The 288358-nt window shown below is 37.3% G+C and overlaps 1 long non-coding RNA gene across 2 annotated transcripts; it reads left to right on the top strand.

Annotated features, from left to right (window-relative positions):
• The first annotated feature begins 8960 nt into the window (after window positions 1-8960).
• On the top strand, window positions 8961-144449 carry LOC118967781 (uncharacterized). Of its 2 annotated transcripts, none has more exons than XR_005055010.2 (3): window positions 8961-9068; window positions 86590-86711; window positions 143352-144449. It is a non-coding gene; the product is annotated as an uncharacterized lncRNA (long non-coding RNA). The 2 variants fall into 2 exon arrangements; XR_005055009.2 differs by lacking the exon at window positions 8961-9068 and adding an exon at window positions 81219-81394 and having other exon boundaries at window positions 143352-144447.
• Window positions 144450-288358: the final 143909 nt, after the last annotated feature.

Here is a 288358-nt window from a genome sequence, read left to right on the forward strand (position 1 = left end):
CCATCACAATTAATGGTAAAAGTAAAAAGCAAGGTGTAAAAACAAAATTAGTGTACTACTTGCTGTCCATCCTGTGAGTATGGATTCATTTTACTTTGGAACTTGACCAACTTTTGGACCTCAATAATATAAACTATGACTCTCTCAGAGAGGATTTGTCCATTTTCATAATGTTTCCTGTAGACACAGAAAGAAGGAGCAAATAAGAACATATAGGACTCACTCATAATCAGGACAGAACATGTCCTAGGTCTTCCTTTTACAGGCATGGCAGGATGCTCTGCTCTGCTCTTTTGACCACTGTTAACTATTCCCATGTGGGTTAATACTCATTTCTTACCCTCTCTCCACGTGTGTGCCGGGGTGGGGAAGGGGGTCCTTCAGTAATACTGCTTCAGAAGTATGATAGGAGCAGTAGACAATCATAGCAAGAGGTCATTGCTCTCCTTCAAGCTCCATTTTTTGTAAAAATGCAAGGATATAGGGCTAATAGATTTCCTGGCTTGAATTCAAGGCTCAGCAGCATAAAATAGAAACTGAGTGTTGAGCACATGGCATAGCAGCAGGATGAATCTCAAATACTAGAACGCGTGGGGTGGAAGAAAAGGAAGTCTTAGTTCCGGCTTCTATAACAATACTATAGATTGGGTGACTCATAAACAATGGACATTAACTTTTCATAGTTTTGGCGACTGGAAATCCAAAGTCAAGGTGGCAGGATTGTTAACTTCTGGTGAGAACCCTCTTCTGGGCTGCAGATGACCATTTTGTCACTGTATCCTCACATGTGGAGATAATAATTTCTCTAGTGTCTTGTCTTATATGGACACTACCTACTCCCATTCATGAAGGTTCCATGCTCGCGGCCTAATTACTTTCTGAAGGCCCCCCCCTTCCTAATATGATCACACTGGGGCACAGGAACTCACCATATGAGTTAAGGGGAGACACAAACATTCATGATTTCTCAAGAAGAGAAATCAAAGAGGGCGGTTGGACACAGTTGGGAAAGACTCTTAACATACTGAAAAGGTAATTAATACCCTGGTTTGTTTTTTCCGTCTTCTGGACTCAAGTGCTTTCCTGTTTCTGTATAAGTTTATACACTTTTTTTTGCAGAGGTTAGTAGCCATAGTGACAAAAGTGACAGAATGTATTTGTCAGTGGTTTGTGGAGTCCTGGTCAAATTCTGCCCTTCCACACTGCATTCTCCTGTAGATACCGCTGTTACTCTTAGGCTAATTTTGAGCTGTCTGTAGTTGATAGCTTTGTCTCTCTGTTTTGAGATCTAGAAAGAACCAGAGACAAGTTTCCAAGGCATGTCTTGCAGAATTTCATTAAACTTTTCTAAAAAATATAGTAAATACTCGTTGATGAAAAAAGAAGTAAAAAGAACATATGTAACACAAAAAATCATTCTAATTCCAACAGTCAAGAAATCCCTGTATTAATTAACCCTTGCTAAGATCTCTAAACTCAATGACTTAAAAAAATAATAATTTATTATCCTGGATTGACAGGTCAGCTGGGGAGTAAATGCTGAGTTGGGTTGGGCATGGCTGGTCTCAGCTGGGCTCATTTCTGTAACTATTGTTAACTGAGGGTGCAGCTGGGGTCCACCTGGGGGCTCCCTAAAGTGAGGTTGCTCTAGGATAGCCTCAGCTTGAATGACTTCTCTGTTTCACACAGTCTTTTGTCCCCCAGCAAGCTACCCCAGGTTTGTTGTTCTCCTGGCAATAGGATTCCAAGAGGGAAAGGAGAAATGGTCAACTCCTGAGACTCAGACTTGTAACTGCAACAATGTCTATTCTGTTAAATTCTGTTGGTCAAAGCACATATCAAAAAGTAGGAAAATAAACTTTACTTCCTATCGGCAGAAGCTCCAAAGATACAATGCAAAGCAAAGGGTGGAAAATTGAGGCTCTTTTTATAATCAGACTGTTACAACTCGTTTAAACATATGTATATAGATATAAATATATACATAGTTTATAAAGTAGGATTATAAAACTCAATATTCTGAGTTTATTTCATGCTCTACCAGGACTATTCCTTATTTTTTAAAGTGATGTTTGAAAATATTCTGGGGGTGTAAAATACCTAATTGTATGGATAAACAGTAATATTTTTAACCATATATGAGCCACTTTTATTTATTTCATTCAGTTTTTTGAAACATTCACTCTGTTTTAATTCTACATTATAAGTAAGCAGTGAGCAATCATTTGTCCATGAAATAGATTTAAATAATTTTGTAACAGTGATAAAACACTATACACAATTATTGAAAAAATATTAGAAAGCTATAAAATATTAAATAAAGTACTCATCTGTTATCTTAAACATAATAATAAAATCTAAATCATGCTAAATCATTTTGGAAAAGAGTAAGGAATGAAAGGAAAATGTGCTTTTCTCCTTGTATTGGAAAGGGCTGTATGCAATATCTTTGGCATACCTTCTATATCTTAACAGTTCTACTAGAGAGTATGTAACCTAGAAAAACTCTCATATATAATGTTATACAGATATACAAAAATATCACAATGGCATGATTTGTACTAATAAAAAAGCTGGAAACATTCAAAATGCCCATCAACAAGAGAATAGAAAAACATATTGTGGTAGAATCATAAAATGGAATACTCTTTGGTGATGAAAAGTAATAAACTCCAACTGAAGTTCAGAACAGGGACCTAAAGCCCAACTGCCTGGGTTATTAAGTAGTTCCAGCTCCTAAAACCTGCATAACCACGAGCAGGAGACTTAACCCTCCTCACCATGTTTTCCTCATCCCAAAGGTGGAAATAATAATAGTACCTACCTCATTGTTTCTTGTAAGCAATAATTGTAAATATATCTGAATTACTTATAATAGTACTTTGTACTTAGCTCTCAAAGATTACCCACCATTTCAAGATTTTTTTTCTTTTTTTGGGTGTTTCAGATGTGGAAGAAACATATTTTCTTTTTACAAATCAAAAAAATTGTTGGGGTACAATTGCTCCCACCTGGGACCTTTATAGTAACTCTTCCTTCTGCCTAGAATGTCCTTCCCCTTTATCCACTCAGTACTTCATGTATTTTCTCAAAGTTCACCTGTTCAGTGAGGACAGTGCTGACCATGCTATAGAGAACTGCAAACTCAATCCCAGCCCTGGTAGTCTGGGTCCACCTGGGGTCTCCCTAAAGTGAGGTTGCTCTAAGATAGCCTCAGCTTGGATGACTTCTCTGTTTAAATAAAATAGTCTATTTTCTTACTTTTTGATACGTGCTTTGACCAACAGAACTTCCTTACTCTGCTCATTATTCATCCTGTCTCATCTTCTAACATACTGTATATTCGGTTTTTAATTAAACTTATTGTTTACTACCTGTCTCTCCTCACTAAAATGTAAATTCTTTATGGGCTTGGATTTTTATTTATTTTATTAAATTATAGATACAGAGTCCTTAGACCAGGGACTGGCATGTAGTAAGCAATCAAAAATTGTGTTGAATGAATGAAAGAATGAGTAGGTTTGAATCTTCATCTAATAAGTAACTGGCTTACAGACTTGGCAAAGTCATTTAACCTTTTTAGGCCTCAGTTTCCTTGTCTATATTTTGGAGATAACACCTGTATTTGAAGTTTTTGTAATGATCCAAGGTGAGTTCTCTGAAAGTACTCAGCACAGTTCTGACATATTGGAAGCAGAAAGGCTTACTGTTCTGCTCTACGTTCCCTGTCTCCTCTTTTCTCTCCATTACCATCATCTTCAGTTTCTATTAAATAATTGTATTGCCAATCCTTAGCGTCTCTCAGCTGGGCTATACATATGAAAATTGGGGGACATCGTCAAGTTTGAATTGAGGATTAAATGAGATAATTATTTTAAAAGCACCCAGTCCATGTTGTCACGTAGAACTTAAAGAGCATTAGTTGGGTCTGAGGGAACATTTGATCTTTGCTGAGATGAGGAGAATTTCAACATTTAGACATTTAGAGATGGTGAGAATAGAGAAAGACACGATAGAGGCAGTGGAGTTCAAGGCATAGTGGTGAACATTTTGGGCTCATCCGTTTCACCTTCACGAGAAACTGTAAGAATTTATGAGAATAAAAACATGGATTTTAGCCAGGATGTGAGAGGTCTTCACTTCCACGTAATGTTGGAAATTATTCACTGGTCAGGGGCAAACCATAAGAGCATTTGAACATGGAATTAATAAAATAAGAATCATGCTTTAGTGAGATTGATTAATACGACAGGAAGTATGTAGGCTCCAATGGAAGAGAAGAAACTCCAGGCAGTGAGACCAATCCCCACTGGGTGCCTGGCACTTAAGCAATATTTACTGAATTAATTGAATATTAAAGAATGTATTTGCATTTTGTTAGGTGCAGTATTCAGTATTCTAATTAGTGTCTAGAGACATTATGCACATGATAACGCTTTACTTACTCTTTCCATCTCTGATGCCTGTGATGGAGTGAAGAAAACGGACATTTCCTGTGACTCTCAGGATTGACATACTGTCTCCTCTTTGCCTCATTTAAAATGCAGAGATTGAAAGTCAAATTTAAAGGATGGAAAAGATTACATTAAGTCACTAAATAAAAGGTCCCTTGAGGCTGAAGGTATGATGGGATGTAAATAGCCATTTGTCAGCAATATGGAATGAACCCCCTTAAGCCCTTTCCTTTTTTTTTCCACCTAACAAAATGATGGCTCTTGCAAAACTGAGTAGACTTCTTGTTTGAAGTGATCTTTTGTTGAAACTGGTGTGCCCTAGTGGAACTGGCATCCCAATCTGTGAGTGGGCTCTCAGCCAACTTGCAAATGGGCATGAACACTGGCAGCTAGTCTTTGTGGCTGACGTGCATTGATTATGCAGGATGTCAGGCTAGTGAAGTTGAAATGGCCGTCTGTCCTCAGCTTCTGTGCTGGCTGCTGAAGGGATAGGCTGTCATGAGTCCAGCTTTCAGCTCAATTAATTCCAAAAAATAAGATTAGCTTCTGCAGTGAATTGCAGCAAATTAATATGCCTAGGAAATGAGAATAGGTATTTCTCCAAAAGAAAAAAGCAGAATCTTTCTCTATATGGCTGTATCTGTACAAAATAAAAGACGGACTTTATAATAAAAAAATCACCCATGACCCTCGTATTGTTTTTAACTTTCTCTTCCCCCAGAATGCTTCCAAGAAATGGCTGAATGTTACTCATGTTTGCCAAGAGAGCAATGAAGTCTAGGACTGCTATTTCTAAGTCTTCTCTTTTTTTTTTGGCCCTTTTTTAAATTAAAAGAAATAATTTAAAGGCATAGATCAAAATCTATGTTGTCAGTACATTGAACAGCTCTGGTGGTTCCTGGATTGGTCTCTAAATTTGGAGTTTCTTCAGGTTCTTTCTAAAAAGCCCAACAGATAACTCTTATTTGCCCATTTTAGTATGAATGGCAATGGTTTCTGGGGTCTGAGGCATTGCACCAACTCCATTAGACAGTGAACTGTAGAAGGGCAGAACCACTCCCTTTTTCACAGACATGTCCTTTAGTCACTAGCTCTAAGCCTGGCATATACCAGGTGCTTAAAAAGTGTCTTTTAAAATCAGTGAATGAAACTTACATAGGATCTGTTTGGAGGGCTCAGGGGGCAGAGCACAAGGGAAGGGGAGGAGAAATGCAATTCATCGGATACTTAGAATGCACCAAGCAAGTGCCAGGCTCGTTAGACATACATGGGTATTCCTTACGCATCTCTTAATTAACAGCTCAGATGTCACTGTCTTTTTTTCAGCAAACATTCCTAATCCTTCAGGTCTGGGTCTCTCATGTCTCCTATATTTTCCCACCTGTATATCACAGTGTATTATAATTGCTTATTTATGGGCCACACCTCCCTACTGAACTGTAAAACCCCTGAGAGTTGGGGACAGTGTCTTTCCTGTCCACTCCTGTAGCCCTTGGGCTTGTGATCATGCCCACTTCTGCAGACTCTTCCCGGGTTGTTTCATTTCATCTTTACCACGTATTCATGAGGACAGCATTAAAATTCAGGTGAGCAAAGATAGGTTCAGATAGGTTAAATAACTTACCAAAGTCTAGAAGCTTATAAATGGCAGAACCCAAATTAAATTCAAATCTAGCCCCAAAGTCTGTTTTTCTTCTGTGCAACACTGCAGGGCTACGTATGACACTGATGATTTGGTGCCTAGAGCCTGTGAAAAGTTAATGCAATGAGAAAAATGTCACTAGAGATATGTTTGGGAAGCCCCCACATCTGCCAGCTGAGATACAGAGGTTCCCAGTTGTACATTGACCATTTCTAATGTAGAAACGTTGATCCCGTCCTTGCAGTGCACCCCCCTGCTCTATGTTTGTTTTCAGTATTTCATTTATAAAAGTAAACTCAGTACCTGAACATCTGGGTATATAGGCAAACAATAAGATATACATTTCAATTTCAACATGAGCCAGAGGGACTCTCTATAAAATCAGGCAAAAGCCTGACTGGAAAGAAGGGATAAAATTTTATCAAGAGAATATATTAAAAACAGATGGAATTGGGAAATAAGTACAAGTACAAATCATACATACAGTACCTCTGCTGCCCCTAACTATATTGTGGAAGTGCAGACTACAGATTCTGAAAGCTAATCTAAGGACAAAATAATAGAAAAGTGGACAAACATCCTCAGGTAACTTTAAGTTAGTCAGTGAGGTCTTTTTCTAGTGTTCTCTGTTGCATAGTCAGGGTCTTGGAGGAAAGAAACAAGTTTCAGAATTTGTTTATTAGACTAATAGGAAAAGAAGATAGAGAAATGGTGGGGGAAAAATAGAACACCCTCAGGCTAAGATTACTCAGAGCTACTGCCTTTCGTCAGGTAGAAGAAAAGGCAAAGAAACGTTTAAATTTATGTCTCCTGCATGTAAGGAATGGTGTTTTTCAAAAAGCCTTCAAAGATGCTTGAAATTTCTCCATTTCTTGTCATCTTGGAACAAATAAGGCATAGAACAAATTCTGTATTTTCAGTCTTTGTGTTTTATTTTGTTAGTAATGCCCAGGACAAGGGATCCAGACTGATGAGAGTTTTTTTCTTTGGTGCAAAGCACTTTTTATTTCTGCCTTATACAATATTATGGCTGAGAAAGGATTCTACATATTTTTAGCTCCAACCTTGTATTTCAAAGATTAGAAATTTAAACATTAAATGACCGTTTCAGCCATGCCCCTCTATCCTTGGCATTTAGAAACTGCTTCATATTTAACACAATAAGCAGATGCTGTGGTATCTGTGTCATATCACAGGCCTTTACCTGACTAGTGGTCCTCTTCAGAGGGTCAAATTCCACCAGAGATGGTCAGGTTCCAGCTTCCCTTGGGCTGTGTCTTCACTTTAAGTCCCTCTTAAGCCACACTGAAATGCACTCCCCAATTTAGAATATGAAATATCTACTTCTCTATCTACAATTATTATTGAGGCATAGTAGAAATAGACACATATGGGCACAATAGAAAAACAGAGAAATAAAGAGAGGGCATAAGAAAAAGTGGTGAGGGGCATATAAGAACTCTCAATACTGTCTTTTATATTTTTTTAAAATCTAAAACTGTTCTAAAAAGTAGAGCATATTTAATAAATAATTAAGTAAAAAATAAGTAAAGACCACAGTCTGCATATTTTTTGCTACCTGCATTTTCCCTGGTCCATTAAGTGTTTTATTCTTGGTCCAGTGCTGCTTAGCTAACTAAATACCATGTTGATACCCAGAGGTAGAAAAAAACCTGGTAGTTCAATTGTAGACTAAATAGAAACCTCAATCCCTTAGTGCTTAGAGCTACCTTTAGGTAATATTCTGCAGAAAAGAAAAGGAAAAAAACTAACAACAAAAAATATTTGGGTTTTGTTTGAGTAACATGGCCTCTGAATATTTCTATCTTAAATCTTGTAGGAAACATAGATTTCCTGAGGCCAGCATTTATAAACTACTTTCTGCAGTTTACAAGCAGGATGGATTTTATGTGCAATTATGGAAAAGAAAAATCGTATCTATACAGAGATCACACTTTATTGTTATTATTATGGTTATGACCCCCCTTCCAAAGAAAGTTAGTTTGCATCCTAACCAAAAAAAAAAAAAAAAGAAAAAGAAAAAGAAACTAAGAACAGGGAGTATGATTTAGATGGAGAGTGACAAAAAATCATTGTTGTGTTATTTTATGTTCAGAAAATGAATACATCAATGCCTAACATTATGCAGCAGTATAAACCGGCTTCAGCTATTTCTCTTGAGGAAAGCGATGAACTGGTTGAGAGTAAAAGAGATGCAAAATAAATAGCATGGCTAACTGACACGTAGTCACCCCAACTGTGCTTCTGTGGGTTATATGCATCAGAGATGTTTCATTTTGTTAGTATTTACCAATACATTATTCAGAAATATTATGAGCTCATATTCAGAAATATACTTCTAAAAGAAATCTGCAATGAGAGCAAGAACCCTTAGCATATTAAATTTATAGGACGTGGAGAAGTTAATAAATCATTTTTTATTAAGGCTAGATTTCCGCCTTTTCTTTGACACAGTGATATATGCATGCAGCTAAATATCATAAACCCAATATTTGGGTGCATGGGGATGAAAGTAAAAATATTCAGCTATTAATAAAAATTATTTCCTAAGGCATATATTCATGTGGGGGATTAGTTCTGTCTGAGCTAGATTCTTTTAAAAAGAACATTAGAAGGCAAGGTCCTTGCTGCTGAAGTCACCTTCCCCATCTCCCTACTTTGCCTCTCTCAGCTGGAAAACTACCTCAAGTCTGTCTGGGGTGTTGAGACCTCCTGATCTTGTGACTAAATGAAAAGCTGGAAAGGTTCTTATTTACTCTTGTACAGAGTCAGCCATTTTAAACACATTTGTATTCACAGTGCTGTTCTCAGTCAGACTAGGCTGCATTCCATGTGCTGCGTCTCCTGTGCCCCAGTCGGGTCTGGTTCTGCAGGCTCGTCCTGGTGCAGCTGAGTTACCTTCACATCCATCTCATGCTATGATGCAGCCGGAGGACACGCCTCGGTATCTGGTAATCGGGTATTGTGCAGGCTCTCCCCCTTGTTGTTTTCATGATGATGTGAGCAAAAGAGAATACAAAATGGGACATTTGGGCTACATTAATAAATGCAGAAATGGATGTTTTGAGTGGTACAGGATAAATAGAAAACAACTAAAATTAGCTGTGGCTGATTATGTAACAACTGTGGGTGAATTGCCTCTCCCCGCCAAAGCTCTGTTTTCTCCCCTTTGTTCGTAAGAAAGGCATTTGAATTTAGATTCCATGTGGGGCAGTGGTGATTTCACATGTATAATCTTTTTACCACATAAATATAGTTTTCCAAGAGTGTGTGTATGTATGTATTTGCACAGAATATCTCATAAAACTGCCAGAAGTCCCAGGAGAAGTGGAAAGGTGAGTGATACTTGCATCCTCCAAAGGAAATACTACTCTGAAGTTACTTCCAGTGTAAAGACATATACCTTTCACTAGATTACAGACTGTAGGCCACATTTTTCTTAGGAAAGACATTGGGGATCAAAATACCACTCAACTGCAGCATTACTATGCATTTGTGAATCTCTGAGAGAGTAGAAGGGCAAACCCTTGAACCACACTGTCTGCTGAAACCCCAGCTGTGCTGCACCCTGGCTGTGTGCTGTGGGCAGACTGCATGAGCTCCCTGTGCTCAGCCTCCTCTCCTGTGAAGTGGGCTTCATAGTGGTCCCTAACTCATAACACTGCTGAGGGGTTAAAGTGAGTTTTATGAGTAACTTTTTGGGAACAATCTGGCCCATAGTAAGGTCTGTATAAACAATGGTGGCTATTACTCTTTGGAACAGGAAAATGGGCTGATTCACCTCAATTTCTACTTTCACAGTAATGGATTTCAGTGTCGCCATTCCACTGTCTAAGATAAAAAGAGCAAACAATTTTTAGCCCAGATTCCTGGGGACATGCACAAGGGACTGTGTGTCCCTTACCTTTAAGGAAATTTCAATCTGATAGAAAATGAGATTTCCACATAGTATGACAAATATATATCCTCCTAAACCAGGTGAATATTTAAGTAGGAATCAAAATCTCATAAATCACCAGAGGCAAATGGCAATAGAGCTTTAAAAATGTGAACACCAAAGCAGAAAATTATCTAACTGTGAATGAGTATTAGTATCTGCATGACTTGTTTTTAGTTCTTCCCTTACTTAGCAATAACCCTTCTTCATTCTACTATAGAAAATGATGTTTCCCTTAATAGGTATTAAACCAACACGAATTCCTGTGGTTTTCTGATCAATAGCAAAATGAATGCATATATATATATATGCACACACACACACACACACACACACACACATATATATATATATATATTTCATGTTGGTTAAAACTCTATGGACTGCAAGTTATTTCCCGTCTGATGCTGTTTTTATATTTAGGTCTTCTAGGTATCATAAGAAACAAAATTAAGAGTAGTATATGTTCATTTTAAAAATAAGCCAAACCAAGCTATAAAATTTTAGATGCCTTTGAGTCTACCTCAAAGAATGTGACATCAGCAGTTATATAATTTTATTGCTGATGTTAAGTCTGTGACAAACTCTCAGCTATAGTTTGCACTAGATGTCGGAAAATGAACCTTATGAATTTTAATGCTTTTTACTTTTGACATTGATTTATGTTTTGTACAGCTGTACTTTTCTATACACTGATATAAATAAACAGCATCCTTAATAGAACATTTGGAGAATGCCTTGTTCCAAAGTGTTACTTTTTAAGCATCAGCTGGAGGTTGTTTAAGTAATAATATTCAAAGTGTGTACACTAATCACAACAATTTGAAGTGATATAAAGATGTCTATAAATGTTTGTGTGTTTGTTTTACAGATTCAAGCTTTTAGGTATGAAAACAGTGTTCAAATAAAGCTGTTAGAGGTGCTTTCAAACACTGCCAAAAACAAAGATGACATGACGATAATCAAATGGACTTACAGTCAGCATCTGACAGTGAGTCATTTAGATATGAGGTGTTTGTGCTCATTGAAGGGCAAACTTTGGCCTCCAAATTGGGGGAACAGAGGGCATAGAAATGGATATTTTTCTGTACCTTTGCTCTTTATGATTTATACATCACTGGATGGCATCTTAATTAGTCTGACTGTATTCACATAACAGACATTTGAAAACCTATGGACGTTGGAAGGCACCCAGACAGCAGAATCTTACTTCCTCTGCCTACTTCATGGGACCAATGTAATTGTTGCCAAAAGTAGGGAGGTTTCTCATAAACTGGCTTTTCAATGAACTTACATCTTACTTTCTCTCATTAGTAGGAAATGAACTCAAAGGGAAGAGAAGGTCTCCGTTACAAAGAGATTTTGGTGCATGTTGCCCCATACTCTGTTATTCAGGGTTCTCAGTGACCAAAGAATATACACAGAAATGAAAGTGTCCATGTGTTATTATGAACTATTCATATATTTAACAAGTATGATATTTCACTGTACAAAATGCAGGTAAAAGAAATATCATATTCATTTATTTTTTGTGTCAGTTAATCTGCTTTGAGTCCTCATATACCTAGCTGGCAGGAAATGAAATTCTGATCATTTTCACTCATATTAAGGAAGTAAAAGAACTTACGTGGTCTCTTGAATTCCAGGATATTTTGGAGAAGTCTTGAGCGTTCAGTTGGCACCAGTCACAGCAAATGACACCTGTTATCCAAACTTTGTGATACATACATTGTAAAACTCTTCCAATGAAATAAAAGACATGTCATCTGCAACTGACTTCTGTATCCACAAAATCTGTTTAAAGCTTAGTTTTCTGTGAAATGGTGGGCATTGTGTACATGCTTATGAAAAATTTCCTGCTGTTTCTTATCAGCAAAGAACTAAGAAATGTGACAGGTTTACTGCTAGCTAGTCCATGTGCCACCTGAGTAAGGTCCCTACACTAATCATAGTTTAGTACTGGCTGCTAGGAAATTGTCTGCAGTGTGACTGGTGCCCCCTAGCTACAACTGCAACTGCAAAACTGTATATGGCAGCTCAGTGCAGGCTAGAAATTTCATTTTTACTTTGTGTTTTCAGTACCATGTGATTTCAGAATAGTGGAGCTGACTTTATGATTATTTGACAGGAAAACTGAGGCACAATAGATAAAATGAGTAGTCATATGTAGCTGATGAAAGCAGAAAGATCCTATCTTCTTAGTCATTTGCTGCTATGTTTTTGCACTTTGATAAAATTCTAAAAAACAAATGTTGGCTTAAAAAGGCTAAAAAAATAAAAGTAATAGACATACAGACATAAGAATATGAGAAAGTTCATTTCATTATCAAAAACTTCACCCAGTTAAAAATAACAAAACCAAGTTCCCTATGCAATTAAAAATACAGCAACTCTTACAAAAGCAAACTTATATGCAACTCCTAAGAATGTGTTTTTTTGGAGCAGAATTCCCCTGTATAAGTAATGATATGATGTTAGGGTCTGTGGGTATACAATATATACAAAGCCATGGCATCTCTTCTTAAGGGCTTCCCCCCACATAGTTAATTGAATGGTGGACAAAAGTTTGCAGCAGCCTCTTGTTAGGGCTAGGAAAACTGTTGCCAAATGACCTGCATTATTTAAAACATGCTTGATGTTCAATATCTTGGTATCATTATCATTGTCTCTCCCCAACTTAACATAGCAGTCTGCCTTCTACACCAACCTTTACTCTCTTGATTTTTCCTTTTAGTCATTTGTGAGACCAAAGCAGGTTCAATGTCACAGTACTTTTGAAGGTGCCTAATGATGCTGATGGAATCATCAATATGATTAACAAGGAACAAATGGTAATAGCTCTTGGTGTAAGAACCCTGCTTTGTCCTTTACATATGTTTGCTCTTGATGAAAAATAGTGAAGACTCTCTGAATTTAGGAACTTAATAGCTTCTCCTTTCAATAGAGGGTGATTCTTCCAAGGGCAGAACAAATTACATAGATTTATTGCATTTTCTCTCAGTCCATATATCCTCTACCTCATGCGTTGCAAGGTATTTTACTCTCCATTAAAGTCTTTAATTTTTTTCTAGAACTATCATATTTTTTATATCTCAAAGAGTCACTTGGGCTATGGAGACAGGCCTTCTGAGGCAATTTTTGTTTAGAATAGTTTCTGTGTGTAGCATGCTCAATATTAAAGACAAGCACAAGAAAAGAGTGAATTATTTTTTTAAATAAGAAAAGCTCCCTCTGCCTCTTATTTCTACATACCAGGTATATTCTCCTCTTTCAAGTTAATCTTTCATCTTCCATCTTCCAATCAGGTTGTAGAAAAGGGCCAAACCACCCAGCAGACCTCAATCTAGTTATTATCCAAACAGGAACATTTATAATATCTAACTAGAAAAAAGAAGTAAACAAAATGTAAATACAGTAAATTGCCTCAATTTTATATGATGAAATGGGAATGATGATGCTTATATGATCACAAAAGGAACATAATAAACATCATTATGCAGCTAATGGGATGGGAATTAAGAGTGGTAGATTGCTTGCTCCGGGCCTGATGACATTTGTTCTTCTGAGCCACCTTGCATTACCAAGAAAATAGAATGTTGAGATGACTGTATTTACTGGCCACATGGTGCTAAGTGCAGGTCCTGAACCCTGAGCCTCTACTTACTAAGTAATCTGAGAGACAGTATCATGCAAGAGCTGTGAGTTTGATTTTTGGAAGGGAATGTTTTATGCTGTTATTAAAAGTCTAGAGAATAAGACAGTTGGAGAACATTCCTTCTCCCCTTCCTTCCCTAATATATCTTCTTTCCTTTCTTTTGATTATAAGACTAGTTGACAAAACTATGCAGTTCGTGACTTTTTTATGGTTACAAAATCTGTGTTGAGCTTGGCAATATTAAACCCTAAGTACTTCTTTTCTGAATCTCTGGTCTTCCCAATTGCTTCCCTTACATTATCTCAGTTCTCCCTGGGTTTCCCTGTCCAGAGAATTTTCTCATAAATTGTCCCATGAGCAATTTAACCATGTGAACCAAACCGACTAGTTGCAAGATCAGATGAGTTCCCATTTGATAATTTGATTATCTGAACTAAAGATGTATTAAGGGACTTTCCCCTTCTTTAATGATAAGAATACCTTTATCATGTGAGTTTTCAGACATGGAATGGGTTGTCTCATTATAGTTGCTGAAACATTGTAAGTGGTAAAAATAAACCGATATTTCAATTCAGGCAAAAAAGTTTATCTACTATCTATCTGTGGCACATTCTGATAGAGCAGACAAGAAACACCAAATTATTGGTTGATATGCATGAAGTTCAGTATGATTTCCTCTAGCCTCGAGACATATGAGTCAGTGATTTATTTTTGTGACTAGTATATATAATATTGTTTCAAAAAAATCTGCTTCCTAAGAGGGTTCTTCAACTATAGGATGTGAGCTAGCACTTCTTCTAAACGTTTTCTTGCTCAGGGTATGACATGGTCTGCTGCTATTTGTGTTATGGTTTCTAGGTCCCCTATCAACCCTAGATATTTATTGACATTATTGAACATACGTTCAGCTCATTTAAAAGCCTTGCATTTGAACTGCTCTCAATCAGGTCTCATATATTTTCTTAGATTATTTTAACAAAATAGTTATTTTGTAAACCCTAACACAGGGATTTGAAAATTACATTGGTTATTTTCATTATTGAAATTTAATCTCAGAATTATAGCTAAAAGAGGTTTTTAAACTTCTCATTACTTCATTCAGCATTAGCTTTCCTTACCAACTTTAGAATAGACATAAATAGAATAGACATCAACATGACTTCCATGTCTCCATATTTATTGTTCACTGACTATTAAATATTGATACAAATATTGAACAGAACATGGAAAGGTAGGTGCCTGGGGAATATCACTAAGATAGATCCCTCTAGAATCCCTAACCATTTTTTTCTTTTTTTTATTAAGGTATAATTGATATACAATCCTATGAAGGTTTCACATGAGCAACATTGTGGTTATTACATTCACCCATATTATCAAGTTCCCCCACCCCCACCACGCACACCCCATGGCAGCCACTGTCCATCAGCATATAAGATGCTATAGAGTCAATACTTGTCTTCTCTGTGCTATACTGCCTTCCCCGTGATCCCCCTCCATTATGTGTGCTAATCATAATGCCCCTTAATCCCCTTCTGCCTCCATCCCCACCCCCTTTCCCTTTGGTAACTGCCAGTCCCTTCTTGGAGTCTGTGAATCTGCTAATGTTTTGTCCCTTCAGTTTTGCTTTGTTGTGATACTCCACAAATGAGGGAAATCATTTGGCACTTATCATTCTCCAACTGGTTTATTTCATTGAGCATAATACCCTCTAGCTCCATCCATGTTGTTGCAAATGGTAGGATTTGTTTTCTTCTTATGGCTGAATAATATTCTATTGTGTATATGTATCACATCTTTATCCGTTTATCTACTGATGGACACTTAGGTTGCTTCCGTATCTTGGCTATTGTAATATAGTTCTGCAATAAGCATAGGGGTGCATATGTCTTTTCAAATCAAGGATCTTGTTTTCTTTGGGTAAATTCCTAGGAGTGGAATTACTGGGTCAAATGGTATTTCTATTTTTAGTTTTTTGAGGAACCTTCATACTGTTTTCCACAATAGTTGAACTAATTTACATTCCCACCAACCATGTAGGAGGGTTCCCATTTCTCCACATCCTCCCCAGCATTTGTTGTTCCTTGTCTTTTTGATGTTGACCAAACTAACTGGTGTGAGGTGATATCTCAATGTGATTTTAATTTGCATTTCCCTGATGATTAGCAATGTAGAGCATCTTTTCATGTGCCTGTTGGCCATCTGAATTTCTTCTTTGGAGAAGTACCTGTTCAGGTTCTCTGCCCATTCTTTAGTCAGGTTATTTGCTTTTTGGTTGTTGAGGTATGTAAGTTCTTTATATATTTTGGATGTTAACCCCTTATCAGATACATCATTTACAAATATATTCTTCCATACTGTAGGGTGCCTTTTTGTTCTACTGATGATTTCCTTTGCTGTACAGAAGCTTTTTAATTTGATGTAGTCCCAATTTTTTCATTTTTGCTTTTATTTCCCTTGCCCAAGGAGTTGTGTTCAGGAAAAAGTTGCTCATGTTTATGTTCAAGAGATTTTTGCCTATGTGTTCTTCTAAGAGTTTTATGGTTTCATGACTTATATTCAGGTCTTTGATCCATTTTGAGTTTACTTTTGTGTATAGAGTTAGACAGTAATCCAGTTTCATTCTCTTACATGTAGCTGTCCAGTTTTTCCAACACCAGCTGTTGAAGAGGCTGTCATTTCCCCATTTTATATTCATGGCTCCGTTATCGTATATTAATTGGCCATATATGTTGGGTTTATATCTGGACTTTCTATTCTATTCCATTGATCTATGGGTCTGTTCTTGTGCCTGTACAAACTTGTGTTGATAACTGTGGCTATTTAATAGAAGTTGGGGTGTGTATCTCCCAGCTTTATTTTTCTTTCTCAGGATTGCTTTGGCTATTCAGGGTCTTTTGTGGTTCCATATCTTTTATAAGGTTAAAGATGTGTCTCACTGTTAAAAGGTCGCAAACTACTATGTGTGTGTGTGTGTGTGTGTGTGTGTGTACATATATTCCTATTGCCACATTTACATATGGATATATTTATTTATGAAAGAATATGGAATTTTATTGAATGTTAATGATATAATTTTTCTCTTTCAGTATATTACTGTAGTGACTACAATATAATACTATTCATTTTCTCTCTCTTATTAGAATTACTTTGTTAATAGTTTATTTGGGATTTTTGTACCTATGTTCCTAAATGAGATTGGCCCTTTGTTTTCTTCTCCTTCTCTGGTTTTAATATCAAAGACATATTAACCTCATAAATAATCTTAGTTAGCTTCCTTTGTTATTCTATTGTCTGGGAAATTTTAAGATAAGGATTATATCTTGAAGAGTTTGGTGAACTCTCCACATGTACAGTGATCTAAGCTTAATGCATTTTTGTGGGGAAGGGCTGGTGAGAGAGAGACTTCAGTACTGCTATAATTACTTAAAAAGTTAGTGCTATATATATAATTATAAGGTATAGTTCATATACAATAAACAGCACATATTTAAAGTGTACACCTTAGTGAGTTTTGGCATAACACACACAGCTAATATCACGGTGAAGAGAATTAGCATGTCTGTCGTACTTCTACCTGCTCCTTAATATTCAGGCAACTCCTGCTCCATTTTTTTCTCCCTATAGATTTGTATATGCTTTTTCTAATTTTATATAAATGGAATCTATGTGCTCTGTTTTCCAAGGGATATGTGTGACTGGCTTCTTGCCTTCAGCATATTATTTTGAGATTTATCAATGCTTTGTGTATCAATAGTTCATTCCTATTTATTGCTAAGTAGTATTTCAGTGTATGAATATACCACAGTTTGTCATCCACTCACCTATTGAAAGACATTTGGGTTGTTTACAGTTTTACCTATGACAAGTACAGTTGTTATGAATATTTATGTGCAAGTCTTTTTATGAATATTTTTTTTTTATCTGGAGCAAATACCTAGAAATATGCAGGGACCAATTGGTATATGCTTTAATTTAACGAAATTGCCAAATTGCATGGCAAGGTAGTTATGCAATTTTGCATTTCTACCAGCAGTGCAGGAGAGTTCCAGCTGTTCCCCATGGTCACCAACACTGTATGGTCAGTCCTTTTAAATAAAGTCATTGTAAGAACTGTTTAGGGGTATCTCATTCTGGCTTTAATTTGAATTTGCATAATAAAAAATGATACTGAGTATCTTTTCATGTACTTATTTGTCATGCATATATCTTTAAGTATTTACTTGAATCTTTTGTCCATTTTTATTGGGTTGTTCCTTTTCATATTTAGTTTTGAGAATTCTTCATGTATTCTACCTCTGCTAGATGGATGATTTGGAAGTATTTTCATCAGGTCTGTTACTTGTCTTTTCATTCCCTCTACAATGTCTTTCAAAGGGCAGAAATTTTTAATTTTAAAGAAGTCCAATTTACCAGGTGCTGAGAAAACTGGACAGCCACATGGAAAAGAATGACACTGGATCACTCTCTTATGCCATACATAAAATAAACTCAAAATGAATTAAAAAGCTAAATGTAAGAGTGGGAATCATACAACTCCAAATAGAAAATATAGGTAGTAAACTCTTAAACATTAGCTTTAGCAATTTTTTCCTGGATATTATCTCCCCACTCAAGGTAAACAAGAGCAAAAATAAACTAAAAAGCTTCTAGCTTCTGCACAGCAAAGGAGACCATCGATAAAACAAAAAGACAACCTACTGAATGGGAGAAGATATTTGCAAATGTTATATCGAATAAGGGGCTAATGTCCAAAATATATAAATAACTCATAGAGCTCAATACCAAAAAAAAAAAAACAAAAAAGCAAATAATCCAATTAAAAAATGGGCAGACTACCCGAATAGACATTTTTCCAAAGAAGGCATATAGATGGCCAATAGACACATGAAAAGATGCTGAACATCACTAATCATCAGGGGCATGCAAATAAAAACCACAATGAGATAATCACCTAGGTCAGAATGGCTAGTATCGAAAAGACAAGAAATAACATGTTGGTGAGGGTGTGGAGAAAAGGGAACTCTCGTGTTCACTGTTAGTGGGAACGTAAATTGGTGCATCTTCTATGGAAAACAGTATGAAGTTTCCTCAAAAAATTTCAATATAGAAATACCATACGATCCAATAATTCAACTTCTGGTTATCTCCCTGAAGAAATCAAAAATACCAATTTGAAAAGACATATACACCCTTATGTTTATTGCAACATTATTTACAACAGCCAAGATACGGAAGCAACCTGAATGTCCCTAAGTAGATGACTGGATAAAGATGGGATACACAGTGGGGTATTACTCAGCCATAATAAAGAATGAGATCCTGCCATTTGTGACAACATGGGTGGACCCAGAGGATATCATGCTCAGTGAAATAAGACAGAGACAAATATCATATGATTTAAATTACATGTGGAATCTAAGAAACACAGCAAACAAGCAGAAAATAGAAACAGACTCATAAATACAGAGAAGAAATTGGTGGTTGCCAGAGTTTCTGGGCAAGTGAGGTAAAATAGGTGAAGGAGATTAAAGGTACAAACTGCCTGTTATAAAATAAATAAGGATTGGAAATGAAAAGTACGGCAAAGAGAATACAGTCAATAATATTGTAATAACTTTGTGTGGTAAAAGATGGAAACTATACTTATCATGATCAGAATTTTGTAATGTACACAGTTGTTGAATCACTATGTTGTATACCTGAAACTATATATAAGTTTAAATTATATACTTCAATTATAAAATTGAATACATGAAATTATATAATATCACATACTTCAATTAAAAATGAAAAGTCTAATTTATCAGTTTTCTTTTGTAGATTATGTTTTATGACATAAGAAATCTTTGCCTAAGCCAAGTTTATAAGGATTTTCCCTTATGTTTTATTCTCGAAGTTTCAGTTTCACATTTTGCATTTAAGTCTATGAATCATCTTCAACTTTTTTTTATAGTGTAAAATTTTTTATGTGGAAATGTGTATAAAATTGTTCCACTACTATTCCTTGAAAAGACTACCCTCTTTCAACTGAATTGTTTTTAAACATTTGTTGAAAATCAGTTATACATAATAAATATATTATGTATAGTTGACCTTGAACAACAAGGTTTGAACTGTGTGGGTCCACTTATGCATAGACATGTTTCAATGAATAGTTTGGAAAAGTTTTTGGAGATTTGTGAGAATTTGAAAAGACATTTTCTTTTCTCTAGGTTACTTTATTGTAAGAATACAGTATATAATACATATACAAATATGTGTTAGTCTTCTATGTTATCAGTAAAGCTTCTCATCAACAGTAAGTTATTAATAGTTAAGTTTTGGGGGAGTCAAAATTTATATGTGGATTTTTGACTGTGCAGGGTTTTAGTACTCCTAACCCCATGTTGTACAAGGGTCAACCATATATATAGCTATATAATACTGATATAATAATAATAATGATTTTACACACACACACACACACACACACACACACACACACACACACACACACACATACACACACAGGCTCTGTTCTATACCATCATCTTAACACCAATGTCATTATGTCTTGATTCAAGACAGAGCTATTATGTCCTGAAATCAGGTAGTGTTGATTCTCCAGTTCTGGGTTTCTTTTTCAAAGTTGTTTTAGCTATTCACGGTCCTGTATTTTTCCATGAGAACTTTAGAAGAAGTTTGTCCATTTTCCCAAAATGACTTTTGGGATTTTGACTGGGAATGCATTGCATCTATGATCAGTTTGGAGAGAGTTGATATCTTAATGATATTGAGCCTTCTAATCTAATCCATTCACCTAATATATGTCTTCTTTTATTTTTATCTCCTTTTATTTCTCTTATCAGCAATATTTTGTAGTTTTCAGTGTACAATTATTGCTCATCTTTTGTCAGATATCCTGCTAACCATTTGAGATTTTTGAAGGTATAAATGGCAATTCTTCAATTTTACAGTATTTGTTGTTGGTATATAGAAATCTGATTCATTATTGCAATTGATCATGTGCCCTGCAGTCCTTGCAAGACACACTTATTCCTTGTAGTAGCTTTTTTTTAAAGATTCTTTAGTATTTTATAAAATCATTTCATCTACAAGTAGATTCAGTTCTTCCTTTTCAATTGATAAATCTTTTATTTATTTTGAAGTCTTATTGAACTGGCAAGAACTTCTAGTAAAGTACCTAATAGGAGTGTGGCAGCAGACATCCTCTGTAACCTGGACTTAGAGGAAAGGCATTCAGTCTTTCACGATTAAGTATGTTAGCTGCAGGTTTTTTTTAACCAATTCAATCAATGTCAGATTGAAGAAGTTTTCTTTTTACCAGGTTTGCTGAGATTTTAAAAAATCAGGAATGGAAGTTGAATTTTTGTTAAGTATTTTTTTCACATCTACTGAAATGATCATATATTCTTTTTAAAAAAGTTATGTTTATGTTCTGAATGGCATTGATTGATTCTTGAATGTTAAACTCTTTTGTAATTCTGGGATAAATACAATGTGTTCATGGTGATAGGCAGTATTCTAAAGTGGTTCTTGAGATTCCCATCTCCTGGGGTATTTAACCTTTTCTTCAACATTGGCGGGATCTTTGAACAGGATAGTCACTCCCTAGATTATGTTAGATTATATAAAACATCATTGTAGCTGTCTAGAGGGATAGTCTATGGTTGGTTTTAAAAAAAGCAAGTTGCCATGTTGTGAGAGGGCCTTGCTGCTAGGACCTCAGGGAAACCCATGAGAGCAAAGAGTGACCCCAGACAATAGCTAGCAGGAAAATGGGGACATCACTTCTACAACCACAGGAAATTAATTTTGTTAGTGACCTGAATGAACTTGGAAGAGGACTGTGAGCCTCAGATAAAATTACAGTCTTGGATGACACCTCAATGTCTGCCTCATGAGGCACTGAGCAGAGAACCCCTCTAAAGAATGTCTGGACTCCTGCCTTCCAGATACTGTGAGAATAAATTTATGTTGTTTTAAGCCACTAAGTTTGTGGTAATTGCTAGCAGCAATAGAAAATTTATATATTGTTGGATTTGATTTGCTAAAGTTCTTTTAAGAACGTTTTCATCTATGTTCAAGAGGGATATTGATATGTAGTTTTCTTGTAATGCCTTTGTCTGATTTTAGTATCTGAGTAGTGCCTCATAGAATGAATTCCAGAAAAGTCCTTCTTTTCTGGAAGACTTTGTGTCGAATTTCTTCTCTAGATACTTGGTAAAATTTACCTGTGAAGCGTCCTGGGCCAGGAGTTTTCCTCGTGGGAATGTTTTAAACTACAAATTCAATTTCTTTTAATAGATATAGGCTAGCAGATTATAATATACCCTTATTATCATTTTTATATCTATAGAATCTACACTGATGTCATTTATCTCATTACTGATATTAACAATCTGTGTCTTCTTTTCTTCTTGACCACTGATCAACTTTATTGATCTCAAAGAACCAGCTTTTGGTTTCACTGATGTTCTCTATTGTTTTTCTGTTTCTCTTTCTTTCAGTTGTACCCTGATCTATATTATTTCCTTTCTTTGGTTTACTTTTGGGCTTTGTTTTCCCGTAGTTTCTTAAAATGGAGGCTAAAACAATATGTTTGAGAACTATCTTCTCAGTGCTACTTATACCAGCATCTGGCAATTTTGATAGGTCTTTTTATTTTGGTTTGGTTCAAAATACTTACTTCTCTTCTGATTTATTTTTGTACTTATTTGCTATTTAAAAATGAGCTATTTAGTTTCCAAACATTTGAGAATTCTCCATATATTTCTGTTCCTGATTTCCAATTTCATCCTTTGTTTTCAGAAAATATACTTCGCATATTTTAAATTCTTTTATATTCACTGAGATTTGTTTTATGGCCTAGGATATTGTTTGTCTTGAAACATGTCCCATGTACACATGGAAAGAATATGTCCTCTTCTGTTTGGGGTGGAATATTCTATAACTTTTAATAATTTGAAGTTGACAGTATATGTTCAGAATCTGAACTGTTGGGCAGAGAATTTCAGTGTTATAGATGATTCTGTTTCTCCCTATGTCCTGGCTCAGGCGTTTTTTTTTTGAGGTTATGACTCTGATCTTTTGGGTAGAAATGTTCTAATCACTTATCAACCAATAGCAGCACTTTTATACCTCTAGAACAGTGCAATAAGCCCAGTTCCACCTCCCCAAAATGCTCAGGGCCTGTGGACTAATAACCCCTCCCTTCGTAGGCATTAGGATTCTAGCTGTTAAAGGATGTGCCTATTCTAGATCATTCTGTACATTATGGTGTATCAAATCCAGGTCTACTTAGACTGTAGATTTTCTTCATCTCTATCACCTGAAGATTTTCCTTTCTTTCTTTTAAATTTGTCTGTATTTTATAACTTTTCAAATATTTTAAGGGTTATATTTTTGAGGCAAAAGAGGATTTTTGTATTTTCTCAGTTGGCTTCTTGACTGAAAACTTTTAATCCATGTTTTTAAAATGTTTTTTACATTGGCTACAGCCTTCTAATTCAAATAATTAGTGTTTGAATAAACATGTTTGACAAGGTGACATTAGTAATGTTAAATTTGGTTTAATAATTTAAAATAATTTCACCTCTTTCTTACCCCCAAACCCATCTTTGAAATAATTTTGAATGGTAGTTTTGATGTGTCACTTGATAATTTTGTTCATGTTATGGTTTGGTTATCCTTTTGGTATTATTAAAAATGAAATTAGATGAATTTCTAGTTCACTCATTGCTAGAATCAGAGACATAAATGGGAAAGGAATTAATTCAGTGTTTTTCTTATTCTGACTGCTCATGACCTGTTGGAAATCATAAGAACAGGGTTGATTTTCCTATGCACAAGCCCTTATGACTTCGGCATTTTGATTAAAACCATTTGACTTGTGATGCCTCAATCTTCCTACAACTTCTATTCAAATTACTTTGAAAATTTAATTCAAACACCATGCCTCAGCTTCATTTGGTCTTCCCTTGGCACATGTATACACCTAGGTACATATTTGCAAACATAGAGAGTGAAATTACATTGCATGGAAGTATTTAATTATAAAATCAGTATTTGGATAATTCAGAGTAGATTTATATTACCTTTGTGATTATTATTAAAATTAAGCCACAAAATTCTAAATATTATTATAGACTATATTTGAGAAATGTTTTAGGCTCTGGAATATATTTTTCAACTGAGACTGGGAGAGTACACCTGCTGGGATGGTTGTCATATTGGGGATGAAGCCAAATCATATGGAGACATTATATACTCTTCATATTTTCCCCTGTACCAATACTTGGCTACCTTGGTGTCACATTCTCCCTATTTAGTGGGAATTCTTTTTAGAGTGAGCATCTCTGTTTTAGGGAGATCTTATTAGTGGTAAATTAAGATAAAGGTTTTTGAAAGTTACAGAGTTTCAATGCGGATGACATAGTTGTTCATCTTAAGTACAATTTCTTTCTCTGTTCTTTAAACACATAGTAATACTAGATAAAATATTAAAGCCATAACCAGAAAGACATAGCTTGTCTCAAATATTGTATGAAATTCACTGTATATGAAATAGAACAACTACATAAGGTGGCAAGTTAAAACAAAGTTTAGGCCTTCTGGTCTTCTAGACAGATGTAGCAGCAGTATCTGGAAGTTTATTAGAGACAAAATGTGCCACCGTAAGTAGAGTCTGGAGTCTGAGATGTGTTCCTGCTTACTAAAGGAGGCTGAGAAATTGCTGACTTCCTGCTTGAGGTTATGGCTTTATAGGACGCTTTGGGCTTAGGCACGCAGGAAAACATAGAGTCTTAGGATGAGAAACTGATTCAAACCATTCACTGGCACACTGACTGGCCTGCTGATATTACCAATATTACCCAGAGTGAGTTCAAAATGCCATTTTAAAATTTGAATGTTGAATAAGGGGCCACCACATTAGGCAGCAATTACAAAACTCAAGATCCAGAGGAAGAGAAACAAAAACAAGAACAAAATGAATGGATAGGTTATTCTTACAAAATACTTCCTCATCCCCACCATATAAGTAGTATATTTCCTCACCTCCCATATGTTGGGCTTGGCTATGGGATCTTAGGCAACAGGATATCAGCAGATGTGATACAAGCAGAGGCATGGATTGTACTTGTAAGGTTGGACTATCCTCCTTAAGTTTCTGTAATAGCCATGAAAACAGAGGATAAAAGAAATGTAAAGCAGACATGGAGCCAAGCCCAGCCAAATACCTCTTAGGTCAAAGTCCCCTAATGTTGACCTGTAGATCCATAAATGATTGATGTTTTAAACCACTGATATTTGAGGTAGTTTATTATTGAACATTATTGTGGTCATAGCTAAATACACTTACAATGATTGCAGCCCCAAAATATAAAACATAAATAGATTCTACAAACACAGGTAATCCTAATAAGGGCATGGAGGAAAGTAAAAAATTAGGAAATTAATTCACTTCTGATAAAATTACTTTGGATAGTTTTACAGTCTTTAAAATAATTATTTTATGATTATTTAAATGATTTAAATCTTTTATATAATAAGACATTTTAAAACAAAAACAGGAAGAAATGAATAACAGAATTGTAAAGAAAAAATACTTTAACTCTTAGAAATAAAAAGCATAGTATCGGAAACTAAATATTAATGTAAAGGATAAACTCTAAATTAAATAGAATTGAAAAATGATTGTTTCAACCAATTTTAGCACAGAGTAAAAAAGAGGAAAAGAGCTATTTATAAAATGAGAAATGCAGATTGAGAAGCTCTCATATTTGTATGTACAATAGGTATTTCAAAAGAGGAGAATGGAGATTTTTATATGCACTGTTTAAAGAAAAATCTCCCAGAATTGTCAAGATTTAAAAGATCTTTAGGAAATTTTTTATGATATCTAACATAAAAAAAGATAAACGCACATGACACATTATAGTGAAATTAAAGAATGTTAAAGATAAAAAAATTTCAATTGCTTATAGAGCAGTGCTGTCCAATAGAATTTTCTGCAATGATAAAAATAATTGTATCTTTGCTCTCCAGTGTGATAGCCACTAGCCACATATAGTTATTGAATACTTGACATTTGGCAGTGCAACTACTGAGGAACTAAGTTTTTATTTTTTTAAATATTTTAACTAATTATAATTTAAATTTAGCCACATGTGACTAGTGATTACTGTATTGGACTGCACATTTCTGGAGAGAAAAAGTAGGAAAGGTAATTAGACCAACTGCAGACTTTTCATTAGCCTCAATAGATACGAGAAGGAAATGAAAACCAATCTTCAACAGGCTGAGGGGAAATAATTTTCCACATATTTTGTAATACCCAGTTATACAACCATTCTGTTTTGCAGGCAAAAGAAGCATCTTTCCTTTTAGATATTTGATGCAGAAAACATACTACATTTAGACTTGCACATATACCTTTCAGATTTATTTCAAGTAGCCACAAAATGCTTGTGTGATGAGTGGAACCTAAAGTCTACAGCTATACATTTCACTAACAACTGACAATCTGGAGTTCAGGTCAGATGAGTCATGAGCTGTAAGTGGTGCATCTTCAGGGAAAAAAATTTCTGTGGCCATTTCCAGATTTCTGTGCCATATATTACAGTTTTGACATTTAAACAGAGACAGATTACCTTTTAGAACATTTTAGATCATTCCAAGTCAAGTTCAATTTTGAAAATGTACACATTTCATTTCAGGATGTATGCATATGTAAATACAATATGAAGTGGTTGAAAAAAGATCTATAACATATATAAAACTAAGATTTCATCAACTATGGGCAGTAAAATTGCTTTTAAATGGAAGGACTTATAAGAAAAATAGGAAGCCAAGATATTTGATAAAAAATAGTAAACTTAGTTAACCTTAATAAAGAATGTTAAAGAAAAAATTAATATATTATATTATATTAATATACTATAAAATAAAAATATGGATCAAAACATTGCAAACACTTTAAATAGAACTCTAATATTTCACAACAATAACCAGAATAGGAATGAGTTTGTTCAGTGAAGGGTTAGACCCTGCTAGGGTTTCTTATTGCACTCAGGAGGAGAGATACATGTTAGATTAATTCATGGTTAACTGTATACATATTTTAAGGTTCACCTAAGAGAATATAATAAGTTTATATCAAAACAGGAGGAAAATAATTTGATAAAAATTTATACAATCAAAAATATCAAAAGAATTTAAAGGAAAGGAAATGAAAAACAAATATGAAGGAGGCTAAAATAAAGTGACAAAAGGAATTGTTCATATATTAACCAAAATAAAGTGGCTTGACAATACTCATATTTTAACAGAATACCTTAAATGAAAAATAATATAAGAATAAAATGGTACTGTATATAAAAGTTAAAGGAACAACCTGACAAGAAAATATAACTATCATTAACTTGTATCTACCTATCAACATAATATCAAAATACATAACACAAAAATGGAAGAATTAGAGGCTGACTTTCAGAATAGGAAAAAGTCTGGAGTCTAGGATGTGTTCCTGCTTACTAAAGGAGGTAGGCTCACTCCCAGACAAGCATCTTTAAATCTGGTCAAAATTAGCAAAGGCAATCCTTTAAAATCTCCTGGAAGTTGATCAAAGGGCTCACAGAAAAACTGAAAACGTTTATTCAAAAAAGCTCAATAAGAACAATGAGGGGCCATGGTATTCAAGCTAAAACTGTACCCTCTCCAGGAGCTCTGCCTACGAGCTACTTCAGCTGGCTCAGCAGCCAACAACTGAAAGTTCCCATCTCCCACAGTTCCCAAGGGTGAAAGAGCTATTCTGGGTGGTTTTGGCAGCCAGTAAACATTGACAGATCCCATTTTCCACAGCTGTCTCCTGTGGCAGATCTATACTGAGTGACTAGAGGCAGCCAGCCCATGCCTGTTCCTCCACTGGAACTCTAATCAGGATATGGTTCTGTAGAGAAGTTGATGGAGAAACAGCCCCACTTTACTGTTGACCTGTGTTGAAGGAAGCTGCTTTGTGGGCTCATCATGTCAGTGGTAGTGCCTATCTCCTCCAGCTTTCTGAAGCGGAAGACCTATTCTGGGTAGTTTTGGCAGCTGCAAACATGAGCAATCCTATCCTTCCCGGCTCTGGGCTACAGGAGATCTGTATTGCATGGCGGCAGCAGCCAGTGGTGACGCTCGTTTCCCCTACCTATGCACCCACAGTTCTCCATAGGGAGAATATAGGTAGGACAGCCAGTGAAGAGAGTTCCTCATCTGCTCCAGCTTGTGTTTAGCACAGAGGTACTCCCCAAGGGATAGAGTGAGACTCAGAGACTGGCAAAATCCTGACCTTGTAAAGGGACCCATATTCAATTGGATCAGACTATGGAGCAATTTATACCCCAGCATATTGTCAAAAACAAAATGTGGTATCAAAATACATGACACAAAAACACTAGCTAGCAATTAGTAGGGGCTAATAGCTGTAGATAATATCCAAAAGGCAGACCATTCAGAAGCTTAATGAGGAGGTCGAGGAAAAAGATAGTGAGCGAGCTTGGCTAAAGCTGCAGACATCCCTGGTGGTCAGGAAGACTGTGCTCAAGTCTGTGCCCTCTGGGAAGCACTGTCAGAGGCTGCACACTTCATGGGAAATAGACTTCACTGAATTATTCTAGTCACTAAAAAACAAACAGCCAGCAGATAACAACAAACTTCAGAAGGGGTCAACAATTCAGAATTGCTACATTATCCAAAATACCCAATTTTTTGAAAAAATGAAAGGATCATGCAGAGAATAGAAAAAGTGTGACCCATACACAGGAAAAATAAGTAGACAATAGAGCAATAGGAAGTATTTCAGAGGGGGCCCAGGGGCCAGTCTTGGCTTACAAATAGTTTAAAGAATCCGTTATGAGGATGATCAAAGATCTAAAGGAAACAATGTTTTAAACAATTAAATAAAGGCATGATGACAACATCTTACCAAACACAGAACATCAATGAAGGTATTATAAAAATAATAAATTGGAAATTCAGAAATTGAAAACGATGATGATGACAATAAAAAATTGACTGAAGGGGCTCAACAAATATTTCAGTTGACAAAAGAAGCAATGAGCAGACTTGTAGATAGAATATTAGAGATTATGTAGTCTGAAAAACAGAAAAACTAAGGGTCAAAAACTTCACTGAAGGGCTTGAGGGTGAATTTGAAGAGACCAAATTGGCAAACTGGTACTCCCATTACATTTATATTGGTTTCCTAATTGATGTCTCAGATTTCTCTGAAACTCTGTTCAATATTTTCCTACATTGTGGGTACTTTAAAAAATTCCTATGTTGTTATGTTCTAATCTTCTGAGTTAAAATGTCACTTGCCTTTACTTAAAAAAGAAATATTTTCTTCTGTTTTTGCTAAAGTTTATTTTAACTTTAATATCTCCAGCATCACTATTTTTAAGCACATGATCATGATTTTCTGTTCATACTCAATTTGTACATCAATACATTTTAATATTGGTACATAAAACAAATGAAATTTTACAGACTTTTCTTTTTCAACCATATTTTCTTCAATTATTCTTGCTTTGTAAAAAAAATGTGGGATTTTTAAATTTATTTTAATGTCTTAAATTTTTATTCTGTTTTAAGCATGAGCATGGGACCATTGGGTACCATTGTTTTAAGTAGTTTGAACTGTGGTTTTTAATCTCTAGGGCACAGTTATGACTATATTTGGCATTCTTCTTTTTGAGAATAATGCTATTATACTATCCTTTATTGAATATCTGCTATGTGCCAAATACTTTACTATGAACCCACATTTATTACATTTATTATCTCATTTAATCTGCCCATAAGCTATAATTATCTTTCATATTTACTGAGGAGAAAATAGGTTTGGCTAATATTCCAAGGTGACATATCTGGGGGTGAAACAGATTTCAAACTTAGCCTGTATGAACCCAAAGCTGGTTCTTTTTACTATACTATTTTGACTCCAGTTTTTATTGTTTTTATATTGTTGAAATTTCACAGCAGTTTCCTGTGGTTCCAATAACATAACTTGGAAGAATGCAAAACCTCTGTCAGACTTGCCTGATTAACCTAAGAACTTATTAATATGAAGAATGTCAAAGGTATCTATTCTAGAGTGTATTAGAAATGTTCTGTTTTTTCAGCATAAAGATAAGATAAAGCATTACTAAGATAAAGGTGAGAGAAAAGGAGAAAAGAAATAATAATAAAGTAATATTACATAATATTTATTGAGCTTTTACCATATAAAAGTTATTAAACTGAGAATCTTTCATAAATAATCTAATTTAACATTAAAAATTAAGTACTGTTATATCATATAATTATTCTCAGTTTAAAGCTGGAAAGAAAAGACCCAAAAGACTGAAGTTATTTAATGTACTTAGTGGTGAATAACTAGAAGCAGGGCTGTTTTCTCATCTAGCTGTGTCTGAGCTGACATCAAGTTCATATTCTTAATCATTGTGTAATGCTTGAATGAACCTATTACAAAAATATACAAACCCTAAATGTGATTCAGACATTAAATTAGTTCTTATATATTTTTTATTTTCTAGTTATCTGTGTCCATTATTAATATGTGTACTTAAAAATAAATTCTTCCAATTTTTCCAGGTTTTGGAGGTGAGCATAGTAAGTTACTTGATTATTTGCTATGTGCCAGGTAAGGCACAACATAGGTAAATAGCGGCAACTCAGGATTTTAATCCCTATGTGGTCACTCAGTATACTAATACTATTTCCAGATTAGTAGTACACTTTGGAATGTGTGAAATTATGAAATTTTCAGTTGAAAGAACTTTCCTTTTAACTTTTCAGCATTTTAAGATTAGGCATTTTATGAGTGAACTGAACATTGAGAGGTAGACTAGGTAACCTAAGCATATCTTGACATGAACAAAATTAAAGTTATCCATTCTATCTTTAAAAGAATATGACTATGGTAGACTCATTATGCTATTCCTAAATTCCACCTAAGTCTTTTCAGTAATCCATTTTCTTTCCCAGGTTCATCACTAATTCTTCAAATCTAGTGTGTATCCTGAGTGTGATGCCGAGGGATTAGAGCTATACAAAGAAATCATAGAGCATTCTGCATGTCCGGTATTTTTGCTGTAAACATTTTTTCCATTAACATCTTTACTGCAAGCATTTTTTTCTGCAAACATTTTCACTGCATAGCTAATTGGCCATAAGGCAATTTTACTGCACAAGTTAAAAAAATTACTGGTTGACAGTTTGGTTTCATTTCTCCATTGACACAGTGCTCCCAGGTCTATATTATATAAATCTTAACCCTCATAATGGTCTGTAGGGTGGTGCAGCATTTTTAACCCATATTTCCCATAGAACTTTGGAATGTGTAGCAATGGACATGTGACAATATGACAAGAACAAGCAACAATGTAAAAGGCTCTCACAACACAACACAAAGCTCAGTTACAAATATGTGCCTTAGTATTTGGAAATGGATACATCTCTTATGAAGGAAGAAATTTTAGTGAAAAAAGAAAAAGTGATACCAATCAATAAGATGAGCCCAGCAAACAGCATCATGCTATGAATGAAAGACTTTGAAGACAAACGCTTACAGTTCACAAAATAAAATCAGTTATTTGCATAGTATTGCCATAAATCTCCACACATTTTAAATGCATTCAAATATTCTAATATAATATGTCATCAGGTCTTTAATTTTGTTGTTCATTTTTCATTTATGTCTTTTTTAATGAATATCCCTCCTTTACTTTTTGTGATTTTTTCTTTTACAGCAAAATTACCTTATGCCAATTACTTATGCTGTGAAAATTTTTGCAGCAACAATGCCTGAAGCAAAGATGGCTATGGTAAAATGCTTATGGCAAAAGTACCTAGAACCCACATTCTGAGTAAGTACTAGTATGGTAGATTCAGCTCTGATGACCTTTTCATGGAATTGGAGTTGTTGGTTCCTTGGGGCCAAAGGACAAGAGAAAACTTTAGGCTCTGAAAGAATTAGTATTGTATTCTTCAAGGAATAAGACTCATTAGGGTTGAAAAAAGCAAAGCTGACTCTTATTTTCATAGATGTTTGCTTTTACAAATCATGATGCCACATTTCAAATTCATAGCAAAAGTAATTAGCATGTGATATAAGGAAATACTTCCAGAGAGACATTTCTTCTTCCCTTTCCCCCTACATTTTTCCTTCCTTCCCTCTAATTCCTTTTTTTCTTCTCTTTTTTTATCATATATTCTCTTGATCTTTTATTTTTCCCTTTTCCTTTTCTTCCATGTTATTTATTATACTCACTTTTTTTAGATAATTACTTACAGCATTTCTTTGTGATGTAATTATCCAAGAGAGCTTGTATGTGTCTGTACAAAGCAGTATTAAGTGGATGAATCTCTTTTCTGCTTTTGTCATTACTTCTCAGAGTCCTTTACTCTGCATCCTTGAATGGCATGTAGGCAAGAAAATTTATTTTCTTTTGTCAATAGCTATACTTTAATCGACCTATATGGATATATAGTACAATTCTAATTATAGTAACAGCATAGTGCAAGATGCAGACATCTGCACTAAGGATAATTATACACAAAAAACATTTGATAGAGTGTACCTGTTCTATAAAGTTGGTGATGATCATATTTCTCTTACTGGATTATGAATCTGCCCTAGGAATGATACTTTGGAACTATAAACTTCATTAAACAGGTGAAGCCATGAAGGCCAGAACAGTTCACCAACTGACCCATGGTCATAATACCCAAGAGAGACGAGCAATAGTAATTGCCCGTATTGGTTCAGCTTTACCCAAATCTTCCTGACTTAGCTTTGAATGAGATAGTAATAAGTATTGGCTCCTTTTATGTGAGAGTTTGATATTCTCAAGATGTTCTTGTCTAAGTCTTGAGAAGCTAGTTCTTGAGAACAGCCTCATACAGTAAACAAGGCTGAATTTGAAGAAAGTGTGAATGTCTTGTATAATCTAAAGACTTGTATATTAGAAATGACTTACTGGTGTCTACTAGGTCCTTGGAACTTTCCTTTATGTCAGAATATATACATCTTCTGCTATGTGAGGGGTACTTGAAGCCTTGAGTCTGTTTTCCACAGCTGGCCTATGAGAAAGCAACAGTGTGAAATTAGAGACCATGTCAAGTGGAAGGAGAAAAGGAGAAAATGTTCTATGAAGGTTGACAAGAAGGACAACTAGAAACTACTAGTTAGGATTGCTTGCCGCCTGTTTGAAAAGTTTCTTATTCTAGTGTATATTCCCATGTCCGATGTGAGGAAGTAGAAGGAAAAATGAAAAAAAACAAGAACAAATGCAAAATCCTAGCTGACTCCATTACCTTCTTGACTTATAAATGGTCACCCTCCAACTAACTGAAGTGAGGATGACAGGAGCTTCAGAGAATTGTACAGTAAGCAGTTGGTGAGCAACTGGAGAACAAAGATCATCTGATATAACATGATTTATAGTTATGAGAACATGAAAGCTCAGGTATTCATTCTGGGGTACAAACAAAAGCTCAGTAAGAAAACTAGGACTAGGGAGGAGTCCAGGTTGAAGGGATTGGATGGAGAGTGGGGAGAGAGAATAAAAGAGAAGTGAAGGTACAGAGGGATAGACAGAATGACAGAGACAGGTACACAGAAAAGCACCAGCAGTGCAAACAAGGACCCCTACAGCCCCTATGCAATATTAATGCTGTACTTCTACTTAGAGGCATGGAAGCACCAAATGTTAGCCAGCAAAACTTGGGAGAGGATAGTTACCAGTTGAATTTTTAATGCAGAGCTAAAGGAAGGGGTGAAGCAAAGAGTGGGGGAGGGACTCATAATACACAGGACTAGTATTTGCAGTGACATTTTGAGAGTAAAGGAGACTATTCATCTACCTCATGACAGGTGCTTTATGCAGTAATGATATATTTTCTTCCCAAATGCTACTGGTACTTTTTAAAAAACATACAAAGGTAATTTCAGGCCAGAAGCTTAAATTGGCTGCTAACATTCTTATTCCAATGCCAGTCACTTTGTGTGACTCATAATGTCTCATTCATATGGACAGTGTTTTTCTTCTGTGTGTGTGTATGTGTGTATGTCTGTGTGTGTGTGTGGTTTTGGGTGTGTGTGTGTGCAGTGTGTGTGTGTGCCAGTCTGAGAACCTGTTACCTCAATAGAGACCCTTGTGATGGCAAAGTGGAATGACGTATCTCAAAGGATCTTTTATTCTCTCATTTTTTAACATCAGCAGGACAAGAACAGAGGTGACAGAGCAAATATATACCTCTTTTCTATTGTTTTTCTACTATTCTCAATGTTTCTAGAAGAAACTTAGAAACAAGGGGCCAGCTACTTGACTGTTTTTCTTTCTGAGTCCTGTGTTCTGACTCCCATATCCAATGCTATTCTCACTCTTTTCTTTTGATTTTGAGGGTGGGGCAATTTATCAACATCTTAGATGCTAGTCGTAGAGGAGACTGGAATCTGACTGGAGAGAGGGCTGCATTACCAGATGAAACAGGCATCAGTAGCATTACAACAGGAAAGACATGAGAAGAATGGATTTCCTCTGAACCGTGCTGTCTTCTTAGAGAGCTGTTCTGTCTCCTTCATTCATCTGTCTACATGAGCTTTCATTAAAATGAAAGAAATTATGCACCCACAAGTGCAGCAAGGGGGTAGCTTTTCCCAAAATTTATAAAGTTGATATGAATCAAATTTAAGATGAATGTCTTTTCCATGTCCTAGAGATCCCCCAATCCTTGTTCTTCCACCAAGCACATTGGCAGAATTGCAGTAAGTATGGGTCTTTGGAAAAGACCTTAGAGATCAGCTACTTTTGGCCTTTATTCACATTTGGTAAGTGAGGAAATGAGACACAAAAACGTTGACAGATGTTGCCAAGATGAGAGCTACTAAGATAAGGGCAGAATCAGGACTAAAACCCATATCGCCCAAATTTTGTCCTAGTCCTTAACCCAATGCTCTGTTGTTTCATGCCATATGCTATAAACAGGGCTCTTAAAAAAATACAACTATTATTTCTACTTAACTTTAAGGTTCTCACAGGCTATTTACTAATTTTTAAGAATTTTAAATTAAAAATTGTAATTTTAGAAAACTTGAAAGTCCAAGTATTTGGTGTAGTGGTTTCTGTTTTTGTTTCTGTTTTCCCTCATGATGAGGTTTTTTTCTGTAGAATGAAGTACATGATAGACTCAGATCTGTATTTACAAAAAAGTGCCCAATAAAATAGTGGTTTAGAACTTGGTGCTAGAGTCTTAGCTCTGGTTTAAATTCAAGCCATACCCCTTTGCTAATCACCTGACTTAGGGCAAGCTCCTTAACTTCTTGGAGCTTCAGTTTTCCTATCCTCAAAATCCTGATAATGAGAACACTTTGTCATAGGGCTGTTGTAATGATTAAATGAGGTCAGGTATATGTAATGCATTCACAAAGTGTCAGGCTCATAGAAGGTTCTCAGTTAAGTGCTGATGTGTGTGTGTGTGTGTGTGTGTGTGTGTGTGTGTGTGTGTGTGTGTGTGTGTCTTTCAACACATGTGTTTATCATCCAGGAACAACTTTAAGGTCTACTGCTGTGATATTGGATCAGGCTTGATCATGTTAGATGGCAGTTAGCTCTTTAAGGCATAACTATAAATATGTGTGAAAAAAATGAGACTCTTTATAAACAAACATAATAGGCAAACATAATAGTTCAACATGTCATTTTTCTTTTTTTTTCTTTTTTTCTTTTTTTTTCTTTTGGTATCATTAATCTACAATTACATGAAGGACATTATGTTACTAGGCTCCCCTCTTCACCAAGTCCCCCCCCACATCCCCGTTCACAGTCACTGTCCATCAACATAGTAAGATGCTATAAAATCACTACTTGTCACCAAGTTCACAGTCACTGTCCTTCAACATAGTAAGATGCAACATAGAAGATGCTAAATTCACTACTTGTCTTCTCTGTGTTGCACAGCCCACACCGTGCCCCCCCAACACTATACATGCTAATCGTAATGCTCCCTTTCTTTTCTTCCCACCCTTGTCCCTCCCTTACCACCCAGTCCCTTTCCCTTTGGTAACTATTAGTACATTCTTGGGTTCTGTGCTTCTGCTGATGTTTTGTTCCTTCAGTTTTCTTTTGTTCTTATACTCCACATATGAGTGAAATCATTTGGTACTTGTCTTTCTCCACCTGGCTTATTTCACTGAGCATAATACCCTCTAGCTCCATCCATGTTGTGAATGGTAGGACTTGTTTTTTTCTTATGGCTGAGTAATATTCCATTGTGTATACGTACCACTCTTCTTTATCCATTCATCTACTGATGGACATTTAGGTTGCTTCCATATCTTGGCTATTGTAAATAGTGCAGCGATAAACATAGGGGTGAATCTGTTTTTTTCAAACTGGAGTGCTGCATTCTTAGGGTAAATTCCTAGAAGTGGAATTCCTGAGTCAAATAGTATTTCTATTTTGAGCATTTTGAGGAACCTCCATACTGCTTTCCATAATGGTTGAACTAATTTACATTCCACAAGCAGTGTAGGAGGGTTCCCCTTTCTCCACAACCTCGCCAACATTTGTTGTTGTTTGTCTTTTGGATGGTAGGCATCCTTACTGGTGTGAGATGATATCTCATTGTGGTTTTAATTTGCATTTCTCTGATGACAAGCGATGTGGAGCATCTTTTCATGTGTCTTTTGGCCATCTGAATTTCTCCTTTAGAGAACTGTCTATTCAGCTACTCTGCCCATTTTTTAATTGGATTATTTGCTTTTTGTTTGTTGAGGTATGTGAGCTCTTTATATATTTTAGAAGTCAACCCTTTATCGGATCTGTCATTTTCGAATATATTCTCCCTTACTGTACGATACCTTTCTGTTCTATTGATGGTGTCCTTTGCTGTACAGAAGCTTTTCAGCTTGATATAGTTCCATTTGTTCATTTTTGCATTTGTTTCCCTTGCCCGGGAGATATGTTCAAGAAGAGGTCACTCATGTTTATGTCTAAGAGATTTTTGCCTATGTTTTTTTCTAAGAGTTTTATGGTTTCATGACTTACATTCAAGTCTTTGATCCAAATCGAATTTACTTTTGTGTATGGGGTTAGACAGTGATCCAGTTTCATTCTCTTACATGTAGGTGTCCAGTTTTGCCAACACCATCTCTTGAAGAGACTGTCATTTCCCCATTGTATGTCCATGGTCCCCCTTTATCTAATATTAGTTAACCATATATGTTTGGGTTAATGTTTGGAGTCTCTATTCTGTTCCATTGGTCTGTGGCTCTGTTCTTGGGCCAGTACAAATTGTCTTGATTACTGTGGCTTTGTAGTAGAGCTTGAAGTTGGGGAGTGAGATCCCCCCACTTTATTCTTCCTTCTCAGGATTGCTTTAGCTATTCGGGGTCTTTGGTGTTTCCATATGAATTTTTGAACTATTTGTTTCAGTTCATTGAAGAAAGCTGTTGATAATTTGATAGAGATTGCAACGAATCTGTATATTGCTTTGGGCAGGATGGCCATTTTGACGATATTAATTCTTCCTAGCCAAGCGCATGGGATGAGTTTCCATTTGTTAGTGACCTCTTTAATTTCTCTTAAGAGTGTCTTATAGTTTTCAGAGTATAGGTCTTCCACCCCTTGGTTAGGTTTATTCCTAGGTATTTTATTCTTTTTGATGCTATTGTGAATGGAATTGTCTTCCTGATTTCTCTGTCTATTAATTTATTGTTAGTGTATAGGAAAGTCACAGATTTCTGTGTGTTAATTTTGTATCCTGAAACTTTGCTGAATTCCGATATTAGCTCTAGTAGTTTCAGAGTGTAGTCTTTAGGGTTTTATATGTACAATATCATATCATCTGCAAATAGTGACAGTATAACTTCTTCTTTAATAATATGGATTCCTTGTATTTCTTTGTTTTGTTTGATTGCCGTGGCTAGGACCTCCAGTACTATGTTGAATAACAGTGGGGATAGTGGGCATCCCTGTCTTGTTCCCAATCTCAGAGGAAAAGCTTTTAGCTTCTCACTGTTCGGTATGATGTTGGCTGTGGGTTTATCATATATGGCCTTTATTATGTTGAGGTACTTTCCCTCTATACTCATTTTGCTGAGAGTTTTTATCAAAAATGGATGTTGAATTTTCTTGAATGCTTTTTCAGCATCTATGGAGATGATCATGTGGTTTTTGTCTTTCTTTTTGTTGATGTGGTGGATGATGTTGATGGATTTTCGAATGTTGTACCATCCTTGCATCCCTGGGATGAATCCCACTTGGTCATGGTGTATGATCCTTTTGATGTATTTTTGAATTCGGTTTGCTAATATTTTGTTGAGTATTTTTGCATCTATGTTCATCAGGGATATTGGTCTGTAGTTTTCTTTTTTGGTGGGGTCTTTGCCTGGTTTTGGTATTAGGGTGATTTTGGCTTCATAGAATGAGTTTGGGAGTATTCCCTCCTCTTCTATTTTTTGGAAACCTTTAAGGAGAATGGGTATTATGTCTTCTCTGTATGTCTGATAAAATTCCGAGGTAAATTCATCTGGCCCAGGGGTTTTGTTCTTTGATAGTTTTTTGATCACCGCTTCAATTTTTTGCTGGTAATTGGTCTGTTTAGATTTTCTGTTTCTTTCTGGGTCAGTCTTGGAAGGTTGTATTTTTCTAGGAAGTTGTCCCTTTCTCCTAGGTTTTCCAGCTTGTTAGCGTATAGGTTTTCATAGTACTCTCTAATAATTCTTTGTATTTCTGTGGGGTCCGTCGTGATTTTTCCTTTCTCATTTCTTATACTATTGATTTGTGTTGACTCTCTTTTCCTCTTAATAAGTCTGACTAGAGGCTTATCTATTTTGTTTATTTTCTCAAAGAACCAGCTCTTGGTTTCATTGATTTTTGCTATTGTTTTATTCTTTTCAATTTTATTTATTTCTTCTCTGATCTTTATTATGTCCCTCCTTCTGCTGACCTTAAGCCTCTTTTGTTCTTCTTTTTCCAATTTCAATAATTGTGACATTAGACCATTCATTTGGGATTGTTCTTCCTTCTTTAAATATGCCTGGATTCTTATATACTTTCCTCTTAAGACTGCTTTTGCTGTATCCCACAGTAGTTGGGGCTTTGTGTTGTTGTTGTGGTTTGTTTCCATATATTGCTGGATCTCCATTTTGATTTGGTCATTGATCCATTGATTATTTAGGAGCGTGTTGTTAAGCCTCCATGTGTTTGTGAGCCTTTTTGCTTTCTTTATACAGTTTATTTCTAGTTTTATGCCTTTGTGGTCTGAAAAGTTGGTTGGTAGGATTTCAATCTTTTGGAATTTACTGAGGCTCTTTTTGTGGCCTAGTATGTGGTCTATTCTGGAGAATGTTCCATGTGCACTTGAGAAGAATGTGTATCCTGTTGCTTTTGGATGTAGAGTTCTGTAGGTCCATCTGTTTTAGTGTGCTCTTCAGTGCCTCTGTGTCCTTACTTATTTTCTGTCTGGTGGATCTGTCCTTTGGAGTGAGTGGTGTGTTGAAGTCTCCCAGAATGAATGCATTTCATTCTATTCCCTCCTTTAATTCTGTTAGTAATTGTTTCACATATGTTGGTGCTCCGGTATTGGGTGCATATATATATTTATAATGGTTATATCCTCTTGTTGGACTGAGCCCTTTATCATTCTGTAATGTCCTTCTTCATCTTTTGTTACTTTCTTTATTTTGAAGTCTATTTTGTCTGATACTGGTATTGCAACACTTGCTTTTTTCTCTCTGTTGTTTACATGAATTATCTTTTTCCATCCCTTGACTTTAAGTCTGTGCATATCTTTGGGTTTGAGGTGAGTCTCTTGTAAGCAGCATATGGATGGGTCTTGCTTTTTTATCCATTCTATTACTCTGTGTCTTTTGATTGGTGCATTCAGTCCATTTACACTTAGGGTGATTATTGAAAGGTATGTACTTATTGCCATTGCAGGCTTTAAGTTTGTGGTTACCAAAGGTTCAAGGTTAGCTTCTTTACTATCTTACTGTCTAACTTAACTAGTTTATTGAGCTATTATAAACATGGTCTGATGATTCTTTATTTCTCTCCCTTCTTATTCCTCCTCCTCCCTTCTTCATATGTTGGGTGTTTTGTTCTGTGCTCTTTTTAGGAGTGCTTCCATCTAGAGCAGTCCCTGTAAGATGCCCTGTAGAGGTGCTTTGTGGGAGGCAAATTCCCTCAACTTTTACTTGTCTGGTAATTGTTTCATCCCTCCTTCATATTTAAATGATAATCGTGCTGGATACAGTATTGTTGGTTCGAGGCCCTTCTGTTTCATTGCATTAAGTATATCATGCCATTCTCTTCTGGCCTGTAGAGTTTCTGTTGAGAAGTCTGATGATAGCCTGATGGGTTTTCCTTTGTACGTGACCTTTTTTTCTCTCTGGCTGCCTTTAATACTTTGTCCTTGTCTTTGATTTTTGCCATTTTAATTATTATGTGTCTTGGTGTTGCCCTCCTTGGATCCCTTGTCATGGGAGTTCTGTGTACCTCTGTGGTCTGTGAGGTCATTTCCTCCCCTTAGTTTGGGGAAGTTTACAGCAATTATTTCTTCAAAGACACTTTCTATCCCTTTTTCCTCTCCTTCTTCTTCTGGTACCCCTATAATGCAGATATTGTTCCGTTTCGTTGGTCACTCAGTTCTCTTAAAAGTCTTTCACTCCTGGAGATCCTTTTATCTCTCTGTGCATCAGCTTCTCTGCGTTCCTGTTCTCTGTTTTCTAGTGCATTAATGGTCTCTTGCATCTCGTCCATTCTGTTTTGAAGTCCTTCCAGAGCTTGTTTTGTTTCTTTATTCTCCCTCCTTAGTTCTTGCATATTTCTCTGGAAGTCCATCCGCATGGTTATGAGTTTTGTTTTGAATTCTTTTTCAGGAAGACTGGTTAAATCTATCTCCCTGGTTCCTTTTCAGGGGAAGATGTAGCAGATGTTTAAGCTGTCTGGGTTAGTCTTGACTGAATCAAATTTTTTTGCCTTTTCATGTTGATAGGTGCAGTGGAGTGCTATTGATGTGTCTATCAGCTGGGAGAGTCAAGCCTCTTTCCACTTGGCTCCTGGCCTTTCTTTACTGGGGCAACTGCAAGTGGCTTGTGTTGGGCAATTGCGTGTAGACTGGGTCTCTGTATCTTGCTCAGCTGGTATGGAGGAAGCTCCCTTGCTGTGGGCGTGGCCAGCCTCAGGCTGCTGCTCTGCTATGGCGGGGCCCCAGAGGGGTAATGGATGGGGGTCTGTTTGGCTGTTTACCTCCGTGAGGGGTCTCAGAGCTGTTGCCCACGGGGTTAGTGTGCCTGGAGTTCCCTGGAATTTCCAGCTGCTGGACTGTAACCCAGAATGCTTCCATCCAGCTGTCCCTTTAAGACTTTCAAAAAGCACTCACTTTTCTTTGACACAGGGGTGCTGGTTTCAGGACCCACTCAAAGATCTTGCTGCCCTGTTTCCCTAGTTTCCAGCAACCCATGCATGCACTGTGTCTGTGCTCTGGTGTGGATGGCTGGGGCTGGGTGATTAGCAGTCCTGGGCTCCCTCTTCCTCCCTGCTCCGACTACTCTCCTCCCGCTGGGAGCTGGGGTGAGGGGTCCTCGGGTCCCACTGGGCCGGGGCTTGTATCTTACCCCTTTCACCAGGTGCTGAGTTCTCGCAGGTGTGGATGTAGTCTGGCTGTTGTCCTGTGTCTTCTGGCCTCTCTTTTAGGATTAGTTATATTTGTTGTATTTTCAAAAATGCATGTTTTTGGGAGGAGATTCCCACTGTCCTACTCACGCCACCAACTTGGCTCCACCCTCGTCAACATGTCATTTTTGAAAAGGCTATTCCAGATTTTGAAAAGAGCCTTGTGAAGAAATAGAGGCATTTCAGGTAGTAATAGGTGTGTAAAAAATTTATTAGATGAATGATAAAGTAAGGCTAGTTTTCACTAACTAAAAGGTTTCTTTTTTTCCCCTCTACAAGATTTCTTAGTTTTTAACTCACTAAAGCACACTGTGATTTCCAAAAATGGAGTATTTGGCCAGGAAGCACTTTCTTCAGACATCTAACGGACCTAGACAGTCATTTTAGGTAAAGCTGTTCTGTTCTTATTCCAGCTATATGGCCACCATTCAGGACTCCTTTGGAAGTCTCTCGAGGGAATCACCTTGCAGTTCAGTGCCACTGAAGCTTAGTTTTTGTAAGATTTTTCTTTTTTCCTTTTTCTTTCTTTCTTTTTCTTTTTTACCAAAAATGAGATTTTCACGCTGACACCTTAATTTTTTCTTCTTTACATTTATATTTAATTGTGATACAGTTACATAACATAAAATTTACCATCTTAACCAGTTTTAAATGCAATTTACTAGTATGAAGTACTTTCACATTGTTGTGTACCCAATCTCTAGAACTCTTCATCTTGCAAAAATGAAACTCTATACCTATTAGACAACTCCCCACTCCCTTCTGCTCCCCAACCCCTGTCAACCACCATTCTACTGTCTATCTCTATGAATTTGACTACTCTCAAATTCATACTTCACTTAAGTATTTTTTGTCTTTTGTGACTAGGTAATTTCACTTAGCATTTGTCAGCATAATTAACACTTGCTGTTGCAGCAGATACGTATTAGACCTTCATTGCTTGACATAAGACAGTTCCTTTCTTGCTCACAGGGACCAGGGTGGGGTAGGTCATCCTCCTACAGTTTGTTATTTCCTTTTAGAAGACATGGACTCCAAGGTCATTGTAGGAGAGAAAATGAGGAATGGAGTAAGTACCAAGGCTCCTAAATGCCTCAGCTGACCCTGAAGTGACTCAAGTCTCTTTTTATGGTAGACTGACCAAGCCCATTTACAGAGCATTAACCCATCTGCAATGGATGTTGTGAAATATAGGGGAGCCCATGGAATTTGGGGGACACTGACTTTGTAAGACATGCTTAATGAGCTTGTGTTTTATTAAACACAATTTGACTAGTGTTATTATTTCATTAAATTAACGTTTGTTTAGTGGAGCACAGGTTGCTTGATGGTGAGTTGCAGTTCAACAACAGACCGCAAGAGAAATTGAGGTAGAGAAGTTTATTACTCACAGATCCTGGAGGAAGTACATGGCACACCTTAAGGGGCCCTGTGGGGAGGTCAAGGCAGAGTGGAGAGAGAGAGAAAGAGACCGTACCTAGGGCTTATGCCTTTATCAGGGTCACTGGGTGGAGTGCTTTGAGATTTCACAGATAGGACCAGTTGGTCAATGCAAACCAGAATTACTAAGTTTTGGTAAATCCCATAGGGGTCCTATATAAGGAGTGCATAAGGCACACTGGCACTGGGAGGCAGAGGGGACTGTTTGATCACAAGGGCTGTTGGAGAACTCCTGTAAGAGCTTACATTGGCTTCTGACTCAGGGCTGCTGACTAAGATGTGCACTTGCATGAGGGGGCTGGTGTCAGTTTAAGGTCACAGCAGTCTACTTACTCAGCTAAACAAAATGAATGCCAAGGCAGCAATATTACGGACCAGCTACACTAAACTCTCAACATTAGAATAGCAATAAATATATATGTGTGATTTATTTAGTCTACAAAACTTGGTGGACATAGGAATTCATAAGCCTTTTGCTATAACTCCATGGTACATTAGGATTTTATGGTAAGATGGGTTCCTAGTGTCCATCAAATAATACTATAATTTTAACTAGGAGAGAATTAGAATTACAGAATTTGTTACTATTTAATTTCCACCTAAGACCAATGCTGAATCCAACAAATGAGTGTATTTATTGTTTTTAAAAGTGTCCAGAAGGAATATTTATGGTAATATTTTCTCCTATAGCCACTCTGGTGATGAATTTAATTTCAGGTATTTTGATGTGGGATTTTGACATTATTTCTTGCTGTGCATTCTTCTTTGCCTAATGTGCAATAAATTAAGCTTTTCACTTTGATTTGAAATGTTCTGGGTTGGTCTAGTTGTTTTGGCTAGGTGATCATGCTCTAAAGTTGTTTTTAATTAAAGGAATATTCGTTAACTCCTATGTATATAAAACTGACTGAAGTTCAGCTGAAAAGCACATGGCATGTTAAGTATACATGAATAAATGCTTTATACCTATGTTTGTCCCATAATAATTACATGAAGAATAATGGAATTGCATATACCAAAATACTCAATTAAAAAGTGCTAAGCTTATGAAACTGATTGTTTAGCATCACATATATAGACAAAGAAAAAAACAGTTTAAATGACCCCAACTTATAAAAACTGCTGAATTCCATCAAAACATATTATATATTGGAACACAGTGACAGCATATAACGGTAATGCCTTATGCTTTATTACAATGGCTAATTTTAGTCCCTAATGTAGTTTTTGGTGGCCTTGTCTAACACATTTGAGAAAAGTAGATATTAGTTTCCACCTTGCTGTGAACTCACTTGGGAAGCCTCTGATTCTTTTTCAAAAATAAAGCCAATATCCAGTTACTTCAAAAATGTATTTTTGGCAATAACTGGAATTTATTTGAAATTATATTTCTAGAATGAGCATTAGGCTCCTCTTGCATTATCAGTGTTCTGATGCATGTTGAACATACTTAAAATCATATATACTCTTTAATTAGTACTAGATCAAATCTTTTTAAAGTTATAATCCAGAGTTATGATTTACAAAGCACTTGATTTTTTTGTATTAAATTTGGAGACTGAATATCCATAATGGATGAGATGTGTGTAGGTTTAGTCGCAGAAGATTTATATGGAGGTAAAAAGGTCTTGAAAATAACATAAGGGAACATAAGGGGAACATAAGGGGGTCCAGATTTCTTAGGAGAAACAGAAATAATAAAATCATGGTTCTGACCAAATATATATAGATGAAGGAAAAAAATGGGTTTATTGTATCATTTTCAAAGGTTCCAGTTACCATATGAAAGCTCTATAAAAAATTATTTTCAAAATGCATTTCTCATCCAAAGCTATACATTTTGGTTTCTGGTGGGTTAGTTTTTGTCATTCCTTCAGCTAGGCTGGCTCATGCCTATTTAATCCCTTTTATCATTAAAAAAAAAGCAGAATAAGATGACATCCCCAAGTTCACACAAAAGTCACTGGTAGAAAAAAATACTAAAAGCTCAGTCCACTAGCTTCCAGTCTGGTTCATAGCCCAAGTAAACACCCTATGTCATTTACATCAAGTTATGTGAAATTCTTCCGTGGTGTTTCTCCTTAGGAATTTGTTGTTTTCACAGCACTTTTGTTGTGTGTGTGTTGGAGGGAAATATGAATTAATTTCTTGCCAGTTTTGTGCATGATCTTACTTTCCTTTATATTAAATTCATTCTATAAATCCTACAGGTTTGTTCTGGGTTGTTTATAGAAATATATGGAGAGGGAAAGGAAATGACTGCTAAACTGGATTTCAGTAATGGAGTAATCAGAGACTTTCATGGAGTTCATTTTATTCCTTATTTATGATTTATAGTTGTTTCCTTAACTGCCTGCAAGGTGCATGAAGGAACATAAGCCACAAAAGTATGAAAATATACATAAATATTTATTCAAATTGTTACTTTTTGTGTGATAACAATGTTTGTTTTTAAGTTTTCTCTGTTAGAGCCTATCTTTCAGAGCAACTCACTCCAGATTTTTTCCTCTGCTTTGTTTTGCTATTATTCATTTTTGCAAATTACTAGAGAAGAGGCAAAACTTTTTTCCTCCCAGAGGAAACTGCACTTACTGCAACTTTATCATGCCCTAAGTTAAAAAGCATGAGGATGTGATGATGATGCCGTTACTATCGCCTCCCTAAGAGCGCAGGTGAGAGGCAAAGCAAGCAAATAATCAGGTCACACTCCCAGTCCTGCCTTCTATATAATCGGAAGCATAAAAACAGCCTTGCACAGATCTGGAATTTATAGTACCATTCTGAAAAGTCTGCCTGCACAGTGGTGTGTGTCTGTGTGTGTGTGCTTGCCTTTTCTTCCTTAACAATCTCTTTAGAGAGAATAGTATAATGCCTAAAGAATGGATTGATAAGTGAAAAATCCAAACAATTGCAAACACTAAATGACTGTTTTGACTCCAGTGCACCACTTTTACTGGATTAATCATTGTTTTAACATTGCTAATATGAGCCAGAATAGGGAGGTCTGTAGGCCTAAAGATAAGCCAAAACATCCCTCTCTCAGTAATATCAAATGTAGACGCTATGAAAGCTATGTTAGTAACACTGTCATCCCAGACATCAGCTTGGTGGCTGTGTTAACAATAATACTTGGGTAAAATGCTGAGCTCTGAAGACCGAATGCCTGACTTCAAATTATGGCTCTGTCCCTCTCTAGCTGTGAGATCATAGGAGAGTTACTTAACCTTTCAGGGACTCAATTTTCTCCCCTTTAAAATGTATTGATAGTATCTACCCTAGTTTTGCTATTGGGATTAAATGTGCTAAACTATTCAACTATAAATTGTGTTAAAGGGCTTAGCTTAGCACAATGCCAGACACTTAGAACTCAGTAAAATTAGCTAACATCTTTAAGCAAAGTCCACTAAAGATTTTACAACTGATTGACATCTCGTCAGAGAATATTAGTTAGATATCCAGTAATTCTGTCCAGAAGAACAGTGAGGCCATTAGCATTGAAGGCACATTTTTCACACATGTATTTTGAAGGAGGTAGACACCAGAACAACTTCCTTAGTGACTGCAGAAAAGATCTCTATTGACTCACTAAAACAAAATAAAGCAATGCAGCATATGACTTAGGGAAGGAAATAAAACTGATAGATGTTAAGAATGTTTGGCAATCTCTGATTTGCAGTGGAAGAAAAATGTTACCTTACTCAAGGCAGAGACAGAACCTGGCTCAGCGTGCCCAGGACAGGCTTCCTGGGAAAGCTTTGTGACAGGAATCCCAAGTTAAGCATCACTTTATTCAATAGCAAGAATTCCAGAGAGAATGGAATTTTTTGTTTTTTAAAAATGTTAAATGTATAATACTTGAATTCCCGTTGCTTAACATGTGCTATTTGGCATTGAGTGATACATTTAATGAATGCTGATTTTCACAGAAGCATAGTATAATAGTGTGTATTTCAACAAGAACAGCGGCAGCTCAACAAAAACAGTCCCAGAGAGTTTGTATCCCAAATACATGTGAATGTCAGTAGCTGTTCTTTTATTCAGTCTGGCCAAAGTCATTCTGTATTTTCTGATGGTTGAGATCATAATCAGACTTTTCCATGGCAATATTTAACAGTAGAAAATAGCAGAGCAGCATCTATTATCTAAGATAAAGGCAGTAAACATTTTTGAACATGCAGGAGCTCAGATAATATGATCACCATGAAGGCTTCTTGAAGATGCTACTAGAGGTTGATAATCAGGCAACCAAGAGATGAATAGAAAAACTATAATGAAAAGTCTGATGAAGACATGAGGAATATAGGACTCAGACATTAGAACTGTAGGGCTATGATTATAGGGCTACAATTAGAAGACTGAGTATGAGGGTTGCAGGACTAATAGCCAAACAAATATGACAGTTATAGTTACAGAAGATAATGCAGTTGTCATAAATCTTGACAATAAATTATATCACTAAGAAAAGTTGGGAAGAAAGGGGAAGTAGGTACAAGAAAGAAAGAATAAGTGTGATTGTTTCTTTATCTTTTATAACTATCAATCAAAATATATACTCATAACTGATAAATCTAGTAATAGAAGTATAAAGCCATTTGTGAGTAAAAAAGATAATATAATTTGCTAAAAGTGATGGTGAAAGGCAGAAATGGGAGAGAAGAACATTCTCTTTAGTAGCTTAATCACTGTTTATATAGCATGTCAAAAGGAACTGTGTAAGTATTAAGTATACAATTCTGGTAACAGTTCTTATTTAAAACTATGATGCCTGGAACAAAAACTTAAAGATGACTCTTTGTTTTACTATCAGAAAAAGCCTTTGCAAATTATCAAAAGAAATACATAAACAGATGAAAACACATGTATGCATAGTGTCATTGTCTACTTTTCTGTCTTAGATTTATACTTGATAACTTTTGGCCAGTGAGAATTTCCATTATTTTATTGTCAGTTCAGTTACACATTATTAATAGTAAAATATTTTAATACATATCCTGTATTTTTATACATTGTATACCAGTGGTTGATTTTTTTTAAAGCATAATTCTGAATATTTTTGGAAATAAAAGTATGGGCATTTGGTATAAAACTGGTGGGGGCAGGAGCAGAATTCATACTAATACCACTTTGAATGTCAGTGTAAAAGTCGTGAGTAGACCAATATCAGAACAAGATGGGGGTATACTGGGAATGTAGAAAGTTCCATATTAGGAAATCTATTAATATGTTTCAGTATATTCATATATCAACAGTGCAAAAAATTCATACAGTCATAATGTCAATGTTGAAATGTCATTGATAAAATTCTGTATCCATTCTTGATAAAAATTTAATAACATAAGAATATATGAGACCTTCCTAACATGGTAAAATATGCCAATCTCAATATAATAATTTGTATCATACTTAAATCTGAAAACAGAGAGATTTGCATTACAGTTATGATTGTAGTAAGAATGCCTACTATCACCTGCTGTTACTTAGCATTGTCCTAGAAGTATTGGGAAAACAGGCGAAAAAAAAGATATACACAAATTAGAGAGAGGTAAAATTATCATGTAAACAGGTACATGTTTTGTACCTTTTGTACCTCTAATATACCTCCAATCTGACCAAAATACAACTATAATTAAAAATTCAGTAACGTAGCTGAGTATAAAATTAATATACAAAAAATTAACAGTCTCCGTGTATTGAAATAATAAGAGGAGAAAATATAAAGAGGTGAACATTCCCTCTCTGATAGCGTTAATGTAATAAAATTTTAAGCTTACAATTAATAGAAAATGAGCAGTTTTTATACTAAAAAAATGTATTGCACCGATAAAGAAGACTTGAATAAAAGAAAACACATACCATGATTACATGAGATGATTCAACATCATAATGATACTGAATTTCTCTAACCTAGAAATTTTATATGGTCAAAATAAAAACAAGATTATTTTTGGGCTCAGACAATGTGTTTTAAACTTTATGTGGAAAAATAAGCAAGAAATAATTGTCAAGAATACAAATACAAATGAAAAGTAATGAGAAAAGTCTAACCATTCTAGACAATATTTTATGAACCTCCAATAATTAAAACAGTGTGATAATGTTATGTGAATAGTTAATTGAAAAGAATAAATATCCAGAAGTAGACTCGTATATGTATTTTATACATGTTAAGAGTGCCATTTCAAATCAGTGGGGAAAAGGTAAAAAGACATATTATTCAATAAGTGATATTGCAACTCTTAGGCTGCCCTCCCTTAAAGCAAATTCCAAAAGAATAAAAATTTAAAGGAAGAAATGAAACTATAAAAGTAAAAGATAAACTGTGAGACATTTTTAAAAATTTTATATCAAGGAAGAAATTTCTTAGTATGACTCAGTAAAGTATTAATATATTTGCCTCTATAAAAACAAGACAACCACGGGATTAAACTCCATTAACAAAGTAAATAGACAAGAGTCAAGCTGCAACTCATATCACAGACAAAGGACTAGTTTTTCTACTGTATAAAGAATGCTTACAATGCTTACAAATTATTAATGAAATGACCCAACAGTTCAACAGAAAAATGGGAGAAGAGGCTGTATAATATGTTTGTGGGAAAGGCTATCCAAATGGCTGTTAAATATGTGAGTAGTTGTACAACTCAATCATGATAAGAGAAATACAAATTATAACTTCAGTGAGATATCATTTTTTTAGCCTTGTAAATATCAAAAAGATGGACAACATACTGCCTTGATACTTTGTTGGGAAACAACAGAATTTAGTATGAGTTACATAAAGAGCAATTCAGTAATATATAGCAAAGGTAAAAAAAGCATACGTATCTCCAGACTTAGCATTTCCATTCAAAAAAATTTTCCTAAAAGTTCCAACATGTGTGAAATGGCATGTACGTTGCTCAGTGCCATAATAGCAAAAGATTAAAAACACCAAAATGTCTATCAATAGGTGATAAATTAAATAAAGTAGGAGCACGCAATGGATGAGAGAAAGAAGGATAGGAAATTTTGTTTTATGTACTGATATAGAATGATGTCCAATGTATAGTAAGTGAAAAAAGAAATGAGCAAAAAAGTATATGCTGCCATTTGAAGAAAAATTTAAAAAACATGCTTGTATGTGTATTAAATATCTCTAGGTACATACCTAAAAACCGCATGGCAGTTTACTGTAGGGAAAATAACAGTGCTAAGATTAGAGATAGGAAGGGAAATTCACATTAGATCCTTTTTGCACATTTTTGAATGTTGTAGTATTCATTACATTTAGAATGAAAGAAAAAAAAAAGAAGTACTCAGTTGTGTCATTCAGGACCTCAATGAAAATGGTTCTTTGAAATGGTTTAAATGGAATAGGTTGAGAGGAAAATGGAATGACAAATTAGGAAAGTACAATAAAACATAATTAAAGAAACATAGACATAACTTGAACATGTTTATGCTGAGGTCACAGATAAGGGCAATAAGGTCAGGAAATATTTTTAATTAGGTATTAATAAAGATAGACAGTAAGATAAATATAGATAATGGATAAAGATAGGTGACTCTCCAATATGTTTTCATGTTGTAGGGAGATGGTCCATTATCTAGGATATACATTTCACCAAAAATGATGACATATAAAACATTAACTTTTTGTTGCTGTTTGTTTTCTGATAGAAATTAGATAAAAGTACTTGCTGCCTATGAAGGACACTTTCCTTTGGTGGCAATAAGAACATTTTATCTTATCTATTTCTATAATGAAAGGGGATGGGGAGGATAATTGAATAGATCAAACAAAGCTGCATGATCATGAGAAAAGGCAGTCATGGTTGGACTGACTCTGTGGTATTCTTGCTATTTTGACATTCTGTCAATATCCATAGTATGTGCTGATTGGGAAAGTCAGGGGATGAGGGAGTGACAGAGGATCCTGTAAGGCCCAGCCCTACAAAACAAATGGAAAATGGTTACATTGTGAAAAAAAGAGGTGGAGAAAAGTTATGAAATGTTTCTATTTCAAGATCTATAATTATGCAGAGATTTATTTTGCTTTCCATTCCAACATATATTCTACTTTTGTAGTTTATCTGTTACTCTGGGGAAAATTTATTTTGCTTACTGCATCTGCCTCTCACCATCCAATTCACACCCAACCGAAGCCATCGCCACCCACTCCCAAACACCTTTTCCACAGCTAGCCTTTCTGATATACTCTTCTGTGGCTTTCTCTTTCCATCATGTGAAAATTGTTTCACTTTCTCACCAATGGCCTTTACACCTTCTCCCACTCTCAACTTTTCATACCTCTCAGATGACGACACAGACAATTGGGTGGAGTTATTGCACGTTGTTTTAGTAGATAAATGAGCAAAGATTCTAGCACCTAGGATATAGTGCCCATGAACTGAACATAGAGTCAGCAAATGCTATTTAAAATAATGTGTAATATAATTACAAGAGAAGGAGATTTTGGTTTAAGGCAGGGCTGTTAAAGAGCTGTCCAACACAGAACCAGACCTCTTTCAGAGTATGAGAGGTCTCATTCTGGAGAGCTAACTCCCAGTTTCTTGTAGCAGGATTCCTTCATTAGATAAGCTGTTGGTCTGGTCTTTTCCCAGTTTTAACAGTTTATAGTCATTGGATTCATTTTCTCCTTACAACTGAAGTTCACTCTGAATCTGCATTGCATGTAAAGAAGTTAAAGTGCTTATAGTAAAGTGATTTGCCTTTTAGTAAGATATTAAATTCTACATCAAAATAATCTTACCTTTGAAAAAAGGTCAACCTGCTCAGATATTCAGCCATCTTTTACTGAAGAGGGTTTATTGAAATGCACTGAGACAGACAGACCCGAGTACTCAGGCCTCCAGCACAGCAAGGGCAACCAAAACTCTTGCTCAGTGGTTCCAAAGAAGGGAGAAGCACTCGTTCCAGACCTGCTCCAGAGAGGCAGAGGGACTCAGCACTGGCAGAATAAAGAACCCCAGGAGGGAGGCTTTGCTCCAAAAGAGGTTTTTGCTTTTTTCCTCCAAAAGTGAAAAAAAGAGACTGTTTCAAATTAAAGAAAAAAGAAAAGCTGATCTCATGGCTTTTCACAAAATAGTAGAAAAGAATCCAGCTGACAGAAGTGGATCAAAGTAAGCCTGTTGCACATCTAGGAAAAGAAATGACTGTTTCTTGTACTTTGCTCTTGCCTGCTTTCCTTTGTTTTATGTTTTGTATTTTTTCTATCATTTATTGTCGATAAATGTGCTTTAAATCTATAAGTCTTTTTTGTTTGTTTCTTCTGTATCATTCATATTTAATTCTGGGAACATTTACAAAATCTGTTGTGGAGCAGACTGTGTAAGGGGCTGTAGTTGGACCTGGTCCCTTTCCAAATGGGAGCCTAGTAGATAGACACACAATTCATGGTAATAGCAGGGAGTGGTTAAAAGGAAGAGATTTTTGGAATAAAACAGGTTAGGATTTAAATTATGATTCTGTCATTTTTTTTCTATAAGGACTAAGGTAAGTAAAATAAATTCTAAGCTTCAGTTCCCTCATTTGTGAAATGTGGATATATCTCATGGGTTGTTGTGAAAATTAAATGAGATTATGTATGTTATGGACTGAATTGGGTTCCCAGCAAGTATATATGTTGCACCTCTAATTCCCAATGTGACTGTATTTGAAGATAAGGCCTTTAAGTAGGTAGTTAAGATTAAAGGAGGTTTTAAGGATCGAGCCCTAATTTGATTGAACGGGTGCTCTTATATGAAGAGGAGGAGACACCAGAGCCCTCTCTGTGCATGCACATACAGAAAAGGTCACAGTGAGAAGGCAGCCTTCTACAAGCCAAGAAGAGAGGTCTCACCAGAAACCAACCCCACTGGAACTTTGGCCTTGAATTTATGGCCTCCAGAACTGTGAGAAAAGAAATGTCTGTTGTTTAAATCAATCAGTCTGTGATATTTTGTGTGGTAGTCCAAGATGACTAATACTATGTATGCATATAGGTAAAGCAAAAAAAAGAAGAAAGTGCCCAGTATCTGATATGTTCTTAATAAGTGGTTCACTTCTGTGACTACTTCCACTGTTACTACCACTGCATTTACTCAGTGAATATAAGAAAAATGCTATGACATTACTTATATCTATTATAGTTAATATAACCTGGCTAGGACTGGAGGAGATACTGGGGAGAATATTTTTGACCCAGGTCTTGAGGAATTAATCCCATTTCTGTGTGGGGAGGAAGGCAAAGTTGTTTAGCAAAAAATACAAGGAAACATATTTGTGAGATTTCATTCAGTAAACTGAATGCTAGAAGACATTTTTGGAAAGATCCATATTGCAGCTATAAATGATATTAGGCTAGATGGATGCTGGTTTCCTTCTAGCTCTGTTCTATCTTGTTTTCTGCCTCATGAGTTGACCTGTATGCACTGTAATTAGAGGTTCTTATGTCTTCAGGCTTCCAGTTGAGTCCAGCTAATAGAAAACTCCAAGAAAATATCAGAGGAAGTGGAGGAAAGATAAAAATTATTTATTCCCCTGGTTTCCTCTCTAGGAGGTAGTCTCGGACTAGCTGTGCCCATTGATTAGTGATCACTACTACACGTAAATTGACCTGTTTTGCCTCTGAGTCTCTTTCTTTCTAGGTTCTAGTAAACTCTTCCTTAGCTTGTTGCTTTGGTCCTAAGAGTAGCAAGAAATCTTACCATTAGAGTTCTAGGATCATGTGCTGCTGCTTTGTAGTCCCCTATGTCCTGTCTACACCACTGTAATTCATTCTTTTGTAAATAAACTCTCCTAGAGTTTTCTAGATTCAAGTATACTCTCTGATTCCTGCTAGAACTTTATTGATGAATATTGATGGCTGTATTAAGATTTTACTCATTAATTTATTATATCATAGATAAACATTTGTTGAGTGTTCATAAAGTTACTGCTAAACACTCTCTGGTTTTATGGAGCTTAAAGTCTGGTACAGGATTTATATGAGTAAGTAGCAATAACAACATAGTATAATACATGTTACAATAAAGAAAGTATAAAAGACTTAAATCTACATAGCAATGATACCTGGTCTGGATATGATTAAAAGATTTGTGATGTATAATACAATTTATAAATACAGAGATTTAGTACATAATAAGATGGTACTACACTTTGTGAATGACAATGGGTGTTTCATAGGGAGTGAGATGTGGCAGATCTAGCTGTGCACATATAGTCTAAAGAATTAGTCACAGAAACTCTAAGGTGAGCGTGGTTCATAGGCTGGACCTGGATTCATCTGGATGTGATTTTGTTTTAGGTGGATTTGGAAATAATATGACTCATTGGATGAAGTCAATTCTGGTTTTATTTTTTTTTAATTCAAGTATAATTAACACACATTATATTAGTTTCTGGTGTACATTATAATGATTTAAAATTTGTATATATTGTGAAATGATCACCACTGTAAGTCTAGTTACCATCCATCACTATACAAAGTTACAGAATTTTTTCTTGTGAAGAGAATTTTTAAGATTTACTTTCAGCAACTTTCAAATATGCAATACAGTATTATTAACTATACCCACTATGCTGTATAGAAAAACCCCATGACTTTATTTTATAATAGAGGTTTGTACCTTTTGACTCTCTTCACCCATTGCCTACCTGCACCCTACTTCTGGCAACCATCAATCTGTTTTCTGTATCTATGAGCCTATCCTTTCTTTTTGGTTCCACATTTAGTTGAGATCATTAATTTTGTCTTTCCTGGTCTGACTTATTTCACCTAGTATAATGCCCTCAAACTCCATCTATATTGTCCCAAATGGCAAGGCTCCATCCTTTTTTATGACTGAATAATATTCCACTTTATAATGCATTACATTTCATTTATCTATTTATCTGTTGATGGACACTTAGGCTGCTTCTGTACCTTGGCTCTTGTAAATAATGCTGCAACAAACATGGGGGTGCATATTTCTTTTTGACAGGTGTTTTCATTTTCTTCAGTTAAATATCCAGAATTGGAATTGCTAGATTATATGGTAGTTCTATTTTTAATTTTTTTGAGGACTCTGCATGCTATTTGCCATAGTGATAGTATCAATTTACATTCCCACCAACAGTGCACAAGGATTCCCTTTTCTCCATATCTTTGTCCACACTTGTTATTTCTTATCTTTTTGATAATAGCCATTCTAAGAGGTATGAGGTCTTTGAAAAACTTCAGAATCTCTGCCCATTTTTTAACTGGCTTGTTTGTTTTATTACTGTTGAGTTGTATGAGTTCTTTATATATATTTGGACATACCTCTTATCAGATATATGATTTGAAAATATTTTCTCCCATTCTGTAGGTTGTCTTTTTATTTTTTGTGCAGAAGCTTTTTAATTTGATGTAGTCCCACTTATTTATTTGTGTTTTTTTGCCTTTACTTTTGGTGTCTAATCCAAAAAAATCAAGATTTCCAAGATTGATGTCAAGGAGCTAATGACCTATATTTTCTTATATAATTTCTATAATTTCAAGTCTTTAATCCATTTCAAGTTAATTTTTCTGTACAGTGGTTGAGTTTCATTCTTTTGCATATGGCTGTCCAGTTTTCTCAACACCACTTATTGAAGAGACAGTCTTTTCCCCATTGTATATTCTTGGCCCCCTTGTCATAAATTAATTGACCATATATGTGTAGGCTTATTTCTTGACTCTCTGTTCTGCTCCATTGATTTATGTATCTACCATACTCTTTTTAGTACTACACATTTGTAGTATAGCTTGAAATCAGAGTGTGATGCTTCTAGCTTTGTTTTTTGTTTTTTTTTCTCAAAATTGCTTGGGCTGTTTGAGGTGTTTTGTGGTTCCATACAAATTTTAGAATTGTTGGTTCTATTTCTGTAAAAAATGCTATTGGAATTTTGATAGGGATTGCATTGAATCTATAGATTGCTTTGGGCAATATGGACATTTTAACAATATGAATTCTTCTACTCTGTGAGCATGAGATATCTTTCCATTTATTTTTGTCTTCTTCAATTTTTTTCATCAATGTCTTATAGTTTTCAATGCAGATATTTTACATCCTTGGTAAAATTTGTTCCTAGATATTCTTTTTGATGTAATGGTAAATGGAACTGTTTTCTTTATTTCTCTTTCTAATAGTTTGTTATTAGTGCAAAGAAGCACAACTGACTTCTGTATGCTACTTTTGCATTCTATGAGTTTACTGAATTCATTTGTTTAGTTTTTTGGTAGAGTCTTTAAGGTTTTCTATATTTAATATCATATCATCTGCAAATAGTGACAGTTTTACTTTTTCCTTTACAATTTAGATGCCTTTTATATCTTTTATTTCTTGCCTAACTGCTCTGGCTAGGACCTCCAATACTATATTGAATACAAGAGGCAAGTGTGTGTATCATTTTCTTGTTCCTGATCTTAAAGGAACAATGGGTAACAGAGATAAAATATGATGAATCTAGCTGCACACATTTTGTCTAAAGATTAGTCATGGAAAACATGTGGTGCGAGTGGTCCATAACCTTGGTCTGGACTAATCTGGATGTGGTCTTTGTCTTGGGCAGATTTGGAGATAATCTGACCTCATTGGATGAAATAAACTTTGGTCCTTAATTGTTGAAGGTGGGGTCTGAGTAGTAATTGTAGTTGCAGAATGTAACTGGAAATCATCTTGCTCTCAAATTTATCTTCTCTACCTCAGAAACAATAATATATTTATTTCCTACTTCTCTACCATTGTTTCCTTTTTACTTTAAAATTTCTTAAATGAATGGTTAATGCCTGTATTATGGCTTTGCGGTAAAATAGAACCAATAGAATATAGATATAGATTTTTTATTTTATGGAATTGGCTCATGTGATTGGGTGGGTAGGGGTGTGGGGCAGCTGGCAAATACAAAATCTGTAGGGCAGACTGGCAGGCTGCAGTCCCAGGGAAGAATTAATGTTTTAGTCTTCAGTCTGAAGGCACACTGGAGACAGAATTCCTTCTTCCTTCTTCCTTCCTTCCTTCCTTCCTTCCTTCCTTCCTTCCTTCCTTCCTTCCTTCCTTCCTTCCTTCCTTCCTTCCTTCCTCGCTTCCTTCCTTCCTTCCTTCCTTCCTTCCTTCCTTCCTTCCTTCCTTCCTTCCTTCCTTCCTTCCTTCCTTCCTTCCTTCCTTCCTTCCTTCCTTTCTTTCTTTCTTTCTTCTCTCTTTCTTTTTCTTTCTCTCTTCACTAATATACACTTACATGAACAACATCATGGTTACTAGAGTCCCCCCATTATCAGGTCCCCACCACATACCCCATTACAGTCACTGTTCATCAGCGTAGTAAGATGCTGTAGAATCACTACTTGTCATCTCTGTGCTATACTGCCTTCCCTGTGCAACCCCCCACATTAAGCGTGCTAATCATGATGCTCCTTTTTCCCCTTATGCCTCCCTTCCCACCCATCCTCCCCAGTCCCTTTCCCTTTGGTAACTGTTAGTTCATTCTTGGGTTCTGTGAGTCTGCTGCTGTTTTGTTCCTTCAGTTTTTCTTTGTACTTATACTCCACAGATTATTGAAATGATTTAATACTTGTCTTTCTCCACCTGGCTTATTTCACTGAGCATAATACCCTCTAGCTCCATCCATGTTATTGCAAATGGTAGGAATTGTTTTCTTCTTATGGCTGAATAATATTCCATTGTGTATATGTACCACATCTTTATCCATTCATCTGCTGATGGACACTTAGGTTGCTTCCAATTCTTGGCTATTGTAAATAGTGCGGTGATAAACATAGGAATGCATATATTTTTTTCAAACTGGGATGCTGCATTCTTAGGGTAAATTCCTAGGAGCAGAATTCCTGGTTCAAATGGTATTTCTATTTGTAGTTTTTTGAGGAACCTCCCTACTGCTTTCCACAAATGTTAAACCAGCTTACATTCCCACCAGCAGTGTAGGAGGGTTCCCCTTTCACCACATCATTGCCAAGATTTGTTGTTGTTTGTCTTTTGGATGGTGCCATCTTTACTGGTGTGAGGTGATATCTCATTGTGGTTTTAATTTGCATTTCTCTGATGATTAGTAATGTGGAGCATCTTTTCAGGTAACTGCTGCCCATCTGAATTTCTTCTTTGGGAAAGTGTCTGTCTGTTCAGATGCTCTGCCCATTTTTTAATTGGATTATTTGCTTTTTGTTTGTTGAGGTGCATGAGCTCCTTGTATATTTTGGATATCAACCCCTTATCCATTATGTCATTTATGAATATATTCTCCCATAATGTAGGATGCCTTTTTGTTCTATCGATGGTGTCCTTTGCTGTACAGAAGCTTTTCAGTTTGGTATAGTCCCACTTGTTCACTTTTGCTTTTGTTTCCCTTGCCCATGGGGATATGTTCATGAAGAAGTTGTTCATGTTTATATTCAAGAGAGTTTTGCCTATATTTTCTTTTAAGAGTTTTATGGTTTCATGACTTACATTCAGGTCTTTGGTCTATTTGGAGTTTACTTTTGTGTATGCAGTTAGACAGTAATCCAGTTTCATTCTCTTACATGTAGCTGTCTAGTTTTGACAACACCAGCTGTTGAAGAGGCTGTCATATCCCCACTGTATATCCATGGCTCCCTTGTCATATATTAATTGACCATATATGCTTGGGTTAATATCTGGACTCTCTATCCTGTTCCACTAGTCTGTGGGTCTGTTCTTGTGCCAGTACCAAATTGTCTTGATTACTGTGGCTTTGTAGTAGAGTTTGAAGTTGGGAAGCGAGATCCCCCCTGCTTTATTCTTCTTTCTCAGGATTGCTTTGGCTATTCAGGGTCTTTTGTGGTTCTGTATGAATTTTAAAACTATTTGTTCCAGTTTGTTGAAGAATGCTGTTGGTATTTTGATAGGGATTGCACTGAATCTGTAATTGCTTTAGGCAGGATGGCCATTTTGAAAATTTTAATTCTTCCAAGCCAAGAGCATGGGGCAAGCTTTCATTTGTTAATGTCTTCTTTAATTTCTCTTAAGAGTGCCTTGTAGTTTTCAGGTCATAGGTCTTTCACTTCCTTGGTTAGATTTATTCCTAGGTATTTTATTCTTTTTGATGCAATTGTGAATGAAATTTTTTTTCTGATTTCTCTTTCTGCTAGTTCATCGTTAGTGTATAAGAAAGCAACAGATTTCTGTGTATTCATTTTGTATACTGCAACTTTGCTGAATTCCGATATTTGTTCTAGTAGTTTTGGAGTGGAGTCTTAGGGTTTTTTATGTGCAATATCATGTCATCTGCAAATAGTGACAGTTTGACTTCCTCTTTACCAATCTGGATGCCTTGTATTTCTTTGTTTTGTCTGATTGCTGTAGCTAGTACCTCCAATACTATGTTGAAGAACAGTGGGGAGAGTGGGTATCTCTGTCTTGTTCCCGATATTAGAGGAAAAGCTTTCAGCTTCTCGCTGTTAAATATAATGTTGGCTGTGAGTATCTCATATATGGCCTTTATTATGTTGAGGTATTTGCCCCCTATACCCATTTTGTTGAGGGTTTTTATCATGAATGGATGTTGAATTTTGTCAAATGCTTTTTCAGCATCTATGTAGATGATCCTGTGGTTTTTGTCCTTTTTGTTGATGTGGTGGATGATGTTAATAGATTTTCAAATGTTGTACCATCCTTGCATTCCTGAGATGAATCCCACTTGAATCTTCTTGATGTATTTTTTAATTCGGTTTGCTAATATTTTGTTGAGTACTTTTGCATCTATGTTCGTCAGGGATATTGGTCTGTAATTTTCTTTTTTTGTGTTGTCTTTGCCTGGTTTTGGTATTAGAGTGATGCTGGCTTCATAGAATGAGTTTGGAAGTATTCCCTCCTCTTCTATTTTTTGGAAAACTTTAAGGAGAATGGGTATTACATCTTCTATATGTCATTTATATGTCTGATAAAATTCAGAGGTAAATCCATCTGGCCCGGGAATTTTGTTCTTGGGGAGTTTTTTGATTACAGATTCAATTTCGTTGCTGGTAATTGTTCTGTCAAGATTTTCTGTTTCTTCCTTGGTCAGTCTTGGAAGGTTGTATTTTTCTAGGAAGTTGTCCATTTCTTCTAGGTTATCCAGTTCATCAGCATATAGAGTCTCATAGTATTCTCTAATAATTCTTTGTATTTCTGTGGGGTCCATCATGATGTTTCCTTTCTCATTTCTGATTCTATTTATGTGTGTACATACTCTTTTTCTCTTAGTAATTCTGGCTAGGGGCTTATCTATTTTGTTTATTTTCTCAGAGAACCAGCTCTTGGTTTCATTGACTTTTCTATTTTATTTTTCTGAATTTTATTTAATTATTCTCTGATCTTTATTATGTCTCTCCTTCTGCTGACTTTGGGCCTCATTTGTTCTTCTTCTTCCAATCTCAATAATTGTGACTTTAGACTATTCATTAGGGATTGTTCTTCCTTCTTTAAAGTGGCCTGGATTGCTATATACTTTCCTCTTAGAACTGCCTTCTCTGCCTCCCCCAGAAGTTGGAGTTTTGTCCTGTTCTTGTCATTTGTCTCCATAGATTGTTTGATCTCTGTTTTAATTTGGTCATTGATCCACTGATTATTTAAAAGCATGTTGTTAAGCCTCCATGTGTTTGTGAGCCTTTTTGTTTTCTTTGTACAATTTACTTTTAGTTTTATACCTTTGTGGTCTAAGAAGTTGGTTGGTAGAATTTCAATCTTTTCAAATTTACTGAGGCTCTTTTTGTGGCATAGTATGTGGTCTATTCTGGAGAATGTTCCATGTGCACTTGAGAAGAATGTGTATCCTGTTGCTTTTGGGTGTAAAGCTCTGTAGATGTCTATTAGGTCCATGTGTTCTAGTGTGTTGTTCAGTGTCTCTGTGTCCTCACTTATTTTCTGTCTGGTGGATCTGTCCTTTGAAGTGAGTGGTGTGTTGAAGTCTCCTAGAATGAATGGATTGCATTCTATTTCCTCCTTTAATTCTGTTAGTTTTTCTTTCACATATGTTGGTGCTCCTCTATTGGGTGCATATATATTTATAATGGTTATATCCTCTTGTTCAACTGACCCCTTTATCATTATGCAATGTCTTTCTTTATCTCTTGTTACTTTCTTTGTTTTGAAGTCTATTTTGTCTGATACTAATAATGCAACACCTCCTTTTTCTCCCTATTGTTTGCATGAAATATCGTTTTTCCATCCCTTGACTTTTAGTCTGTCCATGTCTTTGGGTTTGAGGTGAGTCTCTTGTAAGCAGCATATAGATGGGTCTTGCTTTTTTATCCATTCTGTTACTCTGTGTGTTATGATTGGTGCATTGAGTCCATATACATTTAGGGGGATTATTGAAAGATATGTACTTATTGCCATTGCAGGCTTTAGATTCATGATTACCAAAGGTTTAAGGGTAACTTCTTTACTATCTAATTATGTAATTTGACTCGCTTATTAAGCTATTATAAACACAGTCTGATGACTCTTTATTTCTCTCCCTTCTTATTCCTTCTCCTCCATTCTTTATATGTTAGGTGTTTTAATCTGTACTCTTTTGTGTTTTCTTTGACTGCTTTTGTGGATAGTTGGTTTTATTGTTTGCCTTTAGTATTTGGTTGGTCTGCTTTCTTTGGTGTGATTTTATTTTCTCTGGTGACATCTATTTAGCCTTAGTAGTGCTTCCATCTAGAGCAGTCCCTTTAAAATATTCTGTAGAGGTGGTTTGAGGGAGGCAAATTCCCTCAACCTTTGTTTGTCTGGAAATTGTTTAATCCCTCCTTCATATTTAAATGATAATCATGCTGGATACAGTATTCTTGTTTCAAGGCCCTTCTGTTTCATTACATTAAATATATCATGCCATTCTCTTCTGGCCAGTAAGGTCTCTGTTGAGAAGTCTGATGATAGCTTGGTGGGTTTTCCTTTGTAGGTGACCTTTTTTCTCTCTCTGGCTGCCTTTAATACTCTTCTTTGTCTTTGATCTTTGCCGTTTTAATTATTATATGTCTTGGTGTTGTCCTCCTTGAGTCCCTTGTGTTGGGTGATCTGTGGGCTTCCATGGTCTGAGAGACTATTTCCTTCCCCAGTTTGGGGAAGTTTTCAGCAATTATTTCTTCAAAGACAGTTTCTATCCCTTTCTTTCTCTTCTTCTTCTTCTTCTGGTACCACTATAATATGAATATTGTTCTGCTTGGATTGGTCACAGAGTTCTCTTAATATTCTTTCATTCCTGGAGATCCTTTTATCTCTCTCTGCCTCAGCTTCTCTGTATTCCTGTTCTCTGATTTCTATTCCATGAACGGCCTCTTGCACCTCATCCAGTCTGCTCTTAAGTCCTTCCAGAGATTGTTTTATTTCTGTATTCTCCCTTCTAACTTGATCCTTTAGCTCTTGCATATTTCTCTGCAGGTCCATCAGCATGGTTATGACCCTTATTTTGAATTATTTTTCAGGAAGATTGGTTAAATCTATCTCCCCAAGCCCCTCTCAGGGGTTGCCTGGGTGATTCTGGACAGGACCAAATTATTCTGCCTTTTCATGGTAATAGAGGTAGTCGTAGGCAGGTAGCGCATGTGTCAGCTGGGAAAACAAAGTCCCTTCCTGTTTGCTGCCCATCTCCGCTGCCTGTTCTGGTTACCCGCACACTAGGAGCAGCCCTTGGGGCAGCCCAGAGCCCTGTCCAGGGAGGCAGGCACGCCTGATGTGCTCTCCTGCATGAACAGCTCCCCTTCACACCCTGTCCCAGCTTCCTTGGCCTGAGCTGGCGGCCCCGGGACTGGCCTGGGCAGCTGCACACTGGGAGGAGGCTCTGCATGGCTGCTGTGGGGGCAGTCACTCCCCGGCTGCTCAGCCACAGCCACCTGGGAAGGGGAATGAACAGCAGGCTGTTCATTGCCATGAGGGGCTTCAGAGCTGCATTGCCTCCCAGGGGGTTAGGGTACTTGGAGTTCCCTGGGATTCCCAGCTGCTGGGCTGAGTATGCTCAGACAATTCTGTCCAGCTGTGAGGCCCCTATCCCTTTAAGACTTTCAAAAAGCACTCACTTTTCTTTTGTCCCAGGGGAGCCGGCTGCAGGGACCCGTTCGCAGGTTTTAGTTTTCTGTTTCCCTGATTTCCAGTGCACCATGCAATGTGTGTCTGCACTCCCAGTGCAAATGACTAGGGATGAGTATTTAGCAGTCCTGGGCTCCCACTCCCTCTCCACTCTGACACCTCTCTTCCCTCTGGTGGGCTGGGGTGGGGGGAGCACTTAGGTCCCTCCAGGCCACGGCTTGTATCTTACCCCCTTTGTGAGGTGCTGAGTTCTCACAGATGTAGATGTATCCTGGTTATTGTAGTGTATCCACTGGTCTCTCTTTTAGGAATATTTGTATTTGTTGTATTTTCCAAAATATATATGGTTTTGGGAGAAGATTTCCACTGCTCTACTCATGCTGCCATCTTCCCAGAATATATACCCTCTATACCCATTTTATTGCTATTTTTTATCATGAATGGATGTCGAATTTTGTTGAATGCTTTTTCAGCATCTATTGTGATGATCATGTGATTTTTATGCTTCTTTTGGTTGATGTGTTGGATGATGTTGATGGATTTCCTAATGCCGTACCATCCTTGCATCCCTGGGATGAATCCCACTTGATCATGGTGTATTATCATCTTCATGTATTTTTGAATTCAGTTTGCTAATATTTTGTGGAGTATTTTTGCATCTATGTTCACCAGGGATATTGGTTTGTAGTTTTCTTTTCTTGTGTTGTCTTTGCCTGGTTTTGGTACTAGAGTGATGTTAGCTTGACAGAATGTGTTTGGAAGTATTTGCTCCTCTTCTATTTTTTGGAAAACTTTAAGAAGAATGGGCATTATATCTTCTGTAAATGTCTGATAAAATTCAGTGGTGAATCCATCTGCTTCGGGGGTTTTGTTCTTGTGTAGTTTTTAGATTATTGATTCAATTTCATTGCTAGTAATTGGTCTGTTTAGATTTTCTGTTTCTTCCTGGGTCAGTTTTGGAAGGCTGTATTTTTCTAGAAAGTTGTTTCCATTTCTTCTAGGTTATCCAGTTTGTTAGCATATAGATTGTCATAGTATTCTCTAATAATTCTTTCTATTTCTGTGGTGTCCCTGGTGATTTTGTCCTTTCTCATTTCTGATTCTGTTTATGTACGTAGATTATCTTTTTCTATTTATAAGTCTGGCTAGGGGTTTATCTATTTTGTTTATTTTCTCAAAGAACCAGCTTTTGATTTCATTGATTTTTTCTATTGTTTTATTCTTCTCAATTTTATTTATTTCTTCTCTGATCTTTATTATGTCCCTCCTTCTGACTTTTGGCCTCATTTGTTCTTGTTTTTCCAGTTTCAATAATTGTGAGTTTAGACTATTCATTTGGGATTGTTCTTCCTTCTTTAAATAGGCCTGGATTGCTATATACGTTCCTCTTAGAACTGCCTTTGCTGCATCCCATCGAAGTTGGGACATTGTGCTGTTTTTTCATTTGTCCCCGTATATTGCTTGATCTCTATTTTAATTTGGTCATTGATCCACTGATTATTTAGGAGCATGTTGTTAAGCCTTTATGTGTTTTTGAGCCTTTTGTTCTCTTTGTACAATTTGCTTCTAGTTTTTTACCTTTGTGGTCTGAGAGGTTGGTTGGTAGAATTGCAATCTTTTTGAATTTACTGAGGCTCTTTTTGTGGCCTAGTATTTGGCTATTCTGGAAAATGTTCCATGTGCACTTGAAAAGATTGTGTATCCTGTTGCTTTTAGGTGTAGAGTTCTGTAGATGTCTGTTGGTTCCATCTGTTCCAATGTGCTGTTCAATGCTTCTGTCTCCTTACTTATTTTCTGTCTCATTGATCTGTCCTTTGGAGTGGGTGGAGTGTTGAAGTCTCCTTGAATGAAAGCATTATATTCTATTTTTCCTTTTAATTTTGTTAGAATTTGTTTAACATATGTAGGTGAACCTGTGTTGTATGAATAGTTAATTATAATTGTTATATCCTCTTATTAGTTGACCCCTTCATCATAATGTAATGTCCTTCTTTGTCTCTTGTGGCTTTCTTTGTTTTGAAGTCTATTTTGTCTGATACAAGTACTGTAAGACCTGCTCTTTTCTCCTTATTGTTGCAAGAAATATCTCTTTCCATCCCTTCACTTTTAGTCTGTGTATGTCTTTGAGTTTGAAGTGAGTCTTTTGTAGGCAGCATATAGGTGGGTCTTATTTTTTTATCCATTCAGTGAGTCTATGTCTTTTGATTGGTACATTCAGTCCATTTACATTTAGTGTGATAATCGATAGATATGTACTTATTGCCATTGCAGGTTTTAGATTCGTGGTTACTAAATGTTCAAGGGTAACTTTCTTACTATCTGAGAGTGTAACTTAATGCACTTCATATGCTATTACAAACACAATCTAAAGGTTCTTTTTTTTCTCCTCCTTTTTTCCCTCCTCCATTCTTTATATATTAGGTATCATATTCTGTACTCTTTGTCTATCCCTTTTTATTACCTCTGTTGATGGCTATTTAACCTTAGGAACACTTCCATCTATAGCAGTCCCTCTAAAATACACTGTAGAGATGGTTTGTGGGAGGTAAATTCTCAGCTTTTGCTTATCTGGAAATTGTTTAATTTAAACAATTTCAATTAAATTCCCTCTTTCAAATTTAAATGATAATCTTGCTGGATAAATTATTCTTGGTTCAGGGCCCTTCTGCTTCATTGCATTAAATATATCATGCCACTCCCTTCTGGCCTGTAAGGTTTCTGCTGAGAAGTCTGATGATAGCCTGATGGGTTTTCCTATGTATGTGATCTTATTTCTCTCTCTGGCTGCATTTAATACTCTGTCCTTATCCTTGATCTTTGCCATTTTAATAATTATATGTCTTGGTGTTGTCCTCCTTGGTCCCTTGTGTTGGGAGATCTGTGCACCTCTATTGCCTGAGAGACTATCTCCTTCACCAGATTGGGGAAATTTTCATCAATTACTTCCTCAAAGACACTTTCTATCTCTTTTTCTCTCTCTTCTTTGTCTGGTATCCCTATGGTACGAATATTGTTCTGTTTGGTTTGGTCACACAGTACTCTCCATATTCTTTTATTCTTAGAGATCCTTTTTTCTCTCTGTGCCTCACCTTCTTTGTATTCCACTTCCCTAAGTTCTATTCTATTTATCATCTCCTCCACCACATCCAATCTGCTTTTAATACCCTACATTGTGTTCTTCAGTGATTGGATCTCCATCCTAAATTTATTTCTGAGGTGTTGAATATTTTTCTGTACCTCCATGAGCATGTTAATGATTTTTATTTTGAAATATCTTTCAGGAAGATTCATGAGGTCAATTTCATTTGAATCTTTCTCAGGTATATTCATAATTTTGCTTTGAACCAGGTTCCTTTGATGTTTCATAATTTGTCTGTGGTGCCCTCTAGTGCCCAGAAGCTCTACTCTCTGGAGTTGCTCAGCTCCTGGAGCAATGTCAGGGGTGACAGGGGAGCAGTGTTGGTACTTGGGGGGAGGAAAGAGCTGTTTCCTCTGCCTGTCTCCACTGCCAGAACCAGTGGGCCAAACACACAGGTATAAGCCTCTATGCTTTGTGTTTGTAGCTGCTATTGGCGGGACTTCCCTCTCACTGGCCTGATGCCAGGGCAGGGGCTACTGGTTTGTGAACCTGAGCCAGGTGGAGGCTATCCGGGAGGAAGACAAAGCAGACTGCTTATCATGGTGAGGGCCTTGGAGCTGTGTAGCAAGCCAGGGGGATGGAGCAACTGAAGATCATTTAAGTTCCCAACGTACTGAGCAGAGTGCAACTGGACAATATTGTTTACCTGTCTTTTCTACTGAGCAGTAAGCTCTGGGCAATCTTTGCCCCTTTAGAAGCCCTCTTGCTTTTAGGAAATTTCTCAGACTTCCCACCCAGATCAGCCAGATATGAATCCCTGTTTTCCACAAGTAGCTGGAGTCTCCATCTCTCCAGGTCTTCTGCCTGTCTTAGTTTTCCAACCCCACTAAATCACCAGAGCACCATGCAAGGTAGGTTCCTGCTCCCAGAGTAGATCTCCAGGGCTAAGTGTTCAGCAGCCCCAGGCCTCCACTTCCTCCCCACTCTGTTTCTCTTCCTCCCTCTTGCGAGCTGGGGTGGGGGAAGGGCTTGAGCCCCATTGGGTCACAGCCTTGGTATGTACCCTGCTCCAGGTGTATGCAGTCTGGTGCAGCCTTCTTTCCTGCTGATCTTTCAGGATTAGTTGTATTTATTATATTTTTGTATTATATGTGGTTTTAGGAGGAGGTCTCTGTCTCACCTCTCATGCTGCCATCTTTCAGAATTCTTTCTTTCTTAAGGGACCTTAGTCTTTTCTCTTAAGGCCCTTGACTGATTAGATAAGGCTTATGCACATTACAGATGGTCACTGTTTTACTTAAAGTCTACTGATATAAATATTAATTACATCTAAAAAACACCTTCACAGAAGCATTTAGACTAATGTTTGAGCAAATAGTGGGGTGCCATAGCCTAGCCAAATTTGTTTGGAAAGGGTTCAATTTGGTGTAACTGGGAAGCCAGGCAGAGTGAAACCAAAGTTGAGGAAGCAAGCAAGTTTGTTATGCTCTGCAATAGAGTGGGGCTGACCTAATATCTGATAGGCCTTGAGTGCTCAGGGAGGGCTTCTTTTATGTGGTTTGCAAGGGGTTTTAGGTGGGGTGACCTGTGCTAACAAGCACTGATTGACAGTTCAGTAGTCAACCTGACCTTATTGGATGAAATAATCTTTGGTCCTTAATTGTTGAAGGACCACAGTATGCTCTGTACATGCTTGTTCCCAGAATTCTCTCTAATTACCCACCAAGAGGGGCCAAATCACAATGCAGATTTATGCTAAGGATATTACAATGAAGCTAGTTACTTCAGATTAGCTTTTGCATATGCCCTCTTTGGCTCTGGATTGGGGACTGTCCTTGCATTTTATTTCCTTTGTCAGGTGGCTTTTTACTGGAAGAGACAACTATGGTCAGTCAACTTCTCCTCCTACTAAGTGTAGCTTCCTTCCTAACAAGTTAACATATAAAAATATAAAATGAACCATCACAGTGAGTGTATGTTACCTCCATATCTTCTCCACCTGCTCCCTTGCTCAGCCTCTAGCAACCTACATCCCGATACCATCACTAGCCTGAAACACAGCTTTCTCAAAAGGCATGAAATATTTCCTTATTAGTAAGTCCCCATGGCATTTAACATGTTGGACCTTTTGGTAACATTTGGTGTGCTTGGCCACCTCCACCCTCATGGAACCACTCACTTCCTTTTGATTTCTACACAACGTCAGGTCATCCTTCTTCCTGACTATTTAATGATCTGTGACCATTCCCCAACATTTAGTTCTCTGTTTTGATTTCTCCTAATTCTCATTCTTAGAGAGTTAATTTACTATGCTGGTTTCAACTGTCAGGTTCATATCTATGACTTCTGAGTTTTCTTATGCAGTGAATTCTCATGTATGAGATGTTTTTGCACTATTATACTTTTCATCCAGTTACTAATAAAATTATCTCACTTTTTCCTTTTGGCTTCTGGCTATCTCTTCTATCTTGTAATCTGCTATCAGACTATTCCATATTAAAAAATTTTGATTATATAGATTTTCTGATCCAAAATCACAGTTACTATTACTTTAATTGTAAGGTACTCTCCCTACTTTCCAAGGCCTTTCATAATTTTGTCAACTGTGTGGTCTTTTACCCTTTTATTTTATAACATGCACTGATTAGGCAAATCTATCTATTCACTGTCATCAAATTCATTTCATCCACTTCGTTAGGTAATTGTTTTGTACTGGATGCTGGGAGTATGAAAATGAAAAATAAATGGTCCCTGCCTTTCAATACTCACAGTAGCAGATCAGTATTACACATGCAGAACTAAGTGGATAACTTAACACAGCTCATAATAGTACAGTTTAGCCTATGACTATGTATTTTAGTAGTTGTATAACCCAGTTTTAGGGAGTAAGTGACTTATTTGATGGGGGAGTAGGGTATAATATGAAGTTTATTAGAAGCAAGGAATCAATGTGTGAACATAGGAATAAACCTTGGGTTCCCTCTTTCTCACACAAAATCTCAGTTTTTACTAGCCCAGTGTTACTTGAATAAGTTAAAAAGAGTCAGCTTTGCAAGAGCTCTAAAGGAATTAGGTTGAACTGCAGAGGTGACAGTTTATGAATGGTTATTCAAAATTGTGTAGCTCTACATATACAATGACCCACAAGTCAGAAAGAGCCCTGTTCTTCCTCATCTGTCTTCAGTAAGGGTTTCCTCACTTAGAACCCTTTACTTCTGCCAAGTATTTAAATTTAACCTGATCTTTAAGGTCCAGCTCAAGAATTACTTCTACCATGTTTGTTGTTTATTTCCTGATTGGTCTGGTCATCTTTGATCTTCTCCTATGACCATATATTTAATATAATATTCAATGAATTTCTTATATTATCATTTGTAATTGTTTTCTACGTGTTAGTCTTGTTCATTCTTACTAGGTGGTAAGTACTCTTTAGGGCAGCAACCATATCTTATATTTATTCTTATCCTCTGATATTACAAGTAGAATAGAGGGTAGTAGATGCTCAACGAATACTTATTACTTCACTAATTTTTCTTTTGTTTGGAAGGAGTGTGGAGAAGCACAGAAAGAACTCTTATTGCACATTATGTTGTAAGCTAATGCATCATATATATTAAATACTTTAATCATAAAAGCAGAATGAAAGAGATATTTTTATTTCCCAGTTTTTGGATAAGGAAGCAAAATGACTAGAGGGTAAATAATTTGGAAAGAATTATCATAATTTGCCACTGTCTGATACAGTCTTGGAACCTGGATCTGTCTGAATTTAAAGCCCAGGTGTTTCCAAATCCACCACTCCACCTTCTCATTCTACACACATCCTGTAGTGGATACTGTGGTGCATCACCCAGGTTGCCCTCTGGACTGAGGTATTCAGTGTCCCAGAAGCTGGGAGTGTTTGTGGTTGAGAACATTAGCTATGTCCCTCTGGGATGTGCCCTCAGGTGAAGAGAAGAGCCTCACTTATGATGATACCCCCTTCCAGGGGCTGTCCACATCCGGTGACCAGTCCAGGCTGGGACTACCCTGAGTGGCATTCCAACCGCAGAGCTGTCAGCAGGACCGGCTAGGGCTGGGACCACACCAAAGTTCAAGCTTCTCCTCTGCCCAACCCTGCTTTTTCACTATGTCATGCCCTATGTTAACCTTGGTAGCTCCCCTTGATAAACTTCACTCATGCAAATCTCTGCTTCCCAAATAACTGACTCGCACCCTGTATCACTTCTCAAGCTAGATGATTACTGGAAGAGTGTGAAGTGTTCTCATCTGTTACTCATCAAGCAAACTAAGAATTCTTTCCAAAAGAGTTCTAGTACATACCATGAGTGCTAAAGTATGCTGAAAGGTGTTACTATTACTATAGTTTCCTCCCTCCTTGTTTCCAATTCCAAACAAAAAAATTCTTATCATAAACAGGGCAGCATTGACTTTGTTGTCCTCCTTCCATAAAGTAACCCCCTTAAACTCATGTAAATTTGACAATATTATGGTTGACAACATTTCTGAGCAACTTTTTTTTTTCAGAAAGTGACTGTATGAGTTTAGTCCTAATCATTTGAGACTATCCAGAAGACATGAAGGAAATTGTTTTGACTCACCACAGTTACAAGATACACTTACATTGGTCCTATTCCAATCCTGATGACATATGATTAAAACCAGATTTCACATTTTAAAGTTTTTATTTGGGCACGTGACTAAATTTTAACTTTTGCCTTTCACATGCAAATTATAAAAACAAGCTTTAAGTCATTGCATGTAAATCTAACAACTCCTTCATTTCAGCTCTTTCACGTTTTTGTTCTATGAGAGTAATAGCGCATTCTCAGCACACACAAATACTGCCCTGCATATGCAGCTACTGTTTGGATCGTGTTTGGAATATTATTAAAAGTGAAAGTTAATTTTCGGTTTTCAGTCACTATGTAGAGCATAGCCTAGTGATGGAAGTTAGCTGGTGACTATTAAAGCACCGGAATTTAAACACAAGGGCAAAGCAGAAATGTGTACTGAGATATCACTTTCTGAATCCTTAGGGAGCAATGTACTCTGCCCAGACACAAGTTCTATCTTGGGAAAATGTGGGACAAGAAAAAAGACTGATGTAATTGAGAAGTCAAAAACAACCTTCCACCTGGAAGAACTCAACCCCTTGACAAATAACTAGAATAGAGTGAAGATGGATAGAGAAGTCAAAAGAGTCAATATAAGTATATTTGTATAGTTACTGATCCTGTTTACTGTATTCTCCTTATTGTTAAATGGCACTGAGTAAATCAGTGAAAAATTTACCTCTAGCTGCCCATCTCTATTTAACCTGGGAGTTTTTGATATTTCCTAGCTGGTAATTTGATGATCCCAGGTTTTCAAATTTCATTTTGCTGAGTCTTTGGGTTTCCTATTCTGCATTTTCTTGACACTCTTTCCCCTCTTCCAGCCAACCTATAGTAAGAATTCACAGCTTGCTGCCATCACTTGAAACTGAATAATTAGCCCATCACAGCCAAACAGTAATACATAGCAATCCCATCCATGTAGCATAATTGGCATAATTGGTGGTCAGATTCAGTATCAGTGAGGGGAAAATAATAGATGAACTCACTGTACATTATTATATTCCAGAAAGCTTAGACCAAAGGGTTTCTATCTGGGCTGGTTATTGCTAGTAGAGTTCAAAGCTCTAAAAGTTTCAGCACCTTGTTCAGAAATAAAAAAGAGTCAACATAAGCCCTGGGAAGCAGACAAGGGTGACAAGCATTAATAGTGCCATTATCTCAAGATAATGCTAAACTGATAAAATATTTGGCCATGGCCTAGACTTTTATTTCCCATGAAAATATGGGTTTCAGATACCACAATCTATCACAGAATCTCAAGGGGACTGTACATTTTGTAATGTATTAAATTTATGTAAACTGCCACTGTGAAGACAGGAAATCTAATTTAGAGGAAAATATTCCAGCATAATAAGGAGGCTAAACTGAAGTGGCCACATTAGGGACACACTGGCTTTCTGGCTGACTATTTTCTTAATCAAAGAACATGTCAGTGGGAAGGCCACCAAAAATGATATGGGATTCAGTGCTGTCATTTATTAGATGCACACAACAGGTAAATTAATATTTGGTGATAGGCTTCTGGTGCTTGGGGCTTGACAGCTTATGCAGTGCCACTTTGGCACTATGAATAAGGGGAGATCAGATTCTTTGACACAGTCAACCAAATATCACTATTCTCAGGCTGTCACAAGGCTGTTTAGGAAGCTACATTAATTCTTGCAGGCCAACAGCCAGCCTCTTTGGAAAATAATTTTTCCTCTAAATGTTCAAGTTATTGTGAGAATGAGTTGAAATAGCTACTGGCCCATAGTTCTGTATTATATAATCAGGGCTCTGAGCTGGAAAAAACCTCACAGCCCATCTTGTTCAACATTCCTACTCCTCCCTCCACTGCCTACAGAAGTAAGAAATTGCTTCAGCTCAAACTTCTTGTCAGTGGCAGAGTAGGAAGTAGAACTCATTTCTATTCCATCAAATGCAGTTTACTAAAAAAATAGTAATTTGCAGAATACTATGACATACACACTTACTTTGTGCATAATCAAACTGAAAAAGAAGGTGGTACATTTTACAAGTGAGGAAACAAAGACTTAGCAACAAAGTGACTTGCCTATCGTCAGGCAAAGTTGGAATTGTTAGCCAGTTTTACTGATTCAAGCCCTGTGCAATTCTTGCTACACTGTTTACTGCTTGTAGGAAAGCCAAGATTGTTTTCTGATAAAAGTTTCCCTTATTCATCTACTTTTTTCCAAATTTGAAAAGTATGATATTTCTGAATTCTTTTTCACAAAATTCTCAATGCAATTTAACTCAAGCTTAAACCCAGCTTTAATCAAGTCCTTCTCTGCCTCCTCTTCCTTCCAGCCCTCTTTCCCCCTCTCTCTTCTCCTGCCCTATCCTCCTCCTCCTCCTCTACTTCTTCCTTCTTTTTATACATGGGGAATAACACTTTCTAAAAATTAACTTGTCAGTTGCATGCTTGCATCTTGCACCATTCTTTCTAGAATCTGTATATAGTTTTTGTTCTTTATTTGCACATCCTTTAATGTCCGTTAACTGACAAAGTTTATTGAATCCTACAGACTGTTCTTTATATAATCATTGCTTAGGTCAAATGTAAATGTGGTTGTTAGTTCTGCAACCACCCAGAAAAAGTAAAACTGAAAAATTACCATTTTTATTTTTTAATATAAATGAGTGGCATCTTGTACCATAACTGTAAGAAGCCCTGTAGTACATGCTATCAGATTACACCAGGAAGAGGCCAGAATGCTCATATTAAGCTCTAGTTCACTGAATTCTATCAGTCATCAGTTATGAAGGGACAATTTCCCCCACAAGAGCCTGTTTAGAGCTTCCTATTTAGGAGCGCTTAGATTACATTAACATCAAGGCCACTAATGATAAGATTTAATGGACACTTTGAAAAAATTTGCTTATATAAAAGCTCCTGTAATTGTTTTTAGACAAATCAAGTAGGTTCAATCCTGGCAGCATTTTTTAAGTGTGAACCTTTGAAACAGTGAGAAAGTATCCCATGCAGACAGCACTATGTCATGATCTTACTGTGAACAAGACTGGGGATGTCCGAAAGGGTGCAGCAAGCAGGGAGATTTACTGCTAAGACAGAGAAAGAATGTTCTGATCTCTTCTAAATTGAACTTTCAGGTGCGTTACCACCAGCTCCCTCTACCTCAACTCCAAGTTCTAGAAGATTAACCAAAGCTCAGCAAGTAGCTATAACGTTGATGGGTTTGCTAGGTTGTTGCTATTCTTAGGGTCCGTGAGGAGCATCTAACTGCAGGAGCGACAAAATCATCTCTGAGACACATTGGCACTTGTTTGGGTCACAGCAGGTGGAACAGTGGGCACTGCCATGGGAAGAAACTTACAGAATATTCCTAGACTTGATAAGTTTGAGTAAACATTACGCAATGTCTGTGTGGTTCAGAAACAAATATCAGATTGAAAAACAGTCTCTATCAGAGTCTGACCACTGACATGATCAAACCAAATCCATTATGGCAGTCGTGTGTTCACACAGTGGGCTTACTCTGCATGCTCAGTTAAAGGCCCCCCCCCACTCAACCCCCATAGATCAATTTTATCATTACCCATTCTTCACCTGGCATTCTACTTGATGTAGGAATGTCCCTATGTGGGTGTGCCAGGAGAACATAGTTCCTGTAGCCTTCTCCCAATGCAAATATCTCACTGTTATGAGTACGCTTCTTGTGATTAAAGATGCACAACCCTAGTCAACATGGCTCTTACAAATGCACGTAAATTATTTCATCTGTTGCCCAGACAGAGAAATAGCAATTCGTTTTTGTAGTGAAAGAAAAATTGGTTGTGTTGGTCTTATTGACAGAGAGTACACTAACACTTTGTAGGTGATCAAAGAGATTTCAAAGGTAATTTTCACTTTGGAACCCAGATTCCATCTAAGATAATACTTCACTCGGATGATACTCCACTCTACATATTTCAGTATGATGCTCAAGAATTGGTTATAAAAACAGGCACAAGTAAATGCCATTAAAAATACTTGATCCATTAGATCACATTAGATATAGCCTCTTTCTATTATATACTGTGAAGGCAAAATAGTTAAAAAAAAAAAAAAAAAGTCCAAAATGCGCCTTCTATTTTCTTACTTCAATTTCTCTTGTACTGATAGCTGCAGGGCTCATTTGCCTGATATTAATAGGGTATTTTGTCTTTCAAACACATACACACTGACACACATAGACACACACACATCATACCTTAATTAAATAGTTCTGTCCCAAATAACTCAGAAAATATGTTAAAAAATAAATTTAAAAGGCAAGCGGATATTCAAAAGAAGTACTGCTGGAAAAGTTGTGGCTCCTGTAAAGAGAGTTACTGTTAAAGAGTCAATATCATGGAGGTCCCATGAGTCTTTATGGCTGGTATTATAAAATCAGGAGAAGTATGCAGTACAGGGCCCTCTGGAGGACGAGCTGTTTCCTTGTTTGCATAACTGTAGCACCAGGACCTTCACTGCAACAATCGGGTCCCTGCCTGTTCTACAGGATTTCAGGCAAACCATGAGATGACTCAGTGGAATGGCTTACTCCATACTGTAGAATGAACACAATAAGTATTTCATTGTTAACTCAAGCATAGTATGCAGATTAGAAAAGAATTATTTTTGTATCATTTCTCATTAAAGAATTGGAGAAAACCATTAGGTAGTTTTGTCCAAGCGAATGATCTCAATGTGAGTTCAGTCTGGATGCCTCTTGTATTTGCAACATCTAATTTCTGCTCATCTTCTGTTGCCCATTTCCACACTGTTCCTTATCCCACCCAAGTCTGTGCTTGGACATCGCTTTTATTTACTTGGACCATTATTACTATTTGCACATTTTAACATCCATTTGCAGTCACTGAAAGTTCACTATATGTCAAGAATTTATTGATTGTTTGCTAAAGAAAAGTTTTGTTTCTTCTAAATAAACTCTAAAATCTGGTCAATGCCTACTCTCCCTAGAATGGTATGCCTTCTTGCCTGGCTCTGGGCCTTTCTTTTTCCAACACAAGTTTATACTCTTTCAATTTCTGTCACTATGTTCTTGGCCCCACTGCAGGATTAGCAAGAGATAATATTATATTCTACCGACCAGAAGAAGAGCTTCCTGATGGAATCAGAACTGTATCATTACAGAAATATTCTCCTTTCTTCAGCAGCATGAGAGAGTACAGCCTATCTCATAGCTAGGGTTGTGTGAGCTATTGTTGCATTCAAAACAGAGGAATGCATGAAAGAGAGCCAGAAAAAGGAAACCATTATGAAAGTCAAGAAGATTTGTGCTAAGTTGAATATATTCTTTGCCCAAGTCAGATTCTCTTTGGCCTTTTTATTTCTAATATTAATGAGAAGGCTGAAATTTTGACCCCCAAATCACTATTATCTATAGCAAAGAAAATAATCACTAAGAAAAAGAACTCAGGAAATGGAAAAAAAATTCCATTGTCATCTGCTACTACTAAAAAATCTTTGCCATTCTGGAATCTTTATTAAGAATCTGAAATCTCTAAGGAATAGACTTGTAATGTTACAATTTTCTGTAGCATTTAGGTCTCAGGAATATTTCCCAATGGGTTTGTTCTGCCTACCTGGTTTTATTCTTCTATATCTAGGGTAAAGTGACATTAAAGATGTGCAAAAAGTCAGATTTCTAACTGGGCTTCCAGTTGCATTTTTGACACTGAGTTTGTAACAACACTTTGAAAATGAAACTCCTTTCCTACATCAGAATTTACATTAGCCCATATGGTAGGGAGAGAACATAGAATTTTCCTATATTAAAGGGAAGGTATGCTTGGACACAGGATTGGGTGGGATCCAGCCCAGATGTTGCATCTGGTCCAAGGTCATTCACAAATCCTTGAGACAAAAATGTAGAAACTCCAAACCTAATACAAAAGCAACTATAATGACCCCACCTGGAATGTGCTCTGTGGTCTGTGACAACTTTAATTTTTCTCCACATTTTGACTGAGATAGACTAGGAGGCAGGTTTGACTGCTACAAACTAGGCATGATAGCAAAGTAAGCATTAGTTTGTGAAACTAGGCAATTTCTGGGATTGTATTATTTGTATTTTACAGAACTATCTTTTTCCAAGGACTAATGATTGTCAGGTACTCATTTTCTCTACATCTTTGAGTTAATCCTATAAGGAAAAATCTGACATATGTAGTAATTGTTAAGCAATAATTATTAAAAATTTTTCAAAAGCATGTGATGTTAAGCAAGGATATTCACTTTCAAAATCATTGAGGGGCAAAAATTTTTCCAAATGTAAATTCTGCATATTTTTACCATATTGAGGACAATTTGCTTAGAAGACGATTCACCCTGACTTCAATATCACCCATTTTATTCTTTTCATTTATTGTTTTACTTTGTATGAAGTAGGAAATAAATATTTTTAAAGAACTAGATACCTATATTGAAGAGTCAAAAATACAAAAACCTGGAAGCAATAAGACTAACTTCAGGTGTGCTTGGACATAAGAATTTGCTAATCTGTGGACTAAAATCCAGCTTCAATTAAGAAACCAGATCCTGTGGAGATGAGAGAGTTGGGTGATAAATGTTTCTTCATTTCTAGCAACTATTGAATTTTCTCTTTCACTAAGAATGAGGAATCAGGCAAATCTCTGAGGCTAAGCTTTTTGGGGTGAGATTTTTCTCACAACTCCCGACCTAATTATCTGTGTGTATGATCAGCAAGGATTCTGAAGGTACTGATATTGAAACTTACCTGCTAGGCCTCCCAGGTCTTAAGGATGAATGAATAAATAACTTTGCTGAGTGCTGCTGAATATGTGATCATGTAATTAGTATGCCTGCCAACAGAATTGAAAATAAGATGTTGCATCCCTAGGGACTTCTATACTTCTCTGTAAATAGTTTCTCTTAAAATGCGCACGATATATACGAGCTAAGCAAAAAGGTTCACTCTAAATTAAAATGCTGTTACACTACAGATGATGTGAATGAAGGGCTTCCTGAATTGTCACTCCTAGATTGAAAAGGGAAAACCATCATTTACATGTTTTCCAAACACATTGAGCCCCAAAGGCATTTAGTTTCTTCAAATGACAAAAACAGCCATTTGGGTCAGAAATAATCCACCAGAGGATCACAGTTGGTGACCCATTGCTAGTATCTTCATGACTATAAAAATAAATGTAAAAATTTATTTGATATGAAGGAGATATAAAACAAACTTTGTGATAGGGTACTTCTGGATTTCAAAATAAGGATTTAAAAAAAGTGATGTTTCAAAATCATCACAGATTGCTGCCTCGATTTGTTTAAAACATTAAGACATTTACCATATTGGCACCAAATCAAGTCAATCTAATCAATTTCCCCTTGGATACTTCAGTAACTTAGAATTTAAATGTTAATCAGTTCCATTTGGATTATTTACATACAGGTGCATAGGAAATAATCCAATGGATTGTTGCCCAATATTTGCTAGCTAAAACTGCAGAGACAAGAATTATTTTTTTCTTCCTTCTAGAGCATTTGCAAAGGATGAGTGAACTTCCTTCAGACACAGCAGGACTTCCTTAGTCTGGCTGTGTTTCAACTCAGAATGATTTCCTCCTTAAAAACAAGCTCACGGATGCCAGTTCCTCTCTCAGTAGAAACAGGAATAAAGGTGTATGTCTCATGGCTAAAGACTCAAATCAGGAAAATATCTGGAAAGCAGCTGCAGGTGGGGCCAGTCCCTTTAATGGAATAACTATAAATTGAAAGAAACAGAGGAAAGTAGGCCAAACACTGGACCAAGAATTGGAAGGGTTGGCCTAACGTGGCCACCAACAAGCTCTATGACTCAGAGCAAGTCACATAAATGCCCTGGGCTTCGATTTCCTCTTGTGTAAAGGAAAGCAGTTTGAATTGGTTGATCCTTCATTTATTCAAATGTATTGAGTGCTTGCAGTTTTCCAGTTTCTATGGTAGCTGCTGGGACTACTATTGGTTAGCTGCCTCACCCTGGTGCACTGAAATAAGTTTTTCTGGGTCTTTTTTGTTTAAATGGACACCATCAGGGTTTATTACTCTCAAAACTGTGAAGAAAAGATTACCACAAGTCAGCATGAATGATCCCTTCTAATCTTACAAAGCTGAGGCCATCCTTAAGTAGGATCCAAAGTTGCATGTAAATAATTAATGAATTTATAAGGATTGGCCTATTTTCAGTATCTGTGGCTTTTATTAGCTAAAGATTCTGTATCATCTTAAAAATGGCATTTTATAAAGACTTCCAATATTGGAGATGGCTGATTAATGATTGTTCTATAGATATTAGTAAAACTTACCTGCATGAGGTACTATGGATTTTTGATTTCTAATCTCATTCTCCAGATAATATGATTTTTTTCTCTACTTAGATTGCTTTCCCTTGCTAATCTTTATCCACCCTAAAGCAACCTTCTCTTGTTGAGCCAGGATGTTGCTACTTCCTACAGAAATACTTGTCCAATAATATTAGCTTCCATTTCAAAAAAAGTTAACAGCTATTGTTTTTTTAGAAATTATATGTGACACTTAACTAGACTTTTTATATACAGTCTCTTTATACTTAGATTTCTATGCCCTAATGTCATTTCTCTTCTGTTTTGTTCATTTACTTATTCATTAACACATTTGATTATTTGCCATGTGCCTGGCATTATTCAAAGTGCTGGAGATACAGTAGTGAAAAAACAGTCTATGCCTTCATGGCATTTACTTTCTTAATAGATGACAAATTCCTATAAGACAGGGCCTATTTTATTCTTTTCATTTGTTGTTTTACTTTGTATGCAGTAGGAAATAAATATTTTTAAAGAACTAGATACCTGTGATGAAGAGGCAAAAATACAGAAACCTGGAAGCAGTAAGACTAACTTCAGGTGGTCTTGGACATAATTAAGAATTGTCATGCAACAACTCTCTAGACAATTTGATTAAAATCAAGTGTTGTTTGCATCACTGCCACTTGAAAGTATTTCTCTGCCTTTCAGGATATCCACATTGAAAGGGCTATGATTAAACTAGTCTTAGGAATGATTGAGGAGTAAAATGCATGTTTTTCAGAGTCCAACTCTCATGTCTTCCTTTCTCTCTGTCTCCCTCCTTCCCTTTCTACCTTCCTTCATTTCCTTACACTTTTCCTTTTCTTCCAGAATCACCTAAATACTTATTGTAATAACGTTTGTTGTGAATTTTGCATTATTCATCTTCAAAGTGTACACATTTAAGAAATGAGTAGTTAGAGGGATACAGCATTAAATACAAAATTATGAAAGTTCAAATACTGTGATTCAGGAGCAGGGAAACTTTATCAAGGTGAATGGTCTCAAAAAACCTAAAATTATACTACCTACCAGTGATCGGCAGCTTGTAAAGAAAGTCTCCACAGTTCTTAGCAATAAAGGTAGAAAAGTGGTATAAGAGTGATAGTGTCATCAAAATTTTACTTTTTAGCATAAAAATCTCATAGCAAGCGTCTTCTAAAGTCAACATACATTAACTTTTTGAAAGGTTAATTCCAGAACCCAATAACCAAGATATCTGAAGGCTTATTGGCTGGAAGGTTTGATAAGGATAACCAGAAGAAAGGGAAACAAATCTGTTTTCCTACGGGTATATCCAACTGATCAAGCCTTCACTCTCAACAGCACACAGATTTCCTGACTTCCAGTCTGACACCCATAAATATTCCAGCTCTGTGGGTCTTTGGGTTCCCTGGTCTCTATAAATATACCATAGCTTTTGATTGTTTTATGATGGAAGTTTATTTTATTTTATTTTTGCCTGCACAGTTGGCTTTGTTTTTTTCTATGCTTTATAGACCCTTGTCTTTTTATTAGTTCAGTGTTCCCTGTTGATTTTGTGTTTTATATTCCTGCTGTCACCACCAGAACCTCACTGTAAACAAGAATGTTGTATCTCAGTGGGTTATTTTCTGTTAATGACCTGTGATACAGTATATAAATAAACCAGAGAGTCATCCACAGGTGCAGTTTATTAGAGTTATTGCACTGTGGCTTGGATAATGTTCCTTGGTTCTTTAAAACTTTGCTGCTTTGAGAAGCAAAGGGGCCAGGTAGCTGGCAGTTTTAAAGAGAGAAAAATGAGCCCATCGGCTTGCAATGGATGGGAACCCAGCCTAATAATCATCATTTTAATTTCTCAGTGTCAGCATCTAGGTTGCCTCATGACTTAAAAAATTCCACTAAGCCAAATTACCCAGACGACATAGTCTGGTCCTAATAGCTGTCTTGAGCAGGAGTAGAGAGAACACACAATAGTCCCTCCCCACACATAAAAAATAAAACCACAGGAAAAAACACACACTGTACTGCTCAATTAGAACAAGAGGGATTGTTTTGGGTTGCACACAGGTGCATAATGAAGACTGATAATGATAGTTTATTAATGAATTCTCATAACCCCTGGTGAGGTGGGTATTATTAAGACTCAGGTTCATGTGGGGGCAATGGAGGCTAAGTAACTCACCCAGGGCCACGCAGGAAACAGAAGACACCCAATGAGCTCCTGCCACACCTCATGCTCTAACCACTAGATCATGGTCTGTGCTTGTCTGGGGATGAAATTAGCAGAAGCAAAATTGGAGCTGAAAGAGTCAAGAGGTAGAAGGAGTATTTGGTAATGGTTTCAGAAGGGAACTGAGAGGCAGTAGAGGTCTCTGAGGATGTTGTAATGTGCTTCAGTGAACAGACATGTGCTTCTGGCTTTGAACAGATTCTGCCACACATCACAAGCATTCAGGACTTGGAGGAGACAAGAGAAGGAGCAGAGGTAAAGTGAAAAGTGCATAGATGAGACTAATGTTCTGGATGTTCTATACTATTTTGCAGTGTGCTTAGAACATAATTTAGCTTCAGGATCTTACCTTGTTGATCATGCTATGTGGAAAATAAGGCTGCAGGCTTCTACCTTACTAATTTTGAATAGAATATTAGCAGATATTCCTTTATTTTTCCTGTTTTCTTTTTCATAAGAATATAAACAATGATGTCACGTATAAATAGTTACTGGTATTTAAAAAAATCTCTAAGTTTTTGCCACAGGTATCCAGGATGATTCTATTCTGAGCTAACAAAAGTAGCCCCTGCTTAACAAATTCCAGTAATTTTAGATGTTAAGTGTGTACACAGCCATTCCTGTCACTAAAGTGATGAGTTTCACCTTGATGAATCTCAGGTTCATTACAAGTCCCTTTTCAGATTTTCTTATTTCTCTTTGTTGTGTTTGTTCTGGAAAATGTTTCTGTTTAATGGAACCCAGATCACTTAGTGTCACTGTTTCATCAAATATATCAAAGGCAAACAATCTATGTCATTGCACAAAATTATTTGGTGAGTCAGCATTTCAGTAAAATTCATTTAAATTTACTAATTCAATTGAGAGTGCACTATTGACACACAGTCTTAGAAACAAAATATGAGCGCATGGATTTCACAACAGCCAACTTTTTCACTAACTAACCCAGTTTCATGTTCTGTTGTCTTACTGACCATCCCAATAAGAATTAAATAATTGTTCATCCAGAGAACACCTGTTAGCTGAGATGTTTGAGCAGAACAGTGGCATTTTCCTTTGTTGTTGGCTTAAATAAGCAAAGCAGAGCTGTCAGAATGTGAAAATCATTCCTCAGTTCTCCGCTTCCCTTTTATACCTCACATCTCCAGTATTTTTCACCAGTACACACTTTTGGAAGTTTGATGGTCAGGTAACCAAAAATCTGTCTCCATAAGTACTCCTCTTTATATGGATTGTGTCCTTATTAATTATAATCTTTATTGTCTTCTTATTAATTACAGACCAAGACATGGGTAAGATGCTTAGAGAGAGAAAGGACACTTATAATAATGACTTCAGCTTTTCTCACCTTATGAAGACTCTTACATCATTAATGTTAAATCTAATAACTACTTATTATTGCAGTTCTTTTTTTTCTTTTCTACTGGAAAGAAGAAAGAAGTACCTTCAATACTTGTTTCACACCAAACCATAATTTTAAAACAAAAAAACAGGTATATTAAGTACAAACTGTGATATTTCTTTAGCAAGTAATATTTAAAAATTAGTATATATAATGATGTCTGTTATACACACACACACAAACACACACACATACATATATATGTTAAAACACTGTCTTTTAGGTACATGAGTGTTTCTCAGAACTTTTATTCTTCACTGGCCTACCCAATTTATCATCTGCTTAGTTTCTTACAATTTTTAACCACTAAATTCCAATTTTGCTAATTTCTAATTCACAAATAAGAATAGAAAAGTGAAAAATCTTGCCTTTTGCCTGCTTTGAGAAATGACTTCAGAGTGACATTTGAGACTAATGTTTGTATATGCTTGATTAAATACATGTATGGATGTATAGTAACACATAATTTTTCTTAGTGATTTAAATGACATATAATATTTTATCAAAAAATTAAAAGTTAATATAGAAAATCAGAAGGGCTTCCAGAGGTCAGAATAGTTAGATAATTACTTGAGGAAATTAAATGGTCCTCCCTGTTGCTTCCCTCAATTGGAGCTTCTGGGAGCATCAGACACAAGGACAGAGTGGTCAAAAGTCTTAGAAGAGGTTGGTAGGAAATTACCTGCCAGAGGGAATCATCAGAGCGGACCATGGGGAAGGACGGACTAATGGTGCGGACAAGCCCAGGACACTTTCTTCTGTGATTTACAGGAATGTTGCATGACAAATGTATAGCTTTCTTTTACTGCCTCTATGTTATCTAACTACCAAATACCTAGTTTTCTCTTGTACTGATGGAATTTGGGGATTTTGGTATTAGTAACCATAGCAGCTTAGCTTTTGAAGGGAAATTAGAGATTTACTCAAAGTGGCACCTACTGCTTGAATGCATAACACATTCTTGCTAAGCAGAAATCCACCTCTACCTGAATACTTGCAGTGACTATGAATTTACCATGTCTCAGAGGAGCTATTTCAAATTCTGCCTCTCTGTAGCTTTCATCCATTCATCTAGTTCTGCCTTATGGAATGACCATAATAAAGGATTCTCTTCCAGGTGTCATGCTTCAAAAGGCAAACAGATGTTTAATAACGTGTACCTACTCTATTACATGGTAGAGACCTGGAAAATTGAGTAAGTCTCTGAAATGGCCCAACCCGTTATCTTCATTATGATCCCCAGCTAAATAAAAAGAAAGATATAGGGGATGGGGGAGCCAATTTGGAGAGATTTTCAGTTAAAGCACAGTAAACAAGGGTGTGATTGTTACGCAGCTCTAAGTCCTTGCCTTCTCCATTGATAAGTTTCTGGAGATTCAGTGTTAGTCTTCCAAGTACAGAGAGGCAGATTTCCCTTATTAATGTAAATAAGTCCTCAAAAGGTAACTTGCACTTGATTTTCAGAGCTTTTCCTATGTCTGTGGTTACTAAAAAGAATCAGCTCAAGATAAACCCTATGCCAAAGAGAAATGTTTTGCTCCTCTTCATAAGCTTTGTTAAAAAGAAAAACACTGGCCCAACATGGGGTCAGTTCTCCTAGGCCCAGTCACCAGACTGGGGCTTATGCCCGGTCTAATTGCACTTTCAGCCTCTCCCAGGAGTGGGAATTTAAACCATCCAATTTGGAATTTCTTAGTGAGGTCATCTGCATGAGATCCCCAGCTCCTCCTAAGAGATGGTGACCTTACCTGAAACAATTCCTGATCTCCTAGCTAATAATGGTATGCCCCTTCCTCCTGTCTATAAAAACCTTCCACTTTGGAGCATTTCTCTACTTGCTAGATGGGATGCTGCCTGATTCATGAATTGCTTAATAAAACCAATTAGATCCTCAAATTTACTTGCTTAAATTTTGTTTTTTAGCAGCTTGAAATCAGTTAAAAACTTCAGACATTCTCACATATGTATTCCCTTTTACTTTCCTAACCTGCCTTTGTGTAGCAAAAGACTGTATTTATAGAGAAAGTGTTCAAAGAGGGGACATAAAATAAGCATTCTATTGTGTGCTTAGAAGCTCACACCAAGAGTATGTTAATTTCAGCATCCTACACTTTAAGACAAATTGATACACTATAGAATAGTTAGAGATTTAAGGTATTGTCCTATTGTTAGGGGTTCTCCGTCTTTGTGGAAGAAAGCAAGGATGAACACAAATTTGGTTGCGTTTTAGGAGTTGGGAAATACAAGTTGAAAAAATGAGGAAGTACATGCACGAGAGTGAATCTGGGCAGAGCCCTGAGGGAGTCATACTGAGGAGACAGTAGGGAGCTTTTTTATGTAAAGAGAGATGAATATTTAAGTGGGAATAGGTTTTAAAGGGAGCAGGCAGAGTATTCTTGGAGTTAAGGCTTGCTTCACCCTCACCATGGGTGGGTTGGGGGCGGTTTGGGCTATATTTGGTTCTCACTGGAATTGTCATGGCAGTCTTCCCCCACAAGGGGCGTCAAATCACCATGCTAATTAGTGTTGAGACAGGGACCATGGGCTTAGACAGAGTAGGGTGAGGGCCTCCGGAAAAAGCAAGAGAAGGTATTTACAGTCAAAGCAATGTAACAATGTAAAGTCCCTATGGAAACTTTGTGTTCAGCATTATGCAAAGTCAAGGTCACACTAATTCTCTAGGGTAAAGATACTGTACTAGAAATATAGACATCTTCAGTGAGATCAGTTAAATGTCAAAAGGCCAGGAATGTTTGAGTGTTCTGCATGGGTATCTCAGCATAACCTGTGAGTTCACTGGAAACAGCCCTAGCAAACAAACAACAACCCAGCCCAACTTAGGGGCAGGGCAGGTGGTACAAGTCCACACCCTAAGCCCTCAGTTCCCCAAAATCCTCAACTGTCTATAAATCCCCTAGACAATGCACCACCCCAGACTCTCTTGTCCCCTCCTGGTGTGAGCCAGGAGCTCTATTCTCTCACTATATCTCTCAATAGAAGTCTCCCTGGCTCTCCTACTTTTGACTGTTTGCTAATTTCATTCTTCGACTCAACAAACAAGAACTCTGGCATCAGTGTCACGGGGTAATGAGAGTATGCTGAGCTTTGGGGTGAAGTTTGAGTTAACTTTTTCTCCACATTGGAACTAGCTGGTTTCGGCTGGTCTGTTACCTACATTCTCACTCCCCACATCCTGAGAGAACAGCTTACATGGAATGTATAAAACATAACCACCAACTACGTGTGTACAACGGCTGGCCAAGTTCCCACCCCCATTCCCTGCTCATGTCTGGCTATCTTCCTACACTAACTCTGTGAGGACTGTCAAAGGAAGGGGGAAGGCAGCATAAAGAAGAAATTACTTGATAGCTATTTCTTTTGAGAGCTCTCTTTAAAAAGCTGCTACAAAGGCAGAAATAAAGCTAATTGATGTATTTTAAAATAAGGCAAAATTGAACTCCATATTAGGAAGAATTGTCTTTCAGATTTTTTTTCAAAAGTGGCATAGGCTGCTTTTGGCAATAATGAGCTGTCACCAATGGTTTAAAAGTGTAAAATTACTGACTGAAGATACTGTTAAGGGCATTAACTTGTCTGGAATAATCCTGGGCTAAATTATTTATTCACATTAATGAGTTTACCTACATTTTTGGGGACCAAATAACATTAACATTTATCCTCATTAAATGTTATTACTTTGGTCCAGTTTTTATTTAGTCATGTCTTATAATTTGGTGTCATTTACATACTTTATAAATGTTGTTTTATGTTTTTATTTAAGTTATTGATATAAAAAAAGGTAACAGCATATTTAGGGCTGTCACTGTTATTCAACACTGGGTAGCATGCAAAAGCCCATAAAGGAAACAATTGTTTAGTACACGTTTAACTATTTTATTCTCCAAGATATGGAATAATTTACTCATTGCTTCCACATTGTAATGGTGTAACAATCCAAAGGAAAAAGCAGGGAGGATGAAGCAGGCAGTTTGCTATGACTGTATGAGCACCCCTGTGCCTACTGTAGTGTGTTTTCTCTCTGACCTAGGACCTGTTTGAACCTGCAGCTCAGAGTGAGGGAGTAGAGTCAGAGCACATGGATTTCAAGTCTTGGGTCTGCTAATGAAGGACAAATAATTTAAGAAGAGTCCTGGGGCTAAGCAGTGATCAGTAAGTCTCTGAAATGCAAAATTCATTTGTTCTGTAGCTGTTTGTCTGCTATGTACTTTTCTTCCATTTGGAGATTGGAATTTTCCTTAATTTCTGGTCTTAATCATCTTTAAATATCCTTAATTTTTAGATATACTAAAGAGTGACATAAATGGCATCTGCAAATTATTTCAGCCCATGAAATATAACTCATTTGAACCTAGACATTTAAATAGTTTTGTTTAAACAGTATCCCAGAATCCTCAAAACCTAAAAGATTAAAGTCTGAACCAGTAAAGTTTTTCTTAAAGTTGTTGCGTTCCCTTTTATCCTGGACTGATGTAAGCCATTAGTTGTATTCAGTGCCACGACCATATCCCACATGGCTTTTCTGAGAATGGATGTGTTGTCACTTTTTTGTTGTCTTGTGTAATTGGATATAATTGCATTAAGAAATGACAGAGGGGTAAAATGCCACCTGTGGTGAACAGTGGGAAGAAGAAAGGGAAGCCTCTATCAATATCAATAGCATGAAGAGTGGCTTTAACTCTAGATGCTTCAGTGTTATACATCTATGAAGCATGCTACCTAAGGGTAGGGTGTTGGAACCACCACAAGGTAAGACTTAAAAAAAGAGAAAGGTAAGTTGTTGATGGTTCAGTGATAATGATGAATTAAAAAAACAAAACAGAAAAAATTGCATAGAGCAAAACCTAAACATCTTGACCATTTATTTTGTTCAGATATTATCCTGTCAAATCCATCAATATGATTTTCAGCTGCATCATGATCTATATAAACCCCTTTCCAACAGATTTTCTGAAACCTAACACCATGATACTCCTTAAATTTTGTGTAGACAACTTTCTATTCATCTTCAATTATCTATTTTGCTTGTATTCTAGCTTGTTCATGACCAACAAACCAGTCAGTACTTAGATCCTCTTCCTAATATCAAACTCATTTGATCAGTAAGTGGCATTTTTATTTCGCTGAAAAAAAACTTCCACTCAAGAGATGAAATTGTCCAGGTCTTCCTAATTCTAAAGTCACATATTTTTACTCTATTATTTATAAGTCCAGCCATTAAGTGTTATTATCTTTTTTCATTATGAATTCCTAGTTAACCTTATCACTTCCTAGTAACCTCCTGTACTTTTAATCTGTTTTGTTTTGCTTGTTTACAAAATAATATCCCATATAGACTTTTCTGTGGTATTACTTCTTTGGTCTTTGGTGATATTGTAAATATCAAAAAGTTAGGAATTTCAGTTTTTTTTGTTTTAATTTTTCAGTGTTGACACTTCTTGCCTCTGTTCATTTTGGAGACTGTATCTGAAAAAGGGAAATGGGGGTAGGAAGCTCTCATTTGTTGTGTGTCTACTATGGCGCATGCTCTGCTAAGGACTTAATTTTTATTAATTCCTTCATTTTTTAGAAAATGTAAGATATTATATTTAACTGGCTATTCTTTTACTTTTTCTTCCCATTTAACTGGATTATAATGCTTCTTACAAACAAACATGATCAGTCAAATCCTCTTCCCATTCTTGCCCTGAATCCTTTGCCCTCATACACTTCATAAACAAGGCTACAGCAGAGAAAGAAAGAGCTATCTTTTGCCCTATTTTCTAAATATCTTTTTAATTGCTGGGAGTAGGCATGGAGAATAAAGGACTCTTGCCATGGACTGTTTAGAATATGAAAGATGGTTTTTCAGCGAGGTTTTTCCCTTGACTCCTCATATCCATATATAGTGACAAGGTCGTATTGGTAGAAGGTTATATTGAGAGGAGGCTCAGGAATTATTGGCAGATAGTAATAAAATTTTTGTGAAATCACCTCTCTGTAAGCTTTGCTATGGGACATTACCTAATCCAGGGTCATGGAAATATCAGTAGGTCAAAAAAACCTTCTTAGGTCTGTTGGCCAAATGGCTTGTTTCTGTTGTGGCGGTGGCAGCAGAGAATCTTGCTATCCTTAATAATATCTCTCTACCAAAACTATATCTTTAGAAGAGATTATATATTCCATTGCCTCATGATAAACATGAATCTTGTCAACAAGTTTCAGAGGATATGAGATAAAATTTACTTCCTTGTTCAAAATATCAAGTTGACTTTACTGCCTTGTCTATAGATTGGCATATATTCAAAGATGATGAGAAATTAATTTTTTCCTCTTAGACTTCCTGATATTGTTATCTGACAATATATGGGAAAAAAAACCTCTCTTCTGCTATTATAGTAGTCATGTACTATCCTACACTGTATCTAAGTTTTAGACTTTTTTATGGATGTAATGCATTTTTCCATATACCAATTAGCCCCATTTAAAGTCTTTGATCAGTTGGGAACTTACTTGCCGACCACATATTCCCCAGTGCTCCTTCTGTGCCTTCTCTTTCATATCTGGCAAACAATTTCACTTTTAGGAAGATAAAGCTCTAATGAGACCTTAGGAATCTGTTCAAAGATATCCAGTCCACCAAGGATCAGCTAAGGTGTCTGAAGTGTGAATTACTTACTGATTAGAAGCCAACACTAGATTTTTTTTCCTTATTTCTTGAGGTCACAAATCAAATTCAAACCACGTTTTAAATTCCACCCAACACCCAAGCTCTTCTTTTAAACAATGCCTTTTTTTCATTCTTTTTCTGCTGAGAATATTCCAAATTCACAGCTTTCAAACTTTGTGGTAAATGAAAAACAATACTTTAATAAATCTCAACCCTTCCCAAATAGTATCTTTCTACCAAAATTATATCTTTAGATGGTTTAAATAATGCACTTGCTGACTTTCCAGTTCTAAAATGCATTTTATAGACAATTTGATTGTTACTAAATGGTAGGTGAATTAGTAGAAATTTGATTTTAAGCATTTTATCAATCTGGATACACAAAGCATTTAAAGCAGTTTTAAAACATTATAAAAATGAAAGAATACAAGAATGGTGAATTAACTTCTTTAGCTCTTCCCTTCATTGAATTGTAGAAAAATTTCAGTGTTTAATGAGCTGACAAAAATACATGAAAATCCATTACCATATATACCTTGAGGTTCTTTCTCATTAGACAGAAAGCAACACCAGCTGAGATGCTGTTTAGACCAGATGGAGGTTAGTCTGAATGAGAAGTGAATTTTCTTAGGTGGCATAATGAACAGAGCAATGAGTTTGTGTGGTGAGGATACATCTCGAAATCTATATGCTAACTTGTTTCTGCACTCCCTGGTGGAGAGTCCTTCTTAGGAAATCTTCAATGCTTAATGTTATGGAAAGAAGGAAGGATTAAACTAATTAAACAAGGAGGCCATTAGCCTAACGTGGCTGTAATGCCCTGGAAGCCAGTATAAGAGAACCAAAATGTGAATCATAAATGCTTCAAGGTTACAAAATCGAAATGATTTGAACAACCAATCACAAATAGCCAACTAGACTTCAAGCCATAGCCAATCAAAAATTACTTTGCTTCCATCTTTTCTCTATAATAAAGTCTCTCTGAGCTACTGTAGGTGAACTAACCACTTCTGGTTTGGTGCTATCCAATTCAAATTGACTTTTGAAATAAATGTTGACCTCTGAAATAAACACTTGACCTTTTTAATATACCTCAGTTTATCTTTTAACAAAATGGAGGAAGGGAGGAGGAAAGGAAAGAGTCGCTAAAAATTAATAAAAACCCTAACAGTAGTTTGCTCCTCTGTATCTCCTAGGTAGAAAAGGACTGTTACCTTGTGTCCTTTTATAATAATGATAATACTCCATTATTATGGAGGTCTCCATTATTTAGTCATTTTCATTTTCACGTTAACGGTTGTTATTTAAAAGTTACAGGGAACTCAGAGTTTGGTGTCATATGAGGTTAGGTTGAAAGCTCTCACATAGACTAGTTTGTAAAGATGTATAGTTTAAACTAATACTACTGGTTGGTTCCTCTTATGCAAAAGAGATACAGGTCTCCTTGGAAGCTTCTGTCTTTCTCCCCTCCCTACCTTCTGCTAAGGGAACTGAATAGAAACTTAAAAGCTTAAATTAAAAGAATCTTCTCACATTCAGTCTGGAGGTGGGAAACTAGAGATTGCTTAGTCTAGAGAACTTTCAAAGGCTTGATGCCTTAAATGTATTCTTTGGATGGATTTTTCCCCGTGATGCAACATCATTTGAAAACACTAAAACCTCATCATTTACCAGGTTGGTAATAATTTTGATACAAAAATAGGCCTCCGTAGGAATGCAGCTTGAACCAATAACAAGCAACAGTGCTTCTTTTATGATAAATTGACACTAAAGCTCAATCCTGAAAATCTCTTATATTATTTAGAGGAGCAGTGATCAAAGACAGAAGAGAAGAAAGAGCTGGCAGCCTCGTATATTCTCCACTGATGCTAAGATAGTGTCAGTAATAGGGAATGCAGTTACTACCGCCGAGAGCTGGAGAGCAGCTTTAAACTTCACGTTCATATATCTTGTGGAAAAGTCAGGGGCAGGAGTGAAAAGAAATTCAGTCTGTAGTTCTTTAAAACTAGCTTATACAAATTGCTGCTCCCCAATAGGACTGAGGCAAATATGAATTTAGATAGAACAAAAGAGTTGGAGTGTCACTGGAATGCTGATGGGGATGATAGGAAAATGCTAAGGGTTGGCTAATGAGGGTGGTTTCAGTCCAGGGAGAATCTAGTCATTTCTTTGCCAATTTATGCAACATTTTCTCAGGCTAATCTTCCTAAAGTCTGGTTTTCTCCACGTCACTTTTGCTTAAAATTTCCTGTTTTTCTCCATTGCTTGGAGACTCCAGTGTTGCAAGAAAGCTCCACCAAATTATTGGATACATTAAAAATTGAAGACCAAATTTAAATCCCATGGTATAAAACATTTATTGACAACAATCTATACTACAGCTTCCTAAAGATTTAAACAGTTAGAGCTAGTGTAACATATACCATTCTAGCAGATCTTAATCATTATCAATAAAATATTCATTCATGTATTTGCATCTTTCATTATTAAAAAAACTTTTCATATAAGACCAATAATTCAGTGATCCATTCCTCCATAGCATGTATATGGCAATGTCAACAACTAAATTACATATTTCTAGTTTATTCTCCAATATATATTGTAGTTTGGTGATTATTTGCATTGACTAGATCTGTTCAATTACTTTTACAGTGCTGTTTCACTCCTCATTTCTTTTCCTTTTTTTTCAATATTCTCCCTTGATTTTACAACAAAGTTTCCATTTGCTTTTATAATTATGGGATCATATTTTGCTCTGTATGTGTCTTCAACAATCTTAAAAAGGTCCCATCCCTGTTTATGCTTCTTAAAACTTTTAAGCATCTAAGTAAATAAAAGTTCAGACATGTATACAATTTTGATAAATGGTATTTAGTTAAATTTAAGTAAACATATAAATAAGATCAGAAGAGTATTCTGTCATAAATTGGAGGATAATTTTTGTTTAGACTGTATTGTACCATTTTTATGCTTATATCACAACAATGTTTTTATTAAAACAAGGGGCAGAAGAGTACACATGTATATACACATGTGTGTGTATATATATATATATATATATATATGTATGTATGCATGTATTTTTCTTCATTTCTTCTTTCCTCCTTATCAGTTGCACTGTAAGTGGAAATTTACTATAACTCATGACTTTAAGTCCTTAAATCATCTGGTCCAAATATATCTTTCCAACTTAATGTTAGCTACTTCTCTGTATAAACTTTCAATTAATTATTAAGTACACTGTCTAATCACAAGAGAGTCTTCCTGTTTCTCATCTTGCCTATATTATTTCTCCCATAACGGTACTTACCCCACTGTTCTCTCTTGCCAGAACTACCTACTCTACTTTGGTCTTGTCTGTTGTGCTTCAGACTTGTACTCCTCTGAGCTCCTGAAACCATGTCACCCAACCCATTTTACACTTAATCAGAGCCATGTGCATGTCTTTTGCTGGTGGCTTATCCATGACTTTAATCCTACCTCCCAAAGAGGACAAAATCCCAAGAGGACAAAAATGTGATCATTCCACTTTCTTAGCCCCTAGTGATAATTTAATAGCTTGTGGGGAGTAGCTGTTGTTGGAGTAAATGCCTGACAGAGTAGCAATACATTTGCCACGTTGTCTGAGGGATAATCAGAGTTTTAAAATTTATTTGTTCTTGATATAGTGCTTTTAATGGAACAAATTAAAAGGAAGGAAAAGCAGAGGACTACTGCCTCTGACATCATGAGAATGTTCTAGGCCTTTCTTGGAGGTGTATCTAGCCTTGTAGCTTGACTCCTTACCAACATGGTTATATTAATCATACCACTGTTCTGGATTTTATTATCTTATCCTGAAAGCTGAATGAGAGAATAGCCCTCCAAGAGCAGGTAGTGGTGTAGGCCAGGTGAAGAGTGTAACTTTCCAAAGAGGAAGGAGAAATGAGGGATGCTGGAAAGCCAAAAAAGAGTAACTTGATAATTTGTTTTGGGTTCTTTGTGTAAAACATGAAGTCACTTTTCTACCTAAGTCTCAGAATGTGCGAATCATTCCCTGTTTCCCTAGTCCGATGTCTGGTGTCAATGTGAGCTCCCTCACTATGTTTGCATTCCTCTCATTACTTGCTGGGAATCTAAAATTGCCTTCTCAGTAATAAGGAGGCTCTTCAGATCTACAGCCCTAGGAATATAGGAGGGACTGTGGCCCCCTTGAAAACCAGGAAAAGAACCTCCTGAGGTACTGCTCTCCTGACAGAGCGACTGAGAAGGTGACATGAGAGCAGCCCTGATAATGAATTTTCTCTTCAGTCAAGATAGTGCTAATAGGTGGCCTTTGCTTTGTTTTTGATAAAAATAAATATTTCGGGCACCATGGATATTGGTAGGTGTTGAGGAAGCTCAGTCAGAGGCTGGGTTGGCTGAGAAGGGTAGCAGGAACTGCAACTCTTTGCAGACAGTTTCTATGCCCAACAGGCTCCCTCGGTGTCCCTATTTTGTTGGCTTTGAATGAGGCAGAACATTGTTTTCCAAAAATACTCCCACTTTCATTATGATCATCATTGTCATTATCATCATTATTGTTATTCCCTGAATCACCCATCAGAGCAAACTTTCACATATTGACAGTGCCTGAATGTGAGCACTTCAGTTACTTTCTCCAAACAGGAGTCTGCAGGGTCGCCCAGTCTTTGTAGCTTCATAGGCAGGGGCCCTCCAATTACAGATAAATGCTCTAAAATTACCTTTGTGTTCCATTCACAAGCCACACAGATGGATTTTTTCTCATTAAATGTGATTCTGTGATAAGCACAAGGCAACGTGGCACATACATATTATCCCGTAGAAGGTAAAACCATACTCAGAATGCTCTAATTCACTATGTAAGAAATAGGACAGGTGTCAAAAGCTGGGGTATTCTGAAAGTGGATATGTTCTTCTGAAGGCCAAGGTGTTTCTGTATACAACAAAAGTTTCAAATCAGATGCTTATTGCCTAAAACATGTTTGAAAAAACTAATGAGGTAAGTTATTACCTACCATGTCTACAATTTTTCCATTTCCAGCTATAAAAGCAGGTAGCAATCTCACTCTACCTTGAAGGCATCATTCATTATAAATTACTTGCTTTCAATCATGAGTGAAATACAATGAAAGGAAAAGTACCAAAAAAGGTCTTCATTGTGCTTTGTTAGCAGACAAAAATAGGAGCATTGAGCATCCATGTTATTGTCAAACTTCCCCAAATGAGATATTTTGAATTCAAATGATTAGCTGGTAACTGGATCATAGGTATTATCTGAAACCAAACTGGTTTCTTTCCTTTTCTTATGTTTTTTTGAAACTAATAAGAGCCAGAGGCATACTCTCCTATCTAGAGCAGTAACTCATGTTACTATATGACTGGAGAGATATCTCTTTTTTTCTCTTTGTTCAGCCCTACTTCTGTTCCAACTAAGTATTGTTGAAAGATAGGGGAAGGGAGATGGTGTTCCTGGCAGTTAACTCTGCTCCTGACCTTTCAGAGAGAGCCAAAAAGATAGGTTTCTGCTCCATAGTACTACGCTTGCTTATGGTTCCAGATTGCAACTGGAGGTGGGCAAGCCTGCTAACAGCTGGCTGGGATCATGCAGGAGTCTTCAAGGTGGCCGGTCCTTAACCATGAGTGAGTATTGCAGTGACCGATCATGTAGACACCCCAACTTAGTTCCAAATATATTTGGACAGACAGACAGACTTCAGTATATGATTGCTGGATTTCTTCCTTATCCTGGGCTATTTAAATTCACAGTTAAACTTCTGCATCATATTTTATTGGAGTAGATGATTGCTCCACATAGGACTGCTAGGTGAAATAGGTAAAACTCTGAAACCAGTATTCAGTCCTAAGGAGGTAACAAAGGGGGTTGTAAAGACCGTGGAGCATAGAAGTTCCTCAGGATACTCCTTGTGTTGGATTGTGAAATACTAATATTTTTAACATATTTAAATTGGGATGAGAAATAAAAATACTCAAAGAGCTTTCCAAAATTAAATGCAGGGCTACTTAAGGCGAACTTGACTGCTATTATTTCCTCTTACACTGACGCCCATAGGCAGTAGTGGTGCCTGATGGATGTTCTGCTTAGAAAATGTGTGGTCACGTATGATAAGCACAGTCAGCAAACACCATTTATTTTTATCAAAGCTCCCAGGCAGGAAAAATTAAGAACTGGGATCTTTATTCAGCAGTAGTGATAATTTATGTATATGAATATTTTGCTATACTTAAAACCTTGAAATCTCCAAGTATAAAAATTGGCGCTAGCTTTCTTAGAGGACCAGTGGTAGTAACAATTTACTCTTAAATAAATCTGCACCTTGGAGCTGAATTCTTTATCTTAATGACTAGAATATATTATCTCTGTACCAACAGTAGTTTATGAAGAAATAGAATATTGCAATGAATAATATCTCTTTTTCTGTTCCATTTGTTCATTCAACAAAGTATCACCATATATTCTTTGCATCATACATTCTACTAGGACTTGAGATTATATAGCTTGTGTTAGTCATCTTAAAGCAAGTTTCACTCCAGTAACAAAGAGTTACTAAAAAATTTAGATGCCTTTAATGACAAAGGCTTATTTGTTGCTTATATCTCCTTTTTTCTTTCTTTTTTTGAGTGTTGGCTTTGCTCCATGTCAATCTTCATTTTATAATTTAGGTTGATGGAACAGCCCCTATCTGCTCATGCTGGTCTCATAGTAATGGGAAAGTACTAGTGGCAGAATCATTGGTAGCTTTTAAAATTTCTGCTTGGAAGTCACATATGGTACATTGACTCCATTTCATTGGCCTAATTAAGTCACATCTACAAGCCAATTGTCAAAAAGGTGGAAAGAATAATCCTTGTATCAGCAGGTCCTGGAAGTGAGGGACAGTGAATATGTTTGACAATAATACAATTTACAATGCTGCCTTAGGGAACTTACAGTCTAGATGGAAAGCTGGAAGTTGTGACACAGAAGTTCAGGGCATGCAACAAGCAGAGTTCTATACTAGCATCTGTTAAGCTTGTTTGCTTGTCATTGAAAATTGCAAATCTGTGTTCTTTTGGTAAGTGTTCCTGTTTTCCTCATAGTGAGTTAAGGAAGGCATCTGCCAAAATAAAACCAACTTAAGCCAGGTATTATGATAAAAATAGAGCACTTAAAATGTGGAACAGATGAATAGTGACTTCTTCACTGCCAAGACATGTTGACTGTGTCCAATTCAAATGATTGTGTACATATTGACTATTAGGATCACAGAAGGAAAAAGCTCTGTTTAATGGAAAAATGATTCAATAGTCATCTATCAGTAAGGTCTCTTGGTCACCCAATAATTAAGGATCTCCTTAAAAACCAAATGAAATGGGCAAAGAACTAGAAGCATATTAAAATTCTCATGAGGTCACTCCCAGATTCTCATTAGGCCAGTGCCGGTTTACTTTTGGCTTAGGCCTTTGTACCAGTCTGTCCAGTCCAGGTGAATGCGAATCACATACTCAAGTTTAAACCTCATCTGAGATTTCTCAGGTAATTTTATTTAACATGAAATGCCTCTAACATCTAATAGTATTTGAAAATATTCAGTTGCTCAAAGGGGCTGATGATAAACTTGTGTGAAAACTTGTGAGTTTAGTCATCCTTAGAATTTATATTGTCAGTATGTGCATTATATAAATAATTCAACTGCTTAGGAAGGATAGAATCTGAAAATGGTGGAATTTGCAGAATTTTCATTATCATGTTTAACATTTGATGAGCTCTTAAAACTGAATACAAAGCACAAAGATTCATGCTTAAAGAAAGCTGTTTTTAAAAGTAAGTATAATATAGTGTTTACACTCTGCTTGAAATAAAATTGCAAGTGAAATTCAGGCTTGTTCTGGGAAAGGAAATTTAATGGCCACTTTGACAAATTAAACAGATTTAAAAAGTAATAGTATATAGGGTGACCTTGTGTTATAAATGAAGGAATTGAGGACTGAAAGACAGGGGATGTGAACTACACCCAGCTGTTCCTTCAGTGAATTGTGCTTTCAGAGCAAGTTACTTGCTGAGCCAAGGTATTCCAAATTTTGAAACAGAGTGATTTGAATCCAGTAAATTTTCTGGAAATCATATTCCTTTCTTTCTTCTTTCCTTCATTGATTGAAATACAATTATTATACTATTACATGTTTCAGAAACAAAAGTAGACACTGGATAATATATATATAAATAAATAAAACAATCATGACCCCTGCTCTCACAGTAAGTAATTGTTGCAGTGGGTACCATAAGAGAAATAAAGCCTTGATACCTAGAAATCTATGTAGGTAAAAAGGGACATCTTCTTTGAAGAAGTGTCAATTGCCCCTGTCTAAAGAATGAAAATTGGGAAGAAAGAGTTTTGCAGACAGAGGAAACAGCTCCAGCCATGTAAAAGCTGTGGATTTTACTCAAGTACAGTGGAAGGTCATTGGTACATTTATAGGTGAGGAAGTGAGAGAAGGTGATCTATGCTTAAAACAATTTGTCTGGCTGTTGTGGGAAGAATGAATTATAGAAGGGTAAAAGTGGCAGGGAGATACAGTGTGGGAAATTGCACTGGTCTAGGCAAGACATGATGGGAAACTGGACTATGGCTAGTAAGAGTAGAGATCAAGGAATGCACATGGATTTTAAGTGCATTTGGGAGGAAGAAGTGTCCATATTTGCTGATAGCTGGATGTATAGCACAATGCAGAGGAAGGCATCAGGAGTGATTCCTAACCCTCTGGCTTGGACAGCTGGGTGGATGGTGCCATTAGTGAAAAGATGAAGGGTGGGAAAGAAACCAGTGGGAGAGTAGGTAGTAATCAAAGAATCTATTTCCTCTTGTTCAGTGGAGATAATGGTGAACCTTCCACCTAGAGATGTCAAGGTATAGTTGGATATTTGAATTTAGAGCCCAGAAAAAAGTTTTGGGCTGGAGATTAAACATGATATGTAAAGACATAGAATTAGATGAGGTCATTGATTAGAAAAAGGCTGTTAAGAGAAGTGCAGAGAGTCTGGGACCAAGCTCTGGGGTCATCCAAAAAACAAATGAAAACCTGAGAAGGTGAGGTCAAAACAGTCAGAGATAAGGCAGCTGAGAGTAATGCCCTGGAAGCCAAGAGAGTATAGTATTTCAAGAAGGGGTGGCCAACCTCACTTACTACTGATGAGAGGCAGATGAAATTAAATCAGAAAGGAAGCATAGGCATCATTGGTAACTTTGGAATAAAAAGTAGCTTTTCAGTGGAGTGGGGAAAGGGAGATGCAGCCCAAACTGTAAGGAAATGGAAAGTAAATGTGAGGTATGGAGGCAGCAGGCATAAACAGTTCTTGAAAAGCTGTTCTGAAAAGGGGAATAGAGAGAAAGAGATATCTGAAAGGGATATCTTTCAGGAGGCAAGCACATTTGTTGCTAATGGGAAAGGTAAGGCAGAGGAGTTTGATGTTGCAGTTAATAAGAAAAGGGATGCAAAGCCTGTGAGAAGGACAGGGCTGGTGGGAAGTTCGATCTTCAGTAGATGGAGGACAATTCTTCAATAATCGGGAATGGGGCAAAAATGGATACTGATGCAGGGGACTGAAAATGAGAACATTTATATTTTCATCACTTAAATATGTTGCAGAATCATGATCTGAGAGAATAGGGCAGGTATGGGGCAGGAATTTTGAGAGGAGATATGTCTAGCAAGCCGCAGGAAGCTTTAGGAAGCATTTATACATATGGTGTTCCTAGCATTTGGTAGAGGCTTGATACACAATGTTGAACAAGTAGATTAAAGCATGACTTTAGTTATAAAAACAGATTCATAATTAATTTTCAGATGGAAAACAAGATGAAATTTTGTATATACCAAAAAAAGTCTTTTAAAGACTCAACTAGAAGAGCCACACCTGCCATTTGCTCCAGCTGTAGCCTAGAGAATATACCATTGAGGCCCTATTCTATAAGAAAACACCACTGTGTATCTTCTAATTGCCCAAATCTTCAAATTTGTGTGAAAAAAAACTGGTGAAGTCAAAGGATTTGCTCAATAGAAGTTTTCAATATCCATGTTTTACATGGACAAATGAGATGCTTATAACACATTTTGTACTTTGAAAGTATATTTTTCTGTTGTCACCTTAAAAAAGCCCCTTTTACTGGTTCTACTTTCCTAAGGTAGCCAATCTGAGTAAAAATGCTCTAAACCTCCTGGTAAGCCTCAGAGTATTGATTATCTTCTAATCTAGTTTTGAGTTTGCCTTGAAACTTCAGCCATAAAGATTTAAAAGATTTTGTCCTTCACTAAAAGCTATCATCTGTAATCCTTGCACTTTCCCATTTCAGAATCCAGATGACTGAATGTCACATTCAGTTACCTTTATAAACCCCCAAATCAAAGTTTCTAATATCAACACTTGCCTCACTCATCACTCTTGCTTCTCAACTCCCGATTTATTGGTAATTCTTTACCACCCTGTGCCACTTACTGTCTGCAGGGTTTGAGTGGTCAGAGCAGCTAAACAGGCTTCTGGAGTCAAACAGCTTTCAAAGTTCCACAAATTTCATACGGAAAATGGGAAAATATAAAAATAGTGCATGTCAAAATGTCATCCCATGTTGACCGTAAATCACTTAGCTAACGTTTAGTTTGTCTTTGGTGTACTATCAGGAACCCCTAGCAGCTGTTGTGTATGTGCCTGTGTGTATGTGTGCTTCATTTCTTAAGCCCTTAGAAAATGCCACAGTTTTAGTCTCCATTCTTCTTTTTTAACCTTTTACAAACAGCCAAAATAATGTATGGATGTACAATTTCACTGTCCTTTTCTCTCAAATGCGGGCAATAAAAGTTGATTTGCACTAACAAGCTAAAAGCTCTGAGTGCTTCCAGACTGTGATGCATTCCAGGAGGGAAGGCAGCTATCACAACCTATGATGGTAGAAAACATTTTCACAATAGACACCAGAAAGATTTAGAATCCAAGGCTGGGATCCAATCTATTGTTCAGAAGTCAGCCAGTATAGAAGAAAATTTCAAATGAAAATTAGAGTGGAGACTATCTTACTTTTGTATAGCTTTTAATTTCAGTATTATCCAGATGTACTATAGCTGCTGTTATTTAAGCCCTTCTTACTGTCTTCCATAGTGTCTGCAAGGATTCTGGTTATGGTAGGCTCATAGCATCAGGAAGCACTAGGAATAAGGCATAAATTGTGAGAAAATACATGCCAGAATATCCTATATTTATTACACTGGCCAGTACCTGAGATTTCTATTAGTTATGAAGAAGAGTAGACAACGTAGTCAAGGAATATGTGGAAAGTAAAAATATTCCTCTGATAATATGCATCTACCTTTCCCATTTTACATTTCACTGCCAAATTTACAAAAATTGAGATGATGTGAATTTGAAAAGATGCTGCTGTGGTCCTGCACAGAATTACGGGCTAGAAATGCAAAGCTCCCAATTTGCTAAAGTAGATTTAACCTGAAATAAGTATATATAGTACTTCTTAAAAGGTGAAAGTATAACTGGATAGTTCCAAATATCAACCAGTATACAGAATGGACATATAACAACTAGGTAACCAGCAAGTTGCGGTGTTCAGGGAAGCAGAGGTGTCCCAAGACAACATGGAGCTCCGGTGAAGAGAAGCATGTGTTTAGAAGGGGGAGCATAGTCCGTATCGACGAGGAGGCTGCCCCAGTTTTGCATCTTGGTCTTTTTTCCATAAAACAAAACAAGTGGCATATCACAATGAGTTTAGAAAAAAAAAATGTCTATCAAGCCATAAAGTTACTTCAGACAGCATGAATAAGAAGTAGAATAGTAGTAGTCTAAGAGCTTAGGTTTTGGAGCCAAACAGTTCCTGTGTTTAATTCTCAGCTTCCATTTACATCTTGTGCAATTTGGGGTAATTTATTTAGCCTTGTGATGTCTCAGCCTCCTCTTCTGTGTAAAGCGACTATTAATAGAACCCCTTTATGGAGTTGTGAGGATTATATGATATAATGTATGCAAAGTTCTGGCTGGCACATCTTTAGCACTCAATAAATGTTAGATGTTACTATTAAGTAATTGCAAACATATAATAAAAAAGAACAGCACATGTGGCTTTGAGAATTTTTAACTTCACAAATACCTTATTTTTATACTTGGTAAGCATTCAGCAGCAGTAGCGGTAGCAGATGGGAGTGGAGTGGTAGGAGTATGGGGTAGTGGGATTAGCAATGTCTTAGTGTTGAGAATTTTGTGTATGGAGAATGATTGGGAAGTACTTCCTGAAACACCTGTAATGGAGGGAGGGAACCAGTATTGGGCAGAAGGAAATGTTGAGCTGTGATGTAGTTGCTACAGAGAATTCAGCCACCTCAGATTGTTCTCTGAAACTGCAAGGGCCCTTGAGGAATACTTCAGGTTGCCCTGTGTTGAAGTGAGGCAGTTGGGGACCTTTGAAGTGTCAGTCAGTGGATGTAGGCAGCTCCTGGGAAGGGGAACCATCCTGGGCAAGGCAGCTTTCTTCAGCTTTAGCAATTTTGGGGGTGGAAATTCTGGGTGGCACACACCACAGCTTTGACTACAGTTCACTGCTTGTGTTGCTTAGATCCTTTCGCTTTATATAAATTCAACAAATCTAGGAATAGCTCTTCCAGGATTTGGGTTGGTTTCTTTCTCTGGGAAAAGTTAAAAAAAAAAAATCAGTGAAGTCCCTGTCACAACAGTTGATCTTGGGGCTATGAGTGACATTCATCATGTCTCCCCACCCGCCTGTTCTGGATCCCCTCAGCTGTTGGCCAGCGACTCTCATGATCCAACTAGCCTTCTAGGTGATAAGGCCCTGGCCCTCAGCCCTCAGGTTTTGAGGACTGGTCCTTATGCCCTTCTCTGACTGTGGCTGCTGAACTTACTTGTTTAAAATTAAAATTGTGCAGAAGAGTACACCAATCAAATTGGTATAAATATAATCTTCCTTTCTTTGCTAGGAGGGTGGTTCATTTCCTGCCTCTGGCTTCTTGGCAAAAGGAATCTAAAGGAATTGGTGGCTTAATGGGACTTCTGTATGTTCCCTGGTAAAAGTGCCCCCACTCTGTAAACTAGGATCTCTGGTCCCTCTGAACATAGAATTATGGGGATGTAATAAATAAAAACTTTCAAGTGGGTTGCTGGAAGTGATGGGTAGTGAAGTCTTTACTTCCTCATACCTAATATTCCAATCTTTCTCCTTTCAGGCCTGTTAACAACCCACCAACCAATCTGTTACTACCCAGGGGTCCACATATATTCTTACCTTGGGCTACTTAACTGTTCCACAGAGTGGATAATCAAGAGAAGGTCCTCCTGTGCCACTGTCTCTCAGGGACATCCGAGTGAGTTTGATGGGCAGCAGTACTGGCAGCTCTATTCCACAGTTCACATATTCTTGCTCATCAGCTAGTTGTAAGGGCACCCTGTTGTATCCACAGGGGTGATCTGGGAAAGGGGCAATCAGGTGAAGGGAGTAGATACCATAGGGGGCAGGGAAAACTTGCTCTTCAATTCTGACTCTGCTCAAACTCACATGCAATACCACTGACATACTCTGTGATACAGGGGCCTTTCTCACCAGCCCATCCATTACCACTTTGGTGAAAGGAGATCCTCTGGACCCTTTTCTGGAATATAGTTGGCTGATGAGCTTTTCAGCTTTGCATAAGGTAATGGGCTAACCTGTGTCCTCCCCTGTCCAAATTCAGATGTTGAAGCCCTAATACCAGCACCTCAGAATGTGACTGTATTTAGAATTAGGGCTTCAAAGAGGTGATCAAGTTAAAATGAGGCCATTTGGAGGGCCCTAATCCATTCTGGCTGGTGTCCTTTTAAAAAGAGGAAATTCGAGGGGCGGAGCCAGGATGGCGGCGTGAGTAGAGCAGTGGAAATCTCCTCCCAAAAACACATAGAGCTATGAAAATATACCAAAGAAAAATCTTCCTAAAATAGAGACCACAGGACACAGGACAACATCCAGACCACATCCACACCTGCAAGAACCCAGCGCCTTGCGAAGGGGGCAAGATACAAGCCCCGGCCCGGCGGGACCCGAGCGCCCCTCCCCCCGGCTCCCGGCGGGTGGAAAGAAACCAGAGTGGTTTTTTTTGTCAAGTGCTTTTTGGGAGCCTTAAAGGGACGGGCCCCCGTTGCTAGGGAGGCAGGGTGGCGGGACCGGTGAGCAGGTCCCTGGGACCAGCGCCTGAGGACAAAGAATATCCTGCGTTTCTCCCTGTGGGACCAACGGGCGGGTGCCTGAGACCGGCGCTTGAGGACGGAGGAAATCGCGCGTTTTCCCCCTTTTTTTTTTCTCTCTTTTTGGCGAGCGCTTTTTGGAAGCCTTAAAGGGACAGGGACCCCGGTGCTAGGGAGGCAGGGTGGCGGGACTGGTGAGCGGGTGCCTGAGACCGGTGCCTGAGGACAAAGAATATCCCACGTTTTTCCCTGCGGGACCGGAGGGCAGGTGCCTGAGACCGGCACTTGAGGACAGAGGAAATCGCGTGTTTTTCCCCTTTTTTTTTCTCTTTTTTGCGAGTGCTTTTTAGAAGCCTAAAAGGGATAGGGACCCCGGTGCTAGGGAGGCAGTGCGGCGGGACTGGTGAGCGGGTGCCTGGGACCGGTGCCTGAGGACGGAGGAAATCGCGTGTTTTTCCCCTTTTTTTCTCTCTTTTTGGCGAGTGCGTTCTGGAAGCCTTAAAGGGACAGGGACCCCGGTGCTAGGGAGGCAGGGCGGCGGGACTGGTGAGCGGGTGCCTGGGACCAGCGCCTGAGGACAAAGAATATCGAGCATTCCTTCCCTGCGGGACCGGTGGGTGGGTGCTTTTTGGAAGCCTTGAAAGGACAGGGACCCTGGTGGTAGGGAGACAGGCCAGCAGGACCAGTGAGCGGGTGCCTGGGACCGGCACATGAGGACAAAAAAAAGAAAAAAAAAATCGCTTCTTTTTTCCTTTTTTTTTTTTTTTTCTTTTTCTTTCTTTCTGTTCCCTCTCTCATTGTTACTGTTGTTGTTTTGGTTTGGAGAGTGCTTTTTGGAAGTCTTAAAGGGGCAGGACAGGTCACTTAGACCACAGGCAGGGAATCTGGGGATCTCTGGGCACTCTAACCCCCTGGGCAGCAGGGAGCACAGAGACCCCTTACGGAGATAAATAGCCTCCTGGCTGCTCCCCCTCCAACGGGGCTCCACCATTTTGGAGGAACAGCCCCAGCCAGGCCAAGCCCAGAGCAACAGCGGAGATAAACCCCAAAGCAACTGGGCAGGAAGCAGAAGCCCTGTCTGCGCACAGCTGCCCAGCACAAGCCACTAGAGGTCGCTATTCTCCCAGGAGAAGGCCACAAACCACCAAGAAGGGAAGCTCTTCCAGCAATCACTTGTACCAGATCTGCAAACTATCTCTATCACCATGAAAAGGCAAAACTACAGGCAGACAAAGATCACAGAGACAACACCTGAGAGGGAGACAGACCTAACGAGTCCTCCTGAAAAAGAATTCAAAATAAAAGTCCTGAACATGCTGACAGAGATGCAGAGAAAAATGCAAGAGCAATGGGATGAGATGCAGAGAAAAATGCAAGAGCAGTGGGATGAAGTGCGGAAGGAGATCACAGATGTCAGGAAGGAGATCACAGAAGTGAAACAATCCCTGGAAGGATTTATAAGCAGAATGGATAAGATGCAAGAGGCCATTGAAGGAATAGAAGCCAGAGAACAGGAACGTATAGAAGCTGACATAGAGAGAGATAAAAGGATCTCCAGGAATGAAACAACACAAAGAGAAATATGTGACCAATACAAAAGGAATAATATTCGTATTATAGGGATACCAGAAGAGGAAGAAAGAGGAAAAGGGATAGAAAGTGTCTTTGAAGAAATAATTGCTGAAAACTTCCCCAAACTGGGGGAGGAAATAATCGAACAGACCATGGAATTACACAGAACTCCCAACAGAAAGGATCCAAGGAGGACAACACCAAGACACATAGTAATTAAAATGGCAAGGATCAAGGACAAGGAAAGAGTTTTAAAGGCAGCTAGAGAGAAAAAGGTCACCTATAAAGGAAAACCCATCAGGCTAACATCAGACTTCTCGACAGAAACACTACAGGCCAGAAGAGAATGGCATGATATACTTAATGCAATGAAACAGAAGGGCCTTGAACCAAGGATACTGTATCCAGCACGACTATCATTTAAATATGATGGCGGGATTAAACAATTCCCAGACAAGCAAAAGCTGAGGGAATTTGCTTCCCACAAACCACCTCTACAGGGCATCCTACAGGGACTGCTCTAGATGGGAGCACCCCTAAAAAGAGCACAGAACAAAACACACAACATATGAAGAATGGAGGAGGAGGAATAAGAAGGGAGAGAAGAAAAGAATCTCCAGACAGTGTATATAACAGCTCAGTAAGCGAGGTAAGTTAGGCAGTAAGATACTAAAGAAGCTAACCTTGAACCTTTGGTAACCACGAATCTAAAGCCTGCAATGGCAATAAGTACATATCTCTCAATAGTCACCCTAAATGTAAATGGACTTAATGCACCAATCAAAAGACATAGAGTAATAGAATGGATAAAAAAGCAAGACCCATCTATATGCTGCTTACAAGAAACTCACCTTAAACCCAAAGATAAGCATAGACTAAAAGTCAAGGGATGGAAAAACATATTTCAGGCAAACAACAGTGAGAAGAAAGCAGGGGTTGCAGTACTAATATCAGACAAAATAGACTTCAAAACAAGAAAAGTAACAATAGATAAAGAAGGATACTACATAATGATAAAGGGCTCAGTCCAACAAGAGGATATAACCATTCTAAATATATATGCACCGCTCACAAACACATGGAGGCTTAACAACATGCTACTAAATAATCAATGGATCAATGAACAAATCAAAATAGAGATCAAGGAATATATAGAAACAAATGACAACAACAACACTAAGCCCCAACTTCTGTGGGATGCAGCGAAAGCAGTCTTAAGAGGAAAGTATATAGCAATCCAGGCACACTTGAAGAAGGAAGAACAATCCCAAATGAATAGTCTAACATCACAAATATTAAAACTGGAAAAAGAAGAACAAATGAGGCCTAAAGTCAGCAGAAGGAGGGACATAATAATGATCAGAGAAGAAATAAACAAAATTGAGAAGAATAAAACAATAGCAAAAATCAATGAAACCAAGAGCTGGTTCTTTGAGAAAATAAACAAAATAGATAAGCCTCTAGCCAAAATTATTAAGAGAAAAAGAGAGTCAACACAAATCAACATAATCAGAAATGAGAATGGAAAAATCACGACAGACTCCACAGAAATACAAAGAATTATTAAAAGAAGTGAAAGACTTATACTCTGAAAACTACAAGTCACTCTTAAGAGAAATTAAAGGGGACACTAATAAATGGAAACTCATCCCATGCTCATGGCTAGGAAGAATTAATATCGTCAAAATGGCCATCTTGCCCAAAGCAAAATACAGATTTGATGCAATCCCTCTCAAATTACCAGCAACATTCTTCAATGAATTGGAACAAATAATTCAAAAATTCATATGGAAACACCAAAGACCCTGAATAGCCAAAGCAATCCTGAAAAAGAAGAATAAAGTAGGGGGGATATCACTCCCCAACTTCAAGCTCTACTACAAAGCCATAGTAATCAAGACAATTTGTACTGGCACAAGAACAGAGCCACAGACCAGTGGAACAGATTAGAGACCCCAGAAATTAACCCAAACATATATGGTCAATTAATACTTGATAAAGGAGCCATGGACATACAATGGCAAAATGACAGTCTCTTCAACAGATGGTGCTGGCAAAACTGGACAGCTACATGTAGGAGAATGAAACTGGACCATTGTCTAACCCCATATACAAAGGTAAACTCAAAATGGATCAAAGACCTGAATGTAAGTCATGAAACCATTAAACTCTTGGAAAAAAACATAGGCAAAAACCTCTTAGACATAAACATGAGTGATCCCTTCTTGAACATATCTCCCCGGGCAAGGAAAACAACAGCAAAAATGAGCAAGTAGGACTACATTAAGCTGAAAAGCTTCTGTACAGCGAAAGACGCCATCAATAGAACAAAAAGGAACCCTACAGTATGGGAGAATATATTTGAAAATGACAGATCCGATAAAGGCTTGACGTCCAGAATATATAAAGAGCTCACACACCTCAACAAACAAAAAACAAATAACCCAATTAAAAAATGGGCAGAGGAACTGAACAGACAGTTCTCCAAAAAAGAAATACAGATGGCCAAGAGACACATGAAAAGATGCTCCACATCACTAATTATCAGAGAAATGCAAATTAAAACTACAATGAGGTATCACCTCACACCAGTAAGGATAGCTGCCATCCAAAAGACAAACAACAACAAATGTTGGCGAGGCTGTGGAGAAAGGGGAACCCTCCTACACTGCTGGTGGGAATGTAAATTAGTTCAACCATTGTGGAAAGCAGTATGGAGGTGCGTCAAAATGCTCAAAACAGACCTACCATTTGACCCAGGAATTCCACTCCTAGGAATTTACCCTAAGAACGCAGCAATCAAGTTTGAGAAGGACAGATGCACTCCTATGTTTATCGCAGCACTATTTACAATAGCCAAGAATTGGAAGCAACCTAAATGTCCATCGGTAGATGAATGGATAAAGAAGATGTGGTACATATACACAGTGGAATACTACTCAGCCATAAGAAGTGGAAAAATCCAACCATTTGCAGCAACATGGATGGAGCTGGAGAGTATTATGCTCAGTGAAATAAGCCAAGCAGAGAAAGAGAAATACCAAATGATTTCACTCATCTGAGGAGTATAGGAACAAAGGAAAAACTGAAGGAACAAAACAGCAGTGGAATTACAGAACCCAAAAATGGACTAACAGATACCAAAGGGAAAGAAACTGGGGAGGATGGGTGGGCAGGGAGGGATAAGAGGGGGGAAGAAGAAGAGGGGTATTAAGATTAGCATGCATGGGGGGGAGGGAGAAAGGGGAGGGTGGGCTGCACAACACAGAGAGGACAAGTAGTGACTCTACAACATTTTGCTAAGCTGATGGACAGTAACCGTAATGTGGTCATTAGGGGGGACCTGATATAGGGGAGAGCATAGTAAACATAGTATTCTTCATGTAAGTGTAGATTAAAAATTAAAAAAAAAAAAAAAAGAAAGAAAGAAAAGGGGGATTACTCCTTAACAGGATAAAACTATTGGTAAATCAAAGATCAACGCATGCTTTAAATATCCTTAATGTTGATCACTTAAAGGGTGTCAGATGATCAGCTATGGAGGTACTTTTTTCTGATAATATTCCTTTCTCTTAATTAAAAAAAAAAAAAAAAAAAGCAGTTATTGTGTGCTGACCTCCAATGAGTTCTGCACAGTGGTATAGAGGGCATGTCAAAGTGTGGGCAAAGGGTCTGTTTGTTTCTATGCAGAAGATCAAGGCCTAGCTTGGATACCCAGAAAATGAACTAAGATACGATATGAGGAGGAGCTTCCGGCATCAGCACTCTCTGGGGGACTTGTGCCGGGGGATGATCATCAAAAAGCCTCCACAGGGATCCGGACGATGCTGCGGTTGTGGCTGCATCCAGCCTACCGTCTCCTGGACTTGCCATAAGAATGAGGAGGGAGATGTCTAGGCTGGCATGTGCATACAGTGAGACAACGAATTTGACCGGATCTGTACTGTTGAAACTCAACCAGGAGTTGGGAGGGGTGCAAGGTGTAGCACTCCAAAATCTAATGACCATAGACTATCTATGGTTAAAAGGACATATTTGATGTGAACAGATCCCAGAAATGGGCTGCTTTAATTTGTCTGATGGTTCAAGTACAGTTGGACAATATCCATCATATCATAGATAAATTTTCACAAATGCCTAGGGTGCCTAAATGGTTTTCTTGGCTTCACTGGAGATGGATGGTAATTATAGATTTGCTTTGTTTATGTCACCGTATTCCTATTATGTTAATATGTGTGTGCAAATTAGTTAGTAGTTTAAAACCTATACATACTTAAGGTACTCTACAAGAAGATATGTCAAAGAAATAATCAATCCTCCCATGTTTCCTTCATATGCTACATCTATAGCTTTTCTTCTTCCTTCCTAATTACAACCCTTAAATAGAATTCGTGCCTCATATCGAATTTACCGAGTATCATAATTCCTCCAGGTGGTAAAGATACCTCGAGACAAGTGCTGGGCATAGAAGCCACAGGGCATAAATCTGCAAAGAAGTAACAAGCTAACCTTTGCAAACAATATGGCTTCTCTCTCACTTACCAACTTTACATTTCCCTGTATGGCCCCGGAAGATGACTGGTTAGCCAGAGACGGGTAAGATTCCTCAAGGGAGGAACAACCTAAGACAGGCACAGTCGCAGGGGGGCCATCAGGTGAGAATTTGGGGATCAACAGAGGTGAGGCTCAGAACCTCACCCCCCCTGCTTTGAGAGAAATCTTCTGCATCCGTGGATGTCTTGCTGCCCTTGTCTAGCCTGGATTAATATTTGGTCCATAGGCACACACCTGATCATCTGATCATCTACATTTGCCCTCTTACAGCACTAAACTATGTTTTCTACCTTTATCTTGCATCTACCTACCACTTCAGCATTTTATTAAAAATAAAAATAATAATAATAATAATAGGAGAAATGTGGGATCAACATATAAATCAAGTACAAAAACCAAACGAATATTCATATTTGACCTGATTGTTTATAGGTCATAATGCATGATCAAAACCGAAAGTTTCTGTGATGAATGCCCTTGTACTGTTTACCATGTAAGAATTTATTCACTGTGCAAGAATTCGTTCACCATGTAAGAACTTGTTTGTTATACTTCAGAAGATTGGAGACTGACGAGAATTAGGCTTGAGATGGATTAATGATTGTACATTGAGCATTGACCCCCCTATACTGAATTTTATTGTTGTTAACAACCATTTGATCAATAAATATGAGAGATGCCCTCTCAAAAAAAAAAAAAAAAAAAAAAGAGGAAATTCGAACCCACAGAGATACCAGGGATTTGAGCACCCAGAGAAAAGATCATGTGAGGACACAGCAAGAGGGTAGCCCTCCCCAAGCTAAGGAGAGAGGCCTCAGAAGAAACTAAATCTGCCAAAACCTTGGTCTTGGACTTGCAGCCTCTAGAACTCTGAGAAAACAAATTCCTGTTGTTTGAGCCACCCAGTTGGTATTTCGTTATGGTGAGCTAATATAGTAGTATATCCATTCTACCATATCTACTCCCTTGAGCCTTTTCATCCCTAGTTCTACTGTCGGGCATCTCCAGATCATTTAGTGTGAGACATTGCTTTCTTCAAGGTTTTAACAGCCCGCGCAGCAGTGCGCTGGCATTATCTTTCATGGTTCTTGCCAGAGTGTTGATTTGTGTATTGTAAGGAAGTGCTTCCATATCAGTGCTTCTTTATTTAACTTTTTCTTACACAGTTTCTAAGATTCTTCCAGGATGTGTTGGCTATGTCCTGAGGCCCCTTTGGGTTATATTCCCTTTCTTACAACATCTCTGATTGGGGTTTTGTTGTGACTTCATTTTAATTTTTGATCTGCTGTCTGGGAGGGAATGTGGCGTAGATCCTGGGGGTGGGTGTTTGGAGAGGAGGCAGAGGATTCTAGATATCTTTAAGCAGTGGAGGAGAACCCACTTTTAGTAAGGAGGAGTTGATCAGTTCTCATGGTCAAAGGGTTCAGGGTAATTTCAAACATAAAGGTTTTCAAATTCATTGGTTAAGTGTCCCCATCCCAGTGTCAGTGTAATCCCATTTCAACTGTATGGTGGCCTGGTGCAGCCAACTTGTGAGTGTTGCAAGTTCAATGTTCTCTGGAGCTCTGTTATATTAATAGGTATTATAAATAAGTATTTGTACATAAGTATTAATACCCCTGATTTTTAACTAAGAAGGCCCTCTACTTTCACACTTCATTTTAAATTGGTTATTCATCTTCAGCCTTTCATGTCTTTCTCCAGTGCATCAGTAGTTCTCTTATTAAAAATTTTTATCATTGCTAGCTTTCTGATACCTATAAAATGACTGAGGTATTGCACCTGCCAGTGTATTCCATTCCTGTAAATCCCACACACCTGTCAATGTATTCCATTCCTATAAATCCCATTCCAGTTCATCACCAATGACTCCTTTAACAATTATTCCCACTTCATGTGAATGGTTGTCACTTTACTTAAAAGTAGTGATTGTTCTTCATTCCCAGCCTGCTGGTAGGTGATCTAACTCCAAACTCTTTAGATTTCCTTAATAGGATTGTTCAGGGAAATTTCAGGCTAGGTTCTCTGGAAACAGCCTCTGAGAAGGAGATTTGTATTCAGCGATATATTAAGGGATGCTCTTTGGAACAACACCTGTAAAAGAGTGAGGGGAGTAAGACTGGGTAAAGGGAGAATTTGAATTGGGATCTCAGCCATTCCCATGGGGAGGTTTAAAATTGGAATTGGCTCTTTAGAATTGCTCCAAGTTGAAGTAAGTTTCTTGGGCTTTTTTCCTTCTAGTTGACTAGCCATTGAATGAGAACCAACCCCAGGAAGGGGCATAATGAGGCCTTCAGTAATGGGGCATTTCTGGGGAGGGGCACAAGCTAGGGGATTGAGCACCTCAGTCCCAAAGGGGGATCTTGGGGGTGTTCTCCAGCTCTACTGCAAGAGGTAATTACTAAGTCAATCTTGTCTGAATATTCATCACACCTCTTTCAGTTACAGAAGTTGCATAAAGAATTAAAACTTATTTTAAGAGAATTTTCTACTACTAATAATGTAACTTACAAGTTTTCACTCAAACAACCATCCCTACACTTACATCTACCCTTACCTACTAAGCCTTTGATTATCAACCTTTTGAGGAACATCAGAAAATTGAGTGCAAACCAATTTTACAAATGAGTCAAAAATAACTTGGTTATCAAAGGTTTCATTAAGATTTTGAGGAAACTGATGGTATCCCGAAATATTTCCTGAAAAATATTTTTTTTGTGATCATCTTGCAAGGGGATATATGAAGTGAAAACTGTGGAGTGATTTTGAATTTTGTGAAGAAATATAGCATTTCACTCATTCTTTGATTAAGACATTAGTATATAACTGCAATACAAACTTAAATGTTGTAAAAGCAAATAATTTCATTTTAAAATTTCTTTCTCAAAATTAAACTGTCCAAGCCCTGTTTAAAGGCAACTTACTGGAATTTTTTCCTTTATAAATTTTGCTTGAATATCAGTGACTTCAAGTTATGATTCTATACATAGAAGTGGAAACAATCAGGTATCACATGCATGAAGTCTATTATATAATTTTAGTAGCTCTTTAGTGTTCCTCTATAGGGAACACCATGAACTACAAGTTCATTAAAAGTAATCAGAGATACTTACATCAGCCCTAAGTAAATCCTGTGCAAAGGAATTTATTTTTCAACTACTCACCTCTTTTGGGAGATAAGAAAGCTTTTCTTAGACAAGTAATTGGACTGTTAACTAAATGTCAGGGCAAACATTCAAATTTCACATCACATAGCCACTTTTTATTACAAACTTGGCAAGAACACTATAATCTGTATAAAGTGATGATGTAGCACTTCCAGGATTCCCTGCTATGCTTACGGTTAATGGATTCAAATACATGGAGTATTGAAAAAATGGTCACTGGGAGTCAGTAGCAAAATAGCAACTGATTTCAGATTCTAAAACAGCTATTCCTAGTCTTTTCATGAAAGGTGAGACTGGTATTTATCTATATGACACCATTACTACTCATTAGATTAACAGAGTTGATAATAGGGGTCCAAGAATTTGTCAGTAAGTTTTCCTGGAAACTGTGAGGCCAATCTGAGATCAGGATAGCAATATCCTGGAAGGAATCCAGAATTTACCAAGTTTGTTACTCTAACTTTGCTCATTAATGACTTCATTTCACCTATCAGTATACATATCTGCTTAGTCTTCTGAATATTAACCTCTTAGCAGGAGTCATTTATTTATCTCTGTTTCCTCACAGGGACTAGTAAGATGCTTACAAATAGTCAGCATTTATTTATTTGATAAAAATAACATTCTGATTTTATATGGTAAATTTTAGTCACAATATGTTTTATCCCACTAAAAAAATCTGTATATTTCAATCGATCAGTCAAAAAAGTATTTATTAGACATTGCCCATGTCACTGTTTAAAATGTATGTAGTGTATGTGTGTGCATGTGTGTGTTTAAATTCTTAATGCTTTTTGAATGAATAAATATGCAAAAAATTTTAAGGAGAGTTCATTATAGCTTGAATTTGTCAATGGATGCTCAATGGAAAAGACAGAACTTATGTTTTCCTTTGGAAGGAAATGAGTAGAGAAATAAAAAGACATCAACATACTCAATATTTGGATAGGGACAGCACCTAGTGAAAGAACTTTGCCTTGACAAAGAGCTAATGTTCAAAGCATTCCTGTTGTCATCTTAGTAAACACTCGGGCCCCAAGACACTAATTGTGGCTCCCAGGAAAATTGTTAAATTGGGCTCAGACTGATGTTTCCTTATAGCTGGAATCACCCCTAGGATTTAACATCATAAGATATGAGTGAAACCTAGGGAATCTGGTAGGTGAATGGGAATCTCAGCTGCCCCTAAGAAGTTGTTGCCAATGTCAAGGTACAAAAACAATGACCATATGGCTGCTATTACAACTACTACTAAGCCTGATGAGTTTATATTTTGTTTTAATAGAGATTTTTATTGCCTAGCATCTAACTCAATAAATGCATTTTTTTTTGGTAGACATTACTCTTGTTGCTGCTAGCTATTGTGGTCTGCATAAAAAATGAACATGGTTGAATCTCAACTCTAACAATTTGGACAAAAAGCTATTATGGAAGTTTTGTGCCAAATTTTAGGTCCTGAAATCTGACTAATCTTTACTTGGTTAAATCTGTCACTGTGTATAAAAGACAGGAGGGAATGTAGAAATGTGTTTGGAGGATAAATTTCATCTTATATATTTCTGTCCTATTCACTGTAAGAGGCAATTTCTAAAAACTTTTATGGGTATTTTCATATATATGTAAACCTAGATAGAATAGTAGAATGTATTCCCATGTACCCATCAAAAACTTTAATAATTATCAATACTTGGTAATTCCTATTTCATCTATGTGTCCACCACTCCTCCTCCATCCCTCAAGGATTATTTTAAAGTAGATCCCAGACATGTTATTTCATTTGTAAATAGTTCAGTATTTATCTCTAAACCATTAGGACTCTTGGTAACATAACAATAATATCATGATGTGATTTTAAAGATCACAAGGAGACCTTCTTTGTCCTTAATCTGTTTATTTACCAATGTCTGAAATTCCACAAACTTAATGTTCTTTGTTGGAAGGTAAAATACACCATATTGGAATTGTCACAACTAAAACCTTTTAAGTTATACTTTATTAAAGAAAAGGCACCTAAATTTGTGAAAGACAACAATTGGCCATTTGTTTTTCATTAAATCTAGAGCAGGAAGAGCATCCAAGAAAGTTTAGAAACTGAAATGTTTCCTAAGATCCTAAGGTTATCTGTTCCCTCGGGCTATAGTAGTCACAAAACTGAGAGATACAGAATTATGGTTGGTAGAGGCAGGATTCCAAGTCAGGTCTCCAAAGGCTATTTAACTTCTTCCTTCTTTCCACCCTCTATCCTTTCTTGGATAACTTCACTGGGACTAATATTTGTCTTCTCTTACCCTATCTGGTAAGTGTGTCACCCAAACATGTTTCTCCTTTCTTATCATTCCAGCTCTAAATTCTCAATGTCAAATGTGTTGAATTTCTCTAATACAGCAAAGAAAACAAAGCAGATAGATATAGTTACGTTGCATATTAAACAATGAAGTTTCAATTCTTGCTTCAAATGCAGCATTATTATTACTGTAGGATATTGGGATTATGAAAATTCCTTCAAAACTCAATGACCTTCTCAGTATTCCCTGAGTTCATTTTCAGTGTGTACAGATGACTGAATATGAAGGAAATAAACTAGAAGACATGTAATTTATTAAATACAGTAGCCTGAAGAGTACAGTGGAAGATGAAGTTTGAAATTTCTATGACGACCTGAGGAGCCTATCCATCCTGATACCTAAAGACAAAAGTTATGCTTAATTTTTATAGGAAGGAGTACTGCTCTTCATATGAAAATTTTTCATCTATCATAGGAGGAATAGACTGTGCCAATGAAGCCTATGAGCTGTTGGGATGTGGAGGTTAGAGGATTCTAACAAAAATGTTAGCCACTGCAGGTCACCCACCCCTTCTTATCATAGTCAGGACTCAGAAGGGGACAAAGAAGAGCTGTAAATTCTGACCCATCAGTGGTTGATGAAAGGAGAGTATGCACTGAACTAGATAGTTCTAAAGAGGAGTTTTCCACTACCTCAGTACAAATAAGGAAATTGGATGAAAATAGTCAATGCCCTTCTGGAGGCTGTAGTTCTAGTGCCTCATCAGACTTACAGCAGTGATTGCTCCCCAATGGCCCCTTATCCCTGCTTAACTAAATCTCTTCCTTTGTTCCAATCTAGCCCAAGTTCTCCTTCCCTCACAAGCTCTGCTCAACTGCCATGGTCCTCAGGGATTGTTCCCTTCTCTTCTTTCTTGTATAACTTGCTGTCTTTTTTCACTCCATTGGGAAATCAGGAGATGACTTAAAATTAATTTCTAGAAAGACACCAAGTCAGCTGATGACACATAAATACAAAATTATATTTTGTGTGTTTCAACTTACAGCTATTTCCTGTATATTGTGGGATAAATGGAGGTTTGCACCCAGAATTTCCCACCCTCTTTGCATACCAATAGACTACTGCAGCACTGCAGCTGGGGCAAGGGGTAGAGAGAGAACAGCCAATCTCTCCTCCCCTCCATTCCTGGAACGTAATTGGTCTGGTGCTTCCCAGTCACCAAGGACCTGCCCATGGAGTTCCTCCTGGAAGGGGCAGGTGGGGGAAAAGCACGTGCCAGAGCAGTAGAGAACAGACGGAGAAGGGGCTGGCTAGTGAACCCGAGCGAGCTATGAGCAATAAACCCCTTTCTCCCAATCTGCCCTTTCCCTTTTCCTTTAGTTTCAGCAGATTTACAGGGAACTAGCCCTTGGTGGGGAACACCCTTACTCCCAGAGCTACATATGTGATAAGAATTATTGATATTAAGTTATAAAGAGTTAGGTATAATATGAATTCCTAGAAGGAATATGTAAAAGTGGGCAGCATTCCAGAAGTATTTAGCTCTCAAACTAAGTGGGACAACTCTTCAGCAAGCTGTTTACTACCTGGTGCTCCATGAAAGGTGCCTGAGTAGGGCAGAGACCACAGGAGCTTCCCCAGGCCCTAAACAGAACTCAGCTGTTTACTGCTGCACTTGTATCCTTATGCAATAATAAGGGCTATGTATTTTGTTGTATTGAAGACAAGTTTTAATCATAAATGAGTAGCATAATCATTCTTTTTAAGTAACATAAAATTGTGAGTAAATTATTCAACATTTATATCTTTCCATTGGCCTTTTATCTAATGGATGTATATGCTTTCTCCTTAACAAAGTTGTGAACTCCACTAAAAAAACAGGCTCCCTATTTTTGCTGTTCTCAATGTACAATTCATTGTTCCAGGCAACATAAACAGTCATACAGTATTTACTTGCCATTGCTGGAAAGAGACAAAGCAAACACAGATTGGAGTGCTAAAATATTTGGAAAGCCTCTTTTTTGAGGAAAAGTGGTTTTACCAACTCCCTTTTATCCCACAATTACATACAGAGGTAAAGTAGATTTCTAGATCAACAAGAATACTAACTTAAAATGTCTAATGCATATAGTAGAATAGTAAGTCTATCACTTATTCCACTGTGATTCAGAAGTATTTGGATCTATTCTAAGTTATAACAAGTTAGCATAACCTCAGGCTTTTTCTGGAGGTAATAATCTTAAATTATCTCACAGCTATTTATATTCAGTACTTCAAATGGCTGGAAGATTATTCGAGGCTATGTCGTCTTTTACTACTTCTAGGCTTTCTACAGCTTATCATTGAGCAAATTGAGAAAATAAGAGTGCTAAATCATTGAGCCTTTTTTACCCCAAAATAACATTTAATGAATTGTCATTAATATTTGGAAGGTGGATATAGACTAAAGTTGCATAACTTTTGCATTTATTATGAAACTTTAATGGAAGGTGTTATATATCATAGCATTTGATTAAAGGAAAACAAAGGTTTTTCTAGTCCAAAACTTTGAAAGAAATGTCTGACATTACATTTCCTTAAGGAAACTATATACTTTCTACTCTTATGCACAATTCTTCCCTTGACTTAAATTCCAGCAAGTGATTTTTTATGCCCAATCCCAAAAACCATATTGAGCTTTCTTATTGGAGCATTTGTTTTTAATTCTTAGCTTTATTTCTTTATTTTTTAATCTGTATTTTGTTACTTCTGTATTTGTCATTTTAGAAGCTTACTTAAAATCCTTTCTAAAACTATATGGTGTAAAATACATATTTAAACTGAAGTCACACTTATTAATTGGTCAGGCCAGCTCTTTGTGAGGCTGCATTGATACCTATCTGAGCAATGGAGTGACACTTACCTTACCTGAACTCCACTGGCAGGCCATTGAAAAGAACCTATCAAAGCAAGCTAGAATAAGGGGTTGTATATGGGGTATGCATTTACCAAAGAGTAAATGCTTTAAGAAAATACTGAACTTATTTCTGTTAGCATGACACCCTTAAATTTCACTGATGTCACAAATGGCAAGATATTCTTTTTTTATGGCTCAATAATATCCCACTACCCCCTCCCCCCCGCACACACATTTTCATTGTTCTTTCATCCACTGATGGACCCTTAGGTTGTTTCCATATCTTGGTTATTGTGAATAATGCAGGTATCTCTTTGAGACAGTAATTTCATCTTCTTGGGTTATGTACACAAAAGTGGGATTGCTGGGTCATTTGATAGCTCTATTTTTAAGTTTTTGAGGAACCTCCATACTGTTTTCCATAATGCCTATACCAATTTACATTCCCACCAACAGTGTACAAGGGTTCCTTTTTTCCACATGCTCACCTACACTTATGTCTAAACTTTTTGATGATAGTCATTCTAACAGGTAGGAAATGATCTCTCATTGTGGTTTTGATTTACATTTCCACAGTAAATAGTGATGTTGAGCACCTTTTCATGTACTTGTTGGATATTTGTACCAAATCATCACATTGTACACTTTAACTTACCCAATGTTTTATGTCAGTTATATCTCAATAAAGTTGGGAGGATGAAAGAAAATGCTGAATCTCTAAGTGCTGCTAGTTGAAGGAAAATAATACTGCAAGGAATCTTGGACCCTGAAACTTAGACAAGGAAATGTAGCTTGCTCAGGAAAGCCCAGTTAGGCAGTGCAGCACTGAGAGAGAAAGGGTCTCTTGAATACCAGCATGTTTTTTTTTTTTTGCCCTACTCTTCACTGAATTTTAAATACCTTGTGACATCTTAGGCAATGCTGCTGAAAGGCTGGGCCAAGACAGGCAAGACACAAGTTGAAGACGTGCAAGAGCCAAGGAGAATCTTTGTAGCCCCACATAGGGAGAAAGCACCAGGCCTCATTATTTTTGGATCAGGAATTTGTGTAATAATAATTCTTTCTACATGTTCATTGAGGTATCTGTTAATGTCTGTCAAATGGCATAAGTACATATTTTACTTGCCAACATTTTGAGGCATAACAAGATGGTTATGACAATTCATCATCCAGAAAAATTTGGATAGGGGAGCCCAGGACCAAGACTGATGTTTGGCCAGGGGGAAGAGGTCTGGAAAGTCCCCCTGACTGTCAAGCAAAATATCAATTTCTAAAAGAGTCAGTACAGAAACAAAGGTCAAGGTTATCAAGGACAGAATCTAGAAAGTCAGAATTGAAGAATAATCTTTAGGGTAAATGGATATCTGATATTAGGGAAGAAACTATTTTTAAAGTAAATTACTGTTTTAGAGCAATTTTAGGTATACAGAGAAGTTGCACAGAAAACACAGAGACCTCCATATACCTCTCATACCCATAGTTTCTATTATTAGCATCTTGCGCTAATGTGTATATTTTTGTACAACTGGTAAACCAATATTTATATTAACTAAAGCACAGTTCATATTAGGGTTCACTTTTACAGTGAACAGTTCTTATATAGTTCTCTGGATTATGACAAATGCATAATGTTATGTATCCACCACTGCAGTATTGTATAAATAGTTTAACTGCACTAAAAATACCCTATGATTAGCCTATTCATCCTTTGTTCCTCCCCCTTAACTCCTTGGCAACCACTGATATTTTACTATTTCAATAGTTTTGCCTTTTGTACAATGTCATATATAGTTAGAATCATACCGTATGTGGCTTTTAAAGACTGGTTTCTTTTACTTAGCAATATGCATTTAAGTTTCCTCCATGTCTTCATAGCTTAATAGTTCACCTCTTTTTACTGCTGAATAGTATTCCTTGTATGGATATGCTACAGATTATCAACTTACCTGTTGAAGGCATTTTCATTGTTTCCAATTTTTGGTAATTATGAATAAGCTGCTTCAGACACTTGTATGCAAGTTTTTGTGTAGGCATAAGTTTTCAATCATTTGAGTAAATACCAAGGAGTGTAGATGCTGGATTATATGGTAAACCTATGTTTGACTTTGTAAGAAACTCCCTGATTATGTTCCAAAGTGGCTGTACCATTTTGCCTTCCTACTTAACAATGAATGAAAGTTCCTATTACATCCTCATCAGTATTTGGTGTTGTCAGAGCTTAGATTTTGGCCTTCCTAAGAGATGTTTAGTAGTGTATTAATTTTCAATTTCCTAATGACATATGATGTCAAACATCTTTTCATACACTTATTTATCATTTGTGTATTTTCTTTGGTGAGATGACAGGTAAAAATTAATCACCAAACTCAAATCGTCTAGATTTTCTCTATCTTCTATAAACTTTATATTTCTCTATCTTCTATAAACTTTATAGGTTTTTGATCCATTGTGGGCTAATTTTTATGAAAGGCATAAGATCTGTATGTAGATTCTTTTTTTTCCATGTATGTTATTCCAGCATCATTTGTTGAAAAGATTACCTTTTCTGTATTGAATTGTGTTTGCTCCTCTTCAAAGATCAAAGACTCTGTGAACCCATTTCTGGTTTTTCTATTCTGTTGCATTGATGTATTTGTCAATTCTTTTGCTAAGACCACACCATCTTGATAATTATAGCTTTAGTGTAAATCTTGAAGTCAAGAAGTGTCAGTCTCTATTCTTCTTTGGTATTGTGTTGGCTGTTCTGGGTTTTTGCCTTTCACATAAATATTTGAATCTTTGTGTTGCTATCCACAAAATAATATGCTGGGATTTTGGCTGGGATTGTATTGAATCTATAGGTCAATTTAGAAAAACAGAAAACTGATAACAATGTCACCTTATTCATGAATATAGAATTTCTCTTAATTTACTTAAATCTTTGATTTCTTTAATTAAATTTTATAGTTTTTCTCATAAAGATCTTACACATATTTTGTTAGATTTATACCTAAGTGTTTCATTATTTTTTTGGTCCTAATATAAATGGTATTTTGTTCTAAATTTCAAATTACAATTTTTTATTTCCAATATATAGGAAAGCAGTTGAGTTTTTTATATTGAGTTGTATGCTATAACATTGCTGTAATTGCTTATTAGTTCCTGTTTTTCTCTTTTTGTCTGCTCAGATTTTCTACATAGGCAGTTTTATTTCTTCCTTCCTAGTATATGTACCTTTTATTTAATTTTCTTGTCTTATTGAATTACCTAGCACTTTCAGTATGATGATAAATAGCAGTGGTAAAAGGGGACATCTTTATCTTGATCGCCTTCTTAGGGGGAAAGTATCTATCCTCCCACCATTAAGTATGAGGTTAGCTGTAGGTTTTCTATAGATGTTTTTTATCAAGTTGAGAAAATTGCCCTTTATTCCAATTATCTGAGAATTTTTATCATGAATGGGTGCTGGATTTCATCAAATTCTTTTTCTGCAAGTATGGATATGATCATACAATTTGTCTTTTTTAACCTGTTGATTTGGTAGATTACATTAATAGATTTTCAAATGTTGAGCTAGCCTTGCATACCTCAAATAAATCCCAATTAGTATGTAATTCATTTTATGTATTGTTGGATTTGACTTGTTAATATTTTTCTGAGGTTGTTTGCATCTATGGTCATGAGAGGTATTAATCTATAATTTTCCTTCTTGGTAATATCATTTCTGATTTTTGTTATTAAAGTAATAAAGGCCTCATGGAATAAGTTAGACAGTATTCCCTCTGCCTTCATTTTCTAGAAGAGATTTTTAGAGGATTGGCCTTGATCTTTTTTCATTTCCCTGCTGGTAAAGGTTTTCCCTGAGCTCAAAGGTGCTGATGAGGGATAGGGTGGGGAAGAAGATGATACTTGGAATCACAGTTGGTCCTCATAAGGAAGATTAGCTTTACTGATAATATATCATAGTTTCTATGTTAGTGCTGTTATGGCCTGTAGTTAGCTAACCATTGCTAGTAATGGCTCAACATGTAACATGCTTGTTCTAAAGAATCTAGTATATGAATAGATAGAGACAGAGAAAGGCCTTGAAAACAATTATAGCAGCTATAAATCAAAGAAACCATGTCCATGTACATAGTGGGTAATGAAATACTGACCTCATATTGACTTCGTTAGCTCTGGTTGCAGATATAAAAAATGCCACCAACCACAAATTGTCTTAAAACATAAAGAACTGTTGTGTTCAATTATGTTTGAAAACAAAGTAAAAATACATACTTTTCAATAGCATTTTAAAATCAGCTACATGTTAGGATAAGACAAACTATGGGTTTATTTTACTACATTTCCGGATTTGAAATATGAAGACATAATCTTACAGGATTTTTAAGAGAATCAAGTAAGATGATTTATTAGTATTTTTTGATCTACTGTTTTAATTATTTCAGTGAATATAAAAATGAGTCAAATACAGCATCTGCCTTAACTAGCTTGTACTTTAGAAAGTGATATTATAATTAAAAATATCATTATAAAACAAAGGTCAGTAAATGACTTGGGGTACCAACACAGAACTGTAGGGCAAGGCTCAGCTAACTTTTGCTGAAAGGGCCAGATAGTAAATATTCTAGTCTTTGTAGTTACACAGTTTTTCACAAAAGCAGCTACAGACAGTAGGTAAAAGAATGAGCATGGCTGTGTCCCAATAAGTATTTATAAAAACAGATGGCTGACTGGATTTGGTTGGTGGATTGTAATTTGCCAATCCCTGCTCTAGGGTCTCAAATGAAAGAGACAATATTGTGAAAAATAGTTTTCAAACTAAAAGCTCTATTCAAATGCAAAGTTATTATTCATTGAGTTTATTGAAGACTGATAACAGTGTCAAACTTAATGTTAATGCACAACTAATAGTCGCTGGCTGATAAGCCAATTTGTTACCAGGTGAATCAAGGGAGTCTGACTATAAAAATTAAGAGTATTAAACCACACTCATCCTTTTCTTAGAGGAAAGAGTAAAGGAAATACATCCTTCATATTTCTTTTATCTTTTTCAAAGGGCCTTATTGTCCCAAGAGTTTAGCAGATTTAAAATACATATTTGTCACTTCTCCCTGATGAACTTGGGGATTTAATCTAATTCCCAACTTAATATGAGAACCTGCTAACCCTTTCCTGCTCCTTGCCCTCCACTCCCACCCTCCCCACTCTATTAATTGCACTTGAATCCTAACCCTTCTGGTGCTAAGTCAGGAGTCAGAAAAGCTCAGCCAAGGGCACCTCAGTTAGGCAAGTCTCCTCATGTTCTAAACTGCTTTGTTCCTCCTTCCCTTTTCCATTTAGTGATTTAAGCTCATTCAAGTCTGCCTCTCTTCAAAACTAAATTTCCATTTTTCAGAGTTCAGGAAGTCTTTTGTCTCTCACATCTGGAGCCAGTAGATGGCTTTTAGCTGCTCAGTGAAACATTGTATTTTATCGTCATGAGACTAAACAGCTGCAGGTTTTGAACTTCAGGGGTTTGCCTACCAGAGTAGTCTCTACGGCAATCCGTGCTCTACCACTGTATTCTCAATGTTGGCTCCTTGAACCACAAATCTGTCTTAATTGCTTACACATCTTGACAGCTATTTTCTGTAACATATGCAGAGTAGATGTGCAAAATGTTAACAAAATACTTACCCCACAGTGGCAATCGTTAGCACATGAGTGGTTTCAACTGGAGTTAATGCGTGTTTTTTTACTCGTTATAATCACTTAACATTATTTGTTTCTGTCCCTTTAGATGAAGCTCATTTGAAAATATGATTACTACTGTTCCAAAACAACAAAAGCTTGGTAGGCAAATCATATGTGAACAGTAGCAGAAACTTTCATTGCTATATTAATTACCCTTATTCAGTATTTCAGGATTCAACAAATCTTTTTTTATTCTGTCCTTAGAGCACCCTATTACCAAGAATATGTATGTTTTATCATTTTAAGGAAGCCCACCTGCATGCATTGTACATTTAATCTTCTCATTTTATATCATCTTCCAAGTTGATTTTAAATATTATATTCCTAACTGATGTAGAATAAAAATTTGTAATTCATTTTATAATTATTTACTTGGTGATTTTTCACCAATATTTTTCATTATTTTAAGAGCTTTATTTCTACCAGACAGGTAGGTGAAGTTCTGTAATCCATACCTCATAGTTGACATTCCAATTCTGCAGATTAAATTTAATGCCTACACTCATATCCAGTAACTGATCTTTTAGTGGGTAGGAACCAGAGCTGTTTAATTTTCTATGTGCAGCTCTCAGATAGCAAAAAGTTCAGGGATTCACCAAACACACATATTTATTTGCAGAATGATAAATAGTTTTTCAGCAAAATACCCTGTAAAGTGAAAAATTATCAGTTTTATCCGATCTTAAATTTAGAGCGAGAAAAAAATAGATGTGTGCAGTTGTGTTGGTCCTGAGGCCAAGGGAGTCTCCTTGCCTGCACAGATTATAAAAAGTAATCCAGTGGGTATCACTCTGGTATAGGTACCATCCTGATAATAAAATTTGAAATCATGTTCCACAAGGAAAATTTACTGCTCTAGCATAGAAATATTAAGCTGCATTTTTGGAAAGTAGGCTCAAAAAAGCTGTTAAAAGTTTTTCAAGGCTTAACTAATGAGCCACAGTTAAGCAAAGGATACTCCTATCCTCACTATAAGAACTAGAAGATGCTCTGAATTATTAAACTTGTGCGGTGGGTGTGTTAGCCAGTTCCCTGTAGCAGGTTTCCAAATGCATATGTTGATAAACAACTGAAGTATCAGAATTGTCAAGAGGACCATGGGCTGGGAGGGAAGAAATGGCCAACAATTTTGCTTTATAATTTAAATGATAAAGGAAGATTTGTGGGGGCGGGGTGGGCTTGTTTCTCACACTTTTTTCTGTTGTCTCTGCTTGTCTTTTTCTTTATGTAAGAATTTGAACATTTTAATTGAAAATCTCCATATAGGAAAATAATGTAAGGAATAGAATTTCATCATCATAAAATTATAGAATTTGGGGGAAAATAGACTAGAGGAGCAGCTGTTAATAATTTCTTATTTTTGATAAAAAATTTGTGTATATTATGATTATAATAAATGGCAGAGTTATTTAGACATGTCATTTGCCTTTGAGTTTTATCTTAGTGCTATGATTAGAGATAAATTCATTCTACTTTGTCAGAATTGGTTATTGTTAACAAATTACAAACATATTACATATTAAATTTCAAAAATATTTATTGGACTTGTTACTAATAGGGATACTGAGCTGACTTAGATAAACTGTCTACAGGGAGCTTTTAAGTATTATATGGAACCATATCCTTGCCAACACTTGGTATGGTAAGTTTTTACATAGGTGTGTAGAATTATCTTATTATGGTTTTTAATTTGGATTTTCCTAATAAGTAATGATAAGCATTTTTCATGTGCTTATTTGCAATTTATTTACCTTATTTTGTCTGTTCATATACTTGCCTTTTTTCTTTGGGTTGTTTGTTTCTTGTTATGGAGCTTTGGGAATGCTTTATAACTTATTTATATAAGTCCTTTATAAGATATGTAGTTTTCGAATATATTTCCATAGTCTAAAATTTATCTTTTCATTCTCCTAATTGTGTCTCTTTAAAGCAGAAGTCCTTAATTTTGATGAAGTCTTGTTTTCAATTTGCGTGTGTGTGTGTGTGTGTGTGTGTGTGTGTGTGTGGATTATGCTTTTGTGTTGTATGTAAGACATCATTTCCTAACCCTTGGTCACAAAGACTTTCTCCTGTGTGTTATTCTACAAATTTTACAATTTTAGGTCTGTCATATATGTCTATGATCTGTTTGATATTAATTTTTGTGTATGATGTGAAGTAGTAATCAAATTAAATTTTGTATATGGATACCAAATTATTCTAGCATCATTTGATGAAAGGACTTTATTTTTTCACTGAAATGCTTTGCAACATTTTCAAAAGTTATTTGACAATATGTGTGTCTACTTACGAACTTTCTGCTCAGTGCTCTTCATCCATTCATCTGCATTGATGTCAGTGCCATCCTGACTTGACACTGTAATTGTATGATCATTTACAGTCAGTCAGCTAGTATAACTTCACCCACTTTATTTTTCTTTCTCAAAGTTGTTTTAGCTCTTTTAGTTCTGTTGGCTTTCTATATAAATTTTAGAAACGTTTGTATCTCAGAAAAGGGCAGCAGCGATTTTATTGGAATACTGTTGAATTTATAGATCAAATAGGGGAGATTAACAATATTGACCTTTGTAATTAATGAACATGATATATTTGCCATTTATTTAGGTCTATTTTAATTTTTCCCAGATGTTTTTGGTTATTTTCAGTGCAGTCTTACACATCTTTTACTACATTTTTCCCTGAGTAATTAATGTTTTGAAACTATTATAAATTGTATTTTAAAAACATTATTACCAATTTCTCATTGATTTGGGTTCATAGTTCTTATATGGTACAGTCTTGTTAAACTCTCTTATTAGTTTCAGTAGCTCTTTTTATAAAATCATTTGTATTTCTTACATGAATGGTCATATCATCTGATAAAAAGAATAGTTTACTTCTTTCCAAATTTTGGTGGTTTCTTTTCATTTGGCTTGCCTTATTACAGTGACTAGAACATCTAGTACAATGTTTAATAAAAGTAATGTGAGCAGACTTCCTTGCCTTATTCCTGATCTCAGGGTGAAAGCATTCAGTCTTTTACCTTAAGTATGATATTAGCTGCACGTTTTTCATAGATACCCTTAATTAAGTTGAACAAGTTCTCTTCTGTTCACTATTTGCTGAGAATTTTTTTATCAGAAATAGATTTAGAATGCTGTCAAGAGCTTATTTTGCATCTTTTGAGATGATTACATGGTTTTACTTTTGTAGTATATTAATATGATGAATTATATTGATTGATTTTCTAACATAAAACCAAGCTTTCACTCCTGGGATAAATGACAATTGGCCATGACTTATGTATTGTGTTGTTAGGTAGCTAAAATTAAAAAAAAAATTTTTGCATTTGTGTTTAGGAGGGAACTTTTTCTTTTCTTGAAATAATTTTGTGTGTTTAATATTAGAAAAATGCTGGCTTCATAGAATAAGTTGAGAAGTATCATTCCTTCATTTTTCATTTTCTGGGAGAGTTTGTGTACAAGAGTGGAAAACTCAAAGAAAGCACATGTTGATTTTTGACATCAACAAAATTGAAAAACCTGTAGCTGTGCTGACCAAGGAAATAAGGAGAGACTGAAATGACTAAAATCAGGGATAAAAGAGATGACTTCATGGCCAATTTTTCTGAAATAAAAAGGATTACAAGGGAATGTTACAGTTATATACTAAGAAATGAGAAACTATAAACAGTTATACACTAAGAAATGAAAAAGACAACATCCTAGAAAGGCATAAATTAGGGAAACTGACACATAGAAAAATTTGAACAGACTTGTAACACAATTGAATTAGTAATTTTTTTTTTGAGAGGGCATCTCTCATATTTATTGATCAAGTGGTTGTTAACAACAGTAAAATTCTGTATAGGGGACTCAATGCACAATCAATCAACCCCAAGCCTAACTCTCAACAATCTCCAATCTTCTGAAGCATAACAAACAAGTTCTTATATGGTGAACAAGTTCTTACATGGTGAATAAGTTCTTACATGGTGAACAGTGCAAGGGCAGTCATATCACAGAAACTGTCAGTTTTGATCACGCATCATGAACTATAAACAATCAAGTCAGATATGATTATTCATTTGAATTTTATACTTGATTTATAAGTGAATCCCACATTTCTCCCTTATTTTTTTTTCAGTAAAATTCTGAAGTGGTAGGTAGATTCAAGATAAAGATAGAAAGCATAATTTAGTGCTATAAGAGGGCAAGTGTACATGATCAGGTCTGTGCCTATAGCCTAAGTATTAATCCAAGCAAGACAAGGGCAACAAAACATGCACAGATGCAGAAGATTTCTCTCAAAACAGGGAGGGTGAGGTTCTAAGCTTCACCTCTGTTGATCCCCAATTTCTCACCTGATGGCCCCCCGACGACTGCCCCTGTCTTAGGTTGTTCCTCCCTTGAGGAATCTTACCCATCTCTGGCTAACCAGTCATCTTCTGGGGCCATACAGGGAAATGCAAAGTTGATAAGTGGGAGAGAAACAATATTCTTTGAAAAGGTTAGCTTTTTACTTCTTTGCAGATTTATGCCCTGTGGCTTCTATGCCCAGCATTTGTCTTGAGGTATCTTTACCACTTGGAAGAATTATGATACTTGGTAATTTTCTATATGAGGCACGAATTCTACTAAAGGGCTGTAATTAGGAAGGAAGAAGAAAAGCTATAGAAGTAGCAGATGGAAGAAAACATGGGAAGATTGATTATTCCTTTGACATAACTTCTTGTGGAGTAACATAAGCATGAATAGGTTTTAACAAACTACTAATTAAATTGTGTATACACATTAACAGAATAGGAATACAGATACATAACAAAAGCAGACCTACAATTACCAGCCATATCCAGTGAAACCAAGAAAACCAGTTAGGTACCCTAGGCATTTGTGAAAACTTATCAATGATATGATGGATATTGTCTAACTGAATTTGAATAGTTTGAGAAAAATCAGACAAATTAAAACAACACATTCCTGGGAACTCTTCACATCCCACATGTTCTTTTAACAGTAGATAGTCTATAGTAGCACGATTTTGAAGCACTGCAACTTGCACTTCTCCTAATTCTTGGTTGAGTTCCAACAATATAGAACCAGTCAAATTTGTTGTTTTACTGTATGCACAGGACAGCTTAGATATCTCCTTCTACATTCCAATGGCAAGTCCAGGAACCAGTAGGATGAATGCAGCTACAACTACAGCAGCGCCAGGATCTTTGTTGAAGTATTTTGATGATCATCTTCTGGAATGGCTCTTCCAGAGGATGTTGATGTTGGAAGTTCTTCTTCATATCGTATCTTAATTCGTTTTCTGTGTAGTCAAACTAGGCTTTGATCCTCTGTATAAACACAAAAAAAAACCCTTTGCCCACACTTTGATATGACATTTATACCATTGTGAAGAAATTTGGAGACCACAACACAGGAACTGTTTTTTTTTTAAGAGAAAGAAATATTATCAGAAAAATGTACTTCCATAGCTGATCATCTGACACCCTTTAAAAGATCAAAATTAAGGATATGTAAAGCATGCATTAATCGTTGATTTGCAGTTAATTTTATCCTATCAGGGAATAATCCCCCCTTTTTTTGTTATCATTAATCTACAATTACATGAAGAACATTATGTTTACTAGGCTCTCCCCTACACCAAGTCCCCCACAACAAACCCCATTACAGTCACTGTCCATCAGCTTAGTAAGATGTTGTAGAATCACTACTTGTCTTCTCTGTGTTGCACAGCCCTCCCCTTTCCCCCACTCCCCCCATTATGCATGCTAATCATAATACCCCCTTTCTTCTTCCCTGCCCTATCCCTCCCGACCCTTCCATTCTCCCCAGTCTCTTTCCTTGGGTAACTGTTAGTCCATTCTTGGGTTCTGTGATTCTGCTACTGCTTTTGTTCTTTCAGTTTTTCCCTTGTTCTTATACTCCACAGATGAGTGAAATCATTTGGTATTTGTCTTTCTCTGCTTGGCTTATTTCACTGAGCATAATACCCTCTATCTCCATCCTTGTTGTTGCAAATTGTAGAATTTGTTTTCTTCTTATGGATGAATAATATTCCATTGTGTATACGTACCACATCTTCTTTACCCATTCATCTACTGATGGACACTTAGGTTGCTTCCATTTCTTGGTTATTGTAAATAGTGCTGCGATAAACATAGGGGTGCATCTGTCTTTTTCAAAATGGGCTGCTGCATTCTTAGGGTAAATTCCTAGAAGTGGAATTACTGGGTCAAATGGTAAGTCTATTTTGAGCATTTTGAGGAACCTCCATACTGCTTTCCACAATGGTTGAACTAATTTACATTACCACCAGCAGTGTAGGAGGGTTCCCCTTTCTCCACAACCTCGCCAACATTTGTTGTTGTTTGTCTTTTGGATGGTGGCCATCCTTACTGGAGTGAGGTGATATCTCATTGCGGTTTTAGTTTGCATTTCTTTGATGACTAGCGATGTGGAGCATCTTTTCATGTGTCTGTTGGCCATCTGAATTTCTTTTTTGGAGAACTGTCTGTGCAGTTCCTCTGCCCATATTTTAATTGGATTATTTGCTTTTTGTTTGTTGAGGTGCGTGAGCTCTTTATTTATATATTTCAGATGTCAAGCCTTTATCAGATCTGTCATTTACGAATATATTCTCCCATACTGTAGGGTACCTTTTTGTTCTATTGATGGTGTCCTTTGCTGTACAGAAGCTTTTCAGCTTGATATAGTCCCACTTGTTCATTTTTGCTTTTGTTTTCCTTGCCTGGGGAGATATGTTCATGAAGAAGTCACTAATGTTTATGTCCAAGAGATTTTTGCCTATGTTTTTTTCTAAGAGTTTTATGGTTTCATGACTTACATTCAGGTCTTTGATCCATTTCGAATTTACTTTTGTGTATGGGGTTAGACAGTGATCCAGTTTCATTCTCTTACATGTAGCTGTCCAGTTTTGCCAGCACCATCTGTTGAAGAGACTGTCATTTCCCCATTGTCTGTCCATGGCTCCTTTATCGAATATTAATTGACCATATATGTTTGGATTGATGTCTGGAGTCTCTAATCTGTTCCATTGATCTGTGGCTCTGTTCTTACGCCAGTACCAAATTGTCTTGATTACTGTGGCTTTGTAGTAGAGCTTGAAGTTGGGGAGTGAGATCTCCCCAACTTTATTCTTCCTTCTCAGCATTGCTTTAGCTATTCGGGTCTTTGGTGTTTCTATATGAATTTTTGAACTATTTGTTCCAGTTCATTGAAGAATATTTTTGGTAATTTGATAGAGATTGCATCAAATCTGTATATTGCTTTGGGCAGGATGGCCATTTAACTATATTAATTCTTCCTATCCGTTAGCATGGGATGAGTTTCCATTTGTTAGTGTCCTCTTTAATTTCTCTTAAGAGTGTCTTATAGTTTTCAGGGTATAGGTCTTCCACTTCTTTGGTTAGGTTTATTCCTAGGTATTTTATTCTTTTTGATGCAATTGTGAGTGGAATTGTTTTCCTGAAGTTCATTGTTAGTGTATAGGAAAGCCACAGATTTCTGTGTGTTAATTTTGTATCCTTCAACTTTGCTGTATTCCAATATAAGTTCTAGTAGTTTTGGAGTGGAGTCTTTAGGGTTTTTTATGTACAATATCATGTCATCTGCGAATAGTGACAGTTTAACTTCTTCTTTACCAGTCTGGATTCCTTGTATTTCTTTGTTTTGTCTAATTGCCATGGCTAGGACCTCCAGGACTATGTTAAATAACAGTGGGGAGAGTGGGCATCCCTGTCTTGTTCCCGATCTCAGAGGAAAAGCTTTCAGCTTCTCGCTGTTCAGTATGATTTTGGCTGTGGGTTTATCATATATGGCCTTTATTATGTTGAGGTACTTGCCCTCTATTCCCATTTTGCTGAGAGTTTTTATCATGAATAGATGTTGAATTTTGTGAAATGCTTTTTCAGCATCTATGGAGATGATCATGTGGTTTTTGTCCTTCTTTTTGTTGATATGGTGGATGATGTTGATGGATTTTCGAATGTTGTACCATCCTTGCATCCCTGGGATGAATCCCACTTGGTCATGGTGTATGATCCTTTTGATATATTTTTGAATTCTGTTTGCAAATATTTTATTGAGTATTTTTGCATCTACATTCATCAGGCATATTGGTCTGTAATTTTCTTTTTTGGTGGGGTCTTTGCCTGGTTTTGGTATTAGGATTATGTTGGCTTTATAGAATGAGTTTGGGAGTATTCCCTCCTCTTCTATTTTTTGGCCAACCTTAAGGAAAATGGGTATTATGTCTTCTCTGTATGTTTGATAAAATTCCGAGGTAAATCCGTCTGGCCCCCTGGGGGTTTTGTTCTTGGGTAGTTTTTTGATTACCACTTGAATTTCTTTGCTCATAATTGGTTTGTTTAACTTTTGTGTTTCTTCCTTGGTCAGTCTTGGAAGGTTTTATTTTTCTAGGAAGTTGTCCATTTCTTTTAGGTTTTCCATCTTCTTAGCATATAGGTTTTTATAGTAGTCTTTAATAATTTTTTGTATTTCTGTGGAGTCTGTTGTGATTTTTCCATTCTCGTTTCTGATTCTGTTGATATGTGTTGATTCTCTTTTTCTCTTAATAAGTTTGGCTTGAGGCTTATCTATTTTGTTTATTTTCTCAAAGAACCAGCTCTTGGTTTCATTGATTTTTACTATTGTTTTATTCTTCTCAATTTTGTTTATTTCTTCTCTGATCTTTATTATGTCCCTCCTTCTGCTGACGTTGGGCCTCATTTGTTCTTCTTTTCCAGTTTCGATAATTGTGATGTTAGACTATTCATTTGGGATTGTTCTTCCTTCTTTAAGTGTGCCTGGATTGCTATATACTTTCTTCTTAAGACTGCTTTTGCTGTGTCCCACAGAAGTTGGGACTTTGTGTTGTTATTGTCATTTGTTTCCATATATTCCTTGATCTCTATTTTAATTTGTTCATTGATCCATTGATTATTTAGGAGCATGTTGTTAAGCTTCCATGTGTTTGAGAGCCTTTTCTTTTTCTTTGTACAATTTATTTCTAGTTTTATACCTTTGTGTTCTGAAAAGTTGGGTTGTAGAATTTCAATATTTTGGAATTTCCTGAGGTTCTTTTTGTGGCCTAGTATGTGGTCTATTCTGGAGAATGTTCCATGTGCACTTGAGAAGAATGTGTATCCTGTTGCTTTTGGACATAGAGTTCTATGGATGTCTATTAGGTCCATCTGTTCTAGTGTGTGTTCAGTGCCTCCATGTCCTTACTTATTTTCTGTCCAGTGGATCTATCCTTTGGGGTGAGTGACATGTTGAAGTCTCCTAAAATGAATGCATTGCATTCTATTTCCTCCTTTAGTTCTGTTAGTATCTGATTCACATGTACTGGTGCTCCTGTGTTGGATGCATATATATTTGTAATGGTGATATCCTGTTGTTGGACTGAGCCCTTTATCATTATGTAATGTCCTTCTCTGTCTCTTGTTACTTTATTTGTTTTGAAGTCTATTTTGTCTGATACTAGTACTGCAACACCTGCTTTCTTCTCCCTGGTATTTGTATGAAATATCTTTTTCCATCCTTTGACTTTTAGTCTGTGCATGTCTTTGGGTTTGAGGTGAGTTTCTTGTAAGCAGCATAAAGATGGGTCTTGCTTTTTTATCCATTCTATTACTCTGTGTCTTTTGATTGGTGCATTCCATCCATTTACATTTAGGGTGACTATTGAAATATATGTACTTATTGGCATTGCAGGCTTTAGATTCGTGGTTACCAAAGGTTCAAGTTTAGCTTCTTTAGTATCTTACTGCCTAACTTAGCTCACTTATTAAACTGTTATATACACTGTCTGGATATTCTTTTCTTCTTTCCCTTCTTATTCCTCCTCCATTCTTTATATGTTGGTTGTTTTATTCTGTGCTCTTTCATGTTTCCTTTAACTGCTTTTTGTGGGTAGTTGATTTTATTTTTTGCATCTAGTTAGTATTTGGTTGGTCTACTTTCTTTGCTGTGATTTTATTTTCTCTGGTGACATCTATTTAGTCTTAGGAGTGCTCCCGTCTAGAACAGTCCCTCTAGAATACCCTGTAGAGGTGGTTTGTGGGAGGCAAATTCCCTCAGCTTTTGCTTGTCTTGGAATTGTTTAATCCCTCCTTCATATTTAAATGATAATCATGCTGGATACAGTATTCTTGGTTCAAGGCCCTTCTGTTTCATTGCATTAAATATATCATGCCATTCTCTTCTGGCCTGTAAGGTTTCTGTTGAGAAGTCTGATGATAGCCTGATGGGTTTTCCTTTGTAGGTGACCTTTTTCCTCTCTCTAGCTGCCTTTAAATTCTGTCCTTGGCCTTGATCTTTGCCATTTTAATTATTCTGTGTCTTGGTGTTGTCCTCCTTGGGTCCCTTATGTTGGAAGTTCTGTGTATTTTCGTGGTCTGATCAATTACTTCCTCTTCCAGTTTGGGGAAGTTTTCAGCAATTATTTCTTCAAAGACACTTTCTATCCCTTTTTCTCTCTCTTCTTCTTCTTCTGGTACCCCTATAATGCAGATATTGTTCCTTTTGGATTGGTCACACAGTTCTCTTAATATTGTTTCATTCCTTGAGATCCTTTTATCTCTCTCTGTCACCTTCTATGCGTTCCTGTTCTCTGGTTTCTATTTCATCAATGGCCTCTTGCATCTTATCCATTCTGCTTATAAATCCTTCCAGAGATTGTTTCACTTCTGTAATGTCCCTCTGGATGTCATCCCTTAGCTCTTGTATATTTCTCTGTAGCTCCCTCAGCATGTTTATGATTTTTATTTTGAATTCTCTCTCAGGAAAACTGGTTAGGTCTATCTCCTTCTCAGGGGTTGACTCTCTGATCTTGGTTGGCCTCAAATTCTGCCTTTTCATGTGATAGAGATGTTTGTGGAGCTGGCACGAGTGATGGCTCGGAGAATGTCCCTTCTTGTTGGTTTGTGGCCTTCCTCTCCTGGGAGAACAGTGACCTCTAGCGGCTTGTACTGGGAAGCTGCCCGCAGACAGGGCCTCTGATTCTTGCCCAGCCGCTGTGAAGTTTAATTCTGTGGTTGCTGTGGGTATGGCCTGCCTCAGGCTGCTGCTCCAATATGGCAGAGTCCCATCAGAGGGGAAATGGCTGGGAGGTTGTTATCTCTGTGAGGGGCCTCTGAGCTGCCCTGCTGCCCAGGGGTTTAGAGTGCCCAGAGTTCCCCTGGATTCCCAGCTCCTGGGCTAAGTGTCCCAGGATGCTTCTGTCCTGCTCTGGGTTCCCTGTCTCTTTAAGACCTTCAAAAAGTTCTCGCTTTTCTTTGTCCCCTGGGTGCTGGCTGTGGAGACCCACACACAGGTCTTACTGTCCTTTTTCCCTAGTTTCCAGCACCCCATGCACACACTGTGTTTGCGCTCTTGTACAGATGGCTAGGGCTGGGTGTTTAGCAGTCCTGGGCTCCCTCTCCCTCCCCGTTCCAACTCCTCTCCTCCTGCTGGGAGCTGGGGTGAGGGGTGCTCATGTCCCGCCAGGCCAGGGCTTGTATCTTACCCCCTTCGCGAGGCGCTGGGTTCTTGCAGGTGTGGATGTGGTCTAGCTGTTGTCCTGTGTCTTCTGGTCTCTCTTTTAGGAATAGTTGTCTTTGTTGTATTTTCAAAAATATATGTTGTTTTGGGAGGAGATTTCCGCTGCTCTACTCATGCCACCATCTTGGCTCCACCCCTGAATTAGTAATATTTTAGAAACTTCCCAGAAGAAAATCTCAGGCCCACATGGCTTTTTAAATGAATTCTACCAAACATTTAAAGAATTAACACCAATCTTTCATAAACTGTTTCAAAATATGAAAGAGAAAGGATTATTTCCCAATTCATTCTGTTAGTCCAGTATTTCCTTCATACAAAACCAGATCACAATATTACAGTGAAAGAAAGCTACAGATCAACATTTCTTATGATTATAGAAATAAAAATCCTCAAAAATATAAAGGCAAATCAAGTTCAGCAATATATAAAAGATAAGCATCATGAGCAAGTGGGATTTATTCAAGGAATACAAGATTGGGTTAACATCTGACAATCCATCATTGTAATATAACATACTACTAGTGGAAGGACCCTAACCATGCGCTCATGTTAATAGATGCAGAAAAAATGATTTGAAAATATCCAATACTTGTGCATTGATAAAAATGCTCAACAAACTCTGAACAGAGAGAACTTCAACCAGTAAAGAGCATGTATAAAAATCTCACAGCTAACAACATAGTGGTGGAAGAATTAATTGTTTTCCCCAAGCATCAGTAAATGATGTGTATGTCTGCTCTTCCCATTTCTATTCAACACTGAATGTCCATTGTGTGGATTATACTGCATTTTACTCATCAATTCATCAATTGATGGAAATTTGGATTGTTCCCACTTCATGGCTATCGTGATTGTTTGTCCAAGGTTTTGGGTAAATCTGTTTTTATTTTTCCTATAGCTAGCAGTAGAATTGTTGGGTCACATGCCAACTCTATTTTTTAATTGAAATACTTATGTGCTTATTATTGAGTTGTAAGAGCTTTTTAAAAAATATATTGCTATATATTCTCATATACTAGATTCAAGTCCCTTATCAGATGTAATATTTCCCCCTAATCTGTGAGTTATCTTTTTACTTTCTTAATGGTATAATTTATAGAATGAAATATTTTAGCTTTATGAAGTCCAATATCTATTTTTTCTATTAGGCTTTTCACTCTCATATCTAAGAAATCATCTCCTAACTCAGGGTAATGAAAATTTATGCTTGTTTTCTTTTGAATGTTGATAAATGATTAAATAACAATTTGGGTCAAATTATTATTTGTTGAGGAGGAAAAGCATAAATTGTTTCTTTACAGTAACTAAGTAGAAACTAATTGTAAGACTCATAAGTAATATGACTCTAAGGAGAAAAAAGACCAGCTGAACAAAGGCCTAAAAGCCAAATAAAATTAAAATACGTAAATATATATGGAAGATAATGATCTGTAAGTTGAACCAACTTAAACATTTAAAATTCAAGATAACAATATTAAGCTATATCATGAAAGGGGATAATGTCTTTAATAATTTATTTAAAAAAACAGTTTAATCTAATTTAGACAAACAGCTATTTTTGAGCAATAGCTGTTTTACTTGTCAGCTGGCCTTTTGATACATAAAGCTGAGCTTACACTATACAAATTACTAAGGGGGAGCAGACTATAATAGTTCATTCATAGCTACCAACTAAAACTGACTTTGGACAGTTATTTTTCCTAAAAAAATTATTTTATGTAACTAGTTGCCAAATTGACCAGTTGCTTTGCAATATGAACAACTAAAGTAAAACCAATATGTTTCAGGAATATAGACATCTAATTAAGTGATGTTATTTTTCCTGTTTTAGGTTTCTTATGTCTTGAGAGAATAAACAAAGAATTGACTTAGGAATACAAAAATTCTAATGTGTTACTTCAGTTATTTTTTTCTGTAATATAAGAGGCATGTAGAAAATGTAATTTCTAATGCTGAAAAAGGAATGAGAATCAATTAGAATATTTACAGTCATTCTATTTGGGCTTAGTGAAAATGCTCACATATACAAAATAATGGCACCGTCACATAATTAGGAAACCTCTGAAATGGAAATTTAAAAGTAGAGGGGGGAAAAATATAGAAAGCTATTTTGAATTCTACAATGAAATAAATTACCATGGTACAGTGCAAACTAATCAGAGCATATCTAATGCTCTAAGATTACTACTATAAATAAACACACAGATCTACACATACTCAGATTTGATGGCCTTCCTTCAAAATGATGGAGAGTGCTGAACTTTATGCTCATGTGTCTATTGAATGTCACTACCTTTTAGAGGTTCAGGCAATTTTCCTTCTTCAGGATTTCAAAAAAAGTAAACACTCGGTTTCCTCTCTTCTCTGGCTCCCAACAATATATATTCATATATGCATATACAAATGTATTAATATGTAATATTATTAGTAATTATATAGATAGATAATCTCCTCATTTCCTGTTATCTTTAACTCTTTAAAGTGACACACCAGGGAACAGAATGGAAAAAAAGATGTAATAAAAAAGAATGAAGGCAAAACAAAAAGATAAAGATCATTTCTACCTAGAGAAAAATTCATTTTTTCACCCAGAACAGATTGCAAAATGGTGTTCCCCAAGCCTGATCTATCCTCAAGTAGTTTCTTTTCCTTTTCTTTTGAAGGTAAGGTATTCTTTTTAAGTTTTAAAATATTTAAGTTAGTTGCCAACATTTGAAAAGCAGAATGATTCACATAAAAATCCAGGTTCCTGGCATTGGAAGATCTGGAAACAGAAACCTAAATCCCTAAGTCACCAGTTGGCTAGCCAACTCTTGGCAGTAGGAGCATGCCCTTAGATAAGGTCTGAGCCTTTCCAGCTTACTGCTGAATTCATCTTGTCCACTACACTAATTTATATTCGCTGCCTGACTCCTGCAAGCATTTGGGTTTTCATCCATGTTTAGACCCAAATGAACTGTTTTCCTCTGTTTTACAGCCAGCAATTCTCTCAGCATTCAATTAAAATAAATTACAAGCCTAGAAGCAGTCTGTTTTTCAGAAATGAAAAGAAATATTTAATATTGCTTTCACAGTAATATGTAATCACTTTGTAAATTATTGCCATGCTTGTTGCTTTGTTGGGACCCTGTTCCGGAAGGAATGTAGAAAGTCATTCTTGCTCTCATATGAATTATTAAAACAGATTTAATGTACTGGACAAAATGAGAAAAGCTCTATGTATTTTCGTTCTGAACAGGATGAGAAAACAAGTGTAAACAGGTGTGCAAAAAAGCAGGAAGTAGTGAAAAACACAATTGCTAAGATTACAAAAGCCAATTGTATTTTATGATGACCTGGAGCAACAGCTGAAAACCTTTTCTTTTGTCATTGTATCTACAGGCTTCAGTATTCATTTTTCTCTTATAAATTTAATTTTTAAAATAAGTATGAAAGGTTTTCTCCTTTTTCATGGACACTTTGAAATAGCTTGTGCAGCATATGTGGCCTAATAGAAGTGATCCTGGTTGAAATGTAAAACCAAAACTAAAATCAAAACCTGTTTATGAAGGTAACATAGTTCTGAAGGAACTGTGAGCCATAAAGTTGAAAGCTACTCTGTTTATGGAATGTATCTTCCCATTGAAAGGAAGTTCTAGATCGAAGGAAAATCTTTGAAACATCTCAAATTTAAAGACCCTGAGTTCATCCCAGAAGCTTTGCAACACCAGTCTTTTCCGAACTTTTGATCTGCAATCAGGTAAATCTCTTGAGGTAGAAATTTCATTGAAACCAAAAAAGGCAAGCAAAGTGAAATGCAGGTAGCTGCTAATCAAGCGCACATGTAATTGAAGCTCACTGAGCTTCACTCCTGAAATTACCAGGGATGCACAGCTGTGGGCATAACCACATATAATGCTTTTGTTATGTGAACACATACCATGGAGTGCGATTGCCTTGGAAAATCATACAAGTAAAACTCAGGCAAGGGTCATATGAGAATGGATGTTAAGCAGTTTCTCCCCATTGGCCTTACAAACATATATCTTTGCTGGTTTCATCCTTTTGTCATTTAACTTCCATGATTCCAAAATTCCTTCATTAGATCAATATAATGATAATAAAATGTATTCACATGAACTGAAACTTTGAAAGGACATGAACAGTTGATAGAAAACCGGCACATAACCAAGGGCACAAACAAAAGAAATAGCCTGGAACTATCAGAATAACGTCCATTGCGCTAATTGCCCAAATGACCTGTTTAACATATCCACATCAACCAAAATAGTATTTTTAGTTTTCATCCAACCAAGGTCAATTAGGAAAGAATAAGCTCATATTAGGAAATATGATAAAAGATAATCCAGAGGAGGACAAACTATTACCTTAACCTCTTACTTTCATTTAAGAAAAACCCTTCAAATTTTTGATCAGATAATGTCAGGATATAGGAAGAAAGCCCAAAACTCAGATTACTTTATGCCAGGAAGTTGAATATTATTCATAGCCACTAGAATTAATCATGGAGTAAGAGAGGAAAAGTGGGATCAGTGTTAGAAGACTGCAAATGGACAAATATCCAAATCTTCTAAAAAGAAAAATGTGGGAACTTAAGTGCATTAATATCAATTAGGTAGATTTCAGAAAAGTGTATGGTGATCATTAGTAATAAACATATATAATCTAAGTCTAAGATAGAATAGAAGAATCTCAAAGTTGGTAGTTTAAGTTAAAACAACTATAGTTTCTCTTTAGGAAATCATTAGTAGGCTGATATTTCAGGAAAAAATGTAGAAAAATTCTTCAAATATTTGAAAAAGTCTTTCATAAACTCTCTGAAGAAACTGTAATTCAATACTATCATATGATATGGGCATAATAATAACAGGAAGTGATCATAAAAAAGTGGCACAAAGACTGAAAATGATATTTAGTGACTCTAATGTCTATAAACTATAGTACAAAGTATAGCCAATGAAGAAAGTGATCTTGAGATTGAAAATAAAGTGAATATAACAGCATAGGTAAAATTGAGGCTGGGTACTATAACAGAAATAATCCAAGCAGAAAAGGTACGAAACCCCAAAGATTCAGACATGTTAGAAAGACAGACAGAGAAGCAGTATGTGAAACTGAATTATGTCTGGGCAAATTCTGAGTGAGAAGAAGAGAACAGGGCAACAAAACCACTGCGACAGCCAAGGAAGTATTCCAGGAGCTCCTTCATCAGAGAGGGAAAGGGTGGGGTGGGGATCACTGCTGCAGCCTCCCAGACTGCTATAGGGTTCAGGGGACCTCCTCTCTTGGGACAGGTATGAACAGTTTTAATCAGAAATAGAGCATTCTAAAATTTATTTTTCACCTTTCAGAAGAATAGGAATGACAGAGGGAACTGTCACCCCAAATTCCATTTTTAATAACATGGAAAAATCAGGTAGCTTAATTCAAATGGCAGGATGATCTTGGGGAAAAATGTAGTTACTCCAAAGTTCAGGAGACCTATTCTGTGTCAAACCCTTCTGGGGATTTTATTTTTTAATTATCATGAATGTAGTGTAAATTTTATTTCTGCATGGCCTCATTCTCTGTCATATTAAATTATTTTTAGAATTTAATATTTAAGTATTCTAGGCATTTATAATAAATAGTTAAACATTTCAACCAAAACACATACTTTTGCTTTTTACAAATGTGTACATATGTCAACATTCATAAGAGGATAAAACATTCTTAAAAATTCTAAAGAAAATAATATTTTTTGTTGTGGTTTGTTTTGGGAGAAATAGTATAAGCTCAATTGTACTTGCTACATAGTAGTAGCTGCTTTATAACCAATAAGCTCCAAAATGTCAGTGCCTTACAAAATAGAAGCACATTTCTCAGTCATATAAATTTGCCATTAGTAATTGGTGGTAGAGTAGGTTGTGGACTGGGAAAGAAGCTCTTCTCTATGGTGTCACTCAAAGCCCCAGGCAAATGGAGGCTCTTTAATCTACATTTTTGTGGTTTCTGAGATTACTCTGAGTGTCAAAAAAGAAGGCATGAAGGGTTATATGGAGTTTTATCTATACCAGTCCTGGAAGTGATATATATATTTGTGCCCAAATTCTATTGGCACAGTTGTATGACATATTCCAAAGGCCACATTGGTACAAGGGGAACTTGGATTGTAAACACTGAGCAATTAGTTCCTAGAAACAGCTCTAAAATCATAGAGGAGAACATAAACTTTTGATGGAAAACCGATTATCTGTGCAACACTTATAGGGAGTAATTTTGATATAGACCACTTCAAAATCTTTTAGTGTAAAGATAATGCTTCCCTTTGCTGACACATATCACAATTTATTCTCTGAACAGTGGAGATCTATGAGATACACTAAATGTTATTATTTTTGGTATGGGAAATTATTTTTAATGCTCTCAGGGCTACTGTTATCAAATACTATCTCATTGAATTGTAGAATTTTAGAACTAGAAGAAATTGTGGAAAATATCTAGTCCAACACCATTTTCTAACAGAATCACATGTTGTTTATAATGCAGTTAGGTTATAAATTTGTTGTTGAATGCAAAAATATACAAAACTAGTCTTTTTTTTGTGCCTAAATGAAATGCACATAAAAATATAGGCACTTAATGAGTCATGTTAACTGTTTCAAGCTTCTAAGACATATCCTCACTCTGACATTGTGAAGTGTGCAAAGGGACAATGATAATTTTGCAGCTTGTCCCATGTGCCTGTGTTACTTGATTTATGTGCCATGCCTGCCTTCTATGATGCTGTCTGAATCCATAAATCTGAGTAAAAGAACAGGGACCCATAACTCAAAGAGGATGAGATGGACTAACCCCTGAGGCTGAGAATGTACTGAGGAGTTGGAGCTCTGTTCCCTCATGAATACCCATGGGTGTCAAAGTTGCTAAAGGGTCCCAGTCAGGATACATGGCAAGGTTCCAAAAATGGAATTTTTTGTCTTCAAACTTTTGCATAGTACATGTAACAATTGTTGGTTGTTTTTGCTTTTTTATAATAAAGTAAAATTGATGCAGTCTAGTGTTCTACTGATACATACCTCCATATCATGCATACCTATTTATCAGTGCCTACTATGTGTAGCATCTCATCCTATACAGGGATCACCGAGAGAGAAAAATTTCTAAGGCACAGAGTATAATTGCTCAAATTTATCACCTAGGAAGGGATATGACAGAGCCCATGAAAAATCATGATGGTATATGGGCAATATACAAAAGGGATGTTAGGCATATAAAACAGTAGTATGAAAATTCAGAAGAGGGCGAGTTCACTGAGGATGAGACACTGAAGGACCCTGCAATAAGTGAGACAAGGAGTATGTCAATGCTGCTGCTAAGCTGTTTTATATTCATAAACAGCTTTTGGAGTCATCTAAATCTTACTGCTTTTCCAGTCTTCGGTCTGCCCCTACTTTGTCCTTATTATATTTAGGTCTGTATCCCAGTGTTTAGTGCAACTTACACTAACATTTTGAGATATATGCCAGACATTTACTTTTATTTGGTCTCAGATGGTAGCCCTCTGTCCAGGCTCAAACAAGTGTCCTGGCTTTCAGGATCTGAAGGTTAAGCTTATCCTCAGTTGATTCATTCAACAATTTAAACATCAAGTACTTATTAAGCCTTTATTCTGTGTCAGGCACAATTCTGATGATAGAAACACAGTATTAAGGACCACAGATAGCAAAATCAGGATGGTGGGGTGGTCTACGGTGCTGCGTTCAGAAGGACACAGCCTGGTCCTGACCACTTTGAGGCTTACGAGGTAGACAGGTATTTCCATCAGCGATGGCATGAAGTCACAGTGAGCACAGTGATGAAGAGAGCACAGTTCTTCTTCAAACAAGTAGTAAAAGACTCTGTCTGGCCCAGTCTCCTAGGAAACTACATTAAAGTTAATACATGGATGATATAAAGGAAGTGGCTAACTGAAGATGAAGGGGAAGTGTGTTACAGGCAGAGAAAACAAGAGAAGCTCATGTGGTTTTGCCAGTTCTGGGAAGCTCCACGAAGAAGCTACCTCCTGCCTCTGAATGAGGAGACCATACAGTCCAGCAGTTCTCAAAGTGTAGTCAAGGAGTCAGCAAGGTGTAAATGTTTTTCATAATAATACTAAGATCTTATTTGCATTTTTCATTCTCATTTTTTCAGAGTTTTCCAGAAGCTACATAATATGTGCTATCACAACAGATTGAATCTTGAAGCAAACACAAGAATCCAGCTGTCTTCTATTAGGCCAGACATTAAAGAGACTTCCAAAAACGTGAAACAATGTCACCTTCTCACTGATTGGTTTTGGGAAATGGAATTTGTATAGAAGTGTGTTATTTATATAAACATGTAATGCATTTATTTTTATTTCTAAATGAATTAATATGTGTTTTTTAAATGTCTCATTTTTAATTTGTAACATGTAAATGTTGAGATATAATCCACATAAACAGAAGCTATTTGGGGTTCTAATGAATTTTTAACAGAGTAAAGCAGTCTTGAAAACAAAAAGCTTGAGGAGTGCTAATGGATTTCATTATTGTCCAAAATGGGACACTTTGAAAAGGAAAGCGAATACTATTAATAATTACCTCAGACAACAAAGTGACAGTACCTCCCAGCTTGCCAAGTACGATCCCACTTTATGTTTTCCTAGCATATATTATTAACAGCTTTCAGTGTCACCGTCAAAATGCCCTGGTTTGGAGGATCAGCTGTACGGTCACCCTACTTATAGGACTAGTTAATGGGGAGCTTGTCCCATACCCTTCTAGGTTTGCTATCAGAACTCCAGAATATGAGCTTCTGTGGAAAAATGGATATGAGGGGTCTCAGGCCAACACATATGCCTGACCATCAAAAATAGACTGGTTGAAAGAAGGAAGGGAAAAACTTCACTTTTATTTTGTTTTCTTGTTTTGTTTTTGTCTCAGAGTATGGCATTAGGTGTTTGTACACCTCGAGTAATAGAAGAGCACTTATTAATCTGTGTTTTACAAGAACAAATTTTTAGAGTATACTGTATCAACTCAAGTAGTTACTAGGATATCTGAAGAAAAAGTCTTTCCTTTTAATTAATTTCAGGCTTTGAGAGAATGTGGCGAGGAATGAATAATTTCTGTGCTGCATTTTATAGAAGGTCACTCTGAAGTACAGATGCTTCTTATGAAAACTGGAGACATTTGTATACTCAAATAGAAATAAGGTTATTGTCTAAATAGAATACTTCATGTATTAAAAAATAAGTAAGTAAATAAATACTTCCTACAGCACCAGAAGGAAAAGGTATTGTGTTGAATGTTTTCTCCCTTTCCCAAAGGTTGAGATAGCTAACATTTTCAGAACAGTGATGCCCAAATCTGTAATGAAAGACATCATTCAATCGCAGCTGAGGATTTTGAGATCAGCTATATCCTTTTGGAATATCTGCCAACAATAACGTGGATATGTTATGGATTCACTTGCAGTATATTTTAAGAAACAAGAGAAACATTACAAACAGAATGGAGAAAAAAATAAAACAGCCAGGTAAAGGGAGAAAAAGAATGAAAGAGCAAGAGAGAAAGCAGTGACCTTATGTGAACAAACACCTTTGTTCTTGGGCACCTCGAGGGCTTCTAGCCAAGGGCCGGAGTGTTATTCTAGACAATTTTATTGACATAAAATGAGGAGTCTAAATTATGATGAAATCAGAACCAGAAGCCAAGCCCAAGGGAAGCCATTAACAATTTAACATGAGAGACTGGATTCTGCTCGTCAAAGAGAATATTAGAGGACTATTTGATATAAAATGCAACTATCACAACACTGAGGGTTGGGCACCTCAGCTGGGTTTTCCTTGAACTCATTGCCTTACAAAGTTAAACATAGACCTTGGTGTTTCACAAGGACAGTGTATTTTATGCCAAAGCAAGAAATCACATCAACTGAATAGGAGGAAGTTTAGATTGGATACCTGTCTTATCAAATAGTTGTGTTGCAAAAGAGAAGACCATGGGAAGCAGCAAGAAATGAAATTGGACTTGAGTAAACACACGGAGAATTCTTAAAAAAAATTATTGAGATATAATTGACGTTCAGCATTCTATTAGAAGAGAATTCTAAATCTGGGACACATTGAGTCACATTCTAGCTGGGCGGCTTCCTGTCTATTTGAACTTGGTGCATTTTTATCCTCTAGAATACTAAAGTGCTTCATCTTAAAAATGAGAATAATAATATCTACCTCATAAGAATGGTTTCCATTAGTGAACAAGAAAATGTAAGGCGCCTAGCTCAGCCCCTGGCAGGGACTCATCTTTCCTTCCTTTTTACCCAGTATGAATATTGTGGTCTCTCCCTCTTTTTCTTTGTTACTCCTCTGTCTTCCTTTTTTTTCTTTTCTGTTATTTTAAGGTAACTTTTATTGATATAAAGTTTTAGATATACAGAAAAGTTGCAGATGATACAGAAAGTTCCTGTGTAGCCTCCACCCTGTTTCCCATCTTTTCTTTTTCAAATGAGCTTTTCTCCAGTTGCTTAAATAGAATGCGTGCCCCTAGATCTCTTGGGAAGGAATAAATTACATTCTAGTATGATACCGAATCACTCACTTCAATCATACCTTCTTCATTCCTTCAATATACAATTGATGAAAGTTAAATGATTACCCTAGAACAGAATATCATTAAATTATCTAGGGATGGTTATGATTGTTGATTTCTTTTTGGCTGCAGAACAATTTGGAATAATCTGGTCTCTAACTAGGGGAAGCAAGTTAGGTGGAGGCAAAAAGTCGATGAAACCCCCATGCCAATCTAATGGCACAGTTATTGTATGTATATTTGTATATGTACATTGTATGTTCATAGTTACCTAAGCACCCTAACTCCTAACACTAAATCTGGTGATTCCAGTGATTTGGAAATCATCTCAAAGATGTGATGACTAGGTTATAGTGTTTAAAAGGCACAAGATAGAAAGTTTAGTTAAAATTTATATCCCTGGGGGATTATGTAGTGTCCTGATGTTTCCCATGGCCCTGGGTAATAGAATGAGGAAGTCAGCTGCTTTAGTTCATCGCCCATCTCATCTCATCTCCTCTCTGGGCCTCTTTTTCTCTGCTTGCAAACATTAGTTCTATAATCCCTCTGTGGTTCTCATGGAGGTTTCTTGCCTAAGTGTACCTTCCCCTGAGAATGTCCAATGTTCTAAAATAGCCACACTAGCCTTCCTAATGTTTTCCAATAACAAACACTATTCCTTTGATAGTCTGTTTAAACTTTATGTCAGGAAGACAAAGAGTTCAGATGCAGGAATTCACATGGACCCTTAAAGATAAGCAACCTAATGTCTTTTTCCTCCCAGAGGCAGTTACATTTTGAGAGAAGAAGCCTTGCAGTAGAAAATATTGCCATTCCCAAGATGTTGGGAGTTTAGGCACTATGGCTGGGAGAAGGGGAAAATGTCTGAAAGAACAACCTTTCTTGGTATTCACCAGTTCAGTGTTGCTGAAGGATCCATTTTCTCCTCATACTTTGAAATCTCTTCAACTTACTAAATTCAAGATAGCTTACATCTTAATACTTATTAACAAAGAAAGCATGCTGTGAGGGGGTGCAGGAGAGTTAGGAGGTGTCTAGAAGGAGGACTGAGTACCAGTCAGACTTTTGGGTCATTTGGGGAAGGTGCTATTATCAGACCATCTTTATCCCAACATAAAGATTAAAACTGTGGCTTGATGTCATGAATTCAATGCCTTTAAAACTTCCTAGATCAAAACCAATGGAATACAAAAAGCTCACCTTAACAGGGTTTTGGAGAAGAATCTTGTTTAGTCCATTGCAAGATTTTCCTCAGGCTGTAGACCTACTTGCAACATTTTTGGAAAAAAATAATGAAATGCAGTGCTAAAGGCTGAAAAATGAAGAATGATTTTAAAGTGCAAAAGGATTGGGGAAAAAAGATAAAAAATGGTGACAGAAGTTTATTTCATTCCTATCATGAGATCCGGCAATGGTTATATTGCTTCTTGCCTTCAGTTACCAAGGCCGCAAAACATTATTTTCAGAGGCTCGTTGCCCTGTATGTGTGTCAAGATTTGATGGGAAGAGAAAGGGGTTGTGAGGGAAAGATTGCCTGGCTGTTCCTCCTAATAGGTTTTCTTTCTCTTTTTCTTCTGGACAAGACACCTAGAAAAAGGAAATGCTCATAAAATAATAACAAAAACAGCAAACACTAATCATCATCCAATCTGAGTTATAATGCTATGCTCAGATCAGATCCTCCATCCTTTACCTTCCCTTTCTCCATCTTCATCGACATGAAGAACATGTACTAAATAATTCTCTGAAAGTACTGCTGGCTTACCCACTAGTGAAACTTTTATTAAAATTTTAATAGACACGCAAAAATAAGCAATCTTACTGACAGGGCAAATTCACCCAATGAGCTCTACAGTTCAGAGACAATACAATTTGAATTATATAATGAAATTGCATACAATAGAGTAAAATAAATGAGAAAAAATATATTCTGAGATATTAACCAAGGAAGCTCGTGAATCAAGCTTAGGTTTACTTGGAGGCAAGATGAATGCACTTGCACTTGGACAGTACAGTTTTCCATTTCTTCCTCTGATATCACTCTAACTGGGTTTTCAAATGCACTGACAGAAGGCAGTTTTTACTGGAGAGGAATTTAGAATGAAAATTCCTTCTTCTAACTACTCAATGCTAGCAAGGATATTCAATATTTTTAAAGATTTTGTGCACAGTCTATTACATTAGCTTAGAGTTCATTATTCTAATATTGGTTCATTATTCTAACCAAGTCAGTGTTCAGTAGGAATTGTGCTTTTCTAGAAGCTATGCATTTGCACCTATTAAACTGCACATGCAGCAGATGTTTCAGGCTTTTATTTGACTCTCACATTCAGTACTGCAGACAAAATGCCATTAGACAGGGTGAGGTAAGAGGAAAGGCAGAAAGAGAAGCCATGAAACCTAGTGCAGCCTCCAGCTTCCACTCTGAGGGACAGTGTTACAGCCAAATAATACTATCAAGACTGTGAACTTCCTACATGACCTGAGTTTTATGCTATACAAGGCAAAGGAGTGGAAACTCCACATGGCTGAAGGTAGAAATTCCTCACTGACTGTATACTGACTCCATCATTCATTTCCCACACCCTCATCTCTAGGCTGAGATGTGCAAGAGTGCTGTGTCTGAGCCGAATACTATTTCAAAGGCCCTTTTGGCTTTACTTCTTTAAGTAAGATTAGATTACTCTTAAATACATCATTTCTCATTCAGATTGTTTCCATCTCTTTTCAATGCCTCCAGTGAAAAGGTTTCTTATCTATTTTGACAGAAAGGTTAAACCAAATTGACTCTGCCAGAGAAAAACCGACACAGAAGCTTGAAGGGTTAAACAAGCTTCAGAAATTCTGAGATTTTTTTTCTCCCTAGAAACTGCATGGTTGAATGATTCATAAGCTGTTAGGGTTACCATGGTAATTATTATTCTTAAATGGAAAGGTTTATTTGTGAAGCAAAAAGACCAACAAACTTGTTGCCCAAATCAGACTTGTATCTCTAAATCAGAACTACCCGTAGCTATCTTTAAGGAGCACTGAACTTCAGGAAGAATGGAATAATGCAGAATAATCTTTATCAGGGTATGTAATGGGCTTGCAGAAGACAAAGATTGAATGGGACTATATTAGATATGTTTACTGGAAGCCACATTTATTAGATGGGCTTTACAGTTTTGTGTTTTGAAGTTAGGTTGAGGTTATAAACAATCCCAGAATCAATTGTATTTTAGGGACATCAGTTTGTTAGAGCAGCTGACAGGTCATTTTATGTATGGCTGATCATAATGATTTTGAGGTCCATTCATTTTAATGTGAAAATGACTTCTAGAACTTGAATTAACTATTTTTTAATTTTTTTTTTAATTCTAAGGTCATGACCTAATAAGCCTGTTTCTCCCCATGCTGGGAGAAGGAGACCTGGCTTGACATAGCAGCAGTGTTCATAGCAGATGTTTGCACCACAGAGTGCTTTTGCAAAGTATGGGAGTATGAGCGGCAAGGTAGATACCCTTCTTTGATGCATGATGGCCTAGCTTTATTTAAGATCAGTGGTATCTGAGAAAAATTTGGGACAAATTCTCTACATCAAGAATCAACTCTGTGCTCTCCAATACTTTAAAATCAAACATAAAGATTTAAAAGTAACCTGGGAATTCCTGCTAGATGTGTATCACTTCCTTTGTACATACCTTTACTCTTATCCTTATCAAAGTGTAATTTTTGCCTTATATTTGTAAAATTTGCCTTATATATTGGAAAGCCCTGATAGACTGCTGGGCCTCAGAGCCCAAGGAAGAGGAGGCCAGGAGTGGAGTGTGAGCTCTGGGGTCAGGGTGCCTGTGTTCAAGCCCTTTCTTGTTTACTGTCTATGTAACCTGAGAAAATTTCTTAATCTTTCTGGGTATCAGTTTATCATCCGAAAAATAAGTATGTTATGAAGACCACCTTCATAGGGTATTGTGAGAACTAGATGAGTTAATATCTGTGAAGTAAAGACATGCTCAGGACAGCTCCTGGCACAGAGAAAATGTTAATGGGAGCAGTAGAAGCTTCTCAAGGGCTATTGTCTTTTTGTTGTTGTATTCTCAGTGCCTATCGCCAGGTTAGTTGTTTAATAGAGATTTTTTGAAATAAGAAATAAATGAGTCTTCAGTTCAATTAAGGAACCCTTTTGTATATTCTTCCATGATTGGCCATCTAGCTTCTAGGTGCAAAGTTCGAGGGGCCAGGACTCCTGGCACAGCAGCCCATCTTCTTGTTGGAAATGCCTCATCAGAACAGAGCTCTGTTGTCTTCTTGGTAGCTCTTCAATGGGCAAAGGAATCTTGGGCAGGCTGCCTTCTGGGGAAAATGTGTTTTCTTTAAGCCTGGGTATCCCGACTATAAAAAGCCTGTGGTATTGGGCAGGAGAAGGGTGGTTGCTTTCTCTCCTCCACATATTAATGGACAACTTGCAGTGCCTGCCTGAATTCAACTTTGAGAAGTGAGTTATAAGATTTTCTTTTAAAGAGAGATGCTGATTTCACTTGGCAATTTGATATCTAAACAAATCGTTTGCCAATTTTGTGGGTTATTTTTCATTATCCCATTTTACAAGAGGTATTCAGAGAAAAAGACTTACTCGACATTTCTAAGCCACTAGGATAATTTTTAATTTGTTTCTAGAGTATTTAATATGTAAGACCTACCAGCCTGAATAAATTATGTAACAAAACAATGACAACAAGGTCAAAGCAGAAGTATGACTTTACAGTGGGGAATATTCATGACATGATGCTATTTGAGATATACTTCTTGAATATTAAAGAGCTTTTCCTAATGTTATGTTCCAATTAAACAAACGGAAAGGTATAAGAAAGAAAATTGGATTCTTTTTGAATTGGAGAAATTAAGCAAATTCTAGAATAGCAATTACACTGCTAATTGAAAAATGTCAACCGCTGTCCGTCCACGTAAAGTTTAGAGATTGTAGCTGGAAATGTTTTCTCTTGTGACCTAGTTGTCATATAAACCTTACAGTATCAGATATTCTGCATCAATAGATCAGATACTTATAATCTGATTTATTCAGTGATACATAACCTCAACTATTTATTTTTGGTTGCATTTCAACTTAAAAGAAGAAAGCCAAAGCAACAGAGATTGCTGCTTAAGGTAATTATAAGATGGCTTATATATCAAGTTTCTGCCAAGAATTAACACTGCTCTGATTTTTCTAGCATAGTAATGTTTATGCCTTGAAAGGGATAATGGCTTCTTACACACAGTGGACAAAAAGTAGGTCATCTAGAGTATAGTATAGAAGAGTACTAAGAAAGGAATGAAGAAACCTGATTGTCTGCTGGCCTTCATCGTCAATTAATGTTGTGGTGTGGGGCTAACCACATTAATATTGATATTTAAGATTTACTAAGTATTCGCTGTATTTAATTAACTAACTCTTGCACCTTTAATAAACAAGCCAAGAATCTTAGTGGTTTAATATAATAAAGGTTTATTTTTTACTCATCAGTTCAGATTCCAATTAGTATCTCTTCCATCTTCTAGGACCTCAAAATCCTGCATGCACCTTTTGCAGGCAGAATGATGAGGGAAGCTGAAAAGAGGAAGAATGTAATAGAAGTTAGAGTGGGATAGGCCTGGAACTGATGTTTATTAGTCTGACCATATTCAAATGTACAGAAATCAGTCACATAGCCCTACCTTCTACAACCACAGTTGGGGAATACGGTAAAGCACCGTGCCAGACAAGAGAGGACCCAACAGTGTTGAGCGCTGCAGATAGGCTCTGCCTCACTATGATTAGTTCTCTTGATATCTCTCTTAATTCTCATAGAAAGTTTTTGAAGATTAAAAAAACTTGAACTTAGAATGGCAGAGCCAACTCATCCCTTTTAGTCTGTGCTCTAAGCGCCTGTGCTATATTCCTCATTGGCCTTTGAAAATCACTTATATTAGTTTCTTCACCTTTATAACCAAAATGACAGATTTTTCAATCCCTGTTATTCGACATGAGATATTGGTAAGTTGTGAGCATGTCAAGACTTGCTTTCTCTCTATTACATAGATAAACTGTCTGTGTATCTTTTTATGGTTAACTCATCTGCTTGTACCATATATGTCATCTTCTCTTACCCTGTCCAGCAAGGCTCCCTTCTGTCTTCTGTGACATAAATCTCCCTCTCTCCTGTATCTTTCTCATAAATATATAATATGCTATAATTTCTCTGATCTTGAAGATAAAAACACTTCTTGACTCCATATATCTAACTAGCTATTGCCTCATTTCTCTACTATTTACACCATAATGTTTTAGTGGTATATACTTGCCATTTCAGATGCTTACCCTCCATTTCCTCTTGAGTCCCCCCACTCAGGATCCCCTCAATCAAAGCTGAAATTGGTGAATTTAGTTGCTTCTGTGTAGTCAAATCCAACCAATTCTTAGTCTTCATTTTATTATACCTATCAGTATTTGACATCTTACTATCTTTCTCCTTGAGAATCTTTCTTGTTTTCCAAGATACTAACACTTACCTGGCTTTCTTTCCACATCATATACATGTCTATTTACTCTTTTCTCCCTAGCCTCTAAATAGGGAATTGTTTCAGGGCTAACTTCTTAGATTAATCTTACTTTCCCTTGCCAATCTCATCCAGCTGTATGGCTTCAAATGCCATCTCCTCTAGTATCTGAAAGTTTCTAGTTCTGGTTCTGATACAGATTTCCCCAGATTTGTATCACTACCTGAATGCATGAGCAGTACTTCAAGCTTAAAATTCTCCCAAATTAAAGTTCTCACTCATCTATCATACCTATCCTCATTCAAGCGAGCACCATCTCTCATTTGGATTATCATAGTATTTTTTTAAACAATCTCTTTGTATCTTCCCTTACTTAACTCCTACAGTCTAAAGTAACCCTGCAAAAATATAAGTCAGATCATGCAACTTCAGTGGGCCAACCACCTTTTGTCCTTCCTACTCAGAATAAAAGCCAATACCATTATAATGGCCCCAAAGGCTTTTCAAGATCTGATTCCCCTACTGTTTCTCTTACCTTATCTCTTATTATTTACTTCTTCCCTCCAACTTACTCTAGCCACACTGACCTCCTTGCTACTTTTTGACCATTTCAGTTATTTTCCCATACCTTGGGCCTTTGAACTTGCTCTTTGCTTCCCTTGGACTGCTTCTCCCATAGGTATTCTCATGTCTCAGACCCTCAATGTGTTCTTTGCTAATATGCTACTTGTCACTAAGGCTAATTAGCAACATCTCCAATGCTAATTTAAACAAGATTCTGTTCATTTCAACATTTGCCTTACTTAAAGTTAAACTACCAGGGCTACTTCAATGTATCTTTTTTGGATAGCTCAGTTTCTTTAAGCAAAATGCAAGGTGAATGTCTCAGATACTGAGCTCCCTTCTTTTTGCAAAAACAGCATCTTATTTATGTGATAGAGGACTATATGACCTTGTAGAAGTAGCAGAAGTTAACCCCCTGACTTGGTGCTGGTCCTGGTATATGGTATTGGCTGTTCCCACTGAGAGGTAGTAACCTTATCCAGTAAGTGGGACACTATAGTCAAGGGTAGCAAAATATGCCACCTCTTTGGCATGAGAATTATTTTGAGAAAAAGGACACTGGAGAAGTTCTGAGAAGAGTAGAAGTTACCCTTTTGTAAGGTATATTTACATTTATTTGAAAAAATCCATTTGTAAGGGTGCCCCCCTTTCTGTTCCAGGAAGAGAGATGACTCAAAATCCCAAGAGAATCTTATCAACAGAGGTTTTGAGTTAAATCTGTTTAACAAACCTTACTCTTGTCTATCATACTTTTCCTGGTCACTTCCCTATAACTGACCTTCCAATATATTTCTTTCTTTGCTGTCTTTAGCTGAAGGCAGTAAACTGGTGGCTTAAGCCACCTCAAGGAGTTATTCATTTTTCCCTAGGTTTCTTCCATGTACGGTCATGAAGTATACATGTTGTATATTCAAATGTATACAAGTATACATGTAATATATTCAAATGAATATATTAGAGGATCTAATTGACTTTATTCAACAGTACATGAATCAGGCGGCATCCCTTGCAGCAAACAGAAAGGACCTCCAAGGAACTATACAAAACGGAAGACTTTTATAGGCAGAAATGGGCTGGAATAAGGAAGTTACTAGCAAAAGAAAAGAAAGAGTTGTTTCAGGCAAATCACTTTCCTTTGGGGAAGGGGCAGGGGTCTGTCATACAGATTATCTCACTGGTACTGATCAAGAAATTCCAGACTGATGGGTTTAAAGTTCTGTTCCTGGGAGAGGTAGAAACTGCACTTAGGTTAGGTATTAAGTCCTGGGTTTGCTGAGGTGAGGTTTAGCACAAGTGACTCCATTTGGCCCTGTTTTCTTTCTTTCACTTTCTTATCTCTTTTTGAAAGGTCAGTGATTTCTATAATCCAGTTTAGTTCCGAGTATGTGGGTTTTTCTGAGTAAATATTCAAATTGATTTACACCATTTTTCAATGATAACAATCCATATCCCTATCTTTTTCTAAATTTCCCATCCTGTCTCTATCTGACTCTAAACAGCTTTACTTGCTCCCATCCCTCCAGAAGCAAGGGCAGCAGGCCAGGCAGAGAGATTCTACTTGCATGACTAACAGCTCCTTGGTGGTGAGGAGCGTCTCAGTCCTGGTCTGGTTCCATTTCATAACTACCAACTCTCAAAGGTGAGTCATACCCCATCCCTCATTGGGTATATCTTATCACAAGACAAAACTCTGGTAAGTCAGACATGTGACTTCTTCCTCTTTATTTACTTCCTCTTTTATAAACTCTGAGAGCCAAGAGGTAACTAGAGCAGGCATCTCCCTCCATTCGTTTTTGAGCTATGGAATCTCAGGGCTTCCTTATGTCCTGCTCTTTAGAGTACACTGGAAGTCTCCAGTTTCAGACAAGAAGACACTACTTTCTATGTTCAAGTACTCCAAACTTCAAAAACACGTGCCCAATGTCCAGAAGGTCAGTATTAAATGAAAATGCAGGACGTATTGTTAAAAAATTATTAAAGAAGATCAGGACAGCTACCAGAGAGTATTAAACCAAAGCTGCTTCTGAGTGCTGGGCTCTGTATAAATGCAGGTAGCACACCAATTTTTTCAGTTCTGCCAGGGAGCCACTTTCTGTACTGAGAGTTCCTCCAGTACTTGCTCTGAGATACTTTCTTAGTATCAGAAAAAGCCCCTCACATACTTTCTTCCAACCCTTTTGTTATATCTTCTCAGCGAAAAACTGGGTCTTCCTCTCCTAAACTTGTAGTTCAATTGAGAATCTCAAGTTATGAACTAAGTTCTTTGAACTTGATGGTGGGAATTAATGAAAATTTCTTTAAAAGATGTACAGTCTTTATCTTGGGTATATTTGAAATGCCTGATAATTTGTTTTTGTTATTCGCTAAGCCAGATTCTTCCCATGCTCCCTGGCTGCCTTTACAGTCTCAGGAACATGAGAGAAGCAGATGCCATCTTAATGAGCATCAAGATATCAGGGAAATATCCCTGCCATACAGAAGAAGAAAAAAAGAAGGGGGCAGACTACCTTTTCTAGTTCAGTGGTTAAGAGACAAAAACCAATGAAGAACAAAGAAAAGCCATAGTCATATATATGTCCTGATTTTTCCCTTTCCAGATGTTTTTTTTGGGGGGGTGGGGGGAAGGAAAGCAAACTTCTTGCACTCTTCCCTGTTTGGGGCTTGGGAACCTGAGTGCTGTGTATGGCAACCCCACACATCCCAGTAGGAGAAAGAGAAGAGCATAGAGATAGTTCAGTCTACATAATAACTCTGTCAAACATGGCTTCTAGATCCTCTGTCAAGAGCCAGGGATCTGTTTTCGGCCAAACATGATGAATATATGTGAGAAAAGTGGTGAGGTGATCCTGTGGCAGAGTGTGAGGTGGACAGGCTAGGTGTTGTGCCCGACAGATGACATGGAAAGACTCAGAGGGACTTGTAGAGGACATAGGAGATAATGTAAGGCTAAATCAGCACAGGGGAGTCATCAGGCCCTGACCAAGCCAAAGACTAGAGTTCATTATCTTCAGATGTTAATAGTGGATGGCAACACTGAGGGAGGAAAACTAATTTGCCCGCTACCCTTCTGAGTTCTTGGCCGAAACCCTTTAACAAATGACAGATTAACAAGAGAAATACTAACAGAAGTTTATTAACATTGTTAAAAAGAGAAACAGTAGACCCAAATGCAGTCACTTGCACACACACCCTCATCAGCAAATCTAGGACTTAATACTGAACCTAACTGGAGTTTCAGCCTCTTCCAGGAGTGGTATTTTAAACCAGGAAGTCTGCAGTTTCTTGATCAATATCAGTGAGGTAATCTGCATGATAGAATCCTACCTTTGCCAAAAGGAAGGTCATCTTGTCTGAAACAGTCCTTTCTTTTCTTTTGCTAATAACTTCTTTGTCCTGACCTGTTTCTACCCATAAGAGTCTTCCATTTTGTACAGTTCCTTGGAGATTACCACTTACTAGAAGGATGCTGCCTGATTCATGAATCATTGAATATAGCCTATTAGACCTTCAAATTTACTTTTTAATTTAATTTTTTAACAACCTAGATGAATATTTACTTGGGAATAGACCAAATAAATAAAATACTGTTCCTGTTCCTCTTTGATCCCTCAGATTGTGTCTTGAAGGTGATGATTAATGAGGCCAACAGCCCAGAACATGGAGCGACCAACAGTTTTATTAATGTAAAGGAAGGAAGATAAGCTTAAAGGAAAACAGGCTCCTGCTAATCAGTAGGGGTTTCAAGGGAGGATGCCGTTGGGGCTGCAGTGTCTAGTGGTTTATAAACATTTAGAAAGGAAGAAGTCTACCTGATTGACTAGGCCTTGTTGCTAGGGCTCGGGGGAGACAAAGTTTTCTTGGCACTCTCTCACTGCTTTTTCCAGGATGTGGTTTCTATATTGGCTGTGTACTTTTGTTCCCCTTTTCGTTGACTGTTACTGGGTTCTTGTTGACTGTTACTGGGGCTGCCCTGTCCTGCCTACCTATTCCACTACCTCCTGTCTCAATATCTCAACTTAGCAATTTGGGTGTTAAGAAGTCATAACAGTATTGGATAATTTTGAGAATAAAGTCCATTCATGTTGCATGTGCCTGTATAGAGAATTCTTAGTTCTACCAATTACAAACATAATAGTAATTCAACTAGTTTACATAGAAGGAAATACTGTGTGTGTGTGTGTGTGTGTGTGTGTGTGTGTGTGTGTGTGTGTGTGTGCATGTTATTTATTTTACTTTGAAACATGCTGGCAGATCTACATTCTCCATGAATAGTTGAGAGTCTAAGTAAATTATTATAAAGTTGATCAACATCTGATTTCTCTGTTAGCAGATACTGCTAGCTAGGGATAGGGGCTTCACAGGGAATAAGAATAATTTCATTGGGACTTTTCAGTCAAGTACTGTTTATTTAGTATCATTCTGGCCCCTGACATCTTAAATATATGAAATCATCTCCAGGTTGATGAATGATAGCACTTTTGGGTTGCTAGAAAAGCAGAAGACAATTCATCCTTTTTGTCATAATAAAGCAAATAGCCCACAGGACAAATTGAAGACTGTGGTAGCTTTAAACAGGAAAGGCATTGATTAGAGGGAGAGAAAATGCTGAAACAGAATCCTAGAGATACTGAGATGGAGTCAAAGAAGCTACCAGTCAAACAGAAAACAAAGAAAACTACAGCTGAGAACCTGTGGGACTAGAGATAATAGGAACAGTGGGAGGAGATAGAGGGAAAACATATAGAGAAGAAGGAAAAAAATAATAAAAAGAAGACACATAAAAGGGAATAAAAGCCAATAGAAGATGCCAGAATTTTTGACAGTGAGGGGTAGGATCAGAAAGAACTTCTGAAGGAACCGACTGAACTTCCCTACGGGGCACCATCCTTGACAGTGAGATATTAAGCTAGAGGAATATCTGTACAGCCCCAAGTCTAACAGAAATAAAAGACACAGAATACTAAAATGCCTTCACCGGATGGCATATATTGCTTACTCTACTACAACTATTTCAAAGAGAAGGTAGTTGAAAAAGCTATGTGTTTTAGAAAATGCAATCAAGAGAAATTTTTTGTATGGTTTTATTGTTATCATCATTTTTCTTTCTTTTTCTTCTGGCATGGCAGTTAGGCCCCATTAGGTAAGGCTACATTTAAAAACCATTTTAAAATGGAATTGGCCCCTCTATTTCTCCATTTATTTTCTTCTATCCATCTTCTTTTCTCCTGTTATTTCCAAAGCTTTCAGCATTGAAAGCATTTCTGCTTTTGATTGTTGATTACTCTATAGCACTTGTAGACGAAGCTGCATGTCTTGGTTTGGGGGAAATGTAGTAACATCTTTCAGAGAACAGATGCTCAGTTTAATTCAGCTTCATGTTTTTCCCTGTATTTTGATTTCACATATCCATTCCTGTTCATTAAAAATCACCATGTCCATGATAAAACCTTGGTCTGTTGCCTCACTAAGAATGAGGACTTCACCATTCACTAATTACTTCATATTGTGCAAATTCCACAGATACCGCTGGTCTTGGGTTTGCACTGCATTGTCAGGCATAGTGCCCTACAATTTTTAATACTACAGACCAGCTTCACAACAGAGCTGATTTCCTTGTTTTTTTTCTCAGTAGATGCAGATAACATTTGGAATAAGATATGGCTCCATTTATTTTTAGCAGTGTACTTAATTTATTTATTTTAGTGGTGGAGGCAGATAAGAGACTGATTGAGTTCACACCTCAGTGATGAGTATATTGGGTGACCTCTTAATGCTGGTGACTAAGCTGTAGCTCAAGCCCATGGCAGTTCTGTTCAGATTTATGGCAAGACATGGTGATGGATAACTATAAACTTATTTATAAGAAAGCAAATGACTGCTTCCTATGTAAAAAAAAAAATTCAGATAAGCTAATTTAAGACTAATCAGAAATAGTCATTCACTCTGGGTAGGAATAATGCACAAGAAGGGCCCTATAAGTCTTTGATCCTTTGTCACATAGATAGCACAATAGAGGTGGAGATAAGCATGCTCCTCATCCATAAATAACCCTCCAATGTGATCCCTAATCCACTGTGAATACATTGTGAGTTTATAGGCAGCTGTAAAATGCTAATCAATGCAAAAGAAACTTTCCAGTGGTTTCCACTTGGAAGTAGGTATCAATCAAGTCACAATTGTGCTTTATCTTATATGGTCTGAGTAAAACTTACTAAAACAAAGTTTTCCAAAGTGAGGAGGCAGGGGATTTGTACTTGTGGAGGACAGTTTTTCTTACGGGACTTCAAAGCATACTGAATCAGATCATCTTCTGATATGATATTTTTCTTAATTTCAGAGTAGCTTATAAAGTTACCAGTTCTTACATCTAGGAGAATTCACACATTTGAGAGAAGTCTATGGGGACCTACTATATTCAGGTTGTTTTGATCCCCAAAAAGTGATTGTTATAAATCATGATGTGGTATCTGTCTGTGTAAAGGCAAGAAAATAATTTGAAATACAACTGGTAGGTGGGTAGACCATTCTATATTCTGAAATCATTTATTTGGGGATTCTATGTCCTGGGCTTCTTGGTAATTTGTAAAATTTGTAGATACACAGAATCATGCTGTTTAAAGAATCTGTGATTCAGAAGATACTCATTTTTATTCTTTGAGTGCTTACTATCCAAATTTACTAAGGCTGCCATACAAAACTAGAGTCTGGGTGGCTTTAACAGCAAAAAATAACTTACAGTTTTGGAGTCTAGAGTTCTAAGAGCAAGGTATTGGCAGGTCTGGTTTCTCTGAGGCCTCTCTCTTTGGCTGGCAGATGGCCACCTTCTTGCTATGTCCCCACATAGCCTTTTCTCTGTGCTTGTGGATTTCATGGTGTTGCTCCCTCTCAACAGCAACACCAGTCACATTGGATTAGTGACCCACACCAACAGCCTCATTTTAACTTGATTACCATTTTAAAGACCTTATCTCCAAGTAGTTACACTCTGAAGTACAGGGGTCTGAAACTCAACGTATGAATTTGGGAGGAATGTCATTCAGCCCATAGCATTCTGCTCTCTGGATCCCCCAAATTTATCTTTTTCACAGGCAAAATATATTTGAGGATAAATGCATGAAGAGATTTTGGTTTGCCAACATTTAGAAGTCCAAGGTGACTGTACTCCCAAGAGGAAGTGTAGTTTGAATTCTTTGGCTATGCCACATAATGAGGCTACATTGGCTGGGGAAAAAGAGGAACACAGAAGCAAAGTAGGTGCAATTAGGGTGCCATTCCCAGGTGTGGTTGGTTGTCTCTGTCTTTAGGACAATATCAGAACTGGAAATCATTTTGCTGATCATGTAGGCCAATATCTTGCTTTTAATATGGAAAAATAAAAAGGTATGAAATGACCAAAGCCACTCAGAACATTCTAGTTTTGTAGATGGTATTTGATTTCAATTTGTATTTTAGATTGTGGGTTTTCCTGATTTGCAAACTAGTCCCTTTCAATACTCATGGACCCTAAAAGGAAAATGATTCTCTCTTAGAATGGGGCATGTGGCTGGGGAGGCAGCATAGATTTTCAGTGAGACATTGCTGAGAGATTGTGGCTTCCTGATGGTCACAGGATGTACATAGTGAATATATAATATCTAGTAGTTGTTCCTTTTTCTGTTTACCTTTTTATTTTATACTTGGTGGTAAAAGTGCTACCAAGTGGAGAATACTAGGGTATCTCATAATGTATTTTTCAACTTTCTCAGTAGTGGCTTGAGCTAAAGACAGTACTACTGTGCACACCCCCTTCCGCCCCTTTGTGCTAGCAGTGCCTGTGCTGCGGCATGACATATTTTCACTATACTGCAAACTTGTAATGGGCAAGTTATTTTATTTTTATCCTTCAAGCCTGAAAAAGAGCTACTGACTCAGGTGCTGAGTATATGCATATGTATATTTACTTAATGTATATATACATATGAATACATGCATGCATGTATATACACATTTATGAATATGAGTGTGCGTATACCTGAATGGTTGGCTCCTTGTGGCTCACTGCTCAAATAAGTAATGAAGACTGCTAATCAGGAATCCTGGAGAGAGCTTGAATTCTAAGTACTGATGGCAAAAGCAAAGCAAAAGGTTGGCTCAGTTGAGGAGGATAGATATGCCCAGGCCATCTTGTGTGGGGGTTGCTGTTCTCCGAGAGAGGTTGTTCACAGGAACGTCACATCTTATCCTTGCTTACCTTGCCCTTGGTCTCTTTCCCAGTGGTTTCTGGGAACGCACTGAAATTGCAGAGCAGCACAGGTTTGTCCATGAATCTTTCCCTAAACCCTCTGGGAGAATTAATTACTTCTTCCTCTGTATTCCTAAAGCAATTAGTATCTGATTCTACCGCAGCCACTATAATGTATTATAAGTGTCTATCCTCCATTAAACATTGAATTGCCTAAGTGCATAGATTATGTTTTAGCTGTCTTTATATCCATGGTGCCCTTCATATAGGAGATGACTAAATGAAGGATAAATGCCACACTGACTAAACTTCCCAACTATTTGTCTGCTTGTCTGTCACCTTTCTGTCTGTCTATCCATCCATCCATGTTTGTGTACCAGCATTGTCCCAAGTGCCTTAGATATATTAACTCATTTGATTCTCCTAACAGTGTTATTTTACAGAGAAGGAATCTGAAATTCAAAGAGATTAAATAACTTTCTCAAAGTCACACACATGGAAAGGCACACCCAGAGAGCACGGCTGCAGAGTCTCTGACTGATCTCACTATCCTGGCCTGTATGTTCAGCACTGGGGCAGCCTTCCTTTAATATGTTAAGAGTAGGATCCAGAAACAGTAGAGAACAGGACAAATCATTTTGACTAGGAATAACAGGAATGTCTATAGCAATAGGTTTCTGTGGGCAATTAGGGATCATGGGGTTCCTCCTGAGAAAGCCACAGGGAAGGGGTAGATTGATAAAACAGTGTTTTGGAAGTGGAGGTACAGAGGAGAAGGGTGGAAAAGCTTCAGGCTGGTTCTTACAGCAATGTCTGGGGAGAATAGGAGTGGTTTTCTATGTCTTCATGAAGTGTGCTTTGACATATTCTCCCCTTAGCAAGTGGCTATGATGTAGGCTCATTAATTCTGAGGAATTAGAAATGAAAGTTTTATCTTTACTATTGTTGTTTATTCATAAGGTAAGCCTATGTTCTACAGATGTCTTCTGCAATATTTTCAGAGGCTGCCAGTGCATTGCTCTAAGTTGGTACTGTGGTTCATGGTATAAAGTAGAGGGTTAAAAATGTGGAAACCTCTGGCATTCACCAATACACTTTTTACAAACCCCTCATTGAATTATAAGCAGATATCCCAGTCAGGCCACTGAGCAACCCCAATATTGTCTGCCTCTCATTGTAATCTTAGAAAGGCAGAGAACAAATTTACAGCTCCTATTTGGAATCCATTGTTAAATCTGCAGGAAGGTGCAGCTTAAAAGCCTATCTGGTGCCTTGGAAAAGCATAGTGAACAGTTACATTTGACATTACTCATGTCCTTCAGGGAAATGCTCTTGTTCTTGTTGAAGTAAAGTTCCTGGAGGGAAAACTTTGCATTGTGTAGCCTTTCCTACTCACTCTGATTACTTTTCTTGAAGTTCCCTTGGGTTTTTCCAAATTAGACACAGTCTCTAAACTCTCCGTGATGCTCTTCACTTCTAATACTTGTGCTGTTCCAGCCTCTTTGCCATAGTCATTCCCACATTTAGAGGAAGGAGCATGGGCCAGAGTGATACAGGATGCTCAATGGTAGGCTGCAAAAAAAGAAAAAAAATCTAAATGAATATTGGTAAATTCAGGTCAAAGCAATTAATTGGCTACAAGAACTCTAGCCTCCCCTGTAGGGAAGTCTCCATACTCATTTTTCTTAGACCCAAGACAGTCTCTTAAAATCAAGTGCTTAGGAGCGTGCACTCCTCTTGACATATCATTCACACAACTCTCAGTACCTAGAGCTTGGAGGAAAACATCTCAGTCTCAGACCTACAGTTGTACTCTCTTTTCAATGATTGTCTTTTCTTTCTTTGTCTCGTTTCTTTTCTCTGTGTCTGTCTCAGCATCTTGATGCCTTCCCAGTGCCACCCAATAGTACTTACTGTCATGCTGGAAATGTGCTATATTAGCACCGTCCAGTGCAGTAGCCACCAGTTGCATGTGGCTACCAAGAACTTAAATGTACCTATTGTGACTGAGGAATAAAACTTTAATTAAACTGAAGTTAATTAAAGTTTGAATAGCCACATGTGACCAATGCACATCAAATTGGCCAGTGTTGCTTTAGACCAATTATTTTATTTCTGACATTATCTGTATTATTCATGTGTTGGTGACTGAGAGTTAATATCCTCTTTAGCTGCTCATTCTTTTTTCTCTTTTAATCACTTATCACCAGAGAAAGTTGCCCCAGCTTATACAGCTTGGTTCAAATCTCTTCCAAACCCCACCCCTCAACTTTAGGGAGCTGTTCAGGGCAAGAGAGCACTGAGTATCTTCCCTGAAGACAGAATGTTCTCTCTGGTTGCTTGGAGACCAGATATTCCTCCAGCTAGGGATGCAGAGCACCCTGGTGTGATTGGAGGCTCACACAGGGCTCAGTTGCAAGGAGTGGGAGAAAGTGTGTTTTTGAAAATTTCATGAGCAAAAGCAGAGGTCAGCAACCTCTCTGGCTATCTGCAACAATAAACAATGTTGCTACAGAGTCTTGAGTCAGGGAGACGCGAGGAGAAGGAAAAGAAGGAGAGAAAAGAGAGAGAGTGTGGAAGGAGAAGGAAGCAAAAACAGAAAAGGGCAGTAGGAATACACAGGTCAGGAGTGAGAATGTCACTCCTAGTGATCATAATTAGAGCTCTGCCTCTAGTTATCTACTCCCCAGGGAACCAGGTCCTCTTACCAGCAGACTTGTACTTGAACCAGCCTCAAATGCTGGGCCTCAAGATTCGGCCCTGCAGGCACCTGGGAATAGAGGTGGGGCTGTTAATTCTATGAATACTTGCAGAGTATGTCTTAATTCAACTCCAGGTGGATTTAATGACACCCCATGTACACTGTCTACTATGTTTTGTTCTTGTTCCCTTTGCTTCCTGTTACCATTTTTTCAGCTTGACAAATATGACCTCAGTGCTTAGTGACCCTTTGTTTTTGGTCAGCATCTGCCCTGATTAGCAGAAGCGAGATATGAAATGACATTTCCAGATCAAGACACTCATACAAGCAAAGACAGTTCTTGTAAGTCTAAAAGTCTGCTACATCACATATCTTTTTCCTGAGCAGTTTGCTTACAATCCTGGAACCAGGTTCCTCATATCTGGGAAATGTATTTTACATTGACTTCTTGTATTTGCTACATTTTATATTGACTGGCTTTGCTGTATTTTAAATGTATTTGTGTCTAGACTTGTGGGACTTAAGCTATAGCCAATTTCTACATTATTAAGAGGGTTATTTTGAGTCGCCCCTGTCCTGTGAATAAACCTAATTTTCCCCTCTGATTAGTGCTTAATTTAAAATTGTTTGTGCAATGATGAAATCTTTCTTGAGTTTCACTTCCAGATTCCAGTTCCCATTCCCAGAGGTTGCATTTGATTACATAAATGCTTTCAGGGTGATTATGTAGGCAAAATTGTATATTAGGTAGTTTTGGTGCTTTCTGTAAGAAATTGTGCTCTTTAGAAAGAAGAACTGAAGTTAGGTTTTGAGGTTTTACGTACTTTACAATTACATTCCTTCTATTCAATGCAAAAGTACTTTGCATCTACAACTGTTCATAATTTAGTCATCCAGACTTCAGAGAGTCACTTCTCTTTGAGACTACATTCCATAGCAGGAAGATTTTTCTAGGTATATACACCAGGCTTTTCAGTATATAGTTTCAGATATACATAGTTAAATATAACCTAGAATCTAACCTAGAAATCAGACCACATGACTTTAAGGGCCAATGCTTATGCCTATTAATCTCCATACATATGGTCTCAGACCCCTAGCCATATAACTCGGTGTATGCCTTATGGGTTCACAGCTAGGGAGAAATTTTGCCTCAGGATGAATCATACCTCAAGTCTCACCCTTACCTGACTTGAATATTAAATAAGTGTGGATGCTACAATGGTTTAAGATTTTGAGGGATGTCGGAATGGGGTGAATATATTTTTCATGTGACGAGGACATGGAGAGCCAAGGGCCAAGGGTTGAATTGTATCCACCTCAAATTAATGTGTCGAAGTCTTAAAACCTTCAGTACTTCACAGTTGGACCTTATTCAGAGATTGTCTTTACAGAGATAATCAAGTTAAAAAAAAAGGTCATTAGAATTAGCCATCATCCAATATGACAGTGTCCTTATAAAAAGAGGAAATTTGGACAGAGAGACATGCATAAGGAGACGACAGTGTGAAGGTAAAGAGACATCAACATGTGAACAGGAAGATGGCCATCTGCATGCCAAGGAGAGAGGCCTGGAATGAACCCTTTCCTCACAGCCCTCAGAAAAAACCCACCTTGCCAATACCTTGATTTTGTACTTCCAGCCTCCAGAACTGTGAGGTAATAAATTTCTGTGGTTTAAGCCACACAGTTTGTGGTACTTTGTTATAGTAGCCTGTAACTAACTAATACAGGAGACCAGATCCCAGTTTAGGCAGACTGGAACATGGAATAGACAAATGGCATATAAGGCCCAGTCATTGCTACAGACATTTTCTTGATATACATATCCAGCTTGCTAGAATATAGTTATTTGTGTCCCTCTTTTTCATATGTCCAGTATTTTTAATTTCTCTCATTCTCTGTAAATCTCAGAGAATTACCAACAGCCAGTCCAAGGATTATATCCACAAATGTTCAGTAGTCAGATGTTATCATCATATCCAAGGGACAGTGAAAGCTATTTTTACCACTACTACTAATACCAGCTAACATTTGCTGACCACCTGTCCTATTGCAGGTAACATATTAAGATATTAACTTCTTTAATCATTACAACATTATGTGAGATAGTAGGTTTTATCTCCTACTTCATTTTAGAAAAGGAGGAGACTGAGACAAGAGGGTTTGACAGCTTGGCTAAGTCCACGCAGCCAGTAGTGGCAGAGCTGAGAATTGCGAGGATAGGAACGGTCTTAATCAAGTCCTAGAGAATCACATTCCAAGATGCAGAAAAAAGAATCAAGGTAAGATTTAAACAGGGAGGCTCCAGACATCATTTTTACATATTCGGAAGGTGTCCTTTAAGAAACAATTTACATTACTTTAACATTTCCAATTTTTCCCACTGAAGAGTTTTCCAATAGCGAAACCTAACATGGTAGTCACTGCATCAATTCACATTTCAGGCCACAAGCTGGCCAAACACAGTTGCTGCATCAGCTTAAAGAAACATTCTTCTGTAATCAATTAAATTCATTGCACTTGATTATTCAATTCCTGCCAAGAAACGATTTAAAAAGCCTGTTCACAACAATTTGTTTTACAATTTCCAGGACCACTAAAATGACCTCCTGAGGACCTGGAATTTTAAAAGATTTTTCCAGTGTTGCCTGAGGACAATACGGCAGTAAAACAAACAAACAAAGCCCACTTAGATCTTAATGATATCCATGTGAAATATACACTCCTCATTCATCAAGCTTTAGTCTACACATTATAGTGGTTACCATGGGGCATGGTATTTTCTGTAAATAAAGGATTCAGGAGACCACACCACTGGACTACACTGTGACTCCTCCATGCTGTGTGCACCTTATCAAGTTACCTACTCTCTCTGAATGTCAGTGTCCTAACCTTTAAATGGAGAAGACAATGCTTATCTCACAGGTGGGTGTGAGAATTCAATAGAATAGTGAGCATAGAGCATCTGGCACATTATTGAGATTGTCAGTTTTTACTTCCATTCCACCTTTTCTTTGCTCTTATTCTCTCAGGTGCCTAGCATGGTTCTTACCCCTTTATCAACTTGCCAAGGGCTGATGTGCAGAAACGTAACAGCCAAACAAGTGACTAAAGCTTGGCTCAACAATTTTAAAGTCATTTTCTAATTGATGTTTTTATTGGATGGGAGGAGGTGAAGAATATATAGGTACTGTGACTTCTGGCCTCCACCTGTACATGGGTATTTAGGAAATCTTAGGAGAGACAGATTTTACCCCCATTTTGCCTAGAGCCAAAGACATGTAATTATCTCCATGGCCTCCATTTGTGCATGTGTGTGTGCGTTTTAAGTTTGGCCTCTATAGCTACTTCCTTTCTAGGGTCTTGGATTTATTTTTGAGTCGCTGATCTGACCTTACTTCTTGGATGGTCCCAGATCTACCATTCAACTTTTCAGTCAGTTAAAATTCTTCTCTAGGCCATTAAGAATGGCTGACACACCTGAGGGCAAAAACTTACTTCGATGCTTTTACACATCTCTGTATTCTGCCTTTCAGATTTCTGCTATCTAAAGATTCTTAATTTCCTGGCATCAAATCAATAAATTAAAAAAATTTGTATAAAAAATTTTCATCCACATTTTTTAGCTACTGTCTACCATCTTCCATATTTTGGGGAATAGAATTCATGTTTTACAGATTATTTCCAACTCATTCTCAGTATAACACCAAGGAAATCCCCTGTCTTCGTCAGCTCAGTTTGCCATAACAAAGCATCATAGGCTGGGTGGCTTAAGCGACAAGAAATGAATTGTCTCACAGTTCTGGAGGCTGGAAGTCTGAGATCAGGATACCAGCAATGTGGCTGGTTTTTGGTGAACCCTCTCCCCTTGAGTTGCATATGGTGCCAACTCACTGTGCTCACATGATCTCTTCTTTGGGAGCACAGGAGAGGGGAGGAGAGAGAGAAAGTTTTTGGTATCTCTTCTTTTTAGAGCACTAATCGCTTCATGAGAGCACCAGCCTCATGACATCATCTAACCCTAATTGCTTCCCAAAGGCTGCCTCTCCAAAAACTCTCACACTGGGTGTGACAGGGGTGGTTAGGGCTTCAACATAGAATTTGGGGGGAACACAGGCCTTCAGTTCACAGCATTCCTTTTCTGAGCCTGAAATAATGGCTTCATGCCAAAGGCTTTGGGAATCATACTGACCTGTCTGATCATGAATTTTATCACCTATAATGTGGGGATAATCTGACTTAAAACCTTGCTGTAAGAAGATGAAATAAAATAATACAATACAAGGTATAAAATGGGATCACAATGATTAGCACAGCAGGAACTTAACAGTCCATCCTTTCTCCCTCTCTACCTTACTTCCACTCGTGGTGTCCCGAGAGTGGCTGTATGCCGCTGACTGGTGTATAATGACCAGCTCTGATGTCAGTCCAGAGATGCAGGAGGTGGTGCAGTCTGATCCTGATTACATCGTGCTTTGAAGAGTTTTCATCATTTGTGTCACTAGAAAGGAATAGGGTGTGGGGCAGTAGCGTGAAATAAAGGCAATTTTAAATTTCTATTGGGGAAACAAGCAAAAACAAAACAAAAGAAAAACAAAAATGACACCTGGGCACTTTGTTTTTAAACTCACACTGGAGCCAAATGTTGTAAGCCATCCAGATGGTGAGCTTGAGAAAACAGAATTAATCACCTATTTGTACTATAGTTTGAAGATTTAAGGATCTTGGAGAACATGATCAAAAGCTTTCTTTACTCCAATTTACCTTCCCTTATTAAGTTTGCCTATCTACAGATCAGAAGCCAAAGAATGGATTTCAAGGGTGAGAGAGAAAGCTCAGGGAAGACACCTAACCTCTGCAAGTCAGCACTCTACACAGAGGACCCTCTAGAGAGAAAAATGAAGCAGCTTTAACAGACTGGATGTATCAACATGTATATGGGATGCAATGTAATTATTCTCAGATGGTGTTGAAATGGGACAACCTTCTAATTAAATTTTAAGGACTATTTTGAACTCTGTGACCTCTTTCTGAATTTGATCTGATAAGTGAAACAGATTATCATGTGTCAGTGTTTGTAGTCTCGGCAGAATCCTAACCTAGGCCTTTTAAACCCATTTTTCCTCTGGACACTTTTTCCCCTTGCATAGAAAGATAGGGGCAGAGGAGAAAATGGTATTTGGTATTTTTTTCTTATGGATAATCATCAAATAAAAAATGTGGTGATTCTAGTGGAACCTCTGAGAATTAAGAGATTTTAACAGCCCTAAAATATTGCAAGAAGTACTATTTTAAAATGTCTTTGTGACCTTTCTGCTAAATTGGAAATGAAAAATAAGAGACAAGCACATTCTTTCTTATTCAAGAGGAGTGGAAAACTCTCATTAACAGACCAAAAAAATGAGGAAGAAGAAAAGAACAGAGGCAAGAGAAAATGGGAGCATAAAATACAGAGACCACGTCTATACTCAAATTCTTTTCGTGCATTCTTTGTGAAACACCCCTGGAGATTTCACTGCTTTTTCTGTGTGTATATGTTGATCCTCTTTTTTATTCTTTAAGTTTTAACTAGGCGGTAAATGTTGCCAAAATTAATAATTTTTGGGAAAGAAAATTAAAGGGTTTGGCGCCTCTCAATCTTCTGTTTTAGTAATAGCCTCCCAACTGAGATTGTGAGTAATAAAATTTACAGAATTTGTAACTAGTCACAGACAGAATACCTTTGGGTAGGTAATATATGCCTCCTTCCAAGTTTCTGGCTTCTAGGAAGGATGTCATCACTTCTGTTGTCTTTGAAATTTCCAGTGGGTTTGACTAGATAGTTATATATACAGAAACACATACACACACACCTACTCACAAATATGTGTTGGGAGTAGAATTAAGCGTGCAATCATCTTGAGTTATTTAGCTCTTCCAGTAATGATTTTGGGTGTTTATTGGGTGCAGATCAGCTATTTTATCTACATTTATTGCAAATAAATATTTTAAAAGCCAATAGTGTTATCATGGAACTAGGTAGATTTAACAGTTATGACAGAAAAGAATAGCAATATGACAGATCTTATGAAAGAGAAGTAAATTCCAAGGTGCCAGTATGGTAATATTGGAATGCTAAGGAAAGGAACAGCCCAGTATGGCAGTGAGGGATATGGATACGTACCTCATTCAAATTGTAACTGATTTTTCCATATAAGCATATACTTTAGCTTGTTTGGTGTGTGAATGTAAGTGCTGATCATGCTGAATTACCTCCAAGTCCCATGAAAATTTTATAGAAAAACCAATAATAAAATTCAGATTTCTGAAAATAGAGGAACTTGTTTATGTGCAAGTTGATCACACAAAGAGGTAGGTGTAAAGCATGTCTCCTGAAATTATTTTAAAAAGTGTTCCTCCTTATCCTAATCCGGCGGAGTTGACTGGAAGAGAGAGAATGGAAAGAGAAGAACACCACTGAAAGGGAAACCAGTAATAATCTCCCATAAACCATACAGAATTATTTTTGTAGCCACAGTTTCTTTCATAACAATATTGTTTTTCATTTATAAATCCCTCTGACAAGAGTCATTTCAGTCCACACTTGTGATATTTTTCTGTCCTGCATTAGCAGAAGGGTACAAGAAGTGGCCCACGTACTTGAAATGGCGCTTAAAAGTATTCTAAGAGAAGGTAATCTTATTATTGGTTTATATGCTGTATGATCAAGTACACGACGCTGTTGTTTAAAAAATCAAGAACATTTGTAACTATGCATCAGAGTGTTCTCTTAAAAGTTGAAGTATCAAACCATCGAACATTGATGGGAATAGGGAGGAGGAATACAAATATAACCACATATTGGGTCAGAAACAAAATGTTTTTCTTTCTGGTTTTTAAATCTGTGTTGCTTTAAGGAGTATCTCATACATGGAAATACTTTGCTTTACTTTCAGAAGTTATTCATCATGAAAGGTCGCTTCAAGGTTTGGGTATTGATAGGAAAAGGGATACAACTGTAAGCCCCGTCAGCAGTTTCAGATGCTTCTTTTACTTGAGCTTAAGGTTTTTTGCAGAAAGTGAGGCCTTGAAGCCATTTGGGAAGATACTCCTTAAATTGCAGGAAAGGAAGATACACAGCTTAGATTTTTCTCCTCAACCCTAAACAAAGAACTCCAGCCAAATCTCCTTTCATTTCTACCTTGAAGACATAATTATGGTCTTATGGCCAGTACATATGCATCTGGATATCTTATTATATAGCACAAAATGTAAAACCTCTGGAATACTGGAAGACATACTAGATTGGGAGGTAAAAGGTGGGCATCCTACTATTGATTCTTCTAATAGTAGCTATCCTATTTGGGGGAAATTACTTTATTGTCTTTGTCTCATTTTATTTTGAAAATGGAGGAGTCATTACAGATCTTCAGAATCAATTTCCAGCTCTACTACAGTGGATTCTATTTTTCAAAAGAAAAAAAAAACACCCAAGTGCATTTACATTTGTCTCTCAATCCATCATGATATATATAAACCTAAATAAAGAATAAGAAATTCAACAATTTTTTCCCTCTAATTTTGTTCCCCAGATAATTTTCATATTTGCCTTAGAATCATTTTTTAAGTCTTATTTAAAAGTATAATCATATTTATATAGTATATATATATATATATAATAAAAGTAAAATAATAACAAAAATAACAACAATTTAAATTATCACATAGAAGTCAGGCCAAATAAGTTAGTGCTATGTATCACACAGCTCAGCTGCCCTCATGGAAAATAACAACTGTATAATTTTTAGAGTTTTTCATTCATTCATTTAGTCTCTGAAAGAAGTGAGTTAATAATCCTTGCAGATATCTGAGGGAGAACATTTCAAGTAGAGAGAACTTCAAGTACAAAGACAAGAGGTGGGAGCTTGCTTGGCATATTCGAGGAAAAGCAAGGAGATGAGTCTGAGAAAGCCTGTTTGTAGAGACGAGGTTGGGGGAGGGCCAGGGCTATGTCATATATGTATTTCAGGCCCTCTACCAAAACATTGGTAGATTTTTTCGGTTTTAACTCTAAGCTAATTCTGTTTTAACTCTAAGTCACTTGATCTGACTTATATTTTAAAGGAATAACTCTAGTTTTGGTGTCAAGAACAGATGTTATGGAACAATGATGGAGTCAGGAAACCTATAAATAGACGATTGTTGTATTAGAGAAGGACTTAGATGTACAATGACAGCAGCTTGGCCGCGAACTGTACTGACACAGGTAGCAAGAAATTATCGGATTCAGAAAATATTCTGAATCCTTCAAAAAAAGAAGGGAAAAATAAATCTTAAGCAGCTCTAAACTGCAAAATGTCCAGACTACTCTTGGACAGACACCTGTTGAAGCTCCTATGGCAACACAACCATTTTTGTACATTCTTGACCAAAAGCTCTTTCCTGAAACAAAACTGGACTATTCCTTTTTATTGTTTCTCAGTCCATTTCTCTCTCCTGCAACTAGAAATATTCTTACCAAGTTGGTTGGGACCTCTAAAATCAAGCAGAAAACTGGAAAATGGAAATGTTGTTTGAAATAGTGAAGACATACTTAGACCAGTGTATTGCAGAATAAATGGTCCTGTGATACAAGGAGAGAGTTCTCTCTGGCAAATAGCTAGAGAAGAGGAAGTATTACATCCTTTTTGAGATTCAGGGTGACTCTTATTTTCTTTTTCTTATTATATTATTCCTTTAGTTGGTACAAGTACTTTCAGTAAAGAAACATGAAATTTGTTAAGCCTAGTTTTATCCTAATTTATATAGTCAAAATTCCCTATTTCACATAATTCCTTTTATCCTTCTAAAGAAGTAGACTAACATAGAACAGATATTGAGAAGCATGGGTGTAGACAATGTAATTGTGTATATAATCTGTATTAAAAATAATTTTGGTATTCATTGGGACATCAACAAATAACTCTTAGAAAATTTGCATATTGGTGACAGAATAGAGTGAATAAAGTTTACAATATTGAAGCTGACTGAAGTTTTGTAACAACCATGAAATGCAAAGTATACTGTAATAGAGTAAGAAAACTAAATGTGGTTTAGTATCTTTTGCAAAAAAATACTTCATTAATTTTGAAACAATGCATATTTTAAAGTACATTAAAATCAAATTTTTATTATGCAAATATAGATGCTTCCTAAAATTAGTGTAGCTCAATTACATCATTAGATGTCAGAAAGGCATTTAAAAGGGTAGGTTGGAAATAATTCTTTTGAATGTCACATAACTTTTCTTTACAGCTCATGTCTGAAAAGAAGGGAAAAAAATTCTCTCTACTCAGGCATAGAATGGAAGCATTAACAATGGAAAGGTCAGTGCATAATGATGCAAGAGAGAAAAGGCCTAAAGTGCCATATTGATGAAATGAAATGGGGGAAAGTTATATAGAAATATTAATCAGTCCTTAATTTAAGACCTTTAAATAACTTGCTAAAGTCTTCTTCCCTATTTAATATCAAAGAAATACTAACCAATAAATTTCTTCCATAGGGAGGAAAAAACTCAACAACCATCTATTTAGATTGCACATTTCTCTTTCCCTTTAACTTCACTATGTTGCAAATAATAGTTGACAAACTCTAATTATCATAGTAGGTACTAGATAGCCATCTCATTCTCAGTATAATATGTCTCCATTAGCTTAGAAAATCAGAGTTAATTATACAAATTCCACAAAGGAAAGTGATGAATTTGTTAAAATTCATGCTTGGAAAGATATGAGGAAATGGGCACAATAAAATGGTAAGTGAAATTGCAAGATATAGAACTTTATGCATAGTTTGATCCACATTTTGTAAAAATAAATATATGTGTGTATATGTTAAGACAACAAGAAACTATATTAAGAGAAAAATTGTGGTTACCCTTAGATGATGAAACGCATTTGGAAAATGCGTTTTTTTCTGCTTTGCTGATTTTATAAGTGTGGTGGTATTTAAGATTGCTGTGATATAGCTGGCATTAGCAATAAGAGCTTTTCTCTTCTTGACCTCATTCTTACTAATTCACCTGTTAACTATTTCACTTGGTCTATTAACTTATATATGTATTGTAAAGGCCAGTAGGAGCTGGAAGGAAAAGAAAAATGAAGCAACAGAAAAGGTTATCTGGTATAGCATTAAACCTTTAGAAAGATATTTGGAAGGACAATGTATTTGACTGTCTATTAAACCTAATCTATTTACATAAAGATGTCATGGGATCCACAGAGTACATTTAGATAAAGGGAAGAGGAAGCAAGTTACACTGATTCACTGGTTCACTCACTAATTCATTCATTCACTTAATAAACATTCATGAGCACCAACTCCCTGCTGAGCACTAGGGAGCCACTAATGAGTAAGATGGTACCTGCCGTCAAGGAATTCATGGCTGGGCACTGGAAATAGCAAGTGAATATGAAGAATGTAAGTCATTAATAAATATATACCAGATAAATTAGTAACATGATGCATACTCACCTAAGCTGCTTCGGGGTGTCTTCCATTGAAGCTGGCTTCTTGAGAATCATTCAGAGTTTACAGGACTGATGACTGGACAGGACTTCTCTGGTAAAGGGTTCAGGATATGAAAAATCTCAAGAATTGTGAAAGAACAGGGAACTGTTAAGTCATTTAAAACATGACTGAAATCCAGAGGCAGCTAGTTGGGGATACTGTAAAAGGCTATAGAAACCAAATAATGGTTTCCATGTCTTGCTGAATAATTGGAGTTTTCCTCATAGGCAATGTAGTGTTGTTGAACAAATGTCAGTGGCAGACACAGGATTTGCACTTAGAAGGATCACTGTGGTGGCAATATGAGGGACAGATTGAAGAGGGTAGAGATGAGTCAGAAAGAGCAGAATACCACCATATTTCAGTAAAAGATAAGAAAAGTCAATCTATGGCAGTTAGGGTGGAGAAGAAGGGAGAAGATGCATCAGAGATGTAGGAGGCAGTGATTAAGGACATAAAATGGGATTGTTGAAAACCAGTATTTACCACCTACCAGATATGGGACAGTACATCCTATGGTGTACCATACAGATCTCATCTGCAGGACCCTATTTCCTCAACTAGCAAGTTACCTGTTGACAGTTCCTAAATAATTTCCTGGGGATAAACCTCAGCAAAAGAGTTGCCAGACCCAAGGTTCTACTCCTCCTGACCAAAGAGAGCCCACATCCACTGACTATGCTGTATGGGCTACAAAGGCCCATCCTCTTTGGCCCAATTCAGGAAAATTATAAAGGGCAATCCCATCTCCAGACCGCTATTGCGAGGAGTTTGGATCTTAAGTTGTGAGTGGATCTCAGTTCAGTATCTCCCTCTGCCCAGGCATGTTTCTCTCACTCCCTTATAGCTATTGTTTCAAAGATCATCCCCCAGTGAACTTTTCGCATATGCATCTCTATCTCAGAATCTGTTTCCCAGGGAACCTGACACAAGATAATTCATGATAAGAGTGGTTCTAGGAATGGATTGAAAAAATAGGACTTTGCAGATGGGTCAGCCACCACCTGGTTGGCAGTGAGCTGCCCATTACTAATGACAGGTGGGGCTTACTCACTGGTACGTGTCTTACTCAGCTTGGGCTGCTGTAACAAAGAACCACAGACTAGTTGGCTTAAGACAACAGAAATTTATTTCTTACAGTTTTGGAGGCTGGAAAGTTAAGGTCAGGTTGTCAGCATGTTCAAATTCTGGCAGGGGCCCTTTTCCAGGTTGCAGACTGTTGACTTCTCATTGTATCCTCAGATGACAGAGAGCAAAGAGAGGAAGCAAGCTTTCTTATTATGCAACTCTTATGATGGCACTAATACCATGTATAAGGCCCCCACCCTTATAACCTCCAGAGGCCCACCTCCTAATGCTATCACACTGGAGGATAGTGTTTCAAAATACAAGTTTTGAGGGTATACAAGGATTCAGTCCCTGACTGTGTGCTATAGTAGTGGAATTGTTAACACTAACACCAGCAGTGAAATGGAATGGTGGAGGGAATCCATTGACAGGAAGTGTTTGAGAGGTTCTCTAAAGTGTTTGAGAGGTTTTAAGGTAGGATAGATTATAAGGCATGGGACACTGATGAGTGTTGCTTAATACAACCAAAGCATGAGAGAAGACAAAGGGTAAGGATGCTTGATCACCAACTCGAAGCAAAATGTGAAAGTCAAAGGCCCTCTTTGGCAGCATGTAAATCCTTATCTCCTACAGCTTCAGGGGAGAAAAACTGAGAATTTAAAGGTTTTAAGGCTAGAACTCCAGACACTTCTGATTTGTAATCTTGACAGATCTACCTAGGGCCTGGTTAGGAGTGGGATTCTAAAATATGAAACAGGATGTCAGGATTGATGTAATGAAAAATCTTAAAGTTCCAGATCTCCTGAAACTCTGGACTTGCAAAAGTGACCCACTCCTCCCTTGCTTGGAGATGATGGAGAAATGTGTGTTGCGATGTAGCGTGCACTAACTCAGGACATATTCCACCTCTTTTCCTGGCTTCAAACAAGTGACTAAGGTAATGTCACAGCATAACCTGGCCAACAAAGTGCTGGGCCTGCTAGAGGAGGAAGAAATTATGGAACCTAGACACCACATACCAGCACAAGCTAGAAGAGTATATGTGGTAGTAATACCAACAAATTGGATACCACCTAAATATCTATCAACAGGTCAATGGATGAACAGTGGTATATCCAGTCAATGGACTATTGCACAGCATTAAAAAGGAATAACAATGCATTGTACAAAATGGATTAACTCAAAATAATTATGCTTAATGAAGGAAGTCAGACCAAAAAGAGTACATACTGTATGATTCCACTTATATACATTTATAGAAAATGTAAATTAGTCTACAGTGACAGAAAGCTGATTGGTGACTGATTGGAGACAGGGTCTGAAAGGATAGGAAGGGTGAGAGAAAGGGATTCCCAAGGGGTATGTGAGATTGTTGTGGGTAATAAATATCTGATATTTTGAATGTGGTGATGATTTTATGGTCTGCACATGTCAAATTTGTTGAATTGCACATTTTAAACATGTCCAGTTTATCATATGTTAATTATACTTCAATAGAGCAATTGAAATTAACAATCAAAACAAATGCAATCCTTTTAAATTTACAGTTTTCAGGTCTAGACCATTCCTGTGTGCACCATTCACCATGACCTGGTCATAGAAGATGCTACACAGATTAAAAAGTAAAAATAAAAAAATATATACAACCCAAATAGTACCTTTCAGAAAGACCTGTCCTCACCCAGGGTAGGCTCTCTGACTTACTCGTCTGATCCCTCTCTGTCATCCCTCTCTTCCCTGAGAATTGGGGGACTCTGGGGCCCTGCCAGTCTCTTCCATCTACGAACTCCTGGAAAACAAGAACCACCTTAGACTCAACCTGGTATCTCCTGGATTGCTCATGATATAAGACCTCAGGACTCCTTTTTAACTGTTGTTTCTGATAGCACAGGTGAAAGCAACCTAGTGTTCTTTCTCTATGTTCTCCTGATTGGAAAGCCATGAGAAAATCCATTAATAAGACCAGCACTCTTTATAGAACTCCTAGGACATGGTGGGGCCTGGATATCTGGGACTCCTCTTCATTGGAAAGGGGCATTGAGCTGTCCTGCTTTCTCAGAATGGTAGAAAAGTCACCTTAGTCTCCACAAGCCAAGCAGTGCTGGCATCTTTGGAGCATTCTTATTTAGATGTACTGAAAAATCTTAAGCTCCAGATCTCCTGATCCAATCTCATCATCCATGTTCTCCTATTTGCTTATCCTACTCCAGTTATAAAACCTATTTTTCAAACTAGCCAAATATTCCCACTTCTCAGATCCTTAAAAATTTTGTCTCTTCTGTCTGAGGGAGCTGCATGCTGGAATGTTACATAAAGGTCTAGAATTACTGTCTGGGGAATAGTGAGGGAGGCTCAGAGCAGACACAATGCTGCAAGTCCCAGCAAAGCTTCTTCTGCCTTCCAGAGTTCCTACTGCAGACACCCAGATGCTAGTGAACCTGTGAAGTGTATGCTCTATGAGGCCTAATATAGGAAGTGCAGTTATTTCTAACCACTACCCTTTATTCATGGTGTTATAACATCATTCTGGAAGAACTTGAACAACTCCAAGATTGGTATTTAACAGAGAATTTATAAACACTGGGCTTTCCTTGTTATTGAACCAAATTCAACATCAGCAAAGCCTTGGGGCTCCTGAATGACATCCGGCTGTATTGTATGGCATTCCGGAGCCGCTTTTTGCATACCATCAAGGACTCCTTCTTTAATCAAGACTCAACTTTTGAAAGAAAAAAGAGACATAGTAGGCCAACAGGCCTCATTAGCTGAAGTGACACTCATCGTTCTTTTCCAAAGCCTCTCCCCTCCTGTTGCTGTTAGGGCTTAACTACGGTAAGTCTCTGGGATTCATTTCACTTCATTCCATGTGTGTGCATGTATGTGTAGTCCTGTGACTACGTATACGGAGATGATTGCAGACTGTTGTTGTGAGATGGAGAGGGTGAAGGAATCTGAAACTAGACCCCAAGTCTATAATATGTTGGCCAAAATATGTCCCAAGTGTAAGCATTTGATTCCTATGTCTAATGGTCTTAGATTTTAAATATTTGTAATATGACCAAACTCTGTTACACAGCCACATTTCTAATAGTGTGGCTTTGGAATCAGCCTGCGTTTAAATTTTTGATAATCAGCCTGTGTTTACTAGAAAAGGTTGTGGGGGGTATACCATACAAACTGGAGGTATTAAGATTTCCAGCAGTTCCAGTGGTTGGAACACGGAGGTAGTTATTGCTGTATAATTGCTCATACATTGCTATAAAATAAAATTTCCAAGAAAATCAGCTATTGTTTAAACTTAACAGTGCTATCTACTTTAAAATACACACATTATATATTCATATACACATATGTATATGTACAACATCTATTTGTATGTAGCTAAAATATATTTATCCTAGTGTTGGAGACACACTGTTTAGATTGAACCCTGGTTCTGTTGCTTTTAAGTGCTTAATCCCTCTGTCCCTCAGTTTTTTTTTTAATCTGTAAAATAAAGTCAATTATAGTGCCTCCAATAAAGCTTACATGAGGATTAAACAATGTCTGGCACTTGGTAAAATTATATAACTGTTGGCTGTCATTGTAATTACTTTATCTAGTGGTGATGCAGTGAATAAAGTAAATCAAATGAAAATCAAATTAAAATAATAGTAAAGATTAAAGACAGCAAATACATGAGTATTTTACTTTAACCTAATTTCTACAACAGACGTTCCTCTCTTAATCTCAACAGGGAACAGATTTCACAGCCCAGGAGTATAATTACAGAAAACACTGGCTCCTGTGGTCACAAAGTTATACTCAGGCACACTGAGTAACTGCCAATTCAGACCTCAGTGGGTGAGTGGGGCACATGGTGATAAAGAATCAGTCAAGAGTACATCATAAGGCTCAATGAATGCCAACAGCTTTATGAAATTAAAAATAGAGGTCACCACACTGATCCATCAATAAGAAGCAACAAAATCTAATGTATAAACATGTCTCATTTCTTTTTCCTTCCTTCTCTTCTTTCCTTCTGTAAAACTATATTGAGTGTATATTGAATAACCTATCATGTGTCTGGCAATGTGCTAGGTAGTGCGAGTAAAGTAAAACACAGACACATCCCTGCGCTCTGGAGTCCACAGTCCTGTGGGATTTTCTCTGTGGAACTTTCTGCCAAGTGTGCTCTCTTATAGACTGACTGATCCCAGGGCTTTGGACTTCACAACATGCAGAGTTCAGTCTGCTCTTATGACATGGTAGGCATTTGTTCTCTCAGCACATTCAGATCCCTTATTCTTGGGCTGCCTACCTCTGGGAAGTTCTACTCCCTCAAAATCTTCTGCCATACAGTAGGACAGGAGAGGAAATTACATTCCATCAGTCACCTTGGCTTTCTCTGTTAAAGTCTTTGGTAGGAATTATTGACTAAAGTCAGATTTAGGAATCTCATATGCCAATCTCCATTTTATTCTTGTTTCCAGGTATGTAGAATAGATTGTCTGTAAAAATAAAGCCATAAAGGTAAATGGTTGATTTTTAGGTTAAAGGAACCAATATTCTTTGTTAATTTTAGCCAGGACACTTCTATTTGAAAATCGTGCACTGATTAAAGCTTCTCTTGCTTCTCTCTCTTTTTTGAGAAGAATGGTCAGTTATAGATCATCAGTGGTGAGGAAACAGTAAGAAAAAAGAGCTGTCGTGCTGTCCAGAGAAAGTACCTGGATAAGCATTGTAACACATTCCTAGAGTAGAATCCTTACGTGCATTCTGCACCATGAAACATGGTCCAGGATAGCTCAGAGTAGCTCTGTGGTGAGTGAAATCCTCTGAAACTGCTTCTCGGGGAAATAAGACCTATACGGATATGCTGGCCTATTCTTCTTGCGGTTTCTGTAGGATATCACCCAAACTAGATATGGACTAGAGAAGCACAGTATGGGGAAACACTGGGTGTAAAGCATGCAGTTTAGAGCACTCTTCTGGATGGCTGAAATCCAACTATGGCCCACTGAGAATCTGAGAACCCAGTTCCAGCTTTTCTGACACCTGCTTACTCGTTAGTTATATTCCACCCCAGGTTCTTTCTGTAGCATGTGGCACTAAATTGTGTGGGCTCTTCTAGGGAGTTTTGTCTTTGTGTGTATGTGTATGTTTGTGAGATCTAAGATACCTTCTCATAAGTACAGATTGGCCAGAATTGAAATGAATGAGACAAAGGAATGAGGGTCAAATATTTCAATATTTTTAATGTTCCTCTCCCTCCCATTTGTATATATGTGTATGTGTGTTTCTATAGATATGAAGATTATACACATGTACACATGCTTTTAAAACATTTCATCACTACAAATCAAGCTCAGTGATGAAGTGGTGAAAGGGTAAAAGAGCCTTCAAACACCACTTTGGGGATGAATACCAGCATGTTTCCTAGGTGACCACAATCCACTGTGTATATCAAATCTATTTCTTCCTTTTTATATTCTTGTAGAGACCATCAGTAGTGTGCATTAGGGCATATAAAAGGACAAAGAGAGTTCCACTAAAATCCCCTTTGAGGTCTTTTTTCCCACCAAGTTAGAGAGTAATGAGGCCAGTAAACTCAGAAACTGTGTCCTTAGACAACATCACAGCTGGGGAAACAACTCATCATGCTCTCCTCTAGGTAATGAAGTTCACCTTGAGGAGTTTCAGACAAACAATCCCTAAAGCGAACAGACTCACTACCCAGTCTCTCCTCTCCAGACTGTGCCTCATTTTTAAATTGTCCAGCATGGGTAATGGACAGGCTACAGTCTTCTGGTAGTAAGCACTTCTTTTTTCATAAACCTGTAGAATGAACTCAAGGATAGTGAGCCCATCTCTGGTAATGTACATTATCTCACTTTTGGTAATTGACAAGCATGTACTGAGAGTCTTCTGTGGGGTCCTCTCTATGTAGGCAACTGGGGATGCAGGAATTTAGATATTACCTGAAAAATTAAAGAATTTTCTTAGCTCCCCAAATTTTGGGAAACCAAGGTACATAGCCAACAAGTAAAATAGTCAATGTTGCTAAGTTAGAAAAGTGAGACTTTTAAGATATAAAAATCACAAGAAAACAACATCAAACCTGAGGAATCAAACTGTGTTATTAAAGAAACAATGTTTTTGGTGGTCTGATCATATCATCAACGTTTAACATACCTACAAATATTTTGCTCTTAATAGCAACTTGGAATAGGCTGGTTGTGTGGGGAGACACCTTCTTAGAGAGTGCATATCAGAACCTCCTTGGGCCTTGCTCCTCAAAGGGGAGCCTCCAGCATCCCTGGCATCACATGATTCACCTATTAAGTCAGAGTTTGCATTTTTAATGGGATTCTCCAGATGATTTTTAGCCAATTTAAAATTGGAAGGTCCTGTCCTAGCAGTCTTTGCAAATATATGTTCCTTACAGGAACTCAGTTCAGTGCATAGCCAGTAACTCTTACGAATAGGAGTATGTTAGCCCTCATGAATGTTGGAGAAGAGAAAAGGTACAAAGAACATTTAGGATTCTAATAAGATGGCAAACCCAAATAATCTGGTGACTAGAATTGTTGGATAAAATGTAAAAACAACATTTCTTTAGTTGAGTCCTTTCAAGCCAGGGATTTGATAGTGAAATCCCTTCATAAATTTGGGGCCTGTGAATGACTTTGTCCTCAAACTAGATGAAATCTAGCCTGGGAAACAGAGAAGACAGAGGCTTTCCTCTAAACAGGTCAGGGAGTAATTTGCAAATCCCAGTGAGAGGTCAAAAACCAAATATGGGTTAAAGGTCTGAATTTATTTTACCCACATAGACCATGGATAAGAAACCAAAATATTAATATGAAAATTGGTCCCTGACTGGTTATACTACTACTGAAGTATGTGGTAGAGGCAGACATAAATACTCTTTCCTTAATGTGGTTTTTATTAAACTATAGTTGGTATGCAATATTATATTGGTTTAAAGTGTACAACATAGTGATACAAGTTATCTACATCATTAAATGTGCACCCCAACTAGTGTAAAACAATAGTGTAACTATTCTTTATGGATACTCTTACCACCAGGCTGCATGGATTTCCAATAAAATTTGAACCTGTGTAATGTTACAATAGAAACTACAAAACTTTAAAAAAATTATCAGTGTTATGTCAGTGAATAGATAATAATAGAATGACTGTAGCTGAAAGAACTTGAAATAACAAATGATAGTTTTAAACAGTAAAAAGTTATATAAAAATGATTAAGACATTAAATTAAGAATTAATATTCAATGAAATAAACTAGGAATGATGAAGCAAAGGACAGAAAGATTAGAAAATGAAAAATTTAATAATTGAGATCAAAACCAAATTAATATATTAAACAAATAATTAGTTATAACTAAATAATGAGTATGTGAACTTCATAACTGATTAAATTATGCAGAATGAAGCAGCAAGAGAATAAGAGAATAGAAATTGGGTTATGTGAACATAAAGAATAAAATGAGGCTCAACATGTATTTGGAGGAGATTCACCACAAGAACAATAAGGAAGCATTGCAAGGTAATATTCCAAGAGAAAATGGAAATAAATGGGGAGCATATTCCTAGGAGCATAATTGCTGGACATAGGGTCTACAAATGTCCAGCCATAGTCAATATTGCTAAACAGATTCCCAAGGTAGTTGTATCAATTTATACTGCCACTAGTCATGTATGAGGTTTACATGATTTATTTAAAAAAATCTAGTCCAAGTGTTTTGTGCCAGTATACATATATGTATATGTATGTATTTCCCAAGGTTAATATTCACACGTTGAGCATCCAGCTAGTTAGGAAGAAGAGCACAGGACTAGTTTCACACATCCCAGTCATAAGGTGACCAAAATATGTCCTAATGAGTAATTGTACTGAGCTTATGGATCCCAGGGAAGCAGCATCAGGTGTGGGAAATGTGTGTGTCAATAAACCATTTGGAAGAAGTGGTTCTTCAGAACTGTTGGTTTGTTCCTCCTGCCTTCTTGCAGCCAATTTAGGCAAGCACAACCAAGCACTGTGATCCTGTTGTGACAAAAATAACTCTAAGGTTTTGATATGCTGGCTTTTGGTAAATGTCACCCAAATGTCTTGCCTCTAAAGCTGATGCTCTTCTCACTACCCTGGGCTATTTCCCTGTACACAGCACTTTCTCCTGCACAACTCTATTACCTGATATTACAGCCTCTCAGACTGTAATGCACTTGAACATAAAAGAGGCTTTGGAATTCTTTAGACAAGAAAACCTAGAGAAAATAAAGGTATATAAATATAGCTGTATTGATATTATTTTGTCTCCTTCAACTATTTTTGATAGCATGCTACCTTTGTTAAATTTTTAACACTGGAAATTTTCCAGTTTCATGTAAATCAGCATCACAGTCTTATAAACATGTTTCTATTTACTGAATCCCAGGTCAAAGTAATTATACAACAAAGAACAACAGTTTTCATACAGACTGCCTGCATGCATGTAAATTGGGGCTCGCGCCAAGAAGGTAATGAATACAATCTCAGGTTTCATGAGATAAATCAAAAATGAAAAAACTAATATGGAGTTCTCACAGCTCAGATAACCTAAGTCTAAGTATATTTCCTCTTCTCTATAAAGCTAGTTTCTTAATTTTAAACATGTTATATTAAATAGTATACAAATAAATCACAAGGGGAAAATATGGGGCCATCTCTCATTCATGAGAGAAAATGAATTTTCATTTTAATAAAATAATTTGAGTGGGCTCACACACCATGATGATTCACTTCCAATTCCATCTTCCTGGAATAACAGTTCTACCCAAAACATAGTATAACATACTGGTCAAAAGCATTGTCTCTGAGATCTAACTACCTAATTCAAATTTTGGTTCCCCAAATCAATAGCCATGTGATACTCAGAAACTTACTTAACCTCTCAGAGCCTCAGTTTCCTATTCTGTAAAATGAAGAAAAATAGTAGTACCTGTTCCATGGACTTGTGAGTAACTGAATGATGCTGTTCGTCATCTGACATGAGCACATTAGCTCAGTGTGCAGGACACAGTAGGAGCTGCACAAATGGTAGTTGCTATGCAGACAACTGGAAATGCCAACAGGAAGCAGGCAGTGTTCATGCTCCTCCCACAGTAGTGTGCTGCAGATTTATGTTACAGTGACTCTGAAGTTATATGTAGAAAACAAATTAAGTAGAATAGTGGCCAAAATACTCCAAGTTAATTTGGCCACTTTTTAAATCAGACACTTAAGAAAAGTAGTATGATATCCAGTCTCCTGAGGCAGTGGAGTGGAATGGTTAAGAAGTTGAATCTGGAGCAAAATTGTCATTTCTGCCACTTTTTACTGTCTGTACGATCTAGGTAGGTCATTTACTCTCTGGCCTGTAAAATGTGTAGAGTTGGGATATATGTGTATGCATATAATACATATGCAATAGAGTTGTTTTGAAGACTAAGTCTCAGTCTGTGTGGGACACTTGGAACAGTGAATGGTACCTAGTAACTATTATTAGGTATTTACTATTATTGCTATTCAACTGACATAAGATTGGGTACTTTCTAGAAAGGTCACTTGCTGGCTGTATAGGGAAAGGGAAGCAATTCCTGAAAAAAAGATGGGCAGGTGTTCCACAGCCATCTCCTGAAGGCTGAGTTTCCTTTCTTGTGCTAGATTCTTGCACAAGGGAATCTAAGTCTGTGGTTCTTTGAGTTTGACCTAGGTGGACACTTGGTCCCAAGCTATGGTGGAAGTGACAGAACCTGAGGAAAACGTCATTTCAAAATTGCAAGCAGTTTTTCTATTTTGCTAAAAGTTAGGACTTGAATACAATGTTGATGCAGACTATTTCTATATCTTGAGGAAAATCACTGCATGGGCCCTTCAGTTATGCAAATCTAAATCACAGGTTGCAATTAGAAAAGGAAGTGTTTGAGAAAAAAAGCTAAACTGATCTGGGTGATCATGGAAAAGGTCATCTATATGGCAAGTAGAATGACATTTCTGTAAGCAAGCTATTCTGAAAAAACAGGTTGATTTTCTAAGCATATACTTAGATAGTTACAAACTATCTCTTGTTCTCAGGGAAATAGATCTTGAGTCTTGTATTGAGTAACTTCTTGGAGATGATCAGGTTCTGAGACCCAGAGACTAGAAAAGATATGCAGGAATCACTCACTTCACCCAGAAGAAAGTATCATATAACATTCCTGCATGTCGTAAGTTCAAGACTGAAAGCCCAGAATCTGTGGAACTTAAAAAAGTAAAGGAAATATCAATTCTTAGTAATTTGGAAGCAAGGGATATAAAGAAGCAGCTTCTTCCACCTGGGAAAAAGAAGGCACTTTCCCCAGTCTACAACCCTCTCCTCTTTCTATGTGTGCATCACTTAGGAAGTAGGACAGCTGTGTTCTGATGACATTGTTCCACTGAGGCTGTCAAATGAGGTCCAGTTTTTATGGGACTGGGGTTTTCCAGTGTCAGTCATCCTGGGATGAAGTAGATTTTGAGACAACAAATGAATACTTAGTCTGGAGCAGAGGAAAGAAATCTTTATTGCCTTAGGATTTATTTGCTTGGGGATTGTCTCTGAGGAGTCTGGACAAGTTTGAAGACACTTGGGGAGAAAATTTACTTCCCTTAGAAGAGCGACAAGGAGGAACATCACAATCAAGAGCCTATGTCCTCTTAGAACAACTTTCTCTAGTAGTGGCTATGAATTAACCTCTGAATGTACTTCTGTTCCCCTATATCAGGCCTTCAGTCATGTCTTGTGAAAAAGTAGAGTGGTCTCTTATGTATATGAAAGGAAGAAAGAGAAGGCTTAGCCAGGAACATCAAAGTGTCATAATAAAGAGCAGCATGGGCCTGAGGGAGCCCTTATGGCTCAGATCCACAGAACACTGTTGCTGGGGTGGGAGGACAGAGCCAGGGTTGGAGGTAAGGAGCTGACTAACACCCTCGGCCAGAGAAGAGAGGCCCGATCTGGGACACAAGGAGACTTAACAGCTTCAGGGAGATGTGAAATAGGACCAGAGCTCTGGCTTTCCCATCAGTGGTAGGTATAAAGAGAACATAAGTTTTTCCAGTAATATGATTTCATTTATACCCACAAACAGTTGAAGCCTAGTAGACATTTAGATTTTTATTTTCATATTGCATGCCAAGGGGTGAAGGAAGCCTAAGCCAAAACCCCTCCCAACCAGCCCAATAACCAAAGGGACTGATGGTGTAGAATCTGAAGAGGACTGTTGGGTCATGCCCCTATCTCTCAGATTGTCACTACTGTAGCAACAGGGCTTGTCATTTCTAGCAGTTACTCTAGGTATAATGTGTGCAGTGAGTGAGTTTTAAGATTTGGAATTGACTGACTGAAAAATGGCCCCTTTGTTTATTTATTTATTTATTAAGGTATCATTAATAGGCAATCTTGTGCTAAGGTTTCACATGAGCAACATTGTGGTTACTACATTCCCCCCATGATCAAGACTCCACCACATACCCTATTATAGTCACTGTCCATCAGCATAGTAACATGCTATAAAGTCACTACTTGTATTCTATGTGCTATACTGCTTTCCACGTGTACATCCCCCATGTTATGTGTGCTAATCGTAATGCCCCTTGATCCCCTTATCCCTCTGTTACCACCTACCCTGCCCAGTCCCTTTCCCTTTGGTAACTGTTGGTCCATTCTTGGGTTCTGTGAGTCTGCTACTGTTTTGTTCCTTCAGTTTTTGCTTTCTTCTTACACTCCATTGATGAGTGAAATCATTTGATAGTTGTCTTTCTCTATCTGGCTTATTTCACTGAGCATAATACCCTCTAGCTCCATCCATTTTGTTGCAAATGGTAAAATTTGTTTTCTTCTTATGACTGAATAATATGCCATTGTGTATATGTACCACCTCTTCTTTATCCATTCATCTACTGATGGACACTCAGGTTGCTTCCATATCTTGGCTATTGTAAAGAGTGCTGCAATAAACATAGGGGTGCATATGTCTTTTTGAATCTGTGATCCTGCAGTCTTAGGGTAAATTCTTAGGAGTGGAATTCCTGGGTCAAATGGTATTTCTATTTTTAGTTTTTTGAGGAACCTCCATACGGCTTTCCACAAATGTTAAACCATTTTACATTCCCACCAGCAGTGTAGGAGGGTTCCCCTTTCTCCACATCGTTGCCAACATTTGTTGTTGTTTGACTTTTGGATGGTGGCCATCCTAACTGGTGTGAGATGATATCTCATTGTGGTTTTAATTTTCATTTCTCTAATGATTAGTGATGTGGAGCATCTTTTCATGTGCCTGTCAGCCATCTGAATTTCTTCTTTGGAGAAGTGTCTGTTCAGATCCTCTGCCCATTTTTTAATCAAGTAATTTGCTTTTTGGTTTTTGAAGTATGTTAGCTTTTTATATATTTTGAATATCAATGCCTTATCAGATATGTCATATATGAATATATTCTCCCATACTGTAGGATGCCTTTTTGTTCTGTTGATGGTGTCCTTTGCTGTACAGAAGGCTTTTAGTTTGCTATAGTCCCACTTGTTCATTTTTGCTTCTGTTCCCCTTGCCCGAGGAGATATCTTCATAAAGATGTTGCTTATGTTTATGTTTAAGAGAGTTCTGCCTACATTTTCTTCTAAGAGTTTTATGGCTTCATGACTTACATTCAGGTCTTTGATCCACTTCAAGTTTACTTTTGTATATGGAGTTAGACAATGATCCAATTTCATTCTCTTACATGTAGCTGTCCAGTTTTCCCAACACCAGTTGTTGAAGAGGCTGTCATTTCCCCATTGTATGTCCCTGGTTACTTTATCATACATTAATTGGCCATATATCCTTGGGTTTATATCTGAACTCTGTATTCTGTTCCATTGATCTATGGGTCTGTTTCTGTGCCAGTACTAAATTGTCTTCATTACTGTGGCTTTGTAGTAGAGCTTGAAGTTGGGGAGCATAATATCCCCAGCTTTATTCTTCCTTCTCAGGATTGCTTTGGCTATTCAGGGTCTTCTGTGGTTCCATATGAATTTTAGAACTATTTGTTCCAGTTCTTTGAACAATGCTGTAGATATTTTGATAGAGACTACAGTGAATCTGTAGATTGCTTTAGGCAGGATGGCCACTTTGACAATATTAATTCTTCCTACCCAAGAGCATGGGATGAATTTCCATTTATTAGTGTCCTCTTTAATTTCTCTCAGGACTGTCTTGTAGTTTTCAAAGTAGTGGTCTTTTCCTTCCTTGGTAAGGTTTATTTCTAGGTATTTTATTCTTTTGATGAAATTGTGAATGGAATTGTTTCCTGATTTCTCTTTCTGCTAGTTCATCATTAGTGTATAAGAATGCAACAGATTTCTGTGTATTAATTTTGTATCCTGCAACTTTGCTGAATTCAGTTATTAGTTCTAGTGGTTTCACAGTGTATTCTTTAGGGATTTTTATGTACATTGTCATGTCATCTGCAAACAGGGACAGTTTAACTTTTTCCTTACCAATCTGGATGCCTTTTATTTCTTTGTGTTTTTCTGATTGCTGTGGCTAGGACCTCCAGAACTATGTTGAATAAAAGTGGGGAGAGTGGGCATCCTTGTCTTGCTCCTGATATTAGAGGAAAAGCTTTCAGCTTCTCGCTGTTAAGTATGATGTTGACTGTGGGTTTGTCATATATGGCCTTTATTATGTTGAGGTACTTGCCCTCTATACCCATTTTGTTGAGAGTTTTTATCATGAATGGATGTTGAATTTTGTCGAATGCTTTTTCAGCAACTATGGAGATGATCATGTGATTTTTGTCCTTTTTACTGAAAGGGTGGTGGATGTTGATGGATTTTCAAATGTTGTACCATCCTTGCATCCCTGGGATTAAATTTCAGTTGATTATGATGTATGATCCTCTTGATGTATTTTTTAATTCGATTTACTAATATTTTGTTGAGTATTTTTGCATCTATGTTTATCAGGGATATTGGTCTATAGTTTTCTTTTTTTGTGTTGTCTTTGCCTGGTTTTGGTATTAGAGTGATGTTGGCTTCATACAGTGAGTTTGGAAGGATTCCCTCCTCTTCTATTTTTGGAAAACTTTAAGGAAAATGGCTATTATGTCTACTCTAAGTGTCTGATAAAATTCAGCAGTGAATCCATCTGGTATGGGACTTTTGTTCTTGGGTAGTTTTTTGATTACTGATTCAATTTCATTGCTGGTAATTGTTCTGTCCAGAGTTTCTGTCTCTTCCTGGGTCAGTCTTGGAATGTTGTATTTTTCTAGAAAGTTGTCCATTTCTTCTAGGTTATCTAATTGTTAGCATATAATTTTTTACAGTATTCTTTAATAATTCTTTGTATTTCAGTGGTGTTCATTGTGATTTTTCCTTTCTCATTTCTGATTCTGTTTATGTGTGTAGACTATCTTTCTTGACAAGTCTGGCTAGGGGTTTATTTATTTTGTTTATTTTCTCAAAGATCCAACTCTTGGTTTCATTGATTTTTTTCTATTGTTTTGTTCTACTCAATATTAATTTATTTCTTCTCTGTTCTTTATTATGTCTCTCCTTCTACTGACTTTGGGCCTCATTTGTTCTTCTTTTTCCAGTTTCAGTAATGTGAATTTAGACTATTCATTTGGGATTGTTCTTCCTTCTTTAAATAGGCCTGAATTGCTATATACTTTCCTCTTAGAACTGCCCTTACTGTGTTCCACAGAAGTTGGGGTGTTGTGCTCTTGTTTGCATTTGTCTCCATACATTGCTTGATCTCTGTTTTAATTTGGTCATTGATCCATTGATTATTTAGGAGCATGTTGCTAAGCCTCCATGTTTTTGTGAGACTTTTTGTTTTTTTTGTACAATTTTTTTCTAGTTTCATAACTTTCTGATCTGAGAAGTTGATTGGTACAATCTCAATCTTTTTGAATTTGCTGAGACTCTTTCTGTGACCTAGTAGTATGTGATCTATTCTGGAAAATATCCTGTGTGCACTTGAAAAGAATGTGTATCCTGCTGCTTTTGGGTGGAGTGTTCTGTATATGTCCATTATGTCCATTTGTTCTAATATGTTGTTCAGTGCCGCTGTGTCCTTACTTGTTTTCTGTCTGGTTGATCTGTCCTTTGAAAGTGAGTGGTGTGTTGAAGCCTCCTAAAATGGTTGCATTGCATTCTATTTCCCCCATTAATTCTGTTGGTACTTATTTCAGATATGTCACTGCTCCTGTGTGTTGGGTGCATAGATATTTATAATGGTTATATTCTCTTGTTGGACTGACCCCTTTATCATTATGTAATATCCTTCTTTATCTCTTGTTCTTTCTTTGTTTTGAAGTCTATTTTGTCTGATAAAAGTAATGCAACTCCTCCTTTTTTCTCCCTATTGTTTCCATGAAATATCTTTTTCCATCCCTTTACTTTTACTCTGTGTATGTCTTTGCGTTTGAAGTGAGTCTCTTGTAGGCAGCATATAGATGTGTATTGCTTTTCTATCCACTCTGTAACTCTGTCTCTTGATTCATACATTCCTTCTATATACATTTAGGGTGATTATTGATAGATACGTACTTACTGCCATTGCAGGCTTTGGATTCATGGTTACCAAATTTCAAGGAAAGCTTCTCCACTGTTTAGCAGTCTACCTTAACTCACTTATTATGCTCTTATAAACACAATCTGAAGATTCCTTTTTCTCTCCCTTCTTTTTCTTTCTACTCTACTCTTTAAATATTAAGTGTCATATTCTGTACTCTTTGGGTATCCTTTGACTGACTTTGTGGTAGCTGATTTAATTTTGCATTTGGTTAGTATTTATTTGGTCTACTTCCTTTGCTGTAGTTTTATTTTCTCTGGTGACAGCTATTTAATCTTAGGCATACTTCCATCTAGAAAATTCCCTTTAAAATACACTGTAGAGGTGGTTTGTGGGAGGTAAATTCCCTTAATTTTGCTCAGCTGGGAATTGCTTAACCCCTCCTTCAAATTTAAATGATAATCTTGCTGGGTAGATTATTCTTGGTCCGAGGCCCTTCTGTTTTATTGCATTGAATATATCATGCCATTCCCTTCTGGCCTGTAAGGTTTCTGCTGAGAAATCTGATGATAACCCAACGGGTTTTCCTTTGTAGGTGATCTTTTTTCTCTCTCTGGCTGCTTTTAATACTCTGTCCTTGTGCTTGATCTTTGCTATTTTAATTATTATATGTCTTGGTGTTATCTCCTTAAGTCCCTTAGGTTGGGAGATCTGTGGACTTCTATGGCCTGAGAGACTATTTTCTTCTCCTGACTGGAGAAGTTTTCAGCAATTATTTTTTCAAGGTACTTTCTATCCCTTTTTCTCTCTTCTTCTTCTTCTGATACCCCTATAATATGAATATTGTTCCATTTGGATTGGTCACACAGTTCTCTTAATAGTCTTTCTTTCCTAGAGATCCTTTTTTTCTCTCTCTGCCTCAGCTTCTCTGTATTCCTGTTCTTTGATTTCTATTCCATTTACTATCTCCTGTACCTCATCTAATCTTGGAAATCCCTCTATTGTTTGTCTCATTTCAGTTTCTGTATTTTTTAATGTGTCTATCTCCCTCCTGAATTTATCCCTTAGCTCTTGAATATTTTTCTGTAGCTCCATTAGCACGCTTATTCCTTTTATTTTGAATTCTTTTTCAGGAAGATTGGTGATTTCAGTCTCATCAAGCACTCTTTCTGGTGTTTGAGGGATTTTGGGTAGAGCAATGTTCTTCTGCCTTTTCATAGTCCTGGAGCAATGGGGGTCATTGAAGGCAAGTGGCACTGGTATCAGCTGGGAGGACAAAGTCCCTTCCTGCTTCCCATCACAGTGTCTGTCTCCACTGTCTGTGCCAGTTAACCATGCACAGGGAATGGCCTCTGGATTAATCCCTTAAACTGCTGTGGGTGGCGTGGCCCTCGGGATGGCCTAGGTTGATGGTGGGGGTTGTAGGTAAATGGCGCTGGTTCTGCCATGAGGACAAAGCCTTTTTGTTCTTCCCAGTCGCAGTCCCTTCTTCCTGCACTGTGTGGGCCAGTTAGCTGCGTGCAGTGAGTGGTTTCTGGGTTATTCCCCTAAACTGCCATGGTTGGGGTGGCCCTCAGGATAGCCTAGGGCTATGGTGAGGGTCGCTGATAAGTGGCACATGTGTCTGCAAGGAGGGCAGAGCCCTTTCATGCTTTTCAGTCACTGTGCCTGTCTCCACTGTTTGTGCCAGTTAGCCTCACAGAGGGATAAGCCTCTGCATAAAGCTGTGTATTTGCTGTAGGTGGGCTTGTTCTTGGCTGGTCTGTAGCAATAGTGGGGACAGTGGGTTTGCATGCAGGTGCTGCTGTGGAGGAAAAAGTGGCAGGCTGCTTATTGCAGTGAGGAACTTGGGGCTGCGTTGCCAAACAGGAATAGGGTGCCTAAAGCTCCTGAAAGTTCCCAAGCTGCTGGGCTGAGTGTGCCAGGACGATTTTATCCACTTGTTCCTTCTCCTAAACCCTTGCCACTTTAGCAGCCTTCTGACTGTTGAGGAGTCTTTTAAAGTGCCTGCTTGTCTTTTGTCCCAGGCAGTGGGTTTTGGAAACCTGTTTGCAGTTTTAGTCTCTGACTTTGATTTTCACCCCTTCTAATCTCCAGAGCACCATGCAATGTGGGTCTGTGCTCCTGTGGTAGATTTCTAGGGCTAGGTATGTAGCAGTTCTCTGCTTCCACTCCCTCCCTGCTCTGATTTTCTTCCTCCTGCTTGTGAGCTGGGGTGTGGGGAGTGCTTGGGCTGTTGACTTTACCATTTTCCATGAGATGTTCACTTCTCCCAGATGTAGACTGGCTGCTATACTCTTACTTATGTTCACTCTTTTAGGAATAGTTGTATTTGTTGTATTTTCAAAATATGTGTGGTTTTGTGAAGAGATTTCTGCCATACTTCTCACTCTACAATCTTTTCTCCTTCTCCTGAAAAATGGTTCCTTTATAATGCAGCACACAATAGCTAGAGAGATCTAGATTTCTGAGTTCTCAGGTAGGTCTTACTGAACACTTGATGCTGAAAGGTTCTTTGAGTAAAGGTTTCAGCTATTTCTCTGGAATTCCAAAAGGGATGACACATAAATTAGAATTTTTTATAGCTTTAATTTACATTTTTCCTATTTTTCACCCTGTTCTCACTTTATAATTGGGCTGTCTCTTTTATAATACTCTTATCTTTTCTAATTTAAGGATGTTCCATTGTGGGGACAAATGCTCTTAAGAGGAAAATCTTGTTAGTGAAATCCCTTTGTAAGTATTTTTATGCTGACAGTTACCCCAAGGTAGTATTTCTGGGTGATGTATTTCCCAATACACTTCTTTCTCTCTCCAGCTAATATCCCCCCTTTCCATTGCCTCTTCTATACTTCCTGAATCCTCACCAGCAATACACACATGCAAACATCATGTTTTTTGCTCTTTTCCTTTTGATCTTTTGGGCTTTTGTAATTGAGCTACAGTCACAGGAAGGATCTTTCTTTTTATTAGTGAGCTGATATTAAGGCTTTTGTTGGGAGGTGAAATGTCAAAATTACTGGCTAAAATGAAATTTGGTACCTCTAGAAAATTTCATGATATGGGTGCCCTTGTGTCTCCTATATCCTAGTTATAACTAGAACATTCCTAAATATTTTTAAGTTGATGAATGTAGTGGCATGAAGAACGTGTTGGAAAAATATTACCACAATGCATATTACATACAATGAGAAATTTCTTCACCTTGTAGCTCTGTGATAATGGAGAAAAAGAAACCTAACAGCTGATAGAATTAGAATGTAAAGCAGTAGGTTTTCTCATGTGAGCTTTATTTGCAGCTAATTAACATCAAGTCTTCAGTGGGCATGAATCTTTTTTTAAATACAGCTAGTTTTATAATTTAATATTCATAATAAATATGCTGCAGTACAGAAGCAGACTCTCTAGAGAGCATCAGAGAAATTAAACCACCAATCTAAGTGCGCCAGGTTTGCTGTATAGCCTGTACCCTTCAGCTTCCAGGGTCCAGTAAGCATGGAGGCTGACACACTAAACCACAAGTAATAACACGGTCACTCCTGTGGAGCAAATAGGTCAGCACTGCTGGCTGGATCTTCCGAGAGGCACATAGCCCTCATTCCAGCCACATAACCTCCCACAGTCTCAAATCTTGCCTCGGGTCCTAACACCTGTCCTCAGTCCCTAGGTTTTTTCAATAACATTAACCTTTCTTCCTGCTTATTTTTTCACATATGAAGAGCTGCAGAGCTCCAAGTTTCCTTCTGTTTCTCAGCCCCTTTCTGAGGCACCTCTGAGTCTTTTTAGGGCATTGAATGGCCACTCTGGCAGTAAAGCAGATAGTTTTAATTAGGTTTAATTATCTTTTAAATAAATTCTGGAGGATTGGGGAAAGCAATAGCTAAAGAAGCACAAGCTTTCTTTAGAACAGATTCTATTGGGTTGAGTGTGACTTCTCACATAAGAAAGGGGACTTTTTGCCTCCCTCCCTCCCTCCCTCCCTCATGCAGTGTAGAAGACTGTCTTCTTTGGGAAAGGACTCCACCATTACCTACCCACCACCCCCAATACATGCACAGTGACGCTTGTTTTCTCTTTTAGGTTAAACTAGAATAAGGCTACCTTGAGGGAAACTGTATTTGAAACAGACAGGCTCTGTATTTTGTAATCAGTTAGAATTTAAATGTCTGATTTATTTATGCTTACTTGGTTTGGCTTCAGCACAACCTGAAATCTCTCAGACTGTGCCATTTTTTCTGCTTATGAAGAGGAGTGGGAGAGACATTTACAGCTAAATGAAGAGAAGCAAAGCAAGGATATAAAAGGAGTATTCAGTTGATGGAAATGCTAATTTACACAATAGGTATGGGAAAAATTTTCTTTTCCTCCACAGATTACTTGTAAGGATGGTCAGATAACCCTCCTATCTTAAACTTGGATCTATGTTTACCAAATATGAAAAAGATTGAATAAGTAGAATTATTCTGAGCAATAAGATTCTCCATTTAAGTAGTGTTATCAATGAAATTACAATTTCTTTAGTCATAAAACAAATAGGGTTATTTGGAGCAGACATCTCATCCTTATGGTCTTACTACTATTTCTTGCATTCTAGCTGTGATAGTGACCCTGATCAGGTAGGCCAAAGGGTCAAGTTGCATTCTAGGGACTAAAAATGTAAGTTGCAAATATATACTTTATCGAAGTACTTCTTATTTGGTATGCAGGAGGAGATAGAAGGTGAATTGCCCAGCAATGTTCACTGAATAGACCATGACTTTCTGAACTTGAATATATCTCCTGTCACCTCAACTCTGCTAGTACCAATATTCTGTGTTTGAAAGAAATTAGGTCTACAGGGAAATCAAGCTTCTAGACCTCACAGAAATGAAATATTCAATACTTGGCTTTTTCCCATATTCCCTATACATTTCTCTGGGAACATGTGTGTTGAGTTTTAAAATTGCTGAAGATGTTTGGATTATTATTATTGCTATTGGAGTTATTGCTATTGTTAGTATTGCTATTGTTATTGCTAAATTATTATTTGGAGCCATGAAAGCACTAGGATAAGCTAGAAATAATTTGGAGAAGAAATAGCAATATTAGTAATTGTTGGGTTTGGCAGTCAATAAATAGTACCCTCTTCCTGTGTGTTTAAGACTTATTTGAGAAAAATATGTAACAGTCCAATACAAATAAATAGCAAAATGTGAGCTTTCTTGATGCTATAATTGAATTAGAAAAGATGGATTGGAGATATGACCATAATAGTTTTTCTTCATACAATTCTCTCAGAATTACATAACTCACCACATCACAGTCAAAACCACGGGCCTTCCTATCCTTACCCAATCTTATTCCTCAAGGTTGGGATTCTAAGAAAAGATAACCCTAAACAAGAGGCTGAAACCAGAGCCATGGGTTTGCAGATACTTTTCCAATTTTATCAATTAGACAAGCAGTGTTTTTCCCTTTGGGAGGAGTAAGTGAACTGGATGGACAGTGCATGAGAACTACTTCCCCAGTATTTCCAAGAATAGAAAATATCTTTTCCATTGACCTGGTTCAGCATGCCAGAAAAAATGATGAAAATGGTCCTTTTAACAATAACCCTCTATGAAGTTATATGAATTTTATGGAGGAACTAGAAGTATCTGAGTAAGTGATGTTTTAAGACTGTGAGGCTGATTTATGAGCCCTCAGCCAAAGTAAAGAATCTTTTGTACTGACCACCACAATAAAGGTACTTACGAGAAACAAACAGAAAAGGGAGCTCTAGACCAGTACACAATCTTATTCTTTTTACTTTTCATTGAGCTTCATAACCTACAAGGCAACCTGAACTTTCTACTTTCTTGTATCTCTTGGGCCTGAAGCCAGTCCTAAGAAGTATTTTTTATTTCTTTGCTGCTTGTGTTAGGGGGGTTGAGTTTGCTCTCCTTGGTTCTTGTCCCCGCCACAACAAGGAATTGAAGGACAAAGACGCAGTGGTAAAGCAGAATGAAAGTTTTTTTGAATACACTCCACAGGAGGAGTGGGCCAGAGTGAACACAGATAAAGGAAGGTTTACTTGAATAAAGCAGAGGAAGGAAAAATAGAGAGAGGGAAGGGAAACTCTTTGAACTGTCGCTCAGCATCGGACAATTCCCTTGCCAACTCCTAAAGCCAATGTCACCTAGCATCCAGTGTCTGCTTGAATCTGCATGGCATGGGAACTAAGTCCCTACCACCCCAGGATTTGGGGGAGCTACAGAGCACTGGATGGAGTGAGATTACATTCTGAGAACTTTCTAAAGTCAAAGAAAAGAGATTTTCAGCCAGGCCAATAAGGAGCATGATCTTATAGATGCAGTTCTGTCTGGATCACCCAGGTGATGGGAACTTGCCAGCCCAAATCAGAGCTCTCAGTAGTGCCTCCCCACTTATCTGGAGTAAGACAGAGAGAGTGACACACTCAAAGAAAGTCGAGTGTGGGCAACCTTGAGAGGAGGCACACTTAAGGGCTTAGGATTCTGTCTTTTAAGCTTTTCAAGATTGGGATAAAGGTAAAGGGTTGGGGTCGCAGCTTGTTGGGTGGTCTCATGATGCCTGTCTCTGGTGAAAGACAAAATGTTATTGTCAGCCAGTTCTCTCGGTAATTCTGTAGAATAAACTTTTTGTTCCTGTTCAAGACAGTGGTTACTCCCAAGCACTGGTGACACATCAGTTAAGACTGCTTGCCTTACCTTAAGATAAGTCATTGGCTGATTACCAAAGAATATCTTAGGAAGCCTACCTCCCAACTCCCTGATATTTAAAATGGAACCTTAGTCTAAGGATGGAGTCTCTCCTGTTCTCACTATACTATTCATATCTCAACATTTTCCATCATAGGCAGGAAAAGTTAATCATGATGCTTGTCCCATGGCTCTGCCCTACCTCATCTGCATTAGCTCTTACAAGTCTCACGGTCAGCCCAGATTCAGAGCATGTGGAATGAACCCACAGTGCAGAAGGGCGTTAAGGCATCAACTCTGTCCTTTCTGGTTCTCTGGTTTTATCTGATGAACTCCCTGAGTACTTGGTGGGCCCCACCCTCTTTTCATCCCACTTATATCTGTCTTTGTGCCTAACACTTCTACTCATACTCCATCCTGGAACTTTACTTTGCCGAGCTAAAGACATTCTCCAAGCAAAAGATACTCCTTTGCCACTAATCTTCTCAAACTCTTATCTAGTTTTCAAAGCCTCAGAAGCCAGATGCCCTCAGATTCTCTAGATTTTCTAGTTTATAATCCATGCCCTAACAAATACAAAACACCCAACTTCAAATTCTGTGATGTCTCCATATATGGAGCATGTGACTCCCCACCCACAAATGCACACCTGATGCTGTCACAGCTGAGGGCTCTGCTCCATGCGGAACATCACTGACTGACCATGTTGTTGCCAGTATGGCTAGCTGATCATAAAATTATTTCCTTTTCTTTCTTGGACTCAGATCACTTTTCCCAGGTTTTTTTGCACTTAGATATGGCTATGTGGCTAAAGTCTAGAGCTAATGAAATGTACATGGAAGTGAGATGCTTTACTTCCATTCCAACGACAATAAAACTACTTACGTGTGATCTTCAGATGAACTAGAATGAAGGCGACACCCAGGAAAGCCTTGGAAGAAGCATAGTCAGGATGGATGAAACCCCACCCATCTGAGTCCTTCAGTGACTTCACAGAGCAGAGAGTCCTGTTCTCATCTCATGAAGCAGGAATACTCAATTTAAGACTAAAATGTCAATAAATAAACCTCAATTGTGTCAAGCCATTGAAAATTTGAAGTGTATCTGTTATAGCAGATGACATTAATTTAATATTCATGAGTATGAGCATTAGTTCCATTTCTTAATGAGTCCCAAATCTCTTTCAGCCCTAAAAGAAGACAACTGCCTCCCATCAGAGTTGGCACATAATATAAAACTACTTGTCATTCTGCTATAGGGACATTATTGCATCCTCCTTCTCCCAGACTGGATAATGTTCTGACCTTCTCTCCCCATTAATTTTTTCCAGATTTTAATAAGTTTCTCTTTTGAAGTTGTTCAATTTGCTGCAATATATATTTAAGAACAAAATCTCTGAGCAAGTTACTCACTCTGTTGATTAAGAATATGAGTAGATTTTTCCTCCCTCTATATCTGTCTTTCTTCAGTGTGACTATTTGATGCTTTCTTGGTCTCCTATCTATGACAAGAGAACTGAGTTTGGTCAGGTTGCAAGGCAAATAATATTTATCAGATAACTGTTATATGCTGTCTTTTACTTAGTAACATAGCATATTTAGAAGTCTAAGAAAGGATCTTTGACTTAAAAAAATTCAGTTATGAAATGTACGTCAGTAGATGAATGGATAAAGAAGATGTGGTACATATACACAATGGAATATTACTCAGCTATAAGAAAAAAACAGATCCTACCATTTGCAACAACATGGATGGAGCTAGAGGGTATTATGCTCAGTGACATAAGCCAGGCGGAGAAAGACAAGTGCAAAATGATTTCACTCATATGTGGAGTATAAGAACAAAAGAAAACTGAAGGAACAAAACAGCAGCAGAAGCACAGAACCCAAGAATGGACTAACAGTTACCAAAGGGAAAGGGACTGGGGAGAACAGGTGGGAAGGGAGGGATAAGGGCAGGGAAAAAGAAAGGGGGCATTACGATTAGCATGTATAGTGTTGGGGGGGGGCACGGAGAGGGCTGTGCAACACAGAGAAGACAAGTAGTGATTTTACAGCATCTTACTATGTTGATGGACAGTAACTGTGAACGGGTATGTGGGGGGGACTTGGTGAATAGGAGAGCCTAGTAAACATAATGTCCTTCAAGTAATTGTAGATTAATGATACCAAAATAAAATTTAAAAAAAAATTCAGTTATGATATAAAATGTCCACATAGTACTATCAAGAACTATATAAAATCAAATAGAGATGATTTTGATTGCTTACATGCCAGATCCAATGCTAAACTTCTCCATATTTTACCTTTTTAATCCTCACACCCCCCAAAAAAAGAAAAAGGTAGAAAAAGAGGAGCCAAACCTCAGAGAAGTCCAACATTTGTACACTCACAGAGATAGTGAGTTGTAGAGCCCAGATATCAGCTCAGGTGTCTGACTGCAGAGAACATAGTTTTAACCAGTGTTCTATACTGCATTGCATACAGTATATACCTGTTCATTTAAATAAACATATTTTGCAGTTACAGAGCTAAGCTCTTAATAGCTATTATCTCATTTATTTATCACAGCAACCCCATGGGGTAGACACCATTATTGTCATTTTACAAAGGAAACAAGTCACAGACAGATCTTTTCTGCAAGGACACACAGCTGGTAGGTTAGCTCATTTGAAAACAGGCTAGCCAAATTATTTTATGAGGTTAAATGCTTGAGGAATTTACATAAAATTGAATTAATAAATAAGGGAGTTTGCATAGAGGTGTGTCTTGAACTAGTTCTTGAAAGTTGTAGGTATAAAGGAAGAAGGAGTGTGTTCTGAAACTGGGACACTCTGAGCACAGTGGGATGATCACGCAGGCATACATGGAGGAAAGATTTGGGTTGAATAACAGAAGAAGACCAATTTGGGACCAAATTATGAGTATCTGAAAATGAAGAAAGGGGTTCTGACTGATTACAATGGAAAAAAGGGAACCTCTGACAGCTTTTTCATTAGAAGAAATAGCAGCTATATATATTGACATTTATAAATAACTAACTTCTTGTTCTCTTTTAAGAACTTCCATGGCATACCATGACTTTGAGGGAACATACCACTCTTCTCATTCAGTTCCAAGAGTACGACTTAGACAATGCTTTTGAATATCAATAACCTGAAGAAATTTTGCAATGACATCATATTGAATGGACCTTGGAAAAATTAGCAAAATTATAAAAGAAGGAATGGGTTTTTTTTTTCATGATTTTCTACCCATTTTTAGCATCTTCTCTTTGTTTTCCTTAAGCTGAAACAAGGAAGAGACAACAGTTTTTTTTTGTTTTTTTTTAATGGCTTGCTATCTTTGAGAGTGCACATATATAGCAGAACTACACTTTATAGTCCAGAATATTCCCTTTCCCTCCATTTAAAAATTTACCTGACGTGTACCCTTTTTTCTTAGGGATCTCTTAAGTCATATTACCCAAACTAGCTAACCTAAAGAATTTAGGTGCTAGTTTATAAGAATGTAATCTGTTTCTCTCAACTAATTTGTAAGGGTGAAGAGATTTGGTAGATATAAACAAGCTGAAGATATGGACCCTTCAAATCTTACCTCACAGGTAGCAAAAAACTGGATCTATAAATGTGTTCATCCCTGAACATGGCCACTGGTTCTAATAATTGGAGAAGTAAAGAGTATGTTGGGTTCTAATACTGAATCACTGAACTTTTTAGAGTTACTGCATTCTAGAGGCATGGATTCATGGTCACTGAGCAGAGGAGCTGGGAAAGGAAGGCTCTGAGAGTGATATCGCCTGTATTTCCCATGCTTGACAGAAAGAACTGAGATGAATATTGCAAAATGAATATGCTGGCCATGTGTGTGATATGCTACCAACAGTTCAAACATGATTCAAATACATGACACGCCTGTCATCCTACCCTTGTAAATCCCTCGGCTCCCAGTGTGATGAGTTGTAAATAGTAATGTTTCCAAGTCAGTAGTATTCACTGCTATTTTATGGTCAGAAACCTTGAAATAAACAAGCAACACAAAAAAACACAAGTGTTTATTTTTCAATATGAGGTTGAACCAATCTCACACAAAGATCTAAATGATAACGCATCCCGTACACTATCCTTCACCAAAAGAAAGACCAAGGTAATTGAATTTCTGTAGTTATATTATGTTTTAAACATTTTTTTTCATTTTGTTGAAAATTAACTTAAAGCAAGGTGAATAGTTTTTGTTTTCATGACTGCAAGTTTTTCCCATTAGTTGAAAGTTGATGGCATTTAGGAAGCCTTAGTATTTAATCAAGAAAAGCAAGAAATGAATAATCTAGAATAATTTCACTGCTGAAGAATTTTAATTACCAGGCAGTATTGAGACTGAAGCAATGATATTAAGTGCAATGGTCACTATATAACTATGTTGCTCTCTGCATTTTTTTGGGGGGTGGGGATCGATGGAATTTTTTTTTTTTGGTATCATTAATCTACAATTACATGAGGAACATTATGTTTACTAGACTCCCCCCATCACCAAGCCTGCCCCCCCTAGAAATTCTCCTGCATTTTTATAGACAAAGACATTCTCTTTGTCTATACTCTTTACTGAATTACCATAAGTGGTTCTTTTTAGGCCAGTGATTAAATGGTCATTGAAAAGTTTGCCTTAGATTTACGAGAAAAATAAAATAGTCATAAAATATCAATGGGCAAAGGATTACTGTTCTAATTTTATCCATGAAAAAAGTGTCATAGCTAAATTAGTAAGAATGCAGAAAATTGCTTTTTTTCTATCAATGTTAATAAACTTAATTTTTTTAGACCAGCTTTAGGCTCATAGCCAAATTAAATGGAAAGTGCAGGGAATTCCCGTATACTGTTGCCTCCACACATGTATGGTCTTCCTCCCACCACCAACATCCCTCACCAGAATGGTGCATTTATTATAATCAATGAACTTGTAATGACATAATATTGCCCAAAGTCCATAGTTCACATTAAGGTTCACTCTTAGTGTTGTACAGTCTATGGGTTTTGATAAATGTATGGTGATATGAACCCGCCATTGTAGTTTCATAAAGAATGGTTTCCCTGCCCTAAAAATCCTGTCTTCTGCCTATTAACCCCTCACTCCTTTCTAACCCCTGGAAACTATTAATCTTTTACTGTCTTCATAATTGTGCCTTTTCCAAAAAGTCACCGAGTTGGAATCATACAGTGTGTTATCTTTTCAGATTGGCTTCTTTCACTTAGTGATATGGGTTTGTTTCCTTCATGTCTTTTCATGGCTTGATAGTGAGGCTGGGGTTCTTGTTTGCAGAGTCGAAGAATGAACTTCGTGAACAGACAAGGCAGGAGATTCACAGAGAGTTTTTATTCAGTTAGAGAGAGAGAGAGAGAGAGAGAGAGAGAGAGAGAGAGAGAGAGAGAGAGAGCTTTATCCAGGATAAGAGGTACTATGGAGCTCCCTGCAGGTGCAGGAAGGGGCAAGGTTGCTGTGTGGGGTCTCCGTGTTGGGGGTTTTATGCTTTCTGCAGGGGGAGTTTGTTATACATTCAGTCAGAATGCTAGTTATATTTTAACCTATGTCTGTGAAGGTTTCCCAGGTACCCTATTGTAAGCTAATGGGCCTACAGGACTTTGAGCAATAAGCTGTTCTATACCACTGGGTCCCAATGGGGAATAAATTGTTACATTGTTTTAATCTCAAGCACCCTGTTTTGTAAGACTTTGTCCTTTTCCAGAGCCCACAGTGTTCTTTAACTGGGCAGGAGTTATTACTCCCTGCTGCCTTCCTATCTCAATAGCTCATTCCTTTTTAGTGCTGAATAAGATATTCTCTGTTGTCTGGGTGCCCCACAGCTTGTTTGTTGTACATTCCCCTATTGAACATCTTGTTTGCTTCCAACTTTGGGCAATTGTGAAAAAAGCTGTTTTAAACAACCATGTACAGGTTTTTGGGTGAGCATGTTTTTAGTTTGTTTGGGTAAATGTGAAAGAGTATGACTGCTGGATTGTATAGTGAAAGTATTATTCATTTACTAAAAAACTGTCAAACTCTTCCAAATTGGCTGTGCCATTTTGCCTTCCTGTAAGCAATGAATGGGAGTTCATATAGGAGGAAACAAGGTAGGCAGAAAAAATGACCTACCTGATAAGCATGTAGGATAAAATACTGAACACATTTGGCTCAGTCCCCACTGGGGTCTTTCTCTGTTTCAAACTTATCCTGTCCGTAGAGTACAGACCTCCTCTATTCTCAGGCCACTGCAAGAGACCTATGGTCAGTTCCCCAGTGTTGTCTGTGACTGAATACTTTAGTATGTCTATTTCAGGGGTGGAGTGACAGCAAGGCAGTTTGTCCATAACCATAAAACTAAATTTTCCATTTGTGTGTCTTATTTTGTCTCAAACTCAGGCAGGCAAATAAAATCAAGAATAAAAATATTGCCTTCCCTAATACCACCAGCAGTATATTTAACTGGAAAAAAATATTATGTAATATGGTAAAAAATGAAATAATATAAAAGGTTATACAATTAAGAGTTAGTGTACTTCTCACTTCTGGTTCTAATCAGCCTTCTCAGAGTCAAAAACTATTTCTAGAGGTTTCTTTTTTAGAAATAGTCTATGTATATAATTGTGTGTATATGTTTGTGTGACATTCTATATAAATTGTTTCTTAATCTTCTTTCACTTAAATACATATCCTGGCAGGTGTTTCATTCTTTTTAACGTGGCAGAAATGTATTTCATGTTACAGCTGTACTAATTTATTTGACCAGCATCCTATTAATAGACATACAGGTTGTGCCCATTCTTTTGTTACTGAAACATTGTTTCACTAATACCCTTTTCATGAATGAGTACTTTTGTAGACTATATTCCTAGAGGTGGATATGCTGTATCAAAGGGTATGGGCAATTAAAATTTGATATATAGAATTATTGTCAAATTGCTTTCTAAAGAGATTGCACCTACCAATAGCATTTGAGAATGCCTGTTTCTCTATACCTTTACCAATACTACATAATATCAAATATTTTGATCTTAAAATTTTTGCTTTTTAAACAGATTCTTAAATTGGACTTTCTCAATGTTTCTACAAACACCATCAGGATATAACTTATTTATTTTATTGTTTGGCATGGAACTCAAAGGGACAAGTTAATGTATCAGTTTCCTTTAATTCTTCTGAAAGAAGTTTATTGAAAAAGATGTTGGTGTGTGTATATAAATTTTCTGTTCTTATTGTCATACCCAAACCCCTAATTCAAACATACTTTTAGGTTCCTTTAAAAAGCACGCACTTAGATACAAAACATTATTCTAATTTCTAGTGTGAGCAGCTCCATTTGCAAAGAGCAAAACTAAGTATAACAGGTATGTAATTTCATGGTGTCCTATATAAGTGATCATATTTTGTGAGGAGAAAATGCCAATGAGGCATAGTTAAAGGTCACCTATTTTAATGAACCAGTTTATGACTCATGGTTTTATCTTTACTTTTCTTTTGCTTTTTTTGTGGGTTATACTTTGATTAGCATAGAGATTGCCTAATAATTGTAGTATTTCAAGCTCAAATGATTCCTTATCCAATGTGCTTCCTCACTGAGAACAAAAGAAGGTGAATTCTTACAGACTGGGAGACTGGGGGACGGGGGTGCTGTGAAAAAAAAAAAGGGAGGGAAGAGACAGAGAAAGAGAGATTTCAAAAATGAATTGAGCTTACAGAGAAGAAAATTTAGGTCTCTATTATTTTCTCTGGGGCTGGCATTTGAGGTAGCAAGTTTTTTTAAGGAAAAAGAAATTCATCTTGTATGCTAGAAATAGAATGATGCTATATTTTCGTGTAACTTCATTTTATCTGTTATATTTAATTGGATTCACTTTATCTCTATTCTCAACTTTGTTGTTGAAGAGCATGAATGTCACATAAGCAAATAGTTAATTTAGTTCTTCCTAAATGACGTTAGCAATAATCCTCCAACTCATTCTCCAACCCCCATGTCCAACTTCCCCTAAAGATTTTTGGGTGGCATGAGACCTCTGCTCTGGTCTTTCAAAAATACTATATTGCTGCCTTGAATAGTATTTAAACAACTCAAAATTTGCATTTACTCAGGGTGAACAGCTAGAGTTTCAGAGTGTCCCTGTGGTTTTCTCTAGGGTGGGCACTGGGGGAACTTACTTTAGTTGAGAGCCTTACCAAATGCTAGGATCATTCCAATACCCCTCTGAAGCAAGCATGGTTATTGTAGTTGTATAGGTTAGGAAACTAAATCACTGAGGCCGAGGACATTGGTTAGGATCACATGGCTTGACTCACCAAAGCCAAGTTTTGAGCCCATGTCTAACTTAAAGTTGCATTCTTTTTTCAACAATACTACTTGCCTAAATGTGTTGATGTTTGTGGGCCCTGTGGGATTAATGTACAAAAAAATCTGTAAATCGTTATGTCGGAAAACTGTATATTAGTGCTCAGTGATAATTTGATTTTCCTATGTGTTTTGTGTGACTTTGTTTCCTCTACCACAGTGGAAATATGACATAAACAATTAAATAAATTAAAATTTATCAGGCCTTATCCACATACATCCATAACTCAGCTTAAGAAGTGAAATATTTCCGTGACAGTTGAAGCCCTGTTGTTTTCTGTGTCTGTGCCCCCTGGCCTTTGCATTTCCTCCCACCCTTTCTTTGCAGGGACAACCACTGTCCGGAATCTGGGATTTGTCATTCTCATCTATTTCTCTAATCCCTACAAATATATAGTAGTATTTTGATTTTCAAAATCTCTATATGCAGTCTGTCATGCTTTAAATGGTCATGGACAACTTGCTACTTGTGTTAAACTTTATGTTTTTTAGATTGATTTGTGTATGTTAGTAGCGCTCTAGATTTTTAAATGAAAACATCTGAAATATTCTTCTGAACTATTGCTGGTAAAGAGTAACTTGATTCTATGCACTAGATGCTGAAGCCGAGCACTTTACATATTTATTTATTCATCTTTACAATACTAGGAGATATATATTATTATTATTATTGCTGAACCACAGAGAATTTAAATTATTCACACAAGATAACAGCTAGTCACTAGCAGAGCTGGAATTTCAACACAAGTATTTATAATTCTAATTCTGGACTTTTTTCTATTATACTGCACTTCCTCCCTTCAATGAATTCCAACTTTCATCTCATTCAATTTTCTTCAAGATCAAGGCTGCACACTTCTAGCCAAGGGCCGGGCATAGAGCAAGAAACACTGATGCTCGTGTGCACAGAAGATGCCTCAGTACTGCAGTCCTCAGGTCACCATCTCCTCACTGCCTCTCATTTGCAGAAGTGATTGCCTGTCACTATTGCTGTGCTGTGTAGTGACATTTGACCTCACCTAGGGCCCCTGTTTCCTATCCACTGAAAGAAATAACTACTCCATGAATCCATCCCCCAACTAGAACCTAGGCCAGTTCACTACCGTGCACTATGATTGAAAAGATGCCATAGAAAATATAATAGGCCTTCACAAACCAACCAATGTCCTAATTGTTAAGCAAAATTGCTATGTCTTACAATTACTACTATTACAAACTATCCATTAAGGAGCAGCCTCCGCCTCCCTCTTGACTCTTTCATTAGCACAATACTCCCACATTAGTACCCAATTATAAACAAGCCCTATCCAAATTTACATTACTCTCCAAATTACATACACAGACTGATTACTGTTTCTTAAAAGAGAAAAATCTACGTGAGCACTAAATACTCCTTTCCTTTCAGTGTGTTGTAATTTCACAGACCCTTTTAAATACATGTGGTAACAGCCTTTTAACTCGGTCTGCAGAAACATGCATTATACTTGGAATGTGTTTCTCTTTGAGCAGAATTCAAGAACAGCAGAACCTGAAGAGGTGTATTTTCTATCACTGGAACAACATACAACACCTTTCTATTTCTTTTTTTTATTTTGGTATCATTAATGTACAATTACATGAACAACATTATGGTTACTAGACTCCCCCTATTATCAAGTCTCCACCACAGACCCATTACAGTCACTGTCCATCAGCATAGTAAGATGCTATAGAATCACTGCTTGTCTTCTCTGTGTTATACTGCCTTCCCCATGACCCCCCCAACTACATTATGTATGCAAATCGTAATGCCCCTTTTCCCCCTTATCCCTCCCTTCCCACCCATCTTCCCCAGTCCCTTTCCTTTTGGTAACTGTTAGTCCATTATTGGGTTCTGTGAGTCTGCTGTTGTTTTGTTCCTTCAGTTTTTTCTTTGTTCTTATATTCCACAGATGAGTGGAATCTTGATACTTCTCTTTCTCTGCCTGGCTTATTTCACTGAGCAAAATACCCTCTAGCTTCATCCATGTTGTTGCAAATGGTAGGATTTGTTTTCTTCTTATGGCTGAATAATATTCTGTTGTATATATGTACCACATCTCCTTTATCCATTCATCTACTAATGGACACTTTTAGGTTGCTTCCGTATCTTGGCTATTGTAAATAGTGCTGCAATAAACATAGGGGTGCATATGTCTTTTTCCAACTGGGCTCCTGCCTTTTTAGGGCAAATTCCTGGGAGTGGAATGCTTGGATCAAATGGTATTTCTATTTTGAGTTTTTTGAAGAACCTCCATACTGCTTTCCATAATGGTTGAACTAATTTACATTCCCACCAGCAGTGTAGGAGGTTCCCCTTTCTCTACATCCTCACCAACATTTGTTGTTGTTTGTCTTTTCGATGTTGGCCATCCTAACTGGTGTGAGGTGATACCTCATGTGGTTTTAATTTGCATTTATCTGATGATTAGCATCTTTTTCATGTGTCTGTTGGCCATCTGAATTTCTTCTTTGGAGAAGTGTCTGTTCAGATCCTCTGCCCATTTTTTAATTGGATTATTTTCTTTTTGTTTGTTGAGGTGTGAGCTCTTTATATATCTTGGATGTCAACCCTTTATCGTTTATGTCATTTATGAATATATTCTCCCATACTATAGGTTGCCTTTTTGTTCTTCTGATGTGTCCTTTGCTACAGAAGCTTTTCAGCTTTATATAGTCCTACTTGTTTATTTTTGCTTTTGTTTCCCTTGCCTGGGGAGATATGTTCATGAAGAAGTTGCTCATGTTTATGTCCAAAGGATTTTTGCCTATGTTTTTTTCTAAGAGTTTTATGGTTTCATGACTTATGTTCAGGTCTTTGATCCTTTCAAGTTTACCTTTGTTTATGGGGTTAGACAATGATCCAGTTTCATTCTCTTACATGTAGCCGTCCAGTTTTGCCAACACCAGTTGTTGAAGAGGCTGTCATTTCCCCATTGTATATCCATGGCTTCTTTATCATATATTAATTGACCATATATGTTTAGATTAATGTCTGGACTCTTTATTCTGTTCCACTGGTCTATGGGTCTGTTTTTGTGCCAGTACCAAATTGTCTTGATTACTGTGTCTGTGTAGTAGAGCTTGAAGTTGGGAAGCGAGATCCTGCCTGCTTTATTATTCTTTCTCAGGATTGCTTTGGCTATTTAGGGTCTTCTGCAGTTCCATATGAATTTTAGAACTATTTGTTCCAGTTCATTGAAGAATACTGTTGGTATTTTGATAGGGATTGCATTGAATCTAACACCTTTATGTTTCTGTTTCCTCCCTCTTTTCCTTCCTTCTTGGACTCTCCCTTTACCTTGAGTGTCTCTGTAGTTCTCTCATTTTTCATAGCCTGACCCTTCTCTGTTTCTGATTCTCTTTTTCCCTGTCTCCTTAGTATTTTTTTTCTATATGCACTGTTTTGTCATTTCAGACAGTTTGATTCTCAGTATGTTAGTATCTCTTCTGTCTTATGGTGTTACATTCCTCATGGCTTCTTAGGATCTCCTGTAGGATAATCTTGAAAACATGGCTTTGTTAACTGGTCAATCTGGCCTCAAATCGACCCTCAATAGAAGTCAAAGTTCTTTTGTCCCTTTGGTGCTCCCGACCATCTTTTACTTTCTCAGAACACTGGATCTTCTCAGATCATATGTAACATTACCCTGCTTGAATTATTTGGAGCAGCCAGATATTTATTTTTCTGTTGGGTTTCTTTACAGGTGAAGAATTCTGATGATTGGAAATAGCAAACACAGAAACAATTTAATCAGTTCTTTCTGGAGAGAGGATTAATATTTTAATTTGATGGACTCTGTTCTTTTCTCTTGAAGCCCATCTGCTCCTTTATCTACTAATGATTGTTTATTTACCATTCCAGGAAAGGGCCTGAACTTTGAGCTGAGGCACCAGTAGTTTTAGTCCTAAACTACCCTGACCCCTTTCAATGGCTTTTTTGACCTCTTGTATGCCACCACATGCTCAAAACAGGGTTTCTCTAACATGTAGTAATTCCCAATTTTGCATCTGAAGTTATCTATTTGGTATGTTTTTCAATTTTAATTCAACACTTTTATTTATTTTTTTCGTTTCAAATTAGAAGGTGGCCATCTTTATGCATTAAAATGAGGCTAATTTTCTAAAAGTATAAATAACATCATTGTGATTTACTTTAAAATACTTCCTTTGCCTGGAAAGCTCTTTTCCCAGATCTCAGAAAGGCTCACCACCCTTTTCTGATTCCTCCCTAGCATATAAGATCGAAAAATACTTGTTGAATTGATCAATCAAAATTGTCAGTGCATTTAATTTCTGTATAACATACTTTCTATTCCTTTTGACATCAATGATGTCATCTGATGTATGTTCCCATTGAAAAAACTGTTCCAAAGTTTCTGCTGGGGACAAGAGGAAAGGCTATTGAGATTGTCTGCAGCATTCTATCTGTCACTCCCTGGCTCCATTAGATCCTGCACTTCCTCAGCTGCTTTTTATTCTGGGAGTCTCCAGTCTCATGCATGGTATTGTGGGTGAGGCACAGTTTTTCCTGTACTTGTCTAGGTTCTTTGGGCTGGCCTATTAATTAAAATTACTTAAGACAGATTAACAGGAGGAAGACAAATTTAATTTTGTACATACAAGAGCCTTACATGGATACAAAGATAGGCAATTGGGCTTAAATGCCATCCTGAGCTGAAGAGAAAGGGATGGGGGTCTGGGGCTTCAAAGGAAGGAAAACAATTCATAGGACAATTAAAGAGCAAATGTTTGGTAAACGCGTTTGTCATGCCAGTCACGCAAAGACAGGGGACACAGAGAGGGATTTAAACAAATAGGCCCTGCGGAGCTTCCCCCAGTTGACCATAGCAGCCCATACTCTTTGTGGTTATTTCTGGTGATAGTTCCCTTCCTGGACCAGTCCTTTTATTCACATTTTTCTAGGCAGTTAAGGTGGAAGTAAAAAGCTCTTCCTAAGTCTTTTGGACCTTGATTATCTTCAGTTCAGAATAATCTATATGCCAAATAATCTATATGCACATTCTGGGGAGATTTGTTCTGAACTCCTTCAGTCTGAAGGTTTGATAAAGAGAAGCAAAAGAAGCAAAGCTTGTCATAAAACATTACTAGCACCTGATCCATCATGGCTAGATCAGGAAGACACAATGAGGCTTTGATAATGCAGGGATATCAAGGATTCTATGTATTTTTCACAGTTATGTAGTTCTGCACTAACCACCAACAAGTAGAAAGCAGGTATTCATGGGCAGACAGGGTTATCTATCATAATATCATCTTATCTTCCTTTATATTGTCCTGTTTAAGGTTACTGATCAAACTTTATTCAACTTACACCTTTTTAAGTCAAGAAAAAATTATCAGACATTTTATATATGCAAAATATATTTTCAGCTATTCACAGTACGCTTTGTCCACCAACATAGTTGGAGGGTGGAATTAACACAAAACATTTTTCATCCTTTTAGGCATGTTATAGCTAGTTTCTCCTGCTTATGCCAAGCCTGACAACTGCACTTCCATAAGTTCTTGCCTCTTCACCCCAGGCTTGGATATGAGAATAAAGCTGATCAAGATGGTAACAAGCTTAGAATAGGATTTTAGGAACATTATCAATGACATAATAAAAACCCTTTGCCCTCATTGCCATGAGATAATTCTTTCGATCAGCCCAAAATAGAATTGGCCTTTTCTTTCCTGTTTCATTGTCAACAGCTATTTTTGCAAGGTTTTCATTACTTCTTAATTGTTCAAACTTCCTATGTTCATTTTTCTTGTTAAGGACCAATTTTACAAATGAGTTCATTATCGCTACCATTTTAGACTCATCATTAATTTCATTCTCCTCATTTATTAGTGGACCTATTTTCTCTCTGGTACTTCTTTTTTCATTTCAGTATTTATAAAATGTCCTGTTTAAGTCCCTTTAACTAGCTTTATTATGCTCTCTTTATGTTATGGTATCTTTCCAGTGTTTAATTAATGAATCTCTCTTTTTTACTCCAAATAGCAATTTTTCCTTCATTGACTTTAATATAAGGTGTTAATATAAATGACATAAATGTAACATAAATGACATTTGTTTACACTTCCTATTTGCACACCTCATTCTTCAAATATATTTTAAATCTGCTCTACTCTACTTAAAATATCAATAGAAGGAGCACTGCCAGAGAGAAAATCGAGACAATTCCATACCTTATAAATACATTATTGTATGCAATAAATTTTTTAATCCATAATTAGAGAAAAGATTCATAATAGTTTTTTTCTGTTAGGCTGCTATGGAGCATTATTTAACAATGTCCTTGGCCAGGAATAGAACAGCAAAGCCAAGGAATGGAATTTCAATTGCTAAACTTATGGGCATTTAAGGAAAGACTGTGCAGGTGGGTGTACATAGCATGCAGCAACATATGGAAGGTCTGGTTCTAAACCATGAACATTCCTGAATAATTTAGCCAGCTCTCTTGTTCTTTGCCTCTGCTAATATCTTTATCTCCATGTTGATTCTCACCTCTCTGTATTTCTTAAAAATAGGAGGAAAAGGGTGGAAAAAGGAGAGGCATGTATGTGCAATGTAGAGCACTTTGGCAGAGTGTAGGCAGCCAAAAATACTGTAATCCTTGTTTCCTACTGCGATACAACAGAGTATTGGATTAAGAAGCAGGAGGCCTGGGGTTTATTGCAGGGTTCCTGTTATTTGACTGCTAGGCAAACAAGTTTCTCATTTGTCACATGTGAGAGCTGAACTGGGCGATAGTTAGGATTCTGTTTCTAAGTAGTCTATATGATTCTTAAAATTTAGAACCTATTAAGTCATTCTCTAGAAGGTTTATTTATGTATTCCAATCATTAGTCTCCTAGTAAGTAATTTAGTCTCCACCTTGAAACTCTAAATGATCCTGACCATGCCATCCACCATCTATGGGCCAGCCCACAAAAGCAAGTCCTGGACACCAGCCTGTGTTTGAGGTTAATACCCTGGGTTCCCATTTGCCTAATCCTCCATTGATTTGCTTTTATGCCAATGTCATTTAGTTGAAATCTTAGTATTGAGGCCCCACCCTTGAGCTGACCTTTAACCCATTCAGAGTTGGTATCACTAGGGCTCTTGGCTCTGGTGGCATATGGCCTCAGTGTGCTCCTCAGATAAACTGTTACATCTTTGCCTTAATCATAACCTGATACATGGGAGCGGACTCTTGGTCATAGCTGTAAATCTAAGCAACACAATCTCTACCAGTCCAAACAAACTAGTCCCTGCCCCTCGCTGAGCTATGTAAAGGTGGGTGGGTTTACCAGATAATTATTTGGTAAGTATTTTGTCATTGGGAAATTTTTTCTCTGAGTCATACCTCTGCCAATTGTAAATCTGCTAACCCACATCATCAAAACTGCTATGAAAATAAAATGAAATAATTTCTGTGAGATTTCTTTATAAAATACTTTTTGCATCTCTATATGCAAGTCTCTAAAATAATAGCTTTCCTTAAGCTGCACCTTATTCTTTTCAATCTTCCTCCCCTTTTTTCTTTAACATGTTCTCCCACTTCTCTGCCACTTTGTGAAGTCATCTCTTTAATTTTTTTTTTTCAGTTTGGTAAATTCCTATTCATTCTTCAAAACCCAGATCAAAGGTTATCTCCTATGTGAGGCCCCTATCTCTTTCAGGCAGAGAAAGCCATGTTCTCCTCCTTGTTCTCTGTGCTTTGTTTATACCGTTAGCTATAGTTAGAGCAGGAGCAGCAGTCCTGTAGGTAACAGACTGAGTAATTCTTATACTATCTCATTATACATGCCTTATCTCATTTCATCCTGAAACAACAATATCAAAAGATAAGTGGCTTTATTAAATTCATTGTTTTGGTGGGAACCTGGGGGCAAATACTCGCTGAAGATCTTCCAGTGAGAAGGTGTCTGGACCTAGCCTAGAGTCCAAGTCTCAGTCCTTCCACTTCACCATGTGACCTTCCAAAGCATCCTCGCAGGGAGTTGGTGGAACCCAATTGGACAGCTGGCAATGGCTGCCTTCACCCAGAGCTTTCTTTATTCTCACTAGGCTTTCTTTCACTGTATCTTTTAAAATTCTACTTTTTGCTATTCCATTTTTTAAAGTTCTTGTTTTCTTAGAATGGGTATGACTTTTAAATGATATTCATGTTAAAGTTCTGAGTCTCTCTGGAATTCCTCTAAGTTTATACCATGTTCAGAGTTATTTATTTTTTTACTTTTTATTTTATTTCCAAGGAGGTTTTCCTTCCTTGTAAAAATCCCTTCATTGGTATCTGTACATCTTGATTTGACCACTGTCTGTCTAATTTAGTTCAGCACTGTGTGTGGGCATTTCTCTAATTCCCATCAGAAGAGTTACAGAGTGCTCTGGGATTTGGGCTGAGAGAAAGCAGCTTTCAGGTTAATACTAATCTTCAAAAAGGAGCCCTGTGCACAAAATTCCTGGTTGGTCTGATACTTCTCACATATACTATGGTATTATGAAACAATTCATTCTACCTCTTACTCTCAACTAGGGCCATGAGAAATTTAACCATTGTATTCCCACTGTGTGAAAGCTCTACCAGCATATTAATACTTTTATTCCCATAATTTTAAACACTTAGATTTTGTCTCCATTTAATGGCAAACAGTCTGTGATGTTCAGGGAATCCTGTGTGCCTGCTTAAGTATTGCCCTGTTCCCAAGGACAGGGGTTATATGAGCAGAATGAGCCCATTATTGGACTAATTTCTGAGACTAGTCCACAAAAAAAATCTTGATCAGATAGATAGTGCGACTCAGTAATTTATATGAAATATACTCTAAGGAAAAAAGGGAAAGCCAGGGTAATAAGCTCAGAGACTTTATATAACTTGTAACTTGCAACACATATATTATACTCTTCTTAATTTTGTGTATGTATTAGAATTTATAGTGATCTTAGGTGTTCACAATGATAATTCCATAATTTTCAGTCATCCAAGAAAAATGCATTTCTGATCTCTATGGTATTAGGAAAAGAGGAATCATGTATTTGAGAAAAATTTTCACTAATAAGCATTGAAAAAAGAAGTGTTTCATTATAGAACTAAATTAACCAGAACATCCCACTCTTTAACCACTTCTGTTTATCAAGGCTTTACTATACTTTTAGGTAGAAAGTCTAATCAAGACTATCTGAGAATTCAGCATAATGGAATATCAGTTACCAAAGATTTCAAATATGCTTTTCAGAGCTTTGAGACCATGGCTTTTAGGGAAAGTTCTTTGGTCAAAAGACCAATTGCCTGCAGAATGTCACATAGTTATCTTAAACAATTGTCACTAAATCTCATTTCCTTGTCAGACAGAGATGGCATTATTTCTACAATTTTGTATATGTAGATACATACAAAGGCGCAATAAAATGCAGAAATGTGTTGATAGACTCAAAGCATGGCTTGAAAAAAATGAAGAGACCTTCCCGGAATCAAGATAGCCTTGTTTACTGGATCTAATTGCTCTTTGGACATTTGAGCAATTTCAGCAGAGAGGCTGTTTTGGATCCTCTTGTTTTAAATTCTGTCATCCCTTCCCCAAATGCATTTTTATCCAGCAAGAAATGGCAGAGCCCAAGATTTATAACATCAACATCCCAGAATCAGAAAAATGGTGATTCTGATCGTGGTTTTTGAAAGGGTATTAACATGCTTACAGATGTCTGTCCTTTCTACAGCCACCCTCCACCCCGTCATCCCCAAATATAATATGAATATTTTATAGTGATGTTTAGTAATGAGCATCCAATCCAGCCTTAAAATGACTCCTCTTTTTAATTAGCACATTAGTCACTCAGTAAAAATTGAGTTGGATGAATTATTCAAATAGAATTCAGCAGAGATTCAGGAGCAAATCTGAGACAGCAGAAAGGAGCAAGGTTGCCTCGTCGTTTCTACACTCATAGGAGTTTGGGGGTGGGCCCTGTAAAGCTAAGGAGCAGGACTCGCGAGGACCATTTGTTAATAGAAGAAGCCCTAGAATGAGTCTAAAGCTGCCAGTTTTGGAGGATGACCTTGAAGCTCAGATAAACACCGAGCTAAGGAGGGGAACACGTGTTGGTGAAGTAGAGCTTCTGTATTCTTTTGCTTTTACAGCTTAAATTAAACCCCGAAGAATACTGCTGTGTACATTTGGGGACAGACTCTCACTCGGCATTCACCTAGTGCCTAAAATGCTTTTGAACTGCAAAGAAACATTCATGTTGAAGTTTTGTTGCCTTAGGATAATTCTGTAATTTAGTGCAGAGAAATGGTCCGATTAGCAGTTGGGACCAGCAGGGGGAAGCTAACTGGAGTGAAGAGGTGAGAGAAAGAGTCAGAACTTTATTTCTCACGCACAAAGAACTGCTCAAGGGAAAGAGGAAGTGGGGAAAGTAGAAGGAAGTAGAATTCAGTAAGTCAGTGGCAGTGATAATTGGAAACAAAAATGAGTTTTAAAATACGGCAAGGCCAAAGGCCATACAAACAAGCAAGGAAAAATCCCCTTGGGGATTTAGACTTTCTCATGAAATTGTTCAGAAGCATGGACAATAAACAAAGCATGAATCCTACAAGAAGATCCCTATCATATAGATTTTGGGGAAGACAAGAAATAGAGGGTTGAGAGAACAGCAGCAGTGAAAGTCAACCTGGCTCTCCAGCTAATTTATCTGCAAAAGACATTTGCTCAAACTATTTGTTTTTGGTTGCTATTTTCTTTCCATTTCATGTTGCTTTAGTCAGAGAAAAACACTTGAAGGCAGGAAGCCTGCTGGGTTGTACTTTTTTCATGCTGAGTGAGCTATTTCCCCCGGCTCAGTAGGAACTAGTTTGTCTTTAGTCCATGTGCAACCTTGGAGAGAACTTGACTTCAAGAGACCAGGAGTCTGTTTAGTAGCTATTTTGATAAGGTGGGTGATTTTATGATATCCTTGGCTGGCTACAGAATATTTGGAGTAAATTGGGGTCCAGGAGCCATTATTTCAAGGCCAAAATCCACATCAGACCCCTAGAACTAACCCAGATGCATTTCCCCCCTCAGCATGAATGGTCATCCACTTATTTACATGCCCACCTAAGCTATGGACCCAAATTTAATCAATAGACTTCACTCAAATAATCATCATTTGACTCAAGAATACTCTGCTTCCCAGTGATCACTATTTCTGTAGTTCTTTGATGCCAGAATAGCCTTGAATCAAAGAAATTTGTTTCTACCTACCAGATATCACTGGAGGCTAGCAAAATCCTACAAAGCCCAGGAGTCTCTTTTTCCCACTGGACTGTCACAAGAAGTGAAATTCTGTTCCCGGCTCCAGCCTATGAGGAATACAGGTAGACTAGCTCATTTAGCTGGAATTGTACTTTGTTTATTTGAGCTGTGTTAATAGGGGCCCATGTGTTTGCTGCCACACTTGTGACCCATCAAAATGTTAAGTGGCTCTGAGAGGATATGGGAAATGAGATTGGGTGCTTGTCCTTCTGGACGGACCTTGCACATAATTAAATAATAAAGTGTCTAAAATGGAATTGAAAATTTTTCTCTCATTCTCCAGAGGTAAGCACAATTAAAATTCCTGGTACCTACTATTCATTTCAACTTCTATTTCTTGACCAAAAATTCAGAGAGTTATGGCCTCTCACAAATATGGAGATTCAGGCATCATACCTCTACCTCTTACGATTTCTGTGAAGTATATTTTTATTGTTTCATTATCAAGTCATATCAAATTTATATTTGACCTACAAATACAAATAATTCTCTTGTTTTCTTTGTCCACAGGTTAAATCTAATAGCTTAATGGAATAAAAGCAGTATTTTGAGTCTGTTATTGTATTTCAGTATTTCAGTCTGTTATTCAGTGATAAATGTTATCACTTTAGATCTGCGGAATACTACTGAACTGATAGAGAAGGAAATAGACTTCCATTGTTAAATCTCTGCTCAAATGAGAATGGCTCATGTGTGAAGGTACCAAGGATTCCCTTCTAATTTGCTTCATGTTCTCCTTATTTTGTCCAGACCCTGCTCTGCTGCCATTGCTCACACTTTATCACATCACCCTCTTTCTTGCATTTCTCATTTGCTGCTTTGGAATGCTGCCTTGAGAGGCTCTATAGTTTTTAAGTCTGTGCATGCCCAAAAATGTCTATATTCTGCCTTCACATTGTTTGTGGAGTTCATTTGAGCTAGACTCCTATTACCTTTTAGCTTGTTTATTAGATTCCTGCTAATGTGCTCATTGCTATTCATGTTACCTAGCAAGATTTAAGCTGCCCTGAAGAAATAGGACAGCTGATTGTGTAAATTTTGAGGATGGGAGGAGGAAGACTAACTAGAAAGTGGTTAAAAAACAAAGGATTTCAAATATGCACTAGTACTGTGAAGGGCCAAAGAGTAACTATTTTAAGTTTTGGAGGCCATATAATCTCTGCTGTTACAATGCGAAAGTAGCCCATACATAGATGATACACATAAACGAGTAGCACCGTGTTTCCAATTGAAATTTATTCATGTATGCTGAAATTTGATTTGCATATAGTTTTCATGCGTCACACAAATAATTTTTAAAAAATCATTTAAAAATGTTAAAACCATCTTAACTTGAAAACTTAAAAAAACAGGCAGTAGTCTGATACCTGGTCTAAAATGAAAATAAAAAGCAAATGTTTTCCTTCCACTCCCCATTATAATTGCAAAAAAAATATTTGAAACCCAAATACCTAAATAAGTTTCAATTAATTTTTTGCCTTAATACTTTGAAGACTTTGTTCTATCATTTTCTAGCATCCCCGATTACTAATGAGGAGTTTGATGGTGGTACAACTTTCATTCCTTCATAGGGAATCTACTCTTCACTCTAAATATTTAGCATTTCCTCTGTGTCATTGAGTTCTGAAATGTCACCAGGATCTATATACATGTTGATCTCTAAAGGATCTTCTGCTTGATAGTTGGTGGTTTTCAATTACAAGGCTGTTACTGTTCCACTTCAGAAAAATTATTTTGTAGTTATGTGATTCTATTGCTCTTTCCTCTCCCTTGTTTTTTCCTCTTTCTATAACTCCTCATAGAGTATTACTGTCTTTTCTGTATATATCATTCATGAATATTTATTGTTTCTGACTCATTCTCTTTTACACTTGATTCTGGGGAATTTCCTCCATTTTATCTCCTAAGTAACTTCTTGTTGTTCGTCCCATTTATTTTGTCTACGCATTGGATTTTCAAAGAAAAAAAAAGCTGTCCTAATATTTTTAAGTTACAAGGATGATTATTCATCCACAGTGAATCGTTGTTGCTTATTTTGTTGCTTTGAGTTTTTGGAGATATTTCAGGGAACTGGGATGACTCATTCATATGTCAGTTATTTTCCCCAAAGGTTTTTCTCTGCTTTTTCTTCATCAGCTCAGTTCCTTTATACTATCTTTCTTTTAGTAAGTCCTCAAAACTATGCTTCACTTAAGATTCCTTTTTATTTCTTCTTTTTACTCCTCCCCTCACCTTCCACCTTCCCAGAATTGTTATGGTTTCTTTCTATTTGCAACTATTGTTTCTGTCATTTTCTTGAAGCGGGAGGGAATACATGTAAATCCTCAGTCTGTTATCTTAAACAGGTAGGTAAGGATGTGGATAGTGTACAACTTGATAGGATAAGGCAAAAAAGAAAAAGAAAGTCTTGGATTCCTGTGGTACTTCATTTGGGACACAGGGGAAGAACTGAGTACAGTGTAAGAGGGAGGGAACTAAATCAAACTCTGACCCCTTGACAATTTGGGGAAGAGGACAGAAATGGTAATTTCTAAACAGAACTTATAAAATGTCGACTACTGTTGTGTAACTAATAGATCCAAATATTCAGATGGAGGTTTTTAAGTTACGGTGTTACCCCTGATTTGTGACTGAGATGTTGCAAGCCTGTTTGCATCAACTGGTGAGGAGGCCTGGCTAATTTTGTTTGGTTTCCTGGGGGCCTAACTAACTGACCATGGATAGGAATGAAATGGCAAGTATAACAAACTCCGGTAGTCTTCTCTTCTGTACATAAAGTTAGTTAATGTCTATTTAAATATGTTACCAAATCTCACTAATATTAATGCCTGTGATTTCTTAGCTAGTAGGTAGGTAGACCCATTTTCATGTTTTCTTGTCTTTAACAGCATTTTAATCTTTGTCTTCTCAGTGAATATCAGAGCTAACCCAACAGTATAGTGTCAAAATATTTGTCATGGTGACTCAAGGTAGAAGTGGTTTAATCCTATTCCCCCAAATCCTCGTTTCATTAATATCCACCCTCAGAGTGATATTCTGGCCATTCTGCATCACCTTTATGTTCTTCCTTTAGAATGGCCCACATTTGCATGAATGAGACCCAGAAGGGTACTCTGAGTTTTAAGGATGTTCATGAACTGAGTGGAACTTGGGAAGAAAAGAAAAAGAACATTAAAAAAAAAACCTATCTAACCTAAAACACAGAGCTATTCCCAAACAGAGTGTACAGACTGTGGATGTTCATTTTGTGTGCAAATAAAATCTAATCTTTCTCTCCCTTTCTCTTGTTTTGTAATGCAGAGCAGCTGTAACAGTCTGGTCTTTTCCTCTGAGCTCTGTGTTGCTGAATTGAATAGTAACTTGCAAACCGATCTGTAGCCCAGGGAGGAAAAACTGAGAGATTAATTCCTCATCCCCTACTCTTTATACCATATGTGTGACCCTTAATTATGTTCACAGGGTCCTATTCAGAATGTGTAATGCAAGCCTAGGAGAAAAAGGAACTACCAGACAATTCAGACAGAAAAGATAACTTTGCAAAGCTTTGGTTTGTGAAATAATACTGTGCTGGTTATAAGTTTTGCAAGGAAAAATACATGTGAATAATAAGACTTTGTAAATCAATTTAGGCTTCAGAGTTTCCATTTGGGATTCACCCATGTAAATGAAGCTGTTATTGAGTTTATTTCAACCTTTAATCAGTGCTGAATTTAAATAGTATCATATGTATAATAGAAAATACTGCATTATCTCCTCATGCCAGTCTTATCTCTCAGGATGAGATCATACCTAAACCTTAGACCATTGTTACTGATTTTTAGGGCCAATGTGTTAATTTCTATTTGCCCAACAGTTAAAAAGATTCATGCATATATCAAATTATTTTAAATGGATATTTTAGAATATATACACCAATTGACTATCAAAATTCACTCTATGCACAACATTTTAGATGTGCATGTATCAACAGCTTAATGTGTACATAGGAGGACAGTGATTCACTGATTGCTCAGATCTTTGATATGATCTCATATAGTTCTTATTAACATAATAAGCTTGTCTGCTGCTCCTTGCCCATAGTACCTTGCCTGAAATCCAATTGGTGTGTATCAGAAACTGACTAAAACGTGTTACAATGTCACTTTACCTTTCTGTACCTCAGTTTTCTTGTCTTCATAATGAAGGCTTTGGGATAGGTTATCTTCAACTTTCCACTTGGCACTTAGAATTTTTAGTGGTGCAACGTAAGATTCCTCTCTTTTAACTCACTTTGGCATAATTTACAACAAACTTACCTTGCTTTGAAATTATAAGACTTGGGAAAATCCAAATTGATCTTCAAATTGGAAAGGAAGACACCCCATCCAAGTGTGTCCCCTGATTTTATGCATAGATGACTGGTTCTATGCATGCTCCAAAATGTAAATGCTTAAATGGTATGTGTATTTCTCATACAGTATATTTCTTCCTCAATTCAGAAGTCAATAAGATTGCCTAATAAATGCTTAACTCTCCAGGTGTATTCCTCATCTGCTTGCTACATACTGGTGCCATATTAAAGATATTAAAGCCCACTCTGTAATTAGATGCAAGGTGTAAAAAGCAATTGCCCCAAAAGGGCAATCATTAATTGAAATTTAGTGTAGAATATAAAGTTTATAAAATTGTTTCTGAAGAGGTTTATTACAATGTCATTGAAGTATAGTTGACATAAAATACAATTTAAAGTATATAATTTGATGAATATGACATATATATCTAGTTCTGAAACCACCACCACAATCAATATAGAGAAGATTTCTATCACTCTCCAGTTTCCTTGTGGCCCTTTGTAATCCAAGCCCCTCTCACCACCCCAACTACCCCCAGTAATATTATGCTTTCTGTAACTATAGATAAACTTGCATTATGTGGAATTTAATATGAATGAGATCATACTATGTATACTCTTGAACTAGCTTCTTTCACTCAGCATAATTATATTAAGATGCAATCTACATTGTTGTATGTATTGGTAGTTTATTCATTGTTATATAAAGCTGGGATTCCACTGAATAGATAGACCACATTTTGTTTATCCATTCACAATACGATAGAAATTTAAGTTGCTTCCAGTTTGGGGCTGCTACAAATGAAACTGCTAAAATATTCATTCACAAGTCTTTATGAGGTTATATACCTCCTTTTCTCTTGGATAAATATCTAAGAGTGAAGTGTCTGGATCACATAGGAGATACAAATTTTTTAACTTTTTAAGAAAGTGCCCAAGTGTTTTTAAAATGGTTCTACAATTTTAAATTTCCACCAGTGATGTGTGAGTGTTCCAGTTGCTCTATATCATGAATCTGCAATTGGTTGAACTGTCCAAATCTGGCCTGCCATCTGTTTCAGTATGGCCCATGAGCTGGGAATCATTTTTATACTTCCTAGTGGTTGGAAAAAAAATACCAAAGAATAACATTTTGTAAAATGAAGAACTGTGTGAAATTTGGATTTTAGTGTTCATAAATAAAGTTTTATCAGAACATAGCCCTAAACATTCACTTACGTATTGTCTGTGGCTGCCTTTATGCTATGTGGTTGAATAGTTGCGACTGAGACCACGTGACTTATGTGTCATAATGTCTTCTCACTTCAATATATTTTTAGATTGAGTAGCAAAAATTTTGTTAATAATTTATACATTTGTGTTCATGAAGAATATTGTGTAAATTTATTTTACCTTAATGACCGTCTTATTTTGGTATCACGGTAATGCTGTCTTTACCAAATGATCTTAACAGCTCTCCCTTTTCTACTTTTGAAACGTTTGTAAAAGGTAGTATCACTACTTCTTTAAATGTTTGGTAGGATTCACGAGTGAAGACATCTGGGTTTGGAATTTTCTTTGTTGAAATATATCTAACTGAAAATTCAGTTTCTCTAATAGGTATACAAATACTCAGGTTATCTATTTCTTCTTGAATGAGCTTTGGTAGTTTGTCTTAAATTTTCCCATTTCATCTAAGTTGTCATTTATTAGTATAATGTCTTCAGTATATTACTTTTCATCTAACTATTTAATATCTCTAATATCTGTAGTGATAGTTTCATTTTCATTCAGATATTAGTAATTTATATCTTTTCCATTTTCTCTTCTGTCTGGCTATATAGGTCTATTATTTGAGTTATATATATTATTTTTTAAAGAACCAGGTTTTATTTTTATTGATATTCTCTCTTTTTTTAGCTTTCTATTTAATTGACTTCTGTTCTTATCTGTATTATTTCCTCCTTTGTATTACTCAGCATTTAGTTCGTTCATTTTTTTCTACTTCCTTAAAGTGAAAACTTAGGTCATTTACTGGAGACCTTTCAACTTTAATATAAGTGTTTGATGCTATACATTTTCCTTTAAGCACCAAGTAAGATGCATACCAGAAATTCTGACATACTGTATTATTGTGTTCATTTAATTCAAAATCTAATTTCTCTTATGATTTCTTATTTGAACAATAAGTCATATATAGTTTGCTTTTCAATTACAGTGGGACTTTCAGAGATCTTTTTGGTTTTTGATTCTAAATTAATTCCAATGTGATCAGAGAATATGCTTTGTAAGAGGTGATCATTTTAAAGCTTTTGAGAGTTGTATGGGCTTTCAGAATATGGCTTATCTTAGGAAATACTTCAACTGCACTTGAAAAGAATGCTAGGTGGAATGTTTTGTAAGTATCAACTAGGCCAATTTTCTTGATAATATTTTTTGTACCTTCTATATACTTACTGCCTTTGGGTCTAATTCTCTTACATATTATTGGGAATGGAATGTTGAAATACCCAGCTATAATTGTGGCTTTCTCTATTTTTCTTTGCTGCTGTTTCAGTTTATATTTTGAAGCCTATTATTAGATGCTTAAATGTTTAAGATTTTTACATCTTATTGATGAACTGACACCTTAATCATTATGAAAAAGAAATACCTCTTAATCCCTGGTAATAGTCATTGCTCTGAATTCTAATTTGTTAATAATTTATACATCTGTGTTCATGAAGAATATTGGTGTGTATATTTGTTTTACTGTAATGACTGTCTTATTTTGGTATCAGGGTAAATGCTGTCTTTACCAAATGTCTAATGTTAAAATAGCTACTTCAGATTATTTTGATTAGTGTTTAGCACAGTATATTTTTTACTATACTTTTACTTTAAACCTATCTGTGTCTTAATATTTACAGTGAATTCCCTACAGATAGCATGTAGTTGGTATCCAGTGTAACTATTGTGTTTAAGTGGGGTTTTTAGACCATTTACATTTGACAGAATTACTGATATGGTTGGGTATAAATCTGTCATTTTGCTACTTGTTTTTTATTTGTCCCAATTGTTCTTTTTCTCTATTTTTGACTTCTTATGGATTAATTTAGTAGTTTTTATAATTCTATTTTCTTTATTGGTTTATTAGTTATACATCTTTTTTTGGTATTGCTTTTTTTGTCTGTTTATTTGATTGCTTTTTTGTCGATTGCTTTATTGTTTACAGTATATATTGTCATAGAATCATGGGTTCCTTCAAGCAATATTATTGTTCTTCTCATATAGTATAAGAATTTTATAGTAGTACACTTCCATTTCCCCTACTTGGCTTTCTTGCTGTTTTTGTCATACACATAATACATTGTTATTATTTTTGCCTTAAACAGTTATTTATCTTCCAAAGAGGTTTAAAAAATGCCTTTTATATTTATCCATATATTTATCCTTTCCAATACTCTTCATTCCTTTATTCAGATCTAGTTTATATCTACTATGATTTTCCATAAGTTTGACAGAGTTAATTTAGTATTTCTTATAGAGCTGGTGCTTTTGGTAATGAATTCTTTCAGCTTTTGTAGTTCTTAAAGAGTCTTTGTTTCACCTTCATTATTTGAAGGGTTTTATTCCGTGGTTTAGTAGTTTCCCCCCTTCCCCTATATTTTTGATGTGATATTCCACTGTCCTCTAGATTTCTGAAGAGAAATTCGGTGATATCCTCATCTTTGTTCCTCTGTGTGAGATCTGTCTTTCTGTTCCAGCTGCTTTGAGGAACCTGTATTTGTCACGTGGTCAGGCAGTGTGGCTGTGACACATCTCGTTGTCATTCTCTTCATGCTGCTTCTCCTTGGGCTCTGTTGAGCTTCTGGGACCTGTACATTTGTACTTTTTATAAATTTTGGAAATTTATCAGCCATTATTTATTTAAATATATTTTTCTGACTCCCTCATTCTCTTCTTCTCTCCTTCTCGTCCAATTACATGTTTGTTTGGTTGCTTAATATTGTCCCCCAACTCACTGATGCTCAATTCGCTTACTTTCTTTGTTTCACTTTGGATAGTTTGCTATGTCTTCACTAATTTGTTCTTCTGCAGTGTCTAATCATCTGTCAATCTCGTTTAGTGCCTTTTTCATCTCAAAAAGCATGATTTTGATATCTATATATCTATATGTAAGTATATGCATATGTGTGTGTCTATAAGTGTGTGTGTGTGCATGTGTAGATCCTGTCTTCTTTATCCTCTTCACTTCCCTCGACTTTCTTGAACATATGAAGTATATTTCCAAACGTTATTTGATATTCTTGTCTATAGATTCAATCATTCATAAATAACATTTCTGGGTCTGTCACTATTGATTGGTTTTTCTTATTGTGACTCCTATTTTCCTGCTTATTTGCATGCATTATTTTTTATTACATGCCAAACATTGTGAATTTTAGTTTTCTGAATGCTGGATTTAAAAAATATATATCCTTTTGAATATATTGTGGCTTTGTCCTAGGATGTAGTTAAGTTATTTGGAAACAATTTAATCCTTTAAGGCTTGCTTGCAGGTTTTGTTTGACAGGTCTAGAAAAGTCCTTAGTCTAAAACTAAGTGGCCTATTACTGAGGCATCAGCATTTTGAAAACTCTATCAGTCCCTATGTATTGAGAGTTCTTTTCCACCCTACTGTTTGGAAATCAAACTATTTCTAGTCCTGTGGGTCTCTGAGGTTTGCTATCTCTGCTCTTTTTCAGTTGTTCTTTCTCTAACCTTCCTAGTTTCCTCATGTGCATGTGTTAATGCACACTCAGCTGAAGAGCTGAAGGCACAAGGGGAAACCTCTACAGATTTCTGGAGCTGTTCTTTCTCTCTCTGCCTAGCTCTCTTCTCTCTAGTACTCTGCCTTATAAATTCCAGCTACTTGTTCCTTGAACTCTGAACTCTTCTTCTCCACTCAGAGACAGGAACCCTATTCCCTACCCAAGAGTGTGACCTAAAAATGCCTCCAGGCAGTAAGCTGAAACAGTGATAGGACTCAACAAGTTTGTTTACCTTTTTTCAGGAATCATGTCCTGCCTGCCTATTTTCTAATTTCTGAAAACTGTCACGTACATTTTGTCTATATTTTTAGTTGTTTCAAAGAGTACAAAGCTTCTGTGGGGAGTAGTCATTGATAATAAATTGTATCTGCTGATACTTGTGCCTATAGCTTACCCTAAGTGGAATCTGAGTTCCATTTATTTGAAACTTTTCTGAGAATGTTACCTTTCTAACCTAATCCCTTCTAAAGTTATGACCAAAATTTATGACTGGTAAGGTAAGTGAGGATGGATAAAAATAGAGCAAAATAAAGATGTGAATAGGAAAATGAGGTATATGAAACTAACTCCCACAACTTTACTTCTATGGACTTACATAAGTATGGTGGTACCATATGCTTTAGTTTGATAGATGAAGTTATAATAGTATAATTCCATTTTTTAGCTCTTCAACTTGGCATCCTCTGCTATCTTTGATTTGAGAGTCAGTGACTATACATAAACACTAGAGGCTTTATTACCAGGGTAAGGTGCTCACAATCTATTATGTATTAAACATTTATATTTATTGATTTATTATTTTTATTCACAGACCCTCAAGTAGGTATTAAAGGATACAAAGGGAATGGTGGGGATTTTTATCTTGTGTCAGTCATAGCAAGAAAAAGTCAAGGTTCAGTGCCACAGAACATGTCTCTGACTTTCCTTTCTATTTCTCTGCAAAATTGCTAGAAAATAGCTTTGCAATTCCTGGATTCTTTTGTGGGATTTTAACCATATGCTCATCCCAAAGGAAAAGGCTACTGTGCCTCAAAATTGCTTGGTTCTGTATGTCAGTTCTAGAATGACATTAGTTTCCAACACTGAATAGAGAATAAAAATTATCACCCTGTACCACTTCCTAGACTCTCATTATTTTACAATCATCCAAAAGCTTATATTTAATTTTTGTTCTTACCTTAAGAAGGATAAATGGGGTCCCTGCATCCTGAAAATATATGAAATGCATATGAATACTCTCTATATGAGGTGGAGAGCCAGAGTGTTGGTAAGACATCAAATAAAGAGAAGACAAAAATCAGTAATTTATCTTTAAGAGGCAATATTTACAAACATTTAAGAAACAGAAATTGTTGAACTCTGAAAATATTTGTGACAAACCATGCTCAATTCAAATTGTGATATTTATCTAACTTTGTGAGGTATTATTTCCTAACATATAACAAAACTGGGACATTGTTTCCAAATTCCTGTTTATAGAAAGAAGGAATTCTAGGTGATTGGAAAATGATTCAACCTAGGATTCTCTTGTGATTAGATTGGGACATTTCACTATATAATATTTGAGTTAAAAAATGGTGATCTTTGGCTAAACTGTCGACAGTTCTGTAAAAACTCAGGAATTCTAAGTTCAAAAATAAAAGTTTTCTGTCCCACCAGGCCCCACAACTCGATAATTCCACAGCCTTTTCACTCTCCTTTACCTGCCTTATTCTCTCCCTATCTTCCTTGCATGGGGCTGATGTTTTCACTCTCTGCCATGTACCTTCGACCCACTGTGGCTCCTCTGGCTTCATTGCATTCACTCGACAAAATCCCAACCCAGCTTAAACCTAAATCCCTATTTTACTCACGAACTCATGTAAGCCCTTGTGTCATCTAGAAAAAAAATATGATTTATTAATAATCCAACTTTTAATTCATGATGACTAACTTGAAACAGTCCCTTAGTATTTTCTAGCTATCTTATTACAGCTAACATACCGTTATTGTTTTTAAATTTATAAATCACATTTTACTTCACTGAAAACATTAGAAACATCAGGAAAAAAATTTCCACAATTTCCCACAACCACCTTTCCTACATACCTGCATCTTTTTCCGTATACTCTTCCTGCTTTCCCAGTATTGTGGATGAAGTTTCCATACATTTGTCAGAGTCCAGCTCTTAACTTGCCCACCAGGTCCCATTCCTTCTTCCTTACTCAGAGACCTCTCTGGCAATTCTCTGCTTTCCTTCTGTGCCATCGCTTTTTCTCCCTTTATCAGATCATTTACATCAGCATTCAAAAGTGTTGATGTTCATTCCACTCAACAAAATATCCTCATCTTTAATCCTTTTCAAGCTAATGCTTCATTTCCCTTTTCCCTTTTACAGCAAAACTCCTTATAAAAACTATCTGGGCTGTCTCTGATTATTATTCCCTTATCTTCTATTGAATCCTTACTCATAAGTCTACCTCTCTACCTGTTATTGCTCTAGTCAGTTTTACAGTAATTCCCATGTTGCTAAATCTAAATGTTAACTCTCAGCTCCTATCTAAGATCACCTCTCAGTAGCACTTGACAGAGTTGATCGTTTCCTTATCTTTGAAACACTTTTGTCACGGGGCTTTAGGATGCCACCTTCTTCTCAGGTGTAAGATAACTTTTAGCCGAAATAAGCAGGCAAAGAGAGGCAACAAAGGGCCAGGTAATTTATTTGAATGCCCCCGGGAGAGGTTCTGTGGCCTGGCTGTCACAGGCCAGGGAAGTCGTGCGAAAGTAGTCAGGCAGCGAGTTTTTAAAGAAGGTAAGGGGAGTCAGTGCTTAGATCTACAGCGGCATGAGATTGGCTATCCTAAGGCATATTTTTCAGGTTGGGAGGGGGCAACAGCTGGGGACGTCGGCACATCATCAGTGTCTGACGTGCTCACCCCTACCCTCAGTGCCTTCAACCTTACATTTCAGCCTTTTGGTCATAATGGGCAACGAATTGATCTGACAAGGGATGTTGTGGGTGGGTGGGGGGCTGTTTCGTAGCATGTAGCTACATTGCTCTGACTGCAAACATCTCACTCTGCTTTCTCTAGAGGCTTTCACTTCACTCTGTCTAAGCTTACGGTTTTTGTCTCATTTTCTCTTCTACAGATACTCTAGCTGCTCTAGGGAAAAGGGGCAACGACCGCTCTGGCTGATTCATGCTGAGAAGGGGCACAGTAAAGGGTGCAGCTAGGTCTCTATCATTGGTCAGTTGAGAGGGCCTCAGAAGGTTGGCGCTTTTATTCTGGAAGGACAACTTTGATAAGATTAAGAATGCATGGCTGAATATGAGAACTAGAAATATGAAGAGTTTAATTGAGAATTATAGCTAGGTATTATGGGGAAACTAAAATTTTGGATTGAGTTTACATTTCAAAGGCTAGTATTAGGATTTAGTATAGATAAGACTGCATTATTGAAACAATACTTTTCTCTAAAATCACCCTTATTTTTATTAGAAGTAACTAGGTTAAGAAAATAATTAATACTTGGCTTTATTATTTGCATAAGTGCAGCAAGAAGAGCAATTGATTACACAGGCTCTTTTAAATGTGCTTTGCTGGAACTTTTTATAAGGAATTTTAGATTGAACTTTTAAAGGCCTCTCGAGGCCAGAGAGCCAAGTAAGACTTGCCATCAGGTTGTGCCTGCAGTACCTGTAGATTTGGGTGAATTCTTCTCTTCTTGAGGTTCTCAAGATGTTCCTGAGGTTCCTGCACCTGCCAGGAAGTGACCTTCCTTACTCACCTGGTAAGGCTGCTGGGAACTCTGTAAGCAGGGTACCAGGTCAGTTCTTCTAAGGGGCTTTGTTGCATTTATAAAGTCAATCTTAGTTCCTTAAAGCTGTCTGTTTATATCTGAGTTTACACACATGTCTCTCAGGAATGATGTTCCAGTCAAAGCCTTGGTAATATAACTAGTGTTTTTAATTGGTCCTCTTACAAGGAAAGCAGATTCTTACTGAACTTGTGCAAATAAACAAATAAACATACTGCCATGAAATATAAAAATAGTCACTGAAAGTTTTTTAAATTCTGGAGGGACCAGGTAGAAAGATAAAGTTTCAATTCTGCTTATAAAGGCAGTCATTTACTAAACTGCTGTCAGCTTAAGAGAAAAAGCTTAAAACACTTTATCAACAACATTTGAAACAAAAAGTCACAAAATTATTTTCTTTAGTTTACTTAACTTTATGTAACTAATACTTGTTCTGTTGAAATCTAGTTCTTTACTGGTTTAGGAGTAACAAAACAGTGACTATAAATGACAAAAGACTTACAAATGACAATGGTTAAAGATCTGATAAGAGCTTACTGTAAGACAGTTGTCATAAGGATATATGGATATTTCTGTAACACAAAACATTCAGTAACAAAGTTTAGCATCATTCTCTGTGACAGTGCCTTTTAGGTAATTAAGCAGGTAAATAAGTCAAATTTGCTAAATATTTTCCTCAATGAGAAGAAATTCTTCTGACATGTTCCAGGGGCCCTTTGGAAAAGATCAGAGTGAACGACAGGTAAAAAGCACTTTTTTTGAATTTGATTTTGGGAAGCTGTTAAAAGTTTTAAGGCACTTGCTTAAATAGGATTATAGGTTTCTATGAAGCAATACTTATCTATTTAACCAGAATGACAACAAAATACCTCAAAGGAAAATAAAGAAGGTTACACAGGTTACACAGTTGTTAGTAAACTTTAGCTTTTAGTTCTTTTAATATTAAGATCTTATTTTCTTAAATATTCTGACAACTCATTGAGACTTCAAGCTTGAGAAACTGCTTTGATAAAACAAAGAACTCATCGCAATTTTTTAATATTAAGAGCAGATTAACAGTTAAGAAAACTTTGTCTTTTTAAATGAAAACAAAATTTTAATTTTGCTGTTTACTTGATACTGAGATTTATTTGCTACAATTATTTAGTTCACTTATTTATAACTATGCTAGGTTATTTACAAGACTTTTACTGAATATTAGAGAAAGCCAAGCCTTTAGGCATTTATTCTTAAAAGATTTAGCAGATAACATCAACTTAAATGACATTAGGTAAACTTAGGCAGCTGATAACAAGGACATGCCTGCCTCAGTCAAATTCAAATTAGCATTAATGCTTAACAATTTTTATCAGATTTCCTGGAAGTTTTAGAATGTATAATTTTCACAAGCGCTTGTTTTTAAATCAATTTTTATTAATGCTATCCGGAGGTAGGAAAATATTTCTCATTTACACACCTAGACACACAAACATACAAACTCAGACACAATGACTACAGTTAGCAACACTTTTTACACAAAAACATATACACAGAAAGACAAACTGATATAAAGACTTGAATTACTGATACCTAATTGCTTTGTTTTTCTTCAGCTTCTTGTCTGTGGCTTCTGGAACCAGAGGGCGGGAGGAGCATGTTCTGGTGGGGGAAGAGGGCGGTGAAGGTGGAAGGAGAAGGGGAGGGGTGGTGCAGCTACTGGAAGAGGAGAGCAGGACAACGGCATGGTTGAGAATGTAGGACTTTAGGATGGAGGTAACACATCTGAAGACAAAGGACTTAAAGATGGTGGTGGAGAGAGGGGGAGGGGATCGCAAGCTGAGGGAGGCGGGCGACTGAGGTTTTCTGGTGGATCTGAAAAGGAAGGACTGAGCAGAGTAAGAGGCTGACAATCTTTAACTGGAGATCAGGCCAGGAGAACCTGAGTCATTGAACACTTAACATAAAGGTCTGGGTGGGAGTGCAAAGTCCCTAAAGCCTGCACATACGGGATTTCACACCACTTTCTGCTCTAGTGGCAATAATTAGTTAAGTTCCCTCAGGGGGCCAGCGAGATTGGTTGTCTAAGGGATACTGAGGCCCAGCCTCAGAGCAAAGAAAGACTAACTTCCATTTGCGAACTTCCCAGGACAAACAGAGAGTAGCCAGATTAGAAATGAGACACTGCAACAGGGTCTGAGCCTTTGCTTTCGAGGGCTGGTTCCCCATGTCTGCGCCACTTCCCAACTAATCCCGCTGAGCGGAGCGCCCAGCATCCCAAGTGCACCAAGTCAGGGGAGATGGCCTGGGAGCCTGGGTGAGGGACGTCTCCTCCACCGCAGGGCCAGGGGCGAGTATCCCGGATACTCGCAACGGATGGGCTGAATAGCCAGACCTGGACATACGCACGATTTCTAACAGACCAGGTGAAATGGAGTTAGGAAGGGAAGCAGACCGGGGGAAACTGAGGGACACACCAGAAAATAGTCCATGCAGTGGAGAGCAGGCTGAGGTCCCGGGTCGGGGAAGGAGGGGGCGGGGCCGTCGGTGGCTGGTCGGGGCCCTGCACTCACACTCCTTCCCGGGGTTTTGGCACCAAATGTAAGATAAATTCTAGCTGGAATAAGCAGGCAAAGAGAGGCAACAAAGGGCCAGGTAGTTTATTTTGAGTGCCCCCTGGGTGAGGTTCCACGGCCTGGCTGTCACAGGCTGGGGAAGTCACACGAAAGTAGATAGGCAGTGAGTTTTTAAAGAAGGTAGGGGGAGGCAGAAGTTGGATTTACAGTGGCGCGAGGATTGGCTAGCCCAAGGCACATTTTTTAGGTTGGGAGGGGGCAGCAGCCGGGGACTTTGGCACATCATCAGTGTCTGACGTGCTCCCCCCTCTCCCCAGTGCCTTCAACCTTACATTAGGATCTTCCTATCTCCTCATCATTTCCCTCAATCTTACTCTAAACCTTGCAGTCTCTGGAACCCTGTCCACAGGGTTCTTTTCTGCTCCACGTTTACTACTCTATAAGACAAATACTTCCAGACTTTCTATCTCTACCCTGAACTTGCATCTTAACTTCAGGATGTATATATCTAGCTGCTTAGCAAACCTCTCCATCTGGTTGTATAATAAGCATCTCAGATTTTATAGGCCCAAAACCAAACTTGTGATCTTCATCTCCAGTCTACAGTCTCCCTCATCTTAGTGTGGTCAAATCCATTCTTTGTCTCAGGTTAAAAATTTTGGAATCATCTTTGGCTTCAGTCTTTGATACATACCTTACATCTATTCTCTCAGAAAATCCCACTCATCTTACCTTCAGGATATGTCCATATTTCAACAGGTTATCACAACAACATCACTATCCATTGTGCAAAGTAACATTACAGCTCTTGTTGCAGGAACTGCGGGGACTACAAACAAGTAGTCAGGACACAAAGACATTTGGCGAGAAGTAGTTTATTAGTGCTGGCCCTGGCTCAGCGGATTCCTAACCAAAGGCTGAGCCTTGAGCACAGCAGGGCCTTTTATACATTCACTACAAGGGTAAAGGAGAGTCAGCCCCCAGGAATGTTGCAGTGGGAGCTGTTAGAGTACTATAGGTTCAGCCAGAACGCTAGTTATGTATTAACTTACCTCAGTTAAGGATACCCGGATACTCTATTGTAAATGAATGGGCCTACATGACTGTGATCAAGATGCGGTTCCATGTCACTGGGTCCCAGTGGGGCTACATTGTTACACTGCTTCAAATCCAAGCACCCTGGTGTTCCTCTTCCTACCACACTCTCTTGGGTAACCCTCTCTCTTCCTACTTCACCATCTGTACTCGCACATCCACATTATTCTCTACACAGCTGCTGAAGTGATCCTCTAAAAACAAATCAGATCGTGTTGCCCCCTCTGCTCAAAAACCACTAATGACCTGCCCTTTCACTCAGAATAAAAGCCAAAGTCCTTACAATCAGATCACCCCATGGCTTTTTTCATTACATCCTTTAGCTCTTTTTCAAATGTCAACACCAGAATGAGGCATTTGCTGACCACTCAATTTAAAATTGTAAAACATCCCCCAAACCCCAGTAGTGCCCATTTCCCTTCAAGCTTTATTTTTTTCCAAAGAATTTACAACATCATTGCATACCGTAATATTATTTATTTTATTTTTTTGTTGTTTGTCTTCCCCAATAAAAGGTGAGTCATTGAGAGTGAAGCGTTTTCTTTTTCCTGTTTTATTTAATGTTGTAATCCTAGCAGCTAGAGCAGTACCAGGGACTTAATAAGTATTGGTTAAAGGAATGAAAGAAACAAGGCTTTTGTAGAAACTGAACAAAATGTTGAATTTTCAAACATACCTTTACTAGATACAGAGTTTTAAGAGCTGTATGAGTATCATTTTTTTTTCATATTTCTAAGGTATCCATTTACTGTTAACCAAATTAAGGCACCAATGTCTACCTCAGTAGTGATGTTGATAAAGGCATATGAGTTGACGTGTTTGTGTATGTTGTCTGTGTGTGTGTGTGTGTGTGTTCTTCATTCACCATCCCTGCTCACAGTGTATCACTGCTTTGCTCATGATTCCCAGTGCCTCCAAACACACACACACACACACACACACAAGCACACACATACACACACTTTCCAGATTTAATCATAACTACCTTTCTAACATTGTTCACACCATTTCTCACCAAGAACCCACCATTTCTGCTACCCTATTCCCCATCTTTGAGAGAACCTGCTCTCTTTATGCCCAACTCATCACTCACAAATTTCCCTCACCTTGAACACCTTGCATTTCTCATCTCTATCAGTAAATGTTTAGTGTTCTCTTCAAAAAATGCAGGCAGTACTGACATGCTTCTCCTTATACTTACAGAATCATTGTTTGTATCATCTATGTAATATTTATCCTAATCTGCTTTATATTAAAGCATGTGTGTCATATGGCTCCATTGTCCTTTCAAACAGCCACCTTAAAAAGCTAATTCTGACTGGATTTAACTACCTGTCTTCTTCTTTCAGTTTATATCCTTCATAGGATCAGCTTACAGAAGAGTAGCTTGATGCTACTCCGAATTCATGGTATCCAACTTCAGCTGGACTGCCACTGATTTCCTAATTAGTTCCCACTCCCATTTCTTTGCAACAATTACTTCCAACCTTCTCCCTTCTCTTTAAACCTCTGTTCCTGCCAGTTAGCTCTCACCTCTCAGTATATGTCCTAGGCTCCTACTTAAAAGAGAAAATAGAAACCCACTAACAGCTTTGTCAACATCATGCAACCAAAGCCGCTTATTTGCACTGACTTATCCTCTCCTCCCTCCTTCCCTCTCATTTCTGTGTATGAATTGACTGCCTAATAATCTCCCCACCTGTGCTCTTGATCTCCTTCCTTTTCATGTTTTCAGAATTCTCACCCTATGAATGGGGGAGGAGTCCTCCTGCTGTTTTTCCACTCTACCATCATTTTTTACTTCTTTTCCATCAGTATTAAACATGTTCAAGTGTGGCTAAACTTTAAAACAAACTTTAAAACTTTAAAACATTCACAACATACTCTATACATCTATCACCCTTTTTTTTTACAAATGAAGACCCTGAAAGTGCTGACCATCTTTGTGGTAATTATGCTCATCCCACTCATTCCTCAAGCCACAGTACAGATCTTCCTTGACTCGTGGTGGGGTTACCTCCTGATAAATCCATCCTAAATTAAAAATATTGTAGGTCAAAAATGCATCTAAAAAGCAATCTAAGTGCCCATCAATAGACGAAAAGATAAAGAAGATGTGGTATATATACACAATGGAATATTATTCAACCTTAAAAAGAAAGGAACCATTTGCAACAACATGGATGGAGCTAGAGGGTATTTCACTCAGTGAAATAAGCCAGGCAAGAAAGACAAGTACCAAAGACTTCACTCATTTGTGGTATATAAAAACAAAGCAAAACTGAAGGAACAAAATAGCAGCAGATTCACAGACTTCAAGAAGGGTTACCAAAGGGAAGGGGTTGGGGAGAGTGGGTGGGAAGGGAGGAAGAAGGGGATTAAGGGGCACAATAGTTTACAATCATAATATAAATAGGTCATGGGGGAAGGCAGTACAGCACAAAGAAGACAATTAGTGACTCAATACCTATAGACATTGCTGATAGACAGTGACCACAATAGAAGGGGTGACGACTTGATAATATGGGTAAATGTTGAAACTTCTGTGTTGTTTATGTGAAACCAACATAAAATTGTATATTAATGATACCTTAATAAAAAAATGGAAAAAAATGCATTTAATATGCCTAACCTACCAAACAGAACTGCTTAGCCTAGCCTATCTTAAATGTGCTCAGAACACTTATATTAGCCTACATTTGGGCAAATTCATCTAATACAAAACCTATTCTGTACTAAAGAGTTGAATAACTCATGTAATTTATTGAATACTAAACTGAAAGTGAAGAAAAATGATTGCATGGATACAGAAAGTTATAAGTGTATCAGTCATTTAGCCTCAGGATCACAGCCTTCACAGAGCCACAGTTTGCTGCCACTGCACAGTGTTGCAAGAGAGCATCATTTCCACATATCGCCAGCTCAAGAAATGATCAGAATTCAAAGTTCCAAACACTGTTTCTACTGAGCATGCATCACTTTCACACCATTGTAAAGTTGATAAATGCTAAGTCTAAACAATTTCAGTCAGGCCCTTTCTGTATTCCAGCTTCTGCCCCTACCACCATACCACTATACTGGAACTATTATTCTAAATCTTGGAAAGGAGTCTTAATTTGTAGCATAATTAATGAAATTGAGAAGCCTGCCTTTTGATCCCTACCTCTACTCATGCCTTCCTTAGTGTTCCCACGCCGAACTCCAACCTTTTCCCCACACACTAAGCACCACAGCTTCTTATGAGTCTTAGAACACATCTCTCTCCTTTGACCTTTAGGATCTCATATGTCCTGTGACTGTGGCTAGTTGGTTAGCATTTGTACATTCTCCAAGTCTCACTTGAGATCACTTTATTCAAAAAACTTCTTCAACCTTGGTCTTTCCCAAGACTGAGGTTAGTTGGTCAGTGTATGCTGTTTTATAGCAAGTTCTGCTTCTCTTTGCATTGCAATTGCTCATTTCATTGTCTATATCCCCCCGCTAGATTGCAAATTTCATTATGGCAGAAAGCCATATATCTTTTGTTTGTAATTACATCCTCGGTTGCCTACTACAGAGCTTGTAGGCTATCAGTAAATACACACACACATACGTTCACACTCTATGGCTTTAGTCATTGTCAAATTTGAGATATAGATATAATGATGTAATTCCAATAATAAACCTGTCATATTTTCTGATTGGAAACACATTAGGATTTGTAAAGAGAAAGGCATAAACACAGGGTTACATTGTCACTGTAAATCATCATATTGACTTATCATTTTGGGAATAAAATCACTTCTAATTATATTTAACACAAGTATGTTTTTCTTATAATATAGTCACAATTTAAATATAATATGCATGTAATGTTCATGTATATTACATATGTAATATTTATGTAAATGTAGTATAGCTTTTATATATATTACTAATATTAGAGCACTCCAGGACTTAGTACTTGATCCTCATCTCTTTCTTGTCTATGATTCAATTTTTATAATGAATCTCATTGGTTAAATATTCAAATAGCGAGCTATTGCTGTGCAACCAATCATCTGAAAACTTCGCAGTGTAAAACAATTCATCATCTTTCATGGTTCTGCAGGTTGCCTGGATGGTTGTTTTCCCGGTGACACCTGGCTTACTTCACATGGCTATGCATTCAGCTAGAAGGCAGATTGAAAAGGTCCAAGATGGTCTCATACACAGGTTCTAGCATTTGGTTCTGGTGGCCAGAGGGGATGTCTTGGTTCCCCTCCCTGTTGCTCTCACCATCCTGCATGTCAGATGAGCTTCCTTATGTGGCGTTTTCAGGGCAGTGTTCTAAGAGGGCGAAAGGGAAAGCTAAAAGGCCTGTATAGACCCAAACTTCAGATGTCATATCATCCCTACAGCTACAGTTGGTCGAGCAAGTCACAGACCAAAGTACATTCAAAAGACAGAAAAATAGGTTGCACTCCCTGAGGAAGGAAAACAAAGTCATATCACAAAGGTACAGGCAAACTGCTTCAAATAGCAGCTTCCCTATCCCAGTTAATGGCAAATCTACCACTCTAGCTGCTCTGGCAAAATCCTTGAGGTAACCTTTGTTTAGAGTGTCTCTGTAATTTATCACCCAAACTCAGATACATTTGGAGGAGAAAACAAGTGAACATCTGAAATTATACAATATTTGAAACAGGTATTTCTTAATGGACAATTTGACTTTACCATAGGTCTAAAAATGACTGTATTCAAAACTACTTTGAAAAATATTTTTCTAAAGTAAAATGTACATATATCCTCATATATAAGAGAATACAAAATAGTAATTTTGAATTTCTGATACATTCCAAAGATTCTTCTCTGTATTTGATAATATTTTTAATTGGGAAAAATACTATATACACAAGTGTCAAAGTTTACTTTGAACTAGATGAATAAAGTGATCATCCTATTACTAACTTAACTGATTTTTCTATTTGAAGAATCTGGTGCCACTCATATAGTACCAGCTTCACCTAGTCATTCACAGAGCCCTTCAACTATTGGACCACAGAAAAACTTGAAATGGAAGATGAGAAAAAGTAATTTAAAATAATGAATATTGATCTTTTAAATGAAAAATCATTCTTCGCTGTGTGACCTATAAACCCATATTTGGCAGGTGTACATATAAAATCACTTGCAAGACAATCTTCTTAAGTAATTCAGTTGAAGTAGACACTGATGCTTCTTCATCAGATTTTTTTCATGTGATTCATGGTATTATTAATATTTCACAGAAGATGGTAAACATAAACAGAGTTTGTGTAGGTTGCCCATTTATAATCAATTTTCTTGAGGAATGGAAACTCAGTACTGTACTCTTTTTTAAAAATTATTATTAACTATGAATTTAGGGCGGCCAAAAAGGTTTATTATAAAATATTATAAAACATTGCAAAATAATAAATAGTTTTAGATATACGTCATCCAATATATGACTATAATAATACAATATATGATAAAACTGCTATAGCAAGAATGTTCAGGTTTTTTTCTATACAGGACGAGTTAATTTCTAATCCCCCCCTTATATTTCAGAAGCCACTGTGACCATTAACACTGCTGACTGGTGATCTGGTGGCATAGTATATCTCACAGGGCCAGGCACATCTGGCAAGTGTACCAAGTGGTTACAGAAATAACAGTGCTGAATGCTTCTACCCACTCAAGAGTTACTATTTGCAGGCGAGCACAGTTCATTCTGTCAGAGGAGCAGTCCTCACTCTTCTCCAGCCCACACTTAATCTATTAGTACATCCCATTTGCTGTACCTTCAAAATAGACCCAGATTCTTAGCATACCTTATGATCTCCTTGGCTACCTCTTTGGTTCAAGTAACCATCATATCTAGGCTATCCTGGACCCCTGCACTAGCCTCCTTAACTGGTATCTCTGGTCTACTTTTATCCCTCAACCATCTATTCTCAATACTGTAGCCATGTGGTATTTTTAAGTATTAAGTTAGCACCTTTCATCCCCCTATTAGAACCCTGCAGTGACTCCCTAGTTAGTACAGAGGAACAGCCAGAATCCTTATCTTGACCTCCAAGACCCTACTCCACCTACCCTGTTCCCCCCCTGAACTCATATACCACTCTCCCCTTTGTTACTTGCTTCAGCCACAGAAGACTCCTTGATGCTCATATACTTTAAGCATCTTTGTATCTTGAGGACATTCCCTTGAGTTGGTGCTTCTATCAGGAGTGCACCTTCCCCACATATCTTCTTGGCAAAATCCCTCACTTTATTTCAGAATGAAAATTCAAATCTTACCTGCTCAAGGGGTTTACCAGACCATCCTATACAATACTGCTATCTGAACACAGTCCTCTCTTACCACAGACCCACTACTCCACTCTGCTTATTTACTTTTTCCCATGACACTTACCCATGTCTATATACTGTATTAGTTACAGTACTCATCAGCTTAGCCTATCATACTATCATACTATGGTAACCAAAGAGCTCAATCACTTACTACAACAAACCATTTTACTTCCAGGGATTAACTGAGGCTGCACTTCAGTGTCTTTTCATTCTGAATATTCCATGTTCAATTGGTAAAGAGAAAAGAGAGATAACAGAAGCTTCTGGTTGGAAATAGCACCCATCACTCCCACTGACATTTCATTAACTATCACAAGTAATATGGCTAAGCCTGAAGTAAAAATGTACATAGTAAAGTCCTCCCAAAGAAAGTGACTTGATACTAGTTAATGTGGTTTGTTTGTTTGTTTATTTTATTGAAGTATAGTTGATGTACAGTCTTTATTAGTTTCAAGTATGCAAAGCAGTGGTTCAAGACTTATCCACATTTTTAATTCTCACCCCAACTACCTCAGTTACTGTCAACATAGAAGGCTGTTACAGAATCATTGGCTTTATTCTCCATGCTGTGCTACCATCCCCATGACAACTCATATTATGATTGAGAATTTTTGTGCTCCTTTATCCCCCTCATCCTCCCCACCCACATACCCCAAGTCCTCCCCCATGGTAACCACCAGTCACTTCTCAGTGTCTATGAGTCTATTACTATTTTGTTCACTTTGTTTTGTTTTGTTTTTATATTCTACAAATAAGTGAAATCATATGTTATTTGTCTTTCTCTGCCTGGCTTATTTCACTTAGCACGATACTCTCTAGGTCCATCCATGTTGTCACAAATGGAAGGATTTCTTTGTTTTTATGGCTGAATAATATTCCATTGTGTATAAGTACCACATCTTTTTCCATTCATTCACTGATGGACACTTTGGTTGCTTCCATATCATGGCTATAGTAAATAATGAGGTAATAAACATAGGGGTGCATATGTCTTTTTGAATCAGGGACTTTGTTTTCTTCAGGTAAATTCCTAAAAGTTAAGTTATGGAATTACCATTTTAGTTTTTTTGAAGAACCTCCATACTGCTTTCCATAGTGGCTGCACCAACATACATTTCCTACCAACAGTGCAGGAGTATTCCCATTTCTCTACCTCCTTGCCAACACTTGTTATTTCTTGTCTTTTGGGTAGTGGTTATTCTAACTTGTGTGATGTGATATCTCACTGTGGTTTTGATTCACATCTCTTTGATGATTAGCATTCTGGAGGATCTTTTCATGTGTTGTTGGCCATCTGTATTTATCCTTTGGAAAAATGTCTATTTAGGTCCTCCACCCATTTTTTAATTGGATTATTTGTCTTTTTAGTATTGAGCCATATGAGTTCTTTATATATTCGGATGTTAACCCCTTCTCAGATAAATCATTTGCAAATATATTCTACCATACTGTAGGTTGACTTTTTGTTCTGCGGATGGTGTCCTTTGCTGTACAGAAGCTTCTGAGTTTGATGTAGTCCCACTTGTTCATTTTTTATTTTGTTTCCCTTGCTTGGGGAGATATGTCCAGAAAGAAATCACTCATGCTTATGTTCAAGAGATTTCTGCCTATGTTTTCTTCAAAGAGTTTTATGGTTTCATGTCTTATATTTAGGCCTTTAATCCATTTTGAGTTTACTTTTGTGTATGGGGTTAGACAGTAATCCAGTTTCATTCTCTTGCATGCAGCTGTCCAATTTTCCCAATACCATTTATTGAAAAGACTGTCTTTTCCTCACTGTTTATTCATGGCTCTCTAATCATATATATTAATTGACCATATATGTGTCAGTTTATTTCTGGCCTCTCTGTTCTGTTCTGTTCATCTATGGGTCAGTTCTTATGCCAGTACCATACTACTTTGATTACTGTAGCTTTGTAGTAGAGCTTGAAGTTGGGAAGTGTAATACCCTCAGCTTTGATCTTTCTCAGGATTTGCTTTGGCTATTCATGGTCTTTTGTAGTTCTGTATGAATTTTAGGATTGTTTTCTCTAGTTATTGAAAAATGCTGTTGATATTTGATAAGGATTGTACTGAAACTATAAATTGCTTGGGCAGGATGGCCATTTTGACAATATTAATTCTTCCTATCCATGAGCACAGGATAGATTTCCATTTATTGGTGTAGTTTTTAATTTCTCTCATGGCTGTCTTATACTTTTCAGAGTATAGGTCTTTCACCTCCTTGGTTAGGTTTATTCCTAGATATTTTATTCTTTCTGATACGACTGCAAATGGAGTTGTTTTCCTGATTTCTCTTTCTGCTAGTGCATTTCTGGTATATGGGAATGTATCAAATTTTTATGTACTAGTTTTGTATCCTGCAACTTTGCTAAATTCAATTCTTAGTTCTAATAGTTTTTTGGTGCAGTCTTTAGGGTTTTCTATATATAGTATCATGTCATCTGCAAATAGTAACAGTTTTACTCTTTCCTTACCAATGTGGTTGCCTTTCATCTCTTTCTTTACTCTGATTGCCATGGCTAGCACCTCCAGTACTATATTGAATAAAAGTGGTGAGAGTGGGCATCCTTGTTTTGTTCCTGATCTTAGAGGAAAGACTTTCCATTTTTTGCCATTGAGTATGATATTAGCTGTGGGTTTGCCATATTTGGCCTTTATTGTGTTAAGGTATGTACTCACTATATCCATTTTGTTGAGACTTTTTATCATGAATGGATGTAATTTTGTCAAATGCTTTGTCAGCATCTATTGAGATGATCATCTGGTTTGTATACTTCTTTTGTTAATGTGATGTATGGTATTGATTGATTTATGAATACTGTACCATCCTGGCACATCTGGAATAAATCCCATTTGTTTATGATGGGTGATCCTTTTGATGTATTTTTGAATTCAGTTTGCTCATTTTTTTGAGGACTTTTGCATGTATGTTCTTCAGGGATATTGGTCTATACTTTTCTTTTTTTGTGGTGTCTTTGGTGTTAGTATTAGAGTGATGCTGGCCTCATAGAGTGAGTTTGGAAGTATTCCATCCTCTTCTGTTTTTTTGGAATACTTTAAGAAGGATAGGTGTTAGTTCCTCTTTAAATGTTTGGTAGACTTCAGCTGTGAAGCCATCTGATCCTGCACTTTTGTTCCTTGGGAATTTTTGTTTACCAATTCAGTTTTACTGGTAATTGGTCTGTTCAGATTATCTGCTTCTTTTTAGGCCAGTCTTGGAAGGTGTACATTTCTAGGAATTTGTCCATTTCTTCTAGACTTTCCTATTTATTGGCATATAATTTTTCATAGAATTCTCGAATAATTCTTTGTATTTCTATAGTTTCATTTGGTACTATATCTTTTTCATTTCTGATTTTGTTTATTTGTGTACTCTTTTTCCTTGATAGGGCTGGCTAGGGGTTTGTCTGTCTTCTCAGAGAACCAGCTCTTGGTTTCATTTATTTTTTCTACTGTTTTTATTCTTCTCTATTTTATTTATTTCTGCTCTTCATTATGTTCCTTCTACTAACTTTGGGTTTCACTTTTTCTTCTTTTTCTAGTTTCTCTAGCTGTGAGTTTTAGACTCTTTCTTTGGGATTGTTCTTGCTTTTGAGGTAGGCCTGTATTGCTATGTACTTCCCTTAGAACAACTTTTGTGGAATCCCACATATTATGAACTGTTGTATTTTTGTGTCATATGTCTCCACGTATTCCTTGATTTCTTCTTTGATTTGTTCACTGACACACTGATTATTTAGGAGCATGTTATTTAGCCTCCCTGTGTTTGTGGGGTTTTCTGTTTCGTTTTCTTCATGAAATTTATTTGTAGTTTCAAACTATTGTGATCTGAAAAGATGCTTGATACAAATTCAGTCTTTTTGAATTTATTGAGGACCTTTTTGTGTCCTAATATGTGATATGTTCTGGAAAAATGTTCAATGTGCGCTGTGCACTTGAGTAAAATGTGTATCATGCTGCTTTTGGGTGGAATGTTCTGTATATATCTGTTAAGTCCATATGATCTAGTGTATTGTTCAGTGCCTCTGTTTCCTTATTTATTTTCTGTCTGGTTGATAATGTCCATTGATGTGAGTGGTGTGTTAAAGTCTCCTAATATTATTGGGCTGCAGTCTTTCTTCCCCCTTAGTTATGTTAGTATTTGTTTTTCATATTTAGGTGCTCCTATGTGGATGCATAGATATTTATAATTGTTATAGTTATTTATTTTCTGTTCCTACCACTAGCACCTTGGGGGCAGAGCTCTTTATCTCTCTTGTCTGTTTGTTTATTTTTCCTGATAAATATTAAGTACATAGAACAGAGCTTGTTACATAATAGCTATTAGGTAAAATTTTATCGAATAACTGAATGTGAGAAGATACTTGGTTTATTATATGGTTTTTTTTTTTTTTTGAGAGGGCATCTCTCATATTTATTGATCAAATGGTTGTTAACAACAATAAAATTCAGTATATGGGGGACAACGCTCAATGTACAATCATTAATCCATCTCAAGCCTAATTCTCGTCAGACTCCAATCTTCTGAAGCATAACAAACAAGTTCTTACATGGTGAACGAATTCTTACGTAGTGAATAAATTCTTACATGGTGAACCGTACAAGGGCATTCATCACAGAAACTTTCGGTTTTGATCATGCATTATGACCTATAAACAATCAGGTCAAATATGAATATTCGTTTGATTTTTGTAATTGATTTATATGTTGATCCCACATTTCTCCTGTTATTATTATTATTTTTATTTTTAATAAAATGCTGAAGTGGTAGGTAGATGCAAGATAAAGGTAGAAAACATAAGAAGGCAAATGTAGATGATCAAATGATCAGGTGTGTGCCTATGGACTAAGTATTAATCCAGGCTAGACAAGGGCAGCAAGACATCCACGGATGCAGAAGATTTCTCTCAAAGCAGGGGGGGTGAGGTTCTGAGCCTCACCTCTATTGATCCCCAAATTCTCACCTGATGGCCCCCCTGTGACTGTGCCTGTCTTAGGTTGTTCCTCCCTTGAGGAATCTTACCCGTCTCTGGCTAACCAGTCATCCTCCGGGGCCATACAGGGAAATGTAAAGTTGGTAAGTGAGAGAGAAGCCATATTGTTTGCAAAGGTTAGCTTTTTACTTCTTTGCAGATTTATGCCCTGTGGCTTCTATGCCCAGCACTTGTCTCGAGGTATCTTTACCACCTGGAGGAATTATGATACTCGGTAAATTCGATATGAGGCACGAATTCTATTTAAGGGTTGTAATTAGGAAGGAAGAAGAAAAGCTATAGATGTAGCATATGAAGGAAACATGGGAGGATTGATTATTTCTTGGACATATCTTCTTGTAGAGTACCTTAAGTATGTATAGGTTTTAAACTACTAACTAATTTGCACACACATATTAACATAATAGGAATACGGTGACATAAACAAAGCAAATCTATAATTACCATCCATCTCCAGTGAAGCCAAGAAAACCATTTAGGCACCCTAGGCATTTGTGAAAAATTTTCTATGATATGATGGATATTGTCCAACTGTACTTGAACCATCAGACAAATTAAAGCAGCCCATTTCTGGGATCTGTTCACATCCCGTATGTTCTTTTAACCATAGATAGTCTATAGTCATGAGATTTTGGAGTGCTGCAACTTGCACCCCTCCCAACTCCTGGTTGAGTTCCAACAGTACGGATCCGGTCAAATTCGTTGTCTCACTGTATGCACATGCCAGCCTAGACATCTCCCTCCTCATTCCTATGGCAAGTCCAGGAGACGGTGGGCTGGATGCAGCCACAACCGCAGCATCGTCTGGATCCCTGTGGAGGCTTTTTGATGATCATCCCCCGGCACAAGTCCTCCAGAGAGTGCTGATGCCAGAAGCTCCTCCTCATATCGTATCTTAGTTCATTTTCTGGGTATCCAAGCTAGGCCTTGATCTTCTGCATAGAAACAAACAGACCCTTTGCCTACACTTTGACATGCCCTCTATACCACTGTGCAGATGTCACTGGAGGTCAGCACACAGTAACTGCTTTTTTTTTTTTTTTTTAATTAAGAGAAAGGAATATTATCAGAAAAGAGTACCTCCATAGCTGATCATCTGACACCCTTTAAGTGATCAACATTAAGGATATTTAAAGCATGGGTTGATCTTTGATTTACCAATAGTTTTATCCTGTTAAGGAGTAATCCCCCTTTTCTTTCTTTCTTTCTTTTTTTTTTTTTTTTAATTTTTAATCTACACTTACATGAAGAATACTGTGTTTACTATGCTCTCCCCTATATCAGGTCCCCCCTAACAACCACATTACGGTTACTGTCCATCAGCTTAGCAAAATGTGGTAGAGTCACTACTTGTCCCCTCTGTGTTGTGCAGCCCACCCTCCCCTTTCTCCCTCCCCCCCGTGCATGCTAATCTTAATAACCCGCTTCTTCCTCCCCCCCCCTTATCCCTCCCTGCCCACCCATCCTCCCCAGTTCCTTTCCCTTTGGTACCTGTTAGTCCATTTTTGGGTTCTGTAATTCCACTGCTGTTTTGTTCCTTCAGTTTTTCCCTTGTTCCTATACTCCTCAGATGAGTGAAATCTTTTGGTATTTCTCTTTCTCCGCTTGGCTTATTTCACTGAGCATAATACTCTCCAGCTCCATCCATGTTGCTGCAAATGGTTGGATTTTTCCACTTCTTATGGCTGAGTAGTATTCCATTGTGTATATGTACCACATCTTCTTTATCCATTCATCTACCGATGGACATTTAGGTTGCTTCCAATTCTTGGCTATTGTAAATAGTGCTGCGATAAACATAGGAGTGCATCTGTCTTTCTTAAACTTGATTGCTGCGTTCTTAGGGTAAATTCCTAGGAGTGGAATTCCTGGGTCAAATGGTAGGTCTGTTTTGAGCATTTTGACACACCTCCATACTGCTTTCCACAATGGTTGAACTAATTTACATTCCCACCAGCAGTGTAGGAGGGTTCCCCTTTCTCCACAGTCTCGCCAACATTTGTTGTTGTTTGTCTTTTGGATGGCAGCTATCCTTACTGGTGTGAGGTGATACCTCATTGTAGTTTTAATTTGCATTTCTCTGATAATTAGCGATGTGTAGCATCTTTTCATGTGTCTCTTGGCCACCTGTATTTCTTTTTTGGAGAACTGTCTGTTCAGTTCCTCTGCCCATTTTTTAATTGGGTTATTTGTTTTTTGTTTGTTGAGGCGTGTGAGCTCTTTATATATTCTGGACGTCAAGCCTTTATCGGATCTGTCATTTTCAAATATATTCTCCCATACTGTAGGGTTCCTTTTTGTTCTATTGATGGTGTCTTTCGCTGTACAGAAGCTTTTCAGCTTAATGTAGTCCCACTTGCTCATTTTTGCTGTTGTTTTCCTTGCCCAGGGAGATATGTTCAAGAAGAGATCACTCATGTTTATGTCTAAGAGGTTTTTGCCTACTTTTTTTTCCAAGAGTTTAATGGTTTCATGACTTACATTCAGGTCTTTGATCCATTTTGAGTTTACCTTTGTATATGGGGTTAGACAATGGTCCAGTTTCATTCTCCTACATGTAGCTGTCCAGTTTTGCCAGCACCATCTGTTGAAGAGACTGTCATTTTGCCATTGTATGTCTATGGCTCCTTTATCAAATATTAATTGACCATATATGTTTGGGTTAATTTCTGGGGTCTCTAATCTGTTCCACTGGTCTGTGGCTCTGTTCTTGTGCCAGTATCAAATTGTCTTGATTACTATGGCTTTGTAGTAGAGCTTGAAGTTGGGGAGTGAGATCCCCCCTACTTTATTCTTCTTTTTCAGGATTGCTTTGGCTATTCGGGGTCTTTGGTGTTTCCATATGAATTTTTGAATTATTTGTTCCAATTCATTGAAGAATGTTGCTGGTAATTTGAGAGGGATTGCATCAAATCTGTATATTGCTTTGGGCAGGATGGCCATTTTGACGATATTAATTCTTCCTAGCCATGAGCATGGGATGAGTTTCCACTTATTAGTGTCCCCTTTAATTTCTCTTAAGAGTGACTTGTAGTTTTCAGAGTATAAGTTTTTCACTTCTTTGGTTAGGTTTATTCCTAGGTATTTTATTCTTTTTGATGCTATTGTGAATGGAATTGTTTTCCTGACTTCTCTTTCTATTAGTTCATTGTTAGTGTATAGGAAAGCTACAGATTTCTGTGTGTTAATTTTGTATCCTGCAACTTTGCTGTATTCCAATATCAGTTCTAGTAGTTTTGGAGTGGAGTCTTTAGGGTTTTTTATGTACAGTATCATATCGTCTGCAAATAGTGAGAGTTTAACTTCTTCTTTACCAATCTGGATTCCTTGTATTTCTTTGTTTTGTCTGATTGCTGTGGCTAGGACCTCTACTACTATGTTAAATAACAGTGGGGAGAGTGGGCATCCCTGTCTAGTTCCTGATCTCAGAGGAAATGCTTTCAGCTTCTCGCTGTTCAGTATGATGTTGGCTGTGGGTTTATCATATATGGCCTTTATTATGTTGAGGTACTTGCCCTCTATTCCCATTTTGCTGAGAGTTCTTATCATGAATGGATGTTGAATTTTGTCAAATGCTTTTTCAGCATCTATGGAGATGATCATGTGGTTTTTGTCTTTCTTTTTGTTGATGTGGTGGATGATGTTGATGGATTTTCGAATGTTGTACCATCCTTGCATCCCTGGGATGCACCCCACTTGGTCATGGTGTATGATCCTTTTGATATACTGTTGAATTCTGTTTGCTAATATTTTATTGAGTATTTTTGCATCTACATTCATCAGGGATATTGGTCTGTAATTTTCTTTTTTGGTGGCGTCTTTGCCTGGTTTGGGTATTAGGGTGATGTTGGCTTCATAGAATGAGTTTGGGACTATTCCCTCCTCTTCTATTTTTTGGAACACTTTAAGGAGAATGGGTATTATGTCTTCTCTGTGTGTCTGATAAAATTCTGAGGTAAATCCGTCCTGCCCCGGGGTTTTGTTCTTGGGTAGTTTTTTTATTACTGTTTCAATTTCTTTGCTTGTAATTGGTTTGTTTAACTTTTGTGTTTCTTCCTTGGTCAGTCTTGGGAGGTTGTATTTTTCTAGGAAGTTGTCCATTTCTCCTAGGTTTTCCAGCTTGTTGGCATATAGGTTTTCATAGTAGTCTTTAATAATTCTTTGTATTTCTGTGGAGTCTGTCATGATTTTTCCATTCTCATTTCTGATTATGTTGATTTGTGTTGACTCTCTTTTTCTCTTAATAAATTGGGCTAGAGGCTTATCTATTTTGTTTATTTTCTCAAAGAACCAGCTCTTGGTTTCATTGATTTTTGCTATTGTTTTATTCTTCTCAATTTTGTTTATTTCTTCTCTGATCTTTATTATGTCCCTCCTTCTGCTGACTTTAGGCCTCATTTGTTCTTCTTTTTCCAGTTTTAATAATTGTGATGTTAGACTATTCATTTGGGATTGTTCTTCCTTCTTCAAGTGTGCCTGGATTGCTATATACTTTCCTCTTAAGACTGCTTTCGCTGCATCCCACAGAAGTTGGGGCTTAGTGTTGTTGTTGTAATTTGTTTCTATATATTCCTTGATCTCTATTTTGATTTGTTCATTGATCCATTGATTATTTAGTAGCATGTTGTTAAGCCTCCATGTGTTTGTGAGCCTTTTTGTTTTCTTTGTAGAATTTATTTCTACTTTCATACCTTTGTGGTCTGAAAAATTGGTTGGTAGAATTTCAATATTTTGGAATTTACTGAGGCTCTTTTTGTGAGCTAGTATGTGGTCTATTCTGGAGAATGTTCCATGTGCACTTGAGAAGAATGTATATCCTGTTGCTTTTGGATGTAGAGTTCTATAGATGTCTATTAGGTCCATCTGTTCTAGTGTGTTGTTCAGTGCCTGTGTGTCTTTACTTATTTTCTGCCCGGTGGATCTATCCTTTGGGGTGAGTGGTGTGTTGAAGTCTCCTACAATGAATGCATTGCAGTCTATTTCCCTCTTTAGTTCTGTTAGTATTTGCTTCACATATGCTGGTGCTCCTGTATTGGGTGCATATATATTTAGAATGGTTATATCCTCTTGTTGGACTGAGCCCTTTATCATTATGTAGTATCCTTCTTTATCTCTTGTTACTTTTCTTGTTTTGAAGTCTATTTTGTCTGATATTAGTACTGCAACCCCTGCTTTCTTCTCACTGTTGTTTGCCTGAAATATGTTTTTCCATCCCTTGACTTTTAGTCTATGCTTATCTTTGGGTTTAAGGCGAGTTTCTTGTAAGCAGCATATAGATGGGTCTTGCTTTTTTATCCATTCTATTACTCTATGTATTTTGATTGGTGTGTTAAGTCCATTTACATTTAGGGTGACTATTGAGAGATATGTACTTATTGCCATTGCAGGCTTTAGATTCGTGGTTACCAAAGGTTCAAGGTTAGCTTCTTTAGTATCTTACTGCCTAAGTTAGCTCGCTTACTGAGCTGTTATATACACTGTCTGGAGATTCTTTTCTTCTCTCCCTTCTTATTCCTCCTCCTCCATTCTTCATATGTTGTGTGTTTTGTTCTGTGCTCTTTTTAAGGGTGCTCCCATCTAGAGCAGTCCCTGTAGGATGCCCTGTAGAGGTGGTTTGTGGGAAGCAAATTCCCTCAGCTTTTGCTTGTCTGGGAATTGTTTAATCCCGTCATCATATTTAAATGATAGTCGTGCTGGATACAGTATCCTTGGTTCAAGGCCCTTCTGTTTCATTGCATTAAGTATATCATGCCATTCTCTTCTGGCCTGTAGGGTTTCTGTCGAGAAGTCTGATGTTAGCCTGATGGGTTTTCCTTTATAGGTGACCTTTTTCTCTCTAGCTGCCTTTAAAACTCTTTCCTTGTCCTTGAGCCTTGCCATTTTAATTATTATGTGTCTTGGTGTTGTCCTCCTTGGATCCTTTCTGTTGGGGGTTCTGTGTATTTCCGTGGTCTGTTCGATTATTTCCTCTCCCAGTTTGGGGAAGTTTTCAGCAATTATTTCTTCAAAGAGACTTTCTATCCCTTTTCCTCTTTCTTCTTCTTCTGGTACCCCTATAATATGGATATTGTTCCTTTTGGATTGGTCACATAGTTCTCTTAGTGTTGTTTCATTCCTGGAGATCCTTTTATCTCTCTCTATGTCAGCTTTTATACGTTCCTGTTCTCTGGTTTCTATTCCTTCAATGGCCTCTTGCATCTTATCCATTCTGCTTATAAATCCTTCCAGGGATTGTTTCACTTCTGTGATCTCCTTCCTGACATCTGTGATCTCCTTCCGCACTTCATCCCACTGCTCTTGCATTTTTCTCTGCATCTCATCCCATTGCTCTTGCATTTTTCTCTGCATCTCTGTCAGCATGTTCATGATTTTTATTTTGAATTCTTTTTCAGGAGGACTAGTTAGGTCTGTCTCCCTCTCAGGTGTTGTCTCTGTGATCTTTGTCTGCCTGTAGTTTTGCCTTTTCATGGTGATAGAGATAGTTTGCAGAGCTGGTACGAGTGACTGCTGGAAGAGCTTCCCTTCTTGTTGGTTTGTGGCCTTTTCCTGGGAGAATAGCGACCTCTAGTGGCTTGTGCTGGGCAGCTGTGCGCAGACAGGGCTTCTGCTTCCTGCCCAGTTGCTTTGGGGTTTATCTCCGCTGTTGCTGTGGGCTTGGCCTGGCTGGGGCTGTTCCTCCAAAATGGTGGAGCCCCGTTGGAGGGGGTGCGGCCGGGAGGCTATTTATCTCCGTAAGGGGCCTCTGTGCTCCCTGCTGCCCAGGGGGTTAGAGTGCCCAGAGATCCCCAGATTCCCTGCCTCTGGTTTAAGTGACCTGTCTTGCCCCTTTAAGACTTCCAAAAAGCACTCTCCAAACCAAAACAACAACAGCAACAATGAGAGAGGGAACAGAAAGGAAAAAAAAAAAAGGAAAAAACACGCGATTTTTTTTTTTTTTTTTTTGTCCTCAGGTGCCGGTCCCAGGCGCCCGCTCACTGGTCCTGCTGCCCTGTCTCCCTAGCACCAGAGTCCCTGTCCTTTCAAGGCTTCCAAACAGCACCCACCCACCGGTCCCGCAGGGAAGGAACGCTTGATTTTCTTTGTCCTCAGGCACTGGTCCCAGGCACCCGCTCACCAGTCCCGCCGCCCTGCCTCCCTAGCACCGGGGTCCCTGTCCCTTTTAGGCTTCCAAAAAGCACTCGCAAAAAAGAGAAAAAAAAAGGGGGAAAACGCATGATTTCCTCTGTCCTCAAGTGCTGGTCTCAGGCACCCGCCCCCCTGTCCTGCAGGGAAAAACGTGGGATATTCTTTGTCCTCAGGCGCCGGTCCCAGGCACCCGCTCACCAGTCCCGCCACCCTGACTCCCTAGCACCGGGGTCCCTGTCCCTTTAAGGCTTCCAAAAAGTGCTTGCCAAAAAGAAAAAAAAAAAAGGGGGAAAGACGCGCGATTTCCTCTGTCCTCAGGTGCCGGTCCCAGGCACCTGCTCACCGGTCCCGCCACCCTGCCTCCCTAGCAACGGGGGCCCATCCCTTTAAGGCTTCCAAAAAACATTCGCCAAAAAAAAAACCGCACCAGTTTCTTTCCGCCCGCCGGGTGCCGGGGGGATGGGCGCTCGGCTCCCGCCGGGCCGGGGCTTGTATCTTACCCCCTTCGCAAGGCGCTGGGTTCTTGCAGGTGTGGATGTGGTCTGTATGTTGTCCTGTGTTCTGTGGTCTCTATTTTAGGAAGGTTTTTCTTTGGTATATTTTCATAGCTCTATGTGTTTTTGGGAGGAGATTTCCACTGCTCTACTCACTCCGCCATCCTGGCTCCGCCCTCTATTATATGGTTTTTAATTTCCACCTGAAGTCTGTTAGAGTTGCAGTGGTTAAGGTGAATACTATCTCTCTTATTAAAAGAAGTAAAAAGATCACAGGCTTACACAGCAATTAATTTATTACTGACAGTTAACTTCCAGTGAAGATATAAGAATATAGTAGAAGGTAATGAATAATATTCCAATGATAAGTGGATGAGGGGCCCATTGCTGGGTCTATAGCTTCGTAATTGGCTGCTTGGCCTCAGACAAGTTTCCTTTGCTAACAGAATTCATATGGCAATATGCCTAACTCAAAGGGATGTGTTAAGATTAATCTAGTCCAGTAATGGCATTTCTTTTCTTCTCTTACCTCTTAATTATTCTAGAATGATTTCCTAAAGAAGAAGTTTGCTGAGACATCTGGAAATTAATTTGATCCCTAATGAAAGAGAGATTTATATGAGAAGAATGTCTTTTTCAATCCTCTTCTCCCTCTCTTTCTGCTTAGATGCTGTTGGGTGCAGAGGACATGCCAGAAGCTATGGTAGCCATGTTCTGACCATGAAGTAACAAATATGGGGATGAAAACAAAAACATAGAGAATGAAGGGTTAGAGCGATGGGAAGAACCAGTGTCTTTCATCACTTCATTGAGCTGCCAACACAACCCTGCAGTTGCCTACCTACAGAATTTGTGATAAGCAAACAAATCACATACTTAAACAGTGGTTTAAGACCCTCTAATTTAGGTATTTTGTTCTGGGAGCTAAATGTATCCTAACTAAGAGGGAACATATGGGACAAAAACATCACAACTTCTCATAATACAGCAATGTCTTTAAAACATCTGACATTAGTAAGGAAAACAGATTAACTGAGGAACTTTGATATACCACCAGTATATTTGATATAGTCAAATGCTAGATGTAGGCTGGTTTGACTAACTATAAATGTGAGAACTTCAGAAAACAATTAACTTGATATTTTCTTACATTGACCCAGAGATGTAGTTTGAATATTTTTTTTGTCAACTAGCTGTTTTAAAATTACATAGATTCAGTAGTAAATTAAAACATTCTATGCCATGGTTTATCACCATATTAATGTGGAAATGCAAAATACATAGTGCTTATTTTACTATTCACCTAGCCTAGAGGCTTGACTTTGAAAGGGTCTAGTACTAATTTGTGGCTAAATATGGTTTTATAATTTCATAGTCAATGGGCATAACTTGGACATATCTGGCAATCAGTATGGGACTTTGAGTATTAATGCATCACCTGTAGAAAATGGATGTTTTGCTCCAGACTTGGAAAGATGTGGGTTTCAGAAGGAGACATAAGAGCCAAAAAGCTATGTTTGCCCAATAAGGAAATGGCCGGCGACACAGAAGGGGAATAAATGGCATTCCAATTGAATTGAAAGGTGTATTAGTAATGAATTCATTTGGTAGTAAATAACAGAAAATTTTATACCATGGCTTAAATAGGGTTTTATTGGTTACATGAAACAGTAAGTTACAGTGTGGGAAATTCAGGACTGCCACAATGGTTCAGTGATGCCACTAAGAACTAATGCAGTTTACATCCTCAGCTCCTCCATTCTTAGAATACATTCATTAACTTTTATATTTCCTATCTCAGGGTTGAAGAACAGAATTTTCACCTTATGTTGGCATTCTTGGGCAGAGGAAGGGTGAAGACTAGGTTTTGACTTCTGATTTGGGGAAGCAAACCTCAGACTTGTGATGAGACCTCATTGGTCAGAACTGTGTCCTAAGCCTACCCTTGACAGGTAGGTAGAGTGGGAAATAGAGCAGAAGAATAATCAAGAGTGAAAAGAATCACAAATGGGTTCCGGAGACTCAGTAAAGAGTGTGATTATATGGAATAATGGTTATTATTATTTTTATGGTCTTTCCTATCTGGAACTGAGAAAGTATTTGGGAATCTTTATAAATACAGAGGAGGAAGCATCTCTTTCTATCATGGTAGCCCCATTCCTCCTGCCTATGATCCACTCTCTTCCTCCATTTCTCCTATAAGAACATCGCCCTTCGGCGGAATCAACTATATGATTTTCAGTGCCCAGCACAGAATGAAAATGCAGGGCTCTGACTGAGGTTCGGGAAGTCAGTCTCCCATTCTGACAGGCCCACCACCACAACCACAGCTGTGGGTGACCCCCAAGGGGCTGCAGCCTCTGACTCTGCCTGGCTTGGAAGCCCACAAGAAGCCTCTGTTAAAGTGCCATCAAAGGTGCCTTTCCTGACTCTTCCAGTTCTTTCTTGCCCTAGTTGTGTGCTGTGTGTAGTCATGACTATAAGCTTAGCCTGATTATAAGTTTCTTGGGTGGTTGTCACTGCCCCTTACACCATTCTTAACTTCAACCCAGAGCTGAGCCCTTCGTATACACCTGACACATCATGAATTGTTCTTGCCCTTTGTCCTTAACCAACGCAGGTGATCTCTTACTGGTAGTAATGACTCCTATCCGGTGGCCAGCAGTGGAGTCCTGCCCTATATTGTAAAGATAAATCTTTGCTACAGAGACCCTTTCTCAAAATCTTCCCTATATTCCAGTTTGGTGTTCTCCATGAGGACTCCAAGGCCAAGGCTTCCTGGGGCATTAAGGCCATATGAAGCATCCCAATGCAAGAAGGACTTTATAAACAGAACACATTTTCTCCCTTCTGGCTTTAGACTTAGTTTCTCCTTTAATTCCTATTAAGAGTCAGGACCTGACATTGTCTATTTGCTGTGCAGTGTCACATTCAGAGAAGTAGCTCAGCAGTCAAAAAGTAATTAGAAGCAATCCCCACCTTTTACCGATATTTCTTGAAGAAGGTCCAAGGGATTTAATGCATAATTCATATGAACATCCTCACATTCTGCCACTGACCCCAGAAACCTTTGCGTCCACACCATATAATCCACTTCCTGTGAAAACTCTTACAGAAGCACATTTTATTTGGCTCTTAGAATCTTCACTGTCTCTCTTGCTTTATCAGATTTTATCTTTTGTTTTCCTTTGAGTGTAAATGTAGTTTCTCCTGAGCTCATCCACCCCAAAAGACACAGAAAGGTCCCGGAACTTCTCTGACAGGTTCAGATATGCCCTTTGAACTTTGGAGACAGAGAGACAGTGAGAAACTTCACTTTTGGGGGTGGGGGTAGGAGAAGATGGAAATATTCATAACTGAATATCTTCTAAAAGCCCCATCTCTCTGAAAATCACTGCCCATGCCTTCTCCAGACAGAGAAGGGATCTGTCTCACTGAGCACACCCAGAACTGTGCTTGGGGGCAGAGAGCCAAGTTCCATTTCTGCTTATCATGGGAAAGAGCTTAGGGTACTTAGATTTAAGCTGCACTGAATCTAGTATCATTCATCTGTTTATGTTCTTTTAAAAAAGCTTTTAAAAATTCAGTGCAGAACAACAACAACAACAAAGCAAATTGTCCTTTGATTCCATAATGGCTTTTATTCCCCAGAACTGTAGTGTGCAAATAAAGGAAAGCAAATTATGTTCTGAATTAAACTTTTCTTGCTTCAGCTAGGCTGAGTCACCTTTGATGTTCCATTTTTTTTTTTTTAGCAGAGCTGGCCACACACATCTAGAGCTATTTTAGAAGATATCACACACAAATCTGCAAACTTTAGGGTGTTCTACTTAAGGCAAGTCATCTAAAGGAAGGTAACTGAGCTGAATTTACCCAAACATTTCCCTAGGCTTTGGTTGCCTCCCAAATCTATTGGTATCCACAGTAGCATCCAGAATATTAAAGTACAATCATTATAGATTCAGGCCTCTCCAGTCCTCCTGGATGTACCACAGATGGCAAGATGCAATCATAGAAGCAAGATAAGTGCATTGAACTTCCTGCATATATCCCATGGTAGTGAGATAAGAAAATGGTAAGCGATTTTTAGTAAACACTTCTGATTGTTTCTTAGACTTTCAAATAGCCAAGAACACAAGCTAGAGCCTGTGGTTCTAATAACTTCAATAAATCCATAGCAGATTCAGAAAGATAGCTATCTGTAGAGGGTGAGAAGAGAGGAATATAGAATGTACGTAATCCACATTAAGCAGAGGACCTAAAAATTCGTATTGTACATCCCTGTGCTTTTCCCATAGGATTTGTGTTTTCAGTGAATGTTCAACATGAATGAATCCTTAGAGCCTGCACATCAGCAGGAGCTCACCAAGTTTTCTAAAGGAGTGACTTGGGCATCAACCTGCTCAGGGGTTGTACACCTAGACCATGTCTGTAAACTCTGTTTATGATTATGCTAGTTTTATTTAGGTAATGTACATATTCAGGGTCTCCTGGAGAGCACTGATGGGGATTATTGGAGCAAGAGGCGTTGGCTGGCACTCTTACAAGCCACACTTACCTCGGTGCCATATGTATGTACAGTCCAATCTTCCAAAGAATGAAATTATCATTCTAAAATATTTTTTAAGAAAGACATGTTCACTTTTAATGGTTGGAAACAAACATCCAGTGAAGCCACTTAATCAACTGGACACCTCTGAGTTTTTGGAGGCTTAAAAGAGGCAGTTTGTTGTATGGTTTGAGACATGGGTTTTAGAGTTAGACTTGTTTTCAAATCTCAGTTCTACCATTTAGTTGTTGTCTGACTTCTGACAAGCCACTTTATCTCTTTGAATCTCACATTCTTTATTTATAAGTAAGCTACTACTTAGGGTTATGTGGATCAAGACGGTTTATGCATAGTTCCCAAGACATTTCTTGGCACCTTGTAGCTGTTATTCTTAATATCACCGTCAATATCATTATAGTATTGAACCAGTATCTGCATTCATGTGTTGCCCCTCAATGTACTTTCCTCATTCATTGACTCAACAGAAAATAGAGTCTATTTTGTCACAGGTCACGAAGACACCAAGTTAAGAAGCTGAAAGTTTGCAAAGTAGAAAGACTTGCAAGTAAATTTCTAAGTACAACCTGGTAATTATGTAGAAAGTGCTAGGGTCTCGCCAAGGAGCAGGCCCTAAATCCTGACTATGGGGAGTGGCATAGGCTTCATAGAAGGGACGATGTATTTTAGTTGGTTCTAAAGGATAAGTATAACTTTATTAGCTGGAGCATGGAATGGTAGTGGTGGCGGGGGGGGGGGGGGGGGGGGAGGATGGAGAATTCCAGGCAGAGAGAAAGAACATTGTATATAAAAGAAAACAAGTTTAGAAGTCCAAAGTTCTTAGAGTGATTAGTACTAAGAAACCAGAGCATAAGCATCATGAAAGGGAGGTTGGGACAGGAGAGGAAATAGCAGAGCAAGAATGTGAATTACAGTAGGAAAGCTTGTGAGGCTGACTGGTTCACATTTGCTCTATGTGCACTGTTGTGTCACTGAGAGGTTTTTAACCTAAGAAATGCCACAGTAAGAGTTGTGTTTTGGAAAGATAATTCTGGTATGTTGTAAAGGATTAATATGGTAGAAATATGAAATGAGATGTAGGAACAGTAATTAGAAAGTTATTGCAATAAGGAGGCATTTTAGATCAGAGGCAGTAGAAATAGACGAAGGTATATTTCAGAGATAAAATGCAGGACTCTGAGTGAAAATGTTTACTCTTTACTACAGAGTCTCTTTCAAATATTCTAGGACAACTTCTGTGAGTTTTCTGGATCTTCCATTTGTCAAACCAAACCCCTCCCACCCCTTTAATTGTTTCAGTTTAGAGATTCCTTGTCTTTCTTAGCAACACCTTTTGTGAGTAACCTAAATTTGTCATTTTCCTCCTTCAAAAAGAGGTACCTGAATTAAAATGTAGACCCATCACATACTATAAAACAGTGTAAGTTGTTAATTTACTATAAAAGGGCATTATCCTTTTAAAAATCTTGTCATAATCCTGGCATCTTTTAAACTTGTGATCAACTGATACCCCCAGATCTGTTTTTGCTTTAACTGTTATTATTGCTACCTTTTAGTATTTGATTTTCAAGGTTTCCACTTGTTCACATAATCTGATATTTTAGCAGACTGAATTAGCTGGGCAGATTTCTGGGAAAATCCTTGGAAGATTGCATTTTGAAATAGCCAAGCAAGAGTGATTTATGAATAGCCACATCTATTAAATTGTTTGGTAAGCTATTGGTGTGGACTTCAAAAAGTCGGTCATGGTTGAAAACACTTATCTTAAATCTGAAGTCCAAGATCACTAATTCTGGAATTTGCTCCAGCACCTCAGACACCACTTTCAAGTGATCTTACACAGCAGAGGAGTTTTGGGGGAAATGGGTGATCTTTCTTAAAAATACATTTAAACTTCATTTGAATCACAGATAATCAACAAATTCACCTATAGGTTATCATAAGCCCAAATTATCTCTACAAATACAAAATGGAATAATGATAGTTCATAAAAAAGCAACAATAAATATTTTTGTTGTTAAACTCATAATGTGGCCTTGGGCATATAACGCTCTCAGTTTATTAGCTACCTCATGTGTAAAGGCATAGGGATGACAACAATAAAAATAATAACAATACCTCATGGGTTCATTACAATCATTAATCATATTTATAAAATAATTAGAATTCTGAAAGGCCTATAAAAAGCAGTATATAGTAAGCATAATATAAATGTTTATTAACCAAATAGGTATCATGTTCTTCCTTCATGACCACAAACTTATGCAGCCAACTCCCACCACTTCTCCCCATGCAAAGAATGAAGATCTCACTCACATTTGCTCTTCTCTAGCTTACCCTCAGCTGAATAAGAATATTTGCTCAAGAAGCATTTCTTAAGCATATACTATATTTCAGACACTGTTTAACTTTTGCTCATAAAAGATTAAGAAGACAAGATCTTTCCTTTAAAAATTTAGAGTTCAGTGGTTTTAACAAATGCATAAACCACCAATTACAGCATAGGTCACATGGACAAATCAGTGACTTCCACCCTTTGAACTTATAAGTATTGGGCATTTATATTCACTTACGTATTTTCTCAAAAAATGGATCCTAGAGTATGAGTGTTACATGTGGTAGGGGGTTGGGGACGGTAATGTATTTTATCCTAAAAATAAGTGCTTAAAAATGCAGGCACTACTGATGTTTTGGGAACAGATGAGAATTACTGAGTAAAGGGACTACTAGAATACAATGGAGATAAAGCTACTGACAAACTAAAGGTAGATAGTAATTATAGGCATATTTATGCATTGTGGAAATTATCGTAGCTAGATTGTTTCAGACATTGTCACCCCAAATGTTTTGCAGTGAGATAGTAAACATAAATATCATAACCTTATCTACATTTGACTGTGCATATTTGATAGTTTATTTTTCAGATCAGTAAAACAACTTTTCCTATCTGTGTTCACCAGGACCCCACAAATAAACCAGAGGTCAAGTGGCACCGTGCAGACATTGATCTTTCACTACCTTACTATGGCCATTCCAAACATTTCCAATCATTTTTCACTGACAGTAGTATCATGAGTCAATTCACCTTGTAGTACTCTGTATTTATTAGGATGACAAGTGAAATGGTCAGACCAGTTGTGTAACATTCCTTCCTGCTTATAGTAGAGTCTAATTGTATTTTTTTCCAATACAGCTAAAGATGAAGCCAGTCTACAACCACTGTTCAACTCAGAAGAGTGTAAACTGGTTCTATTTAGTGCCACTCCCTTTCTTCCATCCCCTCTCCTTCTCTCAGGTTTAGTTCTGGAAAATTTCAGGGTAAATTATAATGATAATGTGGACAGGGCCAAGCCAGGTCTGCAGGCAAAGAAGGCCACCACATGCACTGGGACTTCAGTGGGTGCAGTGGGGGCTGCCTGTGAGGGCCATGCTCCCCTGCGGCGGACAGCAAGGCAGGCCAGCTGGCTTTGGGCACTGGATGGGCCTCACTGGGGTGATGGCTGAATGTTCTGAAAATGATGATATGGTCCACAGAGCTTTTGAAAACATTGAAAATGTCCGTTGAGAGTGACTTGGCTAAGACATCTCCCATTCCTCTATGAACCCGGCAGCCAGATGCACCATGTTCCTACAATCCTTATTTTCTGTGCTTCTGCTCTCAAACACATTGCCTCCATTTTTATGTTTTTGACACAGAGACACCTAAAATAATGCATTGAATAGAATTTAAGCATTTGAAAACACTAGAGACAGAAACTGGCTGGCTATTTTTGCTTTCTACCGTGTTAAACTTGAGGACATGGACCAGGATCTATTAACTGCTTGAATGGAGATATTTAGGGGAAAGAAGGGATGGGTTGGGAAGGGGTGAGAAATATAAGCAAGAGAAAGGAAAATCAGTTAGTATTTTAAACGATAATGTAGAAGCCTCTCACATATTATGGACCTTGGAATGAAGTTGCTTGGATTCAATTCTTATTCTGGCACTTGCTAGCTGAGTACCATTCAAGTGATTTTATCTCTGTGAGCCTCAACAGTGTCCTCATCAGCAGGTGAGGACAAGAATAGCACTTTTCCATGGGCGGTTATGAGGGTGAAATGCAGAAATATGTAACATACTTAGAATCATGTACATAATAAGCACTCAAAAGTTAAAATGTTTTATTGAATTTGTTTTTTAGATTCTCGTATTTATAAACCTCAAAAAATACATTTTACCAATCCAAAAATGGCCCACTATTTGGAATGGTTAAACTAGTAATCTTGTAATTATGGTCTCATAAAAGGTAACTAATAAGACTTTATAAATATTCAGACAAAAGGAGCTTGAGGATTGAGTTCTAGTTGCTATGGATGTAAAGACAATGGAGAGCTCCTCAAGTTTAGGAAGGAAAAGAAGAGTCTAGAAAGGGGTAGAAAAACTAACCAATGGTGCAGAATCTCTTAATTGACCTTAAATTTAATGACCATTTGAACTACTTTCCTGCTGGTAGGAATTTTTGCTTTTGTTTTGTTTGTTTCTATCAGAAGATATTCTCCATGGGAACGTATTTCTGGTTATAAATAGGAAATCAATGGTAAGGCAGGTTTCCCTTTGCTGAACTTATCGATTCTATAAAACGGAAGCTGCTTATATATACATCTGGCCAGGGCAAAGGGCACTCTGCAAGGAGTCCGGCTTGTGTCCTTCTAGACTAACTGCCTTTCTTGGCCCTTTCAAATCCCAGGGATGAAAAGGACAAGGAGTGTCCCTCTGCTACATACAAACTCACAGCCATTCTGATGACAAGAAAGCAGTGTTACTTCCCAATGTGTCTTTGTTCGAGTGATAGCAGGCCCATTGAAACCTCCTGACAGAGCTCATTGAAAATAATAGGCCCCATTATCTTCACTGGCAATGCTGCCATGAGAGCTTCAAAAACTGAAATAATGACAGCACATATTGGATGTATAGTAGAAAGGCATAGCGTGATTATGGGCAATTTCTGGCTCTTTTCTACCCACCTCTACAAATGAGCAGAGGGCAGTGGGGCAAGGCTGGAACGCACAACGAGGGAGCGTTTCATCTCTGTGCCCTTTTGGATATTTGCATGTTTTGAACTTGAATGTTCTATCTTAAGTGATTTGTAAAAGTAAAATATCGGTTTTGGACTTGCTTCAGAAACCAGACTTTGGAGGTAATGGGTTCATTAATTTAGTGCTGAGATGATGTCATGTTTGGTTATTGGGTGGGGACTGCCACTGTGAAATTGGGGTGAAGCTTCTGAGAGACAGAAGTGCAGTAACGTGGGGCGACACAGGTCTCAGAGGGTAGAGGATGGCTTCTGTGAGCACACAGCGTTCTTCCTTTCCCTAAGTTAGCTCTCTCTGGAACCCCAGATGTTCCCAGCAAATCTGATTTTCTGGATTGGGAGGAACAAATGGTAAGGGATAAAATCTGGAAGGGAAGGAAATATCAGCCCCCAGAAAAACACACTAGGCTGTGAGATATTACTAGGGAAAACCTCCCCTGGGGACTCAGTGACAGCTGAGCAGGGAAGAGCTCCCTCAGCGGGAGAACAGGCTCTGTGCCATTAAAGGGTGGAAAAGGGAATATTTGTTTTCTGGGGGAACCTTTCTTTCTGTCGCTTGTTATTATCTCTGTTTTCAGGAATGAAATGTCTTAAAATCACCAACCAACACACACAGACATTATTATTTTCCTTTGAAGTAACTCTAAAGAGCGCACTGAGCTGTGTACATCACCCTTGGGGCACATATGTAATGTAAGAACAAGATGGTCTCCTGCTTCCCTGGTGCCTGACTATAGGTGGGGAGAGGCCAGTGGCAGTAACAGTGGCATCTGGCTCTTGTGGGAAAATGAGAAGTGACAAGAAGGAAAAGGATATCTAATAGAAACTGTCCACAAATCTGTCCAGTGGTTGAGGCTGGCAGTTACATCCCCCATCCCAGCCAGGAAATACTGAGAAGCAGCTAGAGGAGCTTATTGGACTGATGTCTGTGTAAGAAGTATACTTCCTCACCCTCTTCATCCCCCTTCTGGCATATGCTCTCCTATATTCAATCTGGCATGTGAATACTTCCTTCAAGGGACTCCATCCAGGTACCAGTGTTATTTTAGTTGAGAGATGTTATCCCTTGGGAAACATGTGCCAGCATGCTTTACCAGCAAGCATGATCAAATGTGTGACACACAGATGCCATGCATAACCCCACCTTGTCGCACTAAACCACAGAGAAGCCTGAACTAGCAAAAGGCACAAGATGATTCTCTGGGCTGCTTGGAATCTACAAAGCCTCTATGCATTTACGCCTCCTCTGCATTTAGAATAAAAGCTCCTTCAGAGTGATAACAGTTCTGTCTGCACGCCTGGCACCTAATGAGTGCTCCATAGATATTTCTGAATTAAACTGTCAACCAAGTATGAAAATCATTACTACTAAAAGTAAACTGTGAGAACATTTTAAAGAAAGAATTATATTTCTTGTTTATAGTTATAGCTTCTTAAATTATGTAATTTTGCCTTTCTAAATGCTCTTAGAAATGGAATTCAAGGCCAGAATTTCATTATATTTATTAAACTCTTATCTTATTTCCTTCAGCCTCCTGAACAAACTTCCAGAGACTAGATAGCTTAAAAAACAACAAAATTTGTTTCTCACAGTTCTGGAGTCTGGGCAGTTGAAGATCAAGGCACCGGCAGGTTTGCTGCCTGGTGAGGGCCTACTTCCTCTCTCATGAAGGCACCTTCTCACGTGTGCTCATATGGGGGAAAAGGCTAGAAGCTCTGTGGGGCTTCTTTCCTAAGGGCACTGGTGTCATTCAGGTAGGCTCTACTCTTGTGACCTAATCACATCTCAAAGGCCTACCTTCTAGTAGCCTTTCTTTGGGAGTTAGGATTTCAACATATGAATTGAGGGAGGCAGGGCCCAACATCTAGACTATAGCAAACTCCAGATAAAATTTCTTCTCTTCCTTTTAATTCTGGCAAGGGACTTTACTTTCAGCCCATTTCAATATTACAGGTTCTTTCCCCTGAATTTCCTCTCCTAACAGTAAACTCATCTTCTTGTCTACCATGCTCATTTAGTCCTCTTGTTTTTGGGGGAAGTGGGTGTAAGGGTAGTATTTATTTATATCCCTATTTATGTGTTCATTTATTTAGCCTTTATGCAAAAATGCTGACCTGCTGAATGAAAAGTCGTAACAATCAACAGGAAAAAATTACACAATGGGTTCCACTTTTCTTCAGTTTCTCAATATTTATTAAGGTTTAGTCCAAGAGTAACACAAATGGGATCATTGGTGTGCTCATTTAAATCACAGATTGCAGGCTTTACCCCAAATCTTCTAAATTGGCATCTTTGGGAATGGGCTTCAGAAGTCCTGTGTTTACGGGAGTCTGTCCAGCTGGGAATAACCCAGATGGTTCTTATCCACACAAGTGTGTGAGAACAGCTAAATCTAGGCCTCAGAAAGCATAGCTAAGCCCATGTTTCCGGGTTAAACTTCATAATTATAGCTTCCAAACAAAATGAATAAATTCTGTATTATCTCTCAAAAGCAATCTCTCAATACTGCACTGTATTTTCTGTTCATAGTGTAAGTAGCAATAATGAAGACTTTTCCATTGCCATAGATTTTGTTTTAAGGGGCTGGAGGGGAGATAAGGAACAATGTATTTCCACTCTTAGGGTATGTTCTGTTGTAGAATTGGCTGTGAATTAAAATCTGCTGAGTGTTCAATAGTGCAGTCTGTCAACAGTACACACAAAGAACTAACCTTCTTTCAAGAACAGTGTTTAGGGATCTTTTGAATCTCTTTCTCCCTTGAGTGTACCTCAGAGTGCGCCAATATTAACAGCTTTCTCTTTTTTTTCTTTTTTTTTGAGAGGGCATCTCTCATATTTATTGATCAAATGGTTGTTAACAACAATAAAATTCTGTATAGGGGAGTCAATGCTCAATGCACAATCATTAATCCATCTCAAGCCTAATTCTCATCAGTCTCCGATCTTCTGAAGCATAACAAATAAGTTCTTACATGGTGAACAAATTCTTACATAGTGAGTAAGTTCTTTCATGGTGAACAGTACAAGGGCAGTTATCACAGAAACTTTCAGTTTTGATCACACATTATGAACTATAAACAATCAGGTCAAATATGAATATTCGTTTGATTTTTATACTTGATTTATATGTGGATCCCACATTTCTCCCTTTATTATTATTATTTTTATTTTTAATAAAATGCTGAAGTGGTAGGTAGACGCAAGATAAAGGTAGAAAACATAGTTTAGTGTTGCAAGAGAGCAATTGTAGATGATCAGGTGTGTGCCTGTAGACTAGGTGTTAATCCAAGCTAGACAAGGGCATTAAAACACCCACGGATGCAGAAGGTTTCTCTCAAAACAGGGGGGCTGAGGTTCTAAGTTTCACCACTGTTGATCCCCAATTTCTTACCTGATGGCCCCCCTGTGACTGTGCCTGTCTTAGGTTGTTCCTCCCTTGAGGAATCTTACCCGTCTCTGGCTAATCAGTCATCTTCCGGGGCCATAAAGGGAGATGTAAAGTTGGTAAGTGAGAGAGAAGCTTTTTTGAAAGGTTAGCTTTTTACTTCTTTGCAGATTTATGCCCTGTGGCTTCTATGCCCAGCATGTGTCTTGAGGTATCTTTACCACTTGGAGGAATTATGATACTCGGTAAATTCGATATGAGGCACGAATTCTATTTAAGAGTTGTAATTAGGAAGGAAAAGAAAAGCTAGAGAAGTAGCAGACGGAAGAAAACATGGGAGGATTCATTAATTCTTTGACATATCTTCTTGTAGAGTAACTTAAGCATGTATAGGTTTTAAACTGCTAACTAAATTGCACACACACATTAACATAATAGGAATACAGTTACATAATCAAAGCAGATCTATAGTTACCAGCCATCTCCAGTGAAGCCAAGAAAACCAGTTAGGCACACTAGGCATTTGTGGAAATTTGTCTATGATATGATGAATATTGTCCAACTGTACTTGAACAGTCTGGGAGAAATCAGACTAATTAAAACAACCCATTCCTGGGAACTGTTCACATCCCATATGTTCTTTTAACCATAGATAGTCTGTAGTCGTAAGATTTTGGAGTGCTGCAACTTGCACTTCTCCTAATTCTTCATTGAGTTCCAACAGTATAGATCCAGTCAAATTTGTTGTTTTACTGTATGCACAGGCCAGCTTAGATATCTCCTTCTTCATTCCAATGACAAGTCCAGGAAATGGTGGGATGGATGCAGCTACAACTGCAGCATCACCTGGATCTTTGTGGAGGTTTTTTGATGATCATCTTCTGGTATGAGTCTTCCAGAGAGTGATGATGTTGGAAGTTCTTCTTCATATCATATCTTAGTTCATTTTCTGGGTAGCCAAATTACACTTTGATCTTCTGTATAAACACAAACAGACCCTTTGCCCACACTTTGATATGCCCTTTATACCATTGTGTAGAACTCATTGGAGGTCACCACACAGGAACTGCTTTTGTTTTTAAGAGAAAGGAATATTATCAAAAAAGTGTACCTCCATAGCTGATCATCTGACACCGTTTAAGTGATCAAAATTAAAGATATTTAAAGCATGTGTTAATCATTGATTTACCATTAGTTTTATCCTATCAAGGAGAAATCCCCCTTTTCTTTTTCTTTCTTTCTTCCTTCCTTTCTTCCTTCCTTCCTTCCTTCCTTCCTTCCTTCCTTCCTTCCTTCCTTCCTTCCTTCCTTCCTTCCTCCCTCCCTCCCTCCCTCCCTCTCTCTCTCTCTCTCTCTCTCTTTCTTTCTTTCTTTCTTTCTTTCTTTCTTTCTTTCTTTCTTTCTTTCTTTCTTTTCTTTCTTTCTTTCTTTCTTTCTTTTCTTCTTTACAGTCACTGTCCATCAGCATACCAAAATGTTGTAGAATCACTACTTGTCTTCTCTGTCTTGTACAGCCCTCCCCTTTCTCCCTCCCATCCCATGCATGATAATCTTAATACCCCCTTTCTTCTTTCCCCCCTTATCCCTCCCTTCCCACCCATCCTCCCCAGTCCCTTTCCCTTTGGTACCTGTTAGTCCATTCTTGGGTTCTGTGATTCTGCTGCTGTTTTCTTCCTTCAGTTTTTCCTTTGTCCTTATACTCCACAGATGAGTGAAATCATTTGGTATTTCTCTTTCTCCGCTTGGCTTATTTCACTGAGCATAATACCCTCTAGCTCCATCCATGTTGTTGCAAATGGTAGGATTTGCCCTCTTCTTATGGCTGAGTAGTATTCCATTGTGTATATGTACCACATCTTATTTATCTATTCATCTACCGATGTACATTTAGGTTGCTTCCAATTCTTGGCTATTGTAAATAGTGCTGCAATAAACATAGGGGTGCATCTGTCTTTCTTAGACTTGATTGTTGTGTTCTTAGGGTAAATTCCTAGGAGTGGAATTTCTGGGTCAAATTGTAGGTCTGTTTTGAGCATTTTGATGAACCTCCATACTGCTTTCCACAATGGTTGAACTAATTTACATTCCCACCAGCAGTGTAGGAGGGTTTCCCATTCTCCACAGCCTCACCAACATTTGTTGTTGTTTTTCTTTTCGATGGCAGCTATCCTTACTGGTGTGAGGTGATATCTCATTGTAGTTATAATTTGCATTTCTCTGATAATTAGCGATGTGGAGCATCTTTTCATGTGTCTGTTGGCGATCTGTATTTCTTTTTTGGAGAACTGTCTATTCAGTTCCTCTGCCCATTTTTTAATTGGATTATTTGTTTTTTGTTTGTTGAGGCGTGTGAGCTCTTTATATATTTTGGACGTCAAGCCTATATTGGATCTGTCATTCAAATATATTCTCCCATACTGTAGGGTTCCTTTTTGTTCTATTGATGGTGTCTTTTGCTGTACAGAAGCTTTTCAGCTTAATATAGTCCCACTTGTTCATTTTTGCTGTTTTCCTTGCCCAGGGACATATGTTCAAGAAGGGGTCACTCATGTTCATGTCTAAAAGGTTTTTGCCTATGTTTTTCTCTAAGAGTTTTATGGTTTCATGACTTACATTCAGGTCTTTGATCCATTTTGAATTTACTTTTGTGTATGGGGTTAGACAATAGTCCAGTTTCATTCTCCTACATGTAGCTGTCCAGTTTTGCCAGCACCATCTGTTGAAGAGACTGTCATTTTGCCATTGTATGTCCATGGCTCCTTTATCAAATATTAATTGACCATATATGTTTGGGTTAATTTCTGGAGTCTCTAATCTGTTCCACTGGTCTGTGGTTCTGCTCTTGTGCCAGTACCAAATTGTCTTCATTACTGTGGCTTTGTAGTAGAGCTTGAAGTTGGGAAGTGATATCCCCCTTACTTTATTCTTCTTTTTCAGGATTGCTTTGGCTATTCGGGGTCTTTGGTGTTTCCATATGAATTTTTGAATTATTTGCTCCAGTTCATTGAAGAATGTTGCTGGTAATTTGAGAGGGATTGCATCAAATCTGTATATTGCTTTGGGCAGGATGGCCATTTTGACAATATTAATTCTTCCTAGCCATGAGCATGGAATGAGTTTCCATTTCTTAGTGTCCCCTTTAATTTCTCTTAAGAGTGACTTGTAGTTTTCAGGGTATAGATCTTCCACTTCTTTGGTTAGGTTTATTCCTAGGTATTTTATTCTTTTTGATGCAATGGTGAATGGAATTGTTTTCCTGATTTCTCTTTCTATTGGTTCATTGTTAGTGTATAGGAAAGCTACAGATTTCTGTGTTTTAATTTTGTATCCTGCAACTTTGCTGTATTCTGATATCTGCTCTAGTAGTTTTGGAGTGGAGTCTTTAGGGTTTTTTATGTACAATATCATATCATCTGCAAATAGTGACAGTTTAACATCTTCTTTACCAATCTGGATTCCTTGTATTTCTTTGTTTTGTCTGATTGCTGTGGCTAGGACCTCTACTACTATGTTAAATAACAGTGGGGAGAGTGGGCATCCCTGTCTAGTTCCTGATCTCAGAGGAAATGCTTTCAGCTTCTCGCTGTTCAGTATGATGTTGGCTGTGGGTTTATCATATATGGCCTTTATTATGTTGAGGTACTTGCCCTCTATTCCCATTTTGCTGAGAGTTCTTATCATGAATGGATGTTGAATTTTGTCAAATGCTTTTTCAGCATCTATGGAGATGATCATGTGGTTTTTGTCTTTCTTTTTGTTGATATGGTGAATGATGTTGATGGATTTTCGAATGTTGTACTATCCTTGCATCCCTGAGATGAATCCCACTTGGTCATGGTGTATGATCCTTTTGATATACTGTTGAATTCTGTTTGCTGATATTTTATTGAGTATTTTTGCATCTACATTCATCAGGGATATTGATCTGTAATTTTCTTTTTTGGTGTGGTCTTTGCCTGGTTTTGGTATTATGGTGATGTTGGCTTCATAGAATGAGTTTGGGACTATTCCCTCCTCTTCTATTTTTTGGAACACTTTAAGGAGAATGGGTATTATGTTTTCTCTGTGTGTCTGATAAAATTCTGAGGTAAATCCGTCCTGCCCCAGGGTTTTGTTCTTGGGTAGTTTTTTGATTACCATTTCAATTTCTTTGCTCGTAATTGGTTTGTTTAACTTTTGTGTTTCTTCCTTGGTCAGTCTTGGGAGGGTGTATTTTTCTAGGAAGTTGTCCATTTCTTCTAGGTTTTCCAGCTTGTTGGCATATAGGTTTTCATAGTAGTCTTTAATAATTCTTTGTATTTCTGTGGAGTCTGTCGTGATTTTTCCATTCTCATTTCTGATTATGTTGATTTGTGTTGACTCTCTTTTTCTCTTAATAAGTTGGGCTAGAGGCTTATCTATTTTGTTTATTTTCTCAAAGAACCAGCTCTTGGTTTCATTGATTTTTGCTATTGTTTTATTCTTCTCAATTTTGTTTATTTCTTCTCTGATCTTTATTATGTCCCTCCTTCTGCTGACTTTAGGCCTCATTTGTTCTTCTTTTTCCAGTTTTAATAATTGTGATGTTAGACTATTCATTTGGGATTGTTCTTCCTTCTTCAAGTGTGCCTGGATTGCTATATACTTTCCTCTTAAGACTGCTTTCGCTGCATCCCACAGAAGTTGGGGCTTAGTGTTGTTGTTGTAATTTGTTTCTATATATTCCTTGATCTCTATTTTGATTTGTTCATTGATCCATTGATTATTTAGTAGCATGTTGTTAAGCCTCCATGTGTTTGTGAGCCTTTTTGTTTTCTTTGTAGAATTTATTTCTACTTTCATACCTTTGTGGTCTGAAAAATTGGTTGGTAGAATTTCAATATTTTGGAATTTACTGAGGCTCTTTTTGTGAGCTAGTATGTGGTCTATTCTGGAGAATGTTCCATGTGCACTTGAGAAGAATGTATATCCTGTTGCTTTTGGATGTAGAGTTCTATAGATGTCTATTAGGTCCATCTGTTCTAGTGTGTTGTTCAGTGCCTGTGTGTCTTTACTTATTTTCTGCCCGGTGGATCTATCCTTTGGGGTGAGTGGTGTGTTGAAGTCTCCTACAATGAATGCATTGCAGTCTATTTCCCTCTTTAGTTCTGTTAGTATTTGCTTCACATATGCTGGTGCTCCTGTATTGGGTGCATATATATTTAGAATGGTTATATCCTCTTGTTGGACTGAGCCCTTTATCATTATGTAGTATCCTTCTTTATCTCTTGTTACTTTTCTTGTTTTGAAGTCTATTTTGTCTGATATTAGTACTGCAACCCCTGCTTTCTTCTCACTGTTGTTTGCCTGAAATATGTTTTTCCATCCCTTGACTTTTAGTCTATGCTTATCTTTGGGTTTAAGGCGAGTTTCTTGTAAGCAGCATATAGATGGGTCTTGCTTTTTTATCCATTCTATTACTCTGTGTCTTTTGATTGGTGCATTAATTCCATTTACATTTAGGGTGACTATTGTGAGATATGTACTTATTGCCATTGCAGGCTTCAGATTCGTGGTTTCCAAAGGTTCAAGGTTAGCCTCTTCAGTGTCTTACTACCTAACTTAGCTCGCTTATTGAGCTGTTATATACACTGTTTGGAGATTCTTTTCTTCTCTCCCTTCTTATTCCTCCTCCTCCATTCTTCATATGTTGTGTGTTTTGTTCTGTGCTCTTTTTAGGACTGCTCCCATCTAGAGCAGTCCCTGTAAGATGCCCTGCAGAGGTGGTTTGTGGGAAGCAAATTCCCTCAGCTTTTGCTTGTCTGAGAATTGTTTAATCCCACCATCATATTTAAATGTTAGTCGTGCTGGATACAGTATCCTTGGTTCAAAGCCCTTCTGTTTCATTGCATTAAATATATCATGCCATTCTCTTCTGGCCTGTAGGGTTTCTGTCGAGAAGTCTGATGTTAGCCTGATGGGTTTTCCTTTATAGGTGACCTTTTTCTCTCTAGCTGCCTTTAAAACTCTTTCCTTGTCCTTGATCCTTGCCATTTTAATTATTATGTGTCTTGGTGTTGTCTTCCTTGGATCCTTTCTGTTGGGGGTTCTGTGTATTTCCGTGGTCTGTTCAATTATTTCCTCCCCCAGTTTGGGGAAGTTTTCAGCAATTATTTCTTAAAAGCGACTTTCTCTCCCTTTTCCTCTCTCTTCTTCTTCTGGTCCCCCTATAATATGGATATTGTTCGTTTTGGATTGGTCACATAGTTCTCTTAGTATTGTTTCATTCCTGGAGATCCTTTTATCTCTCTCTATGTCAGCTTCTATACGTTCCTGTTCTCTGGCTTCTATTCCTTCAATGGCCTCTTGCATCTTATCCATTCTGCTTATAAATCCTTCCAGGGATTGTTTCACTTCTGTGATCTCCTTCCTGACATCTGTGATCTCCTTCCGCACTTCATCCCACTGCTCTTCCATTTTTCTCTGCATCTCATCCCATTGCTCTTGCATTTTTCTCTGCATCTCTGTCAGCATGTTCATGATTTTTATTTTGAATTCTTTTTCAGAAGGACTAGTTAGGTCTGTCTCCCTCTCAGGTGTTGTCTCTGTGATCTTTGTCTGCCTGTAGTTTTGCCTTTTCATGGTGATAGAGATAGTTTGCAGAGCTGGTACGAGTGACAGCTGGAAGAGCTTTCCTTCTTGTTGGTTTGTGGCCTTCTTCTCATCGGAGAATAGCGACCTCTAGTGACTTGTGCTGGGCAGCTGTGCGCAGACAGGGCTTCTGCTTCCTGCTGTGCTGCTATGGAGTTTATCTCCACTGTTGCTGTGGGCGTAGCCTGGCTTGGGCTGCTGCTCCAAAATGGTGGAGCCCCATTGGAGGCGGAGCGGCTGGGAGGCTATTTATCTCTGTAAGGGGCCTATGTGCTCCCTGCTGCCCAGGGGGTTAGCATGCCCAGAGATCCCCAGATTCCCTGCCTCTGGACTAAGTGTCTTGCCCTGCCCCTTTAAGACTTGCAAAAAGCACTCTCCAAACCAAAACAACAATAGCAACAACAAAAGAAAAAAGAAAAAAAAAGAAAAACACACGATTTTCTTTGTCCTCAGGCGCCAGTCTCAGGCACCCGCTCACCGGTCTTGCTTCCCTGTTTCCCTAGTGTCCAGGACCCCGCACATGCACTGTGTCTGCTGTCTGGTCTGGATGGCTGGGGCTGGGTGTTCAGCAGTCCTGGGTTCTTTCTCCTTCCCTGCTGACTCCTCTTCACCCACCAGGAGCTGGGGGGAGGTGCGCTCAGGTCTCGCCAGTCCAGGGCTTGTATCTTACCCCCTTCGTGAGGCGCTGGGTTCTCGCGGCTGTGGATGTGGTCTGGATGTTGTCCTGTGTCCTCTGGTCTCTATTTTAGGAAGAGTTGTCTTTGTTATATTTTTATAGATATATGTGGTTTTGGGAGGAGATTTCTGCTGCTCTACTCACGCCGCCATCGTGGCTCCGCCCCCCAGCTTTCTCTTTTATAAGACAAAATTACTTTCAGTAATGATCATGTAATAGTGATAATCATTAATTTCTTGATTTATCCTTAATTTTTTTTTAATGAATTAAACAACTTAGAATAAATTTCATCTTTAAATAAGTTTCTCTAATTCCATAAATTATTTCATGTATGCTCTAAAATTTGCACTTACCAGCAATGTGCAGTTCATATTCTATTTCACTCTTGCAAATTTTAAACATGTATACAAAGTTAGTTATACCTTAAAATGATAGAATTTAATAACTGATGTTCTCTTTCTTCATTTTATAATCATGTACAGCCATTGTTTATGTACAATTTAAACTCAGGAATATATAGAACCACAGCATTTGGAAACAAACTTGAAGGAGAGTGAACCATAATGAACTGAATTTGAACCAAACTTGTGTAATTGAGTCCCCATGTGTCAGGGACTGCAGTATAACTGGGAGTTTTCAAGAACCTTTCATGTAGAAATAGTGTTAATTAATGAATAACTAATAAGATATGCTAATATTGAAGGTCACATGTATACTATTAGAACTCAAGCATGGTCTCAGTGACTGTCTAAAAATTAGACCATCAAGAAATTTTTTTGCAATGGAATACTTCATCACTGACATTCTTTAAAATTGCTGTTGCATGGTGATAATGAAAAGCAGACAGTCTATTTATAATGAATTTTATAGTAATAAAGTTACAGTAAATAAATTGTTTATTTCTCTACAAACAGTACTGCACCTCCTTTTTGCTTGTTGCAGGGGTAGTTGATCACATTGCATGCTGTGATTGGCTAGTGGAGAAGTTCAGCGTCTGTGTTTGTCTCTCTTCTAATGTAGTTTGTGTAATTTAAGATGTTGAACTATCTCATCTTAGTAGTTAGGAGACTCTTTTTCTATTCTTGGTTGAATTCCATTGGATGGTGGCAAAATAGCACTGGTGGTGCTGGGCACCTCTGACTCCTACACTGATACCACTTCATGGCATACAGAATTGGCATTTGTTTGCCTGGAAACAGTCACCTAGTTTTATATTATCCTGTGCCTCCTTTAACCTCCAGCTCCTGAATCTGCTCCGGCCAGTACAAGGAGCCTTGCAGCCAGGAGAACATACTTTTGTGGAATGATGTTATGTTTGTGATTTTATTTCATTCTCAGATCCTGCGGAAGTCACTGAAGGAACTATATTTCCCTATTTTGTGGATGACGAAATGGAGGTTCAGTGAACTAGCAAGTGGCAGAGTTACAGTCAGAACTCAAGACTTCTACCTGCTTTCTCCATTTTTGCTTGTATTAGCTCCCTCTTAGGAAGTGTCCCTCATTTCCTGGACTCTGTAAATCCTTTCTGTTTTTTTCATTCTCTCTCTTTCTTGCCCATAAAACATTCTCCCACTATGCCAACCTCCTGGAAATGATAGCATATAATGTGTGTCTACTAGTTAACAGTTCAAAAGGTTTTCTATATTATTTTGTCTTCTCAACTAGCTGTTCCCTGGGAGAAAGAGGTTAATGCAACCTTGTGGTCATATAGATTGTAGGGGTACAGCTGGAGTTAAGGTCTCTGATTCCAGTCTTAAAATCTTTCCACGATACGCCCCACCTTTCCAGTTCTGAGACACTATTTTTGCATCTTATCTCTTGACATTGCATTCCAAGTCATTCAAACGTCATTTACTTTTTGCATATTTGTTAGTATCTTCTCTTTTCCCCAACTGAACTCTAACTTAACTGACTAAAAGGGGGCTGTTTTATGATTCTCGTATGTCTTGCTCTTCCCTATATAGCACTTGCACATTTCTAAGCACATAATGATTTTCAAGAAACTATTTTTAGTCATTGCTTGGATGATTGATTGACTGAAAATATCTCTTTGTCATTATCAGTCTTTTGGCTTTTGGCATGATTTATTTTGAGTCTCTTCATATTACAGGTACTATCATTATCATATCTTCATGACTCTCCCAGGTTTTCTGAATTTGCTACAATATTTTGATCTATTTAAATTAGCATTTTAGCATGGCATCTTCCATATTTTGCAGCATCTCCTTGGCCTAAATTCCTCCACCTACATGTTCAGTCCTTGTCTTGAACTGTGTCCCGTGATGTGTCACTATGCATTTGGTTTCCCAGCACTAGTCATTTGACTGCCTCATGCTATCTTAACGCAACAGTAATGTAAGGAGAGCATTAGAGAGAAAAATTAGCAAATTTGCCTTTGTAGAAGAGTGAACTGATCAGAAACAATTCTGGTTTTGAAATCATGCTGTAAATTTCCATTCACATCCTAGAAACAAATGTAAGATATATCTTCTGATTAGACCAATATCCTTGACATCACCTGCACTTGGATTAAAAAAAAATAGCTCTATGACTAGGCTATCAGCAAGAAGGTAGACTGATAGAATTAAAATACCACTCAACTGAGAGTTCAAAGACTATGATCTCACTAGACTATGGGGTCCTTGAGAGCATAAATTATTAATATTCATATTCCTGGTGCAGAGGTGCCTTATATAGATACTCAAAAGCCTGTTAGATAAATGAATGAATGAATGAATGAATGAGTGGAGAAAGAATGACATCAATCACAGGTTCGACTCCGGCTCTTCCATGTGCTACCTGGGTGGCCCAAGGTAAGTCAATAACTTTCACTGTATTGGCTTCCCTGACTGTAAACCTGGGGTTTGAAATGATCAAATACCTTCACCTTGGAGCTATTGTGAAAATAAAATACTGCATGGTTGTTAGTTGTAACTAGGTAATGGGCTTATTAAAGGATAGTGTTATATACTTCATATAACTTAAAAATGGATTTGGCTGCAACTAACAGAAATTTTTACTAACTGTTGTTGAAACAATCAGGAGTTTATTTTTCCTACATTATTTAAAGACCAGAGATGAGCTGATTCTGGTTTTGGTCAGTAGCTCAGTGATACTAAAATTGACATCTCCTCAACTCTCTTCATCTTTCTCTCATGATCACAAATGGTACAGTTGCACCAGCTGCCATGAGGGGTTCAGAAAAAGATAAGTAGGACAGAGAAGACATCAGTTGTATGTGTTTTCTTTTACCTGGAAAGCTAATATTTTCCCAGAAACCTATATAGCAGAAGTTTTTTAACTTTTCATTCTACAGAACTTTTTACATGACCAATCCTGGGAATTTTAAAAGTATCAGAAAGTACTGCCACAATTGTCTTTAATCAATCACGATTCACTGCCTAGGGATGGGCAGACTCAGCCCCAAACAAAATTAGGACACTCTTAGCAAGGAAAAATGCTAAGAGGAGATCTTAGGTAGATATCTAACCATGTCTTCCACATAAATATCTGGAGATGTTATGAGGAGCAAGATTTCAGAAGGGAGAAAAAATTGTTGGACTTCCATTGAGTATAAGTAAGTGTGTGTGTGTGTGTGTGTAGTGATAGTGTTAATGATGGTGGGAGTTTAGTCTTTTTCTTCCTTGATTACTAACTGACTAGTTTGGGGAAAGACTGGCAGAAATTCATCTGGTATGTGATATCTTTAAAGTGATGGATTCTTTTAGAATCAGCCAATTTTGCTGTTGCCCTTTAGAACTCCCTGCTTTTCTAACTTTGCCAAAATAGAGTAATGGCCATAATATTAATGCCTTTGCAAGAAACTTTAGCTGACTGTCCCATCTGTCATATACTTCAGTCTTTGACTTGTGATACTGAAAGAAAATAATCCATACTGCCATGTGAAGCCGTATTGGAGTAAGAACTGTAGAATAACAATTATAGTATAAAGTAGAGGAGGAGCACATTTAGTCTGAGATGTTCCTGCTTTATGTCTTCTCCCTTAATTATGCGATCAACCCAATATGCCACTCTTGTATTCTGGGGACCAACAACTTCTTTTACATTCTATGTCTGGTGTACTTAAATAGGGTATTCATCCCACCATCTGCTTGACTATGACTCTAGTCCCCCTTCCTTCTCCTCTTACATCCCCTGTTAAATTGATCTGCTTATTTCTTATAATGGAAGTGACTAGAACCTACTACTCTGACTCTGCTCTTTTATGAAGTCAGTGTTTACTTCATTGCACTCTTCTGTGTTTAAAAAGAAGAGAGACATCTGTGGCCCAGCCAGTGACAATAGGTTGAGATTTACAATGCCAAATTAGCGAGGAATGTTATTAATACCAGCATCTGAAACACAAAAAGGTGCTTTTAAAGCCTTTTGGTCACTTGGCAAAAATACAATCCTATATAAATTATTAGTTAAGGTTTTTTTTCTGCACAGATAGTAGAGCCTGGGTTATGTACATTTTATCAAGATGCTTAAGGGTCACACTGCTGCCATTCAACAGATTTGCTTAAGATTGCAATGGATACCACATATTTTACTGCAGTGAATGCCTCATTTCTAATTACAGCCATATAAAGGCCAAAGGTCCTTCATATTAGCTGGAAGACTCTTGGTAATAATTTATATACCACAATAATTACAGCCCCATCTTTTTATTAATTATATACACACCCTCAAAATATTCCATTTTCAATACTGGTGGAAGTTTTCACTTTATTAGGCTTCTATAGATTGCCTCCTGGATTCATATAGAAGCTGTTGTTTATCTTCCCCTGTCCCCAGTAAAGTAAAATCATTCGGTTCTTGGCCATTTTTCTAGTTTGATTATTTACCTTGTGGTACATTTGAAAGTAACACGAATTGAAGTATTGGTTCCACTTGAAATAGTAGGATTTAAAATACCGTCTGTTACTTTCTCAGATACTATGGTTTATCTGAATCCAGAAAAACTTCAAACAGAACATTCATACTAGGGAGCCCTAGTTGTTGCAGCAAGAGTTTTTTTTTCCTTAAAACTCATCAATATTCATTGAACGAATAAGGGCTTACAGACTCAATATTTTCAGAAAGATGGCTGATTATCTTAGTCTTCTTAGGCTGTCATAACAAAATACCATGGTCCAATTAACATAACAGATTGGGTTTTAGTTCCCCACCAGAGAAAGAGCATGAGGTTTTGGACCCAAATACAGCAAAGTATTTGCAGTAAGATGTATACATAAGTCTAAGAACTTGAAAGGATGGACTAGAAAAAAAATCTGCCTACTGTCTCAGAGACAAAAACAAATCTTGCTGACTTCACTAATGATTGAGTGAATAGAAGTCTTTCCTGAGGCCTTAAAACACTGGGTATTGTGGACTCTATGTAGGTTTGGGGTTCAAATTTACAGTATGTGCCTGGCCTGGGAATTCCCCCACCCAAGAAATAAAAATTAAAATTAACTCCTGTGGTGGCATTCTTTGGGACTAGCAGCAATAAATGAAAACCTGCTAATTAAGGATTCTCTGATAACTCAGGCTTCAAGGGATTCTCATGATGAGGGGAGTAGAGGGGACAAGTTTATAAAAAACAAATTATAATCCACCGGAAATTAAGTCCACAAGTACAAAACTAGGAATATCAGGGGCCAGGAACTTATGATTATAGGTTGACAATTACAAAAAGAAAAAAGTATTAAGGATGCCTAAAATGATTAAGGACATTAAAGAAGAGTTTCCAAGAATATAAGATACCATAAGATTTCAAATTGATAAAATTAGAGCATGTAGATAGGAAAAATTTTATAAGTGAAGTTAAGAAAATGAAGGTAGGGTTAAATAGTAGATTGAACAAATGTGAGGCGATATTTGTAATCTGTAAAATAAATTTTAGGAAATTACCAGATAAAAGCAAGACAAATAAAAATACAGAAAATTTGCAAGGGAGTTTAAGAAACAGATAAAATAAAGTTGTTCAGCATTTCACTAATAGGATTCCAGAAAGGAAAAATAAACAGGCAAATAAATATTTGAAAACAAAATTTCTAAAAATTAACAGAACTGATGAATGACTAGAATCTTCAAATATAAAAAGTACAGCATTTCCTCTCTCTCCATATATATATATATATATTCATATTCTGTATATATATATATATGTATATATATATATATATATTCATATTCATTCCACACCTAGGAACACTATAGACCAAATACAGAATACCAAAGACAGAGAACAAACAGGCAGGTCACAGTCAAAGAACAATTTGACAACAAAATTTTCAGCTGCAATAATAGAAGTCACATAGCACACATAACTTAGTGGGGGTTACAGGGCAGGCAGTATAGCACAGAGAAGATAAGTAGTGACTCTGTAGCATCTTACTATGCTAATGGACAGTGACTGCAATGGGGTATGTGGGGGGAGACTTGATAATATGGGTGAATGTAGCAACCACAATGTTGCTCATGTGAAACCTTTTTAAGATTGTATATCAATGATACCTTAATAAAAAAAATAACAGGTCACATGACATCTTCAAAGTGCTGAGTAAAATTAACTTGGAGTCTAGAAATTTATATTCAGCTAACCTATAATGTAACCATGAGCCCAAACTAAAATTAGTTGATGACTATTCTTCTGGAAGAAAGAAAACTAACTTAGTAGTAAAGCAGGAGATGCAGTAAGCAATAAGATGCATTTCACTACTTTTTATACTTTCCTGTATGTTTGGAATATCTCATGAGTAAAGATAAATTTCATAAAAATTAATTTTGTGATTAAAATTAAAAAATTATGAAGATCTCCTTAACTAATTATGAAAACACGGCTTTCTGACTCTCATTCTTTATTTTCTTTAGAAAAAACTTACACAAGACAGTTTTAACCATTATGCAGTATAGAAAAATTTCTAGAATCTATGAACTTTTCAAGGACTTTCAAGAATATTTACGACCTTAGAGAGACTTAACTGCTCTAAAATAATAAAAACTGCCATCAAACTTTTAAATGTTTATTGAAATGTCCATAGAAAATACTGACTTCATTAAATATTAAATTTAAATTCCATAAAACTTCCACTTCAACGTCATTAGAAAAATTTTAGATATTCTTACTTTGAAGGATTTCCTAAAATTCCTAAAATTACAAGTCAATAAATAACAAATTAGTTGTGTCAAATAAATCAAAAGTGAAGTTATATAAAAAAACAACAAAACTTTCAACACTCTTCAGCTTCCAAATTTTTTTTAATATGGAATTTGAGTATATTTTAACATGCTTGATATAATGTGACATATGGTCTCCAAAAATCAAGGGTGTGAGATCTATGATGGTTCCTCAGTGATCCTTTTATTAATACTGTGGCTACCTCACCGAGATTATTCAATGTGCAACATGCAGAAAGTTGCATACTGAAATGTGGACGGATTTGGTCCTACAACTATGCCTTTTACTTGAACCGCTTTCTCCTTCCTCTTGCTATCACAGGAATAATGTTTATTGAGCTATCATATGTCAGACACTGTGCCCAGAGTCCCAAATGCTAGAACTCCTTTAATCTTCCCGATAGCACTAGGAAATAGGCTCAATTATCTGTAATTTATAGATATGGAAATGAAGGCTTAGAGAGTTATGTAACTGCCGAAAATCACAATGATAGAAAGTGTAGAGAAGAGTCAGGAAATGAACCTTCCCAACCTCAGTGCCCTCTCTTGCCCATCTCGCGGTGTTGCCCTCACATTCCTTACAGAAAGTAAGACTACCGTGGGAAGATCTAATACTTGGCAAATGAATTCAGTTCACTTCATTATACTTTCTAAAGTATTAGAAAAAAAAAATCATATTATGATGCTCTAAAATTTCTAGCAATGACTAGAAGGCAGGTCCTTTAGAGGTGCCAAGCACTAAAATATTGTGGTGAGTATGGAGATATTTTTTTTCCTCTCCACTTTATATCTAACCAAAATATTAAAAATGCTAGACTGTGAAGTAAGGCTAAGTCTTAATTTTGTTGATGATGATTTTTTTTTTCTGAAATATCTAATATTGAGTAATTTCAAAAATTATTTTGATGTACCTAGTTTGGTTGGTATCTGAAGTATACACTTGTTCAGTCTGATGGTTAGTTTTATGTGTCAACTTGCAGGGCATATTTGGATGAGATTAATATTGAATTAGTGAACTGTGAGTAAAGTAGATTGCCCCCTAGGATGTGGGTGGGCCTTACCCAATCGTTGAAGGCCTGAATAGAACAAAACCACAGGCCGGTTCAGGAGGAAGTTCTCCAGCACAGTGCCTTTGGATTTCCCTGCATCTGCATCTCCTGGGTCTTTGGTCTGGGGCCTTCCTGGCAGATTGGGACTTGCCAGCCTCCATAATCCTGTAAACTAATTCCTTTATTAAGTCTCATCCATATATTTACACATCCTATTGGCACTGTTTCTCTGAAGAACTCTGATGAATATAGTCTGTCTGCTGGTTAATCCACATTTCCATAAGGCCTGCCCTCAGTCAAGTGTCTAAATATGTCTTTTCTTTTTTAATGTTAATGTTTTAATTCTCAGTTAACTATGGTCTCACCTGCTTTGTAGAACATGCAGGGAGTATTTGGAAAAGTGGGGTTACTTCTGTGATGCTCAGGACACTTTCCACAATTTCTCTTTCTCCTCAGGTCTCCTATTGAAATTTAATTTTAGTTTAGAAAACAAGATAACATAATTGGGACCATGGGCTTTGTGAGTCAATCTTTCATTCCAGCCCTAATGCCCAGTGACCTTGGGTAAGTCACTTGAGTCCCACTACCCTCATCATTAAACTGGAAGAGCAAAGGAGACATTGTCTGCAAGGATGTTTCACAAAGCCCTGCTAATGGGAATGTGCACTAAATGTTGATTATTTAGGTTTTTATAGATATTTATTATTAAGCCTACAGTTAATTCTTCACCTTTAAGCTTTTGTCTTTGGCCACGGGTTAAGGTGGATTTATAAACAACTAATGAAAGGTCCTTTCAAAACTGTCTTATGAGCCCATACTGAAAGGGATTTGAGAGCTCCTTTATTAACTGAGAGACCTTGAAAACGAACTGGGCGTATATGTTGCTTTTCACCTGTTTGCTGTGCTAAGTATGGTGGCGGTCTCCAGACAAATTAAAACTCAATAGTCACATATTAGTTTCCCCTTCTCCAAGTACCATTTTACTTAGCTCCGTGGCTAAACAGTTGGGGTTACTCTTCTGCCTGCTCTCCAGCCGTTGAAGACTCTGTAGCGGATTGTGCTTGATGCCCTTGTTCCCTTTTCTCCTCTCCTCCCTGACTGGTCCCTCAGTACAAGTGGGGTCACTGCCTACTCTACACAAAGGTACTCCTTTCAGCTCATCGCACCTGCTTGTGGGTTTTCAAGCAATTTTCAAGCTAATGAGAGACAAGTTTCCTACTTTTTAATATACCAGATATTTCAATGGTACTGATTCCATGAGATCCTACCTTCCATATACATCAGAACATGCAGTTAAATGTTCCTATTAGAATTCCTGTTTCATGTCCAGATTTTTGTTTTTATATTAAAAAGAAACTTCAGTTAAAAAAAAAATTAAATCCCAAATCCAGCAAGTTTTTAAGCACTTGTCACAGGATTTTCCTCCATCCTCAAGAACATAGAGATCAAGGGACCTTCAAGTTTAAACCATTCGAGGATCCTGGGATGTTTGAGTGGAGGCCCTAAGAACCACACCTTCTGTGTTTGCTGCAGTGTTTGATTCTAGACAAAGGTCAGAATAACTTTCTCAAAGTCTGGCTTTCCTGAGGGCTATGTTTTATGTGGAAACACTCATCTCATAAACAATTGAATCACTTCACATTAGCCACCATCCACGGCAAAAGTACACAAAACATAAAGAAATCACCTAAAATAATGTTTTTGAACCAGCTGCTAAATTAAGTAATGTATTTGTTTTATTGCACATTTGCATAATAGGGCAAACTAGGAACTCTGTGCAACAGCTGTGCTGGTGGCAGAGAGATTTGATTACTGGCTTCTGTTATTAATCACTGCACAAATCTTAAATGATTTGTTTCTACAGTTTGGTCAATTTACATCTCAGAGCATACATTTATGCACACAATGTAGAGATAAAGCATCTGTTCACACCTTTCTGGAGGCATCAATATATTTATGGGAACTAAAGTTTTGTTAACCAAAGCACAGTAAACTTTGGCCAAAGACTGACACTTTATAAAGATCCCATTTATTCCTCATCAAACTAGTTAATAAATGAATAAACATTTTTTCCATTTCCAGAACATTATGTTCCGATGTCTATCATTTTGTCTCTTCTATAAAAAAATGAAACATATATTTGAAACTTACAGGATTTGAATCATGGACCTTCCTATTTTCTACAAATCACCCCAGAATTTTGGAGAATTACAGGGTACCATGGTATCATTGAGAACTACTGGATAGAATTTTAAAAACTAGCCTCTACTTTTAATTTTACATTTGACATTTCATAAGCCTATGTCTATAGTTTCCATCAGCATTTTAAATAGGTGTAATGTATTTTTAAGATGGCATGCCTAACTAAAAAAGAAGTAAAAACACAGGCAACATAAATACTGTTTCATTAATTTCCAATTAAGCATGATAAATGCATTGGTTCTACACATAAATGTTTCCCCAATAAGTCAGGACACTAGATAATGTGATTATTTTTTTTCAGTTATGAGTAGTGCAATTATTTTGTAAGCAATAAAATAGTCAAAATACGCACAGAATGAAGTTAACACTCTAGCCTATCCATTCCATGGGATGATTTACATCATAAGGATTTCTTATTATCATTACTTGCTATAATGATTTACCATTTGAATGCTAACATTTCTTTTACTATTTTACACATTTTCATGTATATGCTTTTTGATTACTTTTGGTCTCTTCCAAAGTTACAATACCAAACTAGTACAGAAGAGAAAGCTTTGGGGATTTTGTTTCTCATACTATTTGTTTTCCCAGTTTGGCCTGCTATTTCTACATGACAGTAGAGAGGGGGAGAAAAAGGAAAAAAAAACAAAAAACAAAAAACTCCGGACTGAAATTAAAGGCATCATTTCTGAAAACTGGATGGAATTTCAGATATAGGCTTTGTTTTTAATGCCTAGGAAAAAATTAAAATGTAAATATTTTTCTCAGTCAGAGGCAAGACTGTTATGGTTGCAACCCCTGCTTTTTTATAGTTCATCCTGGGAGCTAATAAAGCACTGAATATTGGTTTCAAATTCAAAGCATATGTAGTCACTGAGGCATTTTTTCTTTATATAGTGTGATTTCAAAAGGAGCCCCAAATGTGGTCATCTTAGAAAATGTGATTTGGTTGAGTGCTAAAGAACTTTTTGCCAGATGACAAAAACCCTCCCATTTAAGTTGCCTCTGAGAACACAGACTGGCTGTGGAGTGCATTCACAGCTCTCTGTGAAAAGTAGCTGGTGAAAACATATTAAAGGTGAACAGTAGCTGGTGAAAACATGTCGAGGCCATGAAGGGCATTGGGCGAATTTGGATAAATGTGTCCAGGTTTCACAGAATCAGAATCAGAAGTGAGTTAGAGGACAATGTAAAAGGATGTTGAAGAGGATAATGTAATCCAGACAACAAACTTAACAGCCTTACACATCCCGAGCCATCTCCGAAGTCATTAGCACTATTGCCGGGGGTGTCTGCCAAAGAGCCAGATGTCATTCTGCCACAACTTGGCATCTGATAGTTGTCATTTATAAGAGAGACTCGAGTGAGGACTGTAATTAGGTGTGTGCTGAATGGAACCCTTCCTTCTAACTCCACTGGGGGCTTTTTCTAGTCCTGAACACATGGAGAACAAAGCAGGGGAACTGATCTGCCCTTCAGACTCCTAAAACTTCATGTATTTTTTTCCCAGGGGAGAAATGTATGGCTTATAGATTGTTTGTTTGTTTCACACATTAAGCATTTATTGCACTCTTTGGAGATGACAAAGACATGTCCCTGGACCCTCCCTCAAAAGCATACACTTCAGTGAAAGCATCTCCATGTAAACAGATCTGTTACAAATATATCCTGCTAAGTGCTGTGTTGAGGATATCGGTTTAAAGATGGTGTTGTGGGAGTGCAAAGAGTGGAACAACAAGTCTTTGGAGATTTGGGAAAGGGCTCCACAGAGGAAGAGCTATTAAAGGGTGAGCAAGCATTTGGCAAGTGGGTGAAGGAGTGAGGGGGTGGGCATTCTAGCAGAACTTGCATGTAGCCTAGTGATTTTGAAATCATTTGTGAAAAGATCTGTTGTTCTCTAGGAATGGTGAGGATTTACCCACAGTGAGAGTCTGAGTCACATAGACATTCTAGAGGAGGCTAGATCAAATGGGGCAGAGGTGAAAAAGATGCCTACTGAATCCTTCATTCCTGTTCTTTTGAATGATAGTTACATTAAAGAAGGCAAATATAAGCTCATGGTAATACATCTAAAACTTTAATAGTAATAATAAACATCGCTCATGTTTGAGTGCTCTAAATTCAGAATTATTCTCTCAAATTCCCACCATGACCATATGAAATAGCTTCTATATTTATTTTCATTTTACAGATGATGGAAAGGAAATTAGAGAGGCTAAAGAGCATGCTTAAGTTCACCTCACAGGTAGTTGGCAAAGTGAGGGGAAATGCAGAAATCCTCTGGTCTTGCTTTCAAACACAACACAGAGCACATCTCCATTTGAGCTGTGTGTCCAGTAATCACAGACTGTCATTCCACTGGCTAGAAAAATGTCATCTTCCTAAGGAGAGAGAATGTGGCCTGACATGCAGCCCCCAGAATTATTGATCTATTTTTCTAAATTAAATCTGGAAATGGTACTGAGATATAGATTTTTTTGAATTAAGATAGGAAATTATCTGACTCATTCCAAATATCTTCATTGGGCCCTGGAATATTCTGGAGGCATTGCCCAGACCAAAGGGCATTTTTAAAAATTTTCAAAATAGACCTAGTAATATAGTTATGAGTTCAAATAATGGAATATAAAACTGTATAAACACTATGATGATTACATTTTTAAGGCATAAATATGAATCAGGAACACATACATCTCTATGGTATATATGCTAAGATAATATTAAACATTGTCTGAATGTTAGGATTACAAGCATTTTTATGAGTTTTTTTGAATCTTTCACCCAGTAACAGGTAGAACTTGTAGAAGCAGAAAACAGAACACACTGAGAAATAGACAGTACATGTCAGAGAACATACTCCACGGCCAGAAGGTGCATTGAAAACTGTCAGAGCAGCAGCCCCTGACCTCACCCGGGAAGGGTCAAGGCTGCCTGCAAATCAGCCACCAGGCATCTGCCATCAGGACAGGTTAGTTTCACTGTAAGAATTCCTCAGCTGGTTTCCTCTCACTGCATTTTAAACCTTTGAGGTTATACTTTTAATGCCTCCTAGGAGCCCAGAGTCCTTCAAAACACCGAGGGAATCTTCTCTCACCTACTCGGTCAGGTAGAGAACCTAAAACTGACGAAACAACTGGCTTCAACAATAAGGAGATTATCTCACACAAAAGGAGTCCAAAAACAAAGGAGTCTAGTAGCTTCTAGATAGGCTTGAAGGTGCCCAGAACCCTGGTCGGTCCACCCTTGTCATCAGCTCCAACTCACTTCCTTCCCAGTGCTGAGGCTGCTACAACCATTCGAAGCATCACATCCAGCCAGGGCACATGCAGGCCCATTCCCTTCTTATGACTTTAAGAATGAGGAAACCTTTCCGGAAAGACCCTGGCAGCCTCCTTCTCATATTTCATCATGTTCGCCAAGGGGCAGTTTTTGAACAGAATGAATTGGGTTTTCTGAAAGTCCAGTTTCCACTCACCTTCCTTTTGGATGTGAGCTATGTTGTATACCTCCAGGAGGCCCAATTTTGAAGCACCTGACTAAACACAAATATACCCATCCTGTTAGAGAAAGACAAAAACAGGCAAGGATCCTATTACATCAACCCATGTGGCTATAGTAATTGTAAAATCTTAGTTGGCAGTTTCTCTCTTGCCTTACACCAGGCATGGCGGTGATAGTAAGGACAGGAGAAACGAACCTCTGCCACAGGATTTCTTTGGGACCATGGACCTCTTATTTTAAAAACATCTGTACACAGTTCAGAACAAAGCAGCCAATGAATACTTGGGACTGAGATTGGGCTTGAAGAAAGTGGAGAGATGGATGGACTTGTATATGATTGAACCCCTTTTACCAGTGGGCCAAGGTAATTCCCAGTTGTAGGATCAGCCCCATCCCAAAGTGTATGGCCTTCCTACCCTTTCAGAAGTTTTTTCTGCTCAAATGTCAACATTGTGTCAGAGAAAGAAGTGTTCCTCAAGCTATGGAATTCATTTTTTTTTTATCCATCTGAATATGCCTAGATGTCCAGCCTGCTTTCCAGCTGTGTATGATGAGTCACTGTCGTGGCCAGATTGCTTGCCTTTGACAACAAAGGGACAACTGGGTTTTCTTAATAAAGCAAGAACGTTATGCTAAACTAACTCCTATAGCAGTAAGAACTCCTTGACATTGCAGAGGAGCAGACCCTATAGCTGACAGAGCAGCAGCAGACAGCTGTGTTGGGAAAATCATCCGAGGTGTCTCCAGTGCATGACTGATGGAGACCCGGGACATCCGTAAATGTCATTCATCAGCAGGCCTCTTCCAATCCGCCATTAATAAAACAGCATCTGAATAGAGAACAATGTGTTTCCTAGAAAAAAAAGAAAATGGACTTTCCAGCTTGGATTTGAAGCTAGAGGAACAGAATTCCAATATTCTTAAAGCTCAAAGGCTTGCTTAAATGAGACACATCAGGTTGCGAAATGGCAGATTGTTGACTTCTAATTCTGCTACTTAAACCTTCAAGCAAGTGCAATTTCTTCCCTGGATCACTGCCAAAAAACTGCCTTCTAACTCCATAGTTTTGTCAATCCATTTTCCAATGAGCAATCAGTGTTCTCAAAAAATGTAAACTACCATGTGATATCATACTCCTGCTTAAAATCCTTCAACATCTTCCCTTATACTTAAAATGAAATCTGAAATTTTCCCCATTACCTTCAAAGCCTTGCATAACCTGGGACCGTCTACCTCTCTAGCCTCATCTCATCCTGCTCTCCCCCTTGCCCATCACACTCCAGCTATATGACCTTCTGCTCATTCCTGGAACAAACTAAGGTCATTCCCACATGA

Source organism: Manis javanica, chromosome 8 (genome assembly GCF_040802235.1).
Source record: "Manis javanica isolate MJ-LG chromosome 8, MJ_LKY, whole genome shotgun sequence".
Lineage (NCBI taxonomy): Eukaryota > Metazoa > Chordata > Mammalia > Pholidota > Manidae > Manis > Manis javanica.